Below are 282,120 nucleotides of genomic sequence, written 5' to 3' on the forward strand. Positions count from 1 at the left end.
TTAACAAAATCAGAGATGCCCCCAGCTTTCATTAGAGAAATTAAATCAAGTCACCTTACACCGCTCTCTCCTGAGAGGGAAAGGTAATAAGGCCAAAACAAACGTAACTTTTATATTTAATTAACTTACTAGGTTTATTGTTATTAGCGCATACTGCGGGTGCAGGCTGCCTTACATGAATGCACTTCTAATTTCGACATTACAGTCAGGCAGTCTTGTAGACAGCTCAGGGGTCCGATCAGGTAGTAACACAGAGTACCGTAATGTTCAGAATGTCCACTGAGCAGAGCAGCTTCATTGCTAACCAAAGTCGTACTTACACATATTAAAGGCAAACTATGCAACATTTTTCAGTTAATTAATGTGTTCCATACCGTTTTGGATGATTAAATGAGTCATTTCAGGTTGAACAAAGGTTTTCTCGGCCGCCCTGGTGGTCTGTGGGGGAAATACCGTACTTGCAATGGCGTACCGCGCACGTGACATCACCGACTCAAGAGCAACGCCCCTTTTGCCGCTTAGGTAGGGCATACAGGTAGAGAACGCCCGTAGCAACCAGCTATTACACGTGCAAAAGAAACAGCGATATGACCGACTTTACAGCCGTTATACTTTCCCAAGACGATGTCCCAGGCGCACGGATTACTGGTCGCACTGTCGAAGAACACACCAACGTTCAACTCAAACGATGGCTTGAGTGTCGAGGGCTTAAAAAAAAGGAAAACCGGCCGAGTTGATTGAACGGTAAGCTTTGGTTTTTTTTTTCTGCGCGGCGGTCATGGCAGCGTCGGCCGTTTTTTTGTTTGTAATCACCGTCCAGGGATCGGTATATGTTTAATGTTTGTCTTATTTGAAATGTTTTTGAGTAAGCTATCCTGGTAGCAGGGTATCATGTTAGCGCCTGCTACCATGATAGCCTATATGCTATCATGGTAGCAGGTGCTTCATTATTAACATGTCGGCCACCAAAATACTCTTACCTGTTCACTACTTGATGTCGCTGGAATTGGGTCAGGATGTTCTTCGGTTGTGCCCTTTCCTCCAACAAAATGCTTGCTACATATGTACTTGAATTTGGTAACTTTTTCCGGGTTGAACTGTTGTGTAGGCCGACCGCACCGGTGTACCCAGCGCACACATTTCTCCTTGGCAGTCTTGAAGAAAACATCCTTCATATGAGGCCGATCAGCGTAACTCGAGTCGCTGTTGCATGTTCCATAGCAACAATGTTTAAAAACCATGGTCTTAGATTTGGAAAAAGTAGTCGTTTACCGAGTAAAACCAAGGGTAACGCACGTCACAGCGGCGGACTATGCAAGCTTGCCCTACTGCGTACCACGTGATGTGACGTCATCGTGACGTTACGTTTCTAAAAATAGCTCGCTCGCGGTACGCCATTGCAAGAGCCCTCGGCCTGCACCCACAGGCTCAGAAGTCTCGTGCAAGACCGCGAGAGTCGGTCTTGCTTTACGGCGAGAACTCCATGTGTTTTTGCCCTGCCCTTCACTATATGCACGCGCGAAAGCAACAACAAAGAACCGCGTGTTAACATCAAATAAACATGCAAGAATATCGAGTTTTTTTTTTTTTTGAATGTTGGCGAGGCGTTAGCGTGAGTTTGGCGAGGCAGCCGCCTCGCCAAGATAGCGCTGCGAGAAACCCTAATGTTCATACTTTCACTGTGTTAGTCATTGTTTGTACTGCCGTTTTTTCGACTTTTCGTTGCGTTCGCCTGTCTGCTAAGCTCAAAACAACCGCGCCTGGCTTGACGGAGAAACCAGAACAGCTGAGCATCTTTACCACGGTGCACTTTTACTTTCGCCCTCTGGGGGGAGCCTCGCTGGAAAATCAAGCCCGGTTGCATAGTATACCTTTAACATATTTTTGAGCGCATTATACCACTTAAAATCAGTCAGTAAGCACACCTCTCCACCTCATTATAAGGCGCACTATCAATTTTTGAGGAAATTTAAGGATTTTAATTGCACCTTAAAGTCATATAAATATGGTAATACCCACGGCAAATTTTAGTTTAAGGTAATCTCTGTGTGAACACATCCCACCTGGTGAAGAAGGCCCAACAACGGCTCTTCTTCCTCAAAAAACTGAAACAGATTGGACTTTCTGCTGAAAAACTTTTACATTATTAAAATAGAAAGTGTTTTAGGTCCTAGCATAACTGTGGTATGGGAGCTGCATAGTAGAGGAGAGGAAGGACTTAGCACTGGTGGTGAGGACAGCACAGGAAATTGTGATGCTGTCTGCAAGAACTCTCTTTATGAGTCCAGAGTAGGGCCAGGTGCATCGCCACTGATCCCACCCACCCGGGTAATGTACTATCTGCCCCTCTTCCTTCAGGCAAATGTTTCAGAAACATTAAATCCAAATGAACAGACTCAGAAACAGCTTTTTCAATAAATTTGTGAGAGCTATCGTCTACTGCTAAGACTTAACCTTGTCTGCAAGGGATTGTCTGCTTTGAGGGATTTATTCATGCAACAACACAGTAAATCATATTGTTTAAAAAGGACGGATTTTTGGAACTCGGTATGAGTTTTAGCAGACCCTAAAGACTATTTTACACACTTGGGCTTCTCAGGAAATGTGTTTGGCAAGTGCAGCCAACTGACTGACTTCATCTCTATTAAAAACTGCTGCTGCTGCTACTACTACTACTACTACTACTACTACTACTACTACTTATACTACTACTAATAATAATAATACGTCCATGTTTGTTGTGTCTTCCTGTATATACTGTTTGTGTGCAAACTAAGCCAGTGTCTGTCTAAAAAAAAAATTCATTTTGTGTTTGATATTAACATTTTGGAGAGGCCCAGCTTGAAACCCAACTTGAATGTGATAGAGAAACTCAGGAGCAAGGTGAGGATTTAAGTGGCATGTAGGCCTTCCACCTTGCTTTTCCTTAAAATATTTTAAAACGTTATTTTATTAACTCTAAATTATTTGTATTGTTTAATTTTCTCTTTCCCTTCCTAATCATGTTTTGAGCTGAAAATAAACATTTGAAATTTTTTATCTAAATTGCAAAACGGCATTTGGTGGTTAAGTTTTCCACCATCACCTAAAATGTATGTAATGCTGCCACTTGTCCAGGAAGGCTTTGGCTGGCCAGATTGGTGGATCTCTTTAGTCTGTCTTAACCCCTGGCCGGGTACAACAGGACCTAATGGGGAGCAAAGACAGAAGAGTAGATGTCCAATAGCCACTCGTTCCCCTGTCAAGGCAATCATGGGAAACACAGAGCGTCACTCTTTCAATTTCATCCTTTTCCACTGTGCAAGTCGCCCTCTAAAACGTCATTATCTCACACAGATCTGCTGGACCCTCTGACAGGGCCATGTTATCCAGGCACTGGGGAAATGCAAATTGATTTCATATCAGCCATGGCATTTTTAAAGCCTCCACATGTTACACAGACTGTCATTTTGGGCAAAGATATGAAAATCAGAGGGAAATGTCAAACTGTGGACTGGCTGTGTTATATGGAACATGTTGTTTACTCTGATCACCGGATCATGAAACAAGATACTCCTTAATGCCACATTGTCAGTTTACAATTCAAGAGGTCTCTATTATGCTTTTAATCTGAATGTGCGTAGCAGGTTTCTCGCAGCATCACAATAGCAAAGACCAGGCAAGCAGGAATGAATGTGATTATTAAATAGCAACAGCAGTTTGAAAATGTTGTCTGATATAACATTTTGAATGCAAGCTGAAAGGGATCTAGCCACAATGAAGAAGTCAAAATTAGATATGTCGAGGTAATAAATATTGTTCACATTGATAAACTAATAACAACTGCTCCGCCTTTGTCTCAAATTGTGTCTAAACAGTTTTAAGGTCTTTAAGTTCATTGTTTTTGACCTATACTCTATTCTCACAAGTTTGAGTTGTAGTTGGAACACAAGACTTTTATTAGTACATAAAGTGTGTAAACACCAAAAAGCAAAATGTCCAACTATAAACTGGTGAACAATTAAAGGAAACTGTGTTTTTGATACCTCAAGGTTGTGCTCTGTTAAAATTGTAAACCGTGTAAGCTATTTTGCTCTTTTTTAAATTACCTTTATTTTATAACAAAACATTTCTCCTAAAGATGTGCTCCTAAAATCCATTACACACAGTGCATTTTTATTTGTAACTTGATCAGGAACCCATTGCATGAGCTTTTTTTTACACCAGAATACCCTTGTAGTTTTACTTGATCAGCTTGCAAGTCAGACATTTGCAATTTGAGACATAATAATCATTAAAATAAGAAGGCCTACCTTCAGAGGCCCAAAAAGCTGTGGAGTTTTTAGCATAGCATTACAAATATTATTCATGTGTGTTTATCACTGCAGATCAACATGACACAAAAATGTATCTTTCCTTATCACTTACATGATGAAAGGATGGCTTTACAATGGACCTTTTGCAGATATACCTTTGATTTCTTTTTTACAGTAAATATGTCACCATTACAATAACAACAAAAACAACAACTCTGGATATAGTGGATTTAGTACAATCTATGTAACAGGCTATCCATATGTAAAAATAAAAAGCCCATTGTGTTCAAACTCCTGACCACAGTTTTTGTCCTAATTCAAAATAGAATCAATACTACATTAGAGGTAATAAAATCAATCTGATGATCAAATTTGAAAACCTGGCACCTTTCAAATGCAGCAAATAACTATAATAATTCCTTTCTCAAGATATATTTTGGGAAATACAGGAAAAGCCATTGGTGTGCTCATGTCCTGTTCATGCTAATGATATTTTAATGCTGATCACTTAGATCTTTTTGCTAATATTTGCATGATGCAGTACCTAGCAGGCTTCAGTCAGAACCTTTTTATTGATTTCCATTCTCCAGCTTTTGGAAAGCTTTTACCTGCTGATACCAATTTTTGGAGATTGTAGTTTCTCTTTAAGAACTGTAATATAAGGAGCTCTAAGAACACCATCCAAAATACTTTTTCTCACCTTCCTGCTCTAAACAGTCACTTATTTTGTTTCCCAATCAGAAGCTACATCAAATGGTGTTTCAAGAGCAGTCAGGGTACATATTTAAAGGGGACACATGGCCCTATATCCATGACCTTGTTTAGCAGTTCCGCAGCAAATACTGTAATGTCATTGTTCAAAAAATATAAAAACATAATAGAAAACAGATTAAAACTGAAAGGCTTGAAAAATATGAGCCAAAAAGAATATAAAGACATATTTGCAGCTCCTGCATTCCTTAAATGTATTTAAGGGCTAAAAATGTTGATTATGCATGAAATATCCACTTTAAAACAAAGACAAAAGAATTACACAGTTTAAATTTCAAATTGTCACATGACACACAGACAGGGATCAGCTGCAACAGTCCCTCTATAAAAATTCTCAAAATATATTAAAAACACAGATTCATTGTTGAAACAACATAACAAGGACAGACAATAGCATTTTCATCTTCTCATTTTTACAGATTTTGCCAGCTGTGCACATGAGGTTGGATTTTTTTTTTTTTAAATGAATAATTTGGTACTGTGTATTACTATCCACAGAAAATTTCAAAACAAGATATACATATTTTGGAGCAGTTATTGTTGTATAGACTTACTGGTGAGGATCAAAACCATAACATTAAAGAAACTGGATACTCTATCAGTAAACTTTAAACCTGTGCTGAAGATACCAGAATAATTATAGGGATCATGAATGAGCCATTGATGCTTATATAAAGGTGTGTGTCCTTGGTTTTGCTTTTACAACTGATTAGAGACAAATAATTAGACATTTGTTAGACTTTTGGTTTTCCTCTCAAACACATCCCTTTGACTATGTGAAACTGGTGGCGAAAATACTGATGAGAAGAATTGTAACAACACAGATGGCTAAAGATAAGGGTCAAAAGCAATTGAGAAGTTTGTCAAAAATTTGATGACACAAGCAATCTGTGAGCTGTTACTGAACCCAAGCTAGAGGTGCGGAGAAACATATTGAAAGTAGAAAAAAAAAATAAAAGAACAACAACACTGCAGGTACCAACACACTGCCAGGAATGATTGCCCTGGGTGTTTTTTTGCTTTCCCTGGCCCTTTCTGTCCCTTAACCCCCCTCCTTCACATGCATGGCTGCCTGCCAGATGTGAAGAGAGGCATATCTGGATTTAATGATATTACAAATGCCTTTCTTTACACACTGTGATAGCTCTGTTTTGATTGGTGTAACACTGTCAGTGCGTTATCTTGTTACAAAGAGAGCTGCCAGTCATCTGGCATTGAGTCATCAGTTTTAGCTGGTGATGAAGCTTGTTTGCCGTACCTAATCATCTGTCTCGTTGGCGAGCCTCGGAGGCTGATCAGACAGTACTTGTAAATACTCCACGGCAACAACCATTGCAACAGAGGCTTTCAGGGAAAATTGAGTGGGTCTCGTTACAGCCAGCTCTTGTGGCAGTATTCGAGGTCTCTTTGTATACAAAGCAAAGCTTGGAATAAATCATACAGTACACCCACATTGCTATTGATTAAAGCGGTTCCCATGCTCGCATCTTGTGAGCTGTCCACAGAATAAAGAGTAGCTTTATATTTTGGCCTGTCAAAATGTTAGGTCATCCTATCAGGGTTAGCCAGTCCAGTCCTACAGCACAGAAAGTCCTCTGTCTGAAAACACTGAAAGGAAAAGAGAATGCATTCTTGCATTTTACCACAACAAGAAACAGCTCAGAACTGTGTGTTTTCATTGTTGGTTTTTTTTATTCGAGTTTTGCAATATCAGTATTCATAACCAAACACATTTCAAAAGAATGAATGGGAGATAAAATTCCTACATGGCAGCTAAAAAGAAAAAAATCCCATGTCCTTTTTTCAGTATCTGCCAGTGCATCTTAGAAAATGAAGACTGGCATTAAAAAGTTCATTATTTTAGAGATTCTGTTTAACTAGTGAAACATATTATATAAAGATTAGTTGCAAACATTTATTCCCATTGCTAGTGATGATCAGTGCTTACAGTTGAATTAAGCCAAAAGTGTTGCGTCTTGGATATGACATAGGACCAGGAGAAACATATTATTTAAACATAAATGTCAGGTTATAGTCTACGCATTCATTGAAAAGTCTTCTTACCTAACTATTGTCCAATTGACGGTCATTGGCACCCTCCATCAGAAGTGTAAGCTGTAAAAGGTCACCGTTAAAGCAGGCTTTTCACAGAATGTTGTAGCATATTATTGGAAAGTTGAGAGAGGAAAGAAAAAGTGTGAAAAAAGGTGCACAAGCAACGGGAAGCATGGCCCATTTGAAAAATTTGTGGGAAATATACAAGGCATGAACTGCTGTCAGAAAGAGCCACCACTTACAATCCTATCCAGGGCATGGGCGACAACTGTGTCTTTGTGTTACACCAATCCTGAACAAAGGAGGACATATAAAAAAAAGGAATGAGCTGTTGTTACAAAGTTTTCTTTTCAGATGAAAGCAAATTCTGCACTTCATTTGGAACTCAAGACCCCAGAGTTTGGTGGTAGAGTGGAGAGGTAAATGGTCTAGGTTGCTTCAGGCGCAATTAGATTTTTCCCCATTGGATCTAAGGAACTGTTTGATCTACAACTGTTTTCCCATTGTCAAGTCAAAAATCCACACAGCTATATACTAGGACATTTTACAGGACTTCACACTTCTCGCTGCCCACAAACTGTATGGAGAGGTTCCTTTATTTTTCTAACAAGACTTTCCACCTGCCAGTACATGCAAAAGTACCTGATATCATGATCACTGTGCTTGACTAGCAAGAAAACTGACCTTAACCCCGTATTGCAGGGGCATCCAAAGTGTGGCCCAGGGGCCCCTGGATGGATTTTGTGTGGCCCCCAACTCCAATTCAAGAATGATACAAATGTAATTGATAGAGAGCTTTTATTTTTACTTAGGGCAACGCTATTACGAGCCACTTAAAATGTTCTTACAAGGGAACATGTTAGGTACAACACACAGTATTTGTCTTTTAAAAACCTCACTTTCTGCACTTTAATTTCATAGTGAACCATCTATCCATCTTTTACTCAAAGGCAGACTTTGGTTTAATCAATTTATTAAACTTGGCTAAAAACAGCAAACGTGACTCAAATTAGTAACATAACTGGTATGTTGAGAATTAACTAACCTTTTTATAAATTTTCTTCAATCAAGCCAAAATGTACCAACTAGATGTTTTTGCTTTTAATAGATGCTTTTTTGCCGCCCTGCATTTCTGTATTCAAAATCCTTTTTTATCGTACTTATAAGATATATAGTAATTTCCCCAAAAAACTGAATTTGGGGTTTCCATTAGCTCTGAGCCATAATAATCCAAATTAACAGTAATGAAAACTAGGAATGCATAATTTTGTGTGCAATGGATCTAATCAGCACTCAACTTTAAGTTTTAGAATTGAAATAATATAAATATAAATAAATAAAAATATAAATATTTCAATGATATTGTAATTCACTGAGATACTTGTAAACTGTGGCAAAGCACAGTTTTATAAAGTACTTTATTTAGATGGTAACTACTGTCAAACTATATTTGTATTTATAACAACCTGTAAATGTCTCGGATAAAGACAAATAATTGACAATTTATTAGAATATAAATATGTTGTTAAATGATCAAGTTTTGATTGCTGAACCCAAACGCTTTGTATTCTGAAACATCTCCTTTACATGTTTATAGACATTTACCTGCGCATCTTTTTAAAATACTGTTTTGCATTCAGCTGCATCTTACTCAATTAAAGAAAATGACAGATGAAAACTTAAAGAACCTTTGTTAATGTGAGAGTGTGAGAAGGCCTGCAGCCTGCAGAGCCTGCTTTCATTCATCTCACTAACATCAGGGAGCTCAAGCTCAGCGTCACTCAAAGCTTTTTTTCCTTTGATATTCCCCGGGCAGGCCCACAAATTAAGCTCACTTCTGTTTGACCAAAGATGAGACCGGCCTGAAGTAAGGCAGCTTTCGCTCCTTTTTTTTTTTTCCACAAGAGTTTTCAATCTATCCCTCAGAACTCCACAGACCTATAAATCTCTCGAAAATCTCTCTATTCATTGTCAGCCTGCTATAAAGAAGCATATGGAAAATTCCTTCAGTTCAGGTGTCAGTCTGACTGCAAAGGACAAACAGAGTTTGCTTGTGAATGTTAAATGCAGGTGGAAATATTTTTTTTTTTCTGAAATATGTTTTGATAACTGTTCGAAGAACAAAAAGCGTAAGCACATATTAATAAATCTTACTGAACGGTGCATTGTAACACAGGTTTTTTTTTAAGGTTGTTTAAATGATAGTTGCATGAATAAATGGACACTGTATGTTAGGACATGTTAAAAATACTGGTGGTTGAGAATTTTACTGTGTTGGACAAGAATTTTAGCATGTATTGATTTTCACCTAGTTTTGCAACAATGCTAATAGTAAATCACCATCTTGCCAGCATGCTAATCAAGCCCTGAGGCTTTCCTTTCCGATAAACTTGGCTTTGTTTGGCAAGAAAATTGTTAGAGCATGTTTAAAAAGTTTGCACGGAAGATGGTCTGCTTCCTAAAGCCTCCATTTAGAGTTCCTTTGGATCAGCATCAAGGAGATTTAGGTTGATTAGTTTAATTCTATTTTGTGATTTGCATATAAAATTCTCAAGAATTTGTGGACATTCAGTTATTAGGGTGTGTCTCAAATCAGGGCCTGCATCTTTTGAAGGCTGCATTTGCAGGCCGGTTACGTCACAGCGCTGCAACGAAGGCTGTCCCAATGCATGACTCCTTCAAGTGTGGCTGACAAATGTGTCCTTCTTTCCCCCAATTTGAAGGATGGGTCCGGTGTACCCTTTGAGGCCCACTCTGTACCATGATTCACTCTGGGTGGAAGAGAATTGTTCAAACGGAAACAGAAATGGCGGATTGGAGTGTAAAGCTGTTCATAAAGTTGGAAATAACGCAGTTTCTGTGACGTTTAAAGGTTTAAAAAGTTTAATCCTAAAAGTGCTCTAATGTGTTCGGACATGTCCGCTGCTTCGACACTAACTGCCAGCTCACCTCGCCGGCTTTCAGGTCGAGGCTCTCTGAGAACTTCTGTCTCTCGGCACATTGCTTTCAAACTCCCGCTGGTTATAAGTCTGATATCTAATGTCAGTGTTTGCCGATTTTGTTATTATTCTCTACAGATAAATTGAGTCAAACTTTGCTCTGAAAGTTGTAGGGTTAGTTTTTAAGTTGTTAGAAGTTTTTAGCTGTTTATTTCTATATCAATATGAAACAATGTTTCGCACTGTCTCGGTTTTGCGCTGTCTTGGTTTCACGCTGTCTCGGTTGCAGGCAACAGAAATTACCCTGAGGCAGGAGCGTGGACAGCCAGTGAAGAGTAGACCATCCAAATTCACAACCGAAATCTTTCAGATTTTGTGATTTTTGCGGTCCTCGAAAGTCCCGGTCTACGTGGGCCAGGTCCTTTGAGGGTTCTAGTCCTTTATTGAGGCACACCCTTAGAATACCTTTCAGTGTTGACTTCTTTAATGGTGGTAAAAAATTCTTGCTGTTTGGTTTGTAAATCATTAGAGGGTTTTTAAGGGTTGCCTTAGCCCAAATATTTGAAAACAACACCCTGGCGATTTATTATTCATAGTCTCTAAAATCGTTCTAGCTCAGATACCAAGTGCACGTTGTGAAATAGAGGAATAGCAGTCATTAACAAGTTGTTAGTTGCTGCTTAGGCTACTCTGTGACTATTTTGCAATCGGAACCAGGAAGCAGGCTGTGAGCAGCTAAATTAATATTCCTCAACACCAGTATAAATAAATCGCCTGAAAACACTGGTCAGGGGGATACTCGGCAGACTTTGGAATCTCGGACTCGTTAGATGGAAAGCTGGTTTGAGTTAACCTCTCAGGGTAATGATGCGTTTAGATACAACGTGTTCTGAGTATCCAGGGCCTCTGTTTTACATGGAAAGACTATGGCAGACCTGCCTCATGGAGCTCCAAGACGACTGGATTTAATCTCCAAGAGCGGCTGACGCTAGAGTTGGAAAAGCTGAACTTTTGCAGCTGAACACGACGCGTCGACCAATCAGAGAGACCCCGCTATGTGGCTTTAGTGGTGGCTTTTCTGAAAGAAAAAAATATATTTTTACTTCCTATTATTGATAAATGTTAGCATCTAACCTCCTGAATGATGCCTGTTAACCTGAGACAGATGGACAAATGCTCTTCAGCTGAAATGGGGCACCTGTAGTTGGTGTCCTGGCAGGAGATGTGGCCACTGATGCGGGTCAGCAGGTTGTTAAACTGGGCTTAAAAAGAAAGTTAAAAAGTTTATCTCTCTTTCAGTTTTTTAAGCATGTAAAGGCAAACCAATTGTTTAGTACTGTTTAAAACATTTTATATATTTTATTCTATTAAACTTAAAATATTTGCTTAGAAATATTGACTAAAATCTAGGCAAATAAAATGTATGTAAACTGTCATATGAATTTTAGGGTTAAATTCTCAAATGTTGCTCTATCAGTGTGACCACTGTAGAACAGCTTACCCTTAAACACATGTCACTAGTGGTTCAAGTATTGTATTGAATACGAGGCACTTTAATCCATAAATGTAAATAGCCTACTGCCTCATTTGTAATGATAATGGTTTCTTGGATGAAACTTGATTTTTATAGGCAAAAAAAAAAAAAAACTCTAAAATTTATGTAAGGTAGTGGGTAGAAATTATTGATTGTGGATCATGCATCTTGCAAACAAATATTTATTTCAAAGTATGATTTAGATCTGAAAGCACAGATAAGTTTTCTTCTCAGAAAGCTAGATATCCCAACTTTGAGAACAACCCGTGGCAAGCAATCACTCCTAATAGGATCCTTACTCCAGAAAGATTCACAGGGAAAGATTATCTGAATCTATTCTGGGCACATTCAAAGGCAAGGGACCGCGCACTCCCCTTGCGAGTTCATTATCATTCTCAGGTTATCCCTGGCCCAGTGAATCTGGAACGCAAATGAATTAGTGAGAATTAAGAAGTCTCTGTGGTCTGAAACCTCTCCAAATCTCCTCCAAGATGAAAGGTTCATAGCCATGGCTTATGCACCGTTGCTCTCCTAGCGCAGCTCCCACAGCCGTACTATCCACAGACGCACCGCCACACCCACAAACGAGCACCCCTCCCTTAGGAAAAAGGGACATGGTATAGGCACTTAATGTTGCCTAACATCTCTTGACCGCAGGTTTTGTCGTGAGGGAAAAGTTGAGCAGAGCTGTAAGACTGAGGCTGCCATAGCTGGCGATTAATTACAGGACTGTGGTGCTGGCACTTCAGCATAGTTGATCCCTCTGCAGGTAGGGCTTCCTCTCATCTCGTCTCTGCAGCCTTCAAAGGGGCTCTTTGCTGCCTGAAAGAATGAACCTAGGCCAGGTGAGAGAGGCGACATGGTGCCACTGTGACTGTACTTCATGTATTTCAATAGGACTTCAGTTGTAGATTGTGTCCATATCATTCTCTTTTGTGTGCTGTAAACATGTTTAGTTTAGTTTCTGTCTTATGGTGTGCAAAAACATATTTTTAAAGACAGATACAGTGTGGAATCAAGGCTTAAGAGAAGTCTTCATATATAAAACATAAAGAATTAAAAATATCAATATTATTAGCTGAAGAAACAAATGAAAAATAGTGCACATTAAAAGCAACAATTGTCTAAATGAGATTGAAGATACAGGTAATTTACATGTACATAGAATGCACATTCAGGACTCTATGTCTTAACATGTGATATTAGGGCAGTATCTTATACTGTACGCGGACAAAACAATCAGCAAAATAGGTTAAAATATATGGTAAAAGGTAATCAACTAAATTATCTTAAACCTCTCTTGTAACATTTTATGAAGACAGTTTCTATACTGGTTGACAAACCTATTCAGGTTTGATTTATATGGTACTGAAATTTAGCTATGATAGATGAAGAACTGAAGAAAGAATATGGACAATCATATAAAACAAACCTTAAACTGCTCAGGCATAATTATTTTATTTTGATACATTACAGGCCATATATATATATATATATATATATATATATATATATATATATATATATATATATATATATATATATATATATATATACCGTTCAAAAAATGAAAGGAACACTTAAACAACACAATGTAACTTCAAGTCAGTCAAACTTCTGTAAAATCAAACTGTCCACTTTAGAAGCAACACTGATTGACGATCAGTTTCACCTGCTGTTGTGCAAATGGAAGAGACAACAGGTGGAAACTAGAGGCAATTAGCAAGACCCCACAATAAAGGAGTGGTTCTGCAGGCGGTGACCACAGACCACTCCTCAGTTCTTGTGCTTTCTGGCTGATGTTTTGGTCACTTTTGAATGCTAGCGGTGTTGTTACTCTAGTGTTAGCATGAGACGGAGTCTACAACCCACACAAGTGGCTCAGGTAGTGCAGCTCATCCAGGATGGCACACCAATGCAAGCTGTGACAAGAAGGTTTGTTGTGTCACTTAGTGTAGTGTCCAGAGCATGCAGGCGCTGCCAGGAGACGTGAAGGAGGCCAACCCTGCAGCAGGACTGCTACCTCTACCTTTGTGCAAGGAGGAACAGGAGGAGCAGCCAGAGCCCTGCAGAATTACCTCCAGCTGGCCACAAATGTGAATGTGTCTGCTCAAATCATCAGAAACAGCCTCCATGAGGGTGGTATGAGGGCTTGATGTCCACAGGTGGGGGTTATGCTTACAGCCCAACACCATGCAGGATGTTTGCCATTTGCCAGAGAATACCAAGATTGGCAAATTCACCACTGGCTCCCTGTGCTCTTCACACATGAAAGCAAGTTCTCACTGAGCACATGTGACAGAGTCTGGAGACGCCGTGGAGAACATTCTGCTGCCTGCATCACCTGAACCAAATTGAGCATCTGGAACATCATGTCTCGCTCCATCCACCAATGCCACGTTGCACCACATACTATCCAGGAGTTGGCGGATGCGTTAGTCCAGGTCTGGGAGGAGATCCCTCAGGAGACCATCCACCACCTCATCAGGAGCACGCCCAGGCGTTGTAAGGAGGTCATACAGGCATGTGGACATTACATCAACGTTGGATCCGCCTGTAGTGTGTTTTTCCACTATAATTTTGAGTGTGGCTCCAAATCCAGACCTCCATGGGTTAATAAAGTTGATTTCCATTGATAATTTTTGTGTGATCTTGTTGTCAGCACATTCAACCATGTAAATAACAAAGTATTTAACAAGAATATTTCATTCATATAGATCTAGGACGTGTTATTTTAGTGTTCCCTTTATTTTTTTTGAGCAGTATATAATAAAATGGTAAATCACAGAGGCCAGACCTTTCTGAGAAAAATATTAAGTTGAAATATAAGACACACAGGGTTGTCTGTTAAGTTTTTCACAATATAGTGCACCACATAGGGTCTAGCAAATTTCCTTCATGCTCTTCTTTAGAAATATTGTCATTATTAGAAATATATATATATAATAAACCTTCAAACATCTATTGATAAGTCTAAATGGTACACGTTTCATGGCACATTACATTACAAACAAAAAGAAAAATTAAGTGAGAGGTATTGAGTTACTGCATACACATGAATGGAGTATTTGTGATGGTTACAAATTCAAGCAAAATGCTTTTTTTGGTTGAAAATGGTGTTATCAGCACTCACAGAAAATGTTGTTTTCTACACAATTTAACAACCTGAACGATATGAATTCCATTCAACAAATCATAGAAAGTTGGAAAACGATGTTTATTGACAAGATAATCACTCTGGAAAACCAGCCAATTGGTTTATCTTAAGCTCCACAGCAATTCCCAAAATCTTACAGATGACGAAAAAATGATGATTGAAATCAGACTACATTTATCTACACATTTTCAGAACGTTTCTCGGGACGGACTCGTCCTGTGTTTGGTGTAGCCAGCCTCGTTGGCTGGAACTTTTTGGAGTTGTCCGAACATATCTAGTTATTGCACAAAGATATTCCAGATGCTGTCTGAGGTTTGCCATACACATTTAAGTCCAGACCCAAACCCAGCATTATTTGATGTGTCCTCTCTTACAGCTGACCTTTTGAATAAACAAAAAAAAAAAAAAAAAACAGTGTGAACATTTATGACACTTCTAGCCAGGAGGAGTATTTTGTTAAGAACCCACCATCCTATTTTTTGTTCAATTGTAAAGATAAAACTTCAATTGTAAAGATAAAACTTGAGTTGAAAGGCAAAATGGATATATATATATATATAATCATATATATATGTGTGTGTGTGTGTGTGTGTGTGATTTGGCAACCTCTTAAATAGTATTTCAAATAAAAATGTGAATGTCTAAGCAAATATATGTTTATTAACAATGGTGATTTAAACCAATTTTTTCATGTTTCCTAAAAGGTATGATGGTCAGCTGTTTCCAAAGCGTTCAACAAGGTAAAAACAACAGACAATTGCGTCATCAGCAATTGTCCGACAAGTTTGTGCCATGTTAAGATTTTTTTTTCTGAAAACCCCATTGTTCATTAAAAAAACTAAAAAGTGCTCATGTTTTGCAAGTACAGTTAAAACCGGCATTTTATTTGATTTTTACAAATTTGATTCCTGGATGTCTTGGTTTGTTACTAGGTTAAAAATGGACAAAATATAGTAACACTCTCTTTGTGCTCAGTATCTTCCCTCCTTCCCCACCCATCTGAGCAGGCCTTTGTAACAGACTGCAGAGGCTGCCTCTCTCCCTCAGCTCATTCAGCATCACACCCTGCCCTTGTGCTGGACATCAAATGACCAGCTCACCCCCTGAGGAGCTCTCAAGTTTCTTCATTTCACCAGCCGCCTGGCTCTCCCCTGGTCAGCAGCCGGCCACGCAGGGAGAGGGGACATCTGCCTGTCTGAGGATAAGGGACCGGCTGGCTCACTATCCGTCTGTCAGCCCCTCAAACTGGACCGTGCACGTCACCGCTCCACTCCCTTTTTGTTATTCTGGACAGAATGCAGGGATCTGATATGTGGCATTGTTTGTGCCATACTGCTCAGGAAGACCAGACAGTTTGAGCTAATGCACCGAGATATGCAAAAGGAAAAGGCCTTTTCTCGTCACATATTTCTCATGGAAAGACAAAAACTGTGCAGTAGAGCAGAATAAATATTAAACGTGCCGAACAGGGTGAAACAACCTGCAATGATTCATCCCTTAAAGAAGCTGTATCCAGCAGATAATCTTTTCCGTGCTGATGTAAACAAGATCCATTATTGATTATTCCATAATGATTATCTCTATCTAATTACACACACTTTTCCCCATCAAAGAAGGATGCAGCAATCAATACACACATTTGCATAAAAATCTATTTCACAGTGACCAAGGGATTAAGTCTGAGCTCCCTGGATAAAGATGACTTTGGCCTTGGCGCCCATCTAACCTGCAAACTAATTCATTTCCTTCCTAAACTTAATATTTGTTCTCTTCTGAAGGTTTCTAAACGGGTTGATAGTGGGTATAGGCGTGCGGCTGTAAGAAATGAGGACCAGTACTGAAGCCAAACGTGGAAACGTTAATTAGCTCTCAAACTGGTAACAGGGTTTTAAATATAATTGGATTTTATGGAAACAACTGCAACGCATCTATGTAGAAATTGTGAGGCCCCACATTTATTATCAGGTTTTAATCATATTCTTATCAGCCTCGCTTTAACAAAGAAAACGTAGAATAATAGCATGTAAAATCTGACACCCCCAGTGCCCCGAGAGAAGCAGCATACTGTAAATGATCCTGTATTTTTTGACTGCTGGCCTGGAGCCACATCTATGAGCAGAAGAGGACTAAGCTCCAAAGAGCCTCCTGGACTGAGCCGGAGGTGAAGGAGAGAGTATCACACTCTCCTTGTCAACTGCAAGGGTAATTACTGCTGGCTGAAATTACTCAACATTTGTTTATTAGCTCCCCAGAGCACACTGTAAATAGATTGTCTGTTATAGTCCGATCACATTAAAACCCTGTGCTGTGTGAACCCGCCTCACCCCTCCGCCGCCTCCTGTTTTCTGAGAGCCAGCCTGCTGCTCACTTATTGAACAGCTAGAACCAAGGAGCCATGTTAAATGTGATTGTTTTCCATTAGCTACATCCTGTCTAATACCTCACTTGTGCGTTGCAATTACTGAATTCTGCCATGCAACATAACCTTCATTAGCTGACTGTAGAGTCCTGCAGCTCCAATAGCCCCTCTCCATTACTCATTTTAGTGTTTTATTTTTTTTTGTATTCATGAGTGGGGAGTGTTTTAATTCAATATTGATTTCCAAACAGACAATATATGCTAGCATTTTGTATACAGCTTGGTTGCTTTGTGTTGTGTCTACAGTGCAAAAGTATTCATACCCATTGAGCTTTTTCATGTGTTTTCACAGCACAACCATACACTTGAATGTACTTTACAATACTTTTGTAAAGACCAACAGAGGTGAATGTTGAAGCTATAGGAAAATGGTACACGATTTCTAAATTTTTCTTACGAAGAACAAACTGAAGAGTGTGGTGTGCATGTGTGTTCTTCCTTGTAGAAACAGCTTTAATTTCAATTACAGCTGTTAGTCTTTTGGGGTATATCTGTACCAGCTGTACCAGACAGAAATTGTTTTTTTATGTATGTCATAGGTTTATATTGAGAAATCCAATTTTTCTTTGCTCAGTCAGACTGCAATGCACAGCACATAACCCTGAGGACACCATCCAAATGGTCAAACATGGTGGTGGCAGTATTATTCCCTGTTGATGCTTTTCTTCAGCAGGGACAAGAAAGATGGTAACAGTTGATGGGAAAATGGGTACAGATCTGTACTACACAATATTTTGCTGCCATGACAACTGTAAGTCTTGTTGGGCATGTCTCCATCAACTTAGTACATATGAGGCCCGTTTACACTACACATTTTTAACCGAGCCGAGACCAGTCAGAGCTCGGTAACCGAGATAACTCTTGTGTGTAAATGGTCAGCAGACTGAACTGGACCGCGCTAGACATAACCGGACCGCGCTAACTGCAGACCAGTTCCTGAGCAGGTCTCGGCCTGTTTTTTTATTTTTTATCCCGGTTATCTGATAACAAAGAGCGCATGAGCAGACCGCGTCATCCCCTTACAGTGAACTGACTGTCTGCGGTTTTTCCGGCATGTCTGGCTGCACGTCCCGATTCACACTTCATTCAGAAAAATTTCAAACATTCATAATAATATTAGCTTCCTTATCGTGCCACACGATTTCCAGAGATGATTCTGCTTAGCAGTGTGATGAACCTCAGTGTCTGTTGTTGTTTCCTGCGTCTGTAAATCCTTATTAGACGTTCGTTTGTCTTATCCACGTCCCAAAAGCCGACTCTGTCTAATCATAACGTCCTGAATGTTACGGGCACCGCCATCTTGATTTGCTCGGTCCCGCCTTCAATCCCAGAGAGCTGCAGTACCGCAGATCGTCACTAGGAGGCGAGGAGCAACCAAGGAACCGGGATAGTGTGGTGTGTAAACGGTCGTCTCGGCTTGGTTAACTGATCCAAGCTCAGACTGGTCTCGGCTCGGCTCGGTTAAAAAAGTGTAGTGTAAACGGGCCTATAGAGGCTGAAGTTGTTTGTTCAGTCTTCTTTGCATATTAGCTCAAGCTCTATAAAGATAGATCTAAAAAACATTCAACTCTTGCCACACATTCTAAATTGGATTTTGAGTGGGAGAGTTTAACATACAAAAATTGCTTTTTGTTGCTGTTCTGCAAAAAGGTTCATCTTTGCCCCAGTCTTAAGTCTTTGAAGCCTTAAAAGCCCCTTCCTTATTGCAAGCCCCAGAATTTAAAGCCCCAGGCTTTGTTTTACCGGGGTAAACCAAAGCCTGGGGCTTTTAAGTTTGACGCATTTGCATTTGCTGGGGGCCATTTCTGAAAAGCAGCCCGATGGCGTATGGGGAAATTGAGAGGAAAACTGCAGTAAACCTCCGGTCCAGTGAATAGCAGCAAGAAGACATCTAATGCCAAACAGACAAACCAGATTAAGACGTTGTATCCATATCCAGCCACTCGTCCGCAGAAAGAGATGTAAAATGCACAACTGGTTTTGCGGATGCCACTACACCTCATTAGCTCCTTTCAAACCGGCCATACCCTATTACACCAGCTTGGCTCCGCACCGCCGAGCTTCACTTTGTTTTACCCCAGTTTTTTTTAGTAAATAAAAATTAAGCAATGCCCCTCCTGCCTGCACATGGATGGGGAGGGGAGGGGGGGGGTTAGTGAGGGGAGGCGGGAGTTTGATCTGCTCCAAAGTTTGTTTCACGGAATTAAATTTAGGACTGTAGAGGATGTTTTTGCCTCAGCCATGGCGGGAGTGACGAGAAGCACAGAGGACTTTTGAGCACAGTGAAATTATTTTTATAGGTTGGATATTGCGTTGATCTTCCTCTACATTCTCCACTGCTGCCACTGCAGGAAAGCAGACTGTCTGGATTGTCACAGTGATTTCATCAGAGGCTGTGTATAGTCTTGAGACTAAACTTAATCAAGAATAAAGAATCTTTATTGTCACCTTGTGATACCATGGTGATTTTTTTCTTTTAGACGAACACTGACCCAGACGGACACAACGGATATAATGTGTCTGCCTGGCCTGCCTGCCGACACAATATGTCATATTGTCTTTGTGTGTGTGCGTGCATGTGTGTGTTTGGGGGGGGGGGGGGGGGGGGGGGGGGGTAGCGTAACAAGCCAGCAACTCCAACTAGCAAGTTACCTAAAAGGTTTCTGCGCATTTCATCGTAATGGACAGTTACACTGAAATTAAACCATGAGTGTAACGGTGCTGTGTGCTAAGCTAACAGTGCGACACAGATGGTTGAGAGCAACATAAAAAGGTCAGTAAACCTCTTGAACATGCATTAGCAAGGTTGTAAACCTCCGGGACAACTTCAGCTAATGCTAGCTGTTATTAGCTAGTTTGCTATTTAAAACCATGTTATATAGTGTATATACGTCACACCTGACTATAAGTCACAGGATCTGCCAAACTATGAAAAACAGTGCAACTTATTGTCAGAAAAATACAGTATATAAAAATTAGTCAGTTGATTGCACTGATTAAACACACATCCTAAGAAGCTTAAAGCGTAAAAATAATCTTTAGGGTCTGATGAGGCTTGTACCAAGTCCATTATGAGTCCCTTTGAGAATGATATGAATTACTGTGTCATTGCATGAATTAATCCCTGAACAATCCCTCAGTTATAACTCATGCCTGTCGTAAATTCTGTGCAGTAATTTTGAAGGAGCAATAAGTACTAATGACACCTAGTGTTTCAAATCGGAACAACGGACAACAACACTATGACACAACAACACTTTTGGAAAGGTTAACCCTTTCCAAAGGTTTATCCTGCCTCTAGTAATTGCAAAGACGGTTCCACAAAATGTTGACCCAGGAGGAGCTGAATACACATATATGCCACACTTTTTAGATTTTTTTGTAAAAACCTCCATTCATCCAAATTTTATACCTTTTACCCCCCCCCCCCACCATAAATCTGTTCTAATTTAGTTATGTTACATTTTGTTTGTCCATTGCATCTTTATGAAATAAATCCACATTTGTGTTTGTAACGTGGCACAATGTGGCATCCAAATGCAAGGGAATTCAAGAAAGGTGGTGTAAGTAGGGACCAAAAAAAAGGAACAAGCAACAGCAGTAAACTGTGTCTGTTCTTGTGTTAGTCGTGGCTGTAGTCGGTTCCTGTCAAAAATGACATTCTGAAACATTTGACCCACTAAAAATGGATTCTTGGCTAGAGCCCAGTGACAGTAGAGAGCAATTCGTTCCTTGAAAATGTAAGGAGATAAAGAAAGAAAAAAAGCATTGGCTCGCAATTGGGTTGTCAAAAGAGTGGGGGGAAATAGTGTCTGAATGGGGGCTGGGGGGTTGACTATATTAATATGAATGAAATTTATAACCACAGCTGTCTCCACAGAAATCCTCTCACACTGTTTGAAGCATTACACCAAATAACTCATCTCTAGGCAGCGCTGGAACACTTTGGTGATAATAGTCCAAATGTTGTTCCACAGACAGAAACATTTGTAGCAGAGATATTTAGCTGCAAAATGAACTAAAACAGCATGCATTGTGTGCATGTGACAGGTAGAGCATGGCTCCCTGGGAACTAGAGTAATAAAACGCTATCTTTCTGTGGCATTCTCCCTTTTCCTCTAATGTTACCCTAATAAAAGCTACTGCTGAGGTGACTGTGCGCAAATAAGGGCCTAAAGCTGCTGGACATCTATCCAAGCCCCCTGGAGCCACATTACACACATCTAATGGCCACTCGAAGCTTCATTAGGGTATTAATTCTCCATGTTTGTGTAGTGATCCCTTCTGTAATGTGACAGTCTCTGGCTGCTAGCAAGAAAACTTGTTGTTATTGTTGTCCCGCCGCCTCCATTCTACTCATTTTATCCTCCACCCCCTTCTCTCGGTAAGCATATTGTTATTCTTACTGTGCCACTGTCTCAGTTTTTCTAGTGAAGAGAAATCTGATAATACCGGGAGTCCTTTGAGATGTAGGCCAATGAAATAGCTCTGAGCACTGCCAAAAGCATAGTTCCATCTGACCAGGGGAGCAGATGGTCAGGTCCACCCCTGGGTTTGGGAAACGAGGAGCCAGGCTAAACATTAGATGTCATTTTGCATTTTTAAATACATATCACCTCCTCTAACCTGCAGGATGTCTGTATCCAATATTCAGAGCCAACAATAATGTGGAACCCATGCAGTGAGAATGAATTTGTTTTTTTGTTTTTTTTTAACAGAACCATGGTAAATTGACCACAGCCTTTCACTCAATACCTATTCGAGTGAATCTTCTATAACAGGCAGACATTTTAAATCCATTGAATCCTGTGTACAGTTAAGACAGCGGAGAAGAGATGATATAATGTGAGTCTTCATGTAAAGAATTTATACTTTCAGGAGCTGAACATATAATCTGCAGTCGTGCAAGAGTTACTCTACTCCCCTGTCAAAATGAAAGATGGAATTTAATATTTTACCACCAGAGAACCTAACAATGTAATCTTAAAACAGGTAAAACATGTAAAACATTTTGGAACACATTAGCCATTCTAATGTGTTCCAAAGCTAATAAGCGATTTTACTATAAACGTCTCTGATACAAAAAGGACTAACGCCCCTCTGAAACTGAAAGTGGACTACTACCATTTATGGATAACGCCAGGTCTTGAACTTTAGAGCATGACTGTCAATAGTTTCAAACAGAAATTTTATGTATATTTATTTCTTTATTTTATTTATTTTATTTTATTTTTTGGGGGGGGGTTACAAAAAGGCTTTTCTGACTGCAAGATGAAAATGGATGTGTGGCCACACAGAAAAGAACGGAATGAGCTCCCTCACATTTCCCCAAAAGATCCTCTTTATATGAAAAGCGGCTATGATATGTGAAACTAAATAGGTGAAAAACACTGATTTCTTTTGAGGCAATAAAATAGTCCCTCTGTTAGACAGATATTTTTCACCCCAGGACAATAAAGCAATTGCAACCTTGGCTTCAGGGGAAGGACCATCCCCAGGTTGATGTATGGGAATAGAGCATAGTTCACGTGTCTTCTGTCAGTAAAAACAGTCAACTGAAATCTATGGATCGCATTATATTAAATTATTTCAAGTCATTAACTGCACTGTCAGTAACTGCACGTTTACCCACAATAATAAGGCGCAGCTGCAACGCTGTTTATACTGGATGCCTGAGTCAAATGAACAACAGATTGCTTATCAGTATTTTGACTTCATTTCCAACTGTCACATTTGTAGCATTAGCTTGAAGTGACTTTGTAGGGACCAAAGTACTGGTTGTCATGAGAAAACCGTTTTACGAACACGTAAAGTTTGAATGGTATGATGGATATGATATTTGGAATAATGTTTTGGCAGCTACATGAAGTGCAGTTCCACCTCAAGATTTGTAGAAAGACTGGTGATACTAACAAAATCACAACATGGTTTGCTAATATAAAGTGGGTGAATATGGTGTCATAGCAGCTGGAAAACATAGGAGCCCTGGCACTTCTGACACCTTGCTATCATTACTTTCATCTTTGGTGGCCATCATGTTATGCATTAATGCCTGGTTTCAGTCTTCCATCTATAACATCATGATTCTTTAGCAGCCGTTAGCTGCAACCTTGTCTCTGTTATCTCTGGGGTTTTTTTCTTGCACACGTTTGAAATATTTGTTAATATCATACATGAATACAGTTAGTGTGAGCTGCAAGGCCTAACTCATTTCAAAAGCAAAAACGGTGAAAATATACTATGTGCCCTTAAATGTTTGTCTGTTATCTGATCAGGCATTGATTTGATTATGATTAAGGAAGATTTCTCAGGTGTTTTCACCCAAATAGTAGAGCTTTCAATTCGGTTTACTTTCTTTATGTAGTGCCTATTCACAACACATCATCTCAAGACAAAGTCAGGTCTGCCGAATCATACAGAGAGATTGGTTAAAAAGTTTTCTATCCATGGAAACCCAGCAGATTGCATCGAGGCATTGGCTTGCAGCATTCATTCCTCCTGGATGAGCATGTTGCAAGAGTGGTAGCGACAGAAGTTTTACTCTGTACAACAGTAGATTAGGTTACAATCATTTGTTTGGTAAAAAAAAAAATAGCAATCCATTCAAAGGATGTATTGAGAGGTCATTATATGTAATGTAATACACATGTTTATAGTGCTATTTGTTTGGAATATTTGGAATGAAATGATAACACTGAGAAATAGATTGAATCATTTAATTTATTCTCTTTTTGTTTCTTTGACAGCTTCTTCTCAACTGCCATTCATGAAGGCATGTCCTGGGAACAAAACAATAAAGCACTAGTACTATTTTGGCTAATTGGTTAAATAACTGTGAAAGCTGGATGTTTAAAGTGTATAGTTGCAATTATTATAAAGGTGACTTACCTCTGTCTCTTCCTCTGCAGAATGTACCGGCTAAAAGATTCCCCGGGGGCCTAGGCACCTTTTAGAGGTTCCGGAAGAGACCATTTAGGGATTGTGAACGGGACAAAATAAAGACTGCCTTTTAGGATTGTATTTCATAGATTTATATCTAGAAATTTAAATGTGGTTTTTAAATAGGTCTAGTGATAGATAATGTTTGTTTATAAAACGTATTCACATGTTGTAGACGTTTGTTAGTGTGTGTATAGATGATAAGTTTACCCTGTTCATTGCAGGACTGTAAATTGGAGGATGTAGTGGGCCATAAAGTACTGCCTGTTCAGGTCATTTGGGCTGCTGGTGAGACCTCATGTGACCTGCTGAACATGGATCTCCGCATGTTTGTAGAGATGTTCAATGTTGGTGAATAAACACCTGGTTGGTTTGCATTGCACATCTACATCTAGTCTCCTGCTTGATCCAGCCGCTAATGTCCATTTTAACATTATGTATTGTTCAGAACACATGTGCTATTAGTTTGGCTTATTACCCAATCATGACTGTTACAAGCGATATGAGTCTGCCAAATGTGAAGCTAGTTAACAACTTTGTCACATTGCGGGAACATAATACTTTTGTCTCTGTAAAGTAGTAGAGGCCTTAAATGCAGTTTATTTAAATTATTTATACGAATAAGCCTTTTTTTATTACCGTGTGCAACAAAGATAAATTTTGAAAACAACAATTATCCACACAAATGTATTCTAGGTTTAGTCAGCATTTTCTTTACCACACAGGGTCAAACTTATAAAACGTATACAAGCCATATTCACTCCCTTTAAAACCCCCTCCAAGTTGCTTCTCAACCACATGTTTGTAGTCATCAGCAAGCTTCGGGCCTATTTCTCTCTTGAAATCCAACCTCTCTTCTTGATGAATTCGTAGAGGTTATGAGGATTTTTCTGGCACAGACCTGGTGTTTAAGCATAGTCTGCATAGTTTGAATTTGTAGAAAACCAATTGAAATACCTAGTGATGTTTATGTGTTTTAGTGTCTAGTTCTAAATCTCAGATGAAGTTGAACTATATGAACATAGTCATCCAATTTCATTATCTAATCCTGTTTTTAAAGTGACCAAGTATCACTGATTCCAAAACATGATGCCACCACTACCAAGCTTCACATTTAGAACAGACGTCTTGAAACCTCACCGGCACTCCGATGCACATACTTTGTTCATTGTTGTATCCTGATGGCTCAGTCTTTGTCTTATCTAGCCATAAACCATTTTCCCTGAAGGGATTTGGTTTGTCTATATAAATAGCTAATATAAAATCAGTCAATCATCCATGTGTTAATGTTGGAACATAGGGTTTTTTTGGGCAGCATCACTTGCTTTTGCAATGTGAACCATGCTTCACTATGGGTACTATGGGACATAGCTGGCTAAGCAGTTTCCAATTTATAATAAGTATATAAAATAGCTATTTGGGCCAACCCTTCCTTCTTCACCCAATTCCCTTTTTTTGGATTTATATAGGCTTAATTAACTGTACTACTACAGTTAAATCGCAGTCCGTGCCGTTCACATTAAACCAGTAAAAGAGTCAAACTCTAAGCCAGAATGTATTTAGTATTACAAGACATTTTTTCTATCACTGCTTTCATACCAATTAAACCTAAAACCTTTTCACCACTATCATCCCATCACTTCTGTGCTTAGATTCTTTATCTTGAAATAGCAAAGCAGTGTCTTGAAGGATATCAAAGTAGGGAGGGGGATGAATTGGGAATATTTAAAATGCAAAGGAATTCTCTTGTTTCAAAGACTGCAGTATCAGAAGGTTCGGGAATGATGGGTGAGCGCTGCTCATCTCTGTCGGTGAAGAATTTCCTTCATCCCTACAAAACTCCTCGAGATACAGCTGAAGTGCAGGATTTTACCACTTTTGAAGTAAAATGATAATTGCCTTTAAAGACAAAGGAGAGAAAAGAGAGAGGAGATGAAGGATAAAAGGTTGGAAGTAAAGAGAACATCAGGCTGGTGAGTGGGGGAGCAAGGAGACGAGCCGCATAAATAGTCATGAAATTGCAACTTTTCGGCTTGTATTGAAGTTGAGAAAGAAACATTCAGCGAGAGGCCAGCAGGCCAGACTAAATAATCCTTGACGAAGCCTCTCATTTCTAATCCCTTATTAGCGGGCAAGATTTTAATGTAAATATGCCATTACTCTGTCATTATAGTGATCAGATTGCATGGCTTACAGGTCAGCCCAGCCACTGTTAATTCTACATTCAAAAGTGTTATTTTGTCTTTTGAAATGTTAATAACTTCTATTAGTTAATATAGCGTGACTAAAATTCAAATTAGACATAATTTATTTTAATATCTGTGTCTAGCTCCGCTGACCATTTAGAAATGGTCTTCCGCTGAATATATCATTCAAATTGGGATAATTTGCATTGAATGGTTGAGACATGCCTCGCTTCACTGTTGTGCTGCTGTGAAGTCAAGAGTGATTCATTTTTGCTCCTTCAGGTACAACAATCTAGAGTTATTAATTGTGTCCGTCACATTTATCACATTTAATTTCTGCAGAGCAGCAGCCACATGCTTGAATAAGGCCTTCTTGAAGTATGATATTTGTTTTATTTTAAGTTTTAAGCTCAGGTGCGCTGACAAGTGGTTGAAACAGACATTGTTGATGTTTGGTTTCTACATGCTTGCAGGGTAGAATAAACCTGCCTACTTATACTGTGTGTTTGAAGTACAATGCACTTTGCACAATTTATGGGTACATGCAATTGTCCACAGCTTGAATAACACATTATTTACACACACACACACACACACACACATATATTTATATATATATATATATATATATATATATATATATATATATATATATATATATATATATGTGTATATAGATAGATAGATAGATAGATAGATAGATAGATAGATAGATAGATAGATAGATAGATAGATAGATAGAGATAATGCCCTTGAAGTATTTTATTGGAAAAAATATTTGTCTCATTAAATATTGACACACAATCCATTTCTCTGTGGCAGTGCAACGTTTATTTTGCCCATACTGTGTGCAAAGTGTGCCAATGATTGGCTAACCAGTCCTCATGGCTACTCCCTCATGGCTTCCCAGGAAGCTGTAACTTCCTGGGAAGCTGCTGGTGTTTTGAGGTACAGAAAGGCATGAAAATAACCAGAACCAGCAAAGTGTCAAAAAGAGGCGTGATTAAGTTGTCTAGATTTACTTGTGATACAGGATTTTGCTTATACGTTTTTGTGGCATCTGTAAAAATAAAAATCGTAAAGAATATTCCTGTTTGTTTTTCCTCCAAAACTTGGATGTGTTTGGAGCTCCTCTTGGCTTTCTTTTGTTTGGATTTGGAGCATGTCAGAATCCAAAAATCCCCAAAAAAAAAAAAAAAAAAAAAAAAGTCAGCGCCTGGAAATATCTCTCATTGCTTCAGAGTGTGTTACCGGGTATAGAACTACTGTTGGAGCAGAAAAGCAGACTTCCCTCGAGCTGAGAGAAAGAGAGAGAGACAGAGGCAACTCTTTTCAAGGAAAAAACATTTTATGACCAAAGTAAGACAGTACTTATGTTTCTCTCCTTATTGGTTCTGGTGTGAGAAGATGATGGATCAGAGATGGTTCCCATATGTATAAAGAGGTTGTATTTGGCAAAATGACCGACATAAAATGAAGAAAAATCGGAAGACATCCCCCGAATCCCAGGACCCAGGATCACAGTGCGAAGAGGCAGACTTTGAAGCCCACTGCCAAGCAGAGTGTCTTTTTTCTGCTTTCATGCACCAGCCTATAAAGTGAGAAGCGTTATGTGCAGCAATCAAAAGCCAGACAGGAGATGGCATCATACCAGCAAATTTCTACAGGACCATTTAGGCTATAGACACAGACATCATCATGTACAATACAGTAAACACTTTCTCACCACTTTCTCTTAAATGATAGTGAAATTCCTCTGTACCAATTTGTTTGTACATGTTTCTACTTTTTATTTATTATGATATTTAATATTTTTCCTATTATTTATTTATCCTCCATAAAGTGACGTTACTGGAGCCACATCTTTAAAGCTACAGTAAGGAGTTTTGAGAAAACAATGGACTTGGCCTGAGCATTTGAACAAGCACAGCTTACAGGCCCCTCCCCCTTGGTCTCTCCCTCTGCAGCTCCTCCCCCACAGCTGAGCCTGCCATGCTGCTTCGATCTTTGTTTTCTGAGCAGATCCCACTCAAGAAATGGGCAGTTTTCCTCTAAAGCAGGTTGTTTCTTTACCATTTCCCCTCACAGCTGCAGCCCACTGGCAATCGTGAGCTTGCGTGACAGTAGCACTGTGCGGGGGAGGGGGTGTAGCAGTGCATACACAAGAGTGATTGAGATTGCTCATAACCAATCAGAGCCAGACATTCTTCCTGGGTCTGATTGGTTGTTTCTGACTGGGAGCGGTGGATTCCCGCAAATGACAGAAAGACCACTGGCAGGAGCCAGAGGAGCTTGATTTTTTTTTTTTTTTTCGCAGATTATTTGTCTTATGTTTTACTGTCAGGACATTGGGACAGTTTTAACAAACATGTAAAAAATACATTTATACAAAAGTTACCTACTGCAGCGTTAACCCATCCGGCCGCTGAAACAAATTAATTCCCCCCTAAGGAGATGGTTATCTTATCTACATATTAATAATTGCATGATTATTAAAGAAGTTTATGTGCTCATTTCCTACAGTGTTTATGGGTGTTGGATCAGCCAAAAGATTGTGTCTGTTTCCACCATCTTCCCATGTGTAAGACAGTCTTAGGCTCGCGAGAAGCCCTCCTTACTACTCCCAACACTTTTCACTTTGTGAGCTCTATTAAGGGCTGAGATGTTTCGGGAATACCTTTTATCTTATCGAGGTGAAACTCCTGTTTGTGATTTTCTCTTTATTTAAACATAATAGTTATAGAAAAGGGAAATAGTTTAATTAGAAGAAAATAATGGATCCGTAATACTGATTGTAACTAGTTTGAGAATCAGAATCTACTTTATTTGCCAAGTTTGTGGGTACAAACAAGTAATTTGACTTCGGATTCCAACACTCACATTATGTAAAAAACAAAAAGAATCTGAAATACAGTCTAGACATTGTTCAGGGGAAAAGGGTAAGAACAGGGTATACTGGGTGAAAATGTTCTTTTCCTGCCTGACAGTAGTCAATACTGTACATTATGTATGGAGAAAATGGAGGTTAAAAATTAGATCTCAATGACCAATGCTGTCATTCGGTCGGAATGGAAAGAACCAATCAGATGCCTTCATGTCTCGTCCTTCCCACAACCCCCTCTGTCCCTCGAGTTCAGGGGGTATCGCCTATATTGGTTGTCCACATGCTAACTCTAACGTTCTCATATAACGCCAATGTGCGCGCTTGTTCTTTGTTAGTTTCGGCTTGCAGGCAGCGCATGCAGACTTCTAGTGTTTATGTATCCGGTTAGCTTCAGTGTTAGCTGTTCATTGTAGTTCCGCTGCTCTTTGCTCTGTGCAAATTTATGAGAAGAGGAAGGACTCAGAGGAAAGAAATAAGACCAGAGTGGATTTGGGGGATTTTTTCACTCGATCCCCCTGAGGAGTCGGTAAGGTGGTCTTGCACTTGCACAGTTATTCAAAAAGGGACTTTTTCAGATTTCTGGAAAAAAATGCCAACTCAACCTCTAAAGGAGAGTTATTGTGCTTTTTAATGCCTTCCTTTTAAAATTTAAATCATTCAGCTGTGTTCTACACAAAGTGATCTGACTTTTTTGTTATTGTTGCCCCACAGCTTTTCTTTTGCCCCTGTTCTGAGGTGCGTCTAAGAGCAACTCGTTTCAGTGTTGTCTCTTTAAATCTTAAGAAGGTACTTCACACCCCACACCCCTCCAGGTCGCAGAGTATTCCACTCCACCCCGTTCAGCCATTTTTTTAGAAAGCTGGGGGAGATGAATTGTGTAATGAATTGTATGTTAATGCTCCCAACACCCAAATTCTCACTTATCCACTTGTAGCTTCAAGAGCCTGGACTATAAAATTGTGGCAAAAATAATTAAAGTTGCGGATTTGCAAAACTGGTTTGCCGGAGGTCCATGACCTTGTTTAGCTGCTCTGCAGGAATTATTGTGACGTAATTGTTCAAAAAACGTAAAAGATAATAAATAAAATTGAACGGCTTGAAAAGTATGACCCAAACAAAATATAAACATATCTACACAGGTCCTGGACAGAGTAAATAAAATATATCTGCCCTCCTAGAGACTCCAAATATACAACTAAATGTATCTGAGGGCTAAAAAGGTGGATTTGCATGATACGTCCCCTTTAAAATAGGTTATAAAACCTATTTCATTCATTAAATAAATGTGCTTCAGTAAAAACTCTCTGTATTGTAAGTTTTGTTGTTTTAGTTAAAATAATCTGTTCAATTAACCATATTTTTCCTCACTCTAATATCGCCAGCAGAAGAGAGTGACAGTCCACTCTCTGTAGCAGAAAAGTGGGTGTTGAGGATAGGAGAAGTCCAGCTGATTGGAAACATCTGGGTGATTGTAGGGAGCACTCCCACATCATCCAGCGTTGGCTGAGATTTGACAGTGCCCTCTGAAGTGACAGCTTTGACCTCGGCCAGTGTGCATGCACGCAGCTGCCAGAGACGCGGTCTGCTTCGAAAAAAGAGAGAGGACAGAGCCAGACGCTCTAGGCACTAGATGGTACCGCTGCTCTTGATGGGAGCTCTGCTGACAGCCAACGTTTCAGCGGGGGTAAAATACAACCAGCTTGTTCGTGCATTTGATACCAAAAAAAGGTGACCATGCAACAGCTTTTGAGAACACTGAAGGCACGTTTGTTCCGACGCATGCCAAAATGTTTCATTTTTTTATGTGATTTGCTGCAGTCTGCTTTTTGTTTTGTTAAAGTGAAAGCCAAAAATATATAGTGTCAGAATATTATTCTATAGCGTAGGATGATGCCAGTTAAATATAATCCATTTTTTTTATATTTCTTATACACACGTCATGTAGAGCTGTTAGGGTTATCAAATGATCGGCCGAACAAACACCAAAACCTATTCAGTAATTTACAAAAGACTATAAGCTACCTCTTCTTTCTTTACAATGATGCTTTACAGAATACTTATTTTAATGTTTTTACAAGGACTTCTTCAGGCTTTAATTTTCTTCTCTGTGCATTAGCTGCTTTTTTCTCACATTCATTCAAATAAATGAAGCAGTGAAATAATAAAGCTTAACTCAACTGAAGAATGACTCATTCTCTGTCAGATGCTTCTCGTATTTTTTACCTTTATTGATATGACCCAAAAAGTAGGAACAAATTACTTATTTTTATATCTGTTTAATTTCAACCATTTCTCTGCTTAGTTCTGTCTTTACGTCAAGAGTTAATGCTTTTATGCTTAAATGATTTGTATAGATATCAAAAACAGATTTTTTGTTTTGTTTTGCAGTGACCAGATAGCAGAAATGACCGAGCAGGCATCTGATGTCTAAAGGAAAATTTAAAGCTGCTAGCATACTGGTTCTTATCTTGCTACATTTATTGGCTTATTAAAATGTGTTTTATGTAAGTGAAAACACAAAGAAAAGAAGAACATATAATGAAGTAGCAAATCCTGTGATGTTTATTAAGTATGCAAGTTGTTTATGATGCATCACTGTTTTGTATTTTTCTGAATGGACAAACTTAGATGGTTCCACTGCATCAGGACAGAGAAAAGCATTAGCTGCGATCTCAACACTTCAGTTTCGGTCATACTTTAGAATAAATGGACCATCTACATATGAAACTCCAATGCTTCTATATCCACTCAGCAATATAGAAATTATAGAGGTATTCTTGGCTGAATTAATCAGAAAATACATCAAACTGTCATCTACTGTAGCCACTGCATTTGGTATGCAGAGGTGAGTGAATCTTCATCAGTGCAGACAGAGCATCTGCACTGAGTAGCAAGTGACTAAGTAATGCTAAAACTTTTTCACTTGAAACAATTGAGCAGCACCTTTGGAAACTCTTTGGAAGTGGCGCTGATATGCTCTCAAAAGCCACTTTATAAGGTATACTTAGCTAATATTGGGTTTAACCCCTGTTAACTTCAGAACTGCCTTCATCAAATGTAGCATAGACTAAATCAGGTGACAGAACAAGTGACATACTGGTCGATGTTGACATTGTGACATTGTGGCTTCAATAAATGCAGATATGTTGCACATCCATGATGCAAATCACATGTTCCACCATATCGTTGCTCTATTGGATTGTGATCTGGTAACTGTGAACCCATTGGAGAAAAGTGAACTCACTCTCATGTTCAGGAAACCAGTTAAATTACCCGAGTTAGCTATAAAATCCTGTCAAAAGTAGACATCAGAAGATGGGTACACTATAGCGCTAAAGTAATGGAAATGGTCAGCAACAACACTCAGGTAGGGTGTGATATGCAGACCATGTTAATGTGGTACTAAAGAGACCAAAGTGTGTAGAGAAAATATTCCAAACATCATTAGTTTACCACCAGCAGTAGCTTAAACCACTGATACAGGGCAGGATGGACCCATACTTTCATATGCTTTATACAAAATTTGAGGCAACCATTTGCTGATTTGAGCTTAAATCAAGATCTATCAATTCAGGCTAAGATTTTTCGAGTTTGTTTTTTGGTCTAGTTTTGGTGATCCTGTGAAAATGTAAGCCTCCTTTACCTGTCCTTAGCTTATCTTGGTTGTAACAAGTGGTTCTTTGAGAAACTTTTGCATTTTCATTATCTTGAACCCTTCTACAAAGTCTTCTCAGTTCTCTGACATTAACAAGGCAGTTTTGTCCACACAATTGCCATTGAAATCTTCCCTTTGTCAGACCATTGTCTGTAACCCAAGAGATGGTTGTGTGTGAAAATCCCAGTAAATCACAAGTATCTCATATATTCAGGCCGCCCCACTTCACCAGCAACATGTCACATTCTATTTCACTTAAATCCCCTTTATTTTATTTAGAATAGTTTTTCATTGCTGCCATATTATTGCCATATTTTCTATTTGTGTTGCAGTATCAGATGGGAAGGTGATTGTGGGGAGGGTTTTACTTAAAATGTGCATGTGTGAGTTGGGGGTGGGGAGCGCGGTGTAATGCAAAGATTCAGTAGGGTTACAGGAGGGATCTAGAAAGTCTTAAAAAAATGTATTAAAAATACTTTCAAGCATTATAAGAACGCCTGATGTCCTGGAAGCAACATAAAAAGAAATGAGGAGTACAGTTTGCACAGTACTGCAGTTCCTATGCTTAGATCATACATGCCTACAGCTCAGTGACAGACAGCAAATTGTGAGCAATTAATTATAATTAGCGACACATGTCATGTTTTCACAGTTATTGTTGCATGTGTCATTTCTAAATTTGAAACCTTTAGCAATACAGTGTTGTTTCCTCGTTATTTCTGAAAAAAAAAAACATTCAAATGGCATATTGAATCATGTCATTGGCTATTTCAGTTCAGCCTTGCCACATAATGACATTAATATTAATGCATATGGTAATGAAGTTTCCCGAGCAGGAACACTTTTTCAGATTTGATTCATTAATGTAATGAATGCACAGAATGATCAGATAATATGTTCTTGTGTCCTTGATATGCAACACGGAGAATTAGACTGTCTTAAATTTGAGATAGGTGTGCCTAAGCTGTATTAATCTGTCCTAGAATATATAAACCATAAACTGAGCCAGGAGAGAAAATGCAAAAAAAAAAAAAAAAAAAAAAGTACAATGTTATAGATTAAACAAAACAGAATGAAATGGAGTTCATTTACTTCACCCTCCTCTTTTCAGAGGCACTAAACTGCTTACCATTATTCAAAGATATCTTTTAAATAAGGCCCAAATATGCGGGTGAAACCAATTTAACGAGTGGCCACCAAAGTCGTTTGTCAAATGATCTATATTGAGATTTTGACTGTGTAAGCCTCTTATCATAACTGCTGTAAAACACACATCATTCTGTTTCTGGACCGAATTTTAGAGATAGGGAAATACAATAAATGTGACATTTTAAAGCTTGGGCTTACTTGTTAATTAGGAAACCATTTAAATTTGAACTTGGGCGATCTTAGTGTGAGTTTGTGTTCAGGAATAGGATTCACAGGGGGAGAGGGAGAAAATCCTGAAGGATGTGTGCCAAAAGAGATAAACGAGTCATTTGATTAAACAGCAAGAAAAGTTTTATCTCAGGTGTTTCTCTTATTTAAGAAAATCCCACTTCTGTATTTTTTTTGTTTGTTTTTTTAAAGAAACAGAACAACTTTACGGTCAGTTTTCTATCATTTCTCACAAGTTGTATTATGTGTCCATCGAAACATTTAATGACAAAGTAATCTTTATGAAAAGTTTGTACATGAAATCAAATTTGCATAAAGCAATGAACAGCGAGGACATTAGTCCTTTGAAAGAGCCTCATTGAATTGAAAGAAAACAACTTAAAATGATAATTGGTTCAACATCACCAACAGAAAAATGTATCTCTATGCATCATGTTTTTTTTTTTTACCTGTAACTGCATGTGACTGAATGCAACATAGATAAATATCTTCTACAATTTAAATCCTACAGTGTGCTACCATAGTATTCAAACCATGCTGAAAAGACATTTGTAAACCAGATTTTTCCATATTAGAGGAGCTCTTTAGCAGCAGTTTGTGTCATGAAATTACTGAAAAGGCGTACTTTTAACTTTAGGTATTGCAATAATGTCTTAGGAAGAAATACCCCTTGAACTTTTGTCAAGTCACAACTGAAAATTTCAATCTAATTTATTAAGATTTTTAATGTAATCTACTAACAAATACTAGTACATAATTGCAGTGTTAACTCTAATTGTCACATAACAGTTAGCATTTAGGCCAGAAAGTTCAGTTTTTGGTCAGCTCTTCATCTCACATGTTCACCACTTTTCCTACATGGCTTATGGCAAACAGGACATCCCTCAGCTTTTGTTAAAAAAAATTGCTTTTTTTTCTTGCCACTTATCCATGAAGGCCAAATTTATGGAGTGGATGAATAATAATTGCTCTGCTGACAGATTCTCCCACCTGACCAGTAGATCTCTGCAGCTCCTGCAGCGTTCCCATGGGCCTCACGGCTGCTTGTCTAAATAATGATCTCCTTGCCCAGCCTGTCAGTTTAGGTAGATGGCCATGTGTTGGGAGGTTTGCAGTTGTGCCATACTCTTTCTGTTTTCAGATAATGGATTGAACAATGCTTTGTAAGATGTTCAAAGTTTTATGTATTGTTTTAAAACCTAACCCTGCATCACATTTTTCCACAACTGTAACCCTTATCTGTCTCCTGGGTTATTTGGCCTCCATGAAGCTACTTGTTTAAAAAAGGTCCTCTAAAAAAAAAAAAAAATCCTTTGATGCCTTAGCGGATCAACTCAGTATATTAAAGTAGCCGACTTTTGCTACACAACATTCAAATATATTATATAGTATGCGCTGTATATATGTTGAGATTAAATTACATAAAAGTGGACTCTATTTACAAAGTAGATGACTTCTGAACGCAGTCTTTTGCTTTGCATTTTATGCTGGACAATCGGAGTAAATGGAAATGAACACTTTATTTGTGAAAACATGTTTAAATCTATATATCCTATTCTTTTTACTTCATAATTATATTGGACTATCAAAGAATGCCAAAAAATAAAAATAAATAAATAGAAGTTAACCTAAAAGGGTTTGGGGCACAAGAACACGTTTTTAGCAGATATTCTGATACATCATGTTATACATCCTTTCAGCAATATAAGTGAACAATTGTTTCCCAAAAACATCATCTAATATATATATATATATATATATATATATATATATATATATATATATATATATATATATATATATATATATACATATATAATATGCGTTTTACAAGCGTAACAGCTGCTTGGGGTGATTGAGTGTAATATTTTTTTAAAGATATTAACAGGGAAGCTAAAACAAAGACCCGGTTTTCATTAAATTTTGGGGTGGAACAAAACACCACTCTAAACAAATTACAGAAATCCAATATATGCTGCACTTTGTGTCTCTACATTTCCAGTGTCGTGCGGCTTATTGGACTCTCTGTCTACTTCAGTAAACACTGCACACTCCACACACCGCGTGGTAAAGATGGATGAGCAACACTCCTCGGTTACTGCAGCCACATTTATTTAGAAACAGTGGGGAGAGTTTTGGAGGTGAGGAATAATTCCAGCCAGCGGTTGGCGCCCAGTTTGAGAAAGAGGAGGAGGACCACCATGGGGCACCTGACAGTGATGAAGAGCATGGGCACATGCTGGCAGATTCACCTTACCATAGTGAGAAAGAGGAGGGGGTGGGGTGGATGGGTGGGTGGGTTTGTGTGGTGGGGGGAGATGGAGCTCAGGGGGGAGGGCAGACAATGGCTGAACACAGGTTTAACAATAAAAGCAGCACAGAGTAGTGTTTTCTTTGAGGTTTGCTCTTTGGTGGAGAGTGCTGTAACTCTCTGCAACCTGCAGGAAACGGCGAAGCACAGAGAGAGGGGAGTGAAGCGGGGGGCAGACGAAGGGAACTCAAGATTTTATGTGACTCACGAATTGACACAACGCTTTCAAAACATTACCTGCTACTTCCCCTGTGTTGGTCAATTACCTGTCACTCTACAATTCTTTTATTCCCCTTCTTCCACCACTGTGTCCCCAGTGTGGGACCGCGATGGGGTCAATGCTGATCACAGTCTCTCCAGCCGGCTGTCAGAGAGGAGCCGAGATTTGTGCTGGGAACCCGGGGATGCAAAGGAGTGCATGCCTTTGATGACTTGAGAGATGCACCCCTCCAGTTTGTATTCATGCATTCAAGCTGCCCTCTGCTGTCCGCATTCCCAATGACAGGAGATGGGACGAAAGGATTCTACAAAGTTTGACGCCATGATCAAACAAGTTTGACGAGAGAGAATTCAATAGCAACCTTTCCCTTTCAATGCTTTTCCTCGCCTTGAAAGCGCCTGTTTGACTTTTGACTGGCCATACTGTGCTTTTCTTTCTTCCCTTTTCCATTTAGCGTTGTTAAAGCTGTATTACCATGTGCAAGGATAACTATAGAGCAATCAAAGGACACATGTGAAGGGTTATTATGGCTTCTTTTTCATAAATGATTGCAAGGATGTCAATGCAACCTTTAATGGTGGTGGGCGAGAGTTGTGGAGTTGAGGCTAGCATTATATATGTGTCTGATTAGGTCCCTGCCTATAAGGCATTTAGTTACCCTGAACAGCTAAAAGTTGAGAAGATCCTCTGATTAGCTTCTTATCAGAGAAAGAGCCTATGAAACATGTGCAGGGTTCAATGTGGTTTACTTTCTTTCAGTTTTTATTTTAACTGTTTTGAGGAATCATTCCCTTTGAGTTCAGAGAGAACATGTAAAATGCACGTAGCAGCTTTATTTAAAATAATTTGATTTACAAAAAAAAAAGAAAGAAAAAATCAATCTTCCCTCCTTTTCACCATTTTTTCTTGACCTTATGCGATGAAAATTAAGCCTTTTCCTCCTGCCTGACAATTACATTATTACTGTTATTCTCTGAAATGTGCAGTGCTGAATGATAATAAGTTTCTGAAATGCAAGTGGCCCATATGCTAACAAGGGCAACGTATTTCCCCTTCCCATTAACATATCATCTGAATTCAGTTACCTGACACAATTGCAGAGATCAACAGTGTTGATGTGTCAGCTCCATGTATGTGTTGGCTTGTAGGGGGAAAAAAAATCGCCTGTGCCTTGAGTCAAGTGGATGTTAATGCCCCCACAGACCCACGTCAGTCTGATTTCCCCTCATCAAGAAGGAGTGCATTTGTGCAAAAGCTCTCCTTACATCTTTTTAAGAGAAAATTGTGGAGTTTAACCTCCCAATATTATCTTTCCTCCTTCCTTTGTGCAGGGAACATGCGTATATCCACAAGGAATTGGGCACAGTCCACCCAGTCAAGACGCTGATAATCCCAAGTCTTTGACTGCTGATAAGGCAGCCAATTTAACATAATTATAAACCAGCAGCATGAATAGTAACGATTCATTAATTTACCACATAGTGCTGGATGATAATTCAGATCCAGCATTCACTACCAATTATCACTCATGATAATGATTTCATTAAATCCTGCTCAGTTTTTTGGCATTATAAACGTAATTGCGGAAAATACATTTTAACATAATAAAACTGGAGGCTGTAAATTAAATGGTGTCTGCTCCATAAAGGGAGCATTAGAGAGGTGAGGCTGACAAATAGCTCTCTCAAAACAAACGCTGTTGACCAACAGTATTATTACCTCCACACTTAATTACTTTTTGCTTTTTGATTTAATTGCTTCAATAAAAATAATCTATAAAGCTTTTTAAATTACACTTTCCAAGTGACCTATGTAAAGAGAATTTTATTATATGCGCACGTTAATTATCCTGTCACAGCCCAGTTAGTATGGAGGGCCAATCCTGCCGTAATTGGAAATAAATTCTGAAATAAATAAATAAAATAAAATCCATGTGAAACATGAATAAAACATATTGAGTAATATTTATAGAAACAAAACCCATATTCAGGGTAGAAATCATCCTTGAATGAGTTTAAAAAGATCGTTATTCCATGCTTTATTTTTGAAAAATGTATATTCTAATATCTTCAGGAAGCATCATTAGCAATGTTTAAAGATGCTAACTAAATGCTGAAATTCTTAAAACATGTTTCCTCTGTTTAGATTTGGAAATCAATTACCAAATTTGCAATCCTCTTAACTTGGCAGAAGTGAGCTGTTTGCACGCTAAATTTCAAAACCAGGCTGGCATAATGAGGCTCAGCACCTACTTCCTGGAGCCATGACCTTAGCCAATAAGAAGCTGAGGCGGGGACACGGTTCCAAAGACCACCCGTTCTGTCTCTGTCCAGGCCCCACGTTTTCACATTTCCAGATGCATGTTGAGATGGAAAGCAAAGCATTTGGGTGAAAATACAACAGGGATATATTAAGAGAGAGAATACATCAATGTTTAAGAATTAAACATATCAAACATATCGAAAAGTCCAGAATATTTTAATGTAAATCTTTTGTAAACATATTAATTCTGCAATAATCGAAGTGCTAGGGAAATTAAAAGTGCATGTAATTATATTTGTTAAAATTTTAAGAAAAAGTGAAGAGACTTTAAAACCAAAACAAGACTAAGAGCGCACAGAGTGAGGAATTCTAACAACTAAAGTTTAAAATTGAATTATCAACTTGTCCTTGCATTTTTTCTTCTGTTGCATTTAATGGTACATTCATTCTTTGTTAAACTATTTATTGGGCGAGTACTTCATTTATTAATCTATTTATTTATTACTGAATTTATTCTTGGGTACAGCATGATTGGTTCTCCGTATTTTAGGGGCTATTGTCAGGCTCTGTGCTGTGTAGCAGGAGCAGCAAACTCAACTACCTTTTTACAAAGCTTGTAGCTTTTCAAAAATTGCTCAAAATACACAGCAGAAATGCGTTTGGTTCTGTTTTGTGTCTGAAATTGTGGCAGACTCAAAAATATTTTAAATGTCTGTGATATTTTAGATTTTTTTTATTTATTTATCTATTTTTTTTGCTGCAGAACTTGTTTGCTTTTTTAATTGTAACAGAATTCCTTTAATTGAGTGGTTGAGGGTGCAGTGCAATGTGCCTGTTCCTAATGAGCTGCTAAAACACACAAAACAGTTGCGATGTTAGTGGCATGCTTTGCCTCTGTGATATTTTGCTCCATAATTATTTGGAGTTCTGTTTGGTTGATTCTGCAATTAGAAAGCTGCACATAAGCTGTAAATGATTTTCGACAGCTTGTCACAGCAGTGTGCCCGAATCTGCAACTCGGTGACTGAGGATTTTTAAATTCCTCTTCATTAGCGACTCACCGACTGTGACACCGAACATTTATGATGCTGTTAAATAGTAGAGAAAATAATTTATATGTACAATGTAAAAAAAAATTAAAAGATCATAGTTTTTGAATTGAAATGAAATGAGTGTTTATTTCTGTAGCTGTCCTTGTCCGTGTGTCTCCCCTCCCCCCCAGTGGTTGGCTAGAAGCTGCCCCGTCCTTTGTATGGGTGGCCTTGTCAGTCCTCATCCAGTTCCCAGCAGCAATGGCCTCAACAATTCCTCCGGCTCTTACCGGTGGGTTAACAGCAGCTTCTCTTGAAAACGTGTCCTCCAAGAACCTACTGGCAAAATAAATCTATTTGGTAAAGTGGGGGGTTTAATTACACAAGCTGCACTGCAAATTGTTTACTGTTGTGACAGCAGTAACTCACTGGCAACAAATATGAAGGAGCTCTTTTTAAATTGTTGTTGTTTAAACAGTTTTCCTATAAATCTGCATTCTACAGGCTTAAAGTAAATGTTATATTGTAAATTATGCTTTACATTTGTTTTACAACCTAGTTTATTACAGAAGAATTATATTAAAGTACAATACTTCTGAGAATGCTGTAGTTTTTCTCTAAAATCCTCTTTCTCTGTACTGATGTGCTGTTTGTTGCTTTGACTGCAAAGAGCTATTGTGAATATAGGGATTTTATCATTCAAACTCTAAACTGTTGTTCCTGTTAATAATCATGCTGTGAAATGTTTGTTAAAATAACAGTAACTCAATGACAACAATTATTCAGTATCTACTGTATTTTAATTTACCAGGCAAATGAATGTGTAACTAATGTGCAGGTTTGGTTTTTTTTTCCACAGAAAGGAACTGATGGAAAGCATTTATTTTATTGATAAGACAATAACATTTGTTTACAATGAATAAATACTCTGTAAATTGTTTGCTGAAAATTACCGTTTTGGGCAATAACAATTCAGGAGATCTTGAATTTAAATTGTACTGTAAAATTAACATGCAATTGGGTGTCTGGACCATAAAACTAACAGTAAAACTGTTTTAGTGTATATTGAAACACTGATATTTTACATTTGACAGTAAAACAACATACAGTCTAAACTTCTATAAATTATTCATTTGTGTCATGGTTATATTGTACAAGCTAGTACAAGTCCAAAAGAAGCCTGTTATGTGAAATCAAATACAGTTTATAAATACAGTACTTAGTTCAGAACGCCTGAAATACAGAAGTGTCCCTGTGAAAACCACTAGCTAAACAGGGACATACTGATCATCAATTCAAATGCTGTAAATACAGTAATTTTGATATTAAATTGACCAAAAATTGGTTTTGTTTCCTACTTACTGAAACCAAATAACCATAATGGCACGATTTCCTCATGAAAAAAAAAAAATCTGTAACAAAATGAGCAGATGACAAAATAGTCTTGTTATTATTCATAATTTCTACATTTGTCTAAACTATTTTGAGTAATCATTTTTTGCCTTTTTGTACAGACTAAAATTCATGCAATGGCAATAAAAATGTTGATCTTTTACTTATTTTCACCACCACAATATTCATACCCAGCTGTTACATTAGCACAGCCCATGTTAAAAGCCGACTTTCAAAGACGTTCAAAATTTCCTAGCTTTACTTCTGGACAGAAAAGCCTCAAAGCAGATACTATAATGTCCTCAGGATCTGTGGGTAAGGGCTGAGTGGGGAGCAGTGGGACAGCCTTGGGACTAGGGGCCTTCTTCATGCTGGCTTGCCAGGGAGCTGCCCAAAGCATGGACAATTAGAGGGGTCCCTGGTGCCTCTTTGCTCTCTGTGCGCCTGGTGGGCTGCTCTGTGAGGCACCGGGGGGGCTCAAGAAGCTGACTGGGTTGGCTCGGCTGGCTGGGCCAGAGGCATAGAGCTGGGGGAGGCCTGATCTCAATAATCCCTTTGCCCCAAGAGGCTGTCACACCACTCACACTGCTGGAAGCTAGAATGGAAATGGACCGAGGGCTTTCTGAAGCTTTTACCTGCTTGAAGAGCTCATCATTGAGACAGAGGCACACTGAGAACTCAGTGTGCTTCAAATGCAGAGACACGCTGCTCTTATCAGACTGATACACAGATTTGACATCTGTCTTCATGTTATATGAAGTGTGTCATTTTATTAATATATTTGAATGTTGTGTAGCAAAAGTCGGCTACTTTAATATTTATTAGTCTTTATAACTCAATTTCATTGTTTCTCCATAAAAAAAAATATTGGTTTTGGTTAAATTAATTGCATCTGAAGCATGATTTCCACCTTTTCAGAGTACACCACTGCTCTCAAAATAAAGAAGAGCAGATTATATTCTTTTAGGGTTTCTTACCAGCTTTATTGAAAAATTGGGAGACCAGCTACTGATGAACAAAAACGGGAGCTATCTTAAATTATTATTTCACAAGACAAAGAATTGGATATTTTAGCTACACATCTATTATTGAAGAAGAGTTTATCAAAGGATAAATAATTTGTGTACTAGTATTAAAGATGATTAAGCATATACAAGTGACATTAAAAACCATTTGACTCTCATATACTCAGAAGGAGGATTACCTCAGTGGTTTAATTTGGACTTTTTTTTTAACTGAGAGGTGAGACTAAAACTTAAATCCAAAACTGCTAGAATTAACAATGGAACATGATCAGGACAAGATGGAAAGACCTAATTGGGTCCAACGTGTGTTTTTCTATTTTTTGATGCTCACAGAACCAGCTGGGTCTCCACAGACATGCTGTCCTTTTTTATCTGTCTCTTTATCTTAAAGATAGATGTGTATACCAAAAGAAATTTTTTGCTGGTATTTTTGCTGGAATCTTAGATATGTTTAAAAGAAAGGAACACCTCCAGCAGAACCAGACTTAGTGTGAACGGTCATCTACCACGACCGACTGGGGGTTAGAGAAGACAGAGCAGAGACACAAAAAGCACAAAAGCACACATTGATCTAGGAATCCTTTCTATGTTATACGGTAATGGCAGATGATCTGCCACTCCCCTGGATGGTGTCACATTGATTAAGAAGTTTATTTTTTAAGGACCTAAAGATGACAACTTATGTCTTGTCAGAATTTAAAAGCATAACATTTAAGGTGATCCAAGTTTTGATGTCATCAAGACTTGCATGTAGTCGAAGTAAATGATTGGATTCATCAGGATTTATGGATAAATATAGTTATCAGCATAGTAGTGGAGATTACCGTATTTTTCGGACTATAAATCCCTCTGGAATATAAATCGCATCAGTCAAAAAATGTGTGACAAAGAGGAAAAACACATATAGAGTTGCATTTATTTAGAAATAACTGGGACAGCTCACGGTCTGGGCTCTCCTAGCTGCACCACACAATGCTCTGCTGTGTGAATGCTTACTAAAGCAGCGAAACAACACACAAACATGTGTTCAGTCTTTGTTGTCTATAATTTAATGTTTAAATAAATTTTTAAGTGGTACAGTTTTCACAAGCCTAGACTGCCCTCTTGAAGTTATAGATGGTGACATATAGTCCAAAACATACGGTAATCCCATGCCGTCTGATAATTTCACAATCGGAAGCATATATATATATATATATAATACAGATAATTGGCCCGTGGTCTGAACCATGTGGTACTCCACAAGTAACTCTGGAGTTAAATGTATTGTTAACATGAACAAACTGGAATCTGTCAGACAGATAAGATACAAACCATCTTAATGCTTTCTCCTTAATCCATACAATATGTGCAAGTCTTTCTATAACATTATTGTGGTCAACTGTATCAAATGCAGCACTGAGATCGGACAGGACAAGTACTGACCCAAGTCCATCATCTGAGGCCATGAGAATATCATTAGCGAACTTCACCAGAGCTGTTTCGATGCAATGATGAGCTCTCAAGCCTGATTGAAACTCTTCATTACTCTGTAAATGTTCACATACCTGATTAGCAACTAGTTTCTCAAGAATTTCAGATAAGGAAAGAAGATTAGATATAGGTTTATAATTTATTAAGTCATCTTGATCAAAATAGGGTTTCTTAAGTAAAGGTTTAGTAGCAGCTACTTTAAAAGCCTGTGGGAAATATCCATTTACTAAGGATAGATTAATCATGTCTAAAATAGAGGCATTACTCAAAGGGCATTACTCAAAGAGTTCTTTAAATAACTTGGCTGGGATTGGGTCTAATTCACAAGTCCAAATTGTTGCATTTCCTCCCTCACCTACTTTTGTAGTTTGTTTGTTTGTTTGTTTTATTAGGATCCCCATTAGCTTCAGCATCAGCTAAAAGCTATTCTTCCTGGGGTCCTTCAGTCTTCCACGTGACAATACAATGTATTACATCACATTACACACTATACATACAAGACATTTACACAAAATGTAATACATATTTACATTTAACACCTTTTATCATTAAAAAGTAACATAAATAAATAAACATAATTAACATAAAATTTTGCTACTCCAGATAGATCTATATCAAAGAACTAGCTAACAAGAACCCTACACAATATATCCTTAATAAAATTAACATTAACTATCCAAATTTCTTTGAAGGTAATATTTCTTAAGTGCAGTTTTGAAACCATAGAGAGTGTTTTGTTGTATGATAGTCTTTGGGAGTGAATTCCATTCACACATTGCCCTGTACCTAACTGAACGTTGAATTGATTTTGTTTTAACTCTAGGTAAAATAAAACTACCTCCTACTGCATGTCTTGTTGGATAATAATGTGTATCAGTACTAAAGGATAGTTTTGTATATAAAATGAAAGGAGTTTTATTTGTTATAACATTATTTAGAAATACCATTACTGTAGTAGTTACACATAAAAACACTTCTGATTGGCTGATCCATACCTTGTGCTGACTCCTCTCCCAAAAGCCTCTGTGGCTGGAAAGCTATGCAGTGTTCAAAGAATCAAACTGTGTATAAAGCTCTCACACATATGATCAGAAAGTCACCCGACTCAGTCTGTAAGTCCTCAACTTTGGGGGCAGTAGTTATGTTAAATACTTGTTTTGCATCATGTGGTATGCCAGTGGTGAATGTTGGTTTCTTTCACTTTCATGTGTTGCATGAACACATGAAGGTGACATGTCAAGATGGCGCCTATGTTTGGCTGTGCCAGCTTTTCTTCAGTACCTCTTCTGTTTTTTATACCATCTGCATTTTTAATACTCTTCATATTTCTTATTTTTACAGACTTGTTAAATGTTGGCATATTTGTTGCACATCTCTATGATCGAGGTGCACTAATTTCAATCAAAGATTCGATGGACTACTGTGACAGCTGTGAAACTTTGAGAGAGCGTTTTCCACCTCCATTTGTCCGTTTCTCACCTGATTACCTGCTGGCTAAACCCAGATGAAGGAAGCACAAGAGGGGAACCAGAGCTGGCGTCCAGGTTAGTTTAAGTTGGTACCGCAGACTCCTCGCAAGAAAGTGCAGAGTTTTATGATTTATTCAGCCTCTACCTGTGATACTCAGGCATACTAATGTCATTTCACCTGCAACCTGGCCCACGTGGAACAGCTTCTCCCATCCATTTGCTCTTCACATTGATGGAGCTAATCATGGTCCATATCAGAATTCTACACATTGTAGCATCTCTTTGGACCTACCGAATTTAATTCATGTGCCACTCTAAACTGATGGAAACACTTCCAAGCTGTCATTGCTGCATATGCACTCTTCGATGCGTGCAACAAGTCTTTTGCTCTTAATGTTGTTTTTATGAAAGCGTCCCTTGCTTTAATGTTTTTTACCTGAAACATGCCAGCAATGCATGGAGCATGTTCACCTGAGGGAACTCAGCTCCAGGAAACTGCTTTGTGCTCGGGACCCCGTGTGAAGCGCGTCCGGGCGGTGGGATAGCGGCTGTTTCACCTGCACACTCATTCATCCAGTCCCCTTCTCTGCTATTGAGATGTAAATAATTAAAGTGGGCTTTTTAAAAACAGTTTGCTGTATTTTAGTTTAACATCCTCCCGGTGCAGCCAGTTTGTTTTTATGTGAATTTACTGAGTTTCTTTCATCCACCATCATGCTGGATAATGTCTTATTACTGGGAGATTTTAATCTGCACATTGACATTGCTTCTTGTACTGCGGTTGCTGATCTTATCCCCATTACTGACTCTTTTGGTTTTTCTCAGCATGTGTACGTCCCAACACATAAAAAGGTCATATTTTGGATCTTGTCTTTTCTTTAGGCCTTACTGTGAAGAATTTTTCTGTGGAGGATATATGTCTTGAACACAGCTGCATATATTTTAATGTCTGTTATTAATGATCCTGCACCTCCCAGACAGGTGATTCATGGAAGGATCATTAATGATCACACTCCGCAAGCCTTTTTACATCTGAGAGACAGGACTTGTGAAAGTTGATAAATATGATAAGTGAGTTCCTTTTATAAAAACGAAGCTAAGTATCAATGGCTTGGAAGATCAGGAAATTATTATCTTGAAAAATCTGCTTGTCTTAAAAAAAAGTGTAAAAACATGTATTGTGTCTGCATATTATGTGCAATCTACGTTCATTCTGATCCAGTGTCTCACCAAAATGTCATAATGCTAACCCATAATGGCAATAAGGATTCTTGATTATCCTACTAAACTAAGAGTTTAATTAGTCTAAATGTTAAAAACCCTGCTTGCCAGTAAATAAGTTCAAGACTTAATAAGCACAAAGACCTTTTTTAAGTCAAAGATACAATTCGAGTTGGTGCTACAGTTGTAAATTTCTTGAGTTCTTGTTTAAATACTGTATACTTTGAAATCCTTGAAATGTTTACACACACACACACACACACACACACACACACACACACACACACACACACACACACACACACACACACACACACACACACACACAAACAGTATTGAACAAACCTCCATCCACATCCCTAGAGAGAGCTGAGACTCCCTTTACTTAAAGAACAGAAAGTAAAAAGAGCAATAACCCCGTCACAATTCCTATCCAGCTATTCTCCGCTTTCATTAATGTACAATTTTGTCTAAAAATTCCCCAGACTACGTCATAATCTATTGGCCTGGCAGAGTATACGTGATGTAGAATCATCTTGTTGTACAACTTAAAGTGAGCTGTCCCATATGAATACGGCCACAGTCAAAATCATTGGCCTAATTAGACCGACATGCCTCCGAATGTAAGGGGAAACTTAGTGCAAATGGATAAAGGTCTTTCAGCACTGTGCCACTGGCTGTCTCAGTCCCTTAATGTATTACCACCTGCACCCACAATCAGCACAGGAACATTTAAATGACTGCGATTCAGAGGAGACAGAGCTTCAAACTGCTGGGAAGCACATGAGAGGTGATTTAAGATATTGGCTGTAATGAAGCTGACCGTTGGCAGGTCTGCTCAGAATGTGATGGGGAAAATTAGGGGCGGGAACGGGTCAAAGACATACATATACCGAGGGCGCAACAGCAAATGAAATGCAGAGCAGAAGTCTACAGTCCAATATACTGTTTATTTCGTGTCAGGTAAACATCAACCGCAGCAAGCTTCGGGTGTCTGTAAAGATGATAAAATCAATGTTTTGTGTTTGTTTTCCAGCAGCTCGAGTATAATGTGGCGTTTCTCTTCTTATCACCTCTGACTGCTCTCTTCCCCAACAACAGCCCTCCCTCTTAGGGGCTCAGACACAAACAGAAACAAGTGCCCTACCTCATAGATGAAATTTAGCTTTTTTCTTGCTGTAGATCCAAACAATTAATCATACAATATAAACTGATCAAAACTGTCGGATGGCGTGTGATTTATAAAAGCAGAAAATGAGGCAAAAATAATGAGAAAGGTCAGCGTGTGGAGGTGGAGCATGTGGAGATGGAAGACGGGCAACATCTGGGCGCAGCCTCTCAGACTGATGGCTGCTAACTGATCCTTGTGATTGTGATTGACAGACACTGACCACCACTCTTCTGGCCCCGGCTTCTCCACACTGCTGAGCACAGCATGCAGTGTGAAGGCTCGCTGAGATTCCCAATAAAATGGACATTACAGGGATAAACAACGGCCGGCCTCACAGAGGTGAATGTTGGGCACATAGCACTCTGCGATCACTAGATGTAGCAGGGTTCACTGACTCTGCACTCCTTCAGGATTGAAGAATATATAGAGCCGCACTCTGCAAACATCTCATTGAGAAGGCAAAAAAATGGCTCTCCGGAAAATAGGTTCTTTGGTTGAAAGAGACATCACAACAACAAAAGACAGTTGGTCAAACTCAAACTTTGACATATTTTATGATGTACATTATTTTCTAATAAAAATCTACAGTGTGTTCTGCATTTGTATCCTTCTTCCTTTACCTTGACGCGATACCAAGAAACAAAATCCAGTGCAGCCAAATGCCTTCAAAAGTCAGTCAGTTAGTAACTACACTCTCCACTGTGAGTAATGTAATCTCAGTATAAAGTTTAGTTGCTCTGTAAAGGATCCAGGGGCCCGTTCGTCGTACGTCGCTAACTCAGTTAGCTGGATTTGATTGTTGACGATATGACATGATCTTGGATCGTTTGGTTCTTCGAAAGACATCCTGCACTTGTTGTCATAGCAACATGCGCAAGCTTAAGCCTGCTCGACAGCAGGCTTATTTCATGTAAACAGGATTAGATCGCAGCTTTATAAGCAGAGGAGATAGGGAAGTCGGTCTTGTCTTGTCCATTTTTACGACAGCAACCTGTTGCGGAAGGTGCAAGAATAATTTCAGAGCTTTTTGAATTAATCGCGTATTGCGCAATAGACAGGATCCTTTAGCGCAGCGCAACAGTGTAATTGTAGAGAGATTTTTCTTGGTGGCTGTTATAAACAGACAAACACATCATTTAACAGTGGCTTTTAAAGAGGAAAAAGTGGTGTTAGAGACATAAATAGAAAATATTTAAGTTATCTATATGATGGTTTGCTTTTTATTTTTATCATATTCAGTAAGAAGATTTGTTCAGGCCATTCTATTGTGAAGTTTAATTTTACTTTGAAAGGCTTGCTTCCTGTCGAGCCGTATGTTGTATTAGAAAAAACTATGGATGGATTATCTAGACACGGAGCAATACAGTTTTACCGCGTAAACTGTGGAGGACTTGGAAAAGGAAAAACTTCATTTTTTACAGATAAAGAATTTTTTGTTAAAATTCCTAGTTTGCACGTGTTCTTTATTTCCAGCGTCTAAGGAATGACACCGACATTGGATCTGTTGCCATAACAAGTGGCTTTTTAACATACAGTCTAAAAATTAAAGGCTATCAGTTTGTAGAATATTCTTGTATTTCACTTTTACTTGTCCCCATGTTCTAGTGGGTCCCATGGAGGCTCTGATATAAAAGAACAAAGTAAATATCAAATTATTAAAATACAAAAATTCATACTGTAGAAAGTGATAGAAACATCTAACATGGAAAGCACTTATGCATGTAATTTGTCTGCTACTTTTTGTCAGCCCTCTCTTCTGGCTTTAGCAGAGTTTGAGGTGTTACCTGTCGTTTTAATTAATGACTCAAATTCGGCATAACCTTCCATTAAAAGTTCGTGTTCTGTTTGGGAGAAAAACTGTGCGTTCTTTGGCCATGCTGAACAGCCAATAGCAACGTTGCTGATCATTGTTTCTACTATCGATACATTTCCCCTTTTAAAGTGACGCATGAATGCGCAGTTATCTTAGATAACTCAATCCAGCCAGACTAATCGTAAACAACAGGTGTGTTTGAAGAACCCAATTAGCCGGATTATGATTAGCCGGATGAAGTCATCTTGGATGTGTCATTTGATCTCGGATGTTTTAAGCAATGTACGAAGAACGGGCCCCAGATGGAGAACATTAGTAAACAAACACCATCATGAAGACCGATGAAAGCAACAGACAGATAAGGGATATAGTTGTTGAGAAATTTAAAGCAGTTAGTTTATAAAACAACATTCAAAGCTTTTAATCTCTCTCAAAATGTGGTTAAATCCATAATTTTAATATGGAAAGAGTGTGGCACCAACCAAGATATGGCCATCTACCCAAAATCTCAGCCCAGACAGGAGAAGCAGAGGAGCTGCAGAGATTGACAGCTCAGGTGGGAGAATCTCTCTGTTGATAAGTATTAACCATAAGTAGTCCTGGCAGTATTATTGGTCTACATACAAAACGCTACACATGAAGCAGTTAAAAAACAACTCACCACATCACCCTGAACACACTTTCCTCACAGTGAAACATGATGGTGGCAGCACTATGCTTTTGGGGCTATACCTCAGAGACAAGGAAGCTGGTCAGAGATGGCGGAAGATGGATGAATGTAAATACAAGGCAGTGCTGGAAGAACAAAAATCACCCTACAGACTGCAAATGAAAGTTCATATTCCACCAGGACAACAACCTTAAAGACACAACCACAGCTGCCTTGAATGGTTTAGATCAATGCATGTAAGTGTTAGAATGGCCTAAATGTCCAGGTATGTAAATCCAACTGGAAATCTTTGACAAAACTTGAATGTTTATGTTTAGAGACACTCTCCGTCTAATCTAACTGAGCACGAGCTATGCTGTAAAGAATAATGAGCAAATATTTCAGTATCTAGATGTGCAAAGCTGGTAGAGACATACCCCAAAGGTCTTGCAGCTACAACTGCAGTGAAAGGTGGTTCTAATAGATATTGTCTTAGCAGAGTTGATGGCAAAGGTTCACCGCTGTTTTCAGATTTTATTGGTTACTTTTGTTTTTTTTAAATGTGTAATTTTCTTCTGACTGACAATTATTTCCTACTTTTTGCAGGTCTGTCACATATAACTCCATAAAATACGTTGAAATTTGTGGTTGTAACATATCAAAATCAAAAAGAAAAAGGTTTAAGGGGTATAAACACTTTTGCTGTGCACTGTAGTTTTGTTAAACCTAGGCATGCACTAGTCAATCGTTTTGACTCGTGCTGCTGTAAAAAGCAGCCTTAAAAATATTATGTGTTAGCCTTTGAAAATGACAGCCCTATAATTCCAGTAGTTTTTCAAATGAAAGCAAAGCAAGAGTACAATCTGTGGTTATTTACAGTAAGTGTCGTTTTTAACAGAGAAATATTCCCACGAGCAATAAAAATAAATGCTCGGAGCCATTTACATCCCTAATTTTCACATCCATTAAATAGATGAATGCTTTGATACTATTGCGGGTGTTTATCCGCGTTCCCTGGGGATTCATTAAAGTGAACGCTCCCTTCAAAATATAATCTATTGCTTAATTAAACTTCCCAAATATGAAATTTGAACCCACATATCTGGAGAGAAGTTGCTGCTTTGTTGTTCCCTCATTTGCACAATATTTTAATGAACAAGTCGCAGAGATATGTGCCATTTGCATGTAAATAAAGTGTCTCCTCAAGCACTTAACAGCTTTGATTTGGATTACATGTGTTCTTTTTGGGGGTTGTGGGGCTGCAGAACCTCCCAAGAATAGAATTTCAAGCCCAGTGAATACTTCCGACTGCTTCACAGCTTCTAGCTCTGAAGCACATCATTACAATGTGTGAAATTTTAATCAGTGATGTTGTGAAGAAACAGAGATCAGCCACTGAACGTAATTAATGTCCTCTGTCATAGAGATTATAATGGCAAATTTGAATGTGCAAGTGTTTTAAAGAGCAAGGGGAAATGCATTAACCAAATTACATAGCATGACATGAATGAGCCATCATGCTTTTCTGCCAGTTTATGTATGCGCAGATATCCCTTATTATATAGGATGCCATTACTTCCCTTTTAATTGAACAGCATTTTGTTTGGCGTAAGCGCACTGAACTTTGCATCAGTCATGCATAAATTTTATGCATGACTTCCTCATACATGTCCCAGTCATAGCAGATTTCCAAAGAGTAAAATGCAACATATGGCTTGGTTCTTGATGAACATACCATAGCGAAGCCACAGTGGATGAATAACTTACAATAATATTCTGTTTGTTCTACAAAATTTTATATGTACTTCCAAAGTGCTTTTAAATGTAATTTGAAAAAATAGCATAAATATTGTTACTAAATAGTATGAGTTTTATTGAATGAGGAAGATTTTTTTACATGCTCATTAAATTGTGACTAGGGCATATGCTTTTATTGCCTAGTAAAATAATCTAGGCTTTTTATCTTGTCATCAACCTCACCATAACCACAATCCATGTTTCACAGTGTGCTGCTGCTAGGAGCTTGCAGCCTCTTAGCCCTACATGCACGTATTCATACCTTAACACCCAGTAAGAAAGTACCTGTCATTCAGACTACTTCATGGAAGCACTGTTTGAGGTTTAATACCAGCAACAAAGATATTGTGTTTTCTATGAAATATTCTGTAGATTTAACTTAAGCTGTAAAAGGCCATGTTTGTACTGAATATTGATGGTAATTTATCTCAAAAATAATAAATTGCATATTTTGTCACAGAACAGCCACACAGCTGCTGTGTTTTTGCAGACTAATGAGAGAGAGATTTTTTAAAAGATTTTCATCAATGCTTTCTTTTAATTCAAACGTTTCCATACACTAAGACTACCATGCATCTAAACAGTTTAAAAGCTTAGATAGGGATGTCATGGACTTGTAAGTTTTCAGTAGATAAGTTCACAATCTTTGAGTTAATGGGAGGCACACCTGTGGATGTATTTTAAGGCAGCACCGCAAACACGCCACTTACTTGTACAAAATCATAGAAAAGGCTAAAGAAACTGGTCAAGGTATCAAGAAGAGATTTTTGGACCTCCAAACGTCTGATTTATCCTGTCGGTACAATTTCCTTATTCCTGAAGGCACATCCTTCATCTCTTCAAACAATTATGAACACAAGTACAATCTATGGGAATGCCCACCTATTGTACTGTTCAGGATGGAAACCCTGCAAAGTGAATTGGGTGAAGCTAGTTATTATCCATGGTGAAACGAATACTGCAACAATATGGGCCGAAAGGCCACTTAGAAAGAAAGAAGCCACCACATACAGAATTAATATATAAAACCAACTATTTAACAGTTTTCAGATGTACTCAATACTAAGACACTGAATTTTGGATTAAATATCCTGTGGTCTGATGAAACCTTTGTTTTGGACATAATGACTATTGTTGGATTTGGAGAAAAAGTGCAGAAGCTTGCAGGTCTGAGATTACAATCTATGGCATTGATTTAATCTCAAATCATGCTCACTCGATTACAGTTACTTGGTGGCAGAGAGTTTGGCTTATGTTCTGTGTCCTCTGATTGGTCAGTTTTTGTCCTGTTCCTGTTGTGTTTTTGCAGTTTCCTAGTAGCTATTAGTCAGTTGCTTGAAAATCATTCCATACAATAATTTGCACAAAGATCCGGGTTAATACGCAGTCTTGATTTTCCTACTATTCCAGACTTTTAAAGACATCTGCACACCAGAGGACACGGCACATCAGCCGCAGTCTTCAGAGACTCAAACGTTCTGCAATCAAATGAGTGCAGAATCAAATGCTGAGCAGGTTTTGTGAGAGCCGAGTGAACACTGGCCGCTGGTCGTGTGCCCATTGGGTTACATTACTTCTCAAAGTGGGTTGACAGTCTCTTCTCTGCTCGCAAATACTGGTTTGTTCATTTCCAGAGCAGAAATGCCTCCTCGCATTGAATGTTTTTGCTCACAAGTTGTATTTTCCTTGCTTGTATCAAATTTATGAGCATGGTGCTTGCCATGAGCATGTGATTTAACTTTAAATAAATGCCATAATAATCCCAACTGCGAAGTATGGGGTGGCAGCATCCCGTTTTGTATGCTATACTTCAGGCAGGACTTGTAAATGTCACAGAATAGATGTCATCATTACAGAAGGACACTATCTGTCAGTATATAAACAGCATATCAAGACATCAACGAGGAAGATAGAGCTGGGGCGCAAATCAGTTTTCCAAATTGACAATGACTAAAGAAACCATACACAAATTAGTTATAAAGTGGCTTAAGGACAACAAAGTTTGCTTTTTGGAGTGGAGATAACACATGCCTGACTTTAATCACAAATAAAATTTGAAGGAAGAACAGAAAAGACACGTGTGCGACCAAGGCAGCTACAAATCTAACGGGCCAAAACTATTGTGCAAAACTTGTCAAAGGATGCTGACAACTGTTCGACCCAATTCATAAAGTTTAAAGGCAGTAACTAATGCCAAGGAAAAGTTTGTATGTAAACTTCTGAATTTGAAAAAAACAAGAATCCCCATCTTAGTCTTGCCTTAATCAAATAGAAACAATGTAGATAATCTTAAATTGCCAGAAACAGGAACGTTATAGTCTGTTTTATGTCAGAAAGCAAGTTGAAAAATGTTGTTCTAAATAGTTTATGTAAACATCTGGTTCCACCTATTCATAATCTTTGAATTGAATTCTTATTTGATATTGATATTGATATATATATATCTCTGAAAACCTTCGGTCCATGTAATCTCTATGAGCGGAATTAAAGGAAGCAAGCAAAAGCTTGTCAACTGCATAATGACACGCGGAAAGATAATGTTTAGTAAGAAATCCCAGCGGTCACATTGTGAGTGTTGTTAATGTTTCGCTAATGTGTGCATGACTGCGATGGGGGGTGGGGGGTGGTGGGGGTGAGTGAGAGCAGTTCTGCGAGCAAACACCGCACACCTGGCACCCTGCCCAGCCGTTGCTGTGGCCGTACTCTTGTTTCTGTCACCAGTGAGTGTTTCACAAGCCTCCCAATCAATTGGCATGAAGCGCCCAGAAATAGAACTTGGCACCGGACTCAACCCGACTATTGTGTATGCTGGTGAGTACTCAGAGAATACTGCTCATCACTCATGTCACTTTCCAAATACCCCTTTTTAATGCCGAAAGCAGGAAAGACATTAAACAGATTTCACATTATTGGCCTGGCGGTTTGTAAAAAAAAAAAGGGGATTCCTACTCTACAGGAATTCACTCTGGAATTGTTTGCACTCAGTTTTATGCCAGGTCTGCATCCTATTGTATTTTGTTGACATGCAATGTTAATGAAATCAGAGCTTATGGCCCAGTGAACAAAGAGAACCGGTTAGGTTGTCTAATGAACGATCCGAGACAGCGGAAACTGGAAGACAGTAGTGAGATAAAGTCATTAGTCCTGTAGATAAAACGTTGGACACTGATTTCTCTCACTGTGAATAAACTGCGGATAAATAATCCCCAACAGAAGACTTGAAGACTGATGGGTCATTGCCTCGGCAACATGCCACTGCATCCGCCTCTGCGTGTCGCCAAGTGTTCCCCAACTAATCAAGGGCAGCCTGCTTCTCACCGTCTCCTTTTCGGCCTGCCAACAGATTCATCACTGGCTGGGTTAAACAGGAATAAAAACACATTAGTGTCACGTTAGACTGATAGAGCGAAGTTCCTCGATGGGTGCTGCAGAATGGTAAAAGTCTGAATGTGTATTGATTTGTGCTACATAAATCTTGTTTTCTGTCTGGGCCAGTGAATCAGCAGTGACCCCCGGGGTTAACAAACATTGCTGAGGCTCTCAGCTGGCGTGTGAGCCAAACAACGCCCATGCATTGCGATAGCTATGCCCTGTCTTGTCATTTCTCAGCCTGCATGGCTTTGCTAATTGCCGGCGATCAAGAGACAATGTGATGGTGCTAAAAGAGGTGGTGGGATTCTTGTGGTTTTTGGCTCTAACAAGGAGGTTTGAGGCTCCCGCAGCCGAAATCTATCAACAGTGGATGCGAATTGGCAGCAGCAGGAGTCTGCGAGTTACAACCTGGATTAATTGGCATAAGGAGATCTAGCCCTGCTAGTGCCAGATCACATTAAGATGGGGAGATTTGACTCAGTAAACTTTCACAAAGGCAAACCCCTTGTTTCTACTGGCGGAATGACACTAAAGCACAGAGCCTTCTATGTTTCTTAATCCAAGACTGAAAATGCTTCCACTGCTAGTTAAACCATTTATATTTACAGGAGAAATATTTAAGTATTTCATAGAAGACACAACTATTAGCCTATACTGAACTGAAAGCACAAGGGCAAACAGTGTGTAGGCCAGGCAATATAAAGATTGTTATGTTTTGCGGCTCCCCTAAGAGCATCCTTTTTCTTTGTTTGTTTTAATAAATCATGGACACATCCGGTGTTAAATTGGTTAATCTTCCAGTGGTATATGAAAACCGTTTGTTTGTGGACTTGGTAAGATTACCATTGAAAAAAGTAATTGCGTTATTACAGGTGCCGTCATCATCATTTATCTCTCTGACATTTAAAGACTTGCTGAATGCCAAAGCGCTCCTCTGAGATGGGAGCTCGATCCTCCATGATCTCCAAACGCTTTTAATTAGAAGATCCTCACATTCTAATGAGACACATCTGCAAACTTCATGTTTGATTGAGGTTGGTGACGATGCACCCACAACAGATATGGTCATTTCAGTGAGTCCAGTGTATTGAAAAAGCATTAATATCCTTTGAAGTTTTTCTTACCATTTGTCCCATTACCATTAAACAGTTCAATGTCTATTACTGGGAAAAGACCTAAATCAAACGGTGGAAAATGGTAAAATGCGAAAGAAGTAATACTGCAATTTCCTGTACAAACTAAAATAAGAAAAGCGTGATGACGCGTATGCATTCAGCCACAATGAGTCAATACTTTGTAGAGTCCCCTTTCACTGCAATTACAGCTGTTGATCCCTTGGGGTATTTTGGGGTATAAAAATCTAGAGGCTGAAATACTTATGTATTCTTCTTTTGGAAAAACAGGTGGAGCTAAGTCAGGTTGGCTAGGGAGCCTCTGTGAAACAGCTAGTTTCAAACTTTGCCACAGATGCTCAATTAGATTAAGGCATGGACTTTTACTGGGCCATATTAGCACATGAATAGGCTTTGATCTAAATCCTTCAATTGTTGTTCTGGCTGCATGTTTAGGATCACTGATCTGCTTGAAGGTGAACCTCCACCTTAATGTCAAGTCTTTTGTGGCTTTTACAGGTTTTCTTTAAGGATTGCACTGTATTTAGCTTCAGTCAACTTCTCATCAACTCACATCATCTACTACTAGCACCACTTCCCCGCGTGTTCACTGTGAAGCGGATTAGTTGTTGGCCAGTTTAGTTTTGGCCTCATCTGACCAGAGCACCTTCTTTTACATGTTTACTGCGTCTCCTATACAATTGTTAATTTACTTATTTACTTATTTATTTTAAGATACTTTGTATTGCCTTATTTCATTAACTGCATTACTCTTGCCCTTTTCTCATAAATGGCAGCTTTGTGGTGCATGCGACTAATAGTTGTCAACAGATTACCCAGGTGAGCTGTGGATTTCTATAGCTCCTCCAGAGCTTAGATGGGCCTCTGGGCTGCTCCCCAATCAAAGCTCTCTTTACCCACCTTCCCAGTTTGATGGTAGGATTGTTAATTACATTACAGATTAATGCACAATTACAAATTGAACTGCTTTTAATGTCTGCAAGGCTGTATCTCTGACCTGTCTGCTGTGTTCCTTTGTCTTCATGACACCGTTTGTTCACTAATGTTCACTAAACAGCTGAATTTAAACAGAGAGTAAATGAAAGGTTGATGCTGTTTACCCGTTGTGTAACTTCGAAAGGCCACTGGTCACATTGGATTTATTTAGAGATTTCAGGGTAAAGCACTTGTCACAATGTAATAATTGGAAACCATGTGTCAATTGGTTGCATTCTCAATCATAGGTTAGTTTATGTTGGTCTATCCTGTGGAACCTCAAAACGATATATTTAAGTATGTATTTGTAATTTAGAAGTGAAAACATTTTAACTGAAAGGTTGCTTTAACAAGTATTTCGGAAGCTAATGTTCCTGCCTTCTCCTGGCAAAGATTAATCAGTGTGCCTGCTGAGAAGGCAGGCTCTTTGCGCTTGTGTTTGTTTTCTGGGTGGGAAGGTAGAGCTGAGATACTTTAAGGCAGAGGGGATAACAGAATTGAAGAGTCAGATATAGAAAAAAGGGGGGATGGCATGCCTCTGGAGGCCTCCACACCAGTGCTCACCCCGCTGCCAGGCACGCTACACACACCGGAGACCTTATTTACCCATCAGCCCAGAAGAGGCCTGGGCTCTAGATCCTATTTACTCAGAGCCGGAGCAACCATCAGGTGCAGAGAGGATCTGGCCAGCAGCAAAAGCAAATACTCTAGATCAAAAGCAACCGAGGAGGAAGAAAGAGGTGCACAGCCAAAGCCTTGGTCAAGTGATAATGTTTACTCTTTGGTTTGAAGGGCTGTGAATAGACTCCATTTGGAAAACTCCAAATTGACACCCCCACCCTTACCCTCCATCTTTTATAAAGGAAGAAAAAGAATCCGATGGCTAGCACTGTCTCATATCCATACGTCTGGAACACCTGCGGTAATGTGGACTCCTCTTGTCTCTTAAACCAGCACTGCCACCGGTCTTCAGGATCAGACATGGTGTCGGGGGAAAGGGAGATGAAGACGGAAAAAAAGCCCAGTTAATGACTAGCTCTTATGCATCAGTGCTCTTACTAATGAGCTTCCAGGGAGAGGCTGGCAAAGCCGGAGCGAAGGCTGAGCCGGGATGTGAGAGGCCTGGGCCATCACTTCCCCGCTGTGATCCCTGCCTTCCCACTCACAAGGAGCCCCGGCTTCCAGCCACTAATGAGTGTTAGAAGGAGAGTCCAAGCCTGCGTCCACCTGCCAGCCTTCAGAGCCCAGCCTGCTGCAAGACAGTAGGGGTCAGACGCATTCCTGAGCTCTTAATAATTTACATCATATTGATTTCCTCACTGTTAGACACTCTCACCTGCACGGGCTCAAACTCCCACTTTCTTTTACTGGCTTCCTCTCCGTGAAATAAGCCCATTCCACCAGAGAGAGCAGTTTGACTGATACTAAAGCATGCAGCTTTACCCTGGTAGAAAACCATTTAAGGACAACGTTCAGTTTAATAGATCACAGACGGTATCCGTTTCAATGGGAAAAGCACGTGGTTCATTATGTAAACTGATGGATCATGGGGCAAGAAAATGGAGGATGTGCTATGAAACAGGACCTACGCACAAAACACTTATGGTTAACATATTTTGTTTAACCTTAAAATGCTAAATAAAAAGGCATGAACTATCCATCATTTCCACTTTTTTACCTTCTATTAAAGCTAAAAGAACTGACAAAGTGCTTAATAAACCCAAGAAAGTCCAAATCAAAAGGCACAGAAATGCAAGAAAGATAATAAATTATGCAGCTTGCATTATATTTTACCTCTAATAAGACTCGGAAAAGAGGACATTAGTATTCTTCCTTTGTCAATATAATGATCTTTATACTTGATCCTTTAAATATTTATCACCTTAGAACATAAGGTTCTCCTGGCGCTGATTCATAATTCAAATTATATGAATGTTACATAGGTATAGCATCATCACCCTCCTGACAAGAACAACTTTCCATCATGAATGTCTCACTTAAGAATGACTTTTAACATCCTTCAGCTCTGAGTAGCTCTAAAACATATTTAACCTGCTCTGTAACGCAGACCTTTGGAATATAAGAATGCTATTGGAGTTAATGATGACACTAATGCAAATATTCAAATTTTTCACATTCGCACTTTTCAAATGCACATGTTATCCTCCATGTTTTTTGTTTTTTTACTGTTCTAAGTTTACCTTTTATAAAAACTTTTCACATATATTTTTTGGCAAAGCACCTCTGATCATTTTCACACATAATGTATTGATTTAAGAAAAACAATTTACCAACTCAAAACTAATCTTTATGTACATCTGTACAAAACATGTTTGAAAGTCTTATTCAAGCTGTATCATTCTTAAATAAGTTACAATCGACTGTCAGGTTGGCATCAGAGTTCTGATTATTCTTTGTTTTTACAAGCTTACCAAGTACCTGCTCTACTCTTGGCGGTGGAAAGTGTCAGATGTCGACCATCTTGTCAGATCTCCCATGGATGCTAAATGTCTGAATATTTCTGCAGGCGAGTTGCCTTTTTTTTTTAAATCAAATAATCTAATTCTAGTCTTCAGGCCATTGACAATGTCTGTGTTAAGGTTTAAAAGTTGTGAAATATACGCATTGTAACTGCAATAACTGAAGTAAAATGAGTGAAAGATTTTTTTCTGGTAATGGAGTTAAATAGTTTTTAAAAAGTGTCCTGAAATCAAGTGAAACACTGACAATTCATGTTAGCTGCCTTTTTGGTTATAGCTTGTACAACACTGCCCTCTTCTGTTTTCCATAATTTCACAGGATACATGTGAGCAGAAGTGTTGCTTCATCTAAACTTTTGAAAATGTTCTAATCATCTTTTGCATAGCTCACATGGGAAGGTTAAAAACTGGCAATTAGGGAATAACCCTAATCAGAAATCGAACGTAATTGGTTTAGCCTTGTCTTTAAAATTTAGTAGGTAGTGTTCAAAATGTGTTACTGTGTTCCATCATCACATATCCACCACCACAACCCTGCATGGGACATAGATGATTGTATGTATGTATGTATGTATGTATGGATGGATGGATTGATTATCTGCAAGTATATAAATTATGCATTTATATTTATATAAACCTCTCATTCCCCCGGTCTCCCTCCCTCCTCTGAATGTCGATCTGAACGCACAGCCTCAGAAGAATTTCACAGCTATACTTAAACATTCGTGTACCAGGATCTATCTCATGTTCTGCCCTCTGCACGTCCAGGTTCAACCATAAATGGTCAATGCCAAGCACCAAATGAATCAGCACGGACAAAAAACAAATAAACTTTAAAAAAAAATTCACAGAGAGGCGTTTATTACATTAATAAATCAGAGGTAAAAGCACATGTTGCCCGCATTAAATTAATCACATATTTTATCTTTTTTTATTTCTGAAAGTGTAAAAGCCTATTTGGGCATTTTAATGTGCAATTTTGCAATAAATGACACTAGTAAAAAATATGCTTGTACAAAAAATATTTATATTTTTTATTTTCAAGCACCTTTCAGAATTGGAATGAAAACATCCTGGTGCCACAAAATGTTAAACTCTGGCCAATAATGGCTAAATCACTAACGCCCTGATGTTTACACTATGTGTAAACAAATGTGTAAATAAATAAATATTTCATGCCGAAATATTTGTTTTGCCTCTTAAACAAAGATAGACATGGTATTAAGGATATACATATAAGTTAATACTAATTTTACATTTCAATAAAGTCACAAGTTTTATTGTTAATTTTTTCACTCCCTCACACACATATAATCCTGAGCTTTCACACCAACAACAATAATTTCTTTGTATATTTTTGCATGCTGATTATATCCACATTCATACACAGTTTTTTTAAAGCCTGGAAAAAGGTAATTCCAGAGTCTTAAACTTTGCTTGCAACTTAGCACATGAACCTGTGTTTAGCACATGTTACTGTCTTGGCTCCTATGTCAGGATGCGCACCAGCGTGTAATGAGGCAGAGAGATATTTCAGCTGGTTATACTCACTGTGTAGTGCAAGCAGGTCTCTTAATAACTCCTGTTTATCGTCACTTATTTTAGAGCCAAAATAAGCGACTTCACTTTCAGAAACATGCCAAAAAGTAAAACCGCGACTCAAAATTTACAAGTCAGAGCGGGTCTGTTTTGCAATAGTGTCTAGCATTCTTGGAACTATGGAAAGCAGCGAGGGTAAAAAACAAAACACAGTCCAGAGAGCGCTGCTGGGAAAAAAAAACATAAGGACGGTGTGTGTGTTTTGATGCGCGGTTAACGCGCGTTTAAAAAAGAATTTCGGCATTATGGTCTAACAAAGTTAATGCATTAATAACAGGTTAAAACTGACAGCCCTAGTGCAAACTAATTAGCGCGTACAAAGCTGATCTTTATACCAGGTGCAAAGCAATTTGCGTGTGTAAAATGAACAGAACAGCGGGTGCAAAAAAAATTTTGTGTGTGCCTCAATGAATTTGCAGCTTATAAGATGATGACCAAACCATGCAAAGGTTTGGGAGGAGGATATGCAAATGAAAATACCACCTGCATAGCGATATATGATATTTTTGCATCTATATTATTGTAACAATACCTCCTGTCTGGCCACAAGGACCGCAGGCATTTATGCATGTGGATTTGCACCTGCCTTTCACAAATTAAGGAGAGGGTCTGTGTGTATGAGAACATATCTGGGGTTTCATTTATAAAACTTTGTGTAGAATCCGTACTAAAAGTGTATGGATGCCAAAAAAAAATTTAAATGGGGTGTGCCAAAAAAAAATGATTTATAAAAATCATAATTTTCCTTTATTTTCTCCTTTATCTTCTCCTTCAACGCACAAGTTGATGGGACGCTATACGGATGAGCGCTGCATGTATTTGCACACATTCTCTGCGCTCTGGGCTTGGAGTCTAAAGGGGCATATTAGCCAGTCATCATTATCAGACAGGAAGTCTTTTATCCCTGAAACCGCTTTCCGTCCTAATTCTTCCATCACACCTTGTGACAATCCATCCATCCATTTTCCGAACCGCTTTATCCCTCATGGGGTCACGGGGGTTGCTGGTGCCTATCTCCAGCGTTCACTGGGCGAGAGGCAGGGTACACCTTGTGACAATAATCTGTTAATCTGTGGTACACTGCACCCTGGTGATCATCAGGGAGAGGAATGTGATGGTAGAAAATCCCAGATAAAATGTTGTGCTTGTGGGCATTTTTTTTATTTTTGTTATTTGAGAGGTTCTTTAGTATGTGTCACCAGCTCAAGCATGAATAACACTGTAGTTTTGAATTATTGTGATAAAGTCAATCTATAATCAAAGTTGCAGGTCTTAAGGTGTGTTGGGGAGGGGGGTGTGACTGCAAGCTCCCCTTTCTCCCCCTTTTCTTCTACTTGGTCTGTAAGACTAACATCAGACCGATTTAAGACTGACTGTTGTGCAACAGTTCTCATTCATAAGGCGGTGATATCGGAAACATTTTTGGGGAACAGTTAGACTGGGGACTGGTCATCCAAAACAGGGACTGTCCCCATTAATCGGGGACATGTGATCACTCTAGGAATAGCGGGGCGAAGGGGAGAGGCTGGAGTGCGTCTCCATAACTTGTAGCAAGAGGGATTTATTTCCCTCCCTCCTTGTTCCAATACAGGCTCTGTAATTTCTCTATCCATCTGTTATCTATACCTGCTTATCTGTGTATGGTTGCAGGGTTCCTATCTCCAGCGGTCAAAGCACAGTCATGGTGTATTTGTTTTGGGTCAAGCGGCTGTTAGAAGAAGTTGGTGTAGGTAAATCCAACTGTTTAGAGATGAATCTCGGTGTAAGTCTGACCGCACGGCTCCTTCCCGGAGTCAGAGGGGGGGTCAGGGAGCAGTTGAAATCTGATAGAGTCAGCTTTTCAGGTTTTATGATTATTGTATTCCTTTAAATTTAACTTTATTTATTTTTATTTTTTTTACTTTTTTATCTATGTTTGTAGCACTTTGAGACATTTAAAGTGCACTATAAATAATGTTTATAAATCTTATCAATGTTTTCCATCCATCCATTCATTTATCTAGCAGTCAGTGGGCAAGAGGTGGAGTCCACCCTGGACAGATCTATGTTTTTTTTTTTTTGCTTTTATCATTATCTTCTCCAATGGTGGGAGGGAGGTTTTCAGTCAATGAGGGGCTGGATAAGCTCAACTCAGCTGTTGCATTTGAAATGACCACCATCACTAATACCCAAACCAGAAGAATAATGATAGACAGGGATACATCTGATTTGTCAGCTGTAATATTTTCTTATTATCTTATCTATTTAGTTGAACAGAAATTTGCAGAATACCTGCAGACAAGACAATCTTTGTTTTCTTTAATTTATTTTAATGATAATCAATACTGTCTTTAATAAACAGAAAAAGTAAAATAGAAGAAGTTCTCCTTTCATTAAAAATGGTTTTATGCATCCCGGGTGTCTGGAGAGATTATGTGATGGCCGTTTCTGACTGTCATTGCATTCAGAAATACTCTGCTTAGAACTGTCTTTTGCAGCAGCTCCCAAACAGCTAGTAGTACATGCAATTTACTCATTTAAATGGGGTAGACCAAACTGGTTTTTAATATCTTATCCATTGCAGACACTCTAAAGATCACCAGCAACACGCTCACTTATTGTTCCTCCAACTTTTTTTTCTTGGCCAAGATTGTGTGCATAAACAAGGAATTTGACTTTAATTTCTTTACACTGAGCCTACAGACACTATGTATAAAAATATAAACTTTATATGTGATAAAAAAGTAAAAACCACAGGTGCATACAGTAGATATGCATATATATATATATATATATATATATATATATATATATATATATATATATATATATATATATATATATATATATATATATATATATATTTAAAAAGCATAATATAATGGTGCAAAATAGGCTTATTTTATTACACAATACAGAGCTGACTATTCTGGCTGTAAGAGGGTCATCGTGTTCATCAGAGAGACTTGAGGTGGCTGGTTTTTATGTGTGGCTGGATGGTCTATGTGTGAGAACCATCTCAGGTTCTTAGAAAGGGTGAACTACGGTAGACGCAGTGTTGTTCAGGATGATGAGGGGAGAAACTGTTCCTCTGACATCCACCATCATCTTCACATTCTTGAGCAGATTATTCTCCTAATGGTTCTGATCTTTAGTTCTTATCTTTTCTTTTCTTCTCTTTACTATTTACATATCTGCCGTTTTTTTATGTTGACATGCAGTAGTTTTAGTATATGTTTTTTTTTTATTTACAGTACCGTTTAGTATAATAACCTAATTAGTACCTCAGGTCAGCTTCTGTTTGAAAATGTACTTTCAGTTTGTTGTGCCTTGTTTCTTTCAGTCTGATCCAGTTATACATCTGTTTATAGTTGCCATCTAAGTAAGTTTCAGTTTGCATTTGTCATGCCTATGATCTGCCTAAGGGTTTTCTCCAGCTGGGTCTGCATCATTATGTTAGACCTGAATAATAGCTTGCTCACAACAAAAAAAGACAGTGTCTGTTTGCAACTAAACACCAATTCACGAGTGGAAAATTGCTATGACGTGGATGCATTTTTGGGACCAGAAACACTTATTTTATCTGCAAGAAAGAATATTAGAATCATCAATCATTTCCAAACATCACCTAGCCAGTCATAAAATTTGCTTAATAAATAAACAGCATATTGAGAAAGGAAAAAGAACAAAAAAGCAAAGATGGTACAATTTCAAGGGTTTTGTGTTAGTTTTGCTATTCCTATTCAGCTTTGAAAGGATCTTTTTTTGTTCTTGAAAGTCAGTGCCTGCCCTCAGCTAGCAATGACACGCTCCAGTCCTAACAGTCCCAGCCTTTCACAACTAAGTGTTAGAATTATGTGTTCTTTGCCCGGTTAAGTCTTGTGACTCTTTGCTCCTGTTCATGTTTTTATTTCTATGTTTTTAATTGTTATGTGTGCCATCGGCTCAAATTTAAATTCTTTGTATTTTTGTCCTTCCTAAATTTGCCTACATTTGGTCATTCTTTAACCAGCTACTCAGAAAAGTTACATTTTATAGTAATGTTGCCCATTTATAGACCACTGGAAGAATGCATTTTTAGTATTCATAGAATATTTTGTAAAAAAAAAAAAACAAATACAAATATGTATAATATTAAAACTGTAGGGACCATCATATTACAATTGTCTAAAATGGAAAACAATTGTAAACTTCATAAAAAATTTGTAATAATCTTATTTTTTATTGTATTTATTAGAAAGTAAGTAAAGAATAACAACATGATTTTTCACCGTCTGCAACACATAAAATCCGGTATGTAACTTGTATTAACCACATGATGTCAGCACAGAGCCATCTTATGCTGCACATAGATCATAGATTCTATTTCTCATCATGTTAACTTCTTTTTGCAACAATTACATGGAAATTTACATGAATGTGAGTACCTGAGTATATCTCATTAGGCCAACAGCTCTCTAAAGTATCCAACTCTTCATAAGCCAAGTCAGGTCAAATGGTTTGGTAAGACCAAGTGAATTTTAGACTATTATAAGCCTATTTTGCAAAAGTAGCTTTGGTGCTTGGTGAATTGACTCTCATCTGGACGGCACCTGTGAAAATGTTTTTATTATTTACTCAAACAGTTTTGTACATTTTACTTTGACGCTACTGGTACTGCAAATAGAAGTAAATCAAGTAGACCTTTTGGGTGGAAGTTATGTATATAAGGTGGAGTTTAATCCAGATGGAAGCAATGGGGTTCCTTAACGGTTTAGACTGAAATTAATCATAGACACTGCGCCTATGTTGATATTTTTTTTTTCAAGATTTGCATAAAGTAATAAATCTGGTAATGTAAAGATTCAAATATTTCTCCCTCACCAGCTGTGTGTAAAACTGTATAGGACACAGCACTGCTTTAATACAGAAGGGGGTTGCAAAACACCTTGTGATTAAATACAGTTTAGAAGAAGATGTCAAATAAAAATTAAAATCCTAATCCCAAATCAGCAGTTAAACCTAGGTGTAATTTACAAAGCACAAACTATTGGACTACTCTAGATGCCCCAGTGTGCAGTCATGCTGAGAGTAACTTGCTTTCCAACTGATACTACAAAGACTTGATTCCTCGGTGCAGTATTCCTTGGACATCAAAATTCAAAAACATCTGCTCTAATTTTAGTCTCTCCAGATAATTTGTTCTGTACAACTCTTGGCATCCTGGTTGAAGATGAGCATCATAAAACATGTTAAAAGCATTGATCCTACTATAGAAAATAGACCTTTCACCTGAAGAAACACCAAGGTGCATGTAAATGAGAGGCCATCATTTTAGTGACTGGTGGCTGGTGCACACATGCTTGCTGAATGAAAACGCAGAAATAGCCATCGTCATTGTAATGGGGGACTATTTCTGTACGAGTGCATGGTGTGTGGGCTATCTTATGTGATGCATGACAACATCACTGTCAGTTAGTTTGAATAAGGGAAAGGAGTGTATTACTGGCTGCCCTTCAGGGAGCCATAAGCCAGGCTATTCATATTGATAGTCCCTCATGTGTGCTGTGCCAACATTACAGCCCATGAAGAAATAGGACTTTACTTAAGCGTCATAAACCTTTACTGTACTGGGGGTTATATTTTTAGTTAATGGCTCTAAAGTCCAATTAATTTACAAATTCCAGTTTGAGTGATCTAAAAAAAGCTTTAGTTCAACATATATACAATTTAAATGTAAAAGGACCTATGTTACCATAAGACTTTAAAAACAGCAAAAAGCAGACTGAAAAGAGTCTATTACACTTTAAATATGATTCCACAGTGTGATTTCATAGTATAATCTGCATGGATCCAGAAATATCCCAAGATGATTTTTCACAGGTCATTCCTCCCAGCAGCTGTTAGACTGTAGAACCATCACTGCTTCTAACAAACCCAATAAGTTATTTACATTCTTGCTATTCTTTGCTCAGGTTTCTGTATTTTTGCAAATGTTTTTTTTTCTGCATTAATATACATAAAGCATAATTAATATACTTTTTATATTAGCACAATACTCTTGTAAATATCTTAGACTGTGCATTTGCTATTCTCCATAACTGTATAGTTTTTCTTGCATTGTATATTTAACCTTGTTGTACAGTTATATACTTACTTTTAAATATTATGTTTTTATGTGTACTGTGTCACTTTGCTGCTAATAAATTAGAATTTCCCCACTTAGGGACAATAAATTAGGGACAATATCCTATTCTATACAAACTGAAAAAAAAGAACTGGCCACAAAACAGGCCTTTGAGGAACACCTGTGCACAGCTCTGAAGCAGCATAGTTTTAATTAATTATAGTGGGAGTGTCAAAGTCCAGTTCTCAAAAGCTAATAGAGCAGAGGTGGGTAGTAACTAGTTACATTTACTCAGTTACCTTTACTTGGGTAACTTTTTGAACAAAATGTACTGTTAGAAGTAGTTTTACTGCACTGTACTTTTTACTTTTACTTGAGTCATATTATTACTCAAGTATCCTTACTCTTAGTTGAGAAGAATGTCTGGCTACTCTACCTACTGCAAGTAACTTCACAAATAAAGAACATACTTGTTTTACATTAACTGCTGCATTGCTTTCAAGTTTAATGTTGATGAACAGTGATTTGGAAAAGTGTTTGTTCTGCCTGAATTTGTTGTTTTGAAATTAGGTTATTCTTTGTATTTTTTTTTTCTTTAAAATACCAGAACTTGCACATAACATACATTATTTTATTTAAATATTAAATCATTAGTTGTTATGATTAGTTACTGAGTACTTGGGTAGCCTTCTTACTGAGTACTTCTTTACTCTTACGTGAGTAATTTCTTGGCTGACTACTTTTTTTCTTTTAATTGAGTAAAAATATGTTGAATTAGTCTACTCTTACTTGAGTACAATTTTTTGCCTACTCTACCCACCTCTGTCTATATGTCTCAGGATTTTTGCTCTTGGGGATTTCAGTACATTTGGGCATCCTTGATCTATCAGACACACTCTGGGTTACCTGGATTTAATAGTTTAATACAATCAGTAAGGCATACTGTTTCCTGACCAATCTTCTCTAGCAAACCTCTGAGGCCTTCAAAGACAAACTGAAGTTATACTGAGTTTAAATCACAGTTAAGTAGAGTCTATATACAAAAGAGGTTATTTCTGAAGGTAATTTGTTGCACTGCATTTTTTTAGGGGTGCCAGATAAATTTTCTAAAAAACTTTTTTTTTTGCTGTGTACCTCAGTTATATGCAACTCCCACTGTTGTGATTTATCACATAAAATCCCACATTAAAGAATGTGAAACAGCCCCTCCTGTAAGGGGATTTATCTAATTGGGTACAAGTCCTGAATTATCTTTTAAAATCTGAGGGTGTCCAATTAGTCCTAAATCAACCCCTAAGACTTTATACCCTGCTACTATTCTAAACTTTAAATTATTCTCTGAATATCCAGAGGGTATTTGAAAAACAAATTATATGTAGGAGGTGGAAACACACAGATAAAGCATTTGTCTATCACAGGAGTGAATGTAAACCATGTTGTTGACCTGCTGAAACTGGACCCAAGTCTTATCTTAGCTAAAGTACTGATGACCTTCTTTATTGTAATGAAAGCTAATGGTATTTATTTAAATAATTGTGCAAACACATTACATTTCAATATTGCATTTTTTTTATTCACCCCTAAAGTATGCTGTTAAGGCTTACTAGTGGTTCCAAACGTACCTCAAGTTTTAGTGTTTGGATGAGGTCTTTCAGGTTGCCTTGTGATCTTGTTCATATTTTCTTTAAAAGCTGCCTGAATGAGCAAATCTGAACAAAACAAATTGTGTAGAATCAAACAAAACAACAAAGATAATGAATACAGATGTTACTTGAGCAGTAAAGAACCTCTGTCTGCGCTCAGATCCAAGTCATTTGATGCAATGTTTTGGTTCCTTGGTGCCACATCTTAATTGGCAACATTTCAATTATTCATGAAGATAAATTGTTTCTTAGAGGGAATAAGTTCAGCGATGTGGCCTTTTGATGTCATCGGGCATTAAACCGCCCTCTGAATAAATGATCTTCTTTGTATAATGTTCATCCTATAGCCTCAGAGCGTCATTTCCACTGGCAAATTAAAAGCCTAATCCTAATGTGTGTGACCGCAGCTGTTTCCAACCATTAGCGAAAAGATGAAAGGCTTTGATGTTACCTCACATGATCTTACAGATGTCCTAATTATCATGTGTGAGATCACCAGTGTCAATTTTGATCTAATGATCTTATGCTGGCATTTTGCATTTTTTTTTCACATTATTCATTCAGATTTGTGTGAACATATTCATAAATATAACTTGTCCACCCCGCAGGAATTGTTGAACTTTTTAATCATCGAGGTATATTTTTCCCAGTCTGATAAACAACAGCAGATGTTTAACCTATGGATGGAGTCCGGCGTTGGGATGAATCAGCAGTCACAAAGCAGATAAAAGTAAATGGCCATGGATGGTGGCAGTTTTTCATTGTTGGATGACTTTGAAATATGTTTGCTGTTGGCTATATACTGTAACTGTGAGCCGAGAGAGTGCAGCTGCTGTCACACAGGCAGAGCTGGCCTGAGGCATCAGCGAACTGATCTTGTGCATAGGGCCCCCAGGCCACCAGGGGGTCCCCAAGAGTCCTTAAAATCTCATGCAGCATCTCAATAAATTAGAATAGCTTTGAAAAGTTCATTTACTTCAGTAATTCAGTTTAAAAAGGGAAAACTAAGTTTTAGTGGTATAAATATATGTTGTGAGCCAAAATCATCTAAATTAAAAGAAAATAATGCTTCAACTACTGCATATCATTCTGTATGTGCGACCAATCAATGTAAATTTAGTTTTTTTGTATTAATTACTGATATGTAAAATATTTTTGATAATATTCTATGTGGGATGTATTGAGATGCACCTACTGATGTCAGGACACGATTTCTTGTTGATTGTAGTTTCTGATCAAGTTTAGCAAAAATTCCTGCATTTCTAATTATCATCTCAATTTATTTAAGATATAAAAGAAATAGGTGCACAATAGTGTAAGCATAGAAAATAAAATGTTCATAGTTACTTCAGCTTTTCGTAGTGCCATAATCTAATCCTGCCACGGTGGGTTAATTTGGTTTGCTTGAGTCTGAGCGGAGGTCAGATTTTATTCCCACAACCAGTTTAATGAGTCAGTGTCCTATCAAAACATTTTCCTGCCAAACAGTCAATGGCTTCTGGCCAATGATATTAGCTACAAGTGGGCTCCCAAAGCTAGTTCTGTTTAGGGCCCCATTTAACCGGAGGCCGGCTCCGCCCATAGGGCAGAGCAGCGTTGACAGGGACAGGCATTGCAATATTTATGTCTGTGCAAACACTAATAAAATGTGATACAAAATAATTTAACAACAATCTTTCTGTTTAATGGTAATATCAGTATAAAAAAAGAAAAAAAACCACAACAAAATCAAAGGTTTTAGATTTATAAGTAACATTCAATTCTAAAACACACATTTGCCAGCCTGTGTCACAAGACGGGCATTGGCAACAGGGCCAGGAGGGACAGAGCTGACCTCAGGCAGATTAAATGATATTGTTAAGTCTCACACTAAGCCACAAGTGGAGGGTGGCCTTTTTTCTCTCATTTGGAGCAGATGGTGCAGAATGTGTGCATTGGTATATGGGCTAAGGCACAGCAGCAGAGGAAGCAGTGTTTTTCCAGCAGTGGATTATTCTCAGAGATGTGGCCGTAATGGTTTATATGAATGATGGTTAAACCCTGCGACTGTTCTCCATGGGTGTGAGGGTATGAGCGCCTTGATGACCGAGGGAGAGGAATGAGAGAGAAAGATGTGCTGAGAGATGGAGAGAGCACTTCTGTCGTGAGACCTGGATTAGGCTGTGGGCAGTTCATGCTGCGGTAGCGGCTGCTGTTTTGCAGATTGCTCTAGATTCTCAGAGATTATGGCCGATGAATGAATGACAGACTGGATGAATGAATGGCTGCTTGATTCTCAAAACAACAACACTGTTTTCACACATGTAAAGGTTCCCTGAAACCCCAAATAAAAATTAAACTTTTGGCTTATTTAAGAGTATAATATAATTTCATACTGTTTTATACTAAAATAAAAGTCAGTTTTTTTGGGCTGTGCAAAACTAAGTTACTGGTTCAAACATAATCTCTGTCTAAACAGGTGGACACAGATTCTGTGGATTAAGCAGAGGCAGCAGGTTTGAGGGGATACAATTTTTTATGGGGGGGCTTCTTTCAGTTAAGTCCATCACCCACCAGACACCACAGCAACACTAAACCCACGGGTTTTTATTTGTATATCAGGGCTACGAAAAAAAAAAAACTGAGTGGATAGTCAATGCTGTCAATCATTTGGAGTATTTCATTAGTTTGTATCAGATGGGATAAAGTGATTTGGATGACTTTTTCATTTGTGTACAACATTTCAATCCAATGTCCCAGTTGTGTTAGTAGAGTTACTGCAAGAAGGTGGGGCCAAGTTAACTGGCATGTACAACTAAAAAAAAACAGAGTACATTGTTAGATTTATTTAAAAGTTGTTGCAATGTGCATAAACTAGCATGCAAGCAACAGGAACTACTATATGTTTGGCACTACACTGTGTCTTAACTTAATGCGTCTATCACACATAGTGTGAAAGATTCATTATGTCTCACTTTCTGAATTTCTGTGAGCCACTCTCAGTAAAGTGTCTTCTGCTATCATTTAGTGTTGACATGGAGGTTTGAAGAATCTCACAGAAAAATGTTGATTCAGTTTCTCTCAGCATCACTTCATGGTTTATGACATAGCTTCAAACACTTCATGAAGATGGATGTCATCTCTTATCCTTCTTTTCATCAGACTCCAGCAGTTGTGGATGGAAATACTGTAAAATAATCTGCTGTCCTTTTTATGGTGCTTTAACCTGATCGTTGTGCTTTACATTGAGCTTTTAAGTGTTTGGAAAGCTGGTGGATGTGTTTAACCAGGTCAGAGGTTTGGTCCTTGTGCTATGAAAAGGCAAAATAGAAACACTGTGATACTTACTGTCTCTAAAGCGGATCAATGTGTTTAGTATCCTGCAAATTTCTGTGTAGACTGTTGTGATGCTGACTTTGTGCTTATCATTGTGTAACTCTGGGCTGCCGTTTCACTAACTGGGAAATTTGGTCCTTGTCCGCAAATGAAACAGAGGTATCTGCTTTATATCCTTTTAACAAAACCTCCCTTCAAAAATTCTGAACAATATAAGCACATAGTTACCTTTCTTTAACTGAATGCTTTTTCATATCAAATTGTTTTAATCTGCACAAGAAAACATTGATTCACACACCAAACACTCGTTTAATGATTGCAGCTGTAGAAAGCCCAAATGAAACAGAACCGACAGAAAAACAAGTCAAAGCTCTCTGGCCTCATGGTATCTCTTGTGTGTTTCTTGCAACGTTGCAAAATTGCTTTCCAGTGTGACTTTTAAAGGAAGCTTGTTTTAAAGGGCAGTGCATATCATCTGTTTTCCACAATTTTTCAAAATGTTCGAACATATTGCTAAAAACTACAAATGTTAGTACCTAAACAAGAATATAGAAGGAATATCTAAACAAACAAATGAAAACGATTGGTTAAACCTTGAAATAAATACATTATTCATCCTAAAATATTACTCCTGCTGCTGTGAGAGTTGACACCCACTGGCTAAAGTAAAGGTGGTGGGTCACCAGCAGGGGGCACCTCGAAATAGCCATAAGGGTCAGGGAAGTCAATCCAGCAAAACATGTAAGCAGGCATATTTTTTCTACTTTCTGATGCTGTTAATTTAAATGTATGCATGTGCTTCAGGTGTTGTTGATTTAATGCATAGATTTGAATATAATACAATGCAAATGATATTATATTGAACACCCCCCCCCAGACAGATATTCAAGAGGGCTGGCCCAGTGTGGATTTAATCCTCTCCTAAACCGCTTCCAGACCCTGAGGAGGGAGCCTATTTATTCAGGATTGGTGGCTGGATTTGGTTGTTGACTGAGAGGAAGTGCATAATGACCCAAGCTCACCCTCCATGTTGCCTGTTGCAGAGAAATCACATAAGGCACCCCCACTAAAAAAACAAAAAAAAACATTTGTTATAACTCTAGCAATGATGTAGAACAATGCAGCAGTTATTGATATAAATAAGCAAGTATTTCTCCTTACATTGATAAAATATTTATGATCTCTGGATGTTATATTGATGAGCATTAAATCCCATTCTTAATTGGGCAGATGTTCAGTGAGCTTAAGGAAATACTGGGGCAGATTTCTGCAGACTGTAAATGAGGCTTTACATTATGCATAGATTTTCACTTGGCTGCGGTCTGCACCGATTAGACCCACTTGAATGGCTGCATGCAAAGCTGACAATTACTCTTCATCCATCCATTCATAAAAACATCATGAACAAAGTATGAAGCATTTATTTGTGTGACTGTGTGTGTTTCTGAGAAAGATATTTCCCGGATGTCATTGCACTTTATTAAACAAAATGGGTTTTCTATTATGTGCAGGGAATGCAGAAAATGGAACAGAAGGTGCAGCACCATTGATAGCGCCTCAAGTCAGCCCCTCAGTCAAACTCACCTCATGCTAATGTGAGCTCGGATAAAAACTTGGTTATCCTTAAAATATGACTGCACAAAGAATGTGTATTTTCTAAAATTCCTTTTATGGAGATTAAAAGTAATTCCCACCACTCCTACTGTAGTCTCTCACTCTGTGTTTTGTGAAAACAGACTGGTAGTTTTGTTCCAAAAAAGGCTTTAAATCTGGGATTTACAAAGCTAGATGTTGCAGGCATAGGGTTTGCAAACTGAAAACAACTGCACCTCATGCTCCCTTGACAAGTGTATAGAAAACTATGCAGCTGACATAGTTAGGTGGACAGACAGATATGTTAACAATGTTCTTGGGCCAAGTATGAATCTGCCTCCTTTCATTATGTATTCACAAATAGAGCAAAACAAATCACAAATCTTTAGCTGGTAGAAAATAACTCAGTTCAGGTTAAACCTGTTTATACATTGCATGTTTTATGCTTGTTTCAATCTAAGATAAATGTTGGACTTAAAGAACAAAAACTGCATTCAGAATCTGAGAATGTTCTTTTTTGTTACTAGAAATTGGGTAAATTATCGCGTTTTTTTGTTTGTTTGTTTTTTTGCTCTTTTACAGAATCCCAGTTCAGTTAAAGTAGTGCAGTTCAGGTTTAAACTCCCTTAGTATTTCAGTGTTTGAATGAGATAAGATGAAATGCAGTCCAGATTTATTAACAGTTAATTTGGGTTCCGCTTTGGCATAATTGGCCAGATGAAGTATGTAGTTATAATGTTTTATGGTGCTGACACACAATGGGGCTTCAATTCCCCTTTCACTGGGCATGAAAATGAGCAACATAAAGTCAGCTTGGTAACTGGTAGTCCTCCTTAGGTATCCATCCATCAAACCATCAAGCCATCCATCCATTTATTGCCTATACCAGGGGTCACCAACGTGGTGCCCGTGTGCACCAGGTAGCCCCAAAGGACCATATGTGGTGCCCTCGAGCCTGTTCAAAAAAGCACAACCCACCAGTGAGCTGCATCAAAAATAGTATTTTATCCTGTTTCTTTTCCCTTGTCCTCACACTTGCATCTATATAGATTAAAAAATTACAAAAGCATTAAAAATATGTTTATTTTACATAAAGTTGAGGTGAGCTCTGACTCCTCCATTTCAAAAGTAGCCCGTAGCCTTTTGTATGACACAGAACCAATGAAATAGGTCTCAATTTCAAAAAGGTTGTTGTCCCCTGATCTTTACTGTCACAATATCCAGCTGTTTGCGTTTTGATTTTCTTTTGTATATGTATTATGACTAGTTCTGAAGTTTTCTGGGTGATGTTTTCTAGTTGTTTTTATCCTTAAGTGTTTGTTTACATACATTTTTACTTTTGTGGACTGCTTAGTGAATTTTGTTAGTTAATGCACTGTTTATTAGATTCTTGATGTTTTTTTTTGTTTGTTTATTTGATTAGATTTCCTTCCTGTGTTCCTCCATGTCCACTCTGTCTATTGTTCTCCTTCTCCCTTATCACTCTCATTGGTCTCAGCTGCTCCTAATCTCCCCTCATCACCATCACTGCTCCCCTGTTGAACTGCCTGCTGGTTTCTCTGCTTTCCTTTTTGGACCCATGGCTCTTGCCACCCTATTTCTCCATGTCTGCTTTATTCAGTTCCTGTGCTGCGACAGTTTGTAAGTTTCAGCATTCATTATTAAAACCACTCACATTCAACATGCTCTGAACTTGGGTCCTCTTTTACCGCCACCATGACAAAAACCTGTTTATCCATACAGGGTTGCAGGGAAGCTGGTTCCCATCTCCAACGATCTTTTGGAGGGAAGCGGTGTACACCCTGGACAAGGTCACCTGCGGGAAGTGAACCATATTTCCCATATGAAAACCCACCACACCACTGGTGACTAACCACACACTAAAGAAATAACCAGCTATAAATTTACTTGCCGTCTTTTGTAAACATAAAGGTTGGCAAAGATACTGCATCTGTTTGCATTCCTCTTCCACTCAACAGCATTCATGTCAACTACTGACAGCAAATGCATCATCAACACAGACACTACAGCTGGTAGATGAAGGATTTTATAAAAAAAAAAAAAAAAATGTTTCAAAAGCTTTCTGAAAACCCAACTTAATCTGTAATAACAATATTAGTATACATAATAGTTATAATATTAATAGTGATAATTATATGTATTCATTTTCCTGTTGTTACCTAATGTGTTCCTTTCAGCACCATGGACAGCAATAACATTAGGCCATTGGTAGTCAAATGACTGAAAACCTTACATAGTAGCCAGTTTCAAGATATGTGATTGTAAAAGTCAATCATCTTGCCTTCCAGATAATAAAAGTGGTCTCATATTGTGATTACATAACATGCATAAACAAGATTAATTTTTTATACATGCAGTGAAGAGGTAGCTTGTGCACGCTCAAAAATTACCCACTGCTTCCTTGGCCATGAAGTGATGATAAGCAACACTCCATAATATGTCCCTTCACAGTTGAAACAAGGAAATTGCTTACTCCAGCTTCATCCATGGTAATCTAAATGTCCATCCCAGCAGAGACTAACAATGAAGAAACAGCCCAGCATGTAACCTGGGGTGAAACCATGAACTGAGGTTATCGCAGCTGCGTTCTGAAATGTGGGTTTAATGAGATATGCAAGGTGGTGAACTGTAGAAACAAGGCCAGACTGCATTTTTACAATCTCTTGGAAATGTATTCATACCCCAAATCTCTTTCACATTTTATCATTTTACAACCTTGAACCTCATTTAATTTTATTGCGATTTTATAATAAATTACAACAAAATTGTGTGCATCTGTAAAGTAAAGAGTAAAGGAATTATGCTGTTCAAAATTTTTATTCACATGCATGCCATGGTTGAATAAAATGATTCACTTATATATATTGTCACTTGCTTCAACTGGAGATTTCTTTTAGGGAGTACTTTTCTAACAGCTTTTCATATGTTTTTCATATTCATAAAGCATACGATTTTTGGGAATTCTTTGAAAAATAGCTCAAGGTGAGTCAGACTGAATGGAGAGTGTCTTTTCCTCTGACTTTGACTGGTCCAGTCTAACACATGAATAAGCTTTGATCTAAACCACTTTATTGTAATTCTGGTTTATGCTAGTAGGTGAACCTCAGCATCAAGTCTCATGTCGTTTGTGGCACAGGTTTTCGTTCAGGGCTGCCCTGTACTTAGTTCTATCCAACTTCCCATTGACTAGGAGAGATTGAATACAAAGCTGGAATACAGGAGGCCTCTGAAGTTCTGTTGATGAATAGTTTTGAATAGGAATGTTATGACTCAGTAGAATGTGTTGACTGAAGATGACTGAACGCTGATGTGATGGTCGTTTTTATGTTTTTGTTTTGGTTAACTTGTCTTTTCTTCTGTGCTATTGATGTTATTAATAGATAAATGGACATTATAACTTTTTGTTTTGATAGCAGCTTTCCCTGACCAGAAAGATTTTCTTCCAAGGGAGACAGAAAAAGAAATATGCAATCTTGACCAGCTTTCCTGTTCTAGCAAAAGAAAAGCATTGCCACAGCATGATGTGTTCAGGGTGTTGTACAGTGGCAGATTTCTGTTTTCTGCTATTTCCCACGTCTCCTGTCGCAGCATTTCAGGTACATTGTATAAAGAAGTTGGTTGCTTACATATGCCTGAGAAGTTTTGCACTACAAAAAGGATATAGCAAGACATCATCCTAATTGCACAATTGACTTTATTAAATCCAGACTTGATCAAACATTGAAGTGGGCTGGCCACATTGATGTAATAGTAATCTGTATGACCTTCGACCATGTGGATTATTTGTGTGTCAGCCTGTGTGATGTGTTTATTTATTCACTTCTGAAGCTGCTGCTCTGGATATTATTCCTATTGCACCAGGGGGCTGAACATGCAGCCTTTCTAGGGTTTTCATTGTAAAACGACTTTGAAAACAATGTTTCGCTATGGGGCTGTACAGTTAGCAGCACTGTTGGCTTGCAACAACAAGGTGCAAGGCTCAAATCCTGGCATGGAGTGTGCATGCTGTCCCTCTGAATGCGCAGGTTCTCTCCGGGTACTCCGGGTTCCTCCCACGGTCCAAAAATATGACTGCTAAGTAAATTGGTCTCTCCAAATTGCCCTAGGTATGAGTGTGTGTTTGTGTGTGAGCATTTGTGTTTGTGATGTGTGTAAGATATGACATATGTGAGATTATTATTATTATTATTATTATTATTATTATTATTATTATTATTATTATTATTGTTGTTGTTGTTGTTGTTGTCATTATTCATATTTTTTTCTTGTTTCTTTTCTTCTGTCTATCTATCTATCTATCTATCTATCTATCTATCTATCTATCTATCTATCTATCACATTTTGGCTCTCTGACGACACGGTGTGATTATGGTTATGCAATATTTTTTTCATTTATTTATATATTTGTTTTGGCAAAAACGTGATGTTTTAGAAGATAATGCTCCTACGCGCGGAAACTATTGCGCTCCTGTTAACTGGGATACATTCATCGGTGTGCTATGTACTCATTAACCATTTAGCAGGGCTTGTTAATATTAAATGTTAATGTCTGAAGTATGCTTCGTTTCATGAGTACAAACTCGGAACGAGGTTTGTCACAGTTTCACTCTCCAACATAGCGCGAAGTCTTTCCTCCGATTTTGTGCAGCTGCGGCAGGTTGTGAAACAGTACCCGAGGCAGAGCAGCCTGAGCCCACTGGGAGCAGCGTCACTCCTCCTGGCATATTATCCAGCGCCCACTGTACGCGCCAAACACACCGCGACGGAGGACGTCAGGATCGCATCCCATCCTCAGCGCGACATGGTCTGCGTACCGGATCTCAGTCCCGCTATCCTCCCCGATTCCGTCCGGCGTTTCGGCGAGGGGGTATTCACGCGCACCGGCATACAAGCAGGGTAAAGAACTCCTCGATGAAGAAGTGCATTTAGAATCAGCCCCTCACAAAAATTGATAACAAAAAGTGGAAAAACGTATCACCTATCCGCGGGTTTAAGGATGAAAGAAGAGCCATCACAAAGACGCCACATCTGCAACTTCAGGATTTACTTGTAAAGGCGCTTTTTTATTGGAGGTCGCGGAATTATCAGCGCGTAAACATGCCTGTAAGAAGGGGTCACGTTGCGCCACAAAACACGTTCCTTGGATTAATCATTCGGAAATTTGAGGGTCAGAGTGAGTATCTTTTTTTTATCTTCAGATATAGGGGAAAAGTGAGATTTTTCTCCCTTTCCATAACAACACTAAGAAACAATATGAAAGACAATTGCTATAGTTATTTATTATTGTAACAATGTAAAAAAATATCTACCAAGTTATTTAGTCTTTTATTTTTAAATAAAGATTCATTTATCTCTTCCTCGCAGATCGCAGGTTTGTGATAGCCAACGCCAGGGTGGAGAACTGTGCGATCATATATTGCAACGATGGTTTCTGTGAGATGACGGGCTTCTCCAGACCGGACATCATGCAGAAGCCCTGCACCTGCGACTTTCTCCACGGGGAGCTCACCGACAAGGAGGCGATCAGCCAGGTGGCGCAGGCTGTGCTTGGCTCCGAAGAGCGCAAGGTGGAGATCACCTACTACCGGAAGGATGGTGAGTAACTGCCATGGCACAGCGATGGGGTCAGAGGCGGTTCTTGCATGAATGGCGCACTGGGCCAGGCCCTCTATCTGCTCCTCCTCATACCTTCTGCTTTGGTATGGCGTTTCTTTGATGTAAAATATCTTAAACAAAGTTGCATTTAACTTTACTTTTGACACAATTCACGAGGGGACGACTTTCTAGCTACACTCTGTATTTTCCACTTGTCATTGTCCACATAATTTAACATTAATTGTACACAGGGTGCTGGGCGGCTGTTGGTAACAGTGTTGCAGAGATATTAAAATGAGATCAGCTGAAGCACTGAGTAGAGCAGCATGGCACCTTTTCCAGTAACTGCTGCACACTGGCAGTCAGCTGGCTGAAAGAGAGCTCTTACATTTTCCCCTGACTTACAAGAACGAAATTCAGCTGTTTGGAAATATTCCCGTTCCCAATTAGCTTTTGTCATTTGGTGAAAAATAAAGTAATCCACCCCTCACTGTACCCCAAAATGTATATTTTTTATATATACATTCTGAGACCTGTATCTCTTTGAAAAAGTTGATAGTTTTCTAGTAAATAAAAACAAACTGCTATATTGAGACTCATACTTATGGTCCCATATGCCTTTACTCTTCCTGTGGAGGTGTCCAGTGCCAGTTTTAGTCCAAAACTCTGCCAAACAAGGAAGATGTTATGGAGTCCAAATTTTTCTTCACAGGATGTAAAGTACAATAAAAAGGACTATATTTTCTTATTGAATCTCTGATAGAGTTGCACAACAAATAAATAACTTAAAATAATATTCAACGTTTTAAAGAAAACTTGTGGTGAACGTGTATTTACGGTATATGTATCACAGATGGGTCAGTGCATATTTCTTTGTTAAAAACCAAAATGAGAGCAGTAAAGATAGCTTGTTTTACTTTATTTAGACTTGAGTACATTGGATGATGTATTCGCTGAATGGAATCTGACAATAATGTCTTTTCCAAATAGTATTAAGCCAATAATGTTGTAATAACATATCTTGCCTAATCATCTGATAAACAATTCAATTTCTAAAACACAGCCAGTTTTTGACATTTGCTTATAGCATCAGAATAGTGTTAAGGCAACACTCTCTGAGAAAATTACAAGTGACAAGCAATGAGCAACATGTCTGTTAAAACAGTTGACTCCCAGCCAACATGTGTATATGAACCCCATATGAATTTTATTCAGCCTAGAAGTGTACAATGTGGACCTGTACTCATAATTGTGTTACTAGTATGGAACACACAATGGTTTACCAAATATAAACCGTGTAGACGAACCACCTGGGCACTGTTTATACCTTAAATGGGTTTTTTTTAAAGATATTAAGAAAATTGGTGCAAATTAGGCAATACATCTACAACCTGCTTTGGTGAAATATTTTTTGCGGGAGTTGCCCTCCACCTAACATGTATAGGTAATTACCTTTTGGGATTTTATATGATTTACTGACAAAATCATATGTGGATCATTTTCTGATGGCAAAAAGATACAATGTGTTCCTCAAGCAGGAACTTGAAAACCACTACTGAATTTAGGGAGCATGTATTTCTTAATTTCTAGTTAGGTCTATGCCGAAAACCCCCCATAAAATTTTAAAATTATTTAGAAAACATGATTTTAACTTTAATAATTAGTGTTATTTTAACATCAGTTTCTGTTTTAAATGAACATGCTTTTAAATGTCTGTGTTTAAACTGTGATACAACCAAACCAGTGTTTTAATTCAGAGTTATCATTCTGTGAGAATGCGATGCCATTTAATGACTCTTTGGGAACATACAGTTCCTCAAAATGTCCTGCCTAAAGGTAGATGGCAACACATCAATTTGTGCTTCCCCCACATGGGCTCGAAAACATAGCCACTAATATGCAAGCCTTCACTTACCGTCTTCTCAGTAATTTTCACGTATGCCAGCTTTTGTCTTCTCCTTTGGAATACAATTCAAAATACAATTCAAAATATGGGTAACCAGGTTTGTAGAACAAAGGAAAAATAGGATAAAAATCTGGGCAGTCCTAAGGAAAGCATAGAAGCCTATATTGTGCAGAAATCAAGAGGGCCTGCTCAACACAGGGATCACCTGCTCATCCTTAACCGGACATGTAAATAAACATTACACACACCCAACCGATGGATTTCCACACCTCACGCATCGTGACACCACTTAAATTGGCTCGCCCTGGGCAGGCAGCCACATCTTACATATCCAGACTGTCACTGAGTGTGGCTTAAATACATGCAGATGCATTTTATTTCTCACATGCAGATGCCCTTCTGCTGCTCCTCTCCATATCCCATTCATGATCTTTCATGTCAGTTGGTTACAAACTTACCAGAGTCAGTTACACGAAGCACAGCCCACATTACCCCAGACGGAAGAAAACAGTGAGGGCAGTCAGCTGTAGCCCCAGCCTATAGGTTTACTTTGAAGGCAATGTCCAGCATAAAAACAAAAGTGTGGCTTTCATGCATCCTGAAACACACAGAGGGCTCTATAAATATCCTTACATACAACATTATGAACTTGTAGAAAATAATAATTACTATTTTTTGTCATCAATTTATTGATTACATCAGGCACTGCTTTCTGAAAAGTAGTCATTTTACTGTGGTTGTACAAATATAAGTATTATGCATCTAAGTCTGTCATTTGTTTAACTTAGTACATAAGATTAAGGAAGCAAGTAAATTAAATAGATCAGAGAGCACTGGCTGATTTATGATCGTTGTGTTTGTTTGTTTTTTAGCTTTAACTTTCTGATACTGATTTTAGCAAACTCTGATTTCTCTTCAAGATGCATAAAATAGAGTTCAAAATATTTCCACCTAACCTCCCTTCCACAAGCGGCCAATAATTTACTTATCTTAGGAGTTGTGATCATGTCAGTCCAGTGTGTGAGTGAGAAGCCACTGTGGGAAAGGGTTTTACTATTTCAAAATAAAAGTAAAATGATTTGGAGATTAACTTTTGAACAGTTTTCAGAGTTTTATATCAATGAGCATCGTGTCTGGTATGGTTAGCATGACTAAATGTGTTAGTCTCCATGTGTTTTCCCTATAGGAATCAGATCCTTACATTAATGGGTAGATTTCTAAAATACTGCCCGTGTTTCAGAAATGGTCAAGTTTCATGAATGATAGAAGTGGGAGGCTCAAAGGGTCAAAACAGAGCATCTTTGCTGCATTACCTTCCAGCTTCCAGGTAACTGCTTGAATCAACTTTGGGCTTTCTAAGTAAGAACTTTCACACTAAACGTCGTTCTAGTTGGCGCAACCTGAATGTGCCTATTTCTGGCGCGTTCACTGATTGGAAAAACATAAATATTTGATGTTTCTGTCTGACTGGGCCACCTTTCAGGGCCAGTCAATTTGAAGACTAGCTGATCAGGTCACCAGCTGATTTCCCCGTACGTCTCCATCAAACAGTCCCTCATCTTGCTTTGCCTTTCATTCACATCATGGCAGAGAAGATTAGAACAGAGGTTTTGTGAGGTCATATATGCTGAACAGGATTTAAGACTTGATGGACTGTGGGAAACAGTGATGAAAGTGACAGATTACACAAAACAGATGGGCGTAGCCGCGGTGACATCATCCTTCCTTCTATATGGGCGGCCATTTGGCAGCAGCAGTTCTGGTCTGCAAAAGCAAGTGTTGCTGTGCGTTTGACAATGAGTGCCACTGAGGGCTAATTAAGAAATATACCACTCAGCCATACCCGGCTTTGTGTTTTTTTTATCTGTCTAAATTGAGTTTTAATCCACATAATGTGCATCACACTTTCACATAAACTTAAAAGGAGCAAAAAGAGGCTCAGGGTAGCCACCCACTGCATAGTACTGTAAAGTCAGAGGGGTTTGGTGAAGCATTTCGAAAACATATTCAAGGTGAAAGTTAACATATTTTTTTTGTAAACCATGTCATCCCTTCATCTAAATAACACTAAACTGAGCTGCCTAATCATATTATTTGAATCAATTGTTTGTATTCCCTAACAGTAACAAGTCTACCTCTGTCTTTTAAGGGCTTAACTCTGTACCTATTCTTCATTCAGTAAATGGGGCACTTTAGATGTGCCACTCTGGCCCCTACCGTATTGCTGCTGAGACCCAGCTGCTAGCCCCTAGCCATGGCTGCTCAACCAGGCTAAGCAACCTCTACCTCCAGTCGGCCCCGGATATCTTCTTCTACTCGTCACGTGTTAAAGCTTGTTAATTTACTGATGCTAAAATGCGTAAGCAAAATCTATGTCGACTTTTTAGAAAAAAACATTTTTTTTTTTTTTTGAAAAGCAGCCTTGAAGATGAAGGGTGAGTTGGGAGTTTCGGTACCATCTTTTATCAAAACCTATTGTACACATAAACAAGATGATTTTTTTTTTTAAGTTTTTATTTTAGTTTATTTGTGGAAGAAGACTTCTCAAGGATTTTGAAAGCACATTTGACAACTGCCAGGAGCAAACGAGAAATAAAGTAACTAAGATCTATCATTCTGGGAAGGGTTACAAAGCAATTTCTAAAGCACGGCAACTCCAGCGAACCACAGGGAGAGCCATTATCCACAAATAGAGAAAACATTGAAAAGCAGTAAATCTTCTCTACCAAAATAACTCCAACAGCATAGTTTACATTTACTCTTTTTCACACTGTATTAACTCTAGCTTTATTTATCAGCTAAAAAAAAAGTTTTATTATCTGAAGCATTTAAGTGCAGCCAACATTTTAAAGTGGACAAATACACTCTAGACACCAAATGTATGATGCTAAACTGCCATTTGTTGTTTACATCTATGCAATCACGAGCCTGTTGTGAATGATGCACTGCAGAGAGAGAGAGAGAGAGAGAGAGAGAGAGAGAGAGAGAGAGAGCAGTCCTAGATCAGAGAGAATTAATACAATGTCACCACTCAGTGGCATAAATCCCCAGATTGACCACCTCCTACTGGGCTTTCTCCGGAGCTTTTTATGGCCAGCAGGGCTTGGCGTCGCGCAGGCAATCTGAGGTCGCCCCGTTTTTACCCCAGCACATGATAAGTTAACATGTTTAATTTTCATTTTCAGCCACGATAGGCTATTTCTTTTCATTATACTGTTAGTCATAACTCTGAGATGGCTTCAGATGCATGCACAAACAGCAGTGTCGATTTTAAGGAGTTCAAACGGAAGTAAAGAAGTAATATTTTATTTAATCATAAGGAGCCGGGTTGTTAATAATTAATTGGGAGCTTGACTACATTCTGGACTGCAGATACATGTTTAATCTACCATCCGCAGCCATCAGCCTCAACTTTTCTTCCTTTTTTTCTCCCCTCTTGAACAAACTGGGAGGTAGCTTCAACACCGCAGGCTCCTTACACATGCCACAGCCTAAATCTCTTTTCGTTAGCACACACGAAGCACATTCATTATATGGAAGAGTATTTTTAAGCAACTTTGCATACTTTCCATCCTCCCATCATTCGTGCCAGCTCTGTGCATTATTTTGAAAAGCATCTCGCGACCAGAATCCTGAAAAAGCAGAAGATGAGAGCGGCAAACCCCTCTGACATTATCATTGCCTTCAGTCTCTTGACAATCCTCCCCGGTGTGCATCACAGCTTCAAGACACAACTCCTAATACTCCTCAGAGGAATTTACAGTGAGCTCATGAATAAAGATGTCAGGGCTGACAGTGCAGTGACTGGGAATGAGCGGCTTACAGAGTAAATGCATTAAACTGGCATGGAGGACCCGGTTCGTGCGTTCCCAGCGCTATAGGGACATGAAAGATTCATGCCATCCTTGAGAGCAATAGACCCATTGATTTAGGAGCGTCTGTAAATCGAAGGTGATGGATAAAAAGTGCATTTGATACCTCTCTTTGTCACTGTATTTCAAGTATTAGTTCTAATGCAAATCATCCATAATCCTTTGCATTAAAACCTTTCATTTTCTTCACTGTATTTAAAAAAAAAAAAAAAAAAAAAAAACTTGCCTCAGCTCAGACAAGTTTGCTGCCTTACTGATTCCCTTTTTTTAAATGTGAAATTTACTCTATTTTAGCATGGAGTATGATTTAAGTTATAACTTTGAAATCCTTTACTCTTGGTTGTTTTTATCTCTTTTATATAAAATGAGAAGTCTTTAAAAAAAACGTTTGGACTGATATATCTGGGTGACATCAGGAGCAGCAAAGCTTTTGTGTTGTTTTTTTTTTTTTTCCCCGAAAAGGCAACAAGTTAAGCTGCTTATATGCACGCTGCTTAGAAATTAAAGGTAATGGAACAATAGAATCTGCAGAAGCTATGCAAGGACTTCCTGCACAGGGTCATTTAATTTTAATTTGTGAGTTTCCCTTTCTGGGAAAAAAAAAACAAGACGGGTTGTGAGAGATACCCCACATGCCGTTTTCCTCGTACATGGATACATAGTCAATGAGAGAAAACGCTTTCCCTTGAGGACTTTGTAAAGCTATCCTATTCCAGAGGGTGTAATAATACTTTGTACCTGAATGAGTCTTAACAAAAGGAAGCTGACACCGTGGAGCCGGGAGAAGTTAAATGGATAATGGCTACATAACAGCAGCAGCTTAGCTAAGCACGCTGAATGATCTGGGACATGTGGCGTGCGTGGGTGCAGTGTTTCATAGGTGACTCCCCACCAAGGGGACTGAAGGGCCACGTGCACCCCGCCGAGGCTTCGGTGGCAGGGGAGGGAGGGGACACGGGACACAGAGTGCCTCCAGTGCACAAGGTGCGTTGTAGGACACTTGGGTGCCTAGACTCTGAAAGAGCTCATCCATTTTTCATGACGCTCAGCCTTCACTGCTGTCTTGGACTCCAGTATTCATCATATATAAGCTCCCCAAGCAGATGTATCAAATTATGTATTGAATTAAGTGCTATGAAAAGTTTGGATACAAGCTGTAATTGAGGCTCATGTCTGACAGCCTATATAAATGTCAGCTTCATTAGTGGCGGTACTAGATCAAGATAATTATTCTTCGGGATGTGAGAACAGCTTTGGCACATGACAACACAAGAAGATGAGAAAGACCTCTTTTTTTTTTTACAACATATAAATACATCTATGGAGCACAATGAGGTCCATAGACGAGTGATGAGAATCTGCTATGGCTTTATCTCATTACTACGGCATTTGGCTGATGTTACAATCTGTCATATCCTGCCATGTATGCTGGCATATATAAAAAAGACATTTTGTATGAGTCAAAATATGGAGAAGTTAAGCACATTTTGTTTAAATATCAAGTAGTGTCATGGATGCGAAGTATGCATGTCGGTTTTGATGTACCTTTGTTTTGTAGGTTCTGTCTGCAATGGGATGAAGTGTAAAACATGTATAGCAGTATTATGCTTATGCCCTGATATCACAGGCTTGTTTGATCTTTTTTTCCATACTTAACACAGTGCATTAGTAGGTATGCTAACATTCGCAGGTAAGCTAATATTCGCTTTTGTTGGGACAAATGTTATGAAATATTGTTTGCTGAAGTTAAGAGATACAGTTAGAAATTATCATTAAGTGTGTAGGAACCCCTTGTTTCCATATTAGAATGCAACCATATTTTCTTGTCTACCGAAAATGCTCTACTGCAAAGCTCTGTATAGCTGCAATTAGCATAATTTTTTAGCAACATTAGCATCAAACAAACCCCCCACCAGTAGTAAATCATTAGTGTGAGAACATTTGGGGAACCCAGTAGATAATAACAGACAAAAGTAAGCACTGTAGAAAAATATTGTCATACAAGAATTAAGTTAAAGCTTCCCATTTGTAGTTTGAAACATAATTTTTAGGGTAAACTTGAATATAATTATTTAACACAAGTAAAAATAAAAAATCACATAAAGCACAATTTAGGATTAATTGGTTCCATTTGTAAAAAGCACAAAAAGGAGAATTTCACATTGCTGAAGTGTGCGAGCCATTAGAAGCTTCAGTAAATTACTATTTCATTGTTTAAGGAATAGGAATTTTCAAATTCATTTCATAATTTTATTTAAATCTAGAATAATTAAACTAATTTATAGTTAAGCCCAAAAAAACATATAGGTTTGAAATAATATTAATATTTGTAATTACTCAGCAAGAGATCTGACTTAAATCTGAGAATCTGTGGAGTGAGCTATAGACTTGGGTGAAGGTGAGGACTTCCAACCAAATTAACCCTATATTGGCAATACATTTTCAATATATTGTGCAGCCATGCTGTTGCATTCGTGTGTTTCTAACCAGTTACTGCATGAGTGTTTCAGCCTGTTCCAGTCTGCTAAATTTCAGCCAAATTAAACCACATTAAAGATGATAAATTAGCGTATCATGAACTGGCAAAGGTAAACACAAGCGAATCACTGCTATAGCCGGTGCTTCAACTTATCCCTGACGGCTCTGAAGATGCTGATTGAGGATGAAATTAGGCCAGACTGAGTGGCTAACAGCAGTCTCATTGTGGTGAGATATTGCCACAAGCCCCGAGGACATTAAACAAAGGGTGAGTTTGCATGGCCTCTCCCTACATGCCCTACTCTTGACTGACTATGCCCCTAATGTTGTGTATTGGCCAAAGTAGAATAGCCCTTAAACAGAAACATGTCAGATTTCATTAGATAAGGCTTGTAGCTGAGCAGTAGTTGTAGGGCTGCAGCAATAGTGCTTGGAGAGGAGCATGCATAAACACTAAAAGTCAGTGTTCAGCAATAATAGGACAATTAAGGGTAAAAAGGAAAATGAAAGATGAACATTTTAAGTTAGATTTAATACAAATCTGTTTACCGTTATTGCTTTAATAAAATAAATTATATTTGTGTCTTTAAGATGTCTTCCTTTTTTTGCCACAAATGCCTGTGACCTTTGAATTGTCTTTGTAAAACCATTTAGATGATGGTTTAATTAAGCAGCAACGTTTTAATAATTGATGATGGAAATGTAATCTTAGAGTAATGAAATTTCCATCACGAAAAGGGAGCTAGTCTTAATAATGTCATCCCTTCATTCACACAGGTGTAAATGACATTTCTTGGCCCACAAGAAAACGCTATAAATGTCAGGGACTGAATGGCCATTCACTCGTTCATCGAGGCAAAGTGCATCGTCAAGGATGTTAACCACATCTAGCAGCTGTGACCACGGCTACAGCTATTGTTTCCTGTGGAGAGTTTTGGCAAAGATCAGAATGATTGAACAGCTTGAAACCTAAAGAATGAGTTATCTTGAGAAGTAGCAGCGCTGTATCTCTAATGAATAAATTCACAAGGGCAGAGGTTAATCGTGTAAAATGAGAATAAAGAGGTTACAGGGAGTATTCCAAAATAACTACTACAGCCCACATAACTGCACATTTACTATTTATACAACACTTGTGCCTTACTTAGCAAATAAAGTGTAGAAAATCCTGACTCATTCACCAGTTAGAAAAGGCTTTCTGCGGAGTACAACACCCGCTGAAAAAAAAAACAAGTTGTGTCGTGAGCTTAGTCTCTCAAATAAATGCTTGAGATAAGCATAAGTTGTAACTGCTGTGCAGCAGGAGGTTTGGTCAAACTATTACTTTTATTACTAGGTTGAGTCATCTGGCTTTTCTATAAAAAGTTTGGAGAATTTTTTCAAGGTACCATACTGTCACGCAGCCCTGACCAAACGTTTTATTTGCAAGAACAAAGCCAGTTTTGTAGCCTAACCCAATCAAGTGCTGGTTGAAAGGAAAATATTAAAGCTTAAATGATCCAGCTAATAAGGTTAAAAACCAGAATTAATTGAGAAATCAAATCAGACTTTTATGTTTAGGAGGGTACCATTGTTCTCTTTCTTTCTTAGTGATTTTCTTCAAAAGGAATTCAGATTTACAAAAAAATAAAAAACAATACAACTTTCTCACAGTATAAATGTAAAATGCATTATTAGAAAATTAATAATATCTTTCTTTTTTTGGATGATTGCAAAGATAGTGGATCCTTTCTATGCCTCTGAGCTTAATTTTATTTCAAAGACAATAAAAATACATTTCAAGATAGTCAGAACTCACTAGAGTAATTTAGTCCACAAACATCTAACCAATCACAGCACCTTGCAAGAGTATCCACACCCCTTGACTGCCTTCACATTTTGTGCTGCAGTTTGAATCTTTAGTGTATTTTGTTGGAATTTAATTTGTATAGCTTTTGGGGCTTCCCACAGTTTTTTTTCTGGACTTTAGGTCTCACAACACTTAAACATTCTATAATCTAAACCAGTGCCTTGTAGCACTGCCTGTGTTTTAAGTGTACTGGAAGAGGAAACTCAAGTCTTTTGCAGCCTCTCACAGGGTTATTTCAGTATGTAGCTTTATTTGCTCTTCCACTCAACTCAGACCAGCTTTCCTCTTTCTGCTGAAGGAAAGCCACTCGACTGCATGATGCTGCCACCACAACATGTTTTTATTGTGGATACTGTGTGTTCAGGAAGGTGTACAGTGTTACTTTTGTGCCACATAAGCGGATTGCATTCAGGCCAAATTTATGGTCTAACTAGCCATGTTTTTTTACACGCTTCTTGAAGTATCGCATTAGTATTGCTTCTGTACATTAGTGAAGGCTGATGGAAACTGCAAAATTTGGAATGATATCCTCAGTTTTGCAAAAATCATTTTTACGCTTGCTTGAGGAGGTTTTTTTTTTGGTTTTTGCAAAAAAGAGTTGATGCACGAAGCGGGAGATGGAAACACGTTTGCCGAACAAGTTCTGATGTAGCCAATATTTACCTCACATGACTGATCAGCTGTTTCTGCTGTCGGCATCCTCCCGGATATTCCCATAATGCGCATAGAATTGCATTTCTTTTTCTACATCTCTGGACTGCATGTAACATCAGCAATACTACTTGACATCACATCGAAATTAGAATTTGCTTGATAGTAAAACGTTTCTGAAAACCTCCCTCCTTTTTTTAGACGGGTGGTCCATGCTAATTTGCAATCTCTACTTCCTGTTTATTACGGCCATGCATAACGTGAACTTGCAGCCTGGTTAATTCGCGCAAAACTAAAAGATGGAAACACACTTATTCTGATTTTCTTTCTTGCGTCATTTTAAAATTTTGCTCAATATTTAATATTGTTTTACAATTTATCCTTACTTTCAGCTTCTCCACAACTTGATCCAGGATCTGCTTGCTGTGTTCATTGGTCTTCAACAAGCTATGTGTTCACTAATGTTCTCTACCAAACCTCTGAGGCCTGAAAAGATCCGTTGAATTTATCTGAGGTTTAAATTACACAAAACTAGCCTTGATTCAGTAAGTAGGTGACTTCTGAAAGCAGTGGTTTGCCTTAGATTGTGTTTATCAATATCAGGGTAAAGCGAGTTTAAAACATATGCACGCTGTTATGATCTGTGGATGTTAGGTGATTTTGTTTTATTTATAGCCTCGGTTTCCTTATTTTCTTGTAGTTTATCTGTTGTCGTTCACTCTCACCCAGAGCCACAAAGTCATTAACATCATCCTTTTCACCTGTGTCTCCTCGTTTAGCACTATGCCACTCACCTGTGCCCCTAATTATTTAAGCTCCTCTATGGTGATGCTTCCAGTTTGTTTCTCTTTACCAGTTTCCTGCTCCATGCTTTTGTGCTGTGTCCCACCATTTTATTTGGTTCATTTATAATAACCCTCTCACCAACTGTCATCTCCAAGCTCCTGCCTGCAACTTGGGTTCTGCAAAAGAGCCTTCTAATGTGACATGTGCCTTATTTGTTAGATTTTTATCTATCAAAAAACTGTACATCAATAGATCTGTTGCACACAATCCAAAAAAATACTTGGAGGTTTGTGGCTGAAATGTGACAACAATGAGAAATAATTCAATGGGTGGGAATACTTTTAAAAAGAAGCAAAAAAAAATAGATGTATTTTAGAGTAAAACTGCTTTTAACACAATATACTTTTAATTAATATTCAAATGTGCTTTTTAGCAGGACCATGCACAGCCATAATGCCTACCTGGGACCTGATCCTAATACAAATTGCAAAAATTAAAGTAAAGACAAAATCCATCAACAATCATACATTATTGAGGCATATACAACAAAATAACTGGATAAGATATACTCTAAAATGTTTCATCACATGCTGATTTATTAAGTTTTTTTTTTGGAATGGCAATTTTTTTTGGAAGTGGTGAAGTTTCACTTTTCTAACATTGTTGGAATGTGTGAAAGGCTTGAAATACAAGCACAGAGTGAACATGAACAATTAAACTACAGCTGACACAAAGCATGACGTGTCTCGCTTTAATTCTATTCCTGTAGTGAGTGATGACATGGATCAGATGACACAAGTGCAATTTTTCTGTTAAGTTATATCAAACTAATATTGCATATTTTTGTGTGTTTAAACCATAAGATCAATCATGGTTTCATATTTAATCACTTATTAGTTATATTGCACCAAATAGTGAATGGTAAAAATATTTTGTTACTCAGTGTTTCGATTAGAGATTCCTATGAGATTATGATAAAGGGAAAACGTTTTATTGACAACTTAAACAATTAGCATTTTTTTATGTTTGTTTACACAGGCTAACCTTATAAAAGTCAAATAACTTACTGCTGTGAAATACTTCAAAATTACATTTGTTTTTGACATTCAGGGTCAATGTCAAAAACTAATTTTTGGATTTTACTTAATATACTTTACAGACTTACTGTAGTGAATAAATCAGCTAGTCAGTGGCACCTAGGAATGTTTTTAGTGATCAAGCTACGTCTGACTTCTCGGTTTATCAAGATTTCTCAGACTTTGCTCTGCATTTTTCTGTTATTGATTACATTTTGAATTTATTGAAACCAACTAAACTTTGGCTCACAGAAGTCCATAGTTGTTTAAGAGGCCACACCTGAAGCCTCTTATGTTTTGATTTGTTATGCTTTTGAATGTTAGGAATTTGTTGTGGGGATTTCATTGGCTTTTTATAAAAATACATTTAAAATTTTGAGTTAGACTTTCATACAATATACAGTAGAAAGAATACAGCCATTAATGTCTAAACTAGTGGCAACCAAAAAAAGAGAATACTATGTGAAAATCTCCAATTTGTGCACAAAATGTCAATATTGTGTGTGTGGCCATCGTTAATTTTCTGCCCTGCCTTTACTCTTGTGGGCAATGATATCACTAGAGCTTCAAAGATTGACTCAGGAATCCTATTCCACTCCTCCATGAACATATCACAGAACTGGTGGATGTCAGAGACCTTGCACTCCTCCACCTACCGATTGAGGAAGTCTGAGATGCTCCACAGGGTTTGGATCTGGAAACATGCTTGGTCAGTCCAGCACCATCACCCTCAGTTTCTTTAGCAAAGTACTGGATGTCATGGAGGTGTGTTTGGGAACTTGAAGGTGTGTTTGGTGTTGGATATCATGTTGGAACACCATGACCTAAAAGAAGGGGTCATACTCTGCTTCAGTATGTCACCGTACAAGTTGGCATTCATTGTTCCAATAATGAACTGTTGTTCCCCACAGTCCAAACCAACCAAAGCAAGACAATCTTGTCTTTGTACTCTTCACTTGGTTGCTGTGACACACACTTGACATTCTCTAAATCAAATAAGTTTGTCTTGGTGTCATACGGCCACAGGACATGGTTCCAGTAATCCATGCCATTGGTCTGCTTGTCCACAGCAAAGTGTTTGTGAGCTTTTCTGTGCATCATCTTTAGAAAAGGCTTCTTCTGGGATGACAGCCATGCAGATCAATTTGACGCAGTGTGCATTGTTAGGTCTAAAGACTGACTGGCTGAACCCCCACCCCTTCAATCTATGCAGCAATGGCAAGACTTATACGTCTATTTTCAAAAGGCGATGTCACTGAGCTTTTGTGCTCAGCTTCTTTGGTTGACCATGGCAAGGTCTGTTTACTGGAACATGTCCTGTTAAACCAATGTATGGTTTTGGCCACCGTGCTGCAAGTCAGGTTCAGGTTGTTACCGATCTTCCTATGGAATCAAGAATCAACAATTATTTTTTTCAGGTCCCCAGAGGGGACAAAGACATTGCTCCTCTTTGCTATGAGGAGCAATGTTGAACTTCCAGTAACCAGTAAGAGAGAGTAGGAGAGTGATAATACTAACATTAACACACCTACTCCCTATTCACACCTGAGACCTTGTGACAAAAACGAGTCACACGACACACTATTTGCCAGAACAGACAGAGAACCCAAAATTCAGCCTGACCTTTAAAAAGGTAATTTTTAAAATAAGGAAAACAGCCCTGATCCTAGAAGTTACAGATGGATCTGAGCAGACACTCACCAGCAACTCTGGTGTGGGTGATTGGAAACAGATCCCAAGGGCTTGGCAAGATATGTGGTCATCAAAAAAACAGTCCAGGTTGTGTCCAGAATGACTGAAGTCAACAGAGGTATCCGAGGGCAAGGCGAGAAATGGGAAATCCAAAAATGAGAATCTGGTTGGAGATTTGACAAACAGGCAAAGAAGAATGCTGCTCATCTGCTTACAAATAGGATTTTAATAATCTGGCACTGGCTGACTGTGGAAGCCCAGTATGTGAAGGAAGCAGAACAGGTGAACAGAATGAAGCAGATAGTGCCATTATAGAGGAGCGCTGGTGTAGCTAATGATCCTAATGACTTGGTGGATACACAGACAGCCAGGCCAGAACCTGACAAAACTGGGGGAGTTAATTTGGCATCATTTTAGGGACATACTCACTTTTGTTGAAAATTACCCATGTTGAGAATATGTGGGACATCCTTAAATGGAAGGTGGGCAAGTGCAAGAAGTTAAGGCAGTTAAAGAAAATAATGGTGGCCACACAAAAAATTTACACTTTGGGCACAATTTGGACATTTTAACTTAGGGGTATACTAACTTTTGTTGCCAGTGGTTTAGACATTATTAGCTATGTGTTGAATTATTTTTGAAGGGACAAGAAACAAGTTGTACACTGATTGCATTATTTCATTATGTCTTAAGTGTTGTCCCATGAAAACATGATAAAATATTTATTAAAAAAAAGTAGGGGGTGTACTCTTCGGAGATATTGTACCCCTACACAAATATTTCATTAATTTTTTCAATCATCTAGATGCCAGACAGTATTTATGAGTGTAGTTGTGTTTTGTGACACAGTCATTTTGGATTGTAAAAGTAACGTCCCTAAATCTATAAAGAAATAGACCTGAACAGAACCTTTTGGAGCGGTGCATATAGATGCATCAAAAGTCCTTCCCCTAACCTCTGCCAGCAGTGTTTTACTCAAGCATAGTGCTCTTAGCTTTACAATGGAAGGACATGGATTGATTTCATCCCAAAGATAATAAACATTTAAGAGAGTGGGACAAGGAGAATAAACCAAAGAGATCGGGGAACTGTGTGCGATGTTAACTAAAGCAAGTTTATCACTGTCAAGGTCCATGAAGGTTAAACAGAGGAATAGAAAGGGCACAATGACAGCATCAGTTAAAACCTTGTCAGGCATTGTCCCCATAAGAAATGTGTTGCAGAAAATATGTTGCCATCCATCTAAGCCAGGTGAAGGGGTGTCCTTGTTTTCCTTGTTTTGGTTTACCAAGTAAAAACTTAGAAAGTCTGGAGAGGCTGATCATGTGGAGACTATTTAAAACCTATCCCATGTTATGTAAAACATTATATATATATATATATATATATATATATATATATATATATATATATATATATATATATATATATATATATATATATAGAGAGAGAGAGAGAGAGAGAGAGAGAATATATATATATATATATATATATATATATATATATATATATATATATATATATATATATATATATATATATATATATATATATATATATATATATGTATATATATAATATTGAGAATAAGAATATTGAATGCAGTTTCATGAGCAATATTGCGGTTGTAAAGTGTATTTACGTTTACACTTAAGGGCAATTAAGTGTAAATTATTTCAGGAAATTGTCGTAATAATCTGCTGAGAAATACTCTCCAATACTCTTCCAAAAAAAAATTTAACAGTGTAAACTAACATCAAAAATGCACTGTAGGTGTTCCGAAATAGCAGACTTTAAGTGACCTTATTAACTGTATTAGACTGATTATAATTATAGTTATGTATGTCAACCTTTTATTAATTTAATTGATTAATTTTTCCCTTCTATTTTGCTAGTATGAGAAACAATGAAATCACACAAAACAAAGTATGTCAGTTATAGTTGTAATTGTAATATATTTGTAATATTGAGTGTTTTCTATTTCTTCTTCCGAATACCAAAAATGAACTGTTGCACAGAGTGTAAAATGGGATTCAGCAAGGGTTACAATTATATTATTTTCCCATATAGTGGGTAAAATTACCCATTTCCTACTTTTCTGTTCTTTACTCTGTAATACAAATCTCTTGCAGAGTAACCTGGTAAGTTGTGAAAACTAAATTTTGATCTTCAACTTACAATTCACACTTACTGCTCTTGCAACGTCATAGTTAGACACTTTTCTTCAGATCTGTTTTGCTAGAGGTGACATTCAGCAGGAGACCGGATGAGAAAAGGACCCCGACAGCTTAGCCTTTAAGCATGACTATTGTCTCCCCATCTGTTGAGGTAAGGCTCAACCCAAAAACCTTCGTGCTGAACTCATCCTTTTAGGTTTGACAGCTCTTTGTTTATGTATACACCTATCTGAATGTTAGTTGATTATGAATTATTTTTCTAAACCAGATACAAATCATGAAATGGTTTTACTATAAAATGTTATGTAACCAACAATTTACTTCCTTGCATTTCAATATTTTTCATGAAAACCCTTGAGCCTTTGACATATATTATTAGTAGTCTATATATCATTAGCTGAATCATTAGTCTGAATACCTATGGGGAAAATTGCACTCGACAGCTATATCTCTAGTTCAACAGCTCCCAGATCCTTGTGCAAGGTATTTTTCGTGGTTGCAGTTCGTATCAAGCTCCAATACAGCTATTTTGTACTGACAAAAATAGAAAACGGCTTAAAAAAAAATCCCTGACAGTGTAGTAAAATTCAGAAAAAATGGGTCACCTGCACTTTTTCCCGCAGAAATGCTGAGGTCTGAGATTTCATTTTTCTATTTAAAACTATTTTCACCAATCCTCTATCTTCAGACTTGTGTTGCAATCGCCATAAAACAGTTGGAGATGTTTTTTTTTTTTGTTTTTTTTTTAACAAGGCCGCACATTTACAAACCTCCCCATCGCAGCTGTCATGAAAAAGGTCACACTTGTTACGTGTTATTATTTACAGTGCCTTGCATACATTGTTTTGCATTTTATCTCCCCGCAGCCAAAAACTTTGTATTTTACTAGTATTTTTTGTAATAAACTAACACAACTGTATTTACTAAAAAAAATTCCAGAAATGTGTGCTGTGCATTTGTATTTAGCCCAGAAATAAAATGCACTGCAACCAATCGCCTACAGAAGTCATCTGATCAATATTTGGAGTAAAGATGTATGTTAACAATCTCAGTATTAATGCAGCAGTTCTGTGAAGAACTCAAGAAAACACCCAAGAACATACAGCATCATCAAAGGTACAGTATCGTAAAAAGTAAGGGAAATTAGAAGAAAGGTTAAAGCAGAGAAAATCAATAAAATAAATTAAATTGAATTAAGCAATACCTCAAGACACATTTTTATTGCTTGCTTTTTACACATGTTGAGACTTTTGCTCATATTCCTTTTTATATTTCTATTGTAATCCTTTTTTCCTCCATTTTAAATGTTTATTGATTCTTGTCTGTACAACACTTTGTGGCAGCTGCTGTTGTTTTATAAAGTAGTAGTGGTGGTGGTAATAGTAGTACATGTAAATATTTGGTGATGTTGTTTGGTGATGCCACACCTAAATTGAAACAAGGTGGCAGCATCATGATATGGGGATACCTTAATAATTAAGGCTTAATTCAACCTGGAAATGTAGAGGTTGAATTAGCTAACTAGTGGACGAGGATCAAAGAAAATATTTTAGAGGCTTCAGAAGGCTTGGGACTAGAGTGGAGGTTCACCTTCTATTAAGTCAACAACCTTAAGAATACAGCCAGAGCCAAAGTGGAATAGTTAGTATCAAACATGTTCATGTTTTAGAATGGTCTCTAGATCAAAATCAAATTTATCATTTTTGGCATGACTTGAAAATGATTTTTCACAGATGCTCTCGGCCCAGTTATGAATTCATATTATAAATGGAGCAAGTATAACTTTTCACATTTAGATGTGGAAAGCTGTAGAAACACATAAAGGATGTTTAGCTGTAAAAGCTGACGGCTCAACAAAGTATGGGTGGGTGAAAATGATTACACGGCATACTTTTAAATAACACCATGTAATGGCATTATTTGTGCTGGTATAACACAAGAAATCCCTCGAGAATACATTAAGGTTTGTGGCAGTTAAATGACAAAACATGAAAAAGTTTGATGCATTTGCACTTTTGCAAAACACTCTGTTATACTGAGCAGCCCAGGGTAAATATCTTTGTCAATATATTTCTTCTCTAACCCTTAGTCCCTGTTTTGCAACAGCTATTTACTCCTGCTCTGTGAGAAAGGCAGTTCTATACTGCCTAGATCTTTAAAATAAACGTGCCCAGCAGTGAAGAGTCTCACACAAAAATAGAGTTCCTGGAAGTAAGAGTCAACACATTGAGTAGTTTGATTGCAAAGTTAACGATCATGTTCTCAGCAAATAACCGTGTTGTATAGATTTCTAGTATTTTCTCCACTTGCTAGAATTAAACGGTCATTAAATGTTTGCGAGAACAAGAATACCTTCTTGTGCTTTAGATCCATTGTTAGTTTCAGAGAAGGGATATTACATTTTACCTGGAAGATTAGAATTTTTTATTAAGAAAAATACATTTCTTTATGAAAAGGGGATCATCTAGTGAAGAACACACAGCTGTGTGTTGTTAGGCTGTTACCCTAGATGTAGTCCACACCTGCTGCTCCTATTATCCTCACACCATATATATGCTGCTATATGTTGAACTATTTATTGTGATCAGTTCAGCTCACGCTATACACTCAAAACATTGAATAACATCTGTTCTTCATCATTCATTGAAGTTATGTGTTTTCTGTTGCATCAAAATCATATTAGGGTGTTTCAAAATTGACAATGCATCATTACTTTGGTTCGTTTGGATGCAGGAACCCTTCCAACACATTTCTGGCATGTTGAGGCAGAGCAAGCTCGTTATATTTAGTCAGACACCAAGTCTACTGCTAATGAATGCTGCTGGCAGGGTGTCTGTGAGCCCCGAGGAGATTATAGGGAACACTGGTAATGTGTGTCCTCTCTATAAATGAGCAAGACAGCAACCATGACAGAAAGACAGACAGACCCTCAAACTTTTCCATTTGGATTGTCTTTACTGCCCATACCAATAGGATACATGCTGTTATTTCTATATATCTTCTAAAAACATATCTTATTTTCATTTGAATTGATGATGAACATAATGTGGTAAAAATCTTTGTGATTTATGAGTTAATACACCGTCAGACTGGCTTTGTCCTGCTGGTCCCTATCCGTTATGTCAGCTTAGCTGTCTTGTACAGTGGCAATTGTGATGCAGCTTAGTACTCAGCTAGTAGAAAGTTTCACTGTTGTGTTGTGCCCAAAGGGTTCAAATCCAAATATCCAACACAATTTGATTCTTCAGTTTCTGTTCTCCTAAAATCAACTTTAACAGGGCCATTCATTAAATACATCCATCTAAACCAAGCCCCTGCTATATTATGACCTGGACTCCATATATACTTGAATCTAGCGAACACCCCCCCAGGGGTGTGTTCCACACTCCTCTTCTCTCTGTGCACTAGTGACTGCACCTCAGCAGACCCTGGATTGACAGGTCCACTGGTGTGGTCAGAACCACTTGGAGCTTAACTTGGCCAGGATAATGCAAATGAGAGTGGACTTCTGAAGACCCCCCCCCCCCCCCCACACACACACACACACACACACACACACTGCCTCCCCTCACCATCCTTAACACCGTGTCTCCTGTGGATCACTTCACCCTTTCCCAGTACCTGAGATGGTCCAGGAGAGACTGTACTTCCTTCAAGAATTACAACCTCCACAGGAGCTGTTGGCCATCTTCTACTTTGCTATTTTTCATTCTTCCCTGTGTTTGTTCATTACTGTGTGGTTTGGCTTATCCACAAAACAAACTAGACTAAAACTAGACTATTACGAAAAAGTAGGTCTAGATTGAGGATCATCAGCAGTGACCTTTCCTCCATCCAGGACTTACTTACTTGTCTATGGTCAGAAAAAGGGTAGCTAACATCTCTGCAGACTCCACACACCCTGGACACTAATACCATTATTGCCATGCTTGTTTGCACCAACAATGTTTTCCAAAATGTATATTTTCATAGTTATAAGAATAATACTTACATTCATTTATTTTTTTATATTGTACTTAAATGTCTTTATTGAGAGTAAAGTGGAACCAAACTCATGTTCCATGTTGTATCAAGCAACTTGGCTAAAACACCTGATCCCAATTTTAATTTTAAACATACCTTCGGGACACCGTTAAGTTATCAAATCAATCAGTCATTATTGATTTTGTGCAACTTTCACATTACACAATGAAATTGTACCAAGTATCACCGTTTATACATTATTTAAAAAATCTGTGGAGTGAAACAAACAGAACATTTCTGTTTTTTGACACTGACGTTTTCGTTCTCTTTCAGGGTCTGACTTTCAGTGTACCACTCACGTAATCCCAGTGAAGAATGAAGAAGGCTTGGTGATGATGTTTATTTTGAATTTTGAATACGTTGTGGATGAGGGAAGCGACCACTCCACAGAGAACATAAGCCCTGCATCCCCTACAAAGTCAGATCAAAGTGAGTATCAGATATACCAGGAGTATATTACTGAAATTCTATAAATAGCACCATATCTTTCCATATTATCACTGCCTTGTAAGAGGTCTGTGTGCCAACCTGATTTTTTTTTTTTTACTCTGTTTCAATAACTTGCTCCATAACAAGCTTTTCAGTCAAGCTACAAAAAAATCTGCATTACAAAATGTTTAGATATTTTTTTCAGACTTGGAGCTTATATATATATATATATATATATATATATATATATATATATATATATATATATATATATATATATATATATATTTGAGTATTCAATGAGATCATATCGCTTCCAAAACAAATACACACCAACTTTAGAGTCCTTGCTAAGTGGAGTTTCTTTACAACTGAAAATGAAGGCAATCCTGTCATTTAAACATGGGGCTCTATCCCTATATCCATTGTTCTCAAACATCTTAGAAGATGGGCTGCCTTCAGTGCTGATTAGACGAAATTCCTTAATTATGTTTACACAAATGTAAGTGATTTAACTAATGTAGCACAATTAAGCACAAGTATAAGATGAGGTGTTGAAACACACTGCTCTTTGCTTAATCAGAAAAATCTTAAAAGAAAAATGCACAGGATAGACTTTTGAGAACACTGTGAACCAGGAACATGTGCTGTTGACCATGTATGCTGTATGAATCATTAAGGTTGGAAATTTAATTTAAGAAGGACCTTGAACATAACGTAATATAAATGTGTTCCAGCTAAGTTGGAGAAACGCTTGGTTTTCCCAATTAATATGTTTAGTGACATGGCTAACTATTACCAATACAATCTTACAACAATGAGGTTTTCTGCATGCTTTTAATATTTAATAGGACATGGTTTTTAAATGCAAATAACCTTTTTAAACTGCAGTTTCAACTATGTTTTATATGCCAGGCAGCCATATTGGATTTAGAGATCAAGGTTGGTAAGAAATCTCCAATTGTCCCACTTGGAATTCTAATTTAAAGGGATCTTTGCTATATTTTTTAAGATGATGTTAGGAAAACATAAGAAATTGCATCCTTGAACCAAGAGAGCCAATCAATAAGATTTTTTTTCTTCCTTTGTTGGACCAATGACATAAAACAACAAAGTGACAAGGTGATGAACCGCTGTTTTGAAAAATCTGTGCTTCTTGGACAGTTTACTATTTATTGTGCTTGCACTTGGTATAAAAAGTTTGAGAAACGCTGGCTTATCTTATTAGTCAGCCAACACTGACTGCAGTTTGCAAGGATGCAGTAACAAGCCCCATCTGAATACAGGGATAAAATGGTTTTCTTTGCCTGTGTCTTTGTATTTTCTATTTGGATGTGAATCAGATGGCTCAGGAACAATAGAACAATCCAGCTCAGCTATTTTCTTCTCTCAGTATGAATATCTCCTGGGCTCTTTTATGTAGCCTGTGCTGTACTGTGCTCATATGCGAATGTTATGCCTCTGCGTGCGGCCATGCCCCTGTGTTTGGTGCTAACATTGCTAATCAGAGTTGATGGCTTGTGATGAGGTTTCAAGAAGAGAACCTGTGGGTACATGAGACAGATGAACATACGATGTGACTTTAGATTAGTGGAGTCAGAGGGAAAGAGTCTTTACTACACACACACACACACACACACACACACACACACACACATCACACATACTGCATGACCTTAACATTGTCTTTGAGTTTGAAATTCTCTTACACAACAGGAAGGAATTAAAGTCGATTTCAAGGCTGCCCTTGAGACTTTCACATTGAACCTGTATGTGAATTACATTTGCAGACTCTACGTTTCTTCACATAGATTATTACAAATTCAGAAAATGATGAAAATGATGAAACTGTTTTAGTACAATATAAATACTTTTAGTTGATAAAAACTGGAACATTTAAATCTTTTAACATCAGGTTTAAAATAGATACATTACAGTCACCTTCATACAGCATTTACACATCAATCCAGATTCCTAAATGTGTAATCTGATTTCTTAAAACAAGAAATCAGATTACATCAGAAATGTAAGTTTTCCTCCTTTTTTGCACAAGTTAAATTCCCTTTGAGAGTTTGACGTTGCAGAATCAGAATCAAACTTCTGAAATTACTTCTTGTATAAACTAATTTGCTGCTTCCAACTATCACCAAGCACTTTATGACAAACACTGTAAATGAACCAGGAAAACCGGTGGTCTTCACACCGCATCTTTTAATGTGCAGTCCCATTACAGCAAGGCAATATTGGAAACGCTCATTTATGAGACGGAAATATGAACCGGTAATTGCTATTAGATGCGTCTGTAACACTGTCTCGGGCTCATATTAGTGAAGAAAGGAAACAACCGCAAAAGGTATTTTGTTCCTGCCTAACTGCTACTGTTAATATTTTATTGCAAATATTGGAATATAGGACTTGGACACAAATAAACTTTCTTATGTAACATTTAAAAAATGTAGGTGTGATAGTTGTGTTCCTCTTCAGCTGAAATTGTAGTTATTAAAAGTCCGTTTTCAGCAAGTTAAGATATAAAGGCAATTTCAAACTCCCCGGCCACTTTATTAAGCACACCTTGCTAGTACCAGTTGTGGTACATTAAAGGTGCTTCTTTGGATAGAGGTTTAGTGAATGTGGAGGACATTGGAGCACAGTGAATGCACAGTTATGTTTAATAAACCAGCTTTGTGACTTGGCACATTATCCTGGAAGCAGTCTTTAGAAGACGTGTCATAAAGAGATGAGCATGATCAGCAACAATATAAGATACTATATGTGCCATACAAACAATGCTAAGTTTGTATTAAGTGGTCCAAAGTGTGGGAAGAAAAATCTTCACACCATGACTCCACTACTACTGGCTTGAACCGTTGGTGAGAGGCAGGGCGGGTCCATGCTTGCCTCAACATTCAATGTGTTGAGCATTCAGAGATTGATTTCCAGAAAGAGTGGTTATATGAGCTACTGTTGCCTTTCTGTTATCTTGCACCAGTCTGCCCATTCTCCAATGACGTCTGACATTAACAAGGCATTTTCACTCACACAGCTGCCACTTGTTGGATATTTTCACTTTTACATTCCATTCTTTCTAAACAGGAGAGGTGTTTGTACATAAAAAACCCAATGAATCAGAGGATGAAAATACTTCAACCAGCTTATCTGGCACCAACAAGCGTTCTATGTTCAAAGTCACGCAAATCCTCTTTCTTCACCGTCCTGTTCCGACTTTCAGCTCTGTTCATTTGGCAAGAAATCAAACCGGTGTACTTAATAAAGCGGCGAATGGATGTGTATGACTCTAAATCTAATTGTCTCTGATTCTAACCATATATTTGGCTAATAGGACTAACGCTTCTGTAAACTGGCCAATGCCAAAAGAACATGGCTCAATGGGAACAGGGGTCCTCATGCAGTAAAAAAAAACAAAATTAGAAATTTGATTTGTGCGTCCTCCTGCCACATTTCAACATGGCCCCCCAGGCAAGGCACGGGATGCCTAATGAGCTGCAAATCAGAATATGGATGTCTGTACGTTTGTGAGTTTGGCTGGTCAGATGAAAAAAGAACCATGCAGTTACAGTCCGTTTACCATAAAAACAAAGAATGAATAATGAAGCAAACTCTTCAAAATGTGAGTGAATACATATAAACTGCTGAAGAATTAACTGCAAAAATGGTTGTGTAAATGGATGAACAGTGCTGTGACGTATACATACGGGTTAAATTATAGCTTGAAGGTTTTAAAAATTGAGATCTGTCTGAGCTCACCTCACTTTATTGCCATAAGTCCTTTTATTTGAGGGTTAACAGCTGCTTTAAAGAGATATTTTTCTTAGTTGTCTCTTCTTGTTGTTGAGCACTTTGCAGGCTAATGTCATACACACACTCCTATTACTTTGGGGACCAATTATTGATCGGATATGTGGCTTTCCTCTTTCGTTAAACTGACATATAAAAATGGGCGGTGCATGCGTTAAGCATCCAAACTGAAGTTGAGCCAGGGTGTATGGTTCTGCATGCACACATTGCAAATGCCAGGCTCGGGAGCACTTTCATTACTGCTGTTTCCCTTAAAAGTCAGCACATTTTTAGTTTTATATATTGAAAATATGTCATATGCTTTGGTTGAAAAAGACCTTTAAATGCCAGTTCTGTGCATGCAAAGATCACTATCTTGATTTTATTTTTTCCTCTTCCTTGACAGGGAGGAGCAGATTCTTTCGGTTCCGTCAGGTCGCTTTGAGCCTGATGAATACCAACAAGCAATCTCTTCCACAAGAGGACCCAGATGCTGTGATGGTGGATTCTCCCAAAGAAGACGAGGACTCCGTGGCCTTGCAGACCTATCCCTCGCCCACTAAGAGCATTTGCAGTCCTGTTGAGGCCAATGACACGCATGCCCTCATCAGCTCCAGCCACCACTCTTCCCAGGCCAGCATCGGCCCTGAACCACTTGATCATTCATCCCTCAAAGTCCCCTGGGACAAGCTGTACCAGACGGAGCCTCACCAATCCTCTACGTCCCTGTCAAACACCTTCCCAAGAGGCAGCACCAGCAGCATGAGGAGAGCCTCATCCATCCATGAAATTGAGGGCTATAGCTCTAATTCCAAAAGCGTATTCAGGGACCGACACACAAGTGAAGGTACGTACACAGCGGTGATTTCTAATTAGAGATATAAGTAACCCAGCCTGTAAGGGATCCCAGGTACTGTATACAGTATGTGGAAAGATTGCATAAACTGTTTAGAAATTCAAATTAAATCAAAGAAATGAACCTGCCTGGAGAGTTTTGTGCGGAGAAGGTGCCAGCTCATTAAACTAGGAAGGAAAAATGTATTTAACAGTGCCTGAAAGCAGCGTAACTGAGATGCAATTTAGAGTCAGAAGATACAGCTAGATGTAAAAAAGCAAATGCTACTGATAGTAACATTGTCTTGTAACATGTCTTGTTTAAGAAATAGATGATGAATAAGCATGTGGATCAAGGAAACGATATTAAGTCATTGATGTACATGATCACATTATGTTCCACCTAGCTATAATTTGTTTTTTAAATCAAGATGAAATACCAGACTTGGAGCTTCAAAATTGTGAAAGTATCACATTTTCATTTACATTGCATGATAAATAAGTTGATAAGCCAACAATAGTAAGTTGTTCAACTGTCAGATAACTGTCACTGCAGATGGTAAATCGCTTGATAAAACATTTCTGAGCCCTTTCCAGTGTCTTTGAAAGATCTCTACAGTGTCTAAACGATTTAATTACTTAAACCTTGTTTGCCTAAAGTTTCCACATAAAATCCCAGTCAACACAATGTCATATAAATAAACAATAATTCAACTCCCTTGGATGTTGGGTTGGATTTAAACATTAAAATTTTATTATTAATACACCTTTATGTTTAATAGTAATTATGTTATAATCTGAAACAAAATAGGTTGCATGACCTTCTCCTATAGGATTTGCTGATGTTAATTATCTAATAATTTTTCAAAAGCTGGAGCAATGGCATTACTTTCTGGAAGTTATTTGCAGCTAAATGTACGCATGACAACATTGTCTTATGGGTTAGTTTGGGTGGATAATTCTACAATAAAAGTGTAAATATGTGAACGAATAGGAAAATGAATACAGTATGAGAAATTAACTGAACAATACATTTGAGTATAAATATAAAATATGGTCAAAGTTATACTTTTATATAATGGATTTAGGTTTTCTTCGTCTGTCATACTTTTGCTTGGTGTTAATTTTCTTTTGCTGACTGAGATTTTAAGTTGGTTTATCCTTTTTTCCCCTTGACTATTTTCCATTGGATTTTACTTTAGTCCATTTTTTCTTGATTGCTTTGCTGCCATATTAAAGTTGCAATTTTCACAATGCATTTTAGACTAAAACAGCTTTTCCTGCAGATATATCTACCATGTGCAAGGTGAACAAAAGGCACGTGTTGTGTCTTTGGGCAAATAATGTGAAACCTGAAGGAAATAATTTGAAAAAACAGGAGCTGCTATAATAATTATTCTGTCTTTGCACCAATGTCAACACAGTCGAGGATGAAAAACATTTTCCCTTACAGATGATGATGACACAAATATAATGTAAGAATCAGGAGTATTTAATTTTTTTAATATGTCAGCTGTGAACATAAACTAATTCTTGTTAGAAAAATATTTCTGAGAGCACAGAGAAAGAAGCTTTGATGTTTTATTGGGGACTTTAGGACCTCCTTGGGGACTCTGCTTGTGTCATTTTTCTTCAAATCTTTAGATTTTGGTTTTAAAAGGCAGAGTTAACGTCAGGATTCAGCCACTAGAACCTCTTTGTGAAAACACAACAATTCCATTATTCAATTGTATCTACAAAAAAAGTGTTAAAACTAACAGAAAAAGTGTCAAGATTTGTAAAAGTGGGCAAACCCGTAAAGAGCTGCTGGAGAACATTTGGCAAATTTGATATGGTGGGAGTTGGATTCTATTGTTCTTGTACTTGTTTTTCTTATCAAACGAAAGAAGTGGAGAATAAACTGAGAGGCTGTTCTACAAAATATTAACTTTTTATGGAAGTGGTATTGTTAAGAAAAAAAATAAATGATTAGAAGACATTAGATTTTTACAACTTTTTGCTCTGAACATGCTCAGTCTAATTGTCTTTACGTCATCTTAATACCAAAAAGATACAATTAAAAGTTCCTTTAATTTTAAGTGGTTTTCAAATGTTTTCTGTTGCACCCCCCTTTGAGGAAGGAAATTTTAAACTTTTAACATATTCCACTTTAATGTATTAAAGCTAACCTTGCCAGCCAGATTGATGATGTGTAGCACTCTCCGTTCTGCACATTATCAATCTGGGACTGTTTTTGGAAAGGTGGGAAATTCAGCAGAACTCTCCAAGCTGATTGGGCAAAGCAACACCTAGTGCCTGCCTACCAAAGATTGGTTTTAGCCAATCACGGTATCAAATTAAAATGTAAGCAGGAGACGTCATTAGAAACCACAAGAATGTAAGATAGTCAAGGCACTTCTTGCTGTTCTTCTTTCAAAGAGGAAATCATGGATTTTTACAAAAAGGATGTTGCATCAGCATGTGTCCTCCTGTGCTGCCATGTTTGTATTGCCTCAGCTGTGGGCTCATTAGCTCTTGCTTTCGTCGCACCGGTATGTCCCGCCTTAAACCTTGATACTGCAATGTGATTGGCCCAAACTGTTTTTGGTTCGGACACAAACGGTTAAAGCCGGAGCGGTACAAGATGGATTCTCGTGTGTTTGTGAATGCAAAAATAACACGAGAATTCATCTTGCTGGCAAGGTTACATTAAAGCTGTCATTCTGAAAATTACCCAAAATACATTTTAAAATTTATAACATATTGGTTAATTTATTACATAACAATGGTTTCTAGCAACTAGAATGTTTCAACATTGCCACACTTTTTTACCAATATAATAACAACTATATAATGACTTTTAGCCTGAATCATGCCTGCAGTCAACATTTAACTAGCTATGCACCTCATACTGCAAAGATATCAAGCCATTTATATCAAATTTAAACCTAATTTACTCAAGTTTTCTACTTTTTTAAGAGTTTATTTATAGTATTCAATATACTACTGACTGCAGGTACAGACTAAACAGCAGGGGCCACTGTTGTCACAATTAGACAATTAGATTTAAAAGGCCTGTTTTTCTGGATAAAAAAAAATCAGCAAAACAAAAGGATAACTTATCCTCAGCTATTTTGAGTAAGTTAGGAAACATTTTGGGTATCTATCAATTGGATTATAAAGCTTTATTCAAGTTTTTATGATTTTATAAAATGTTTCTTAAATTGACTGATTTGCCGCTAATATAAATGCTTTTCCTAAATCACCAGGCCCGTTCAACCATGTGAAGTCCAGTCTGCTCGGCTCTACCTCTGATTCAAACATCAACAAGTACAGCACCATCAACAAGATCCCCCTGATTGCACTCAACTTCACAGAGGGCGCCGATAAGAAGGCTCATTCTCCCCCGACCTCTGAGAAAGCCATCATAGCACCGAAAGTTAAAGATAGAACTCACAACGTCACAGAAAAAGTTACACAGGTGAGTTAAAAGATTTGAGCTTTTTTATATATACCATAAATCAAAAAACATATTGGTTGTATCAAGGAAAGTGTCGGTCATCTTCGACACTTTGTAGCTGTGATACTGAAGAATATTGTGTCAAAAAGATAATCAGTGGCTGAGAAGTTGGCAATAAACCAATATCTAATTTGGCTAATCTCGGATTACAGATTTTCAGATTTGTGAAGTTCAAACACACTTTATTTCATGTGAGGCCTTTTGTTCCTATTATGCACAGTAAACTCACACTATTTACATTGTGGGCTTTAAATCCCTACTATTATGCCCATTGATGCTTTGAAGATCATTAGGGAGAATTATAGCTGCATATTGTGAAAGCAAAGTCAATTAATTTGGATTTAAAAGAAAATAAATCACACCAATACAATGTTAATCTCAGGTTGTTTAATAGTAGTTATGGTTCAAAAGTGAAGTCCTGCTAATTGGAATGGATTTAAAACAAAATGTGCTGATAAGGATGTCTTTCTAAGAGTCAGTTGAAGAAAAATAACTCATATTAAAAAAGTAAGAGAAAAAAAATGATTTTTAGTCATTAAAATCGTTAATTTAGTCCAAGCTGTTTCACTTTATATATACTTTTTTGTCCAACAGCAGCAAACTTTAAACACATTCTGGCAACAAAACTTCATGTTTCTCCTTATAAATATTGTAGAGCAGAGAACAGGCTGAGCTCCAACTCGTTGTTCTAAAGGCCAGATAAATATATTCCCTCATTATTTCACAGTGGTAAAACTCTGAAATAGAAATAAAATAAATAAAGTTAAAAAAAAGAAATTAAATCTAAAATCTGATGAAGATTGATAAATAAAACCCGTTCATGTTACCCACACAGAGCAGCAACTGCAGTACGTCTTGTTTCTTTCAAACCTAGAATTTGTTTTTGGAATGCAGTGTTGGAGGTCTTGCTGGTTTTAATTTATATATTAGAACACAAACTGCTGTAAAATATTTTAACATTACTTGTTTAGATCCCTACAAAATGGCCTTGATGAGAGGGTTGCTTCCTCAGCCTCTTCAGACAGCGGAAAGTAGAACTCCACACCTAATTTGATTAATTTAATTGAGGCTTCCACTAACGTTAGTTAATGGTTTTCTTGTAATTCAATGTAAGCAGCGTGTACTAACAGCACCAAGTATTCTGACGTAAATTTCACAAGCAATCAAAAAATGAACTGTTTCCACAACAGGTAGAGAGGTAGAGAAGGTTTGACGAGAATAACTTCACAGACATGGTCTTCAAAAAAATCGTGCCTAACCTTTAAAGAATAGAATAGATTAGAACAGAAAATAAATATCCTTTCCATGGCCTTCAGCAGTGAAATTATGGTGCAACAGTAGTAAGGTGAAAGAGTAATGGGTCTGTTCATATTCATGCAAAGGTGAAATATTATAAATAGTATTAAAAATAAGAGATTGTACCGTAATATCAGTCAAGACAAAATACTGAACAGTTATCAAAAATTGCATACTTAGGTTCTAAGAAATATGCAACTGTGTAGGATTATTAAAAAACTTTTGTTAAAAGATCTACATGGTTGTCTGTTTTTTCAAGGGTTTTTTGAATATTTAAACTGGAGATGATTAAAATAATGCAGGAAATATTCAAGCAGTGTGAATTATTTAACATCCTCTCACCATAAAACTTCTCCCTTGGATCAGGGTAGATCCAGAAGTGTACCTCCCTACCAGCACTCCTTAGTGGAGTACATTGCTACCCTTGTACTCTGGTATGGTAGCTGTTTTAGTTCTTACAACACAAATCTGAACATGAGTAAATCATAAAGGGCATTCCTAATAAGACAGCGCAGGATAGTTCAGTCTAGTTACGTAGTAGTAGGTCTGAATTTAGAAAGGCATTTCAGATAATATAGTGCACTAATGGGCAACTATTTATAAATATTGCAAAGATGATATTAATTACAATTTGCCCACATTTCCCTTGCTCCCTTCTTTCTTTTTCTTTCTCACAATAGCCCACCACTCTATGTGAGCGTTAGCATCTCAGACACTAAGAATATACATCCAGTGTGGGAGCTGAGCTTGGTGAAACTCCCCCCAACAGGCCAATTAAATTATCGGCCTGCAGAATTTGTATGTATAGCACTTGAAACATACGGTCCCTCAGAGCATTGATCTGAAGGAGTCCTTCGGAAATGCGAGGTGGCACTAATGGATATTGGAATAATGACTGCGATTCAATATATTGTGAAGCTCTTTTAGCAACGTGCAAAAAAAAAAATGCTCAGAAATCTTATGTGTACACTTCCTCCAACATGCAGCAGCTTTCGCATATATAAATGAAGCGCCACCATCTTGATTCAATACTTTTCCTCTTTGCACACTTTGATTTGAAGTTCTGAGGCGCTGCTGGCACATGGACGCCGCATGTACTTCGTGACTGCTGGCATGGCCATATTTATAATTCATGTGTTTAAAATGGGGAATGTGCTCAAAAGAACAGACCCCAGAAACAGATGCATGGCCCTCGTCATTGCTGACTATTTTCTGCCTTTAGAGAATCTTAACCTTGTCTAACATTTGAAATGAAACTAAAAATTAAAAGAAAACAAGGGGATTACTTGCCTGCCCTGAGCCACTATAATAAATTACTACCAAGCCAGAGTTCATTCATATTAAAAATAAAATTAAAACCACTTTTTTTCTCGTTAAGGAAATTGCAGGATAATATATAATATTCTCCTCACTTTATCATCTGAAAAGTGAATGACTTGACTTATCAGTATCTTCTAGGTCTCTGAGCTGTTAGAACCACTTGGCAATTTTAAAATAATAACTCTCGATTAAACTGTCAGGAGATAATGAACCTGTACGAAGACAGCTCAGATTTTAATAAGATGTACATAAATACTATCAAAGTGGATTGGTGGTAAACTGTCTTTCTTTCCACTTCTCTAGGTCCTGTCACTAGGAGCCGATGTACTTCCAGAGTACAAACTCCAGGCGCCCCGCATTGATAAGTTCACCATCCTCCACTACAGCCCCTTCAAAGCAGTATGGGACTGGCTGATCCTGCTGCTGGTCATCTACACAGCCATCCTCACTCCTTACTCCGCTGCTTTCCTGCTCAACGACCAGGAGGAGCAGCGGAGGCGTGAATGTGGCTACTCCTGCAGCCCCCTCAATGTAGTAGACTTGATGGTGGACATCATGTTCATCATTGACATCCTCATAAACTTCAGGACCACCTATGTGAACCACAACGAGGAAGTGGTTAGCCATCCAACTAAGATAGCGATCCATTACTTCAAAGGCTGGTTCCTAATCGATATGGTGGCGGCGATCCCCTTTGACCTTCTGATCTTTGGCTCGGGATCAGATGAGGTTTGTTGTCTTCAATGTGTATTTTAGATTTTTGTACCCACTTTTAATGCCTTTGAGCTTTGTCCCCCCTCATCCGAAGCATGGTTGCTTTATTAACTGGACTCGTTCCCAAGGGGAGCTCCTTGCAGCTCAATTTCCCTCTTGGATGTGAAAGGATTACTTTAAATATGATGGGTTTTTTTTTCTCCTTTGTGTATTTCTTTACATTTCCTTTCTTTTTTTTCTGAATGGTCCTCATTCTAGTATCCATTTACATGGATTAAAGGCTTACCAAATGGCAATCAATGGTGCATTTATGTGAGGACCAGACCAGAAGGGTTATGTACACAGCTGGCGATGTTAGATGGTCATTGGCAGGCTGGCCGCCAGCTCTGTCGGCTTGTTTGGCTGGCAGGATATTTCCCCTAAGGCTCTGAATCCACTTCAGGGCTTTATCATGCTTTGTGGCCACTCCATTACACCAGAAAAGCCCATGATTATAGACCATAATCATCTTTTCTATCTGCTACTGCTAGTGCTGAGTCATTTCACTGGATCACAACAAATCAAAAAGGAAATGGGCATTTAGTTGATTTTATTTTTTTTCACAAAAGAAAACACAAAACGCTGGTTTTAGCATATTCTCACTGTAATTGACACATGATGACATCTCCGTTCACAGCTTCTATTTTTAGCCTCACAGCTTGGTGTTTTTTACATTTCAGACTGATCATGCAAAGTTCTACTCGGCTTTGTTTTCATTCGGGGAACCAAAGCAAGTGAAGCCGTGGCAGATGGTTTTCACAAGGCTCATTTCATTTAGAAGCTTAATAAGAAGGCTTTAGCCCACAAGCACTTGGAAAAACCTTAATATTAGGATAAAGAATGTGTAAAAAGGGAGATTTTTAGAAGACTACCAAGAGATTGCTGACACTGTCAAACTCAACAGAGGTAAAACATGTACCACACAGTAAGAAAAATAGATATCATAGAAATTAGGAAATTATTCAGCCTGATTTATTTATTTTTTTGCAAACTATTTGAATTTTATTATGATGGGGGATGAGTCCTGTTTAATATTGAATCTATAAATTGCGTTACCTTTACAGATTAGCAATAAGAAAAGGAAGGCATATTTTGCATGTAGCAATTTTTGTGATAATGTGTTCAGATGGTTTATTTCAGTTTTAAAGATGCTGTAAATCCCTTTATTTTGGTCCATATCTGATACTAACATGCAAATTTAAACATCTTCCAGTATCCATATTTCACAATCCAGCTTTTACTTAATTGCTGTTGATTGGTGTTGGCTTTGAGACATTGTGAAAGCTAACAAATTAATCCAAAGGCATGGTGAAGTTATACTGCTGCAGTGCTTCCGCGTGTCTTCCTCTGTGTTTAAAGCAAAAGTTGCTTTTGCTTTACAGCTCAATGAAATATAAAAGTCAGTAACACATAATGGTGAAATTTTTAAACTGTTAGCACAGCGAACTAAAACATCAGCCTCTGTGTGCTATATGTACCTTCTGTCAACGCATTTCAATAGGCTGCCAACATTTCCAAATTCTATATAGTACTGTATGCACTCCTTGGCTGATAGAGGTTAAATGCACAGAATAGAAAACACATAATTAAACTCAGCACAAAAAATATTTAAACATAAAATTCATGCAGAACACAAAGGAGCCACCTGGATAATAATGACGTAACTCCAAAGTAAACACAGTACACAAAATGCGCCATGACAATACCAAGTGACTGACAGAGCTTAGCATCCTACGGATCGTGATAAAACACTGGCAGAGGATAGACAAATGTATTATGTTTCTATTTTCTCAGCAATAAAATGAATATGTTGGCTGCTCACTCTGTAGCACCAGACTGTGCGCTTCTGTGTTAGGATCCAGCCATCCACTAAAACTCTGAGTAATCTGGTAAATCAGACATAATTCTCATAAACTATATGAAACACCTCTTTCTGTACAATTAGATAAAACCCGTGACTATATGGGTATTTTTTTATGATACAAGTAGGCACCATTTAAAAAAAAAGACAAAAGTCTTAGACAGTCTTAGACAAGAATTAGAAATAAACAAAGCTTGTAATCAGCACACTTAGCGGTAAAGAACTAACAAGCATATATATATATATATATATATATATATATATATATATATATATATATATATATATATATATATATATATATATATATATATATATATATATATATATATATATATATATATATATATATATTTGTGTACATTCATGTACACAAAGATTCTCTATTAGATTAAAGATTCTGGCATGGCCATTCAACAATATTACAATAGCTTCGAGCCAGAAATACAATATTGGTAAAATTCAATGATTAATTCAAACTTAAATCTCCCAGGCATATGAATAATTTTATGTATACCCATCAATGTTTTCACAGTTTTATAACCATCAACATCATTGTATTTGTTTTTGTTTTTGATTTAATATGCTAGACCAACACAAATTAATACATAATCTTTAAATTATTCTTATTAAATCCCAGAATGTGTAGTGTACATTCATATTCTTGTGAATGTCTAGAGATTGAAATGTTTCGCTATTCTTTGCAAAATCGATCAAGCCGGGTCAGATCGATCGAAGAGCAATTTTCCAGTTTTGTAGAGTAGTATTACCTACATATAATATATCTTTTTCAACCTCCAACTGGTTTTCTTCCAGGATTGCCCTGTATTTAGCTCCATCCACCTTCACATAGACCCTGACCAGCAGCACTGTCCCGGCTGGAGAAAAACATCCCCCACCATGATGCTGCCACCACCACTTTTCCCAGTGGGCATGGATTGTTCAGGGATTATCTATCTATCTATCTATCTATCTATCTATCTATCTATCTATCTATCTATCTATCTATCTATCTATCTATCTATCTATCTATCTATCTATCTATCTATCTATCTATCTATCTATCTATCTATCTATCTATCTATCTATCTATCTATCTATCTATCTATCTATCTATCTATCTATCTATCTAATCAGTGATGTCATTATCCAACCATATTTTTTTTTTTTAGTCAAATCAAGCATCACTGAACCATGTTACTTTAGTGTTATCATTATACCCCTCATCCCTTGTCTATGCATCAGTTGGCACGGCTTCCTCCCCCGTTTGTGTTCATGTACAAGACTTTGAATCGTCTTGTTACTGAAAAGTGCTATATAACTAAACTTGCCTTGCCTAGTTGAAATAAAGTCCACCAATGTGTAGTCTGACTGTAATCTGACTTGACAATGCTAACATACAGACTAATATGGTGTACGTGCTGATAAACCTCCCAAATGTTGATTGTTCCGCAGACAACCACTCTGATCGGCCTGCTAAAGACAGCTAGGCTCCTACGGTTGGTGCGTGTCGCCAGGAAGCTGGACCGTTACTCTGAGTACGGAGCTGCTGTTCTGATGTTGCTCATGTGTATCTTTGCCCTAATTGCCCACTGGTTGGCCTGTATATGGTATGCCATCGGCAATGTGGAGAAGCCCTACCTTGAGCACAAGATTGGCTGGCTCGACAATTTGGCATTGTCCATAGGGAAGAGATACAACTACAGTGATCCTACCTCTGGTCCCTCCATCAAGGACAAGTATGTCACCGCCCTTTACTTCACTTTCAGCAGTCTCACAAGTGTGGGCTTTGGGAATGTTTCCCCCAACACCAACTCAGAGAAGATCTTTTCCATATGTGTCATGCTAATTGGATGTAAGTATTGCTGCTTATGTAACTTCATTTTTTTTCCTCATTTAGGTCTCTTAACCTTATATGTATTCTAGATGAATGGATCTCTGTTCATTATCATCATTGGCTGCACTGATCTTCTTAGCAGCACCTTTTCTGATCGCTGTCTTTATTTCAGCTCTCATGTATGCTAGTATTTTTGGAAACGTCTCTGCCATCATCCAGAGACTGTACTCTGGGACAGCCCGCTACCATGCTCAAATGTTACGGGTCAAGGAGTTCATCCGCTTTCACCAGATCCCCAACCCTCTCAGGCAAAGGCTAGAAGAGTACTTCCAGCACTCATGGACCTACACCAATGGCATCGACATGAACACGGTAGGTACAAGAAAACAACTCGCTTAGATCCGAAAAGGATACCCAACCAAAACCAAACTGCTTGCATTTAACAATTCTTGATTTAATGACTTTTCAGGATGCTAAAAAGAGATTTCTTTCTTTTGTTTGCTCTGCACCTGGACTGTCATCTCTTCATTGGTAAGATCAGGAGGTACATCTGTTTGCTTACTTTTACTTTTGTTTTAAATTAATTCAATGCTGTCATACTTCGACCTATTACAGAGCAACATAAAGCTACATAAATTATGTTCATAATGCTGGAGATAATCTTTTTTTATTTTTATGGCACATCCAAATATTTTACTTACAGCTGAAACGGAATTATATTGTCATTGTTACAATTATTGTAGCTATAATGTTACTTGGATGTAATAATATTAATTATATAAATAATATTCTGTATATTCGTGGACCCAGTTTAGGTTTATTACTTTCTTAGACTTATGATTATAGTGTAAAGTAGAACACTTAAAATTGACATTTTACTCTTAAAAAAAGATAAATTAAACTAACACTTCTAAAGCTAAGCCTTTTATTTTGGTAAGGACCAAATAATGTGTGGTGTGCTAAGGTCTGCACATTGGTTCTGTCCATGAATAATCCACTCTTATAGCTCTTTAACTTACTGTGCGAGTACATTATTAATGTCAATTGTGTCAAAGTTTTGCAAAATTTCCTTTACAAAAGCCTAGATCTCATTTTCAAATTTGGTATAATGTCAAATATTGGATACTGGATAGTTTAGGATGTGACAAATAAGGTTATATTGTTGGTCTTAAACGCTGAAGCTAACAGCTAGAACAAGTGGGGCAAACACCTACTTCATTCTCAAAAACATAATTGTGCGTTATGTGCATGCTATTTTATAAAGATTAATGTTTGTATTAGCTGGTGTTTTACACATAAATTGATTATTATTCACATGGAAAATGGAGATAGGAGGCAGTGCATCACCTATTATCTTACTGTGTGAAACATATTTAGTGTAAAGTGGGGTAAAAAGCAAAGATATTAGAGGTTTAACTTAAAGCTAATTTGTTCTTGTTTTTCTGTGTAATTTTTCTACAACAGTATGTAGCTCCTCTTAATGGTAATATATGCCATGTTCTGTTATCGGAAGATGTTTCTCACTGGGAATCCATTAGTGGCATATTGTCTCTTATCTTTATAAACTGTGTAAATAATCATCTGTTTCTGTGCAATTACCCGTTCAAGGCAAACAATGCAGTAATTTAAAGCTTAATAAAAAAGAGTTTAAATAATTGTGATGTCTTTAAAATTGCAATTATTTTAAGATGGTAAAAGTCCACTTTGGTCTCGAACCCCTTCATACTAGCTGATATGGTGTTCTCCTTTGGGGCCAACTAAGCCAGATTTACACTTAATGAAGAAATAGAAAATGTTTGATGTAGGAGATCAAGTTGTTCCTCTTGTACAACCTTTTGATCCACCAATTAAAAAAGATACTCATTAAAATAAGGATAATAAAAGAACAAAAGTTTCATTTGACTTTCTCTGAAACAAATCATGGCAGATACATCATCAAAAGGAAACACTTTAGAGACTGATTTTTACATAAATCGGTAAAAGATTCAAGACCATTTAGTTTGTTGGTGCAGAATGATTGTTTAGGTGTTTGTTGGTGCAGCTTGGCTGGACAAAGTGCTATACAAAATAAGCATCAAATAAACTATGTAGTGCATACAGGAAATACATACATTAAGCCAAACTATAGGGCTCCTCTATGCCAGTAATATCAGTCAGAGAAAGATTTAAAATAAATAATCAACTGCATACCTGTAATTGACTAAAGTGTCCCCTGCCTTTTCCCATATTTATCTTTTTTTCAAGTTATACCAGCTGCTGTCAGGTCATTTACATATATGATATTGTGATTTGTATGTTAGGCAGTGAACCTGTTGTTAAATGTTTGACCTAATTGATAAAGTGTGTCAGCATTGTGGTTTAAATAATGTTATCAGTGAGCAACCAGTGGTGTAATGAAATAAATAAAGATAGATCATTGGTTTTTGTGCAAGGAACATCCCTAAAAAGCAGGTTAGTTAACTCATTTACATGGTCAGCGTATGAGTTATGGATGTCACTCTTCCTGGTTTAGCAAAATGTATATAATCTGTGCAGGCCAGAAAAATTGAAAAATTACAGCATTTCAAAAACATAATAGTGAAAAACAATTGTGGTATCTAAGGAGCTGTTCTACATTTTGTTTAAGTTCGGGATTTTTTGTGGTTTGAGAAATTATTTTATGATTTTCTATGTGCTGTTGTTGCTTTCTCTCTTATAGATAAGTATAGATATTAGTTGCTTTGTTTGATGTGTTGTACTATCTTCAAACCTCAATACATATTTATTTTGTCAGTGAAAGTAAAGTTATTTAACTCTTAGCTGGGGACAACGTCCAGTCTGTAGGATAAATGCTTTCTAAACGTATTCCTGTATGGGTAATAAAGCATTTCTAAGCCTTCTGCTAACATATGTTTCTTGTATCACAGGTGTTGAAAGGTTTCCCTGAATGCCTGCAGGCAGACATTTGCCTCCACCTTAACCAAAATCTTCTAGAGAACTGCAAAGCTTTTGAAGGGGCAACCAAAGGGTGCTTGAGGGCCTTAGCCATGCGCTTCAGAACCACTCATGCTCCTCCTGGAGACACTCTGGTCCACAGCGGTGATGTTCTCACTGCTCTCTACTTCCTGTCCCGTGGCTCTATTGAGATACTAAAGGATGACATTGTGGTAGCTATTCTGGGTAAATATATATCTTCATTAACTATGTTTTTTTTTTTCCTGAAGTGCTGCAACATCCATTAGAGCTCGTTTTAATTGGCAGGCTGGATCGATGGATGAATGGATGGTCAACATTGGCTCTTTTTTTCTGCAAGTGCTGTGGAATCTCTGAATGCAAAATTTAATTGTTCAAACATGCAGTTTGTATGTTCAAACTAAAGCTGTTTTCCAATGAAAACTGAAGGAAGCTAAATTTCTTCGTGCCAGCTCACAACACAGGCGTTATAATAAAGCCATTGAAGTCAGTTTCTGTGGGAGATGCACCAGTTTGAGGAGTCATGGCCTGCATGATGGCGACAATTGAAAATTGTAGAGGTGGAAAATGTGATTTATTGGAAGGAGAAGCGACTTCCATCGGGACTTCAGGGAAATCACTAGGAGCTCCCTCTCTCCTAGGGGTTTATTTCTGTGGACTCTTTTCCTCACACAACACCCACACATTTTAGGCAGCTCTGGATCGTGTTTAGGTCAGTGACTTTACAGTCTGTGCCAGCACTCAAATCACTGTCCCTGGGCTCAAATCTAATAAGAAATTGGTCCCCCTGGCTGGAAACAATTCATAATAACGTGCATAACACTGACAATACACAGATCTGTGCTGCAGGAGCCAACAGCTTTGTCTCAGTGAGGCTGCAAAGGGAGCTTTACAGTTCTTCTCACGTCGCGCATCTCTCTTTGATGGCTCTTGAAGAGAGAGCCTCTCCACCCCCATCGGCTTCTTTGCTGACACGGTGGCAGGCGCAGGTAAAGCAGGAGAATCACAACAGGGGAGGCACAGCTCCCATGCAGCAGCAACATGTGGAGTCCACTGATAACCCAAAGCCAGGATTGCAAGAGGAGCACAGCTGGGAGGCTCAGTTGCTTGACGCGACCATCCTTCACGTTTGGTTGGGAGAGCAATTCTGGATATCCATGAAAAGTTGTGATTGGTAAACAGTTGTATTCAGATGCGTTTGCATCCAGAGAGTCCACGTCTCTGTTCTTGATAAAGTTATTTGACAAGTCGAAGGTGACAAGGAGGCAGATGTTTCCATAGCAAGCGTAAGAAGAGTTTCGTTGCTGTTATAATGCCAGTAAAGATTGTTCCATTGATTACTGAGAATATAAATAATATGATAAAGGCATGACCTTTAATTAAATATAAATGTAAAAATAAATGATCATTATAACCATAGACTTCAATGTATTTCATTGAAGTTTTATGTACAAGACCAAAACAAAGGAGTGCCTAATTGTGATGTGGAACAAACATGTTATAAGGTTTTCAACAATGTTCAGATAAATATTTGAAACAGGTGTCACATGCACTTGCATTCAGCCCCCCTGAGTCACTACTTTGTGGAATCAGGGCTGGCTGCAATTACAGAGTCTTTAAGGATGTGTCTCCACAAACTCTGCACATGATAAGGTTTGCATATTTTTCTTTGCAAAACCTCAGATGTTCAGTCAGATCATAAGAATCTCTGAACATCACTTTTCAAGTTATGCCAAACCAAGATTCAAGTCTTGGCCATTCCAACAAATTAAGATGCTTAGATCCCACCCTTGGCTGCACATTTAGCTTGTCTGCACTGCTTGAAAGCGAACCTTGACTCAAGTCTTTGCAGCATTTAACAGCCTTTCTGAAAGCGTTGCCCGGTATTTAGCTCCATTCATCTTCCCATCAGCTCTGACCAGCTTCCTTGAAAGTGAAAAAGTTAAAGGGGTTTTGCAAATCCCTGTTTATAGTGGTAAATTAGTGATTTTTTTTTCTAGTATGGATTCATGGAAAGTTATATTTTCTGTGTTTTCCAACCTAATTAAGTCTCTAAAGCTGACACTGGATACGCTCATAATGCTGAGCCATTTTTCCCCCTCCTAATAACGCTGCTAAGCTGGTTGTATTGTTTCACGGTTGTGAAATTAGTCTGCTGCACTAACGATTATGTAAATCCTTGTGTTGAGAGCTGCTTGTTGGGGAGAAATGTATCACTCTGTGTGAGGCTCGCCTCTGCGGTAGAAAGGTGCCTGGTGCGTGCTGTGAAAGGAGCACTGGCAGCCAGCGTATCATATCTCTTTTTCCTGAACCCCTGCTCACACAGTTGGCATTTAGTGAACCCCTCTTGGCAACAAAGGGATTTTTCATGATGGCCTTTAGGCCGGACCTCTTGTCCTTTGCAAAAAAATGGGTCTCTATTTAAGTAGAAGGAATGGTTTTTGTTCCACCTATTGAAAACGAAGCCTATTGTGCAGCAGATTCCACGATGTGATGAAGGTTTGCTGAAGAACCGGCTTCATTATGTGCTATCTCCCACCAACCCAAACATTCCCTTTGAAGTGCACAACAAGTAATGTGTGTCAATCACCAGCAGCCCTCCTTTTCACCTCACATCAAAGTTGCTTTGTGTTAGTGGTTATTCCTCAGGATGAATAATGGATCAAAGATGGAAAGGCAGCTGATGCCCAGGCCTTGGGAGAACATCTTCAGAGAGAGGAGACCCGGTTTGATTTTCATTAACCACAAAAAGAAACACATCCTCTGCCCTTTAGAGATAAACAACAAACAGATAGATCTCCCACTGGAAATCTAACACAGATTCCTCTGTGTAAGCGCATAAGTGAAATGGAAGGATTTCTCCCGTTTGCTAATTGCATCTCCTGTGCATCTTTTACAGGAAAAAACGACATATTTGGAGAAATGATCCACCAATGCACCACACCAGGGAAGTCCAATGCTGATGTGCGCGCTCTGTGTTACTGCGACCTGAGTACCATTCAGAGAGAAGACCTGCTGGAGGTGCTGGATATGTACCCAGAATTCGCTGACTACTTCTTCAACAACCTGGAGCTCACCTTCAACCTCAGAGATGAACCAACCAAGGTTGAAATGGTGAAAACTGTTTAAGGAAACTCACGATTCCCCCCTCAGATGTTGACATGCACTCATCGTGTTATTCAGTGTCATTTTTGGGGGTCTTTTAGTTACACATTTGAGCCTTTTCTGGTGGAGAATGATTGTTTTAGGAATCACTTGAGAATTACAGAGATGCAGGAGTTTGACTTTATTCTGGACTTTCTTGAATCTGCACTATACACAGAGATTTAAATACATTAAATCTCTGTGTTGAAAAAGTCTGCTCTATGTTTAAAAGCCAGATATGAGCCAATGTGAATAAGCTCTGATTACACGACTGATCAAATATCCACAGCAGAAACCTTTTGATGGCTACGAAAAGGCATGGGGGCAAAGTCAATAAGTTTTTATGTTTAAATTTCATTCAGACCCCCACCCAAAAAAAGAACAGCCAAAATAAATCATTCAAAGCCCAAAAATGTACACTGATTATAAGTAAACTTCTGACCAGAATTATTTATTTTTTTGTTCTTTAAACTGTTCAGCAATTGATTCTAATGTTTTTGTACAATTTCTGCATTAAATAAAACATTGGGGCTTTTATTTAGTTGGTTAAATCTACTCTTTTTAGCCTGTCGGCGTCCAAGAGGGTGATCCAGATGTTGAAGGTAACAGAAACACGAAAAGAAGAATCTCCTTCACGGCAGATATACCTACAGGTATAAGACCTGCTCTGCATTTTATAAAAATGTGTGTTCTCTGTGGAATATACCCTGGTGTCATTCCCACTGACTCCCCTTGATTTCATGTTCTCCAGGGGAAAACAAGGAAGCAGATCAGGACATTCAAAAGGAGAGCGTGGCCAACTCGGGCCTGAAGAGGTGCTCCGTGGCCCTGGGTTCTTCCTCACTCAGTGTCCCAGTCCTAGACTCGGATCTCATTGTCAGAGACAGTATGGACAGACGACCCTCTATAGAAGGTAGGATGACCTGTTTAAAGCTGTAGTGCATATATTGTTTCAACCTTTAACCAATATCTGAGTTTGCTGGGTTTGAATCAGGTATTAACATAAGATTTAATGTGATTTGTTAATTTTTTAAATGTCTTTGCATTGTTTTGTTTTTCCAAGCATGCCGGTCGTTCTTGTTATGTTTTACAATTATATCCATTATTTGGTATTTTGGGGGGGTTCTGCTAAAGTTTTTCCTTGGGATCACTAATCGGTTGACCACTTTTTGTATCAGAACACTACAGTTGATTGTGCAAGAAATGCTTAAAAACTGAGCAAACTGGACCAATGGAGAAAAAAGAGGTAGGGTCAGGCTTGAAATAGTATCTGCAAGATGGGCACAGTTTTAATAAACAGCAAAAAAAAAGAAGATTTGCACTAACTTCATTGCTCTAAAATCTTCATGTGGTATCATTTCTCTTCAATCCAAAAGTCATCCTCACCACGTCCGATTCCCTAAATGTACTCAGTTGCTCCCATTTGACTAGCTTATTCATTCTTTGTGTTAACAAGCGATTGAACAGCTGTACTTAATAAACAGGCCGTTGAGTGTCCATTTAAACCCTAGACATCCTAAAGACAGCACTGTTGCCTTGCAGCAAGAAGGTCCTGGGTTCGCTTCCGGCCTGGGGTGTTTATGCAGAGAGTTTGCATGTTCCTGCCCTGCATGCGTGTGTTCTCTCTGGGTATTCTGGCTTCCTCTCACAGTCCAAAAACATGAGTGTTAAGTTCATTTTATTTTTCTCTCTATTGCCCTTTGGAGTGTGTGTGTGCATGGTTGTTTGTCCTGTGCGTCTCTGCATTCCCCTGTGATGGACTGTCTGTACTCCACCTCCCGCCCAGTGACAGTCGGAGATGTGCACCAGCCCCCACTTTTAGCAAAGTGTACACAAACAGACTCAGAGGAAAGAGCTAAAGTCACTGAGGAAACTTTCTTCTAACCGCACAGAAGAAGCAAGAGGGAAAACAAAATGAAAGCCCTCAAACTAAATAGCATGACATTTCACCAAGCAACTGTGTATTTTAATGCAGAAAAATAGCTGCAAGCCTGGGCTGAGCATATTTGTATGCAAGAAGAGTTTTTCTGAGCGTGAGGGCAGAGGACAGAGTGTGAGCTTTGAAACCTTTAAGTACTGAAACAATGAAGACGGCTCTTAAATTCAGAAATTCTAACCCAGGTCAAATAAAGCAGTATGGTGGTTGGCTGGAGTGTTTAGACCAGTGGTTCTCTCTATCTCAACAAAATGGGTCAAATTTTACTTTTATTGTTTTCTGTTTTAAGCCATTATATCTATATTACCCAGAATCCGTTTTAAGTTTTATAACATATATCCAATCCAATCCACTGTATTTAAATGGCACAATTTTAACAAATACAAGGTTTTTATATATGGGTTAATTTATAACACAATAATAGTTTATAACAACTAGAATTTTTCGATATTTCCACACTTATTTAACAATGTAATATTAACCACTATATAAATGGCTTTAGCCCAACTCAAACCTGCAGTCAACTTTTAACTAGCTATGAAATATGGCAAAAATAATATTAGGCCATTAATATTGAAATCAAACTTCATTTACATTAAGTTTTACATTAGTATTCATCATACTACTGACAGAGACAGACCAAACAGCAGGGGGTGCTGTTGTCACATTTAGAGTGATTTAGAAGGCCTGGATTTTCTGGACAGTTCACGACCCCATAGGGGAGTGCACCCCACTATCTGAGAAACACTGGATTTGACCTAAACATGGGGTCAGTTATATCATGTGGTCAGTTATATCAAAAGAAAGCAGGGGTGTAACAGTAGACAAAAATATGGTTTTGTAAGTTCCTTGGTTTTTAAGTCTGGTTGGTACGTTTTTGGTACATTTCAATCAAGAGAAATTAATAAGTTTCCTTTTATTTATTTATTCCCCCCTTTATTCAGCAGGGAACCGTCTGTTCTACACTGGACATGAAAAACTGTCCAGTTTAGAATGGACTGGAGATTTGGTTTGATATTTTTATTAGTATTTTCATTAAATAAGCCAGTATAGCCAATATTTAGATTAGGTTACAAAGCAATAGATCCAAATGGTCAATTTTGGTAAGCTTTGTACTCAAATGCCCTATATAAATTTAGTCAAAATTTTGGTTTGGTCCACCTCTCCTTTTCATCATCACAGTATCTGACTGTAAAACCTTAATTTTCTCTAATAGCAGATTTTAGCGATAAGTGGCTGTCCAAGTAGTACGACGCAAGGTAGAATTCAACATTCTTCAAATATTCAGGTTTAAAACGTAAAATTTATTGTGTACAAGCATTTACGCTAGGAATTTCTGTATCTTTACTGCCCTGCAGTAAGCTTATCAGTTGTAAAATATGTATCTTAGGGAAAACCAAACATGCTCTATTCCATTCATGCTGAGGTCCAGCTGTAAAGCTGTTATTTTACTGCAGACAGTTGGAGATGTGAGGGAAAGAAAATCTGAAGACTACTCTGTATAATCTGTACAATTCATGCTTTGACAAAACCACCTGCAAAGAACACGGCTTCAGATAAAACTGTTGAGCTAGCCTCGTCGTTGTTTAAACCCACAAAAGGGGGCACAGCACATATCAGAGGACAGCAGGTCGGAAACTGCCGGGTGCCCAGCAGAGATAACAACAGGGCAAACATTGCTGTAAGAGTCCACCTGCAACCAAAGCTTGATAGATTACAAGGACGTACATACACAGAGGTCTGGTGTGAAGATTAATTGGGTTCTATTTTAGCTCTCTTTTTGTGTGGCGAGGACTTTGTTCTGAGCCACATATGAAAAATGTAAAGCACATGTGTTGGTGTGGTTGTCCAGATCTGCGCTGTGATAAATGGGCCTGTAAGAAGCCTGCGGACTACCTGGATGAGTCAGCACAGATCCAGGACCTGAGAGAGGACGATAATTCTGCCAGCGAAATCACATACGGAGAGGTGGAACAACGCTTGGGTCAGCTTCAGGAGCACTTAAACAGGTACAGATTTTTTTAGAGTCAGCAAAGGGAAGATCCCTCCTGATTTTCCATCATAAACTATGAATTAAGAACTTTACTGGTTCATATAAACATGCAATGTTATTTTCAGCAAGGACACATTTAGTGGACTGTTTTTTTTCCTTGTGCATTCTTTTACTAAACTGAAGGTTGCAGCTGTTGCTTATGTTTGGACAGATATAGGACATACAGCTATATGTGAGGAGCCGCAATAGAAAGGAATTTGAATTTCTCTGAATTGGAAAAAGATTATAACAAAGCTAACATAACTGAATGTAATTATAGTGTATGGCAGATTTACTAAAGTAAGAGGCTAAAACAAAACTGAAACCGAACAACGTACAAAGTAATTGCCATTTCATGTAAACTAACCCTCTGGAAACCCGGGACATCCTCAAGTCTTTTTGCCAACTTTTTTTTAGGCTTTAATAGTTTTTATTTTCGCCTGTGCTGAGAATGTCATCGCATAGTTTAAGGATGACATTCTTGATTTTGAGAGTTTCCAGCAGTTAATGGTTCGTATCAAGGTTAAAAATCATAAAATTGTACCCCAACAGCTTGAAGGTTGCACCTATATATATATATATATATATATATATATATATATATATATAGTTGCAAAGCTCAATGAGAGATCTCCAATTAACAAAACTAAAAACAAACCTGTCAACTCACTATTCTGACCACAAACTGATGACGCAAACAAATCCCACAAGGGTGCATGAAGCAGCTGAACAGACCAGTTCAACACAATAGGAGTAACAAAACACCAGATTACTATAAAACATAATAAGTTGTACAGTTCAGTTTAACATAAACTTCGTAAGACAAAAGCAAAAAAAAAATACTTCAAATGCAAACCAATAACAAAATGCAAAAAGTTACTTAAGCCAAAGAATATTCATTTCAGCCTCTCAGCCAGATCTATTGGTACAGTCCAACATGCCCTATCTGTATTTAGCTGATTTGAGACCCGTCCACCATCATCTGTTTGGCCAAGCGCCCAGGGGACATACAGGCCAAAAAAAAAAAAAAACTCTGGTAAGAAGAAATAACTACAGAAGAAATGACTAAAAACATTTAAAGTGAGTATTTACAAATTGTACTACTGCTATCAGTCAACCTAACTTGCAAAATGAACTTAGTTATGGATGAAAATAGCCATAAGAAACTAAATGAGAGTTACTGACTTTATGTAGTGTAGTCATCTATGAACATAATGGAATTTAAGGTAAATGTTCAGCTAACACTGAGGGGAATAGAAGAACCATATATTTATGCAAGTACCACTATATTTTCACCAAGTTGTTTTTTTTTACTACTTTGCTTTAAGTGTGATATATTTCATAAAATAAATTTACTTGTCACCTCCCACACTGTTAAAAGGACAGAAAACCAGCATTACATGTTCACGAGTAGGTGGAGGAAGACAAGGAGCTGGCAGAATCTCTTGTACGACTCAAGAGTGGGAGGCTGGATCTACTGGAAGCAGGATATACCGCACCGCTACAGAACCGCAGCACATTAAACTTGAGAATGAGTTGGAGCAAAGTCTGTGCTATTTTTATATAGAGCCGAGGAGAAGGGAAATGATGACTAAGTACAAAGAACGATTTTGATAAAAGCAATATTTTTTTCAGGCTGTTTTTCCGCAAACAAGCATTTTGTTCTCACCATTTTGTGAATGAGGAGACCCGTCGACCGTAGATCCGGCAGCACGCTAGCAGCCACCTGAACTGCATGAGATATTTTTAGCTGAGAGGAGGTATCAGGGTTTCTGAAAACTGTGTTTCTGAAAACTGGGAAAGCTCATTTTACTACGCACAACTAAAACATTTTGTCCACTGCACTACACCTGACCTTATTTTCCCCCCTGCTAATGCACGCCGACTGCAGGATCAGCAGCACTTTTCTGTCATGTTCTGTTTTTTTGTTTTTTTTGTTTTTTTTTCTGGCTTAAACAAGTCTGAAAGCATATGGCAGAGGAGGGGAAAGGGCCCATTTTCTGTGAAAGCTTCTTGAAAATAACCACTCAAAATCTGTTTGTTACACTAAAAGTGAATATATTACTGCTTGTGAATTTCATTTTGCCCCAGATAAAATAATTGAGCAATAGCTGGTCATAATTAGATTGACTTAACAAAATATAATAAACTAATTTACACAGTAAATGGTGAGCTCACACCTCCCACACAAAGCTAATTATCACTCCTTGCTGGAGCAGTATTAGTCTTCCAGCATGCATTTCCACACCTTTACAGTCTCTTCATCCATCCTCCACAAAAAAGTACAGAAGCTCCATCTACTGCTCAGTGACATGCAGCAGAGGGGGGTTTCAGCCCTTGTCAGACTCAGATAGAGTCATACATACTTGTCTTGGCTTTAATTGAAAGTCACACTAATGTATTGTTTTTGGTCTTTTTGAGGTTGGAGTCGCAGCTCATATCAGATATTCAGACCATCCTGCAGATGCTGCAGAGACAGCCGACTCTGGGACCCCCCGCCTACAGCACTGTGACTGCCAGTCCAGAATATCAAAGATCCGCTGTGAAGGTTCAGCCAGTTGCTCTGTCTGCAAGCCATTTATTCAGCCATACAAACACTCAAGTATGGATGCTTTTTTTTTTTTTTTCATTCAGAAGATGCTTAACTAATCACGCTGATTGAGCATTTTCACATTTTGTTGAGTCACAACCACAATAGTAAGTGTATTTTAATGGGATCTTATGTGATAAACCACAAAGTAGCAAAACAAAATGGAAGTGGCATGGATGGAACTCCTACAAAAGATCCGGGGTAACTAAAAGAGGCATCAGAAGTTACTTATATAGTAAACAGAGCCCACTGTGGACACTGTATGACAGGGGTCACCAACACAGTGCCCACGGGCACCAAGTAGCCCCCAAGGATCCCATGTTGTGCCCACGAGCCTGAAACTTTATTTTATCCCGTTACTCTTCCTGTTTATTCACACATGCATTTATTTAGAGTTAAAAATTGCAATATCTATAACAAAGCAAGAGAAATGTATTTATTTTACATAATGTTAAGGTGAACTCCGACGCTTCTAGCTCAAAGGTCACTTTGGTTGCCTTTCGTATGACACAACACCAATAAAGTAGCTATGTTTCAAAAAGGTTCGTGACCCCTGCTGTATGACAATGGAAACAAGAAAAGAGGGTGCTTTAATAAGATGATACCAAAATAACTTTATGGAAAACTAGCACTGCATAGCTGCATACTACCTTTTCCACAACTCTGTAAAACATACTTTAAGGATGCTAAAAGTTGATCAGAAGATAGATTAAGCTAATTATGGGGCAGTCGTCTAAGGAAATTTGTACATACATGCCACATTTTTGCTGATTTATATCTGTAAACACATTTGAAAACCTGAATCATTTTTCATTATACCTCACATATATACACTATTTGTGTTGCTCTATCACAAGTTTGTGGTTGTCCTGTGACAAAATGTGAAAAATAACATGAATATCTGCATGCATTGTGAATGTAGTCCTACACAGCACATATCTGAAATGCATTTTGTTACACTTCTCTTCTCAGGGCCCCAGCCAAAAACTGGAGAGCACCATTCAGGAATCCAAAGACTCTGTGTCCAGCTTGGCCATTGCGAACCCACCCATAGAGGACACTCTTACAGCATTTTTTGAACAAAGACATGCAGACGTGCAGCAGCAGATCCCAGCACAGCAGCAGTCAGCATTGATCCCTCTCCCAGCTCAAACCTCATCTGCCTCCTGTTCTTCTGCGCTGCCCTCTGACCCCGAACACACCTCGGAAAGACAGCACAGAACTGTCTCAGACCCCGAGTTTCCCAGGACATAAAGCTCTCTGCAGTCACATATGGCAATATCGGGGTTACTATGCTGTAATTAATAGGTAGCACCTTTTTTGTTGTTTTTATCAGCATGCAGACACAAATGTCTGTTTTTCATCATTTAAGGTGGATATGTTAAAGGAAGGAGAGTTCAAGTCATTGTGCATGTAGAAGAAATGTGTTTTTTTTTCTTCTCTGTTTTAAAAGAATCTATAAAGTGTACTCATTTTAATTCTAAAAACCTACAAAAAGCTAAAAACCTGTTCTACCGAGAGGGAACTGCTGATATTTATTGGACAGCACTTCTATTTGCTGGTATTAACACTTGGCCGTATTAGAAAAAGAACTACGCCCAACTAGTGTTTTAGAGGCTTTTCCCTGGTACTGTGCATTAGCTTTTAGGCTCTTCTCATGGTTGGTTCCATCAGAGTGGGACACCAGGCCCGGGTCAGCCAGAACGAACACCAACCGACTAATATAAAACCTGGACGTGTCACCAGTATACCAGTCTCTTTTTATTAACAACTATATTCACCAGTACAGGGAAAGGTAACACGACAATCAGAGCAATGTGTCACTGAACATGTCTAAACAAGGAAAGCTGACGGACCTACCTCAGACAATTACTGATCTCTCATAGAGGCCAGTAATTTAGACATTACTTCTTCACATAAGGTTTTTTTTTAACACTCCAGTGTCAGTTTGTTCTTCAATTTGACTGACTAGTCATCTGATATTTACTATCCTGATGTATGATGGACTGATAAGCATTCTTTGCGGTTTTTCTGGGATGTCACCAACAATATGGGGTCTTTAAACCAACCGCGACTGCTAAAAATATATATTCCTTTCTGATCTAGGGGATGGAGACAGTATGGGTGACAGGCAGTCAAACAAGCTCCCTCAAATGCAAAATCTGGGCCCAAAGAAAGACATAAGCAAGTCAGTGAATTGACAGGATGACAGGTGTTGGCCAGCAGGCTGCCACTTAGAGTCACGCTTGTGCAGAAAGGAGGAGCGCATCAGTAGTAGAAGGCCTCAAACGCTGGAAATCCACGGATACTCAGGATGTTGAAACGCTTCCGAGCCTTTCATGCCTGTAGTATGACGATGGGAAGTATTATACTAACTGGCCACTTTAATGGGTACACCTGTTCAGCTGCTTTTTAGCACAAGCATCAGCCAATGGCCTTGCAACGACTCAGTCCAGACGCATGCAGGTCCACTGGGATTTTAATGGACAGCCATCTCTTGGGTTTACAGAGAGCGGTCTGAGAAAAGAGAGAATATCTGGCGAGCTGCAGTTTTGGGGATAGAAAGCCTTTTCGATGTCGGTGGGGGATGGGTAGACTGGTTCAAGATGATGGAAAGGTAACAAATAACCCGAATAACCTAATGTCAAAACCAAATCACGCAGGGGCCATCGCCACACCTTTACCGCTGAAATGGGACGTAACGGCTGCAGTTGACTGACGCTCAGCAAGATTGGACATGGTCAGGATGGAAAACTCTGGTCTGGTCTGATTAGTATCAGTTTCAGCTGGGGCAATCAGGGGCTAGGATGAGAATTTGGTGAAAACCAATCGAAAGAGTGGCTTTTTCTTGCCAAGCTGGTGGTTTAATGGTATTGGAGATAATTCCCTGATACACTTTGACCTGGGTTAGGCTCTTTAGTACCAAATTAACCTTGCTGACCAAAGCGCAATGTCACAAAGCTAAAATCATCTTAAACAGTTTTTTTGAACATGACAAGTGTGCTGTGCCCCAGTTGCCTCCACTGTCACTAGATCTCATTCCAAGAGAGCACCTTTGGTATATGGCGGAACTGGAGATTTGCACCGTGGGTTAGTGACAAATCTGCAGTAACCACACGATGCTGTCGTGTCAATATGGACCAAAATCGTGTTTTGTTTTTTTTTTGGCCCCTTTTTGTTCTGAAACAAAAGTTCTGAAAGCAAAAGGAGTCCAACCCGGTACTAGCAGGGTGGGCCTCGTGAAAGGACGTGCGTATTTGTTCTGAAGACTGTCAAGAAGAAGCCTCTACTGTATTACTTGCTGCCAAATTGCAGAATACTTTATCACTCATTTTGATGTGCTCAAGCAACAAGCAAGAGAAAAAAAACGATGCTTTCGGTGGGGATCGTTAATGCTGGACGGTGACAGCCCGTCAATCTTTTCAAGTCTGGCAGGTAGCTGACGAGCACAGATGTTTGTTCAAATTTTGACCCTGTGCAGACGGAGACTTTGAAAGGGAGGGTGTGCGCTAAAAGCGAGGCCTGGCACAGCTTTGTGTCCTCATTAGAACCTGAAGTGTGAGGAGGTGACTTTGTTACAGCGAGGGGGGGAAAAAAAACGATGACGCAGCCGTTCTGTTCCCGGTTTCTGAAATCTTTGCATAGTACCTGACACTAAGGGTCTGGCAAGGCGGTGGGGGAAAAAAATGCATACGGCAAATTTCCTCTCCTGGGACAGGGGATATCGCACGATACTGACTACATGGATACCCTTAACAGTCACTGCTGAACCTGGTCATTAAAATTATAGCCCATCTATAGTCTGAATCCTGTGTGGGTTAGATGTAAAAAACTATTTCCTAAAACTTTTAGTGCAACTCAGCATTACTACCAAGGTGTCTGAACCGTTTTCTCATACTTAGCTGTATGCCTATATTCTTTGCAGTGTGACTCAGGGGTTATGGATAATTGCACTGCAACATACATCACAGTATCAAGTACACTATATATTTAAATGACGTGCATTATTATTATGATTATTACTATTAATTATTATTGCAATTGCTGACGTGCACACCCTGTACAATATAAAGCAGAATGCACTGTGCATGCTTGTTTGAGCAAATATAACATGCAGATTTGAGGATTATCTGCTGTTATCCCCGCCTCGGACACGCAAGTATGATGCAGCGCATGTGTTGTAAACTCTATAAACTGTTCTGCACTGATTTTAAGCCCAAAGTAGCACAATATAAAATGATGTCAGCATACATGTCTTTTTTTTTTTTTTTTGTAATATACATGGTAAGATGTGTTGGAGCAGAAAAAAAGAATTAAATATGGGATTTCACTGAGCCGTACAGTTGTATTTGTTCTAAAGCAGGCGCCAAACAGGGACTTGTGCCTATCAACCAGTCCATATGATAGCTCACCCATCTTAATAAATACATTTGAATTACATATTTATGAATCCCATTGTTTTCCCATATAATTTTGGATGATGCCTGCTTAGTCATTGAACAGCTGTAAAATAATAAATATATTATTGTATAATGTAAATAATATTTTTTACTCTATCAATTACTCATGAGATTCTGTAAAACACAATAGATTATGCTTGTTTTGAAGCTACGGAAGCAATAAATAAAAAAAAGCTTTTGAAGTTGTGTCTTTCACTATTTTTTTATTATTTCTTTCTTTCTCTGTGTTCTCCAACATCTTAATTTACTCTATTTAAAAGGTATTGTTGTCATTGTGAAATTTTTAATGAAATATTATGTCTAATTTGTATTTCCATATATTGACTACAGGTTTGCTTGAGTGTAAATTATTAACAAGTCACTCTATTTTTTATCTTAAGTGTCTGAATTAAGCAAATGTGTGTAAGTAAAAAAAAACTAACAATGACAAGTAACTAAATTGAAAATGTATATTACAAATCACAATATAGTCCAGGTAAAAATACTGAACTCTCTCTTTCATTTATGAGATTTTACACAGGTGCATCTCACTAAATTAGAATATCATCAGAACGTTATATGTCTCACTACAAACAGAGTGATATATATCAAGTGTTTTGCTGAAAACCCTCAAAATTCAGGTTTTTTAATATTACATAATACAGAAACATTACGTAATAATCTACACAACGATGAGCAAGACTGCTGACTTGACAGCAATTGACCCTCTCCACACAGAGGGTACGCCACGGCCGCAGTCGTTGGTAAAGCTGGCTGTTCGCAGAGGGCTGTGCCCAGGCGTGTCAATGGAAAGTTGAGCGTAAGGAAAAACCTGCTAAAGTAACAGGGTTAACCACATCCCTGAGTGGATTGTGAAGCAAAGCCCACTCAAGAGAGAGGGGGAAATTCACAAGGCATGGACTGCAGCTAGAGACAGAGCTTCCAGAGCCACTAGACACTGACGTATGTAGGACATGATGGGACACAACAGCTGCAGTCCTTGTGTCAAGCCACTCCTGAACCAGGGAATAGGTCAGAAGTGTCTTACCTGGACAACTGTGTTATTTAGGAATATAGTATAATATACTAATTATATTAATTGCAATAGTTAGTACATACAGCAAATGTCAACCCCCCTGAAAATGTGAGTATAACAACAATATTTTTGATGCTGAAAAGTCACCTTGTTAAATAGTATGTCCATGTACTGTAGAGTACAATGAAATGTATTTTTCCTCTAACAGTTTTTTTTTTTTTTTTTGCTTGAAAAAATTCCACTTATTTGAAAGCATTGCACAATTTTTAACACAAGACAGAGATAATTTCAGTATACATAAGATGGAGTTTTGAACAACTATTTGATTTATGAAGGGGAGAGGCTATTCAAAACGGACTGGACCTGCGAGATAAAGTGGTTGCCCACTTCATCTAATAACTGTCTGCATATGCCAGCCTTGGCAGTTAAACCTCAACCACGTTTGAGGGTTTACAAGCATGAACTGCCTGTTTAAGGTGACACTGCAGCATTTCAAGCAGATTTCAGTCCAGACTTTGCTAAGAAACTCAAAAACATTTGTTTCTTCCTTTAGAGCCATGCAGACATGGACCTGCTGGTAAGCTTTGATTAATATATCTGCTGACATTCTCCTTTAGAAAAGGGACTGATGCCAGATGTAACACATCATATATGTTTTTAAAGTACCACACTTGTGTTGTGTGTTCAAATAATGCTTTTCAAAAATTAAATTGTCAGTCATCAATGTGTTTTTTGGAGAAATGTGCAATGGCACAGATGCCTGCAGGGCTTTAAAAGCGGCCTTTAGTTAATGTTTTTGTTCATTGTTGAGTTGGACGTCTCTCATCTTTTTATTGGCAATACCCCATAAACTGCGGGGTTTGGATTAGGTGATTTTGCAGGCCAGTTCAGCTCAGTGACACCAGGAATATTAAACCGGTCGTTGGTATGTTTGGCAGTATCATGGGCATGTGCCAACCCTTGCAGGAAAATCAGCATCTCAAAGTTTTCTGTCAGCAGAGGGAAGCATGAAGTTTTTTTAACATTTCTTGGTGGAAAACACAGTTGACCAATTTCAGCAGATGACCTAGATCACAGGTGTCAAACTCAAGGCCCGCGGGCCAAATCTGGCCCTTCAAGGTAAATTATCCGGCCCTCGAGAGCCAAAAAAAAAAAGGCATATATCCTTTTATAGTGTATAAAGTGGCTAAAACTGTGCCTCCTGTAAGTGTAACTCACCCCAATATCAACTTTTTTTTTGCAGATAAACTGTATAAACTGGGCCTAAGGGTGCTACTTTTATGTTACTGTGCATTTTTTATACTACTGTGTGAACTGGAATGAAATTATGAAATGAAAAGTATCGTCTCTACACATGCAAGCGGCCCTTTTAATGACTTCATGATGCCAAAGTGGCCCCATATAGAAATTAGTTTGACACCTCTGAGTCCTAGATCATCACTGTCCATGGAAACTTTACACTGGATTTATATATAGTGCCGAAGCGTTTCATGGGCCTGGTTTAAATTAATATAATCCAACAGTGCTGGTGAAGATTCTCAGTCATCCAGGTCATGGTCGTTCCAAAAAAGTTAAAAAGCAATCCGACAGTGACATCTAGTGGTCACTTTCAGTCATGATCGACTTGGTGCGTGTGTTGAGGAGAAACGAAAGTGAACCAGCCCCAGTGAATCATCACATTTGAAAGGCTGGGACTTTAAACTTCAGTCGCAGCTATAGTCTGTTTGTATCGGGAAGTTAACTCACGATGGCCTCCGATAACGATGCAATACATGAGCGACTCATTGAAGACTTAAGAGGGAGACTCCAACATACTATAAAGGTGGAGGACGTGCTGCCCCATTTACATTTCATCGAACCAGCACGACAGGAGCAGATAAGTCAGAAACTGAACACGGATGGCCCCGCATCGGCTGCGAACTTGCTTATTAGTGTGGTTGTTGAGAAGCCGCACACAGAGGGCTGGTTCAGGGCCTTCGTCGACGCCTTGCATCATGGAGGCTCCGAATTCGCAGCTGACTACTTGGAGTTAAACTCCCCAGACGCCGACGTGGAGGCCGAGAACGATTGCTGTGTCCGGCTGATTCAGTTGTTGGCTCCCAGTCTGATGAACATGAAAACGGACCAAGTGTGCAATCACTGTTATTCTCGAAAGCTCCTTACTGATGTTGAGAATGAGAAGGTGAGTGGGCCATATATGTCTATATTTTATCTCTTGTATACAGTCGTTTTAAAAATAACAATAAACTCAATTTAAACTAATTTTTCATGTGACCACAAGATGGCAGTGTTGTGTGCAGATGCGTTCCCACTCCTTCCCTTCAGACTGCTGAACAGGCACGTAACTTTACTAAATAAACTTTGTTCAAAATCTAGATTCTGGCTGAAACAAGAAATCATGGAAACGGAAGTGGAGCCAGGGTGCTTCTGAGCCGAATCGTGAGATGCCGACCGGGCTGGTTCTCTGAATTTTTGGAAATCCTGCGCATCACTGAACATCATCACCTGTATGAGCTGACTGGAGGGTCACCTGAGAGTGAGAAGCTGAGTGAGTGTAGATACTTCCTCTGCTTCTGGATGTTTTGTTGAAGGAAAAGTCATGACGCAAGGTCTTGGCAACGAAGCCTCTAGGGATTTGGGGCGATTTGGAAGTGCTGCTGCCCCTGAGTAATTATAGCTGGGTTACAAGATGCTGGTGAAGATTGTCAGTCATCTAGGTCATGGTCATTCCAAAAAACTTTTCCAAAGTTTGAAGACGTTTCACTTCCCATCCAGAAATCTTTCTCAATTCAAAATGTCTGGAGTAGTGTGGAGTTCCAAGCTTTGTAGTACTGCCCAACAAAGGCCTTGTAATGGCTTAGATAACATGCAAATTGAACCGAAACAGGTCCACGCTTCTGCAATGGGGAGTCGTTAGGGTTGTTATTGGCCTGGTTTACAACATCCCTTATTCAGTTTCTTGAGCAAATTGTTATTGGCAAGTATTTGTAATAGTACACGGATTCCCAAACTGAGGGGGGGGGGGGGGGGGGGGGCAGGAAGTTCGCAATACACCTCCTGTGGCTGGAGATGATTTTAATGCTGCTGATGTGCTAAAAAGATTTTGCATCTCTTTATTTGGGAAACCGATAGCAAAGTATAAATTTACAAGATACTCAACATTCAGCATTTTCACACAGGGGGAAGGCTGCACTTTTTGTAAGAGTTTTTAAATACTTCTCTCAATTCTACTACTTTATTCTCATAATTTACCACAAAAAAAAGGAGGGGGGGGGGTCTGTGGCGCTGTTATTATGGGGGTCGCAGGCTGAAAAGTTTGGGAACCCCTGTGATAGCAGTGCAAAAGCTAATTAGCTGTAATTCATTAATCATCTGTAATTAATTTTAGTTTTTAGCACCGAGTTGGTAAAGGTGGTATGAGAATTAAAGCATTACATTTTTTTAATCTGTTTTCAGAGAATCAAGCTGCAGCAGAGGAGAAAGTGCAAGCTGAAAGCGGTCAGAGCGAGAAGTCCATGGAAATCACGGTCACCGAGGGGCCTGAGGAGGACTCCACAGGTCTTACAGAACATGTCTGATCAGTTTTCAATTAAAAAAAAAAAATCCACTCGCTGATGTAGAAACTGACACAGGCTAATTTCTTCCCTATGCCTGACATTAAAATCTGGTTAAACTTTTCCTGCTTTAGCTCAGTTACGTTTACCAAAAGTATTTCTATTTGCTAAATACCAGACTGACCAAGACATTTCTTAAGATCATTTGTCTTGTTTCACGTTGCTCTTGAATTCAGAACAGTTTACATACATTTCCATGGTATTGGGTAGAATTCCCTTTCCGATTGTAAAAATTGAGTAAAACATTTCGGGGTTTCTTTTCCAAAACTTTCTCGTAACAGTTTGCTGGAATGTTGCTCCATTTCTCCTGACTTCCTGGCATAACCAGTCAGGTTTGTAAGCCGTCTTGATTGAACACCCCTTTTTCAACTCCACCAGCAATTTTCCTTTGAATCGAGCTCAGGGCTTTGTGGTGCCTTCCTTTAGACATTGTTGTCTGGAAGCAACTTTTAAGCTGATTTGTGGGTAATTTTAGCCAAATCGTCCATTCGGAAGACCCATTTTTGTCCAGTCTTTAACTTCCTGGTTTGTGTCTTGAGATTCTGCTTCAATGTTTCCACATTTGGTGCTTTCTCGTGGCAGCCCTCCTTCGGAACATCTAAAAACTTACTTACGCTGTACTTTACAGTTGGGAATGTTTTGTTAAGCTTACAGGCTTCAACTTTTTTCCCCCAAAATATACTGAAGGCCTTTATGACCAAAAGTAAAAAAAAATAGCCCTGTATGCATTTGCAAACTGCAATCTAACTTATTTTACGCTACTTTTGGAGTGATGGCCTCTTCCTCCCTGTGTGGCCTCTCACTGCATTGTATCAACAGTGAAAAATGTCCTTCACTGGCCGTGCATTCTCTTCCCAGCTTCAGCCAGCTTTTTTACAGCGTCTTTTGATTTCGTTCTGGTCTTGATTCACAGATTTTGCACCAAAACACGTTCACCTCTGGAAAACCGGACCCACACTGATACAGACTCGTGGAAGCTCCACAAATCTCTTCTTGGTACCCTGGCTGGTTTCTTTAGATTTTTCCATGATGCTGCAAGAGGAAGTTGTACGATTTAGATGTCGCTCTAAAATACAGCCACACGTGTGCCTCCAGTTAGCACAGAGGTTGTAAGGTTAGAAAGTCATGACATCATAATCTGGGCTTTCCAATATAGGAAATGTATGTAACCTATGTTTTATGAGTCGTTAATTCTTCTGTAAACTTTAAGAGCAATGATGCAGGGCAGCAAACTGCCCCGTTGTAAAAAATTTATTGTAATATCACTGAAAGAACTTTTTTATCATCATCATCAACTTTATTTATAAAGCGCATTACCACCAACTAGAGTGGACTAGAGGGGGCCTGTCGTATGTGCATGGTAGAGGGTTCCATAGCTTTGGGGCCCCGATAGAAAAGGCCCCGTCTCCTCTGAGCTTCCGCTTTGAGCTGGGAACCACCAAGAGCAACTGGTCAGCGGCCATAAGAGACCGATTAGGGTTGTAGTGGTGGAGAAGATCTACCAAGTAGGGGGGGGCAAGTTATGTAAGAACTTAAAAACAAACAAGGATGTTAAAATGAACCCTAAAATACACTGAGAGCCAATGAAGAGAGGCCAGAACCAGAGTAATATGCTCCCTTTTACGTGTTCCTGTTAAAAGACGAGCCGCAGCGTTTTCCACCAGCTGCAGATGAGCAAGAGAGGACTGGCTGATTCCAAGACAAAGGGCATTATAGAAATCCAACCGCAATAAATAAAAGCTTGGATTACTGTTTCCTACTGTTTCCTTGAAAGGATAGCTTTGATTTTTGCTATTTTTCTCAAATGATATAAACTAGACTTAAATGTGGCCCTTTATTTGACTGTTTAAATCATTGTCTGTCTTAAAACCAAGATTTGTTACCATGGGCCTAACATACTTTGCCAGGGAGTCAAGATCAACCAGAGAGCTCTGATCTTCCACTAGGACCAAAAACCTGAACCTCAGTCTTATATTTTACCCAAAACAACTCATTTTGGTTTCTTTACAAAATTACTATCACAGCATCCTTGTTAGTCATGCACCAGGTCCTTGTTCTTTAGATATAGTATAAATTATTAAGGTTTGGGTCTCAGTTGCTTGCAAAAATCAGATTACAGAAAGCAATCAGCTTAGACAGACAGAGCTACATGTAATTGTTAAAGTTATTCATTAGGTTAATTTATTAAGAAATGAGATAGGTAATATAAATTAGGTAACTTGTTTTCCACTATTTCTGTGGGTCTTGAAAACATAATCTTGAAAAGTACTAAGATACTTATGGAGCAAAGTCTACATTGGCCACTGGCCATTGAAGTGCAACACATTTTAAAGAAAATCTGACAAAATTACAAGCAGAAAATGTTGTTTCATCCCTCTGACTTTAATTAAATAGTGTAGTTATCATTGCATCATGTTGAGGATGCTTTGCTGTTGTTTACCACATAATAGCCTACATAAAAATACATCCTACATGCAGCGGCTGTATAAACATCGGATAAAGCTGGTTTTCCTCCAGTTCCTCCCTTCCTTCACTCATTGAGAGGAACTGACATTTTGTTATGTGCTGAATGTGGTTAAAATACGCTGCTTTTTATGAGTGTATTTTTAAGTACATGTCTTTTTTTTTCAGGTCTGTATGCGAGCCCTGACCTGTCAAAATCCATGGAGGACATAAAGCCAGGTGGGACTCCTTCCCCCTCACCCACATTCTTGACATTTATACGACTATAATGTGTTCTTGTCCTGCCAAACCTAGACCGCCAGTAGAACATTAGCGCAAGTATTTGTCAGAAAATTAGCTTTTTGAGCTTTAGTTAGTATTCATCAGGCAAAATGAGATTAGATTGGAGATCGGTGTGGAACATTTCCGTGCCTTTTGGCGTGGCATCAACAAGTTCCATGAGCGAACCACAGGGAGGTCGCAGAGGATGCAGTGCGTTGGTGCCTCAAATGAAAACCACATGCTGACCCAGTATGAGCAGATCCAAAAGGAATCTGTGGAGTGTAGCTTTTAGTTAACGTTCTGTGCATGCTTTGTCTTCTTCAGTGTTACAGGAGGGCGGGGGCGGGGTGGGGAGAAGTTAAGTTTTAGTGTCCTAAATCTGTCTTTGGCCAAGGGGTGGCGCACGCTCTGGACAGAGCATCAATATATCAGATCGACACAAAGCCGTCCATGTTTATTCTCACTCCAATTTGCAGTCCGATCTTGCTGATTTTGGTTGTAGGATGCTACGGATACGTCTGCCGCATCCCAGGTTTGAACCACGGATACTTTCTCTCCTTGTGAGATGGCTGAGAAATTCCCTAGTTTTAATTACTCATATTAATCTCATCACATCAACTTTAAATAACATTAAAACCTGGAAAAGAGATTTTCATTGGTTAATTTGCTTGAGATCAAATTTACGCCTAATCCTCAAGACTTCAAACCCATCCGAGTTTTCAGAGTTCGTGGTTTTAAACAGAATGGGGCAACATGTAAGCTAACATGCGTGTTCACCCCGGTCTGCCACTGAAATTATTTGATATCCCTTCCCTTTGGAGTGACATTTAACAGCGCTGAGCATGTATACACCAATTCATTACAGTGTCTGGGACCTTCTGGGAAACTCTGAGCCCCCCACCCCCTCACATTTCCTATTGTTGTTGCTCAGGCTATATTTCTCTATCAGGACAGACTTGAGTTGAACCTAGGATAATTAAAAACTGTCTGCACTCAGAGTAAAGTACATGATTGCCATCCCAATGAGCACAAACATCAGTTTATTTTAATGTGGTTAGCCCAATATAAAGTAGTACATCATTGTGAAGTGAAAGAAAAAAAAAAGGATACTTTGTGTTTTCTTTTCCTTTTCTGCATGTTTTACAAAGAAAACTCTGAAAAGTGAGCATTTCTGTTTAACCTGTCACACCTTTCAGATTTATTTTACCTTTCAGATATATTTTATTCTATTTATTGAATATGCACTACTTTGTGTTGGTTTATGTCATAAAATCTAAATTAAAAACCTTTAAAGGTTGTGGTTCAAATGTGACAAAAATGTAAAAACAGTGGAGACTTTTGCTAGCTACTGTATTTTCTGGGCGTTTGTATTTATGACTGTGAGGAAATGTGGAACTCATAACATGGGGGGGGGGGCAGATTCCTGAAAAATGTGCATAATTCCTTAGTAATGCATCAGCTCCTGCTGAGACAGAACAAATGACTCATTGCCTGCCAGCAACTTTAAATCCAGTTTAGGAGGATCATGTTAAGTCGGGTGTTCCTGCACAGTAAGACTGAATTCTGCCACATAAAAGCAACAGTAAAAATGACACTGGAGTTGTTTTCCTGAATCCTTTCAAACAAGTAGATTTTCTGTGCCTAATGTCAGTTGTTCCCATTTTTATGTCGTTTCTCATTTTAGATGACGTGTTCTTGTAAAACGGCAGCTTAATTACTTTAGACTTTTCATTTGTTCCCAAATAGTATCTTCTGGTGCATCGATTTGCCTATTTTATCACAGTAATTAGGTAATAAACTCAGTGACTCAGTGTGAGCTTTTTTCTCATTATCCTCTTAACGTTGGCGAATTTGAGATTGTAAAGCTCTAGAGTATGCTTTTCAGGATAGGTATGTGTGCTGAATCCACATAAAAATGTTTTTGTTTAGAAATACATGCGTATAGAGGACATTCCAGGAAAAATGTGTAATTGTGGCTTGCTGACATAGACAAAAGTTGTTGTTTTTTCCTCTGTCTGAACCTCTGCTCTGCATTGCAGAGATGAGGGACAGTCCACCAGCAGGAACCACACGAGGAGGCCCAGAAAACACAGAAATTGTTCTTCGGGATTATCAGATGGAAGTGGCCCGGCCTGCCTTGGAGGGGGAAAACATTATTATTTGCCTCCCTACAGGAAGCGGTAAAACCAGAGTTGCAGTGTACATTACCCAGAAACATCTGGACCGCAGGAGAGCGGAGGGGAAACCAGGAAAGGTGGTTGTCCTGGTGAACAAGGTACTAGAATCCGACTCCGGTTTATCTGACTTATGGGCTGTAGCAGCTTTGCTTTATCCGGATTCAAAGAAAACACTGGAGTTACCCACCAGAATTTCCATGCCATGCGGTTCATATATCCCAGTGCACTTGGCCAATAAAAGCTATGGACTGAACAAGGAAAATAGATATGCCTATATATGGGGAAAAAGATTTTCCAGCTATAAAACTATCTAGTAGAAGTCTGGAAAAAAGTAATCCCGTGTGACCAAAGCCATTTTAGTTTCTAATCTTCATTCCTGAGCAATAAGTAGGTCTGTTGTATCCAAACAGAAACGTCTGTGTACTCCCTTGGTAAACAGTGCAACAAAATCCCCTGCATCCACTAATTAGACGCCCTGCCTTAAACAAAGGGAATAAAGCTGTGAATATATTTAGCTTTGGTGGGCGTTCGCATTCTGCTCTTTAAATCCTGAACAGCTCTGTAGTGGCAGCGAGTCATTTGTTAGTTTTTAAAAAGAAAATCATATTCGTAAAATATTTTATTCTGCCCTGTAGATTCCTCTCGTGGAGCAGCATTTCGCCACTGAGTTCTCACCCCACCTGAAGCCCACGTACAAAGTGGAGAGGGTCAGCGGAGACTCCCAGCTGAAAATCTCTTTCACCAAAATTGTTGAGAGAAACGACATCATCATCTGCACGGCCCAGATTCTTGAAAATTACTTGGAGAGAGCTAACAGCGGAGAGGATGAAGGGGTGAAGCTAAGCGGTAGGGTTCTCCAGAACCTAATTTCATCTAATTGTGTGAAACTGTTGTGGACAATTGATTAAAAGCAACGCTATATGATTTATTTTTCCAATACAATTTATGGTGAAATATAAATGGATTCATTACTGTATGGGTTTAACAGAATGATGCCAGGGTATGGGTTTGGGTAGTAGGTTTTCTACCCAAAATAATTGGTTAAACTCATAAATATATATATAACATGAAGGCTACGGAAGACGGGGGTAAAACATAACCCTTTATCTGGATGCCTGAGCAAGCATGGAGTTAAAATTAAATCTCATAATAAGAAACAATTTGATTTGGATAGCATAATTCATAGTTGGTATATAACACCATATACAATTTCTAAATGTACATGAATTTATCAGTACAGTTGAAAGAAATAAAACTATAAAATCTTGTAATTGCAGGTTCTTAACATGTTTATGTTGGCTTTGTAACAATTTATTTCATCAGTGTGTGAATGTTGGAACATAGCTAGCATTAGCTTGCATTAACAAGCTAGCATGTAAAAGGCTAATGCTATCTTTAGTAAACAAGCACGTTCTCTAGTGTGAAATACAGGTAAACACAAATGAAATACAACCCACTGGCATGAACATTATTATGAAGCTTAATTTTACCAGTTCCTATTTCATCCTGTGGAGGAGATAGAGAGAAGTCTGACAGATTAGGTTCAAAATGGCCGTTGGAAGAGTGACGAGGCATCTTTTTTGTCATTTCTCTAAGCCAACAAAGTGAGCCACAATTTTTGAACCCGTTTGGTAAGAAATACCAAACTTTTGTCTCCCAGCTGTTTATTGTGTATAAATATTAGATTAGATAATACTGAAAGATAATGATTGATCTTTGCCGGCCGTTAAATTAGGGACCTTTCAAAATAAAAGGCAATTCAAATAACGTCCTTTGTGACAATAAAATTGACAACTGTTTACCACACTTAGTTAAAAAAAAAGTTAACATCCTTTGAAGCAATGGTTAATAGGAGATTTTGACTGTTGCTTTTCTAACTTCCTGTAGCAGCGAGTTGTGCTGCAGTGACAAAAACCATTTCATTTGAAATCAAAAATGTTTTTGTTTATTGCTGCTGTTCATTCAAGATAGTGTTGAGTCCTTTAGCAACCAGCGCCCACACATCCCCTGCTAATGGGAGGATGTTACAGCAAGATTTTCCTTGGATCTCTCTTTGATTAGACTGAATAGACTATACAGAGAATATTAATTTCCTGTTAAAATTCCACCTTTTTCTTAATCATAATCAAAATGTCCGTTCAAACTAAATGCGGTTGCAACATTTCTACATTTTCCTAAAGTCTGTCCAGGACATCATTTCTGACTCTGACGTGTTCTGGAATAGATAACTACCCAGAGGGCTCGGGGCAGGATTTTCCCCCGATGGGATCTTGTCAAATTCTTCCAACTCTGGCGTTCACTCCTGTTGGCAGTCACCAGTCCAAGGTGGAATAGCCACCTCGGAGGAACATATGCTGTTTGTCGAAACACTTGAAAGCATTTATTTTTTATCCTTCCTTCCTCCTGGCTCTCTGGCCACATGTCTGTTCAAGCCATCAGTGTGTGGCTGGATCGAATTCACCAGAGAGCATCTATCACAGCCCATCAAGCTGCCACTCTGCATTCTGCTTCTCTTCTGGGACAAATTTGAATCACACAGTTTAGACTTGAGTAATTGTAAATCACCTTACTCGGATCGCGTTGATGCCTGACTTTATTTTTGAAGCAGGCAGTTCTCTTGCAATATGTTATGCTGTGGTTTAAACTGCTGTCTCAAATGTTTCCACAAAAAGTGCTGGCTTGTGTGGGACGATTTGTTTTCTAAAGAGCTACTTTAATCTTTCTGGGGAACTACCTTCTGTTATTTGAGGTGCATAAATACACAATGAAAACTTGATCTGCTTGGTTAAAGAAAAAAATTGTCTTTATATAAGATTTGCACACTTTCAGTTAGAGAGAAACTACATTAGTGCCAAAAATATCTAAAATCTGTTCTTTATTCTGTGTTGTCCTTTGCATATGAATTTCAGACATTACGTCCTCATCTTTTTCAGATCTGACACTGATTGTAATCGATGAATGTCACCACACTCAGAAGGGGGGAGTCTACAACCATATCATGATGCGGTACTTGAAACAAAAGCACAAGAACCTAAAGCTCAAGAAGGAGCAGAAGGAGACCGTACAACTCCCTCAGATCCTGGGCCTGACCGCCTCGCCAGGGGTCGGGGGTGCCAACACGCTGAATAAAGCTGAAGAGCACATTCTGCGAGTAAATACTGCTTAATATTGTATATGCAACCATTGGTTAAAAAAATATAATACATATTATAATATGCATTTTATTACACATTTCTCTGGTCTAAATTTCATTCCAGTTTCTCTCTGTTTTCACTATTCATTGAGGATCCAGCTCCTAAGCAAATACTTTTACATAGGGCATTTAAAAACAACAATGTAATGTGATTTATATTTATATTTAATGCTTCAGATTTTCACCAAACAACAATAAAAAGCATAAAAATAGAACTGTGATAAAATATACTAAAGTACCTTAAACCCAGAAGAGATAGAACTTCTAAAGCTATTTGTTGTCTTGCTCAATCATTCAAAGACCAGAGAGAAGAGAAGAGCTTTTAAAAGACATTTTAAGTATTATATGATCTGAACAGATCTAAGATACATAGAGGTAGTGTCTTAGACAGTCTCAGGGCAGACACAGCAAAGGCTCACCTCCACATTTTATCATTGGTCTTCATACATCTAGCAGAAACTAGCTGCTAGAGCAGAGTGTTCTTAGAGGTGTGGGAATGTTGGAGATCACCTAGACAAGAAAGGGCTTGAACGTTTGAATCTATAAAGACATTCAATAAAACCTTAAAAAATGAGAAATTCTATATTTATATTTTGCATTGCATATTCTGCAAATTTCTGTCCCTCTTTTGCAGATTTGCGCAAACTTGGATGCTTCCAAAATCATGACAAGAAGCATTGGGAAAGATAAAAAGGAACAAAGAAAATCCATTCTGACGGTTGAACCAAGAAGAGAGGTAGACTTTGTTTCGTAGTAAATTTACCAGGAAATTTACATTAAAACTATGATGTTTTTATCTGTCATACCAGAGCTAATTGTATGTTTTTTACCTAAATATCGTTGTCAGGATCCCTTTGGCTGCGTGATCAAGACAATCATGCATGACATTCATGCACATGCCCAGCTTAGCCCCACCTGTGAGCTGGGCTCTCAGAATTACGAACAATGGGCTGTACAAGAAGAGCGACAAGGTAAGATATGTCAATGGAAAATGCCTTAAAGGACCACAAAATAATCACTAAATAGATAAGCATTATGCTAATAACATCAATGTACATCCTTCACATTGTCCTAGTAAAATATTTAGGCTTTTACTAAGATTACAAATGATAGCACTTAAGTTTATTAAGAGAAATCCTGAATATCTAATTAATGACTGATATTTCTTAGACATATATACAGCTTATGTCTTTTTATTTATGACATTAATCTTAGTTCAGTAAAGAAAAGGCAAGGTATTGAAGCTCTATAAACCCTCCTTCCCTTTACCTGCAGTGACCTTGTGCTCCCTTTTTAACACTAACTCTTTATTAAGCCTGCCAGTTTGACTTTTGTGAACTCAGATCTGTCATAAAATTATCTCGTTCTGTTTTAGCCGCCAAAAAGGGAGACCAAACAGTGAGGGTCTGCGCAGAGCACCTGCGGCGGTATAACGAAGGTCTGATTCTGAGCAACACCATTCGCATGTGCGATGCCCTCAGTTTCCTGAACAAATTCCACGGGGAGCAAATGAAGAAGAAAACAGCCCCAGATGAAGAGCTGAACATACAGATAACACCCACAGAGAGATTCCTTTTCAAATTGTTTCAAGGTGATTAATTTTTTACATTCTTTCTTGCTTTCTTTTTTTAATTTATTTATTTTTTTTATTTTATTTTTTTCAAGCTTGTATTCATCACTTCTACTGTTGGGTTTTGTCTGCGGCCAATTTTTACCATTGTTTGGTTGGTTTCCAGTGATAGCATCTAATGGGATTTCTTCTTGTTAGCTTAGCCAGGTCTAAGTATGAGAAAATGTACACAAGATATTCACCTGCAGAGCTAAGTAAATTACTGTATGCACTCCCTCGTTTATTATTCTCTGGCCAAAATCAGCAATAGCATGTTGAATTCCAGTGTTGTTACCTGAAAAGAGCATCTGAGGTGCAGTTTTTACTGCATCCAGGCTAACATAGCATGAGGTTGTGCTTTAGATTTGCTTTTAGATGGGTTTTATTTGATCTCTCTACCTTTAGCAAGTCCTCTTTCTTGCTATTGTTGTGCTATTGTAGTCACACCCCTTGAACTTTACCACATTTTGTCACGTTATACAACCAGTAAATCCAACATACAACGTTCTGCCAAAGTCTTTCCTTGTCTGTCTTCACACACATATGTCTCTGAGCGACATTCTATTCTTAATACATAGCCTTTAAATAATGGCGGCTCACCCTTTGCATCTAAAAAAAAAAAATTAAATCTTTAACTCTTCTGAAAAGGCTTTTAATGAGGTTAAGGGTCATTGTGAAGTGGAAGGAAAAGATTTTCTAAAAACTGAAACATTTGATGTGTTGATCTTAATACGTAAAACCAGCTTGGGCAATAATTACAGCTGTAATTATTCTAGGGGCTGTTTGTATCAGTGTTTTTTACGCTTCTTTCCAGAAGCTCTCAGGCTCTGTTAGACTGAATCTGTGATGGTTTCCTGAACATCAGTTTTTAAGTCTTTTCTGAATTCTCAGCTGGATTTAGGTCTGTTCTTTGACTTAGCCGTTCTAATAAGTCATTCCATTGTAGCCACGTCTGGACATTTAGGGTCTTAGTCCTACCAGGAGGGGGAAACTCTGTCCAAGTCTGGGTTTGGGTAGCTGTGTATTTAGCTCTATCTATCCGCCCCTCTACTCTAACCACTTTCCCTGTCTCTTCTAAAGAAAGGCAACCCCACAGCAGATGCTGTCACCACCAGGGTTAAGTGCATTTCTTAATGAGGTTCAATCTAATGGCAGCGTGTTGTACTGGACCTTATTTAGTGTTATCAGAGTAAAGGATACTATATATAGTCACCTGTAAACATATTTGAAAACCACGTATGTCCCTGCCAACTCAGAATTATGTGCTATTTTGTGTTGTTCTGTCACCTTAAAATCCCAATAAAACACTTTGTAGTGAATCGTTTTGTGAGGGACTGCAGTTGTGAACATTATGACTTCCGCTGTGGTGAAAGGATTTGCCTCAGTTCTTTACCGTCTTCTCCCTGCAGACAACAAGGAAGAGCTGGAGAAGCTTGCACAGGACCCTAGCTACGAAAACGACAGCCTGTCAAAGCTCAGAACTAAAATTTTGCACGAGTTCAGCAGCAGGAAGGAGGCCAGAGGGATCATTTTCACCAAAACACGTCACAGCGCTATAAGTCTGAGCCAGTGGATTCAAGAAAACCCCAAGTTTGCTGACATTGGAGTAAAACCTTCTCACGTCATCGGAGGAGGAGACCAAAGCGACACTAAACCAATGACTGCTGTAAGTGCATGATAGGCATACTGCACTCTGTTTGGCTGCAATGTCCCAAGCACTTGATATGTAACCTGCAACTGTGTTCCTCAGGCAGAGCAAAAAGATGTGTTAAAAAAGTTCAAATCGGGCGAACTCAACCTGCTGATTGCTACCACAGTGGCAGAGGAAGGTTTGGACATACCGGACTGCAATTTTGTTATCCGATATGGCCACGTGACCAATGAAATCGCTATGATTCAGGTTAGTGAAAGGAACTATTTTCAATGATTAAAAATGTGATGTTATTCCTTTTTTCTTTTATTCAGTGTAATTAAGTAAGTTGACTTTTATTTATATAGCACCTGTCATACATAAGGTAGCTGAAAGTGCTTTACGCCATATTACACGTATCAGCTGATAAAATGAAGAAGCTTTACTCAAGCACAGGTTTTTGGAGTGTTGCCCTGCAGCGGGAAAGTCCTGTGTTTGGGTTTGTATGTTTTCCCTATGCATGTGTGGGTTATCTCTGGGTGCTCCTGCTTCCTCCCACGGTCTAAAATTGTGCATCTCATGTTAATTGGTCGCTCTAAATTACCGTTAAGTACAAAAGTGTGCGCATGGTTTCCTTTCAAATAGATTCTTGCATTGGTGGGCTTCCTTTCACTTAATTTTTAAACACATTCAAAAAAAGTAAAAAACAAAGCAGCTGGACTTGTTTTCCGTAGTTGAAGACGTTTCAACCAAAACAGGTCCACCCCTTAGTAATGGGCGGTTGTTAAAGCCATTAAGGCAGCAGGTTGAACCAAAACTGGTCCACTCCTCTGTAACGAGGTTGAATTTGCATGTTGTCTAAGCCATTACAAGGCCTTTGTTAGGCAGCAGTATAAAGCTTGGTACTCCACATTACTCCTGACTTTTTGAAATGAGAAAGCTTCCTTGAGAGGAAGTGAAACGTCTTCAACTACGGAAAACAAGTCCAGTTGCTTTGTTTTTTGCTTTTTTTGGAATGACCATGACCTGGATGACTGAGAATCTTCACTAGCATTTTTAAACACAGATATTGAAAACAACTGAGTCTTCTTCTCTCAGTGACAGTGTCCATACAAAAGAGTGTTACTACTGCAACTCTGTAGTGCTCAGGCAATATGTGTTCACTAGGGGTGTTCGATATTAAAAGAAAGTATGTCAACCGCCCTATTTCTACCTATAATAATTTGACTACGATTTGTTGTACCAAAAAAAAAAAAAAAATCAAAAATGCCTTTAGATGCTGCCTTAAAAGTTCTACAAATTATCTTTAATGAATGAGGAGTTGTTAAAATAAATTTCAGTTGACTTGTAACAATCAGTCTGAGGTTTGTTTCCTTTTATTGTTTTAAAAGGTCACGTTTAGTGTAATATTTTTAGAACATTGTAATGCTTCACCTACAATCCCACTTTACAGCCACTACAGTAAATGTTTTTACCACGCTGTTGATCCAGAATTGTGACAGATCGTTGCAGGACAGTGCAGATCACTAACATTTCTAAACCCCGCCTTTGCAGCCAAACTATCTCTGCAACAATGGATTACCCTGAGGAAATACAGGGATTACCCTGATGCGTGCTTATGTCTGTACTTTTCCCAGCCAGCTCTTTTCAAAGGATAGCTTAGCCCCAGCTTGTTCATGTTTTCTGTGATCTTTTGTAATGGCCAGTGTTTTCCAGCATCCCATGAGGCATCCTGCTCTAAATTCTAGCATCGGAAAATAAATGTTGACAGACTAAAGGTGGTGTTTCGTTTCACCATTGGCTCTCTTACCTTTTGCAGTCTCAAGGCCGGGGAAGAGCTGAGGACAGCACCTACACTGTCGTGGATGTCAAGAACTCAGGGGTGGCTGAAAAGGAGTGCGTCAACGAGTACCGTGAGGAAATGATGAACAAAGCCATTCAGAAAATCAAAGCCAGAAATCAACCAGAATACAACAAGCAGGTATATGAAACTAGCATTTTACGCATGCATTTGGTTCTGCAGACAATGCCTTAAAAGAAATTCACTGTTGTTTAGATCACCGAGTATCAAATTCAGGCTATAATGGAGGAAAGAGTGAGACTGGTAAAGCAGAAGAAGAAGGCCGTCAAGATTGAGAGCCCATCTGCTGTAACGTTTAGCTGTCGAAACTGCAACCAAGACGTGTGCAGCGGCGAAGACATCCAAATGATTGAAAACATGCACAGTGTCAACGTTTCGCCACAGTTTAGGTAAACAAGAAAGAACTCATTTAAACCTTTGAGCATTTCTAATTAAATGGCTAATTATGTTTATCTTTTTTTGTGCAGCGAACTTTTCACTCAGAGGGAAAACATAGCTCTTCAGGAGCGACGTTTGGATTATGAGACCAATGGCGTCATAGCTTGCAAAGCCTGTGGTCAGGTAAACATACAGTGTGGTTTTACATTTGCAGCATTGGCAGTAACTTGAGATAAAGTGTCATGCTATGGTGCCCATAACTCCTGAATCCTTTTTCTAGTTGTCATTAATTTACCTTACTGGGACTTCTGATGGACAAGCTAAAGAAATGTGCATAACTGTGAAGTGGATTTTTACTTTTTTAGCAAATAAATGCACGCATCTTTACTCATCTCCCAGTGGCTAGATTTAGTTCTTGCCTATTGCCAAACAACAAGGACGTGTATATAAACCTCTGAATTTGAAGAAGGTTTTTAGAAGTTCCCAAAATAGATTCTCATTATTTTGGCATTTAGGAATAATTTTGTTCATTCTAACTGGCCTAAAGCCGGTAACATTTAGTCCAATGTGATGTCGGGCAGTGAGGAAGCGTGTAGGTGTGTCCATCTTTACATTAACTCTGACCAGCTGGCCTGTCCTTGCTGATGTAAAGTCTCCCAACAGCATGATGCTGCCACCACCATGTTTCACTGTGACAACATGGTGTTCAAGGTTACGATTTATGTTAGTTTTTGCCACACATAACGTTGTACATATCGGCCACAAACTCTAGTTTTGGTGTCATCTGACCACAGCGCCTTCTTCCAAATGTTGCTACATCTCCTGCATAGCTTTTGGCAAACTGCAAATGGGAGTTCTTACAGGTTTTTCCAACCACATTGTTCGTTCAAGTCGTCCATAATGGTCGGATTTGCAGCGTTTTAGCTGCTCCCTACTCCTGCATTCGGATGATAGATTGAACTGTGCTCCATGACATCTTCAGAACTCAGGATTGTTTTATACCCTAACCCTGCTTTAAACTTTCTCTGTGACCTGCTGTTTGTTCACCAATTACAACAAATCCCTGGTGCCTTTATAGAACAGCAGCACGTTGACTGAAATTAGACCACACACAGGTAGATTATCTTTAATGATGAGATGATTTCTGAAAGCCAGATTTTATTTCAGTTAAGTCTGTCGCTAAAGTCAATTTTCATTGATTAAAAGTTTTATAAATAATTTTGTCCATCTAACAGTTATGAACTATTTTGCACTTTTCTATCATATACAATCCCAATTAAATACATCAAAGTTTCTGATTGCTAAAGTGATAAATGTTCAAGGGTGTGTGAATACCTTTGCTAAACACTGTAGACCTTCACGCAATTCCAGAATAACATTTTTTCAAGCCTTCCTTTATTTTACAAAGCTCACATTGGCTAATCTTGCCATTGGCTAGCATTAATGCATCGAACAGGTCAAATGTGCACCACGTGGTTGTTCTTTTTTTTATACTTACTCCTCTCCTGTTGCAGAATTGGGGTTCAATGATGATGTACCGTGGGATTGAGCTGCCCTGCCTCCATGTGAAAAACTTTGTGGTGAATATCAATGGGAAAAAGAACAGCAACTACAACAAGTGGAGCGAACTCCCTGTCAAGTTTCCTGCCTTCGACTACATCAACCACGCCAGCCTGATGGTGCTGAGCTTGGACGATGAAGAAACAGAATGAATCCAACTAATCAGAGATCCTTTTCCTGTTGGTGTTTCTTTCTCTCTCTCTCTTTTGCTAATGTGGCTTTCTCGTCATGCATCCAATTAGCAGAGTGAGGGTTTTCTTTTACTTTGCTTGGATTTAAGTGTTTTTTATTGAGAACAAGTGCACTTTTTTCTTCAGATTTTGCACTTAGCTGGGATAATGCATCATTTAATTTGAATCTGGATCGATTTTTAAAAATGACTGGAAACTGTGTTTCCTTCAGAAATCATTGCTGTCCCATCAGATGGGAGGCGGTGAGCCCGTGATCGCCCCTCAGAGCCCACCTGTCAACTCGAATGCACGCAAACAGGTGCTGTTGACTCTGTTTAATTCACCCTTCAGTGAGTGACTCACGACTGCTGAGACAGAGCTATTTAAGGAAGCAGCATTTTTAACCTGCGTTAAAAGGTGACCTAATCGATTGGGCAATCCTGCAAATTGTATAGATCCTTCAGGATGAACTAAATGAGCATTTTCTTAGTAGGGAGAACATTGGTCAGGGTAATATTGCACTGAAAGTTTATGAAAACTAAAGTTTATCAATTTCATTAGCACTTATGTAATTCTTTCCTCGAGGGGGCACTTTATATGTCATGTGTAACCTCCAAGGCACTCGTCAGGCTTTTCAGCTTCTGATGCACAAGGAAACACTGGAAAACATGTTAATTGACTTAGGGTATAATGGCAGCATAAACAGCCATTATGTTGATTTTATCAATTTGAAACTACAGTGTGTTTATTTCTTTTAACATTTATGGCATAAATATGATTTTACAATTCTCATATTTGACCATTTAGACTTTTAGATTTCTATGAATGATCCCATAACCCCAGTCTTATACAACCAGACAATCTGCTGCTCTGAGGTCAATGCTTTATGTGCGCAACATGTGTTGTGCACTGCATGTGGGGAAGCAGATGCTGACATTTCTTAATCATGCCAAAAGAAAATTGCAAAATTTTGCTTATGAATGTATTCAACTCTTCCCTTTACTTTGTTTCATCACCATCCTGTTGTCAGAAAATTATCTAGTTTCATGTCCGCATAAATTTTGACCGTATTTCATCATGAATTTATCTAAATAGATTTACACAGGTCATATTTTCTAAACCCAAGACTTAAAAACTAAATGTTTTTGCGCCTTGTTAATCATTTTGTTCTGTTCAAATATTTTTTTTCTGTTTGAATACCCCTTTTAGATTTTTAACATGACCAACAGATTTCCAAAGTAGGTTATTCTTATTTTTACTTTAGAAGTGTATAAAATAAGCACACTTGTTGACATGTTTTCGGTTGTTTGGGGGTTGATACGGCTGAAATGCCTGTGGTATGACTGGCTTAAATATTTTAGATCGACTGACACCCTACGATGGTTGTTTGTTGCTTATTGTTTATTGAGTGAATGCAATTATACCTCTCAAATAAAACATCATAATGCAAACATTTCCTCTACATTGTCATTATTAAAGTTCTTTTTTTGTACAATTCCTTGTAAAAGTATTGCAACCTCTAACTTTTGTCCATTTTGTCATATGGTAACAACCAACTCCAGTGTAATTTATTGAGTTTTTATTCTGATTGGCCACAACTAAATAATTCATTTCAGTTTTATTTATATGCCGGCAATTCACAACACATGTTTTCTCAAGGCATTTCACCAATTCAATCAAACCATACAGACAGTTTGATTAGAACGTTTTCTGTTCAGGGAAACTCAGCAGATTTCATTTCATTTATTAGCAGCATTCACTGCTGAACGAGTAGCCGCAGTGGAAAGTCGTCTGCATTGTCGTTGACTTTTCAGCAATCCCTCATACCGATCATGCATGTGATGAAAATTCCCCTATAACAGGAAGAAACTTCCAGCAGAACCTGGCTCAGTGTGAACGGCTGCCTGCCACAACTGACTTCATGGACGTTTAAGGGGAAAAAATACTGCTTTCAAATTTTTCTGTTTTAGAAAAATGATTTAAAAAAATGCTCTGATACACTTAAATAAAGGTCAGAGCAAATAAGTGACTGCAGAATAAACAAAATAATCCCCCAATAAGCAAAGATACTAATAATAGATATAAATTCACCTGTTCTAGCAAGGTGTTGGAGGATTTTTAACGTTAGAGCACATATAACGTCCAAGGAACACATCAGACAGGTGAGGGATAAAAACTTTTTAAAAAGAAAAATTGGGTTTCGGTTAACACAACAGTATCCCAAGATTTGATATTTTCAAAGAGCTCTGTTTAATCCATCATCCAAAAATAAAAAGTATGACACGACTGAAAAAGCTACCAAGACATCCACCTTAACTGACAGGCCAGTCACGAAAGGCATTATTCAGAGAAGCAGCAAGAGATCCACTGCTCAGATGGGAATATGTGGTGACAGGACAACTGCTTTATTTGTTGATCCCTTCACAAACCTGGCCTTTATGGACCGCTGGCCGCTCTTGAAAGAAGCTACTACACCCTGAACACTCCATCCAATTTGTGAAACACGATGGTGGCAGCATTGTGCTGTGCTGGTACTTTACTTCAGCTGCAACAGGTAAACTGCTAAATGCAGAACAATCCTGGAAGGCAACTTGGAGCAGATTTGAACACCCGGCTGCTGGACAGCAACCCTACACATCCAGTGTTTAGGGTCTAAAACGCACATGTTCCCGAGTTAAAAATGGAACAGTTTTAGCTCAAAGCATGTTTTTATTTGAGAATGGATCAGTCAAAGTGCAAAGCTTAAATCAAAAAGGTAAATAATAATTGATGCCCCTCTGTCTCCAATCAGTTTAACAGTTTGGCAAAAAAAAAAATAACATGAGCCAAACTGATAAGAGACATGTGTTTGCTTCTTTACACGTTTTCATCATCATCAACCTTTATTCCAGACACAAGAGGAATCCATAGCAAAATAAAAAAGAAAGAGATAAAACAAAATCATACAAAAATAAATAAATAAGATAATAGGCTTTAAAAAACCGCAGTATTTTTTGATGGAATGGACCCCATTAAAACACCATTACAGTTGGATGTTGTGAGATGAGTAAAATGGGAGACGTGCTGTGGGTGTGAATACTTTTGCTAGACGCCACCTCATCGAAACAGGGAAATAAAGTGAAGAGAAAAAGCCGGCTTTTCCTGCTTTTACCGCGCCTGCTGCGTGAGCGCCTTGCGCGCTCGGAGGAGAAAGAAGCCACTTCCGTGCAGGAGCTAAGTTGTGCGCTCCTAGAAAGTTGTGCTCCGCACCCCAAGGATCCGTCTGTGTGTGCGTGTGTATGTGCGTGTGCGTGTTTGGTAGGACGCTTTCCAGGCATGCACTGGGAAGAATAGGAATCTCCGGAGCTGCAGCTTTGTCTTATTGAATTATAATTCAGTGTTGGCAGCTGTTCTGCGAGTGAGAGTATGCTGACCAGGCTGCGTGTCCGCGGAGAGACTGCAGACCGCGACTTCTGAGGGACATCACGTTGAGAGCAAACTCCATCTCCATCATGGTCAGTAAGCGATTTTAAACCTGCGGCAAAGCACCTTTTCAAGGTGAAACCGCTGTTAATTAAAGCGAGATGGTTATTGTGCATTAGATGAAAAGAACTTTTAAAAAGCTCCGAAGAGGGAGACTGCAGCGTCAGCGTCTCTGCGCAGTTTGGCAGCTTTTCTCTTTTTTTCCCCTTTTCGTTCACAGGGCTGCAACCACAGGCTGATGTTGGCATTGATAGGGGCGGCTGTCGTCGTCACGATAATAACGATCCCAGCTGTTTATTACAGCAGTAAGTTCTGATTGTGAACTATTGCCTTCCTGTTTTGGTCTGTCTGTCTCTGCTGCATTAAGACTGAATCCCATTTCCCAAGGTCACATCCCCCTCCCCTATAAGCACTCAGCTCAGGTTAAACTTTCCCACTGAGAACAGGGGAAATCCTCTAAGTGAAACTGATCCACAGTGACCAGGGCTGGCACAAAGTTATATGGGGCCTTGAGTAGAAGTTGATTTGGGGCCCCTCTTCTTGTTCAGAGCATCGCCTCCGCTAACTTTACTACACAGTGCAATCTGTGTGAGGGGAGGGGGGGGGGGGGGTAGTTTAAGAGAGTTTGCGGGGGTGGGGGTGGGGTGGGGATAACAGATAATTAATTGTTACTTGCTGAGATGTTTGTGAACAAACTGATGTCACAACAAAAGAAAAGATTAAACTTGTAGGATCCGATTATAACTGTATTAACACAACAACCAAGCAACAAAGATCATTATTTAATCAGAAAAAGGTTAAAAAACAGCTGGAATTATATTCTGAAGCTGAAGCTTGGTGGAGTTCTGAAGAGGAACACCACCAAGCCCCTGGTTCAGATATGTGGATGACACGTGGGTCAAAATCCAGGCAAAAGAAGTAGAAGCTTTCCCCACACGTGAAACTCAGTGGACAACAACGTCAAGTTTACCAGAGAGGAAAACGACAACAAGCTACCTTTTCTGGACTGTTTGGTGAGCATGGAAGGAGATGGAAACCTCAACATTGAAGTCCACAGAAAACCTACTGAAACAGACCGATATCTTTTTCATTCTCACCATCCACCGGAACACAAACTTTCTGTCATCAGAACCTTACACCATCGAGCCGAACACGTCGCCGCTAGGACAGAAGGGAAGAACAAGGAACAGGAACACGTCAAAGACGCTCTCTAAACACAGGATCCCAGTACATTTTAAACCCAACAGAACCCTCAGACAGTGGCTGGTCCATCCTAAGGACAGAACACCAAACCTAAGATGAGCGAAGTGGTGAATGCAGTTCAGTGCAGTGACAAATCTTCTGATCTTTATATTGGAGAAACCAAACAACCTCTCCACAGACGCAACACTGGAGAGTTACCTCCGCAGGACAAGACTCAGCCGTTCACCTGCACCTCAAAGATAAAGGACACTCTTTTGAGAACCAAAGACAGATGGGGTGAAGGAAGCCATTTACGTAAAGCGAGAAAAGAAAAGACAACTTTAAACAGAGGGGAAGGGCTCAGGTTTCAACTTTCAAAAACTTACAACACAGCAGTAGGTGTGATTCCTGCTAAGTTCCATCCCAATTCACACCTCCACACATGTGATCATAACATTTCTCCTGTGAGCCAAACAAACCATGAACCTTGTGAGGGGCGACCAGTTCCAGGTGAATCTACATGTGAATCTAATCTCTAACGAGGCCTCACCAGCAGGTCTTTAAAGCTTGGAACTCCACACTACTCCAGACATTTTAAATCAAGAAAGCTTCCTGGATGGGAAGCGAAACATCTTCAGCTTCAGAACAGAAGTCCAGTTGTTTTATTTTTTAACCTTTTCTTTTGTATTGATCATGACCTGGATGACTGAGAATCTTCACCAACATAAAGATTATTATCTGCGCTTATACAAAATAGTCTTGACAATTCCTTTTAATCTTCAATTTCAACTTTAAACAGCAAATTAAAAGCTTTTGTTCCATCTTTCCAGAACACATCAAATCAAATCTTATATAATTATCCATCTCAAAAAACAAATCTATATTTTTTTTAAGATATATGGTCTGTGTCAAAATTCATGTTATGGTCCCACAGAGGGGAAATGTAGGAGTGACATCAGTGAAGTGAAAGGCAAATGGAGATACACACAAGGGTAAAAAATACTTAAGTAAAAAAAACTAATTGCTTCCATTAGTTGATTTAGTCTAAAAAGTGTTGGAAAGCTCTTTTGTTTTACAGATACAGAAAAAATATCTTAAATTGTGTTTTAAAGAATCTGTATTCAATGAAGAATTATTTGGTTAATGTATAATATATGTATAATATATGTAAAAAAAAAAAATATCAAAATTTGTAAAATTTTGAACTGAAGATGTTCAATGGAGCACAGGTTCCCTAAACAATTAAATAGCCACCAAATTTAGCAGTAAATCAAAATCTTTAAAGCATTAACCAGCTCCATTTCATCAGCCATCCACAGCATACACATACACACACACACACACACATACATATATATATATATATATATATATATATATATATATATATATATAATATACAAAAGGTAACATAGCCTGGATGGTGCCCACACATACACTGAAATAAGATCTTCAGAGACAGATAACTCATAAATATTTAATCAAACAAAATCTTTAAAAACATCTATATTGTGATACTGTGGAATGGCCAATACCATCATTTGTCAACATGGCCTTTGGCATCTTATTTACATGTTTCTTTACTCAAATGAACTGTAGCCGACAAAAGCAGCACTCCGGAAAAACATCTTTGCTGTTGTTTCAGCTATACTTACCTTCTTGATGGTCAGAAAGAAGAATCAAAAGTGAATGTATGTGCTTAAGCTGGAACTTCATTCCAATGCTCATGACTAAAAAGGATGGAGAATATTTGCAAAAGGATTCAGCCCTTCTCTTGTAGATGACTAAAGAAGGCAGACAACAATACTTTCTCTCCTGATGCCATTTAAGTGAACAATAAGGTAACATTTGTATTATCATAAGGAGCAGATTTTGGTGTAAAACAATATGTGCATGTGTGTGCATCTGTCCAGAATCCAGAGCCACCAAAAGGCTGTTCACTCTTCAGGATTACCTCAATGAGACCATCAGAAAGAAATCCTTCAATTTGTACTGGATGTCGGGTAATACTAGTTGTTAAATCATTGTTATGCTGGTCCCACAAATCCATGAAACTGTTTTTTTTTTTCTTGTTGCTACAGATAAGGAGTATGTGCATAAAGAAAGCGATGGAAATGTTTATCTCCACAATGCGGAAACAAAGAACAAGTCCCTATATTTGAGCAATTCAACTTTTGTAATGCAGCTAATATATTGATTTTATAACAGCTTTTTAATCTGAACACACCTAACAATAAAAATATCTCATTTATTTCAAATTCAGGCTAAAGTGGAAGCCAGCGATTACTGGTTGTCAGGTGATTATAAATACATTGCCTTCGAAAGCAATTACTCCAAGGTAAGAAGCACCAAGTGGATGTTTTTGCTGTCATGCTACCCTTTGAATTACCTGATCAATAAGTATGAAATGTACTCTTTAAAATCCTACAGAAATTTAGACATTCCTATTCTGCTTCATATTCCATCTACGACGTGGAGAAATCGTAAGTAGGCTTTGCTTCGTCACTAGTTTTTATTAAAAAAACTTGCAAACAAAGGTTGGTTTAAACATGCATAAAAACTATAATAGGAGGGAAAAATAAAACACAGACAACTAAATAAAAAGCTCAGCAAATGTCATGTACTTTAGTGAAAAAAATCACACAAAACGGTAATATTTAAAACAAAATTGTATAACCCTAGAAATAATTTTTTTTATTTTTTCAATACAAATGACAAATTTAAAAATATGAATCACATATTTTAATACTTACTGAAATTGTTGATAAGTAGAATAATCAAATAACAATGAAATATAAATGTATAATACATAATTATTACCTAAAGGTCATATGGAATGTTATATCCAATACACAAACCTACATCTTGCATGTCCAGTTTACGAAAACAGAAATAGTGCCATTACATTTTTATGTCATATATTTGTTAATCCAGCAAATGTGTTATTTACATCCTTAATAATCCAGATGTAAACTGTGTGGAAGAATACAGTGATAAACTCAGACATACAGTAGGAGAGAGCCTGCACTAAAATACCTGAATTTGCAAAGAAAACTAACTCCTGTTGAGAAAACTTAGCTTTATCATTTTAATTTAGCTTTATTTTGAGTTTCCTCCTCATTCTTTCACCCAGTTGACACAGAGAAATCCTCCATGTATTTAACTTTCTTCTCCTGTCAGATTTGATGTCAAGTTTTCTAAGACTTTGCTTTGTTTTTATTATTTGCTGTTGTGTAATTAGCTCCTTTATCCCCTTAGTGTTATTTTTAAAACATGATTAGCTCTCTAAATGCTTTTGTTATACCTTTACAGAACCTTTTTAACACCGGCGAGCCTTCCGCCTGTGGTGCAGTACTTTACCTTTGCGCCCAAAGGAAACCAATATGTGAGTCTGCAGTCTTTGTTTCCTTTGTCCACTATCCAGCTTGATTAAACAATGATACATATTGCTGTGCATGTATGGCAACATCTTCTTAATGTGTTCATTACTTTAGTGCATTTTATGAATTTAATTCTTTGGTTGGACATTTTGCTTATACCTTAGACTCTTTTTTTGCAGGCCTATGTCTCAGACTTCAACATTTTTTTAAACTCCAATGTGACTGCTGAAACAGTGCAGCTGACACACAATGGAAAAGAGAATAAAATCCTCAATGGCATCCCTGACTGGATTTATGAGGGTAAGTAAACTTGCCGTTGATCTGCACTCTAAAAAACTGCTGGGTAGATGGCGCCACGTCTGTTTGTGTCTGTTCATCGCGGCCGTTGTGGGGCTATATTTAGCCTTGAAAAGGATCAGGATGGACGCTTGGTGTATACACTCACCGCCCACTTTATTAGGTACCCCATGCTAGTAACGGGTTGGACCCCCTTTTGCCTTCAGAACTGCCTCAATTCTTCGTGGCATAGATTCAACAAGGTGCTGGAAGCATTCCTCAGGGAGTTTGGTCCATATTGACATGATGGCATCACACAGTTGCCGCAGATTTGTTGGCTGCACATCCATGATGCGAATCTCCCATTCCACCACATCCCAAAGATGCTCTATTGGATTGAGATCTGGTGACTGTGGAGGCCATTTGAGTACAGCAAACTCATTGTCATGTTCAAGAAACCAGTCTAAGATGATTCCAGCTTTATGACATGGCGCATTATCCTGCTGAAAGTAGCCATCAGAAGTTGGGTACATTGTGGTCATAAAGGGATGGACATGGTCAGCAACAATACTCAGGTAGGCTGTGGCGTTGCAACAATGCTCAATTGGTACCAAGGGGCCCAAAGAGTGCCAAGAAAATATTCCCCACACCATGACACCACCACCACCAGCCTGAACCGTTGATACAAGGCAGGATAGATCCATGCTTTCATGTTGTAGACGCCAAATTCTGACCCTACCATCCGACTGTCGCAGCAGAAATCGAGACTCATCAGACCAGGCAACATTTTTCCAATCTTCTATTGTCTAATTTCGATGAGCTTGTGCAAATTGTAGCCTCAGTTTCCTGTTCTTAGCTGAAAGGAGTGGCACCCGATGTGGTCTTCTGCTGCTGTAGCCCATCTGCCTCAAAGTTCGACGTACTGTGCGTTCAGAGATGCTCTTCTGCCCACCTTGGATGTAACGGGTGGTTATTTGAGTCACTGTTGCCCTTCTATCAGCTCGAACCAGTCTGGCCATTCTCCTCTGACCTCTAGCATCAACAAGGCATTTCCGCCCACAGAACTGCTCACTGGATGTTTTTTCTTTTTCGGACCATTCTCTGTAAACCCTAGAGATGGTTGTGCGTGAAAATCCCAGGAGATTAGCAGTTTCTGAAATACTCAGACCAGCCCTTCTGGCACCAACAATCATGCCACGTTCAAAGTAAATAAATAAAACCCATTAACTTTACAGTTTGCTGTGTGTTCATCTGTGGTGAATATTGTGAAAATAAATATATCTATTTTCATTTTTTTTTTTTTTGGACTTTCAGAGGAAGTCTTTGCTTCAAACGGGGCAATATGGTGGTCCTCATCGGGGAAATATTTGGCATATGCAGAGTTCAATGATACAGACGTTCAAAAGGTGGAGTTCTCTTGGTACGGATCAGACCAATATCCTCAAACAGTGGCCATTCCTTATCCAAAGGTTTGATTATATGATTTGTAAAACGTGATTTACAAGCAAAGTATCTGTAAACGACTACTACTTTTTTTCATAATAGGTATTTAATGCTTTACTCTGTCTAAAATAATCTTTGTTATAGGCCGGATCAAACCTTACCAAGGTTAAACTGTTTGTTGTTGACACCGCGAATCCCACCCTCCGTTCACATCTTGTACCTCCTGCTTCCATCGCTGGAGGGTTTGTATATCTATCCATTGTCTTGCATTACCGCTTCGTCCTCATTTTCAAGCAGACGTAAATGTGAGGTGTTCATCAGTCTGCCCCATTTAAAGACCTTGTCACTTTCTCTTGCCTTTTACTCAGTGATCACATTTTGTGCTCAGTGACTTGGGTGACAGATGAACGCGTCGCCGTGCAGTGGATAACAAGGAGGCAGAATCATCTGGTTGTAGCCATCTACGACTTTGATGGGAGCAGCTGGAAAGAGAAAGAGGTGGACGTCACAACTCTGGTTACCCGTCCTGTCCTGTCCTGTCAGGAAATCCGTTTCCAATGAGATTATTCTTAAAGTTAAACCGAAGCTAAGTTAAAACATTTGCTTTTTACAGACATTTGAGCAAACAAGCAAGACAGGTTGGATTGGTCATGTAAGTTTCCAAAAAGTTACTTATTTTGTTTTTATTTTCTTGATAATTTAGTATTTGATTGATTATTAAATGATTTTTTTCCCCCAGTATGTGCCACTGCCTCTTTTCTTTGCTGAGGATAGGATCAGTTTCTACAAAGTAATGAGTGACGCTCAGGGCTACAAACATATTCATCACATAAAAAATGTAAGTTGAATATTTGTTTAGCAATATGCAGCTAAATCAATTACCTCCTGCCTTTTCCGTGGTTTTAGGCTGCATTTATTTTTTATTTTTTAAAAGGGCAAAGCCTCACCCGTTACCTCTGGGAAGTGGGAAGTTATTTACATAACTAAATTAACCAAGGATGCCATGTAAGTGGAAAAACAACACAATTAATGCAAAAATCAAGCTGACATTACTAAAATCATTGAAAACTGGCTGATTTAAAATTGTTTTCCGCAGATATTTTGTAAGTAATCAGCACCAAGGGATCCCTGTCCAGAGAAATCTTTACAAGTAAGTAGTTTTTGTCTCAATTCTTTCACTGAGGAACAACGTCAAGGTTGTCTTAGGGTGGTATAATATTATAAAATCATGACGATGAAATTATTAAAAAAATATTCAGATGACATATCAGCTGGAATAAATCCACATTTTCCTCACTGTCGTCTTTCTCATGTGTGCTTCCAACAATCTTGAATTAAGCAATCTGTGCCTGGTATGGACGTCTACCAGTACATTGTACAGTACAGTACTATTTACAGTACATTGTTCAGCCCTAGTTCATATTCATTTACAGTAGCAGCATCACCATGCTAGTAGAGAGATTTAGCAAATTTAAAATACATTAAAATACACTAATTGTCTGTCGCTGTTGTATAATCTCTTTACTATTTTTAATTTTAAAACATTAATTCAGTACAGAAAGCACATCACATATGTAATGGTGGGCTATAGTTATATCTATGTGTATTTATTGCCATCAGCAAAAGGTTTAAATTATTTAGATCGCCTTGACTATCTATCTATCTATCTATCTATCTATCTATCTATCTATCTATCTATCTATCTATCTATCTATCTATCTATCTATCTATCTATTGAGAGAGATTGATTGATTGATTGATTGATTGATTGATTGATTGATTGATTGATTGATTGATTGATTGATTGATTGATTGATTGATTGATTGATTGATTGATTGATTGATTGATTGGGCTATCTTTCAGGTTGGTAACTGCTGAACAACTCAGTTACAACCTATTTTCAGATTCCTGGCAGACATTGCTAAGTTTACTTCCAAAATGTACCTGTACTTCTTTGGTAGTAGGGACTTCATGTCATCATATACTCTAATAAGGTTCCTTGTGGCTTTTGGAAGAAAAACCGCTCCACAGCACCACGGATCTTCCTCTATACAGTTGCTTGTATATATATCCCTCAAGCCTCATCCTCTTTGTTTTGTTATTTTAAAACCAAAAAACGGTGTATTTCTGATTGTATATGCTAGACAAACACAAAATAGCACACAATTTGAAGCAGACTTTAAATGTTTCATGTGTTTTGCATCCTTCACTCAGAGTTACCTAAATGAAATCAATTGCCCTGTTGTAATTTGTTACATGTTTGTACATGACTTCGGCCAGCAACAGTTGTTCTTGGGCTTTATAAAAAACATTTGATTGGATTTGATTCTGAGGTCACCCAGTTAGTAAATAGGGTTCACATTAGCATTAATACTACTTTTCTGGGGCCCCAGAGGTATGTTCCACACTAGAACAAGTAACTAGTAAGAAAATGAAGTAAAATGTAATCTTTTCCTGCATGTCCAAAAAATATTTTCACTATTTTGTGGTGGTCTGGCAACTGAATTTTAAATAAAATACAACTGAAGTTTGCAGTTATAAAGTTAAAGAGTGAAAAAAAGTTCAAAGGTGTGATTAATTGTATAAGGCATTGTGCATTGGGGATGAGGTTTTCATCAAGTTTATCCTTTGTGTTATACTGACCTAAATCAATAATACTACAATGAATTTGTTTTAGTTAGTTTTTTATAACACATTTTTTCCAGGGGTAAGATTCTGGGTTCTGTATGCATCATAAAAGCCAAAAAAAAAAAAAGATCCATACTGTTAGAAGAGCTAAACAGACTCTTCCTAAACAATGTTTGCATGCATTTTTACTACATTTTTCATCAGGCTTTTGCTTGGAAGCAGCCCCGCGGACCCCCAGTGCCTCACCTGTGACTTGCACAAAGACAGATGTCAGTACAATTCAGCTTACTTAAGCGTCAACGCCTCCTTCTACCGGATGAACTGCTATGGTCAGTTAGCTTTGTACGTGTTTGCAAGCAATAACTCAACCATGCAAGGAATATCTGTGAACAATAATCAAAGTTTAGGCTTCACACAGATGGCTAATATTGGTGTGCTGTGTCTTTGCGGCTTTATGTGGATCGTGTCTGGACTAGGACCCGGATTGCCCCTTTACACGCTTATGGATAACAGGGGCCCAGGTGCAGGAAAAGGTAAAAAAAAAAATGCTTTACTGATAACTTTAGTGTGTTGTCAAGTTACCAAAATGTAAAAAAATAGAACTTTGATATTTGATTGATATTTGATTGGATGAGTCAATTTGTGTCTTATTTTTAATTATTTCTAAACGCATATATTTATTTTTATTGTAGAACTCTCGATTTTGGAAGACAACAAGGATTTGGAAAGCCTTCTGTCTGAATTTAAAATGCCAACAATGAAATACGGCACCATAAAGATCGCAGGATTTGGTGAGGACTCTAATTTAAAGCTCCACATGTAGGTTTCCTTTCTGAACAAATGCATAATTCTCTATCACTTCAAAGTAGACATGAAGCAGCTTCATGTCTTTTGCATATGTCATCTTATCATAGTTTACGAAATCTTCTTTATATTGTGCTTTGCAAAAGTATTCTTCCCAATTACCAATTTGTCACATTCCATTTTATTTAAAGGGGCCATGGCAACAAATTAAATTTTTCTAAAGTTTTGGGGTATAATATGGTCTGTTGTGCACTGATGAAGCCATGTTAATGTCTAAATTACACTCCAAAAGACCTGCTCGGGGCAAGTCCGCTTTGTTAACTGGCTCAAAAACGGTCAGATCAGAAAACGGGTTGTATTTCTATGTAGGTTGTCAAGTCAACAGCCTTCACCCCTCCGCTCCTCACCCAGCTGATTCCCCAGCTGACCTGAGAGGAGGAAGGCCAACTAACACAGCGGTTACTAAAAGGGGGAGCTGAAGTGTCTGAGGGTCCTCAAAAAGGCAGGAAATTTCCACTTACTTCCGAAAGATGAGAGAATCACAGAAGAGTTTTATGGGGACTTTACTGAAGACTGTCTGGAGGAATTCAAATATGGGTTTTCCAACAATCGGATTCAAAAATAAATTATTCTGTGTCGACACGGAAGGTGGCGACCTCAACGGTGTGATTACCCATAAGTTTATTTCATTTCTAAATGCTGTCAAATGTAGGGAAGGTGTGTTTGTAACTAAAAAATCCGGTTGACTGACGACCACCGCGACTGTCACTGTCACCGCGGTGGAGCGCTGGCAGACAGCTGCATAAAGTAACTGTGTTGCGGGTATGCCGGCAGCGAGTTCTTCACTGAGATACCGTGGTGAAGAACTGGATCCCAGCTGCATATTCATGTGTGTCGTGGCGGGGAGCTGGCTAAGGTACCGCGGTGGTTCTGGCATCCAGCTGCATGAGTAGCCGCTGCGAGCTCCCCAACGCCGCGGCCTATGTGGCTTTGTATTTTGGCCCATCTATGTTGAATCGCACCACCAGTTTAAAGGTTGTTGGACGGTTTAAGCTGTCCGACAACCTGCAACGCAAACACTAAACCAACCGTAAAACCATAATGGAGTGTTGCAGCGAGGAGGGAGATGTGGATAGAGGGGTAAAATGGTGTGGTGGAGAGGGGAGGGGGCACATTTGACCAGTTTTCCAAATATGGTTGTAGCCAATCAAAGCGAAGTCGACTTGGTAGAGCTGCATATCATTACTGCAACCAACCTTTTTACTGAGGAGGGACATTTGGCCTTTCAAAATAACAACATGACGTTGTGTTTTTTTAAATGAAATTCTTTGGAGAATTTCCATATGCAGCAATATGAACTACATGAAATGGTTTATACCATTTCATGTAGTTGATATTTCATTCTACTACCCTTTAATGTGATGTGATGACCTTTAATTCATCACATTAAAGGTCATGGGACCTTTAATGTGATAAAATTAAACAAAATAGTACAGTATAGTTGTCTGGCATAGATAATAAGCTAACTTCTTATGCTCAAGCATACATAACTGCCTATTATTTATATTGTCCTATTTGTTGTTTGGTCCACCATAAACAAATATTTCTTTAAATGAAACTCTGTGACGCAACAAAACATGAAAATGCCAGTGGGCGTGAAGACTTTTGCAAGGCCCTGTGCTAATCTATGACATTGTCATTTCAAACAATAACATTTCTAAATAAAAGATTGGTTTTCTTTCTCCATATGTCATTGTTCCTCCTAAAGAGGAAAATTTTTTCCCCTAATATACATGTAAATAATACAGTTTGTTGTTATAGCTCCTCATAAAAAGCCTACATTAAAGCTTTCTTTTAGTTGCATCAATTTCTCCCTTTTTTTTTCAAATCTTTTTATTCGTCAAATCAACAGATATGTGGTACGAAATGCAGTTGCCACCAAATTTCCAGAAGTCCAAAAAATATCCTCTTCTTATGGACGTGTAAGTGAACGCTGCTCACAGCTACACGCCTTGCCATCGGCCAGTGCCTGACGGTGAGCCTGTCCCCCGCAGGTACGCTGGCCCCTGCAGTCAGAGCGTCAGCTACGAGAACAAGCTGAACTGGGGCACGTACCTCTCCAGTTCGCATGAAATCATCGTTGCCAGCGTCGATGGAAGGGGAAGCGGTTACCAGGGCGACGAGATGATGCACGCGATCTACAACCGCCTTGGGACCTTTGAAGTGGAGGATCAGATATCAGCAGTGAGGTGAAGAGAAGGAACTTTTCATTGACGTCTGTGATCTATGCCATCTTTATACTGTTTATTTTTTTGTTTTTTTGGTTTTATTTATTTTTTCTCAGATATAACATGATTTCTATCTTACAGGAAATTCATCGACATGGGATTTATTGACAAAGATAGAATTGCAATATGGGGCTGGGTAGGTTGGCTTTGTCTTGATGATTAATTTTTTATATGCTATGAATCAGTTACATTTTCTTTCTTTATAAGTAAAAACCTTCATGTTTTCAGTCGTATGGTGGTTATGTCGCCTCAATGGCTTTGGGTGCCGGCACTGGACTCTTCAAGTGTGGGATTGCAGTGGCCCCAGTGGCCAAGTGGGAATATTATGGTATGTGGTCAGTGCTTACTTGCTAGTACTTAGCACCACCTCTGTCCGTTTCCACTGGCAAAGCATAGATATCCGCCCCCTAACAACAACAACAGTTCTATATCATCAATAAAGTTTTTCCTTCCTTCCTATCTCTCCTTTGTTGTATCCTCCTTTTTAGCTTCCTTCCCATCTCTATGCTGTCTTTTAAAGTCTATAAATATCAATATACTCAGAGTGAAATTTACTACTTTGTAATTTAATTTGAAGATAATGAACTAAGAATTGGAATAGTTTTGACCAGAAACGTATTGAGTTTTTACATGAATAATGTGTGGCCACCCTGTAAATAGTCTTTATGTATGGGTCTGAGCTATATGCAGTACCCAAATATGGGTTAAACCAATGTCATGTTGTTTGCAGATGCGGTTTACACTGAGCGCTACATGGGCAAGCCATCGGAGAACTCAGACGCTTACCAAGTAAACATCATACAATCAACTAAGTCCTAACCTTAAACGGCTAAAAACACAATTTATCATAATTTAAACAACTTGTCCTTGTCAGGTTTGTTTAGGCTTGTGGCTTAAGATGCCATTCATAAATGATGCTTATTTCTTGTCCATGAGATATGTGACTTTTTTGCTGTCTGAAAGGTTTTCATTTATTATTTAATCACTTATATGCTTTGAGAAATTATGGAAAGGTTACTTATGATATATGCATCTTTTATACTTTCAAACTTAATATATTTTATGACTCTGAAAATACATCTGCTCTTTATGATGCACTGTTCTGATTTGAGATCCAAGGGGCATTGTTAACCCTTTTTTTTCTTTTTTCTTTTATAGAACTCCACAGTCACATCAAGAGCAAAGAACTTCAAAAACGTTGACTACCTCCTTGTTCACGGCACAGCAGACGGTACGCTCAGTGATTTACTTCTTTTTTTCTACTGACTCCTGTTTTTGAACATGTGCTAACCGGTTTACCCATCGCTTAGTAACAGAGTAAAGTCACACACAAGTGGCCTGTATTTGCCCCGAAAAAGATTTTCGTCCAGTCACGTAGTGATTTACTGTTCTTCCTTTTAGACAATGTCCATTTCCAGCAGGCTGCCCAGATCTCCAAAGCTCTGGTGCATGAGCAAGTCAATTTTGAGGCAATGGTAAATATTGGCTGAGTGAACTAGACTAACATTGGTCTTGAATGTGCTTTTGTTTAAAGAGAGTTTCAAATGGAAAAAGACCACCTTTATCATGCAGCATGTACTGTAATATCGTCTTTTGGTCTGTGAACTAATCTTGATTTTGGTTTTCATTTCAGTGGTACACCGACAGAGATCATTCTCTCAGTGGATCTGCCTTTTATCATACTTACGCCCTCATGAGCCAATTTCTGCAGAAATGCCTCGTCAATCCCAAATAGATCAGGAGGAAAAATCCATGTATCCTCCTTATAAAGGAGCGTTTCAAGCTATTTCCTTTTTTATTTCAAAGGAAGTGAACAGTTGGGTCAATTTTACATGTTTCATTGCTCACAAACTTTGATAATAACACGTGTGACTTTAAGAAAATGCCATTGTGAGCATTTAAGTTTTTTTTTATGTGAATTTGATAATGTATGGTGGATGAATCACACAGCACATATTGTTGTGGAGTGCTGTCTTTACACTTGTGATAATAAACATTGTTTTTAAATGTGAAGAACTTATTACTTTTTCAAAAAGCACACATTATATGACTTATGGTATTATAATCACATTAGTAACTTTAGAAAAATGTGCCTTTACATACTTTGTTTCATTAAATAACAATCTAACAAATGGTTAATAAGTTATCAAGTTAAACAACAGTAAATAAAACTATAACTAAAAACTATAACTACTATAACTATCGATAATACTACAGATGCTATTACACAGTCAAAGGATGGTGAATTGGGTGGCTGTAAAGAAGCATAGTGTAACCACGTAAACCTTGTTACCCATACGCAACATGTAATGCAGTGCCTTGTTTGCAACTCCATGCCTACAAAATAATTCAATTCAAATCCAAGCACACTGGATTGAATATTTCTATTCAGAAAGATGATTAGAAAAAGTAAATTTGGTCATCTGTTAATTAATAAAGTTCAGTAAATCTTTATTCATGTAGCGCCAATTCACATGTCATCTCAAGGCACTTTACGGGGGTTGGGAGATAGAAAGACTCCTGCAAAAATAAGATCACCTGTTGAACAATGTTGAAGGACACGCAACAGCGTTTAGAACCAGCTGCAGACACAAAAGCAAGGACTGACTCACTCCAACATAAAGTCTGTTACAGAAATCTAATTGGGAGGAAGCAAAACTATAGATCACTGTTTCAAAGAGCTGCCACGACAAGAAAGATTACACTTTTGCCAAAAGCAGGACTTTGCAACTGTTAAAACGTCAATTTAAAATCCCATCTTAAAACCCATATCGGTAGCAGCTTGTGTAAAATATGCTGTCCTGGGTCCCAAATCAACAGTGGTGGACTTACAGGGGCCACCTGGTCCAAATACTATCACATTGTTTTGTTTTGATTTACTTAATTTATCCTAGTTAACTATTTCATGGCTTGTCATGAGGCTGTTAGACGTCAAGGGTTAGGCTTCATAACAAACGCACTATAAATTCATTTTTAAGAGCCTCCGTTGCTGTCAAATTTAAAGAGTTATTTATGTATGTATTGTTGATTATCCCTGGGGCAACAATACCCTTAAAATTATAGGAAACATTTGGAGTTCCAAAAAATTATTTAAAGTTGTAGAGGACAAAAGGTGGTAAATTATGTCTGAGTGGAGCTAAAGATGTTTATGGCGATAAATTAAGAGATATTAAACAAACGGTAAGCTTGTGATGACCCGGTCAAATTTCTTATGTATTGGATGACATATCGTTCTTATTAGAAAATGTATTCTTAGCAATCTGTTATAAAGTTCAGGTTAAATCAGATGCTATTTTTGATTCAGTCAGACACTTAAAACAGAAGATTTATTGACCATCCAGCTGTCACACTGTCATTTTTTAACCAAAGTTAAATACGTTCAGTGCATTGAGCCAGAAGCTGACTAATGGCTTGAGAGTAGCCGCGGATGTGCTACGGTTTTTGTGACGGAGGGAGTCACCTGAGAGAAAGCTCCTCAGCTCTGCTATATAAGACCGAGCAGATGGGGAGGAGACCATGAAGAAGCTCCAGAAGCAGGAGAGAAGAACGACAACAATCAACGCAAAACAAGATTCCTCTCTCGAACAATCTGCACAAAAGGAGCACAGGTAAGAATTATTTTCTGAGAGCTCAAATAGCGCAATTAGGTAAATTTACCATTTGTCTTTATTTTTGTTTATTTTCAGGCCGCTCAAACAATGAAAAGTGCTCAGTCTATTGCTGGACTTCTGCTCCTTATCATCGTCCAAAGCAGCTGGCAGGTGCCTGACCAGGAGACAGACCGAACACCGCTGTAAGATTGTATTTCAGTGATCACTCTGAGTTTTAATCTCTATTCTTATCTAATGGCTATTCTTAGTCCTACCTTAGTCCTGATCATAGTAGTTCTGTTCATGTTGTGTTTAGAAGAGAAAATGTTAACTCATTCAAGCCCTACAGATCACAGTTTGTGTACTTTTTTCTTAGTTTAATTTTTTTTTAAAGAATATTATATATATATATATATATATATATATATATATATATATATATATATATATATATATATATATATATATATATATATACACAATAATAATAAATCTGTTTAGTGAGACAAAGATTGGGAGTGTGATGGCAAGGAGGCCTTCCAAAGATTCATCACCAAAGATAAATTGTCAAAATCCAGAGATTATAAGGAGTGTTTTATTACTATAATGCCAGTTAAGAGTTTTCCATTGATAATTGAGACAGGCCTGCATAATTAGGCATTGGATTTTTCTTCAAAATATAAACAAATTACTATTAATATTCAAAATCAATGCTCGTTTGACATATTTATTATTATTTCGGGTAATGCCTTGCTCATGACCTACCAGAAACAAACTTTCTGTTTACATAGGAATTATAAATCCAAATCTGCCAGGAGTTATGAATAGTTTTTGCTTGTTGATGAGAATGCTGCACCTAAGACTGTAGCTGCGACACAGAGGAATAGTCCGGCCAGCGGACGCTCTCCGTGGGTTTCCACGTTAGACTGCAATGCTTGAATCTGAGAGTGTGTTTCATTCAACTCGGTTCCTTCTGTCATGTGTCCTTGTTAGATTGTTGAGCGAAAACTCCATTTTAAGTGATCCGATCGAGTTCCCAAACATGAAGAGGCACTCAGAGGGAACGTTTTCCAATGACTACAGCAAGTACCTGGAGACAAGAAGGGCGCAAGACTTCGTCCAGTGGCTGAAGAATTCAAAAAGGAATGGGTGAGCACATTTTTAATTTTTTCACAATATCAGATATATATGGTAAGTAATGATTCCTTATGTTTAAAACCATAAATCCGAACTGAATGTTGTTTCTACTGCAGGGGTTTATTCAGACGCCATGCAGACGGCACCTACACCAGCGACGTGAGCTCTTACCTGCAGGACCAGGCAGCCAAAGAGTTTGTCTCCTGGCTGAAGACCGGCCGAGGCAGAAGAGACTAAACTCCCCAGGCTGTTGTCGTTCTTAAAAAACGAAGTAGCTATTTTTTTCACTGATTCTGTACAATGACACGTGTCACGACCTGTGCAACACTTTCTCCTGGTAACACAATTAAATTCCTCTTCACAAGGAGCCTTACCGGCCTTCAGTGGTTGAAGGAGATGCTTTTAGAAACATTTAAAAATGGAAAATGTGTTTGGAAATTTTATGCCGTGTTAGCTGATTCTATGTTTGGTCATTTTCTTAATCACGTTACTTTTTTTGGATTAAAATGATGTTCCAAACTTCACATCTAGCATTAAATTACTCTTTCTTGCAGTTTTAAACAAGGAAATGTGTGCAATTCTTCAGTTTCCTCTTTAACACGTCAAATCAAAAAGAGTAGCATGGATCTATGCCTCTGTCAAAGCAGGTATGGTGTGATTTTTTTATTATTTTTTTTACACAGGTTCATGTTTTTAAAGATAATTGGAAAAACATTATCCAAATAAAACAGAATTTAAATGCCATTCTAAGAACCTTTTTTGAACTTGAGCTAAGCTTACTTTAGGTGCCGGTGTTAATTTATTGCTTTTGAGATCTGATATCCCTGCGGGCAGAGCTTGTTTCCTGTTGTGTTTTTTGATCCTCCTTGCTTATGGAGGCAGAACAAAAATCAATAAACATGTCAGCCCCCTGGGAGAACCGTGCAGAGGGATTTCTGCACGGTGACACGATGATGTGTTTCACCTGTCAGCTTCTCGCTGGAGAAGGATCTCCCCGTGACGATCAGAGCTGCACACCAAGGACGGCTCCGCTAAATACAGGAAAATCATGTCAGTCAGCTCGGCATCAGACTGGCTGGGATCAGTGGCTTGGGTCGACACTCATGATTTCCTCACAGCGCCGAGAAGGAAACAGTAATTCACATGAGCCAGCAGCGTGACACGCTCAGGGGATGTGCCACCTCTCTGAGCTGTCATCTGCAGCACATCAAGCCATCTGTTGATTGCAAAAGAGAACCTCTGCCCACTCCTGTTCTGTTAGGGCCAGATTTGTGAAGGCAAAGCAGCTGCGATGACACCGGGCGTTCCTGTCGCGTCATCTGCAACAAAGGCACGCCTTAGAGCGGCGGTCTAAGCAGCTGGCAGGTGATCTGCTGTGGGATCAGAGGCTAACGCTGATCATAATAGGAAGCGCTTGCTTAAAAGCTGCATATTAATTAGATTTGAAAACCATTATGTTTCTTAACATATTCTTTATTAGGATTTATTCCCGCATCTATACATAGGTGCATTTCAGTATATTACAATATCAATAAAACCTTACCTTTTTTTTAAGTGATTACATTCAAAATGTAAAACCTCTTGAATCCACGAGGTTTGCACACAGAAAACATACAGACAATAAAATACTCTCATCAATACTTTCAAAACGATGCACTACACGAGTCATAGTTTTATTCCTCGAAAGGTTGACACTGGTAAAACATTTGACAGAGTTAAATGGCTTCAGGACTCAGTCAATATAATAGAAACAGAACACTAAAGATCCAAGAAGTAAATTGTCACTAGAAAGCAGAAGACTGTAAGACGTTTCGCATTACAAAATGATCAGCAGAACAAAATAGTATAACCATACAATTCACTATAGCATCATATAGGCGGAAGGAACTATTGTATTGTGATTTCTAGATTGCATGTAATCTGGTTAAAAACATATAGTTACATAATACCAGTCACATAAACAGAAAGTTGTGCAGATGCCATGTAAAGACTGTGTCAGTTTTATTGCCTTTTAACCAGACTGCTCGTGTATGATCTTGATCCACATTTATTTCCTTGCAAGCAGATTTTAAAGTTTAAACATAAAGGACTGAAAACAGAAAGACATTCCACCACAGGAGAGAGAAAAGTCTCTTCACCATCCCTGCTGGTTTTTATCTTTACTCCATTTCCCGATTTGGTGTATTTTTGCCTTTTCACGGGAAAATACTTGCTGGAAAAGATAAAAAACAAAATTTTAGATATTTATATTTTTAAATATACATATAATTAATACATATGTAGAGCTGTGTAACATAGTCTTATAATATACAAACTTTTAAGACATATAGGCAGGCATCATAATACTAAAGTGACACAATAAAAATAAAGCAGGAAACACAGCGTTGATGTAACTGCAAAATAAAAATGTATGCTACAATCCTTGAAATCAGGTGTTAAAGTCCCTCTTGTGGCCACAGGTGTGTAAATTCAAACCCCTGGGCGTGCGGACCCATTCTACAAGCATTTATGAAAGAATGGGTCTCTCTCAGGAGCTCAGTGAATTCTGCTGTGGTGCATTGATGGCATGCCAACTGTGCAGTAAATCCAGTCAAGCTATTTCTTCCTAACTTGTTATTCCACATTTCTCTTTAAGTGGTGTTGTGACAAAGTGAACTGGAGCAGTTGGAAACGACAGTAATCTAGGCATGAAGTGCCAGGCAACGTGAAGTCACAGGGTCTCAGTGGATGCTGAGGCGCAGAGTGCTAAATGTGCAAGGTCGGTTTCATTAGTTGTTTTTAGTTCCAGTGACAGGAGCTCTTAATGCTGTAGCATTTTAATATATTCTGGACATTTAGGGGCTCCTGGCTTGTGGATGACGCTCTCCTGTTTCAACATCACTATGTACCAGTGCACAAAGTAAGGTACGTGAAGACATAGATTGAGAAAGTTTGATAGAGGAACTTGACAGACGTGCTCAAAGACTTAATTTCAACCCAAGAGATCACCAGAGGCCTTGTTGTCCAACAGTGTCTGATCTCAGAAATAAACCTCTGGAGGAACGGTAAAATATTCTAATAAACACACTCCTAAACCTTTGTTGTTTACAGCTACAAACAGAAGCAGGTTGGGATGAAAATGGCAACACATGCACAAGAATTTGGGGTTGCCAACATAGCAAATGAAGGTCTACATTTCTAAAATAAATAAATAAATAAATAAAATATGTCAGATATGCATTTAGATATAAGATATAAATTGCACTTTGTAATAAAAATTCATGAAGATTTTGTTGCTGTAGTTAAAAACTAACTTCATATTTTAGTTTAAAACTGCAAAAATACCAACCTTACCAAATAATTTTGATAGCCTTTGTCGCTGCTTTTATTTTCTCAGTTGTTGGCATTCCAAGTATTTCCAAATGAGCCTTTTGACATCTCATCTGTGATATTGATGATAGGTATTCCTCTATAATAAAAAAAGAAAGAAATCAGTAGGTGGAAATTAGTTGAAAACAACGTTTCTGTATTAGAGACAAATGATTCTGTTCACAGAGCCTTTACAATGACAGGATAACTCACTTGTATCCCCCCAGCGGCACTTGCACAACTCCTTCATCTTCCGCAAGAATACTCTGCTCTTCTTCCTAAAGGTAAACCATCAGAAACATTTTGACAGTTATTTTAAAGTAACAGAGATATTGAGGTGAAAGAATGCAATGAGAGAATTTGCCAGCCATTTAAAGAAATATCACCTCCTCAGCGTCCTCAAGCTTTTTCTTCTTGCTTTCTGGCATGAGATCATCCAGCCAGCTGAGCTCTCGCTTGGTGAAAATACAGTCCATCAACTTCCTGATGAACACCAGAGCCAAGACCTACAGAGTTGACAAAGTATCAAAACAAGTCAGTACAAAAATACAGGAACAAATGTTTTGTGAAAGTTGATGAGAACAACAAAAAGACTGACAGTAATAGTGATTAAGAGGGTGTATTTCAATCTGAAAAACTCACACAGAAAGAAAAGGCAATTAGAAGAATTTTATTGATACAATATTTTAAGAGTTTGGCGCTCAGACCTCGGCAGGAAAAATTCACGCTGAATTATACTTGAATATGCATTAGCAGGCGTATGAGAATAGGGATATTTCCCCCCGGGTCTGAAACTGGTGGTGGAGTGGAGATAAGCAAAGTTTGTTCAGTCCATATGATGATCTGTTTGAGCTTGATGTCCAACTTGATAAACACAGGTTTGCATGAACTGTCCATGATGAGCAAGCATGAAGCGACTGTGGAGAGAAAAACTCCCCCTTGGGAAGAAACCTCTGGCAGAACCAGGCTCAGCATGGTGGTCTTCTGCCGGACCGTTTTAACGAGTGGCTGGGAATTCCATGAGAGTCCAGCAGGAATTACACTCTGATAGGAACGAGGTTGAAGGAGCACCGTAGGAAGGCCAGGCGAAGCTTGCTACGATGGTGGAGAACGGGATGGAGGTGGGTTGAAACCGGTCGACAGAGTCCAAACCGGACACGCGCAGCCACTGCTTGCTCGCTGAGGACAAGGCCGAGATGAGGATGTGGAGTTCTTTTTAAGATGAACCCAGGATGCTGATTGGCTTTGAGGAGGAGCAGTTCAAAGCTGATTGGCTTGCGTCGGAGGCGGATGAGTCCCTGATTGATGGAGGTAGGCAATAGTGTTTCTTCAGTCTGAATTTTCGCTAAAGCTGCATTTTATATAGTTTGGCCCAGGGGCATAGCTATGGGCCTAGGCCCACCCACTTTGTATCAGGGCCCACCCAATGAAGTGGCTTTCTTTTGAATTAATGTTTTCTAGACTTAAATGACTTAAAGTCATAATAAAAATAATCATGAAATAAAATACAATGAAGCAGAATAAAATTTAATTTATGCTTGTCCCAAACATGACAACAGAAGAGCGCTGGATTCCTTTTTGGGGTAGAGGCCCTGTGGGGCTGCTGCGTCGCCTTGCGGTTGAATTCAGGTGGACGTACTCAATTTAGTCACACGGTAATGTCGGTGCACACTTTTTAGGGGCATTTTAATGGTCTTGTAACATTTGGAGCTTCAGCCCAGACCTTCAATCCTTGTCCTCCCTCTTTAAAAAGAACGCTTTACAGTCTGTATTTATGCATTTTCCCCACGATGTTTATCCCTGGCGCTCAGCAAAGAACTCAGAAGAATAATTGTTTCTGGTCCTTTCAGCCCCTCAACCGAGTATCATTGAACAAAAAGTATGCTGGCACCGGACAATCAGTTCCCAAATAGCCTATTTTATTTCTACAGCCATGTAGACTGTGTAGAAAAGTGAGGCGCAGTGAAGCGCAGAGCCTAAAGGGCTGCGGCTATACGTATAGAATTTGGGGATACGACATAAAAATGCTATTTCCTATATTGGTATTTCCTGTAGGCTTAAGACTAATTCTAGCGGGTTAAAGGCAAACCAGGAGTCCATGCCTCACTGGGTCCGCTTGGACCACAAACATAAAACATCTGCTTGGAGAACAACTTCAAACTCAGCCTTCGACTTCACACTTAGAGGCCCCCTGCGCAAATACAGGGGAATTGATGTCTGGTCATGGTGGAGGCTGAGATGACGAACCTATCTCCGTGAAAGGTGACGACAAAGGTTATGAAATGTAAAAATCTACAAGAGCAGGAACAGATCAGAGGAAAACTCTGCAACGGGATCATGCGTGAAGACGCAGCGTAACAACCACCACGTGCTTCAAGAGCCGTAGCACTCGATGCACACGGCCAAACATATTTTCCATTTTTTAACTGTTAATTGTAATATTGTGTTTAATAAAAGAAAATAGCAGAAGTTTTCCATTGATTAAAAAAACGGTTTTGTGTGTCCTGGGGGACCGTCACTTAGTGCAGTTGCGTTCAGTAACGGAAATAATGACTTTGACACGCTACTGCAGTTTAAATGATCCAGAAGCTACTCCGCCGTGTTTGGGGCTCTAAGTCATCTTACAGGTGATGATGGGTCCTGATTATTTTTTTCTCCTGTCTTGAACAGAGAAGGTCTTTTTTCCTTCCCCTCATCCTGTATCTGCTCCATAGAGAACTTATAAAATGAGACTTCTAAATAAATGTACTTTCAACTATAATTATTTGGCCATTTTCTATTAGGCTCAGCCGAAAAGTGATTTCTGGCTACACCACTGGTTTGGAAAAACAAAGACGATTTATTGCAGCTTACATGACACCAACATGGGTCATATTTTCTTTGAGAGAATTGAAATCAGGAGTTTATCACTCAGTGAGGTCAGAGCAAGCACAAGATCAATTTGCAAAAGGTGAAACAATACCTTTAAAGCTCTCAGAATAAAGCAAAGAAAGAAATAGAATATAATAGAATAGAAATACCTTTATTGTCCCACAGTCCCGGCAAAACAGTGACAAAAATACATAAAAAGGATAAATAAAAGCTAATCTAAAGTTAAATTCTAAAACAGAACAGAATGAACTACCCAAAAGGGAATAAATAAATATATGCAATTAAAAATTGATAATATGAGATATTCAAGTGAAAATGTGGAACCCATTCACTAATTCAAACCATAGTAACGTAAGGACAAAAAAAAACAAGCTAGATTTAAAAACACAAAGCAGGTTAATTAAATGTAAATTGTTTTAGTTGAAGTAACATAATTTGGTTTCGTTGCATACATAAATAATTATCTAGGCTGAAAGTGTTTGGTCGAAATAAAATTAACAAATTAAATTGAATGAGCTTCTTTTTTCAACCTGAAATGAGTCTTTGACCACACTGAGCTGTCACTTTACTGCGAGCCATGGCAGGACGGTCTTCTGGCTCTTACAGTAGCTGCATTAATTGTCTCCATCTTGTTTCTGGTAGTTCTGTGGTACTGCTGGCAGATGGCGCTACAATATTTGTGTCTGCTGATCAATCCCAGTGAAAAATAATTTTCAGGCTAAAAAATAAACACTATCTGGATGAACGTTCGGTATTTATTGTTTGATTTGAAGATGAGTAACATAAGTTAATATTTTTTGATGAAAGTCCGGTACTTCTCCCCCAAAGTAGACGAAGCTAAATATCTGAGGTTTAACCAGGAAAAATATCCTCCAAGATGCCTGGTTGTCCCTATTTACTCCTCTCCAGAATTGCATTTTCTTAATTGTATTTCCCACAAAAATTTAAAAACGTGTTTTCTACCTTTTTTACTGCTAATTTATATTACTTGATTTTTTTCAGTATTGTTAAAATTGATAATGAATACCCATGTGTCAACAACATGCAGACTTTCTTAGGGTGTCCTATGTTTTGATATATATGCTTGAGTTCATGAGCAAAACAGTATTGAAAATAAAACACAGGGAATAAAAAAAAATACACATTTTAATTTGACAAAAGCTGAAGTTACTTTTCAAAACACTTTTAACCTTTACAGCTTTAAGCTTCAAACACTGACATATGACATGACCTGGAGTGGAAGAGTAGCATATTTATCACAACTACACTGTTTACTCACCATCATGGGGAAGACTATGGCAGCCTTAGAAGTCTTGATAACCCACAGGAGAACCAGACAGCTGAGCTGGATGATGGTAAAGAGGTGCACCTTCCTCAGGGGTACATGGCGTAAGTAGATTAAGTCTGGCTGATGCTTGGTTGGCATGCCAAACAACGTGAGGCGATCAAATAACTGTAGGGAATTAAAAAAAGATCAAATCTTTCAGATACATTTTTGCCATAGATATGAAACATGATGAGAACTACAACAGTAGTCCTCAGTAGTGTGATGAATTTCCGATACAAAATTGTTATATTACTACATAGGGTACCACTTTACAATAAGGCTCCCCTTATAGATGGCTCATAAATGGTTTATAGATAATGTTATTAATTAATATGTAAACACTTAATAACCTATTTATAAGTGTTTATTATGCATCAGTTAGGATTGTGTGCTTACAAGTTAGTAACTTAGTCTGTTTAATATAAGCAACTCAAGGTCAAATCTATAGTTGAGCAGCTTAGGTTCACAATTTGGCAAGGAACCATCAGTAGCTATGTTTACATGCACAAGTTTCACGATCAGATTAAAATGTAATCAGATTAAATAATCGGATTGTACCGTTTATGGGGTACACAATACATTTTTCCCATCATAATGTGTGTGTATATGCACCTGCACAAGTGCGCACATGCGCACTTGGGTCACTTTGCCACATTCGGAATAACTTGAGCCTGACAAGCGTTTATATGCACGTTGATGTGATTCGCAATAGGCATAAACCACCCCTCTCATTCGGAATACAATCTAATTTCGATTGAGCTTAATCCGATCATGATTCCGATTGGCTTGTTTACATGACGCGTTTTATTCCAATTACTTTTGTCCATGTAAACATATCCAGTGTTCTGTCTTGCTCTCCCATAATTATTGCATATTAAACACTTGTGATTGAGTTATAAAGTGTTTAAAAAGGGGAATTTACCTGGTTCGTTTGAATTAAAATATGTAGTTTTGAGTTAGAAGACTCAAAATATGAATCGTAACATAGTAATCAAATGTCCCTTTATGATTGGCACAAGTGGGCAGCATTGTGTGCAAGCTCATAAGTAAGAAATGTTTTTGCATTCTTTTTTTTTCAAGATATATGTGTTTATGGAGAAATATAATAAACTGATAATTAAAATTTTATTTTCTCCTTCTTGCTTATGTACTCACTTTACATGATTTGATTATAGGTTTGTTGAATTGCACAGCTTTGTTTGTTGTAGTTTTTTTTTTCCTGAACGGATCCAAGCTTTTGTATTCAGATTACTTAATGACCGACATAAATTCTATTACAAGTGAAAAACTAAAATAAAAAGTATAAAACCCAAATATTTTTACCTGAATGCCTCTGAGAGAAGATGCCCCCATGTAAAGAAACACTCCATACAACACAGGCATGGGAATAAACTAAGAACAGCAAAAATAAAAATTAACAGAGGTGTGCATTAACTCCATACGAAAATTTCTGAAATGTTCAAAACATCCAAAATATAACATAAAAAAACACTTTTTATGTTAAAATTATACTGTCCTACCTTAAGCATTGATGTCATGAAGACAGAGGAGCCCATGAGCATGAAGATCATGAGGCCTGTGACGCGTTGCTCCCTGATGCCGAGGAATTTCGGCTGCTCCCCGGGAGCCGAACACTGCGACTCCAGCTTCAGGCTGTTAACGTGGGTGATGGAGAGAACCGTGGCCGCTACAAACCACGGCAAGCCCATCAAAGAGCACACCCCCAGCATCACGCCTACCATCATCAAGTCTAGATGGTAACCACAGCCTTTCTGCAGGAGGGAGAACCCAATAAAAAAATGTTAAGCAGGTTCTTTTCTATGCAGAAGTGGTGTGAAGGCTGCAGGCAGAGTGAGAGAGTACCTTGAGTTTGTTTTCCTTCCTGTTGATGATGACAGCTGTAATCTGCTGGTCCATGAAGATGAGGATAGTACAAAGCAGAGCTGGTATGACAGTTATGACTGCTGTCCACCAGGGGTTGGGCCCCAATGGGTTGATGAACCAACCTCGATCATCTCTGGTTGGCTGTTAAACCATAAATTTGAACTGTTTGATACATTTTGTCCCGTTGCAATGACAATATTCTGCTTACTTTATAGGGTATGTAGGCAACAGAACAGCCGAAAGTACTGTGTATAAATTTTGTGAAAAAACATTGTGTCCGTTTAGTTGTCCTGTTTACCTAAAAATCTGAAAGGTGTGGCGTGAATTTATGTTCTGCACCCTTTCCTCTTAACACATCTGAATGAAATCAGTTGCAACCAACAGCCTTTATAAGTCACCTAGTCACCATCATGAAGATTAAGGAACACAGCAGACAGTGCAGGGACTGGTTTCTGGAATAGCTTAAAACAGTGTAATGGTGTGTTTACACTGAATGCAATCCAGGCCAGTTTTTTCGCCTCGAGCGATTGCCATTGGTTTGACATTTGGCTTCTCTCTCGCAAACAATCCGCACTGACAACGCAGCCATTTTCCCTCCAGCATGCCCCACCACGTCATCAAATAGGTGGGCCGTCTATCCGCTTGCCAGTCCCTCCTGTTTGTTCAACTCACCATGGCAGAGAAGGATTTTACCGAGTCACGGTGCTGTAAGTAATGTGACATCGACGCCACTTGATTCACCAATTCCTCCAGAGATTCACCTTCTAACAGGACAACCAACCTAAATATATATACAGTCCTATTATGGAATGATTTAGATCAGAATTATTTATATTTTAGAAGAGCTGAGTCAAAGTCCAGACCTAAATAATGTTTTGTACAGAAGATATCATTCTCTGGAGTTTGTAACATTTAATTAGAGACAATGTTGCTTCTTCGCTGTGTTTTATCAGTGGGGCTGAATACAGATGCATGCCACACTTCTCAGATTTTTATTTGTAAAAAGAAATTGTAGATAACGATACATAATTTTCCTTCCAGGAGACAAGTAAGCAACTGCATTGTGTCTGTCATTAAAAAAACAACAACTAAGGAATAAAATGAGCTTATGTATGTGGTTGCCATAAAATAACAAAAGGTTCAATGTGTATACAAATAAAATATTTTTCACTGTGCAGGTCTTTAAAAGCCTTTGAATGTAATTCAACATAGATTTAACGATTGATTGCACCCTTTCAAAGAAAAAAATGTGTTTACACACATTATGAAACATCTGATTCAGTTATCCTCCCTACCTTGAACACATTGGGCACCTTCAGTTTTGGAGAGGGGATGCCCAGGGCATAATCAACCAAGACCATGGTGAGAATGGTGAGGAAAACAGCAAAATCACTGATGATCGACCGCACCTAAAAACAAAAAAGATAAAACGGTTAAAGTGAGTGAAGTTTTTTTAAAATTACTGAAAAGTATTTAACGATACTTGAGATGTTTGTCAAGATTCCTTAACACAAGCCCACATCTACACCACAGAGTTGACCAAACAGCAAATTTCAAAACACAAGAGACTATTTTTCCAGTCCCTGTAGTCTTCAGGGTAAGGCCATAATTCTTTTTTTTTTATCAACAACACATCTGATTTCACCTGAACCATTAGGATACAAATAAAACTACTTGGACTGCCGGATCCATCTCTGGTACTCTTTGGCTGAGATGTTGCTACTGCAAGAATCTATAGCATCAAAATGGTACATGTGGTCATGTGGATGGTGGTCATGGACCTTCCAGCTCCATACATCCATACGCCTCCTCTTTGTCCTCGTCCGTCCTCAACTCCACTTCTTAATCATCCTCTCTGTTGTCCAGCAATATTTTGTCCTCTCCCGGGTTTATTTTGCTACTCTGGATAACGTCAGACCCAAAAGCATCTCTTGCATGTCTGTCAGTGTAATTAAAAGATCTTCAATACCAGTCTTTGGGTTAAATTCATAAACTGGAATCATTTTTCCAGGGAAAATGGAAAATAAATAAATAAATAAATAAACTGGAATCAGCGTTGATTAGCCCTGTTTATCTACCTTAATTATCCAAGTGTCAGCTAATGTATGATATCAGTTTATGTTGTAATCAGATGGGTTTTTTTTAAGTAGTGAGCACTCCAAGGCCAGCGTTTCTGTTTTTTCCTTTCTACTCTGTACTCTTATACCCAAAGTTGTCCGCTCACACTGGGCCTGGTTCTGCTTGAGGTTTCTTCCCGGTATGTAAAAGGGAGTGGCTCCTTTTCTTTCATCAAACCTGTTCGCTCAGGAGGTAGGGTTTGCTGCAGAGGTAATGATTCAATGCCATCGACAGGGCTTCAAGAAGGAATTTTGTTTTTTCTTTTACCATTTGGCTGTATAAACTAAATTTGAACACATTGTTTTATAGCTCAAATTAGCATTTATGTGAGTGAATGTAATTATATTTCTAAGACTGAATTTGAGTAATATTTGTGGATATGAATTGAATGTGTGTGCCTTGTTAAGTGCCGTTGTTGTGGATCAGTGCTACATAAATAAACCAAATTGAATATAATGGTTTTAGTCTTGTTTTTGATCTCATGGCAGAAGAACAGGTTTTTATGCTTCATCTATGTTTGGCCATCTCTTCCGATGTATTCCGTGTAAACATCTAAAAATAAGACACAAATTGATGTAAAAGTTTGGCTTTGGGTTTTAATGTGTGTGTGTTGAGACAACGTACGCATTATAGAAAAGCACACCGTGTTAAAATGGGATGGGATGTGTTAATGACATGGCCACGGCAGACCAGTGTTGTGCTAATTGTATTTAGAGTTTTGAAAACGTGACTACAGATTGGACAGGCGCTTGTTAGCAACAGACAGGAAAGTCAGTCAACAAAAAACACCAATGGTCAGTCTTCCTTCTTTCAGTCATGCAATACCCGTGAATTACCACAAGAGTGTACTGCTGTACTTTGCAACCCATTCATCCTTCACACTCATATTAGCACAATGATCATTAACACAGTGAGCCTTAGTACCTTTGTGGGGAAGTAATTGCTGAACTTGAACTCCTTGAGGAAGGCAGACATGATAACAGTAGAAAAGAAGAGAATGACACACCAGAAGAGAACATCAGGAACGTAGGGTCCATTAGGACTACAGGCTGTCCCCACAAACTCCCCTCTCTTTTCAATGCAGTCCTGCAAGATAAAAAAAAGCAGTGCAGAGACATTGCCACATTATATTAGAAATAAGCAGACAGGATTCATGAGCTTTTATACCCATGAAAACAAAACAAAACACAAAAAAACTCCTCAAACCAATAATGTGCTTTTATAATGCTTTTTAGTGCCCTTTAATCTAATATAATCCAGTATAATCCAGTACGCATGTCCTTAATCTGGTCTCGTCTCATCCATCTGGATAAGCATGCCACTTTAAGATAGGCAAAACGAAAATTCTAGTTTTTTTATTTATTTATTGTATTTTTTTTTTCCACTTTTTGTTGAAGTCAATAATGTGACCTAAATGTTTGCTTCAGTTTGCTGGAGGGGAATATAATTTCTTCAATGGTAGTTAGTCATACCTTCACCTCCAGGGCTTCCCAGTAAATTTCTGAGGCAGTTATGTTGTTGACCTCCCAAAACTTCACAGTACCGTTAGTCGGCTCCGAAGGCTCAACACAAGCGCATCTGAAACAGAAAATCAACATTTTTATTCACCCAATAATCCATGAACGTAGGTTTACGCTGTAGCTACGAGAAATACGCTTTCTAACTACTAAAGAAAAACACGTCTACTAACGAGTATGTGGTGAGTTTGTCCAAGTCGTTGTTCTTGTTGAAGGGATAGAGATCCCCCAGGTGCAAAAGTTTCTCTAACGCTTCATAAATGAAGATGATGCAGATGAGCGAGGCGAACGCTTCCTCCGTGAAACGGGTGATGTAACAAACAAGGGAACTGGCATCTGTGGCCACCAGCAGAATACAGAGGAAAGCTGTCCACAGGCCAATGCAGGTTCTCAGTGACAGATAGGACAAGCCATACTCCCTGGGCGGGGAAAGAATAAGCGACATTATTTGTTGGCTGTAATGCGGTGAATTTGAGAATATCATGACAATGAAAATAGAAGATCATAGAAGGCTGTGCATAGCTAAAATGATTAAACATTATACCTTACATACAAAGATTTGGTAATTTCTAAAGGCCAAACATTTTATTATGAAAAAAAATTTGGGAAATGCAAAATATCAATAAATCACAATTGGTTAGTCTGTCATTTAAACACACACACAAATAGTTTTAAAAACACACAGTTTTGGCACAAAATGGGTTGTCTAAATAAATAAAAAAACAGTTTTCTTGATTAAAAACAAAATGTTTCTAACAGTAATATGGCCCTAATTATCAGAACACAAAAAGGGGCCCAAATGAGCACCCCTGCCCTTCCACGGAAACCACTGTGCAGGAAGTGTGGATAAACGTTGGGAAAGTTAAACAGGAGATTAAAATTTTGTTTGTCATCGCTCATGTAAAACTGAATCTTTGTTGGAAGCATATATTGCTCCAAGATTATGAGCATAACAATTAGGATCTTGGATTAAAGGGAAATAGCAACCCGAGTGTGAGGAAGGGGGGGCGTGACACAGTTTGTGCCACAGCTGCAACAGCGAGCGATAACTAAGCTACCACAAAAAAATTGCATATGTTGTTTGTGAGCTTAAAGTAAGAATGTGTGGCTTTACTGTTGTTTTTGCTTTAAATGACTCCTCTGTCAGTACAAACCATCGTACCCTCCTGTTACAATACAATAATTAGCTGCTGGAGCATCATTTCATTCCTTTGAGCAATGAAAGCAAGAGTGTTTGACTGTAGCTTTCCACTTTCAATCAGTATTATGAGTTTCCTTCCCATCACCAAGTGTGTAGAAGTAGTTTGATGTGACTAATTGGCGTTCGTTAGAAAAAACAACTATAAAACACAGACTGATTGTTATTTGCAGGTCACTAATTGAAAGTAGGATACATGACACAGTGTTTTTTTAAATATATGCAGACGAATGCTTGATGTGCACATCAGAGTAACAATCCTGCTCTGAACGAAAGCAGGAAGGATCTCTTTCTGAAAGCTGCCAAATGTGGTTTTTTTTTGTTTTTTTCATTAGAGATTTTGTGACAAGCGCTCATTCTCAACAGTGGTAAATTACAGACCGACCTTGCTACAGAGTGCTTTTAAATCCTTTGGTAGGGTGCTGGTATGTTAAGTCTTCAATCTACTGCCCTCGGACAAAAGTTCCCTTCAGTTCCTTTTCCTCCCAGGATATATTACCATGTAAAGCTTTCCCTTCTGAACTCACGTTTCAACTTTAGCCTTTGCACTCACTGCTTCTATTTTCGGTGAACATTGTTATTATGTGACGCACATCCTAGCTTAGTGTTGCATACGTATCATCCTTCTGAAGCAACCTTTCGCTGTATTCTCAGTCTCCTTGGCATATGCTTTGTTGTTTTTCTTTTTTATCCACATATGTCTTATTTTTGGCCATGGAAACAATAATGCCTCTTACGATCAACAAGGAAAAAGTTCTGCATTAATTATATATGGCCTTTAAAGTTGCATTTACAAACAATTTATACTGTCAATCACATTTTAAAAGAGCATACTTGCAGAATTTAAAAAGGATCTTTTCAAACACCAGCACAGGGCCTGTGCTTCCCAAAATGGTGAGGGGCTGTCCAGCAAACAGGGAATAGGCTATTCCAGTCAGTGAAGCGCCAAATAGTGACTCAATTGCACTCTGGAGATTATAAAGAAACAAGAAACATAGACAGTGTTCACGTAAACTCATTTAAAAAGTTCTGATCATGCTAAAGTACAACTAATTGCAACGCTGGAAAAAAGGCAACAATAACAAAGCTTACTATTCTTCCCTCTGTGGCCTCGCCCAGAAGTCCTCCAAAGGTGATGACAGGGGACATGCAGGCACAGTAGAGGAACAAGAAAGAGGCAACACACTGCAAGCTAAAAGCATCCGAGTAGTCTGACAGGTAGTAGGGGGCCTTGCGCTTGATGTCCTGAATAAGGCCACCAAACCACCTAAACAAAAAAACAATATTTATATATAAATTGAAATATACTCATCAGTAGTATAAACAAAACACTTTATTTTTCCTAATCCTAAAGTTATGTTTTCTCCAGTCCCTCCTCCTAATGATGAGTTCTTGGCTTGGTGCGATGGGTTCTATGATGAAAAAGTAGAGCTGCAAATAGAGATTAGAAAAAAAAATAGATGTTGCCATGGAAACCCCTTCCAGACAGAACTATGGCTCAAGTTTCTCCAGAAATAGTTATTCAGCAGTAGACTGAGCTTTTGAGGAAATATGGTATTTTTCAGCATTTTTCCAGAAGGTGTTTACAGAAATATCAGGAAATTACATTTTATCTTCTCGTGTACAGAAGATGAAATTGTCTAATCTCAAATGATCAACCTTTGAAGGCTTTCGCTTTCATTATTTGGGCAAAATGTAATTAAAATAAATTGAAATGACAGGCAATGTTTTACTATATTGCCCTCTGCTCTTTTCGCCACCAAGTTAATTGAAATGACAGAAATGACAAACTCTTCTCCAACATTGAACATTGAAAAGTTTCCCTCAACTTCTACAGATTTCGCAATAATTTTTCAACGAATAAATAGATAAATCAGTACTTTGTTAATACCAAATTTGATACAGTCTGCTTCTATACAAAAGAATATCTAAAAACCGATGGGCAGATGCCAAGTGGTGCACAATGTGCTGACTCATGGTTACCCACTTACCCTCCCTATTAACAAAATGACAGGAGAAGGCGCTGCAGCTTGTTTTTAATACATTTTCTATCTCCATACTGTGTGTCTGAAATACCAAGTCTGAACATATGGGGAAAAAAATCAAAAATAGTCTTTATACAAAAAAAGATTTTGCTAAACGTTTATTTGCTGCATGCTGTGCTGTTGTTGACTAATGTGTTCACATCTTTATAGCTACAGAATTCATGTCAGGTTTAAATTTCACGTGTACTTCAAAAAAAATGTGACTATTTTAATGTTGATAGGGACATTTCTGAATACCTCCCAGTACGCTGTAGTTCTGGACCACCGTGGCCATCGTCTTCATCCTCATCTTCACCCTCCACTAAGCCGTTTGGTAAAAGATTGCTTTTCTTTCTCTTTTCCTGTTTGATTAACAACGCAGCATCCTTTATCTTGTCAAACCTTTCTTAATCTAAACGTGTAAAACCAGATTTGTACTAACCTGAGAAGGTACGTTTTTTGGTGGCTCTATGCGTATTGATGGATCCCATTCTCCTGGTGGCAGGACGGTCACTTGATCAAGGAACTCATCAATCCCAGCAATCAGGTCATTCCGGTCTTTAGCTTTGTAGGCAACATCATGGAAAACCTGGAAATAGAGAAAAAGATCAGAGGCTTTGCTCTTAGTGATATAATGAATATGTTTTGATTTAAACAATCCCACTCTAGCTCTGACTGTATATTTGTTGTGCTGGAAGGTGAATCTGCCTTTTCTTATAGGAGTGTCTTGTAGTTTGCTAAATCAATCCAGTTCCTGCTCAAAAAAGTATCTCAAAGCATAATGCTGCCACCAACATGCTTCACAGTGGACATGGTGTGTTCGGGGTGATGTGCAGATATGTGGAGTGCGCAATTAATGGTCATCTTGTCTTGGGCCTGTTAGTTTAGGTGGACAGCCATGTCTTTAAGTTGGCATTTGTGCCATTTTTAGATGATGTAAGGTCCCTAAGGTGTTTGGGAAATTCTTTTATAAACAGCTTTGAACATATTCAGAGCTATTAAAATCATTCTGGTGTGTTTCTGCGGCCTTCACAGAACAGTTATATTTATACTGAGACTAAATTTGACACAGGTGGACACTATTTGTCGGCTGGCTTCAGAAGACAGTCGGTTACACTGAATGATTGGTTGGTTTTACTTAGGTATGTAAGAGTAAAGTGAGAGAATAAAAAAGCATCCTATATTTCTTATATTAAACTTATTGTGTTAACCAACAACATCAATTCTACTTAGATATAAACTGAATCGTTGGAACATCACATTGTGAAACTACTGTACCCTATTCTGGGGACCTGCAGACCTACAAAGAAGACTGGAGGAAAATGGACAAAGGAATCAGAGAGGATGAACACAGACGGTACAACGAGGACGTAGAAGGACACTTTTCACAAACAATAGCATAAGCATGTGGCAGGTCATTAAATCTCTGGTCAGATAAAAGGATAGTAGTTCTCCCAAGAACTACTTCTTATCTTGCTTCAACCGAGGAGCCACAGAGACCCACACTCAACTACTGAAGACAGAGGAGGAGATGTTACAGCTGACCCAACACCAGGTCAGATCCACCTGCTGAAAGTCAGCACAAGGAAGGCTGCTGCTGGTACGAAAGGGCATCAGCAGAAGGAACCTCAGAAATTGTGCATTTCAACTAACAGCAAAATTTACCATAATGTTCAACCTGTCCCTGCTTCACTCTGTTGTTCCCACAAGGCTGCTTCAATAACTCCAGTACAGAAAAAAACAGCTGGGTGTGTAAATGACTATTACTCGGTTGCTCTTACTCCAATCATCACCAAATGCTTAAAAAACTCTTCCACACATTACAAGTGCTCTTCCTGCTGACCATGACCCACAGCAATTTGCATATAGATTAAAGAGGTCAATAGAGGATGCAATAATAACAGCTTTCCAAACAGCCCTGACCCACCTGTAGAAGGACAACGCCTACGTCAGGATGCTGTTTGTGGACTTAAGCTCTGTGTTTAACATTATTGTTCCCCATAAACTGGTTAATAAACTGAGCGACCTAGGCCTGGGCAGTTCACTGTGCAGGCAGATTCTAGATTTCCCCAGGGATAGACCCCTGATCATTCGGATGGATATGAACACCTCATCAACCTTCATCCAGAACACAGGGACACCCCAGGGATGTGTCCTCAGCCCCATTGTCTATTCCATATTCACTCACGACTGTTCCCCCATTCACTCCTCTAACATGATAGTAAGGTTTGCTGAAAACACCACTGTTGTAGGCCTGATTTCTGATTATAGTAATCAAGAATCTTTATTGTCATTAGGTGTTACCATAATTAAATTTTTTATTTTTTTGACACTGGCTCAGAATGTGCACAAATTACATATAACATGCAGATACAACAATACATAATCTCGCCAAACTTTTTTTTTTTAATCAGTTGAGTGCACTGACCAACAACATCTGTGAGAGGCTTAAAGCGTGCAAATAGTCCTTAGCAACTTATAGACTCATTTTCAAGTCTAAAAGGCAGGAAGCAGTCCGCAATACTGTGCAAAACATTTTAGATCTTCAGGTTAAGGAACTATACAACATGCATGAACGTCCAAACAGACATTCCTTGAGAAACTGAAGTGTGCCTGTGAGAGACGGTGTAAATAATTCTCATCGGATCAAGACCCTGTGGAACCAGTAGTATGTTTGTAACATGTAGCAGACTATAAACTGGGCTGGTAGTTTATTTGATTCACAGCAGGGGGCAATAGCCCTCACAGCTTTGGCATAGAAGATGTTTTTAAGTCTATTAGTTTTTGTTTTAATGTTCCTTAATAATTCCCTGATGGAAGTGGAACAAAAAGTAAATTGCCTGGGTGGGTGGGTTCTATGGCTATACGTCTGGCCCTTTTCTGGACTTGTGCAGGATAAACCTTGTCCAGATCCTGTAGAGGGCATCCCACAATCCCCTGTGCTGTCCTCACCACCCGTGCTAGAGCTCTTGTGCCGTGTAGCTCCCATACAACACTGTCATGCTGAGACACAAAATGCTTTCTATTGTAGCTCTATAAAAGTTTATTAGCAGCTGAGCAGAAAGTCCAGTCTGTTTTATTTTCTTGAGAAAAAAAGAGCCATTGTTGAGACTTCTTCACCAGGTGGGACTTGTTCACAGTCCAGGGGAGGTCAGAGGAGATGTGAATGCCCAGGAACCTTTTGCTGTCTGCACACACCACCACCTCCCTATATATGCAGAGAGGAGCGGATTCAATCTTCATCTCTCCGCCTGCCCTACGCTTGGGTCTGCCTCTGTGCCCTCAGTCCCCTGCCTGCCCTCAATCAATCTTCAGTGATTATAAATAACATACAGGTTCAAATATGTTGTTCTCCTCCTCCTCTCTTCCTGCCATATCTGTCATTGAGGTGTAATCAGTTATATTTCCACTGTCTTAGACACCACTGACTCCAAAAGAAAGTTAATGTCAATGCATCAGACTCCATTTTTACCCTGGACACAGTCGTATTTCTCCACTGTGATCTAGTAAAAGGTTGAGAACTTTACAAACCTATTCCAACAGACTCAAGAACAGTATTTATTAAATCAATCATCCCAATCACTGGAAGACACCATATTGACAGAACAAAGTAAAGATCCTGATTGCAGCCAAACTTTGTTTTGTTTTTTATTTGTTTTTGTTTGTGTGAAACGCGGCAATAAAATATATGAAATGATATTCTATTTGTGATAGGTTTACCTAAATTTTCATTCATTTAGTGTATCTTCTAAAGAATCAATTTCAGCCTGGATAGTTTTTTTTCACAGTCTTGGAGAATGAAACATAATTTCTGGACAAAACAGAGCACATGAGGCCTGACTAATCGCCAAAAGCAAGTTATGAAAGCTCTGAGCTGTGTTTCACACTTAGAAATGTTCCACCACTTAAGGGCTTGTTCTGAGTTCGGCTGAGCTGTGAATTTATTCACAGTGCAGAAAGTCTGAGAATGACATCTGACAAACATTTAATCAAACTGTATGAGTTTCAAAAAATACGAGAAATATTTGGTTTGTATTGTGACTCATACAGGCTTCAGGGTATGCTTACCTCATCCGTCATTAGAGTAGCTATGGATCTCCCAATCTCATGATACTGAGCCCCCTTACCCAAAGGTCCGAGCAGAATAAACAGAAACCTAGATGCACACAAAAAATTGAGATGTTGAAATTAAAAAGAGATCATCATAATGTAGGTGATTATTAGACAAGGAATGTCAAATAGGGTTCAGAAGCTGTGTCAGTCTGCAGAAACCTTGTTGCAATTGGGACTTCAGCCAACCCATTTAGCAGGACTGCAGGGGAAAGACGGACAAACGCCACCACTGGCTTGTTCAGAAACTCCAGCTCTCCCACCAACACATTACAGGCCTCTGCCCCCGGCGGGATCTTCTTCATGAAATGAAGGTCTATCTGGAAAAAAAAGGACACAAGGTGCAACCTCCTGTACGGTTTGGCTATGCAGATCTGGCTATAAATTAATGAGTTCTAGGAGCATGAATTCAAAGGAGGAGGTTTTTATTTACAGTTTATCCTCCCATAAATCCCCCAACGTATGAGTTTAACCAGTTTCCAGTCTGAATGTAATCCAGCTGTGCTTGGTTTGTTTGTTCCAGGATCAAATAGGGCACAGATGTGTGAATGTAATATTACAGAAGAGCATCGGAATAGAGGTTATACCTTAAACCATTGCATAACGCCACATAAGGGCTAGTCTGTTACAAAATGGAGATTCACAAATATGCACAAAAGCAAACCAGATATCTCGTCTTTTTTGCTTTGTTGTTTAGGGGTGGGAATTTAATATTGAAGGTGTTGATTTTTCTGTGATGAATTCATGAGGATGACAAGTGCTCACTGGAGTGTTATTTGTTCCTTTATTGAGATGATGCATCTCAAGACAATAACAACTGCCAGTGATAGCTTTGTCTTATCATTTGTTATCATTTTCAATTTCTTAAAGGATTGGGGGTTTTTTTGCTATAAATTACCACTTGAATAGATAAATAATAATCTACGGTTTACCCTAAAACGTAGAATTTGTTGTAAAATTAACAGAATGCGGGTTAAACCTTTTTTTCAGTCATTACTTGCATGCAAATATACAATCAAAGAACATAATTACATTTTATAATAGTTTCTGCCAACAAAAAACACAGAAATACTCACCGGCACAAAAAGTTCAATTCATAACCCTAACCCTTTCTTCATGTGTTTTTACTCAGCATTGACATACTTTTTTAATACCTAAGAGTTATAATCCTAATCCCTCACTCAATGGTCTTCCTGTAAAAGATAACCGCCTAATGCACTTTACAAAACGCACGGTTGCGTAACAGTCTGCTCAGATGTGTTATATAGGTTTGTTCTCTGTGTCTTACATTGTGTTGTGCGGAAATTTAAACTATGACCTGTCACATATCTGGGCGGTGTCGTGTTTGTGTGGCGTGTTTCTCCCTCTGAGGTGCAGATTTCCCCAGAGGGTGGAGCTGGGCAGCGTGCTCCTGCAAGGTTGCTTTTCATTAGCTGGAGTTTAAGAGGAACCGGCTGCCAGTCATTCGACACCTGTCTTTCAACCTACGTGGTACCTTTAGTCTTTTGTGATATTTCTGATATTTTTGATCTCCTAGTGATTACCTGGCTTTATGATAACCTCTGTCTACTACAGAGCTGTAAGACCAGCTCTCTCATTCACTAACCTGAGCAATGATATATTTCACCTCTCGCTCTTTTTCTCGCAGTGATCCACCTTTCCATGATAAAGAAGCCTTAAACGGACCAGACATTTTAATTTATTCTCGGTTAGACTTTTATCAATTTCTCGCATGTGGGTAAGAAGATTTGCCGTGAAAACATGAAATGACCCACAACTTGCTAAAAGGCCATAGCTTGACTTTGGGTGCCTTTGGCCTATGTTGGAAACAAAGGGTTGGTCTTCATTTCGTTATGCTTGTTTTGTTTTTGTTTTTTTTGTCTGTCTTTAAATCTTTAAAACCATAAAGACCTACTTGTTCTGTTTCTATTTTCAGTGGGACGTGTGGGATTTTGTTCTAGACTGAAACATCAGAGTGATTGCATTTCGTATTGATAAACTGGGTCACTGATATTCAAGAGAGGACCAGTGAAGTTTTTCCACACAAACACAACCCGCATGAACACCTGAGGCCTATTTCACAAAACCAAGATAGAAGATTAAGGCGAAATTTTCCAGCTATCCTGGCTGATTTAAGCCTGGCCTCTGTTTCACAGTGCAGGTAGCCTGCTCCAGACCAGACTAACAGCGAGGCTTAGTTAATAGGGTAGGGTTAGGGACTCTATGGGGAACTGATTTGCTGAGTCCTTCAAAAAAAAAAAAAAAAAAAGAATTCCCCTCAAGTGCGCAAAATATGCAATCTTACAGCCCCAAAAGCAAAAACAATACACAAACCATAAGGATCAGTCACTTAACAACTGTTAATGGAAGGAATATTATGTTGATATACTTTTTATCATGAATAGGTAATTTTATTGCATATCATGTATCCTAGATTAACTTCTTTCAATTTGTTTTAGAGTCTATGCTTAGTGTTTAAAATGCAAACAATATTTGTATTAATTATTAATACCACTATTGAAATCTGATATGAGATGAACATTGTTTTGCGAAGGCTGTCTGCTGAAAAAGTTTCACCCCTCTGTACTGCTCTACGGCTTCAGGAGTTATTGAAGGGTCAGCGAAACAGTGTCTTCTACAGTCAGAATTGGATAGATCAGAGAAAATAGTTTTTTGGGGGGGTTTTGCCATATAAGTAGCTCCAAATTAAATTCAATTTAATTTTATTTATATAGCGCCAATTCAGGATACATATCATCTCAAGGCACTTTCCAAAGTCAAATTCAATCAAACAAATGTGTTTTCCATTATAATAGTGGCAGTGTTTCCTTTCTTGAGTCTGATGTGCTTTAGTTCCTCATAAGCCTCCATCAAAAGATGTTGTTCGTTTCGTTTGAAGATTGGCGCACACAATTCATCAGTAAATCTGTGTTCGACCTCATGGTCTTTTATAGACAGCCGGGGACACGCATATAGCTGGATTACTCACTCCTGGACTTCCTGAGACTGGATTGGGCTTTGTGAAACAGATAAAGCCTACAGGATGCTCTGATCACGCTATGTCAAGCCTGGCTTTAGTGCGTATCCTGGATTTCCAAATTTGGCTTTTTGTGAAACAGGCCTCCACTTTATCACATTTTTTTCAAATCAGAATCAGAAACTTTATACCATTTCACTATGCATTTTAAGGGAATTAAAATGTGAAGAAATTAAATACATCACATCTAATGACTTGTCGCTTAATATGCTGACGTAATATGCTTTATCCTACTGCACATGTTTTTCAGGGAGCATGTGCAGTAGGATAAAGGGTAAAAAAATGTAGCGTGGAAAAACAGAGACAAAATCTTGCTGTGATGTCACTCATTTTATCACTCGAAATGATAATTTGACTATTTGGGGTTGACACTTTGGAGCCTCCAAATGGTCATATTCTTATTAGCTCTATTGATCAGAAAATTGGAATTGGAAGATTGGACTAGCCTTCTGTTGGAGGCAGGGTTTGTGGTTGTCAAGGACCCAAGTGTAAGTAAAAGGCGGGCATGGTCATCGTTCAGTCGATTTTTAACAGATGCACCAAAAGTTATAGCAATAAATTTAAGTCCCACACACCATAAAAAAACACCTGAAATGATGAGCAAGTGGGGGGTAAATTGACAAGGAGCTCAGAAAAAATATTAACCTTTAAACTGGGGAGTTAAGTACTGGAATGTGACACAGGTGAATGCTAATCAAAACCAGAGAGGAATAACTTCTAAGTGCAAAAAGGCAACACATATATAAAAATTAAGCAGAGCTAGACCAAATACAAAAGTGTCTACTGTTTGCTTCAGTTGTACTTTATAGCATAAAACATCCGCTAAGGAGAATTTAAAAAAATCATAAAAATCTCATTTTTGCCAAAGGTAAATTTTATCAAACTGTAAAAAGTGTCAAGAGGTATTTAACAACATGGGGTGGGGGGGGATAGTAGTAAATCATCTCAGTCTCTTTTAGCAGACTGCCAAATGAAATTATGAAATCTTAAATTAGCTTAATAGTAAAAGGGGTGAAGGAACAAAAATTAAATGTGGCAGGTTTATACAAATTTAGCAAATAAAGCTGTCTAAATAGAGGTGATTTGAAAAAAAAATAGTGATGAAAAAACATTTTCTCATCATTTAGACAGTGTTAGATTATTACCGATGCTGTGCAACATGAAATGAGCTGTTTCACGATTTTTAAGAAATAACCTGGATGGAAATAGTACATTTTAAATGTATATATATATATATATATATATATATATATATATATATATATATATATATATATATATATATATATATATATATATATATATATATATATGCATTTATTAAATGTAGATATACTTAAAGACGACAGATGTGTTGCTTTTTGGATATTAGAACCTGGATGTTACATCCTCTTTTGTTTGGGATGTTTTTTTTGTTTTGTTTCCTGCCAGCTCTTAGGGTTGTTAAATATTTATTGCTCACTCCAGCAGGATATTTGACTTCCTTTGTTCTCTGTAGAATCAGTGTGTTCTCATTTTTCTCCAAATTTCTTTGGTCTGGACTTTTATTGGCATTTTGATTCCCTGATTTAGAGTGCTTTTTGCCAAAGGTCGGTTTGCCTTTTTAATCTGTCTGCTGTCAGCATTTAGGTATTTTTTCTCTCTTTCTCTTTCTCTCTAAGGACAGATGGTCTGCAAAATGCACAATGAAAAGAGAGGTAATTTATCTGTAAAGTTACCTCTTTTTTTCACTGCCAAAAAATCTAACCAAAGCCAACTAGCTTCATGCTCTGCCTTGTTCGTTTATGTTGTTAAAAAATATTTCGGACAATGCAGGTATGCTTAAGGTAGATCTTTAAAATTTAATTCTAACAAACACCTACGTGACTTTTCTAAGAGTGTTTTTTTTTCTTCATTTCATGCTTTTTACTATCATGAGAAAAGGTTAGACAGCCTGTGGTGTTTGTTTGTTTTTTTTCACATCCTTGGACATACGGAGATTCTGTGTCAAGTTTGATGAACAATAAATGCTGAAGAAATCAAATCATTAAATTTTTTTTGTGAACTGCTATTTAAAAAAAAAGCCATTCATGGTGGAAGTTGAATTGGGACCAATATTCATTCTCACTTAAAATGATTAAAATCTGACACAGGTGTATCACAACAGGTGCACATGATTAAAACATCATTACTCAGCGTTTTTAGAGGAGCCCTCTTATGCTCTGTTTCACAAAGATTCTCAGACTCCTCTCATGGAGCTTATATCTTAGCCTAAAAATTCCTGCCAAGGACGATTAGGAGTGATTTAGATAGCTGCTGAGAGCAACTCTGATTAAGGCGATTACAGACATTTTTAACTTAGTGAGGAGGTGTGGTTCACCATGTTGCTAGGTGTGACGCTGTCTTTTAAGAGCTGTGACTGGTTGATAGTACAAGAAACAACAAAAAAAGTGCTCCTAGGAATCAATGGAGAGAAATTAACCGATTAAACTGGATTAGTAAATATGTCATGATGATGAAACTTTAAATAATGGTCACACAGCATCAAAATGTTTGAATGTACCTAATATACATCCTCATTATTATTTAGATTTTCTTATTGCTATGTTTACTCACTATACTGGTCATTTGACTACTTCATCTATTTGATCATATTGTGGACTCATCTGTCAGCTTTTCTGCTGTGATTGCTCGCTTGTATAAAGCAATTGGATTTGGCAATACGACCTGCTCCAAGCAGCAATCAATAGCCAGAGAGAAGAAGGTATCACACAAGGAAACGTCTTCTAGATGACCATTTAAGCTCCTGTCAATATAATGCGATACAGAAAAGACTGTCTCACCTCTTTACCTTGTCTAAAGCTTGTATTTATGTATGTTTCTGCGACTTTTTCCATTTCTTCTAAAATCTTTATTACTGAGAGTATTTCTGTAAATAATATAAAAATTCCTCTGTACTATATTATTTGTACATTACTCCACTTTTAACGTCTTGGGCCGCTGAAACGAATATCTTTCCCTCTATGGGAAAAAAAATAAAAAATATTTTTTTTTATACACATATTAATTATTTTGTGATTGCTATGGAAGATAATGCGCTCATTTCCTCCACTTCCCATGTGGTGGATCAGCCAATCAGCTCTCTCTGTCTCCACCATCTTCCCTGCTTAAGACACTTTTAGGCTCTCTAAAAGTCCTCCTCACCACTCCTAACATTTTTTTTTTAGTTTAGGTGCTCTCTTAAGGCCTAAGATGCTTTGTGAATAACTTTTATGTTACTGAGGTAAAATTCTAAGAAAAATGTTAGAATTCAGGAAATTCTACAATTATTCCTAAAATGACATCTTTAAGAGCTACTTTTAGTGCAAACTCACCTGTGCGCACTAAATAATATTTTAAATAATACTTACTGGGGTCCTATTTATTCTAAAACCAAAAATCAATTATCTTTAGTCTACATCTATAAAGTGTGTCATCATGCCAGAAATACATTTATTTGGATGTTGCATCATGTAAGGAACACGCAACTGTTGGCCAGAGATTAAAAGCCTCAGCCCTGAATGCCTACATAGAGCGTTAAAGGACACATCACCTCCACACAAAATCCTCTGGTCCAATTATAACCTAAAACCCTTTTTTCGTGAGCCACAACTTTGTCCACCACACCACCTTGTCACCCAGTTTCTTTCAACACCTTACACAAACAGCTGTAAAAAAACAAATTAAAAAAAAACATTCACTGCACATACCTTGCTAAAGTCCACTGCGCTGTTCTCCCTGCTGATGTCCCCTTTGCCGTCAGGACCCGCTAATTGAGACTGAGACGCCGTCAGCTGACCTGACCAAACCACAAAACACAATTTTGAATCAGTTCAAATCTTTTTTTTTTTTTCAAGTTACAAGTATCATTTGAATTATGTCCTTGGAATATTTAGAAGTTTACATTTAAAAATATAACCTAGTCTTTTTAAATATACATCCATGGATTTAGTAATTATCAGCTGTAATGTAGTGAGCAGGTTATTTCCAAAAAACAACACTCCTTATTGACATATTTATACCTTGCTCTTTTTCTTATCCTTTTTTCTATCCTCTCAACTCATAGCTGGTTGCAGAAGATGACAGCCTAAACCTGGTTTCTGCTGCATGTTTCTTGCTAAAGAGCAATGGCCTCTTACCACATGCTTCCTCGGGATGAAGGAATACCACAAAGTCAACACCTCAGTCCAACTATTAAGCTCCCTTAGATTTTTACCAGCCATTTGACTAAATAACAATATATCTGGATTAATTTGGACTATATGCTACTGGCTCAAAATCTTCAAAAAAATAACTGGATTAATTCCAATAGAATTTGTACCAAATCAAAATCTGCATATTTGGACTGAAGTCTTGCCTCAAGCATCTTGTGATGTCATCAAGCCAAATACACAAGAAGCAGAACTAGCATCAGAGCATCATCTTTTTCCATCAGAGAACTTTAGAAAAACTGTTTATCTTGTGAAATCCTACAGCGGAAATCCATTCTTTCAGAGTACATATCTTAACAAAAAAATACACAAATGGGTAGTGTCTTAAAGGAATTCCAACTCTGAAGTTTACTGGGGTCTGTCAGTAACACATTGCTCACCATTCTTGTCCAGATGGAGCTCTGACGCCCGTCGGCCCATGTCAGCAATGGAGCGCACAATGGGCAGGCGGTTGGCCAGCTTCTTCTGGTTCTGGTGATGGTGCTGCTTCAAGAGAGTTTCGCGCACCTTCTTTCTGAGTTCATCTCCTAGTGGTGAGTATAACTCTTGGTGATCCAAGACCATTTCTGAGGAGGAAACAATTAGGTTTAATTCTTCTGAGCTATTTGGTCGGAAGACAAAGCAAGTTTTTTATTTATTTATTAATTTATTGTCTAGCGCAATTCATACACAAGGAAACACTAAGTGCTTCATAGGAAAATTACGGGTGTTATGCAAATATTTATTGAATTGTCTAGGGTCATGTGGTGATACCATACCTATAGTAGAAGTTTTTTCTTTTTAAACTTGATAACGTTAACTCTCAAGGGCATATACAGTAGGTACTGCCTAAAAGTGGCCCAAGAACAGAGCCTTGATGAATCCCATATAAATATATATATATTTTTTTTTTTGCTTAGATCTATAATTGTCAAATGATAACAAATAGTTTAGATCTGCCAAAACAGGTCTGAACCAATTTAGTAAAGTATCAGACAACCCACCTATTTTTCCAGTATATAAACTAGTGATGGGTCCGGCAACACCGATGCGTCGGCGCATGTGTCGGTCTCATAGAGCGAAACCCGTGTCGATGTGTGTATTGCTACGGAAAAGTCACGTGACCGATACAGGAACTGTTTCGGTCACGTGACCAATACAGCGCCTGTTTCGAACTGACTGACGCGCCAAACTGTTTCTGTTCCCTCTAAGCTGCACGCCTGTGGATTCGCGCACAGCAGCGCGCACAGCAGAGCTATGATGCGCAGTAAATCAAATCCAAGCTTAACTGTAAACAAAATAACGGTTAATAATGGTTAATTTTTAACCATTTTGCAACTCTGGTGTGATGGTGTTGTACCACAGTCTCGCTCTGTGAGCGCCAGGTGCTGATCGGAGCGCACCACTGATGGATGGGTTCTGCAACGCTTTTTTGGTTGGGCGGGTTGCTCTGTGCGTCTTTATTCTGAGCGTCGTTTCAGAAAAAAACGGCTGATCTACACTGAGTAGAAAATTGCTACTCTGAATAGTTTTTCCTCCCTTTGTCATACTCAGCATGTCCGATTTCAGAACAGATGATATTAGTCAGGTAACTAAACACAGCGCCCGATCAACCATTTGTAAAAAAATAAAAAAGCCAGTCCACAAGCATCCTCCTTCACATTATTTATTGACTGTATAAAAAAATCAAATATATGTTTAATTCAAATGAAAATATAAAATAATACAATGCAACATACAATGATTTAAATTGTATTGTGTATACTTGGTCATCAAATCAATGTCAGTTAACTCTGTCAACCAGGTTGCCTGTAGGGATTTTTAAGGTCCAGCAGGTGTCAGTATTCAGTGACACAGTATCGGCACAGTATCGGCACTGAGTTGCAATGTGTCGAAACGTTTCATGACGCCTCATCGACCCATCACTAATATAAACCAATATATTAAGATCAACTGTGTTACGAGTCAGTATTTCCAACAGTACGGTGCATCAATGTAAAAACATATTTGATTTAAAGGTTTTGCCAAAAACACCAGGTTAGATATGGGTGTGTAGTTACTTATTACATTCATTCCCGGTTAGGCTCCTTTAAAAGATCACTGCAGTTTTCAGAGCCTGTTGAAAATTGACCTAAATGTAGATGTTCCCTATATTCCCAACATCACATCAGATGCACGATGTTCAAAGAGTACACACAAAAATGCTCAAGTTCCCAAAAATAAAAACATTTTTCTTTCTTCAGAATATCAATAAAGTTCTAACTGACAAAATCACATTGCAGCAAATACCTGAAATCTCCTCAATGCTGTTTGCCCTCATGTCCAGCAGCACGGTGCCATTGATGATGCAGCTGCGCAGTTCAAACAGACTGTGGAGAGACAGCGTGGCTACGTAGGGTTTGCTCCATCGCTCTCCCCCATCCTCCACATCCTCCTCAAACTTCAGCCACCTGCAAGAGGAGTTTGAGTTGCGATCAAGTGCTGCCAGCAGACGGCAAACTGGCCGGCCATCTGTTCTAGCTGCAAAAGCAACATTCGTTCATTCTGGGGGCCCTCACATGTAGCTCTCATTTCTCCTTTTCCCTCTCAGCTTCACTCATTTACTCTCGGTCCTTATTGCTTTTTACCAGGGTATCAACGTAAATAAAATATGTCTTATTTACCAACAGTATACCATAATTTTATAGAGGTGTCTGATAAAAATAAAAAGAAATATAGAAGAAATACAAGAACAAGCTGTTGAAATGCAAACATTAAACGTAGTCTGCAGTCTACGTTTCACACAGATTACCGCTATGACTGCTCTGCTCGAATTGATTTGATGTTATCTTGCTCTCCCTTTCCTCTCCTCTTTCTTTCTTTTTCACCTTTTCTCACTTTTAGCATTTTGTCTAACGTGTTTCTCATCTTTTTTCCCTCTTTTGCCTTCCTGTTTCAGCGTCCATTAAACATGAAATAGACCCAGTATAAAATCTAATAAAGCTTCTTGAAAATAAAAATCAAGCGGGGCTATTGCAAAAGCAGTAAGGCTCCACTTGTGAATGCAAACATAACATGTTTGCTATGTCTCCTATAATGCTTGTGGCTAACTTTCTCACTTCTTATGAATTTGTTTTAACAAAGGCTTTTATTTTGCCACTCTTCCATTAAGGCCAGATATGTGGAGTGAACATCTATTCATCGTCTTCTTCCCAGAGCAGCAGATCTTTGCAGCTCTTCTAGAGGCTCCTGGCTGCTCCTCTGACTAATGCTCTCTTAGTCCATCAGTTTAGGTGGAAGGCCATAATTTAGTAGGTGTGCAGTTGTGCCATACTCAATTTCCATGTTCAGACAATGAATTGAACATTCCTCCATGAGTTGTTCAAAACTTTAGATAGTTTTACCACCAAACTCTCATTTAAACCTTTCCGCAGCTTTAACCAGGACCTGTCTGCTGTGTTCTTCGTTTTTTACGATGCTGCTTGTTCATTAATATCTTCTAACAAACCTCTTGAGTTTTTCACAGAGCAGCTGGATATCCTGAGATTCTCTCTATTAGGAGACTTATGAAGGTAATTGGTTGCAGTGAATTTTATTCAAAGCTGTTGGGAAAAGGAGGGCTGAGTAAAAATACATGCCACACTATTCAGAGTTTCTTAGTAAAACGCCATACACCCTTTCCTTCCAGTTCCCAAATATGCACTACTTTGTCCTGGCCAATTGTATGGCTTTTCTTTACCAGGGTCTGCAACTGTGTGGATGTAATTACAGTTTCATTAACATCACCTGGCACTTTCCCTCCACTCAGAGTCCTCTCCATCCCTCAGACAGATCTCATCCATCTCCGTGAAGAGGTCATGGGGGATGTGCTCCTCATCGTCATCTTCTGCTCCTAACAGGAACTGCACCCGCTGTGAAGGAGTATCTAGGACGAATTGCAATAAATCACAGGGCAGAAACAAATCGCAGCAGATACATATTATTCATTTTGCTAAACAACATTAAATAAAGACTAAGGGCCTCTTTGGTTTATACCATAAATTGGAGACTCTCTTCCCTCCACCAAGGGAAGGGTTCGGTCTCTGCTCCTCCTCCAATGTTTTTTTCCATGGTGACGGTGCCTGTGATGACTACGGTTCCTGGTACTTCCTAAGGGGACATGGACCCCAATGTAGAGAGTCCTGTGGCCTGGAAACAAATCCCAAAATGGATTTCCATGGTTATTCAGACTTTGCTACCTGTAACTCATTGCACAAGCCTCTGTCAGAGTGCTACGTTTTGGAAACACATCACTCTAATTATAACAACTTCATAATTCAGGGATTATGAAGAAATGCTTCAGAAATGCTTTACTTTATCCATGATAAAGGGTTTTCAAGCATGAACAGCCTGTTTGAGGTCCTGCAGGATCATCTTAATCAGATTTGTAGCCCAACTTTGAGTTGGCCATTCTAAAAAATATTCTCTTGCTTGTTTGTTAATTAGTTTGCCCATCAGAAGTAGATGTGCCAGTACGATTTGGATCAGTGTCCTGCTGCATAACCCAAATAGAGTCATGAACTAAAGGCCAAACATCTTCCTTCATGATTTTCCATTTGTTCAATTTATGACAAATCATTCAGAACTGGAAGCAGCCTTCAGACCTTCAAACTACCACCACCATGTTTGACTGCCAGTATGATGTTCTCTTGTGAAATGTTAGGCTTTATGGCAGATGTAACAAAATGCAAACCGTCAATCCACCAGAAATGTTCCCAAAGTCCTGGCAATCATCCAGAAGGTTTTGGGGCAAATGTGAGACAAGAATGTGAGACATCAAATATTTCAAATATACTTCTGGGCTTTTTTGTGACCTCCTGGATGAGTCGCTACTCTGCTCTTTCAGTAATCGTGGTAGATCAGCCTCTCCCTCGACATGTGCTCTTGAATTTCTTTGGGTTAGGGCAGGATGAGTTGCGTTTTTTGGCTCATTGAGCCTAATTCATGTTGTCAGGTTGGTTCTATTTTAAGGGATTTCTTGATTCTACAGGGCAAGCAATAATTCGGTCTGAGTGTGACTGCTGCTCCTAAATCCAACACAATGTGGTAGATTAAAGTAAATTCATGATTTCAAAAAAGACTGAAATTCATTTTTCACATGGGGCCACATTGATTTGGAAAAATTTTTATCCTCTTAATCAATGAAATTCTCATTTGAAAATGGTTTTAGTAATTCCTCAGCTTATCTTGATCTGATACAAATATTTAACTGTGACCAAAAAAATTACGTCTATGCACAAATGATCAAGAGATTTTGACTATTTGAATATTTTAACATGAAGACAAATCATTCAACGAATCAGAAACAGACTGAGTTGAAGCTTAGGATGCCTTTATTAGCCCCTTTTCCATCGCCACTCAAAAGCCTGGGGCTTTTTACATCCCGGGTAACGCATTTACCCGGCTAATTTCACTTTCCTGGGGCTTTGGTCTCTTAAGTGACCCAGTACTTTGCTCTGTTTTCCTTGGGCTTGTTGAGGGGGCAGGTTTGAATGCAGTAAGAAAAACTGTCCGCCGCAAGAGTTGTGGTAAGGAGCTGTAAGGAGATGAGGAGTTTACGAACCTATAAATTTTAGAACCCTAATTTATAAAGCAAAAAGTTGTTTTAGAATGTTTTTAGGCAAGAATATACATCTCAAAACTTTATCTTTGCAGTCAGTTCATCAGGATTATGAGCCAATTTTAATTCTGCTCGGATTTGTCGAGAGTGGCAGAGATCCGCTGACATGCTGGCCTCTCTGGCAAGACTGCAGGGGAAAACCCCCATTGCTGCAGCATTATTAGTCGGCCAGAACGTCTGTGATTTCCTGCAGACTGGATCTGTCCATTGTGGCTGAAAAGTTGATATAAAGTGTTATAGTTCCGTATTAGACTGATATTTTAGTACTAATGTTCAAATGGAGCCCTTTCATTTTCTTTGTGCACAGAAAACACACATTTCCCTAAGGCTGACTCTTCATCTAAACCTAAAATGGTGGGCTGTGAACTCTTTTAAACTTTACAAACCACAGATGTGTCCCCTGTATTTAATAACCTATATAAGGTCGGAACAAGCTGGCTCTGCTTTGTTCCGCGGCAGCCGAATCTGTGCAGCGCATATGTCCTATAACCTATAAAGATAATTTTGCTTCCATCAACAGTCTGCGGTATTGTACTGAAAAATACCCCTTTTTATTCTTGCCATGGATGAGGCAAAACTCTACTCACAAAGCTCTGAATTTTAACGTGTGAGGTAAAGTTTGGATCAGACAGATCAGTCTGTCTGCTCCCCCACCCTGCCCCATGCCACATCACTGTGGTCCCAGTGCACGCATTGAGAAGCTGTGCTTTATTCTCATTTATTTATACTAACAGGAGTAGAATAGAATAAAGCCTGGCAGATCTGAGTGGGCAGAATAGTGTAGGATCAGTGTAAAAGGGGTTAAGAATGTGTAACGCCATCTGCAAAAGTTGTCCATCCTGTTTTATGCGGAGTCCGGATAAGTGGCAAGAGGATACAGATCCAGCTTCTCAGTCTGACTTTGTCTGTTTGACCTATGCTGTCTTTTATGCTGCCACTCACTGGATCGGAGTGTTACTGTAGTTTTCCTCACAAGTTAACCCATTTTGCATAAATAACCCTTAGCAAATGGAAACATGAAAAGCCAAAAAGCCCCAGACTTTGGTTTCCCCTGGAAAACCAAAGCCTGGGGCTTTAAATCCTGCCGCTTGTAATGGAAAAGGGGGCTATTGTTATCGTATTCTGCAGAGAGAAAACATTCAACTGTGCCTTTAGTCATCCTAACTTGCTCAGTCCCACCATTTGTACCTTTGTTTGGAATCTCTTTGTTTTTCTTTGCGTGATCATGAAATTACTGATGTAAACTGTGCTCTCCCACAGTTCTTTCCTCCTACTCTGCTCCTCTCTCAACAGCAAAAAAAAAAAAAAAAAAAAAAAAAAAAAAAAAGCTGTCAAGAGGGAAAGAGGCAGTTGTTAGGACAGAGTGGGCGGACTCAACCGCAGCAGCTTGCTGCTGTGAGCGTTTAGTTACCTTCAAAATCTTCCTGCTCAAAGTTGGCTTTCTGCTGGGACCGCGTTCCTCCCCGATCCACCACCGCCTCATCATCATTCCTCTGTGGGAAAAATGCACCCGAAACGATACAAATTTGCAGCTCACACTTGTACAGAATTAAGCATAAAGCAAAAAATGAAGAAATACAAATTCTTCAATGCAGCCTGAAAAACGGCATCAAATAAAATCCTTGTTGACATGGTGTTCCCTTACAGCTGAGGGCAATATGAACAAACACATTATCTCCCCCTCTGGATAGCACAGTTGCCTTGGAAACTAATTGCTTGTCTTTATGTTGAGAAGAAATGGTCCAAACAGAATGCTTGTTTAGATTGGCGCCATATAAGACCCACCTACAGTTACTTCTGTCTCACTTCTTTTCATGAAGCTGACAGCAATATTTACAGCTTTGTGAAATTCATTGTTATAATTGCTGTCATTTTTTTTATTTTATTTTAGTTATTATAAGCATAAAAATAGATACTATTATGATTTAATTACACAGTTGTTCCACTACTTATAGTTTTGCTCATATTTCTAATACAAGGTCAGTATGCCTTTTAGAATAAGTGACATTTATACTAGGGCTGTACGATTTTTCCAAAAAACTTAATTGCAATATATTTTAACCATAATTGCGATTTAATTCTGACCTTTCTGTGCATTAACCACAAGCAACAGAAATGGGCTGTTTGATAAAGATGTTTGTGAACAAGGACTATTTAAAACAAGAAATTTATATTTCAAGAAAATAGCTTATTCAGTTGGACGTCAGTCCTTGTTGAACATACAGTATAGTGCAAAGTGCAACCAGCAAACAAGTCTGTATTAAACAGTTTGACCAGTACTTCATGCTATGGTGAGATTTCTGAAAGTTTCTGGTAAAAAAGTATTGATTATATAAAGTCTAAAACAAATAATAAAATTAGAGTATCTCACTGCTGTAACTCTCTTCCCTTCCATGTGGAGCAAACCTACTTCAAACATATTACCGACACCTAAAGAACATGTCTTATCCATTAATTGTTACACAAGCCAAAATTGCAGACCTCTGCGATTTGGAAATTGCACTTTTTAAAATTGCGATTATATTGCAATTGTGATTGATTGTCCACCCATAATTTATACCATTATTTGCCTTTTTAGACCTATTTTGCAAATGAGTACTACAAACTGTTGAGCTGGGTTAAAGTTACTAATACATTGATGCAAAAAAATTACCACTTATTATAATTTCCTATATTTTATCTCACAAAGAAAAAATGATGTGTAATGCATTGATTGTGTGCGTGCGCGTGTAAAACCAACAAAAAGTAGAGCATAATTGTGAAGATTCTCAACAGTGTGTGCAGTTGCATTCAAAATCGAGTAAATTCATCAGAGTAAATTGAAGAACCTCCTTTTTAAAAGGGTTTTAGGATATGTCTCTGCCAGCTTTGCACATGTAGAGACTGAAACCTTTGCCCATTTTTCTTCACAAAGTAGCTCAGGTTCAGTCAGATTGGATGAAGTGATTGTGAACATAAATTTTCAACTCTTAAAACAGATTCATAATTCAATTTAGGCTGGAATTTGACTGGGTTGTTCTATCACATATGCTTCTTAGCACACATTATCACTTCTGTCTTGTAAGAATCCACAATTTCATATTTAAAAGAGGAACAGCAGGAAGAGCCTTGACTAGTTTTACCTTCGTGTGGTTTCTCATGATGCCTGCTTCTTATGTTTTAATTTGATACTGTCATTGGTTAAAACCAACCTTTGGTAAGCGGGCACTAGGTATCATTTCGTCCAATCAGCTTGGAGAGTTCTGGTGAAGGGCCCTCCTTTCCCCAAATGGATTTGATAGGAGCAGTCCCAGATTAATAATGTGCAGAATGGAGAGCACTACACATTATCAATATGGCTGACCAGGTTAGCATTATGCTGCCACAACTGTGCTTGGCTATGGTGGATGGGGTGGTGTATTAAGATCAATCTGAATCTGGAATGTCAGATTTCCACCATATAATGTATTTTAGTTTTAGGCAATAAAGTTTAATTTTGGTCTCATCTGATTAAACCACATTTCGTTGCTTTGTACTTGCGACAGTGCAATGACAATAAAGTTGATTTCTATTCTATCATAACACATTTGTCCATATGTTTTTTTCTCTATACGATTTGTGGCAAACTCTAAACGGATCATTTCATGGTTAGTTTTCTTCTTTGCTTGTTTTTGACAATGCCTCTTTTTTGCATCTTTCTCCTGAATACCAGATTTATAGAACACGGGACTAATAGAATATTTGCAGTTCCTCCAGAGTAACCATGAGCTTCTTGGATACTTATCTGACTAATGCTCTTCATTTCGGCCAGTCACTTTAGATGGATGACCATGTCTAGGCAGGGTTGCAGCTCTGTCTGACTCATTAAATTTCTAGATGAGAGGTTCAACAGTGCTCAATAAAATGTTTAGATTACAAACAACGGAACTATCATTTGGTGATCTCTGAAGGCAAACAGTTGAACTGGGATTATTTAGGGGTATCATCGCAAACGGGGATTAATACAAATGCACACCACACTTTTCAGATTTTAATTGGCAAATTTAATTTAATTCTCTTTCACATTCACTACTTTGTATTGGTTTAGACCAGGGGTTCCCGAACCTTTCAGCCTGTGACGCCCAAAATAACAGTGTCAGAAACAAGAAATAAGGAAATAGCAAATATTTTAAGCGCATCAATCAAACTAATGTCAGTATCAGGAGTTTGAAAACTATTGTGCATAAAGTGTGTGACTTTATTCTCATAATATTACAACTTATATTACAGCTTTATTCTGGTAATATTATGACTTTATTCTTGTATATGACTATTCTCATAATGTTCTTTATTCTTGTACACCTAATATTATGATTTCTTCTTGTAATTTCATGTTTCATGCAAGAAAAGTGTTTTCCGTGATTAAAGGCATAAAATTGCTATATTAAAACAAGTATATCCCTGACATTGTAAAGTCAGAAATTTTGATCATCTTACAACAATCACTTTAGGAACCCCTGGTGTATAACATTAAATCCCAATAATATAACATTGAAATGTGTGGTTGTAAAATGACTAAATAAGAAGAAGGTGAAGCAATATGAATCCTTTTGTAAGGTATAATAAATCGAAATAATATCTACTGTATCTAGATCTCAGGAAAAAAAATGCAATTTGTCATTGTAGTGCTTATGTGAAAGGATATGAGGGTGAAAATGTGGTGAAAAGCTTTCAATAAAATCTGCAGAGGTAATTCATATTCATTTGAAAACATATGAACATCTGCTTTTACCTTCTCAGATACAAAATGGAGCTTGCCCTAGTCTGTTTGAATTGTTTTTTTTTTCCAAAAAGAAATTGTATAATGATAAAATAATGAATTGTAAGCTTTTAAATACTATTCAGCCAAATTCACAACTCAGCATGAACACTGCGTGCTGAACTGTGCAGCCTCACAGAAACATGAAAATGAGGAAAGGTGACATAATCAGTGTTGTACATGAGGAGGAGGAGGAGGAGGAGGAGGAGGAGAAAGAGGAGGAGGAGGAAGGTGAGGTAACTAATTCTTCAAGTCCACCTCAGTGTGAATGTGTGCCCTCATATCCAGATTTACACTGAAATATGAGGAGTTGCTCTGATTTATAAAATGCGTAAAGAGGTGAAACCAAATAACTACTTCCAAGGAAGTCTTTTCATGTGTAAAGCAAAAAAAAAAAAAAAGCATCCTTTCACATTGCCACTACGAAGCAGGACAAAAACTCTGTTATTCAGTCAACAGTAGCATCTATTTTTACCATGAACGGCGGAAACTACCAATCTTTTTTGTCAAAAGGTGACAGAACCCATCTAGCACCTCCAAGGCTCAATAATTAACATCTTGTTTGTTTAATCAGCACCAACTCCATAGTGTTAACACAACAACCGTCAGTTTTACAAGAGTCTATTTTGATGATTATTAATTTATAGGAGATGGGTGAAGTGAAACACACAAAAGCTACAAATATAATTACATTTTACACTTGATGATTGAGATAAAATATGAATTACCACATGAGATGTTAAGGCAGACCATCATAGAGCTAAAACATCCTTCATTATGAACAGCATGTGAGCCGTCCAAGTTCAGACAGTTGGTGTGTGAATATGTCCATTTTGTTTAGACCGACACTGATTACTGATTTAAAAGTAATACGCAATAAGTCATAGCACTTATCCCAGCAGGTATTTTATCCTAAAAGCTAAACTCCAGCTTTTGCCCGAGCCATCTTGACCACCAGTTGACCATCGAGGCATTATTTTAATGAAGGAAGCTGCTGTTCACAGCTGCAATGCCACATGGGCTGGCCAGATGCTCATAATCTGACTACAGGAAATGGATAAACATTCCTGGCCAGATTAAAACTGTCTGTAGTGCACACATAAATGCCAGATCTTGTTCTACACTGTCACAATGCTCACATTTAACATAACAGGAAAATGTTATACGCTCAGTTTGATTTGCGGTTCAAGAAAAATAGTTTAATATGTCATAATCAGTCAAGTCCTGAGAAATTTTGCTTACAACCACAATCAAAGCGGAGATAAAGGCGAATTTTTAACTTTTTTTAGGGTACCCTGACAATACACAAAACAGTTTAAATTGGGTGCACTAGTATTAGTTTATTAAAACTGATTAAGTGAATTTTATCTGAGCACAGTTCAGTGTACAAAGCGTTATGCATCATATACAAAACATATTTTTTAAAGGCAGCAACCATTAAAAAAACAAAAATATTTTTTTTTTAAATATGGAAGCATCAAAAAGAGTTAACAACATAAAACTAAATAACATAAACTCATACACCAGTAAACAACAGACCATTTAAAGCAAAAGACAACGGGGAACATTAGCAGGCAGGTGATGCCAAATTTAAAGCTAAAGATTTAAGCCTAGACTTATGAATCAAAGAAGCACATTCAATATTAGGTGGAGCTGATATTGTGGATTTTTTTTTAAATCAACACTGGGTCAAAATTATGAATAAAGGCTGATATATATATATATATATATATATATATATATATATATATATATATATATATATATATATATATATATATACATACAACACTGAAAATATTTGGTTTTGTGCCCTTTAGCAAGTTGCATGGAAACTGCTCATTCTTTGCAGCCTTCAACAAGCTTCTGAAAATTTGACTGAAATGGTTGGTTTCTTGGTATGGAGCCGGCTTTAAAGCACAGTCTACCCATTTTCAACAAGGTTGAACTCTGGCTCAATCCTGAAACTTAAAGTTAGCCCGCATTATCCATTCACATACAAACAAACAAAAAAACAAAACTTTGTCATGTGTATTTAGGATCATTGTCCAGTTGGAACACCAAACAGTCAGAAACTCAGGAACAAACAGGGGATTAAGGCTGGACAAGAAGATGGATTGACAGGACGCCAACCAAGAAAAAAAAGCTCTTCCCCCAAAACTGACCCCTTCAAGATTGACAGAACTTTTTATTTGTCAACGTGGATGAAGCCAAATGTCTTCTGAAGAAAACTTTTACCAAATTATGACCTGTTTGGCCATATTGATTCCAATAAGTTTGGAGGATTTAAGGTCAGACTTTCAAGCACAGGCACACTGCACCAACTGTCAAGTGTCATCTTTAGGGGTTGTTTTACTGCTAGCTAGTGGATGGATTCATACAGTAAAATATGTCCACAATTAAAATTCTTCAGCATCATATCAAATCCAAAGAAAAAGCTTCTTGGGAAAGTGGAAACAGTGGGATGTTCGAACAGGACAATGATCCAAAACATACTTAAAAATTGGATATACCATGATATAGTGCAATATAAAGCTTCTAGAATTTCCCAGTCTTTAAACTTCTTAAAAATAGATTAACTATGTGTAAAAGCTAGGAAACTGACCCATTTAAATCAACACTACCAATTCTGATAAGAAGAGTGTTCAAATATCCAGCCGGAATCATGCCGAATAGTTGTGGATGGCAACAAAAAGCATGGAGTTGAGGTGCGACTCGGTGAGGAGCATTTAACCAAACATTATTATAGGTGTTTGTTTTTACACTGTTGTACAAGTTGGATTTTTTTGTTTTCTGCCACTTTTTTGTTTCTTGTCTTGTTTGATATGTTTGGAGGACATTAATTAATGAAAATGTATCTGTTAAGAATAAATTATGTTGTCACAGTAATTTAACTCGATGAAGTACAAAATATTATCTGGCAATTGTAAGGGAAAAACTGGACAGTCAACAACAACAACAAAAATGTCAAATTCAATGATTACAATAATATGAATTATTATTTTCTTATCATTACTATGATTAATATCTGAAAATTCTAATGAAATCTAGTGATAAGTGCATATAGACTTCTGACCGGCACCATATAGTCGCCCTATCTGACCAGTCTTACCGGGTAGGAGGCAAGAACATTTCCATAGAAAGTCAAATACTATTGTCAGTCTGAGCTGTGATAACATAAGAATGTATCAAAAAAGCGATTTTATCCTATTATTTCAAAAACCGCTACTTTCGAGACTAGTGATCGGCTTTTACCCAGAAAAAATCATGTTAGGGGACTAACAAAGCACACAGCAGACATCATCTGACAGGATGTGACACATGCTTGGATCTGATCGCTGCAGATGGCCATGGCAATGTTGAAAGCATCAGCGGCAGCACAAAATGAACAAAATGCAGGGTAATCCTTCTACGATTCAACTTCAGCATACCGTGAGAGTGCACATTAGTGCTAGCCTACAATCACCCGCTCCCCCACCCCCACCCTGAGAACCTATTCAAGGTGTTTTTAGCTCTCAGTCGTCGTTTGTCTGCTTTTAATCCCCCTTCCACAACTGAATGTAATTAGTCTTAAGCGTTTTATCAGGGTCGAGATGTTCAAAAAGAGCTACAGAGGTCAATACTGCTTTTTTACATGCCAAATCTCTTTTGCAGCGGTACATATACCATAAAAGTATATCTTACATAATAAGTCTCACTTGTTAGAACCCAGATTAAACCTTGTCCTACCTGACCATACCAAGGAACTTCTAAAGTACTCGGATGCATGTGCTCTCCTTCTCCGTCCTGCTCCGTAAAACCAGTTCACGCAGAATGTGACACTGTCTAAAAGCCGAGAGCTGAACAAACTCCTGCTGCCCTGCTTCACACCATGTCTGTTAAAGGCTGATGCCCATCTGTTGTGTCAAACAACTGGAATCTATGACTGAGCATTCAAAAAAAACACTGCTTCACCACTCTCTGATTGTGAGATTATAGATTAGATCACTGCTGTCCAGCAGTATTCAGCAATAAAATGAAGCACGGTTTAAAACAGTGTGTCCTCTAAAGAACAGCGATAGGGATCAGCTTCCGTTGCATCAAATCTTCTTGGTCCGTGCCAAATAGTGTTTTCAGATGATCCCACGGTGAATCCTCTGTTTTTCTATTTGTGTCTGTGTCTGTTTTGCTTGTCAGAATGTGAACATATCAACGAGTCTCGCTTTAAAAACATGGATTTGTCTCATTTAGAATAAAAACCCCAAAGAGAAAAAAAAATCAAGAAACAACTCACCAAGCTTCTTCGCCTGACCGATGAAGCAAATGAAGGGTTAACCTAAAAGAAAGTACATTTATGCTTGAGTCTGCTTAATATCTACATTTATTGTTGCTTTTATGAGTGTAAACTTCAAAGATGCATCTAAGAAAAACAGATTTCCCTCGTTCAAAAGCACAGGAACGATTAGCATGATTATGAATAGTCTGTGGTCTTTCAGGGTCAGGTTACGACCTGACATTTCTAAGGCAAAGCTCTAAAAGTAGCTTATGGGAAAATACGTTCTAACTCCTCCACTTATGGAAGATGTTTTTATATCTATAAAGCCAGCGGATAATAATGTCAAATCTCCTCCATCTATGATTAGCAGAGCCCGATGCATATATGTGAGTTTATCTGTCTTAGGAGAGTCTCCAATGGCTTCTGGAAAAGATCTATGTAATTCAACCAAAACAAATATACGGACGTATGCGGATGATTTGTGGTCTGTGTGCGGTGGGAATGGGTCGGTTTTGCATAAGCATGATATATGACACAACATATTTTCATGATGTGCAAGTTCAGGTTCAAGCTGACCCACTACATCTGACCCTGGAGTCAAAAAAAAAACATGTACAGTAGACACATTTTGAGCTGAGTTTACTTTTTTGGAAGGAAAAAAAAAACAATGCATAAAATTAAACTATATGTCGACAAAATTATATAAAAAAGACTTGTAACTCAATGTCAGACATTAAATCAGATTAAGATTACCAACATTATTTCTATTACCTGAATGCCAGAATGATGAGTGAAAAACTTTACCTTCTTTATAATCACAAATTTGCACACTGTTCCTTAAAATGACTATGCCTTTAAACCAGTCAAGAAAGCCATATAATGATGTCATAGTTTTTGCAAGCTTCAGGTAGGTCAATTTGCAAAATCCGAGATAAATACAAGAACACCAGGTGATATGTCTTAAAGCACACCCACAGTACACTGCTTCCTCGCGTCACCTCATGGGAAAGTTAAAAGAAATCCACCAAGATATGTCCGTTGTGGTCCTCCACAACTCTGGTTCATCCTTTGGTATAATTTCTAAATGTTGAAAGGTGCAGCGTTCATCCATGTTGGTAAACGAATCCAACATGGGCCTGAAAGGCCACCCTTACCCAAACCCTAACCCCCAAGCAAAAAGCCATTACACCAAAGGCAATATAAGAAGCTATGAAATGCTCTCCAATGCAGACCTTAAATTTGGAGATGCACAGTCTGATTAAACCAAAATTAAAGTCCTTAACCGTTACGACTATTATTGCATTTGGCTGCAATGTACAGGGGTGGCAGCACCATCATGAGGGACTGCTGCGCTATACAACATAGATGGCATCATGGAAAGAACATTACGTGGAAATATTGAAGCAACATCTAATGACAAAGGCCATGGGGTTAAAACTTTAACAGAAACGGGTATTAAAAGTTAACAGTGACCCCCATCTAATTAGTTTTAAAAAAAAATGGCTGGAGGACAACAAAGCCAATGCTCGGAAGTGAAGGTCATAAAGCCCAGATCTCAGGAAGTTTGTGGGCAGAGCTGAGAAGGTGGGTGTGAGCAAGGCAGTTAAAGCAGTTCCGTCATTAGGACTGGAATTCCTCCAAACTATTATGAAAAACCCATGGAGAGGCACGCAAAACGTTTGACCAAAGTCTTACAGTTTAACACAAACACCGCTAAACTGTATCTCAATTTCTATCAATGAAGAATATATATAGGCTATATATATTTTTAAATCCTCTCTCATTATTTTTGGCATTTCTCAATGCACTACTATTTTTTTTTACATATAACATCATAATTATCCTACTGCAAGTTCACAGCTTAAAACACGCATCCAGTGTGGAGGATCAATTTGCTTTACCGATAGCAGCAGTGGCTCTACCTGAGCTCCCTGTTCCGTGCTCTCCATCCTCCTCCTCCTCCTCCTCCTCTTCCTCACTCGGCAGCGATCCGGTTGCACGAGCAGAAGGAGCAGAGACCCGCGCTGCGTGTGTGATCCCGTCAGGTGTCGCGGTGACTGGGGGAGCGCGCAGCGGTCACATGTTCATATGGCCGTCGGGACGGTCAGATGCTCGCTGGTCCTTAGCGCTTCACAGAAGCTCATGGAAAGAAAAAAAAATCAAGCGCGTCTGACGCGGTTCTCCAATGAAACGCTCTGTCCCTGTTGTTTGAAGCGGAATAAAAAGTGAGGAGGTTGCTTGGAGATCCAGACCAATTACTCGACAGAAACCTGGGCTTTCCCTTCTGTTTAGCTGGATAGAGGGAGGACTATAGGTCCTGGGTTGCATAACCAGCTTTTATCTCGCTGGTCTTTAATAGATTCTGACTCACAGGAGCGATTTTAGCAGAAAAGACTGGAGTTATACTTCATACGGGGCCCGGCTTGCCGCTTTTTTCCCCCTCATAATTTTGTTAGAGAGCATCTAAAAGTTACGCCACAAACAGAGGGATAAAATGCTCAGTTTTGGCCAAATTGCAGATACCAAAAGCATAAATCTTAAGGTTCTTAAATTGACACACCATTTTGATACTTTTGTTCTGCTTTATTATGCAACCTGTGCAAATGGGAGGAATGTAGTAAAGTAATAAATTGTTCAGCAAATGTAGCTACTAAGACCCAATAAATAATTTGCTGATGGGATTAACTGTTTTGCTAAATAAAGTCTAAGAAAAACAAATTATTTAGATCACTGTTTTGGTCCATTACTGACTGTTTTACAATCCAGCAGACGAAATCTGGCAGTTTTAGTCTGCTGAGTTAGTGGTCCAATATGTATGGCAGGCTGTGAATGCACATACCAGTACTACACATCCTTAATGTTTGGCATCATTTTCGCCTGTTAGTTGTGACTACACTCCACACAGCCTGAACATTTTTCTTACATTAGTCCAATAGTTCAAAAATCAAAATCTAGAATTTGTATTGTCACCATGTGTTACCATTGTGAATATTTTTAGACAGAGAGCAGCTCAAGGTGGACACACATAACACTGTTATGGTATTTCTCCTTTTTAACTTCCCTTTATTGGCTTATTGTTAAATAAAGAATACAATTTAAATTTTTCCTTCTCACATGTAAACTCTAAATAATCAAGCTCCATCATACATCGGAGATATGCTCCATATGTTCCTAACAGAGCACTTTGCTCTCAGACTGCAGGTCTGGTGGTTCCTAGAGTCTCTAAAAGTAGAATGGGAGGCAGATCCTTTAGTTATCAGGCTCCTCTCCTGTGGAACCAACTCCCAATTTGGTCTGTGAGGCAGACACCATTTCTACTTTTAAGACTTGGCTTAAAACGTTCCTTTTTGACAAAGCTTAAAGTGGATAATGTACCCTGAGCTACCTCTATAGTTATGCTGCTATAGGTTTAGGCTACTGGAGGACATCAAAATCTATTTTTCTCACTCTGCTAAGTTCTCCTACTGTTCTACATTTTTGCATTGTTTGTTGTTATTTCAATTTCTAACGTTTTGTTCTCTTTGTCATTTTTTCATTGTAGATACATTTGGTCTGGCGTTCTGTTAGCTGTGACATCATCCAGGGGAAGCAAATCATCTGCTATTACCATATAACATAGAAAGTATTCCTGGATCAGTGTGTGCTTCGGTGCATTTTGTCTCTGTGCTCTATGTTCTCTAACCCCCAGTCGGTCGAGCAGCAGACGACTGTCCACTGTGGCTACGCACTCTTTCAGGAGGAGTGAATGCTGCTTTTCACAGACCCGATGCAATCTGCTGGGTTTCCTGACATACAAACCTTTTTGACCAAACTGTATGATTTGATTGAATTTGACTTGAGCCTTGAGATGACGTGTTGTGAATTGGAGCTATATAGATAAAATCGAATTATCTTTGTACATACTGGTCAACAGTTGAGTCATACTAGTTAGCCAGTTGGCCTTAAAAACCCTGCCATATTAACTTGTCAACACAAATTCTGCCTACTTGTCATTTGGACCCTGAAATGTGCACACTAGGTCACAAGTGCAACTAAAAATCAAACCAACTCAAAAGCACAGCTACAAATGCCCGCTGGCAGTAAAGCTGGTTTTCTTTAGGCCTTGTTAGTGAAGTATTTCAACAAAGAAATGGCACTTAGTTAACTATAGAACGTAAAATGTTCACGGGTTAACTTATTTGGCTTAGAAATACTTACGAGTGTGCTTTCTCTCTGTCATCAGAGTTAGTTTATGCGAGTTCCCAGTCAGAAATATTGCAAGAATGTCCCACATAGTACCACAAATAAATATTTATGTGTTTGAAGCCATAAATTGCCGAGGAACGGCAAACTCAGATGAGAAGTCAGCCCAACTTCTGAGCTTTGAGAGCCGAAGTATGCCGAACGAAACATTCACTCTAGTCAAGCTTTCTCATCTCATGGCGTTGAATAAATACAACAATGATTTGCCATACTTTTCAATTAGGCTGCTGCTCCAACCTGATGAATTAGAGACTGGATTGGAGTTAGTGATGCATAAAAGGAGCGTTTATGTGACAAGGATTTACGTGGCATGATGCAGTGGCGCCCCCTCTAGTTCATAAGGAGAGTGAAACTTTCATCCATACCTTGAATTATTTATTCCTTTGACTGATTAAGTCAAATTAGATTCACAGTTTGATTAATATATATTCAAGTAAAAACGCAGCCAAAGAGCACAAGAAGTAAATGTGGCGATGCCTTGTTCAAAGACAAATTCCTATTTATATTTACCTAATTAAAAATGCGCAACAAAACATGACTGAGAGATTCAGAATGAATCTGCACAACCACAGTCAGCTCCTAAATTACTTTCAAGCAACAGATGTAAATAATAAAAACATAAAAAATGACCCAGCTTCAACCCTAAATTGACTAAATGTATGTAACTCTAAAGAACTATAAGAAGGTTGTAGTACCAGGAAATCTCTATCACAGAAAATGGAAAATGCAAAGTAAACAGGCTTAACATAAAATCATAAAAATCTAAATAAGAAGCACAAATCTATGTTTCTAAGAACCACAATATTTAAACACAAACAGACTCAAAACCAGAGACAGATAATGAGATATGTTATTTAAAGAAACTGTCAGACTGAGAGGACAACGTGAGACACACAACAACGTTTAATTAGAAATGAGAAAACAATGGCAAGAAATTGATGTACCGTGCAAAAAAAAAAAAAAAATGTAAAGACCTCTACAGCATGACTCCCAAGCACAGCAGCAAAATCATCGTGTTTCTCCTTCTTCTTTTTTTTTTCGCTTTTCATTTATTTCCCATAACTGTGTTCTGTGTTTACAAGCCTGTTCGCAGAGTTCACCAGCTTCTGGTATGAGACTGAAAACATTTGAGTGTTCCGCCCAGCGTGAGTCCCTTTGACTGACATAAATAGTAAAGGATCGCCATCTGGTGTAGATCACCATCCCGTGTGTGGCTGAATCCAGAGGAGAAAGCTCGGTGTTTAGTGACCGAGCCAGAAAAAGCGAGCACATCCCTGATTAAAACTTCAAATAATGGGAGGGGGGGTGCAATGGATGTAGCTGCCTCTGGAACAGCCTCCCCTGTGGCCGGCAAACAGAACACGCCGTGTGGTTAAAAGGTTCAGCATACAGTTATCGCCATCTGCTGTCTATGGCTGGGAAGGCCTGTGGATGACAGTGTGGGCTCTGCGAGAAGCTAAATGCCACACCTCTTATTGACAGCTGGGAGCGTTCTCCTCTCGCTGAATGCTAATTAACTGAACACCGAGCTTATTGCGCCTCACTTTTCATGCAGGGATAAATAAATGAATGCACATGCACATTTCATTCCTCTGCCTGCCTGGGCATCAGTGCTCAGTTTTTCAAATCAATCAAATCAGGCAACATAAAATGTCCAATTTGAGCAGAAGTTGAAGCGGGGCCATAACGGGAGATTGTGATTTAAAACTAACAAGAATTTCAATATATTTATCAAATCACATACTTTCTGGCTTAATATGTATTTCTCTGTCTTCTCCGTTATATATATATATATATATATATATATATATATATATATATATATATATATATATATATATATATATATATATATATATATATATATACATTTACACCAACAAAAACAGGTGGTGGATGGGTGGACCTAAAAGCATACATAACTATGACTTCTGCCTTATTTATACTAAGATCTTGTGTCCCACAATGGCTTTATTTGTAGCAATGCGTGGCCTCATTCCCTGTTTCCTCACTTTTTTGTTCAAATTAGTTTTCCTAATATTCCCTGATCTATTAGATTTTTTTATTACTAATATATCATTGTTGTTATTTTTTCCCAATAACCGGTCAGCTGATTTCTTTCAATGTTGTGGTACTATTTATTGAAATAATCCAAGACCAAGCAAGTATTCTCGATTTTTCTTCTTCTTCGAAATATGCTTTTGAGGCTGAGAAAAGAAAAGAACAAGGGTGAGAAATAACATTGCGTGCTTTCAAACTGAGCGGGATAATTTTTCATACATCTTATCAGATGTCTTGTTATTTTTCTTAAAAAAGACGCTGCATGGTGAAATAAAACAACTGCTGGGTTTCAGTTTTTTTAAAAAACGCGAGATCTTTTAAACGCACGGGATTGAGCAAGCCTCACACTGGCGACGACATTTTTTTTATTATTATTATTGTTATTGTTATGTTTCAGTCACAATACAACAAAATACAGGCCATTTTCACAAGAGCATAGCACATAGGGGCTATGAAAAAAATCTGACTGAATTCAATCAGAATTAATCAACAAAAGGCCCTAAATCTACAACATTTAAAACGTCTTTAACCACATGTATAATCAATTTAGCAGTGATCACCTTTTAAAACCTTTAGTAGCCTACAGTTTTAATAAAATACAGATTCATTGTTGTTTTCTTTTTTTTTTTTCTCCTCACTGACAGGGATTATTATTATGCCAGTATATGCTACACAAAACCATGTCATGTACAGATTCCTAAATATCTTTAGTTACTAACAGCTGAGGCTACTCTGCGCGCTCTGTTTTGTCTTATGCGTGTTTTCTTTTTTTTATACAAACTCTCACTATCACAAATGTCCATCAGTATGTACAGTATGAACATAAATACAGTGATTCTGACCCAACAGTGTATAGATAGATAGATAGATAGATAGATAGATAGATAGATAGATAGATAGATAGATAGATAGATAGATAGATAGATAGATAGATAGATAGATAGATAGATAGATAGATAGATAGATAGATAGATAGATAGATAGATAGATAGATAGATAGATAGATAGATAGATAGATATGTTTTCTAACTGTGAGGATAAAAACTGTAGTAACCAATGTCCTTTGTACAGTTTTTCTCGCACTCTCTCGGTGCCAGCAGCTCGGATTTTAATGGGGACACAGTCTCTGAGACCGGAGTGGCAGAGGGGGAGATCCGTCTCCTTTTGGCCTGTTCAAAGATCCCAGAATCGCTGGAATCGATCGACTTAATCGACGAGGGCGTCTCTATCCAGCTTGACTCTGAGGTGATGTCTTTGGGTTTGGTCTCTTCCGAGCCACCGATCGGCGACCTCTCCGTTGCGATGGAGTCTCCCTCCTCCGACAGGTAGTTGGTGCCCGCCCTGCCACCGAGGGAGTTGGTGGGCCAGCAGGAAAAGACCGAGCTGGATTTACTATTGACGCCGCAGTACTGCGGTGGCGTGCGTCCTCCCCAGCCAGACGGGTCTGCGTAATAGCCAAGAGGCCGGTTGGAGCAGCCCGCAGTGGGCAGGGGGAGAGCCTTTACTCCGGCCGCTGCGTAGGACAGCAAGGTGGCCGCGTTACCGGCGAAATCGGCGGCGTCGTATGCCGAGGCGGCAAAGTCCAGTCGGTTGTTGGCAGGGGTGACAAACCAACGCTGCGGGGGGGTGGCAACAGTGGGCTCCTCGCTTTGCTGCGGGGACAGCAAGCTGTTGCCGAGTGGGACGCTGCGCTCCGTGCCAGGACCAGTCCCCACGCCAGGGTGAAAGCGAGATTTGGCATAAGTGCTGACAAATTGGTCCTGCAGGAAGGAGCTGGGCATGGCGTATCTCGCACCCGGCACGATCTGTGAGCGCGGAGAGTCACCCGGTGATGGAGTTAGGCGGTCAATGTCGCAGCCTGTGTATACACTGAAAAAGATGGAGAGGAAAAACAGAAACAATTCAGAGCTAAGCTGCGCGTAATAGTGGGTCCTCGGGAAAAAATAAGAAATCGTGAAAACTGTCATTCTGTATATTTAACCAGATTTGAATCTAATCCTGTCCAATCGGCATCGTATTTTATGTTTCATAAAACAAAAAATGGCATACATTCTATCTAAAAAAAAATCCCACCATCGGAAAGAAAAAAAGGTTTTTCTATAAATTTAACACTGTTCTTTTTTCAGTTTCCATTCCCTTGAGCGCATCCACAGCAGAAAACAAGGTGAAATCAAAAGGGGCAACAGTTCCGAATAAGTTACAAAAGAACACTCTTTTAAACATTTCTGCCTTAAAAGAAATTTGACATCCCTGTAACTTATTGTTAGAATTTTATATGGAATGAAAATAGTTTTAGAACGATGCAGTGAAGTGTTTCTATGCATAAATTTCTATACATAAATAAAGAATTCTTAAACCTTTATGAAAAAATAAAATAAAACAAATACTTGAAAATGGACACATATATTGTTAAAATGAATAACCTTACGTGTCATAATTGTCCCGAAATCCTTTGGCGAACGGATTGTGGTCGATTTTGAGTTGCGTAATCTGCAGGGAAGAAAGAAAATGTATTATTTCCTCCCAAAAAAAAAGAAGAAGAAAAAAGAAATAATACTACTACTACTACTACTACTACTACTACTACTACTACTACTACTACTACTAATAATAATAATAATAATAATAATAATAATAATAATAATAATAATAATAATAATAATAATAATAATAATAATAATAAAGTAAATTTAAAAAATAAGCCTTTAAATGTGAAGTTGAAGCGCATTGACGCGCAAAAAGTATTCACAAGGAAATTGGTAATAAAAAGTGATCAATTGAAAACTCCAAGTGAAAAAATATTGCACCTTTATTTTAAGTTTTGTTTCGCTTTAATAATAGCATTTTGATTTTTTTCCCCTAAGCGATTAAAACAAGTAAATCAGAAGCTACATTTTGCAGCTCGTCGCCAACAAAAAAAGCGTCCGTACGTCGGTGTTCTGGTAAGCGGTGACGGCGATGAACTGCGTCTCCGTGAAGGTGAAAGTCTGGACTCTTCCCGGCTGGCTGGTGTCCTCTGTCCCATCCTCGTTCACTTCCACCACATGGAGCCTGGGCTGGTACTTGTGGAGGGACTGGAGGACCACCATCTGGAGGTTTCAACAGAAGAAATTCCCTTTCAGAATCTACGAAGAGGATTCAAGCAGCCCTGCTGTTTTCAAATTCGTTATAAATACTCAGAGTAAACGCAGATGAAAACAATGAAGCCTGCAAACAGGAAAAAAAACAAAACATTGAATATAAAATGAACTGATTGTGTCACCTGGCCTGTGTTGTTGGAGGCACCTTTGTTGTTGGTGAGCTTTAGCTTTCCAAAGGAGATCTCCTGACGCATCCAGTGCGCACCGGTGTTCGGTGAGTCCGGATGCATGTAAACTCTGTTTCCTTCGAGATTGAGCAAACAAATAAATAAAAATAGAAATGAAATTAACAAAAATGTATTCAACAGTCCAATATAAGCATAGGCTCGTAATAAAAGACATTAAATATTTATTTTAGCGAATACCAATATTAGTTGTAATACTACCAATAATAATAATAATAATAATAATAATAATAATAATAATAATAATAATAATAATAATAATAATAATAATAATGTGGCTACCTATGACATTTGTGTCCGCTTTCCCACACGGCACCCACTTTCCTCCTTGGAATCGCCAGTGATTCGGATCAGCGAGTATTACATCCACAAATATATTGTAGTGAGCGGTTGGGTCGAGGCCAGAAATGTTGAAGCTTAAAAATGGAAACATTCGTCTGCAGGGAAAAACAAAAACAGATCTAAAATTTTAAATATATTTTTAGGACATTTTTATGTACCAACAAGTCTATTGACCTTTTACTTTTTGCCCATTGCAGTATATTGAGACCTTTGTATTTATTTTCTTGTTTTTTATTTTTTTATTTTGGGAGGTGGTAACGCACCTCTTTTTTAGAGAATCGACTAATCCCTTTGTTTTTAGCTCGCACATGCTCGCCAACTTACCGCCCCTGTTTTGTGATGATCATCTCTGTCTGGTGCCTGTGAAACTTCAGCCACAGGGCCCTGTTGCACAGATACACCTGCGCCTTCCCGGGCACCAGTCCCGCTTGCGCCGAGGAGAACTGGTAAAAAGCTCCCCCTTGGTACGTGTGTCCATACTGTTGCGCGTAAGGGTAACCCGCCGTCGGGTAGCCTTGCGGAGAGGTGTTGGTTAAAAGGCTGTTGTACGCTCCGTTAGTTATGACCGGATGATGGGCCATGTAGCGGCTGGGACTCCCGATGGAGAAAGCCGGATGCGCTGGTCCATGCTGGCTCGGGTACGGAAACATGGCAGTGGGAGCTGCGGAGACTGACGGCGGCTGGGCGGACGGAGAAAAGATGCACCTTTCTCCAGCAGATCCATCGAAATTATGACGGATGTCAGAGACTCCGTGGAGATCAGGAGAGAGTTTGCCCCTCTGGACGTCCCCCGACGCGTCCTTGGAGTCGGGGAAATTGTCTGCCTCTGACTGATTCGTCATCTCCCTGGAGTTTTTTTTCAGAGGTGAACTTCTCTCCAGGTTGTCACTTGCAGATATAATAGGATGGTCCTGCAACGAGAGCTCCACTGATCCATTGGAGCTCGCAAAGCCACTGCCCACATTCATAAATTTCTTTGAGATTTCACTCGTCAGCGAGATGCAATTCTCCACTTGCATAGCTCTATTAGCTCATCCTATATCACAGGCTTTTTGCACACGCCTCTCCTAATCTAGCAAGACTCGGGAGTAAGGAAGGCGGCAAATTAGCCAATTGACACCATCGTGCAATCAGGATGGGTTTTCTCTCCATCACTCCGCGCGCTTTCCTAATGAAACAACCGCTGCCATTGGTTAACTCAGGGCTGTGATTTAATTAGACAGCTCTTAATTAGGAGCGCTGTGAGCAAAGTGATTTGTTTGTAGTGTGACACGGGCCTATATGTGATTAAAACATATAAGGACTCCGACTTTTTTCTCTCCGTATATATATATAAAAGATGATCATTATTAGAGCTGTTGTCTTCTCTCAGCTGCGTTATTTACCTTTACTTTGCGTTATTTACCTATTTATGCACCATGAGTGCCAAAGTATGTCTGCCGGAGCAAACCGGGATTTATTATTAACATGCCAAAAATGACAGTCCATGACAGGCGGCCCTAAGATGTTTGTGATGTGGCGTGAAATCACTGCGTCCCACTGAAGATGTGTTTATGAGTCCCAGCGCTGGTAAATATTTTATACACGCTGAAAGTTAGGAAGCCGGGCGCTGATAAGAGGCAAGAGCAGGCAGCAGCCCAGTGGAGGAGCAGAAAAATACAAAATATGCTTTCCATTAAGAGTCATTGTGCAACAATTTAGTTAATTTGGTCACTGTTTTTTTTTCTTCTTCTTCGTTTTGAGAGATAATTGGAAGAACGGTAATTAGAGTCTCGTGGGGGGAAGGGGATGAATTTCTTCATGAAATATATTTCAAATAACGAATGAAATGGTATGTTCTTCTTAGGATTGGCAATTAAAAACTAAATCCTTTAATCTGACAAATTGCAGAAGAAATAATTAGCTCTCCTCTGCAGATTAGATCTAAATGAGTCAGTTTTGATTGAGAAGACGGGACAAGTTACAGAGAAAGCAGCTGCAGCTGCACCTTCCTGTTTATTTTAATAAGTTAACTCATAATGCTGCGTGGTTTGACGGTAAATTCTGAAATTATTTATTTTGAATCTGGAAGCTGGCGGTAAGGAGTTGATCAAACTGTCTTCTTGCAGTTTTCGGTCACAAATTTTGACTGAGACCTAATTTAGATGCTTTCCTTTCATTTGGGATACACACAAAGCCGGCCAGAGACACAAGCGAAACGTGTGGCTGCTTAGGGCCCCTGGTTGGCAGTTTATTAAAAAAAAAAAAAAGAAGAATTTTCTTAATGAGGAGATGCTTTGTGAGCAAAGGGCTTTACTTTTAATCTATAAGCATAGACCTCTGTAAGTTTTTTCAGTTTGATTAGTTCTGACAATTTCTCTGTAATTCCGCATCCTCCGCTCCAGTACATGTCTGCTCCGGGAGTTTGTGAAAAGCAAAGCCTACTACATCCATGGTTACTCCGTCTAGCTCTGCTCCAAAGTTTGAGAGCATGTGCTATCTTCGTCATTACAAGCAAAATCCCAATCTATCTGGAGAGGATTAATAGGTTTCAAATTAAATGATGAAAAGACAAATCTGCTTCCATATGGTGTAAAAAGAGTGATTTGGGTCAGATATTTAAATAAAACTGTTTATTTTATTGTGAATAATAAAAAAATAATTTAATTTGTGGTTAATGATCTCAATTTACACCATTTAAATTTGACAAACCGGAAGCTGTTGACGTTCTTTTTCCTGTTTGCTACGATTGCAGTTGAGGACGGATAGAAAATTGGAGCTGTTCTGTATTTTGTTCGTGAACAACGGAGAGCGGGTCTGCTAAAGGTGACGTTCAGATAAGTCACGGAGGCTGTGGAATTGTTCTCATTGATTAAAATAACCACACTGTTGCTCCATCGGTCGGATGTGCACGTACGTGAACGGAACGGAGCGGTCAGAGGATGTGGAATCTGGGGGTTATGCATAAATTTAGAAAAAGGCATTAACTAACTATAACTAACTAACTATAACATTCTCATTCATTTTTGAATTTCATGAAACCTAGCCATGATGTGTCGCTTTTGTGTTCTTTTAGCCAGCTTCATGTTGTCAGACAGATTCTATCAACGTACTTTCTTGATATGTGTTGGGTAAAAGTTACAGAAGAAGCAGCCACTTTTGGACACGTTCCCCACTTATTTCAATGACGAGTCAACTACTAATGCTGAGCGGTTCAACAGCTAAAGACTAAATTACTAACTTCAAATCTGGACCCAAACACAAGAGGTTTAGAGTTGATCTTTTCTTGCAGTTTTTGATCACAGATTCCTAACAGAGATCCTTTTTAGATGCTTTGCTTTTATGATTTATACCTGCATAAGACAAATATGCAGCTCTTTGGGGCCCCTGGCTACACCTGAACTCACAGATAAATGGTTTATCAAACCCGAAGTTGTTAACATACAAAACCGTAGTGCAAATAAGTGGGAGGTGGCTGATCATAATGGCCAGGCCTATCAATTTTATCTCCCCCCAGGGCACTAAATACTGTCCCCGGCCAGGCGTTTAAGAGGAATTAGGACATGATTTGACAATTTGCAATCAAGAATTGTTCTTTAGCCAGGATAGCCTATTGTCGCAATTGTTGTTATCTTTAAATCAATCTGTTTTTTTTATAAAACATGTTTGTTCATACAATCCCAAATAAAGTGTATAGGCACAAAACACTTTGAAATGTCTTGATTTGTTGTTTTAGATGTGTAGAAATCCACCGTGTGACTATTTGAAAATGGATGGTAACAAACTTGACCCTTGACCCCGAGCACGTCATAACAACATCAAGCTTCATGGGCGGGGCCAAGAAACAGGAAATGTTAAGAGATGGAGTTTGAACACTTAAGCTAACACAAGCCTTTTCCTCACTTGGTAATTGGGTAGATATGTTCAAAATTCACACTTTGACCAAAGAATTGGTTTCAAAATCAATATAGAAAGGTTTTATACAGTGTTATACTCTGAGTATACATTTATATTCAAATATTTGCCTATATAGGTCTTATTGGACATTATTATATTGATCTTTTTTAATGCTGACTTTAATGCAGTTTTTATTTTAACCTGCAAATTACCTGTCACTCATATGACTAGTAATTTTAACCAATTTTTGATTTTCATTTTAATCCTGCAACTAAATCAAACCCACAACCAACCTTATTGTGTTCAGTTAACCCCAAGCTGGATCGCTCCATATCTGACTTTGGACCGGACTAGCATAATTAACCCAGATTGATTTCTGCACAACACAGACGTAATTTGGAATGTGAGAATTCGCTTTTAAACATTTTTGCATTAGAGACCAATTGAACAAGTTTTGGTTAAGCCGACCCACAGTATGATTAGCCAGCCACTGTGCACCAGATATTGCAAAACAACTAAGGATAAAGGGACACAAGGAAAGGCCTGTTTCACTGGTGGGTCTAACCACCACGTTATATCTTTAATGAACAGCCATGAATCTCTGAAGCTAACAAGAGGGGTCATTACAGAAGGGCTACTGGGTCCAGCAATCTATTTCTGAGAAACATGCAAGCACAGGCTTGTCTGTGCCTAAGGAAAAGAGGCCACTCTGTACTCTGCTCATTACAGGATTATGATTCACTTCCAATGCTGAACTTTAATAAGCAAAGTGGGGTTGGGGTTGTTTTTATTTTTATTTTTTTATTTTTTTTGTTGTTTTTTTCCTCTCTCCCTCCCACTGAAGAAACCAATTGTTGAATCAACCATGCAGCAACTCAGTGTGTCTCCCCAGGTGCCCGTGCCCCTGTTTATCAGATTAAGTCTTCCCTTTATTGCCTCAGCTACAACCAGTGGACATAATCAAAGAAAGAGAGAGGGGGCCTTGGGAGGGGGACTCATTTGTTATGCTTGTGGCCAGCTTTGTCCCTCAGGGAGATGTAGAGCAGTGCAGGTTAGGATGGTTGCCTCCTGTCTTTGCAAAACGTGTAATTTGACCAGCTGAGCATAATGCAGTGACTCACTATGAACAGCATCTATAGCTATTTATATTTAAGAAAATATAAGATCTTAATGCTAATATGTGCATACATGCATATATTTACATGTTTACATATAGGTCTGGAATATACGGTGCCATGAAGGGGTATTTGTCTCCTCATAGATTAATTCTGTTTTTGCTTTTTTTTGTCCCACTTAAATGTTTTACATTATCAAATACATTTTAAAATCAGACAAAGATAGCCTAAGTATGTCACAAAAGACATTTAGATCAAACAATATATATATTTATTTTTACCAGGGGAGAAAAGACTATGCAAACCATTCGGTATCGATGTGAAAAAGGAGCCTAAATCTACACCAAGTACTTAGATGTGCCTCCATTGCAGTAACAACTGTCATTAAGCTTCTCAGACAGACATAGATTTGAGATTTGGGCCACATTTGACGGTTATTTAAGTCACACCACAGTATCTTAATCAAATTTCTGTGCTTTGACCAGGCCATTCCAGACCGTGATTTTAGTTTTCTTGAGCCCTTCAAGGGTGGACCTGCGGGTGTGCATCAGATCATTGACCTGCTTCATAACCCAAGTGAGCTTGAGCTGAACTGATGGCTGGACATTCTCCTTCAGGATTTTCTGTTAAAAGAGCAGAATTATCTCATCGATTATGGCAAGACGTCCAGGTATTGAACAAGAAAGCAGTCTTAGACTATCGCACTACCATGATTATGTCCAGCTTCTGAAATGCTGCACCAGACATAACAGCTCCCACACCTTCCAGAGCCTTTGACTTTTGTCTCATTAGTCCAGAGAATATTTTACCAAAGGTTTTGAGGAACATCAAGATGGTTTTAGACAAATGCAAGACAAAGCTTTGTATTATTCGGGTCTGCAGTGGTCATCTTTACCCAGTTTCTTTCTTTTTGTTGAGTCACGAACTCTGACTTTTTCTCAGCCCAGTGAAACCTGCAGTGTAAGTATTCCTGGTTTCTGTTTGACATCCTAAGTGGGTTGTTGATGCTCGGTTGAAATCAATTTGCTATGTTCCCATCCAATTGTCATGCGAACTTGAGTTAGTGTTTAAAATTTCGTAAAAATGAAAATTGGGTATTGGGTTTCCATTAACTGGTTTGTAGCATATTTACGCAATGCGGAATTTTAACAGAAGTTGAAGTTAAGCATGGCCGTAATAAACAGGAAGTAGAGGTTGCAAACTAGCATGAACCACACATTTGAGAAAAATGGAGAGAGGTTTTCAGGAATGTGTTTTCATCGTGTAAAAACATCTCAAGAGAGTTTAAAAATGTTTTTGCTAAATTCCATCCATCCATCCATCTTCTTCCGCTTATCCGGGAGCAGGTCGCGGGGGTAGCAGCTTCAGTAGGGAGGCCCAGACGTCCCTCTCCCCAGCCACTTGGGCCAGCTCCTCCGGGGGACTCCCAAGGCGTTCCCAGGCCAGCAGGGAGACATAGTCCCTCCAGCGTGTCCTGGGCCTCTTCCTGGTGGGACGTGCCCGGAACACCTCTCCAGGGAGGCGTCCAGGAGGCATCCTGACCAGATGCCCGAGCCACCTCAACTGGCTCCTCTCGACGTGGAGGAGCAGCGGCTCTACTCTGAGTCCTCCCCGGATGACTGAGCTCCTCACCCTATCTCTAAGGGAGAGCCCAGACACACTACGGGTCGAATTTAGCCGTTCCCATCAACTTTTTCTAATGCCTTTCTTCATAATGCAAACATTTTTAAGAATAGACTTAAAAATTCCTTTTTGATATAGCTTATAGTGGCTTAGCTTCCCCTGAGCTATCTCTGTAGTTATGCTGCTACAGGATTAGGCTGCTGGAGGATATCAAGGTCTATTTCTTTGACTCTGCTGAGTTCTCCTACTGTTCTCCAATTTGCATTGTTTGTTGTTTTTTTCAACTTTTAACTTTAGGTTCTCTCTGTCTTTTTTTTTTTCTCTTCATAGTAGATACACCTGGTCTGCCGTTCTGTTTGCTGTGACACCATCCGGGGAGCAGATCATCTGCCTTTACCCTCTAACTCGGAAAGGATTCCTGGATCAATGTGTGCTTCTGTGCTTTTTTATGTCTCTGCTCTGTCTTCTCAAACCCCCAGTCTGTCGAGACAGTTGGTCGATCACACTGAGCCTAGTTCTGCTGGAGGTTTTTATCTCCTGTTAAAGGGGAGTTTTCCTCTCCTCGGTCGCTTTATGCATGCTCAGTATGAGGGATTGCTGCAAAGCCATCAACAATGCAGACGACTGTCCACTCTGGCTCTACGCTCTTTCAGGAGGAGTGAATGATGCTTGTCAAAGACTCAATGCAATCTGCTGGGTTTCCTTAGATAGGAAACTCTTTGACCAATATGTCTATATGATTTGATTGAATTTGACTTTGTAAAGTGTCCTGAGATAACAATTCCACTTGGAGATGCTCACACAGACAAAAAGAGGCATTTAGAGAGATTTATTGACATAAATTAGAAACGTTATTTGCCGCTCGGACCCTGGCAGAAGATGTGAAAACTGTAAATGTCTATAAGCTTGGATGTTCATTTTAGGATTAGGATTAGTGAACCCTTTTTCAGATTTAAAAATGGTGGCAATCACTTTCTCACACAGCCAGGGTTTGTCTTTCTTGTCTTTTATAAATTAAACCATCATTTGAAATTTGTTTTTTTGTATTCAGTCAGGTTATCTTTGTCTGAAACATCCAAATGTGTAAAAAAAAACAAAAAACAAAAAAAAACAGAAGAAAGCTTTAACAAGCCAAATACTTTCTCACAGCATTGAACTACCATAAACTCAGAAAAGCAAGATTATTTTCTAAAAATCATCATCATGAAAAAAACATATTTTCCACCAAACCCTGTCTGGTTAACAGTGTTAATTTCATGATAAAAACATGTTAGTTCTTTTACAATCATATCACAGTTTTTTTTATTTTTTTTATTGTTGTGCGAAAGGAGTCTGTACGCCACCTGGGTCTAATCCAATCAATGTGAATGACAAGGAGAGAACAAGCCTGAAAGTGAGCACCAGCTTAGGGACTTTACCTAATGCCCAGCACTGTCACTTCAATGATGTGATCACAGCACACAAAATGACAACAAAATTATAGCCAGCAAGGATATTGGGACATAGTGTGCTCCTCCAGTCAGGTGAAATTGCTTTTTGTGACTATGAAATGGCGTGTCTCTTGTCGGATGGGTAAACATTTCCTTGTCAGGCCAGTAATAAGGAATGAGGCGCACTGGGCTGAACTAAGAGGGTAGAGCCAAGGTTATTTGGGATTCATGACAGGTAGTGGCTTATATTACAGTAGTTCTAAAAATTTCATGGGAATGCATTTAAGATGGCCTTTAAGTTATTTATATGTTGTTTGCTGGATGTCACATTGCAATTTCCATCAATAAATCAAAGAAAAAGGGGTTTTCTTTATCAGTCTTTGCTCTGACTTAAGAAAATAGAGAAACAACAAAACTGGTATTTAACTTACGTCTTTAATTAACTAGCATCACTAATCTGATTCAGCGGGGTTGTGCTTTGTGCCACGCTAACATAACTACATCCCCCTGTGGTTTGCTGCCATCGGTGATCCGCTATGTCAGAGGGAATCAGGGTGCTTTCTGACAGAGAAGACAGCTGGAGGCCTGCTAAGGGGCGGAGTGGACAGTTGTGGCTTTTAAACCCTTATTAGCCGTCCTCCCTGGACACGGAGACACGCGTCTACGCAGAAGTGCACTCCTACACCTGCTCATTATTGATGTCTTTTAAGGGTCGCCCAGTCAGACTAGACTCAAGCGTGATTCTTTACCACAAAGCTCACAGCAAATTAACCCAAGGGCAGGTGATCATGATGTTCGGTGGAAATGCGAGTGACAGGTATCATGTGCTAATATCGTACCAGAACTGCGCAGTGGGGGGGGGGGGGGTCCACTCTCTACAAAATGTGTATAAGTGGGTTTTTATCAAGCACAAAACGGTATGCATTCAAACATTTTACAGCTGATAAATGCTCAATATTTGCCACATTTCTACAAATGGTACACACTTTAAATGAATAGTGTATTCACAACAGTGTCGTGGCATATTCTATCATAAATTGTGGTTATTCATTCATTCAATGTGTGCACAATAACTCCAAATGTAATTTGTAAAGGAAAAAATATTATGCAAACTTAACTGACAATAATAATGTTTTTTTTTCTTTAACAGCTTCATAATGACTTGCTTCATTGATGCTGTGGGTTGATGGATGGACAAAGATTGTTTCACCAACAGTATCTGCAAAGTAATACTCCTGCTCTCAAAGAGAAGGTGTGTTAATAAGCAGATAATTAACTTGCCGAGCAAATTTGAGGATGCTCACCCTCCACGCCACCAGCCACAGGCAATGCAGTGATAGCAGATTCTGTGTATGTATGAAGTTCAATTTCTATATCTCAGTATGACACCAATATCTGCTAAACACCAACACAAAGTAGTTTTAGTTTGTATTTCTTAAAAAAAAAAACTTTCTTTTTCAACTTGCATAAGTAAAAAAAAATGCAAATTAATATTAAGCGGGTAGATAATGCTGTAATATGAAAAGCATATGTGGTTGTGATACAATGCGATGAGATTCAATTACTGGCGTCAAAAATAAATCATTTCACATGCACTGTGGGAAACCATAAAGCACAACCTGGTTTGTTTCCTTGTGTACCATTGGATAACTTAAGAAAGTTTAAGAGCAGCAAACACAGTGCAATCAATGAGTGTGTGCCTAGTTTTGCTGGTCAATTCAAATGAGCATGACAAGCACTGATGTTCTTAATCAAAGTGTTTCCTTCATTTCAGATTAACCTGGGGATTTTTTCAGTTAATATCATTCACTTTTAAATGATTAGAACTAAAGACTCAATTTCATCACAAACTTAGCTCTTGTCGTGTCTACAGAGCTGTGTGCAGGTCGGGGAGCGTATGAGTGTCGCTCCTCACCTTTGCTCATAGCAGGAAATGACTGGCAGGTGTGCTCCCCACAGCACCAGCTCATCAAGCTCAATCAGGAGGAGCAAAAAGAGGAACACACTCCCTGAGGAAAATGCCAGATTGTTTTGCTTTGTAAACAGGTGTGTTCTGGCACTTACCCGTGCTGCTTTGTCTTGTAGGAACCAGTTCCCTGGTTCATGCTTGCTTCCTGTGCTCTGCTTCTTCGTTCTTTATGATTATTGGAGAAATTCTCTCGAGACTCTACCTGTAAATCTTCTCATTGCTCCTCCAGTTGCCCTCCTGCTACAAGCTGTTGGACTCCTTCGACAGCACCGCTAACTCACCTGCCTGTCCACCCTCTAACTCTCCTCAGTTCCACGATCTCCTGCACTGAAAAGCATTAACAAAGGAAACAAAAATCCAACCACCATTCTTTGAAACGGCAAAAATTACTTTCTCTGTGCAAAGCACAAGGCTTCTGGCCACTGAACAGAAATAAATGCAGAGTTAACAGCGTGACCCTTGTGGATTTTTGCAATGAAATTAATTTGTAAATGTTTGCAAAATTTGAGCCTTCCATAATAGCTGTTACCATCCCCATTTTTGATATTCGAACAAAAATCAGCTTGACCATGAAACCGTGTTGCCTATGAGGATTAAGTTTCATGCTTCTTGTTGTGGTGATGACAATTAAGCTGATAATCAAACCCAAGAGGACAAACCATACATTCGCTAATGTTCATGGCAACATCTAAACCTTTATATGTGAGATTTAGAACAGTTATGATCTTTAACTGATCGCAGTAGAAAATTACCCCCATTTTAAAATTTTCATGTAATTCATCCAAAAGAAATGTGCAAATGATGAAGATTATGTTAAACATTATGAAACAATGGTAACAAATTAGAAAATGTTGTCATTTTGCCATAAAACATGCCTGTCTTGTTGCAATACACTGCAATCAGATATGTTACAATTATTTCTGTTCACTTTACTGAAATAAACACAGACATAACATAAAGACATAAAGATTATTTAACCTAATTGATCTGACTTATGTTTTTGCATTATTCATTATTGTTCATTATTGGTATAAATACACATTTTCATAATGAATGTATTAACCTAATGTTTCATGTGAGAGATGATGCAGGAGATTTAACACTAGTAATAAATATAAAACTGACAAATACCCATTTCTCACCAAAATTGTATATACCCGAGCACATGTGCTTTACATTTCTCTATCCCTGTGGTCTGTTTACATTGCCTGATTATGACAGCTTGCCGATGAATTTGATTCTTTGGAAATGTAAACACGTTTATACCGGAGAATCAACCAAGAATAATAGCTGCAATTCTCAAAAAGCTAGAATAATTTGAATTAGGAGGACGGGAGATGAAATCCATGCATAATTATAAATGTGTGAATGCTGCCTCATCCTAGCTCTGTGACAAAATAACACTTGTGAAATGTTTTCATCCTCCGGGTACCAAAGTCCCTGAGAGTAAAGCCTGTAGCCGCTTCACACTCTCTGCTGTGCATTGTTTGTCCTAACAAATCGTGGGCATATAATCTCTGGAAGCACAAAGTCAGCGGAAGGCCTAATGTCCCGACCAAAACTTCTTTTATCACCTGCGCTCGATCCGTTATCAACTGTTTGGTTTGTCGCTGCTCTCGTTAAATTTTAAAAAGCCTGTGTGACCCAGGGAGAGCAGCAGGGGTTTGTGACCATTTTGTTACTTCTGCTGCCATGCACCGTCAGACGTCTGCGAGTGAAGAACATGGCCACTGTCCCCTCGGTAAGCCCACAGCATGAAAAATTCAGACTAACTCCACTTTTTAAGCCCTTCCTGATGAAAAGCACGCAGAAATGAAACTGACTTATGCCAAATGAATATCATTGGATGGCCGTGATTTTGAGGCCGACGTTTGTGACTTGGAAATTATTTATTGAACATCAGTTCCATTTTAAGAGCGGCCAAGACCAAGTGTGCACTCGCTACTTTACGGATGCTCTGAGGTTTCCTGAGCCCAGTCGGCCTCTATCTGACCAACAGAAGCCAGTCTCTTGAGTTTTTCCTTATTTTCTAGGAGCACGCTAATACACTGCGGCAGTTTACAGTAAAATGTGTGCGTAGTATTAACAGTTAGTCTACTTTCCACGTACTGCAATTTTTACGTTACCCTGACTGTAGCTTTTACCGCAATTACATTACAAATGATTACAGAGCACAGAAAAATATTTTATTTAAAAAAATGTACACAAACTTACCACTCTCTGTAAAGTTGCTTACAAATTTTTGCATAAACATAAAACAAACAAAAAAAAAAAAAACAATGTCATAATAGGACTCAAAAGCTTTTTGTTGTTATGATGTTAGGTAAGAAATAACTGGAGTAAATTTAGCAGACAAACAACACTAGTAAATATATATATATATATATATATATATATATATATATATATATATGAATAGAAACACATTTTGAAAATAAAACAGTAAAAATAAAACGTCTTATTTAAAAAAAAAAAAAAAAACACTTACTGAGAGAAAGTATTTCAGCTCCCACTTCTGGTATCACCAGCATACTACTTGGTATTCCCCAATAAAGATGTATGTTTTTAATTAAAAGTCCAATTATGCACATTATCCTGTTAAGGACCAGTGGCCTGTCCAGGGCGTACCATGCTTTTCACCCAATGACTACCAATCCCACAGTATATATGGATGGATGGATGGATGGATGGATGGATGGATGGATGGATGGATGGATGGATGGATGGATGGATGGATGGGTGGGTGGATTATCCACATCATCCCAATAAAATGATCTATTCTTTCTAAATACATCTATATTCACAACAGAGGGCTGTATTTAGTTAAAAAAAAATCAAAATTTTTAAGTATCAGCTAGGGTTGCCAACCAGTGACTGTTATTGTTACAGTAATACTGTATTTTCATACAATAAAATTAATTTAATGAAGTTGCAAGATTTGTATGATTAAAAAAAATAAATACTAACCATCTCTTTGTATCTTTGTAAAACTAACATAGTTGTGGGAGCTAAAAGTACATTTTTGCTCATGATGTTACCTTTAAAATAACCAAAGCAGGCTTTAGAAGAGAAAATAAAAGATTCACAACTATGTGGCTTGAAATAGCCTCATGAAATATAATTGGTGTCAAGTTTTAAAAGGAAAACGGTATAAAAAAAAAAACATTTTAATTAAAACAACACTTAACCAGTGAAAGCTGTTAGCCTTCTGCTTCTTATACCGCCAAAATTTGCCCACACTTCATCTGTACATTTAAAGTACAGTTATGCACACATTCTAGCATGCCTATAAATTTACCCATTCTTACTAAATGCCTTTACGTTGACAGCAAAGTGCTGTATTTGGGAAACACAGCCGGTTTACTGTATAATCCTGCAGGAAGCTTTTACAGAAACCCTTTACAGTGCACAAGACGGAAACAAATGATAATTACTCAGTCACAGCTGTGTCTAGCAGTTTATGTTTGATTGGTGAGCTTGATGATGAATATTTAGTCCAAAAAACAGCAAGACAGAAAGCAGTTATCTGATTCCGTACCTAAGTATCTTAATTACAAATCTGCAACAAACAGGCCATTGACCTGCAATCGAAACAGTCCTTGAAATAAACAGCAAAACTGCACAGATTGCTTGATGGAAAACAACAAAAAAAAAAAAATCTCAGTCTGAAGAAAAAAAATATATTTGGGGGAGAATAGGAGCAAACAGGCGACAGTCGTGTTACAAGAATAATCTTCATTAAAATCACAGGCAACAACACCAGGCCAACACGCAGCTCATTGGGAATGCAGTGTGAAAAGAGAGGCCCACAGATTATCACTCTGCGTAACTCATGTTTAATTTATCCAGGAGCAATATTGTCAAGAGCCCTCCATTCCAAAAAGAACTCGGATGCTGAGAAAAGCCGGCATTGGACTGAGGGGGAGCCCAAAAATAACACAAGTAAAATGGCGCAAAACGCAGTAAGCTCAGCACACTCGAGAGCAAAAGCATCTTGGCTATGTTTAGCACGGCTCCGCGGCCGTGTAATATAGCTGCTTTAGGATTGTTAATATTTCAGAAGATGGCTTCTCAATGCGATAAAGGGTTCACACAACAACCTGACATGATCCACGGCAGTTAACCTTTGCTCCGACTTGAAAATCCTCCCCCCCCCCCCTCAAAAAAAAAAAAAGAACCTGCACATCAACAACTGAGCTCTTGCATTGTGTCTCAGAAATAAAGGCCAGAAAGCAAAATAGTCTTACAGTCGGCTATAAGAAGTAAACCTAAACCAATTTCTGTGTGCTCTGCTTTTTTTTTTTTCTCCTCCTCCACCTCCTCCTCCTCCTCCTCCTCCTCCCCATGGCTGAGTGAAATGGAATTGCCTCTCACATTCAAAGACAGCTCTAGGAAGGTGATAATAGAGCTACTCCCTGCTGTCTACAGGCAGGAAATAGGAAAGTGGCATATGGGGCCAGGAACCAAATAGAGAGGAAATGTGACCAGGCAAGGGAAGGAACCAAAGGAAAGGTTAATGATCAGTTCTGAATTCTACGGGGAAGAGAACTATGTTCCAAGTTGAGAGGAAAAATAAATGTGTCATGATGTACGTCGCCACCACTCACATCTATACGGCTGCCACCAAGATGGAGGCCACAGATCGCTTTGTTTTTTTCTCAAACTTTCTGAACAGTCGGGCTCACAGGGGACTAAATAACGTGATTGGTATTTATTTTTTCTTTCATCAGAAAAATATTGTCTCTTATGAGATTTACGTTTACATTACATTTGTTTTACATTAAATAAGCACAGTTTACTAGAAAATAATTTTTTTCAAACTATTTGCGTTAAAAAAATACATTTTAAATAAAATATAAATATACTTCATGATAAGCTATATTTCCATTGTTGGAACAACTGCATTATGGGAATGATGAAGTATTATTGAAGTGAACTGATTTGAGTCGATGTTTAAGAAGGTCTAGAAAATGCAACATGAAGCAGAATGAAAGCTAGAAATCTCAATTGTTTCTTTTTGATTATAGGGTGAGAAATAAGCAATAATGTCTCCACTCACTGCCTCTATGGTGTGCAGACCACTGTGTGACAGCCTACCATCACCTTCGAAGCAACGCAGAATGCTCAGTGGACTGCAACGAGTTTAAAAACCTCAAGAAAACCTTCTTTTTAAAAAAAAAAAAAAAAAAATGAAGTTAGAAAATGAGTCCGTTTCCACACCTAGGCTGGAAGAGTTTGAGGCCTTTCATCGCGAGGCAGGATTTCCACCTTTTATCCATGAGTTACATCTGCTGCTGGAAGAGAGAAAGAAAAAAAAAAGGGGGGAATTAAATTTAAAGCAATTTGCACGTATTTTGTGCTGCTGCTGTGCTTCACTCAGAGCTGTCTGTTTAATTATCCCTGAGAATGGGTGATACCAAAAAAAAACAGCTGAAAATGAATAATATTAAGATGAAAATTGACTGGAACTGTAGGTTCTAAGTGGCAACTGTTAGGCACGGTGCAGAAATATTGCTGACATAGTCGCACAGACGCGCATTATGTCAAATTATGGAGACATATGTAAGTGTAGCGTTGCATGATAGCGGATCAGACTCATTCTAACATATACACGACGCAGTAAACATTAGTCTAATACCCTGCTGGCACGGACTGCTGTATAAACAGCTGGGCATTAGGAACAAAGCAACATCACACGGGCCAGGTTGTTCCAGATCTGACAGCTAGATCATTTGAAGCTGACGAGATAACACTTAAATGCAAAGGTGACATGACAGTGTCTTCAGAGCCAGATGGATCAATACTCGGCTTGGCTCATCAGGATCTGAGCAGTGGTTCGGCAGCCATGTTTGTGCGCCGCCGACTCGACAATAGGCTATCGCTGTCTGCCACAATGTCTGCTATGTTATCAATAAGCAGATTTCCTTTCTTATGTCACAGCTGAAATATTGATTCATTTAATCTGACGAAACAGGCCTGGCATTCAAGAAAATGTTGATTTGACCATAACCAGAGTAACACATCAAGGTGGGTTTGTTGCAAAAACACCATAGACATCAATCTTCTGAGGACTTAAATGGTAATGTCAATTTAGAAAAAGGCTACTGCATTTTTTTTTAGGTCCCAAAAAAAAAAGCTTTAAAAATGTTTTTTTTCATGCATCCATTCATTTTCTCCCCTCTAAATCACAAGGAAATAGGTGTATTGGAGAAACATGGGACTTAATGTGATTTACCCAAATTGTGTAGACTTGACAAAACTACGGAAAAGGTGCAACTCGCTGCGTTTGATCGTTACTACAACAGCAGCCTTGTATTACCATTACATGAATAGTTCATCAAAAATACATAAATACAGTTAAAACCAGACTTTAATACATATTGTATAAAAAGATTTTTTTTTTTTTTTTATCGCATGGACATTAAATCAGACAACGTTTCTAGTAAGGACAGCCAACGTTATTCCTGTAGTATTCAAGAATAATAAATAGATGCTTTTAGTTGTTTTAAAAATATTTTATTTTTTTACTTTCCTCAAATTCAGAATTTTCATACATTTTCTTAATATTTGGTTTGATTGTTAGGCCTGCCTTGCTCACACACCTTTTAAACTTTGGACACAAATTTTCCTTGTAAGTGCCACTCCTAATCTTTGACCTTGTTGTGCTTATGCCACTTTGTAACTAATTTAGGGTCAGTTTGTATTTCAGAGACTGAAGTTTTAACTTCCAGCCTTGTTTCTTGAGGCATTACCTTAATATTTCCTCATAATGTTGTTTCCTCTGGATGCCATCTATATTGTAGCATGCACCAGTGCTGCCTGCAGCAGAGCTCCTTCCCCAGGTGATGCTGCCACCCTCACATAAACAGCTGGGAAGATTTCTGGTTTGCGAGCTTAAATAATAGTCACTATGGGCAAACACTTCAATTTTAGTATCATCAGACCACCGGACACGTCTCCAAATGTGGAGGTCTTCCTGAGTATGTTTGCAAACTGTAATCGGGCATTTTATGTTGGTTTTAAAGTAATGGCTTCTTCCTTGTCGAGTGGCCTTTCAGCCCATGTTGGTGCAGAACTTGTTTAGCAGTCAATAAGGACTTTCTTAGCAGCTTCAGCCCACTTTTGCTTTTGTTCTCGGCCTCATTCGTACATTTTGTACCGGAATGCAGCCATCACTGGGACACAGAACCCGTCTCCTTCACAAACAGTACGATAGCTGGACATTGTGATGCCGTTTACACTCACATCTAATTGTCCAAACAGATGAAAGTGGCACCTCCGGGCATTTGGAAATTGGATGAAGCAAACTTGTGATGCGGTAAGAAATGAAACAGATACGATGAGCTAAACACTGGTTCGGATAAGATGTTGTCTGAGCCACAAAGCAGATATGTCTCCACCGCTTAACTAACTGGTACACATGGTTGTGAAACTAAAATGATCAATGATCTGTCAACACATAGTTGCAGTCAAAAGGCGCTCGAAGTAACACACTTTTCCAAACCGTCCCCCAGTGATACAGCCAAGAAGTCCCGTACAGTAGATCAGTTAGCAAAACTCGGCAAGTTGCCTTGGTGACCATCCAGGCTGCACCGGCTGGCACTACTTCTATTTTTTCCCCCCTCTTTCTCTCCCATCCACTTCCATGCACGTAAATAAAAAATCAAATCTATCTTTCAAATATTCAAGAGGCCCTTTTTCCCCCTTTGAGAGGTAAGAAGTATTGTTGAATAATGCAGCCAGACAGGGATCTCCCAGAGCAGGTCTCTGCAGGCACCACCGGGTAGGTCTGATCCCACTTGAGCAGCATCTATCATGGTGACATCATCATTCACACAAGGAGATATGAGATGACAGTAGTACACTACTCTACTACTTGAGCCAACTCTTAAAGCAGGCAGTGGTGTTACTCATTTAAACCAATCTACCGGCCATCTGTTGGAGCTAAAATCACTGTCTGCCTGCCATTTCCAAATCAAACACCATCAGTTTGTCTTTATTGCGTTCTACTGGATGCAAACACGCTTTTTGAGGGAGGGAAAAAAAAAAAACGAGCTCATGAGACAGACTCATATTCTCTTTTTACCTTGCGGTTCTGGTGGGTGTGTAAATGTAAAAAACCGCAGGGAGAAGAATCCGCGGAGTAAGAAAACAACATCTACATGCAGCAGCAGCAGGTCTCTACCTTGCAGATTAGGGCGCTGGGAGCACTTTGCAGGTTGTTGTCACAGGTATGACGAGGGAGAACTGCGCTCGCTATCCCCAGGTTGCCCGAGGTGTGAACAAAATATGCAGCCAATTTGTTTTGTGCAGAATTAGAAGTTGTTTTTAAAAAAAAAAAAAAAAAAAAAAGCATTACCGATTTCCTTTGGATGTTTTCCAGCCATTTATTTATTTGCTTACTGAAATGCAAGATTTATCAGTAGCTCTGAGGTACGACGGAACACGTATGTTCTGGTTCAAATGGTTATTTTGAACCGGACTCCGATTGCCATCCATTCAACAACCGAGCACGAGACACGGCACCAGAAAGAAATCGGATCCAACAATCCCAATCAAATCACAAGGACAAAGAGAGAGTGTGAGAATTGGCACTGGAATCACCGATCTTGGGGGAGTTGGCAAGACCAACAGCAAGCAAGTGTATTACATATGGCGTGCCATTTTCGCAGCTTTCACAAAGAGAACACAAAAAGTGTTATGTCTCACTACCTAAGACTGATAAACAACCTGATCTGAGGAAGATTCGCGGCAAGGAACAGAGGCAAGAGGAGGTAGAGGAGTCTCTTCGGATCATGACTGATGTTTTAGAGCGCAGTGAGATGATAAGCTGCCGTCTGAGCTGAGCAAAAGACGGTAAATTAAGCCGTCCTCCCACTAATTCTATGAGGTGTCAGTCGGGGGAACTGGCCTGCCAGGATGACTTTCAGCTCCCATCAAGCCAGATGGTTTCTTAACACTGAATAAATGAATTGATTTGTATGTGGCATCTCTAATAAGCTTCCTATTCTCTTACGCACATAAAGGTGGTCATGAAAACGGGTGCAGCAGTCTGTTAATCTGCTTGAGGTTACTTGGTGAATCTCTGCAGCCTGTAAACCTGATTCATGTGATAATTCTAGTCGCTCTTCAGGGCACCTCCAGCCAGCCTGGGGGTAGTTATCGGGTACCACGAACAAAACCGGCAGCGGCGCAGGGTGGATGCCGACCCGAGACGTGGAGCGGACAACGTGTTGCCACAGGCCAATCCCAAATCCCCGTGACATACTGGGCCACAACATTCGTGAAATGCAGAATGCCTCCGCCGCACACATCCGTGGGGAGGACTTTTTGCAGTTTATGTTAAAGGAGCACAAGTTTTGTTTGACACGATTACATTTAATGTAAACTGCAGTATTAAACCTGCAATTCTAATGCTCTGGAGGCCCCTCTATTAGTTAAGGGCCATATGCACCTTCTTCTAGTTACGTTTGCCTCAGGCACATAGGATTATGTTGGATTCTTACAGAAAATAACTGAGCTTACAATTCAGTGATTTGTGCTGTTTGTATTTACAGCAGTTTCACAATATTGACATGATTAATTCATTTCTCTAGCATCTGTTTTTGTGGAAGTCATGGAAAACGCAATGCGGGGCCAGATTTTAAAACAATACATAGTTCTTTAGAAGATGTCAGAAACTATTGAGTAAATAAATTAAGCTATGTTCTAACTCTATGGTGGTGTTTTGTTTTGTTTTTTTTGTTTGTTTTTTATATGAGCGCCATGGCTCACTATACAGGGTTATACAGGCTTGGGGGCGGACCGAGAACTTGCCAAATGTCTTTTCTAAAATAAAATAAAATAAAATAATGTTATTTTGCCCTCAAACAAGTCTTGTATTATTATTATTATTTTTATTATAGATTTTTATTTTTTTTTTGCATCTCCCATCAGGGAAGACTGAACATCTATCAGTGTTATGCACCTGGTAAGCATTGTAAGAAAAGAAGACTTAACCCCACAGTTGGCTAAGTGTCAGATTTGCGGAGTCTGATTTGCAGGTCCAATTTGAAGGTTTGTTTATTTATTTATCTGTTTGTTTGTCTTGTTTTTTTTGTTGGGTTTGTTTTTTTTGTTTTGTTTTTTTTGACAAATTCGGACAGCATTTGAGGTTTTCCAGTTCCAAAATATAAAATGATAAAACTGATCAAACCTGGACTTGATTAATCTACCATGGACATGGATTATCTAAAACACTGTTTGATATCTGTCTAATCATTATTATATTTCTAAAAATACAAAGGGGATAATTATAAAATGTTTATCTGGCAGTGGGACTGTTTTACATTGCTGTCACCCAGCAATGTAAAACAGTCCAATAAGGTGCCATTCAAGCAATAACTGCAGCTGCTATGAGGTGTCGCTCATTAAAACTGGCCTGCTAGAATGGATTTCAGCTCCCATTGACTCAGATGGGCTGTTTTCTTCTTAAATGAGTGAGCATATTCATATACAGTATCCCTGGTAGGGCTTTTCTCTTACACACACAGAGGTGGTCATGAAAAATAGTCACGGCGATCCGCTAACCTCCTCGAGGTTGCCTTCGTGAGTCTCCGCCGTTCCGCTGACATGAATGTGAGTAACGTCTTCGCGGTGTTTTGTATCTGTTATGTTTGACAAAGTGTTAGGACAAGGCCTTTGTCATCGCAAAAACGTACACAGCTCACACCTCAACTGGTATCATCTTCAGCCTGCAACACTTTTATTACTATCATTAGATGGATCAGAGCACTTTCCCTGCGGTGTGAACTGCTATCAATTATGCAGCCATCTTTCAATTATTGTATATTGTGAAAGTACCTGCTAATGAATTGTGAAACTACAGTGTCATGGTGTGATTGTACTGGGCAATAACCAGCTACTGTACTCTTCACTCTTAAGCTCCTTTTTTTTTTATTTCAATTAGATCCGGGTGGCGTTTTTTTTTCAGTCATTAAGAGTGTTTGGTGTAAGGAGGTCCACCTTACACTTAGCCAAAGGTGTTTCTGCAGTTGCTGTTAGCCAGCAGTATCTCGGGCCCTGATGCAAAAGCCACTGCTGCATGTAACAGGACTCCAAAGACAACATGAGAGTGCCCACTGTGATTTTCACTGGGGATTTTGATATTCACACCTGTGCTAGGTGTTGTTTGGGAGTCTGATAAGCATGTGTGAAACCGAAGGGGTGGCTAGAGCGGGGATCTTTCTTGAACGAAGGAGAAAGAAAAAAAAAATATATATATATATATTTCCTAGATAAATCCATCAAGGACAGAACTGTTGCCTTGCGTTTTCAAGCGCAACAATAAGAAAGGACAAAGCTAATCAAGCACGGTGTATCTTAGAAACAAGCCACGTGTCTAATTGAAGAGGCACATGGCCATATGGTCGTGCGCGAAAAATAGAATGCCCAATAACTACACGACGATCGGAGCGGCATGTGGAAAATAAAATGTTTCCAACTCCACTGCCAGCTAAAGGGGGGGGGGGCTTCATCTCTAACTTATTGCAACAATCCACACAACAGAAAGTCAATCTACCAAAAAGGCGTAATAGCATTCTGTATATGAAGAACTCACAGACCTCATCATTACTGGATCAGAGGCTGAAAAACAAAGCATGGGAGTTGCTCCGCCTTTCTCCTCACTGGTGATGTTCAGAGGCAGCCTGTTACCGGAGGTGTTAATTGGCAAATTCAGTACAAGTCAAGAGCATGTTCCCTGTCGTCCTCGCCCGGCGAGGCTAGGTCATTAAACCGAGAATGGATTCTTTCATGCTGCCTTAACCCTTGAATTGCAAGTTGCAATTCCGCAAACATCCCCATGCTCAGTCCCACCCCCATGTGTCAAGAAGAAAAACAACCTTTACCGATTTAACAGAAAAAAAAAAATAGAAATAAAATAGGAAGAGCTGGACTTTCAGTTGTAAGGTTAGGCTCCAAGTACGCCAAGTGTCCTCAAAATGTTAAAAAAGTGCACAAATATCCAACACTTTTCATGTAAAATATCAAATAGCTTGACAGACAGGTGGAAAGGTGGGACTTTTTAGAACAGTGCTATTATCAAACTCTACTGATCAGTGCTTTCGGTGTGTATTGAACAGACTTCTCATCTGCCTGAAATGTGAGCCTCCTTTGGGGTTCCGGGTGCGATCTCACCACTGCCTCTGTCATCACTTGCTGTGACTGCCAAATCTCCGCTCCAGAAATCAGGGCTCTCAGACCAGCACTGAAACAAACACAATGAAGAGGGGAGGGGACGTTCGGAGACTTTGCAGAGGCAGCCCGTGGCTTCAACACATTTAATCGAACACAAAGTCGGCCACGGCGCGGTCCTGCACAAACAGAGAGAGCACGAGGAGCCCTGACGCATGGCAAGACAACTGTGAGGTGATACTCGGGGCTCGCAACACCACCAGAGTTGGCATTGTCTCGTGCCAATGGTGACCAGTGCAAAGACAGCTGAATATGCTTCTCTCCCAAGTTGTTAATTGTCTGAACGACATTGATGCGAAGAGGGCACTCCAGCCATGTGACCCTAATCGACTTGCTAGCTCTCTGTTGTGCGCTTCACTTTGATTAAACCCTTTAACAATCTCTGTTTATTTATTTTTTCCTCAACTTGTGTTGTATCTTCTTGGCAATGGCACAGCCTGGAAAAAAAAATGTTTGCTAAATATTTAAGAGTAATTGTTGAAGATAATAATGTTGTGAAGTTGTGTCTATTGTCTGCAGCAATTATATTAATTATAAATATATTAATTACTGGCCTCCAAAAAAAAAACTGTGTTTGTTTCAATTGTTTATCGAGATTTATTTTTTTTAAACTATGATTGTTGTTCAAACATTACTAATTACTTGAAACATGCAGGAATATATAGCAATAGGTTGTTCACCTATATGATACCTACATTATACAACACCCAATTGCTCCTGAGAATAGCCCAAATTCACAAGGCAAATGGGGTTTTTTATCAGTATTTTTAGTCTGTTTCCTCTCTTAAATGCCTTAAGTAATCAGAAACTGGTAACTTTGTTCTAGCTATAATGATTCTACAGCCCAGAGAGCCGCATGCGATTCTTTATGCCTCCAAAAGCACTCTTTACGATCTATCCCCAGAATTTATTTAAAACTGAACCATATTTATTTTGTATGTCATGAGGCCACGAGTCACTTTTGTTTTCAATAAATCTGATAGGTTACATGAAAGAGAAGGTATCTAAAAGTTTTGTATTTAAACTATGATATCAGTTTTTAATGATGGTTGCTCATCCAGTAAAAACACTAATTTATGTTGCAAGTGCAAAGCACAACATCTTTTTTATAGACTCGTGGAGGTTTTGCAGCTCGTGACAAATGTTATTTATTAGAAGTATTTATTTGAGTAATTCTGTTGTATTCTATTTTATTGTATTCTATGTGGTGGCCTAAAACTAGAACACCAGGATCCTCTCACTGCAGATGTTTAGTGCTGTTTCTAAGGCTGTATCGGGCCCAAAAGAGGATTGGCTTTGAGGGCCTTCCAACTACGATCACTCATCACATCACAACTGATACCCCCTTTTATCAAACATGTCATACAGAGGCCCACAATGTTGCAAGGGCCAAAATGTTTTCAGCTAGTTGTTTTGTTATGGATGGGTGTTTCGCACGGACTGTTTTAAAAAAAAATTTTTCCAAAGGTAAATTTACAAGCTCATATCACTGTAATGATCTAAAAACAATAGGGTCATACAGTGCCTTGCCAAAGTAGTGAAGGAACAAAGTTGTTGAGAAGTACAAATCAGGGTGGGGTTATAAACAAAATATCCAAATCTTTGATGCCCCCCCGCAGAACAATCAAATTCATCATTTTCGAATGGAAAGCAAAAGGCCCACCACAAGGAGGCATCAATCAGAGACTCTCCCTTTCCTCTCCTCTTCCTCTTTCACCTTTTCTCCCTTTTAGCATTTTGTCTCATCTATTTCTCTCCTTTTTCCCCCTCTTTTACCTTCCCATTTCAGTGTCTTTTGAACATAAATAGTACCAGCATAAAATCTAATAAAGCTTCTCGCATATATAAATCAAGCGGAGCACTATGGCGAAAGCAGTAAGGCTCCACTTGTGAAAGTAAAATCTGTTGGGCTGTCTTTGGCATTAAGACAACAATTCTTATTGCCACATGACAGGAAATAAAGAGGAGAGACTAAATGAGACTAAAATTAAACTTTTTGGCGACCAAGGAAAACGCTATTGTCAGGCCTAAACCCATCACATCCCATCACCCCAAGAACACCATCCTCACATTAAAACATAGTGGTGGTGGCAGCATCATGCTGTGAGGAGGTTTATCAGTAGCAGGGACTTCTAAGCTGGTCCGAGTCGAAGGAAACATGGATGGTGCCAAATATGAGGATGTTCTGGAGCTAAAATAACACTCAAGTGGTTTAAGGGAAAACATTTAAAGGTGTTGGAATGGCCTAGTTAAAATCCTATTGTAAAGCTGTGGTCAGACTTGAAGATTGCTGTTTACAAGCATAAACCATGACGGAGCTGGGGCAGTTTAGCCTAATCTTCAAAATATCGTTATTGGTAAGTATAAAACAAACTAGGGAGGATAGGGCACCAGAAATGGCATACACTCTCCTCGTCCCAGGTTGTATATGTAACATATCCATTATAATAGTGTAACACTGAAAAGTAATAAAGCCCACATTAAATATTACACTAATTAATTCTAGAGGGAAATGTGTGTTGCTTAAATTACATGGACTACACTGGTTTTACTCATTGATAGAACTTGGGATAAAGTGTAAAAGTTATAAATGTATTTATGCTTGATATTGTTTATTTATAAAATGTTTCGTTCTTAGAGACATTCTGTGATCTCTTCTGGTGCTCGGATGTTTCTGCTGAGAAGAGGTTGTTGGGTTGTTGTTGTTGTTGTTGGGTTTTTTGGAAACAAAATCTAAATTATTTCTGAGAAAGAAAATTATTTTTTGGTGTTGTTATAGTTTTAAGCTGTTTTTGTTGTAAGTCATAGATATTATTCACATTTTGTGTGGGCCCTGTTCTGGTTGATTGGGCAAACAGTGTGGTGGGTCTGGTTGCCCTACAGAGTGAGTGGCAGACAGGAGAAGGAAGATGAAACACTCATGCTGTTGCACAACACTACTGAATCAGTGGCACAACATGCTGTCTCTGATCCAGGCAACAAGTTAAACAGCCCATGACAATCATAAAGAGACAAAGACAATGATTACAGATGGAAAGGTTACCTTTTCAATATATCAAATAGGAGAAGCTGTAGAGGAGGGGAGGGGGTTGAGGTACATCCACCATGCCTGGGAAAAACTACCAAGTAGCAGAAAGAGGGGGGGAGGATGCAGCACTTTTAAAAACACTAAAATTTTCCATCATAAAACAGTGACCAAGTTTTCCTTGGCTCAATGAGGTAACTCTGTACTTCCTCTCCCACATTTGTTGCTGCCCCCTGCTGGTCGGCTGGCTACAAACGTTTCCCTTGCTCACAAAAAACACAAATTAGTTTGTTTTGTTTTTTTGAAACTTTCCAGTTGCAAATCACCTTGATCAGTCACAATGTTGAAACTAAAGGACAACAGTTTGTCATGCTTAATAATGTCACACACACTTTAAAATTACAGCTAATAAGCTAAGAGTTGTGTGTCTCTAGCAGCTCACTGGATACTAATAAACCAACTAATGTTAACATGCTAAAAGGATTAAGACTTTGGCAAACTTTAGTACAACCAAATTTATGGGTATTCATTCCATATTTTAGCTTATATTAAAATATAAAATTAATAAACAAATGTTACAAATAGCATTTCTTATAACTGTAATATTTAGTATGCTTTATTGCTGAAGCAGTAAGAATGATTGTTGTTTTTCAATAGCATACGTGAGAATAAATGCCTATATTGCATTTACAGCAGTTATGCAACATGGTAATTTCAGAAGGGCAAGGTTGTGTCTTTTTGTGAAAGTCATTATAAATACAAGTTCGTTGCAATGATTACAATACCTGCAGATGCATTTTAAAACATATAACAAACCTTCAAGTACCATCTCAAGACCGTTAGGTTTTGTTAAATCTCCAGGCTTGTTCTGAACATTTTTGATCATTAGTAAAACTTGAGTGATGCTCTCCACTTATTTTGCACTCTATCATTCTGTGAACTATTATTCCTCTTGGCGCTTGTTAAAACTGAACACTCACAGCACAATTATCTTGCAAGCGCAAGCTAATAGGGAGGCCGCAAGGATCAGTCTGCTCAGGATAACCAGCTTCCTCAAATAAGCGGTGGTACAGCGCCAACAGGCGATGCTGTTTGTCAGTTTTCTCCCTTTTTTCTCCCTCTACTTGGAAATGAATGAAGTCCCCTGAAGCCGGTGACTTCCCTGTCTCCCCGAACTCTCTCCAGCACGGACTGGTGGTGCAGAAGCACTGCTGATTAGCATGCAGTAATGATGGTGAGCTGGGCTCCATTGTTCTAACACCTCCCCTCTCCTCCGCACCAATCTGTCACCATTCAGTGGACTAGAGCTGCCTCAAATGCTTCCCTCCACAAATGAGATGGATAATTAGTTGCCCCTCACGAATGCTGCACTCTTCTCACCCCTGATTGCTTTCACCTTCTTGCTCCTGGCAATTTTGACACCTTGTAATCAGCCTGCTACTTCTCCGTCTCAATCCATACCCTACTCCTTTTTTGTCCCCTTTGATTTTTTTTTCTTCATATATCTCTTAAATATATTTCAAATCTACAAGCTCTTCAAGTACGGAGAGAGATGGATCTATGTATTACTGAAAATGATAGCCATAACTGTGCTCATTACAGTGCAGAGTACTGTATACAGAAATAGGTGAATGTAGTGTACGCAAATACACACAAGCACACACAAATAATCTAGCTGTCAGTATGAGTTTCCTCTTCCAAATAACAACGAATGACAACATAATTATGAGCAAGCAGCTGTTCATGATCCCAGAGAGAAAAGCATGCAGGCTGCACAATGTTCGGCTGTTCGCAGATTAAGGAGACAGGATCATTAGGGATATGTATTTGCCAAAAAAAAAATATCTATATGAATACATTTTCTCCCTCAGTATTCAGGATTTCATGTAAATGCAGAATTATGTTTTAATGTCACCCCAAATTAAACACCCATTTTGTTTGCGACATTACATCACATCAAAATGGGATTTTCACCTTTTTATGTCCATTGAATGGCAACTATTCTCACTGTTCTCTGTTCTGTGGAGTATGTGTCTCAATCAAATTAGGGTCTGCAGAGACTCATTAGTTGGGAATAGTTGATAGAATGAAAACATCACTTTGGATGGATGGATGGATGGATGGATGGATGGATGGATGGATGGATGGATGGATGGATGGATGGATGGATGGATGGATGGATGGACGGACGGACAGGTGGTTATTAGCTTACAGGTAGGCAGGTTAATCAAGTAGTCTGGCTTTGTAAACACCCGGAAAAAGCTAGAATGAATGGGTCATTGAAATAAATAGAAGATGAAATCATTTATGATCTAGTTCACAGATTTCAAGTCATCTTCAGCACAACATGATTTTTCTCTAAAGCCATATTCCCATTGAGAGATGAAAGAGATGTACTTTATGACTATCAAATTTTGAGACACATAAAAGCTATATTTCATGTTCTGAATTCCAATAGTGCCTGAAAATGAAGTCCGCAATGTTGACAAAACATGTTGCATTAAGCTCTCCTTTTTATTTTCCTTACAAGGTGGCCTTTCTTGTGATCTTTAAATTGAATTGTTTGCTGGTTTGTTGTGGAAATTTGGTCGAAACCTGAGCATCAATGTTTTCTCAAACATTCTCCTTCTGTATGGTAAAAAAAAAATGCAAAATCTAAGTGAAGGATGCTAGACTCAGTAGACATTAAGCAGTAAAGAAAAGAATATGCCTATTTAATTTTTTTTTAATTTGTGCCTAACCATGTTAAGCTATTTCTTTCTTTTAAAGTGGACGCTTGAATCTATTTTAAGGTCCTTTTGTTTTGTTATGCTTTTCTTCTTACTGTAATTCCAATCTTCTACTTTTCTTGTTTTAAATCTCTTAGATACAGCGTTCTCCTCATTTACTGTCACTCCTTGAAAAACCATATAAAGGTCTTAAAATAAGTTCATTATTCATTGCAGCAGTAAAATCACACACTTTAATTATCCACTGGACTTCTCTAAGCTTTAAAGATTTCTCTTTTTCTTTTCTGTTGATGCCATCCTTGTCCCTGTCCATAGTTCCAAAATAAACATGGGTCCTCTTCCAGCCTTGCTTGATTAACTTTCAAACTTCTTAAATATTGCTCTGACCATAGATATGGGCATGTTTAGCTTTGTGGGTGTTGCTATTTCCTGACTTATAAATATCCAAACATATCTCCCTTACTTGAACTGCAGATGTTCTTGTCTTTCCCATTTTGATGAGTGCCTAAGAAAAATGGGTTTCTGTAGCTTGTCATATTTATTCCAGGAAAAAAGAAATTCGTAGATTACAAATGAAGTGTTTTTAGACACACTGATCCTTTAAAAAAAACAAAGTATACATCAAAAAGGTACTTTTGATTATATCTATTTTATAGAAATAGCGGCACTGCTGGGAATGATTTATTTATGTGGGATTTATTTTCCCCTAACTAACTAATTAAAATGAAAGTTTGGATCTTATTGTACTTTTAGAAAAACATTAACATTGGAGGGTGCTGGATGCATATACTTTCTATGTAGTGAAATAAATTGTCATGTTTCTGTGTCATTCTCATCAACATATTCGCATTGACTCCAGTCACTTAAATGCATCACAGAATGTAATTCAGAACTGCCTCATCTAGATTGTATCACTCAGGATCCCTAAAGAGAAATATTTATACCACACAGATTTATACACAGGCCTATAAAAAAATACTATCTTACATATTTATTCTGTTACTCTGTTTCTTCTGCTTTTGTTCGTCAACCTTAAATGTTTCACATCATAAACATTTTTTTTAAAATCAGACACAGATACCCTGAGTAAATATAAAATGCAGTGTTCAAATGATGATTTCATTTCTTGAAACATGTATACTAACTTTTGAGGCTTTTACATCGCTCTGGATGAATTGTTTTAATTTGATACCTTTCCAGGGGTTTCCAAGCAAAAGTGTCCCTTTTAATGCCTGGTCACAGCATCTCAATAAGAATAATTATTTCAATTGTATTATTGTTTTGATGTGTAGTTTAGTGAGGAAATCCATAAAGTTGTCCATGAACTTATAGACACACAGCACTTTAAAATCAACCTTCAGGCTTTTAATTCTGTAAAAGTGAACAAAAGCCATGGACGGATAATGTATGTAGCTGCGCAGAGAAATCTTGTTCCAACGACCTGAGTCCTGTGTTTCATTATATCTATTGTAGATCCTTGCTTGTTTTTAAGTCCAGTCGCTCTAAATTGTTAGTGATTTTAGACATGTTGCTTTAACCTCAGTTTCAATGAAAATATGTAAAAGTTTAATCAGACGGGAGATTTTAGAGCAGATTAAGCGCCTTTTAGGCTGCATCCACTCAGAGCCAAATACTGTATCCACAAAGAAAAAATTTAAGAGTAAAAATGAAAGCACAGAATTGGAGGAGCCTTAAAAGGCATTGTAATACCTTTGCCATGCCAGTGAGGGGCACTGTAACATTGCCACAGAATTAAAGAAGGAAGAAGACCAGGTTTAAAACAACGAACGCAGGAGAGAGAATAGAGGCATTTGTGTGGAACGATGACAAGGTGGTCCACACAAACGGAGCAAATTGCGCTGGTGTAAAATCCACAACAAATTACACAGAGTTTGAACCACAACCGCAACTCCGAAGTCCACCATTGCTGTTGTTTGTGTTAGCGCATGTGTGCTAAGGAAAAGGCGAGGTCTACTTCAGCTCGCATGTGCAAACACGGCAGTTTGTAGCCAGTCATGCGAATAGGGGTATCCAGACGAAGCCGCAGTGAGGAGCTTCGTCTCAACTCCTAAATTAGGCCTGTAAGGGCCAGGGCCATTTCATTTGGACGCCCCCATCCGATATACAGCCAACCCCGTCTTTGTGTGGATTGGGGCTAAGATCCAAGTCAGTTCCCTTACAGGCCTCATGTTGGAGTGAACGATGCAACCCTCACTTACCCTGGCAAGCCAGATTTATAATGTGTAGCACTCTACGTTCTGCACGTTATCTATCTGGGACTGCTCCCATTGAATCCATTCGGGGGAAAGGAGAGACACTCAGCAGAACTTTCAGAGCCGATTGGTCAAAGCGACACCTAGTGCCCACCTACCAAAGGTTGGTTTTAGCCAATCACAGTATCAAATGAATATGTTAGCAGCAGGGGTCATGAGAAACCACAAAAAACTTAGGCTAGTCAAGGCACTTCTTGCTGATTTTCTTTTAAAGTTGAAATTGTGGATTCTGACTAAACAGATGTGCCAGCAGCAGCTACGTCCTCCTGTGCTGCCATGTTTATGCTGGTTCAGCTGTGGGCTCAGCAGCAGTGTTGCCAGATAACAAGCAACCAGCGGTATGAAAACAAGCCCAAAACAAGCGGCAACCCATAGACGCTTCACTTCACTCCGCGATGTTTACGCAGCTTGTAAATGCCAAAATACATTTTTCATGCGTATTAATTATTGTTCATTATTTCTTGTTCTTTTAATCAATCTCTCTCGCACACATCTAATCCTAATCTAATCGTCTAATCCTGAGCTTTCTGTGCACACCAACAATACTTTCTTCATATTTTTGCCTTCCTTTTATATCTATGTGCATACAGCGTTTTTTTAAAGCCTGGAAAAGTGTTTAAAACTTCCAGGTGATTTGTGTCTTACACATTGCTTGCAACTGAGGCAGGAGTTTAATATCCTTGAAAGAGAACCGTTGTGCACAGCTTCTTGCAGGTGCTGACACTGTAACTCCAGGGGACTTTATTTGGCAATGTGATTCAGCCTTAGTTTGTCAAATACAGAGACAACAAATTAATAAGGATTAAAGTATGGTTTATGGGTTGGGTTTCTGCAATATTATCACCATGTAAAAACTCATCTTCAGAATCTCAGCCCAAAATGGTGATCTGCACCACGTAATCTACTTTCAGCAGTTATCACTGGTTATTGCAACCATAAACTGCATAAAATGTGGGCAAAATGGCTCCGTCTGCCTTTACTCTCGTCGGCTCCTATGTCAGCCTAGAGTAGAAAAGACCCAGCCAATATGGCGGCAACACAGCATGCGCTCCAGCTTGTAATGAGACGTCTAGTATATTTTCTTCTATAGGTAGGAGTGTGAGAACGCGGAGAGGGCGGAGGGATATTTCAGCCAGTACTGTGTCTGTATGGCGCTGGCACAAGTCAGTGTCCATCGTGTTTATCGTTGCTTATTTTAGAGCCCAAATAAGTGACTTCTTTTTCAGAAACATGCCCAAAAAAACTCAACCCATGAAATTTACAAGCAACTTTAGAAAAAAAGAAGCCCAAAGTCGCTTGTGATAAGCGGACTTGGCAACACTGCTTAGCAGCTAACCCTTTCATCACAGTAGTTTGTCCCGCCTTAAACCATAATACTGCAACGTGATTGGCCCAAACCGTTTTTGGTTCGGACACAAACAGTTGAAGCCAGAGTGGTTGAGGATTTTTGTGAACGTGTTTGTGAACACACAAATAACGCTTGCAGGCAAGGTAAACCCCCACTAAGCATACTTTTTCAACACTGAAATTAGATTGTAAAGGTTTTAACAGATTTTCTTAAGTCTATATCATTTTAATGATATGGTTTGTACTGTTTTTTTGTTTGTTTGTTTGTTTGTTTTCATTTGTCAACTTGCTCACCTTTTGTGTGCCCTGCTTTGATAGGATTTGAGAAGCCTGCAGCACTTTGAGCACAAGTATACTCATTTGAATAATAATTCTGGTTGGGTTATGATGTGTGGTGTTTAAATGTATAAACCTTGTGAACTGTTCCAAAACCAATATACCCATGTTTATAAAGTAACCTAGAATATATGGCTAGCGAAAGACAAGTCAGCTTTTAAAAAATGTGGTTAATCAATGAATTTCTAACTTTAACAAGTGAGGCAGTTGCCTTTTCGTGTAGGGGCCTGTTGATTTGGACACATTTCTCTCTTTGTGTTTAATTAAATCATCATTTGAAAACTGCTTTTTTATTTACTCAGGTTATCTTTATCTCATATTATGATCTGATGAATGATCTGAAACATATAGGTCTGACAAAAGAGCAAATACAGAAAAAAAAATTTTTAAGGGAATGAATACTTCCACAGTAACGTGCATGTGCCTGTTTTCACTCAAGCTCCAAACAATACAGTTGAAAATTTTAAAAACGCTAAATTGGGTTTGAATCGCCACTTATATGAACTATTTTAAACTGATTTCAAAGTTATCTCATTAATGACATATAAAGGAATTATGGCTCAGGATTCAGCTGGGATGGACTGAACCATCCAGGGGAAAGCTTAATGGTTGGGATGTTTATGTGATATGTTGTGTGCTGCTCTGAAGAATTTCTGCATATGGTCATTGTTTGAGCCGAAATGAAAAAAGAAAGGAAAGGATCACAAGTTACTGACATTTAAAGGCTCTTTACAATGATATTCTGGAAGTTACTGCATATTTAACATATATTATATAAACTAGCTTTACATCTGTCTGCTGAAAACAATTCAAGCTATAAAAACTGACAAGAGTAAATATATTGTTTATTTGCTCAAATATATATCTATATATATATATAGATATACAGATATATATATATATACCATATGCATCACTGTTGATTCTCAGTGTGATATTAGAAAATCAGTATGGACATGAAAGTGTACCATGAAATTCTTCAGTATTAAATAAATGAATTCAAGTCTTATAGCAGTGTCATTTTTCAAATCCTGTACAGCGCTTTGGAGTCCATGGCAAGCAGGACCACGGCCATGAAGACCATAAGGAAGGTAAAAAAAAGTTCTTGAAGTAAGTTTGGACCTTTGCCTGTCAGTCTCTGGAGCCAGCAGTCCCCTGTCAATTCTCCGCTTCCTTCTTGGGTGAGAAGTGCAAGTAGAGGTGGCTTGTCATAAGGTTCTGGGGAACTACATCGGGGCAAAATGCGCATTTAATCGGGCTGCTGTCCGAAGGCTCCTGGTTGGCTCCGAGGTCAATGGGCTCACACAGCTCGGGGGTCCAGAGGGACTGTAGGGTGGGATACATAAAAAGATATTAAGGTACCTTTTTACGCCTGATTTAAGTAATAATAAGCTGGATACGGTATGACTTCCTGTTGCATTGGACAGAGAACAAGAACAGCAGCGGTAAAAAAAAAAAAAAAAAAAAAAAAAAAAAGAGCTATTCTCAAGTGTTCAATTATCTCCCTCTTTATCCGAACCAACAAAAACAGCTATTTCTATCATAAATGCATTTGTAGGAGTAATGTTTTCTCCTGCAAATCAGGACCAACTTTTAGATCTTACTCTACATCATTTACAATTATTTTTTTTAAGCATTTGCACACATTATCAATAAAAACCCAGCAAACATCATACTTGATCTAAACTGCTTCCATCTGGCTCTCTAATCCAAACAAACATGCCAATTATGAGCAGAGCATCCATGCTCGAGTTAAAAAAAAAAAAAAAAAAAAAAAATTATTCAAAAAAGGAATCGGCACACATCACACGGTAATATGTTTAGCCAGGGAGATATTTTTGGACTTCACACTGTTTTACTCCTCCATTAGCAGAGACCAATCAGAAACTGATAATTTGCTACTACTTTTCTCAGACCTTCCTCTCTGTTTCTCACCTGCTGGGGTCCCCGCACGCTCTCCTGGGAGGGCGAGGAGGACGACGAGTGGGAGGGGGACGTGGGATAGACAAAAGGCAAGGGCAGTTCCACGGGCTCCTCCTCCGGCAGCGTGGGGGAGCCGAGGGGCTGGTTTCGAGGCGCCGACAGGGCAATGTTCCTCTCCGGAGCGCTGATCAGGAACTCGTATTCACTGTCCGCGGGGGGCGGGAATTTGACACTGAGTTTGGTGAGAGAGTCTACCAAGTCCCTGTCCTCCTGACTGGTGCCGCGGGACGCCAAGGACGTGGGCAGGTGGGGGATGTTCACGGTTGACCTCAGAGCCGAGGGGAAGGGCCTCTCTGCTTCTGCGGTTCGGTCGGTGCACTGGATGGGCATGGAGAAGCGCTGGTCTGGAAGATGATGGGAAAGCACGAGATGCTGAGCTTTTCTTTTTCTTTAACTCGGGAGGTGGATAAAGTCTAAAGATAGATAAAGCTTCTAAAAAAATATGTCTTACGCTACTGTTAGCTGTAGGTTTGCAGCATCGGCTCCGTTAAACAACCACCTTGGAGAATCCAACAAATCACCTTATCTAAATCGTCACCCTTTCCTCTGTCAGTTGGCTGAAAATCAAGACGTTCTAGTGTTTATTTTTTCCCTCCTATTATTTATTTGGCTAGCCTTACCAGGACCTTGCTACCCGATTTTCCGGTTTAACTGGAATAAACGGAAAATCTTGAATTTGTAAACTAAGTCCATATGAAAATGACAGGAATTTACTGACTAATGATTCGGTTTGTCTTCCAAAAGTATTCAGAATCCCCTGTTTTTTTTATTTAGTCACATTACCACAAACTATAAGGTGTTTTATTATCGGGACTTAATGTGATAAACCCGACATAAAGGGGTGCATCACTGTGAAGTTGAAAGAAAGCGATATATAGTTTGCAGATTTGTTCACGAATAGAAATCAAACAAGGATCTGCATTCAGCTCCCCTTTCTCTGACACCCCTAAATAAATTCCAGTACGGCCGCAACCTTCAGAAGCAACCTGATTAGCAAATAATCCTGTGTTTATTTCAATCTCAGTTTAAATCCTGCACTAAGTGAAGGCCTCAGATGTTACATTAGATTATAGAATAAAGAGCACCATGAAGACCACGACACCAAGCTTTGATCTCAGTGTTTAATCACTAAAAAGGCAAAAACATAGTGCGACCACATACCAAACAAATCTGGTATGCGTGCCAAAAGGCCAGTATTTTCACTGACGGACCGAAAAGCTGGAAATTAATCATAGAAGCAGACAGGAGGGCCACTGTAACTCTAGAGGAGCTGCAGAGATGGCTGCAGCTCAGGTGGGAGAATCTGTTGACAGGTTAAGTAGCTGCCAGCTCGGCAGATCTAGCCTTCAAGAAAGGGATTTAAGAAGAACGCCATTTTGGAAACGATTCCATGAATTGTTTCTGACTGCAGCTTGGGACAAGCCATGCAGGGGACACGGCAAACGTTTGGTCAGATGAGACCAAAATGTAGTATGTGGGCCAATCGTGCAAGACGCTATGTGTGGCACGTAACTGCGCATCACCCTAAATACAACATCCCTGCAGTGAAGCAAGGTAGTGGTAGCCTCATGCTGCGCTTATGCTTTTCTTCAGCAGGGACAAGGAAGCTGGTCAGAGTTGACGGAAAGACAGATGAGGCCCTCCATTAGATGATGAAACCGATTTGAGATTAGGCCTGAGGTTCAACTTCTAGCAGGACAACAATTTTGAACATGTAGGCAGATTCGCAGTTAGACAATTTAGATCAAATCATTATCAGGCATTAGTCCTAACCTAAATCTGAATAAAAACTGATGTTCATAGATGCCCTCCAATCCCATCTGACTGAGCTCGAGCTGTTTCACAAAGAAGAACAGGCAACCACTGGAGTCTCTAGACGAGTGATGCTGATAGAGACATACCACAAAAGAGCACAGCTGTAGCTAAAGCAGTGGGAAGCACTATAAAGTAGGACTGAGTACAAAATGCAAACCAGATTCTTCTTAATAAAAACTTGTTTCCCTTGGACCTAGCTCTAATTTAACAAAATGTGTGCTGTCTGCTTTGAGACGCAACTGTTGGAGGAGATTCACCTAAATTTTACATTCGATTAATCAATACTTCTGGTAGATAACAAAAATATATATAATCTTCTTTCCAATACAGGTCGCAAGATGTTTTTTTTTTTTTTCCTAAAAGCTCCCTGCTTGAAATAAACTGACATATCAAATTGGCTCATAATTTACTGCTAGCCTGTCTGCGGGGTCCGAAGCATCAGACAAAAAAATGCCCCGAGCATAAATTGGCCTCAGTGGAGCAGAGTCAAGGCTGTGTGAGCAGATAGAAAGGAGGGAGAGCTAAAGGGGAGATAGAGGTGGATAAATTACGTTTTAGGAAGGCTGTGGTTATTAAAAAGGGAATAAAATTTGTTTGCAGTCCCATTTCGGACAGGTTAAGGTTCTTGATGATATTCTATGCGCAAACAAATTAATTGCTTTTATTTATTAACAAATAAGTTTGAAGATGCTTGAAAAATGCTTTCTGTTTTATTCAAAATACAGAAATATTATCATCCTTAGCAATAATATAAAAGAAAAAAAACATGTCAGTATGATCACAATTACTCAAGCCGCCACAATTCAAAGTAAAGTGCCATAATTTGGCCTTGGGATGATTAAATTTGTTTTTCCACAATATCGTCAGGGAACAATCAGCCCCTACTAGTTAAAGAGTTATTTAATTAAAAAAAGAGAGCAAACGTTAACACGCTCATCAGCTGATATGACATTTAAAAGCAGAATTATTTTATGACCTATACAACCCAATTTACGAACCCATCCATTGTGACTAATTAAGAGAAAATCATCAGAATAGTATTTCAGCTCAGACTGTGCAAACTATCGTCGGTTTTACCGTTTGAAGTGTCGTAACTTCCGTGGAACCTTTTCAGATGATGTTTCTGTTTTGTGGTCAGGATCTGGATCTGTCGAAATTTGCCCTGAATTGCTTCAAATGCCACCAGCATGTCCTGACTGGCCCCCAGGAAAATACAGAAATGGATCAGAAGTCAAAAAATAAATGAGATAAGACATTGTTTGTGGGAAGAAAAAAAAAAAAGAAAGACATTTTTAGGAGAGGCACGTACTAGCCAGAGCTGCTGTTGACTGTCAAATTTGGAGCACCAGCAACGGTGGCCATATTCTCCTGGAAAAAAAAAAAAAGACACATTTAATTTTTTTAGTCATCATTAACAACAATTATCCAAAGGGCAGGCTGTTGATGCATGTGCCGTTTTATTTATGCATCACGAGTGTCTATGTGTGTGTGTGTGGTGTGTGTGTGCGCGTGTGGAGGGTGTGTGTGGGGGGACTGTTTCCTGGCTGGTTGAAGAAATCCCAGCAAAGATGGAACTGCTGCACTGAGCGGTGATATTATCCTCTAGCACCCTCTGGTGAGGTAAAACCAGACAGACAGAGCAGGCCACATGCAAACGCTGGAAAGCAAATTAGTGTGAGAAAGCATTTTCACCCTTAAAGAATTATTCCATTCTTCCTTTTTTTTTACCATATTTGTTTTGTTTTAGATCATCAAACACATTTCAATGCTTTAATATAAATTGATTATTACATTAATTACAGAAAACAGCTATCTAAACCAACCTGGCCACATGTTAATAAAGTAATTGCCCTCCCTTTGTCAAACCACAAACTGACAAAATTTCACAAGAACCAAGAAATCCTTGGATTAGAACCTGTCTGACAACATGAAGTAGGCTGAAGTGTTTCAAAAAGCAGCATATGGTACCCAGACCTAAATTAATTAATGACAAAAATAAGAACTTAGCAGTTTCAAAGTCAAGGCTTTGGGACTCCAGTGAACCACATCAAGAAATGGGGGGGGGGGGGGGGGACTTAGAACAATGTGGAACACTCCCAGGATAGCCCAGTTCATCAAAGTTAGTCCACTGACGATTGGGCCAGGAGGTCACAACAAAACCCAGAACAAGATCTAAAGCAGTGCTGGTTTCACCTGCCTCATTTAAGATTTGTGTTCATGACTCAACAATAAGAAAGAGACTGGATAATAAGTGCTGTTCCACATTTGCAACAAAACAAAACTGATGATTCCAAAGCCTTTTTGGGAAAACATTTCCTTAACTCGCAAGACAAAAGTGGAAATTTTCGGAAGGGGCTGCTTCCGAACTTGGACCGTTTGACAAAATTAATTCAATAACCATGGAGCACTTGGAGCGACCTCAGTGGAGATCATTCCAACATCCAAAAGAGATGCTGTGGCATGACTTTAAACAAACGATACATAGTAAAAAATAAAAAAATAAACTGAAACAATTCGGCAAAGACGAGTTGGTCAAATTGCCTCCACTGTGATGCCAGTTGACGACACAGTTAGGTTTAGGGGGCAATTACTTTTTAGCAGAGGACCAGACCGCTTTGGGTAGCTTTTTTTTTTCCTTTAACAAATTAAATCCTCAGTTTGTATTGACTCTGTTTTATCTTTCTCTGACATTAAAATTACGTTTGATGATCTGAAACATGTAAATTTGACGAGTAGGAGAAATAGTGAAGAAAATCTGCAAAGGGAGCGAATACTTTTTCACAGCACTGGTGAACAACGGAGAAAACCATACAGAGAGACAGGCAGAAAATTGGTAGCTATGTTTGTTCATTAAACACGCAGCAGCAGTTGTTGCACTGCTTGTAAATGTCACAACACATAACTCTGCATACAGTAAATGAGATGTTCACAACTTCCTGTTCATTTTTAATGCAATCTTTCTTATAAAGGTAACCAACCTCACTGAGACTCAAGGTCCAATTAGCCTCTCCAGAGGCTCTATTTAATAAAAAGTTACAAAGTTACAAAAAAAATATTGCCATTCCAATTTAGAACAATGCTAATCATTATACTAAGTTACAAAGGCAATAAGAAAGGCTTGTTTCAGTCGTTTGTGTATGTTTGTATGAAATTCTAGAGCTGAATAATTTTAATATTACAAGGCTTTTGTCAGATATTTTATGGCATTTAGTTGCAAACTATGTGCTTCATTTGATTAAGTTCATAATTTTCTTAGTTTCTCTATCTCATAAAGTCTTTTGACCCCCTGTATTAATCAACTTTACACATTCAACGGGGAAAGAAATTACATTTCTCCACTGTTCTAAAGCCTAAAAAAATAGAAACAAAACAAATTTGTTGTTCATCTTAAAAATCAAGCAAAACTGGGAAAAGAATTATTCGGCCAACTTTCTAAAGTATCTTATTTTTCCAAAGGTCAAGAAGGTTTCGCATCTCGACAGAGATTTTATTTAATACAGCAAAGACTGTCTGCGTCTGTTGGTAAAGTGATAAAGACGCTATTAATAAAACAACCACAAAGACAAGAATACAACTACCATAATACTCATCACTTCTGTATGTCATATCTTCTAATATTTTTCTACACAAAACTGTAATAATCTAGCTTTTTTTTGTACACAATAATCATGATAGAAAGTGTTCATACCGTGACATCCCTGTTTATCGGAACAGGAAAAGACAAAAATTTAACTTTCAAGGATTGGAAATCTGAACAATTTGAGTGCGCTTAAACATTGTGGAGGTGCACCTAAATATAAAGAAAGGTGTAACCCCCCAAAAGAGCAGATCTTAGATAAAAAAGCAGATCTTAGATTTACCCTGTAAAATCCTGACTGGTGCATCTCTGATTGATTTTAAACAGAAAAGAAAAATACATAAAGAACTTAAAGACGATGCTTAAAGGAGCAATAAGCAAAATTCCACTATTTTAGATAGAAAGAACTATAAAATAGTGATGTGAAGAACTAGAGGTATCTTGTTAGATGGGATATGTATGACGTCACACACCAGCTCGCTGTGTTGTTCTCCAGTCTCTTGTTTACGTAGCCGGGCCGGCCGCGCGTGCGTGTACGTCCACGTGAACAGCTGCCACTCAGGGCTTAGCCCCTCCCTGCCCGTAAAATGCCGCCGTGGGAGCAGCGTAGTAGGAGCAAAATGACGGACAGCACGCCCAGAGGATCGAAACGTTCTTTTGCTAAACGTAAAGTCATGAGTCACTTACTTCTTCACTAGACATGTTCCTCTGAAAGGCGATGCTGTTTTGCTGTGTTTTTATCCTATGCAAATATGCGCATACAAGGCGACGGCTGACTCGGGGAGGGGAAGGAGGGTGCCGGGTTGCAGCTGGAGTGGAGGTCGAGAGAGGCGTGGCTTGTCACACATCTTGTTTTGGTCTACAGACAGAGCTCCACCGCCTACCTAGTGGTGAAATTCTGCTTATTGCTCTTTTAAGTGCATCAGTCTTGATCATTTGCCGGCTGTATTCTGCGCGGGTTGCTAATACTTTTGATGTGTGGTGCAGGCATGATTTGCTTCTCTAAAACCATTTGGCACAAAATAAGGGGAAATTTATGCAGAACACCATTAGCCTCTTTGTACACAGAGAGGAAGCTGCTGGTTACAGGATGCAGATCCTCGGTTTTACAAAGAGAAGAGGTAGAAAGAGCTATGAAGGTTATAACTGTGAACATACCGGGTACTGGATCTTCCTATAAGAGCCGGCTGCTTTGAGGAGATGGTTGCAAGGCTCACATTTCATCTCTCCTAAGAATCGCATAAAAACCATCAGCGCCACACAAAATAGTGGGTGGAAATTATTCAAGGGTAAATTTGGTCACAGTGTGTGAACGCTGCGGCAACATGTAACAGTGCAAAAAGTAAATAATCACACAGACTAACCTGAGGGTTGCCTTGTTGCTGACAACTTAGCTTCAAGATCAGTAATCAAACGCTGCTGGTCTTCTATCTTCTTTATGAGTTCTTGAGTGTATTGCTCGTAATGTTCCTTCTGTAAACACACGGCCTTCTGTTATTTCCTCGTACTAAGAACATACACCCTGGCCGTTCTAGCATGCATGAAGCCCTGGGCGAACCTCTCCTTCTGTGCCCTTGGCCCATTTCTATCTGGAAGAAATCACCATCCAGATCATGATGCAACTGCCACCATGTTTTACACATTTCCCCACACGCCTTTGGTATGTTTTAGCCAGATCTGGACAATTTGTCTTTTTCGTACATTTTGGAGACACCTTCCAGTTTTTCTAATGTCACAGTTTTGTCGTATATTTTTCAAACTGCTGACGACTGTCTTCACTGTGCCAATGCACATACAGCTCAGCCCAAATCTTCCCTACCCCTGGCAAATTTAGATCGAAATTTGTTTTCATTCCACCAAGAAGTTTGTCTATGACAGGAAATAAAAGATAAATCTCTCTCTTAAAAAAAAGGGCATTGTTTTAAAAAACATTTTGAAAATCATGTCAAAAATTAGATCTACCACTCTCAATAATCGGTGGAAAATTTTGCATTAGCACTAAAGCAATCAAACCCTTCTTAGTATTACAAAGTATCTTTTTTCATGTTTTAAGTATCTGATTGCACAATTTAAGTTTTGTGATGAGCTTCAAGTCCTTGAGGTTGGAAGGCCTCTTTGCCATCACCTTTATCTTTAGCTCAACCACAGACTCTCTACCAGAGGGAAATCAGGACTCCAAAATGTTAGTGTTACTTCCAGTCAGAAGAAATATGCCGGTAAAGGTAAAAGATTACCTTAAACCTGAAGCCGCAAGACGTATGAATAATTTTGAGCTTAAGTTTCTAGCTGTTTACAGTGAGAATCTTGCTATCACTGTAACAGTTCTGCAAACTATGGCTTTAGCTGAAGGGTGCAAATAAATAAGTAGGCCGGCTCAGGTTGATTTCAGGTTCATCTCAATCATTATCGTTTATGTTAGTTGTGTATCTAAGAAGATTGAACGTAGAAATTGGATCAAAAGATGCCTGAACAAAATAATAGTCTGAGAGATGTTCACTTTTACGCAATTGGGTTGTTGCAACTTTTGTGTTATTTATTTATTTTTTACAAATTTACCCCCATAATATTATTTTGTATCTCAATAGAATATGTTGTGAAAATTTGTGAAATGATTTAAATCATCATTTCAATTTTTTTTCTCCCCCATCACAAAAAACAACAGCGTTGAAAACATCTCTCTGACCCTGGGCTCTTTCATGCAACACTCCTGCTGGGGAGGCAATGACCAGCTCAATAACGATAAACGTGTACTTACCATTTTCTGCAACTCCTTTTGAGCATTGTCTTTTTCGATGGAGACCTGGCGATAAGCTTCAAAAGCTTTGTTGAGCTGGTCTCCAATGTTCCTTTCCATGCCTTGTCATCACTGTCACGGCAGACATGAGCCCTATAGGAGTGAAGACGCAACAAAACAAAAAAAAAAAGGGTGTTCCAACTGCCTACAAACATTTTTCACAAGTAAAAACTTGCAGATTATGTAGCATTTTCTTGCTTTATAATATCTAAACTCGCCTTTGTACAGTCTGATAGAACAAGAAATGGGGAAATTAACCTTCAAAGTGTTGCCTAATTTTCTGGCAGGCTGAAATAAGCTAAATGTTGCAATAATGAAAAGTCTACGGAGCCTGATTGTGTAATCGTTAATATTTACTACTACAATGGGCATTTGGACAGGGTTTGCAGGAGTTAAAAGTTTCAATGGCATGCCAAAAGATCCTGAGTATCAGAGCCTCGGCAAAGTAAGGATAAATAATTGATGCCACTCAGCGTATGAGTGCAGTGTCGCCCATTAAAGGTGTAATTACACCCGTTTTACGAGGTTTTCTTGCCTTTTGACCCGCATTCATCACACGTTCAGTCAACCTCGAGAGAAACAACGCTTCAAACTTACAGATGCAGCTGAGAAACTGCCAATAACGTGAGATCTGACTCATTTATTGATCAGCCTCCACAGTTTAAACACTCCACACAAGCAGCTCCAGGAGGAGCACCTACTGCAGCCTGAATGAGAAATAGACAAGAGAACTTACACCAAAGCCTTCCAGGACACATCCACGACTGGTTACAAAGTGACATTTAAACAGTGCTTTGCATAGTTCCGTATTCTTTGCACTTGGATCAGCATTCAGCCGGTGTTTTCAGTAAAGCGACCGAGCAACAGCTCGGCAAAGATCCCTCCGCCGGCGGTGCGCGTCTGCCCTGCGTGTGTGTGCCTTTGCGTGTGAGAGCGCGTCCTCCTTACCTTCATTCGAGTCCCTTGTTATTAAAGTCGTATTTGTTGTTTTGACACCGCCGCACCATCGTCGCCCTGATCTTTAGATGCAAAGTTACGAAGCGCCGGGGAGGATATGGCGCTATGTTTTACATAGCCCCAGTTTGAGTTGGGAACTTCCCTCGGGGAATCCCCCTGCCCTGTGCACTTCCGCCTTCAGTAGGGCCCGGCCAATCACAGAGCGTTTCACTCGCCGAGGGTTCTTCCAGACTACGCGTCTGCAAACCAACTGCGGTGCATGTGAAAATTGGCCCCAAAAGTCGACTTGTGCTTCGTTAACTACAAAATGCTACAGAACGCGCTGTGTCGTGGACGACTGCACTCGCAGCATGTTTTGTCGATACATTGAAAACTGCTTTAATAGTTAATAAAGTTCCAACAGATTAAGAGCTGTTGGCAATGGATTTACACAAACTGCATTATTGTTTTTTTTAAAAATCTACCTGTTTGAGAAAATATCCCTCATTCTGCAAGTTGCACAAGTGTCAAGAGTCGTTTAAATAATATTTATTTAGTTTTCACTTTCACTTTTTAATTGTGCAGCTATAACATCAGGCTGGACGTTGGTTCACGCAGCTCTAAGCAGACTGTGCACTTTCGGTGCCTTGCAAAATTGTTGATTCCTCTGATTGTGTCTTTACATTTTGTCAAGTTAAAACCACAAACTTCGATGTCTTTTATGGAGATTTATGTGAAACAGACCAACACAATGTGGTGCGTAATTGTGAAGAGGAAGTGTTTTCAAAATTATTTATAGATAAAAATCTGAAAAGCATGCAGCACAAGCCCCTGATCTAATACTTTGTAGAACCACATTTTGGTGCTATAACAGCTGCAAGTCTTTCTGGGGGTATGTCTTTATGGAATTTCTAAAACTAGAGCCTAAAACGTTGAGATCTTCTTTGATAAAAGCTCAGGTTTAACCAGATTAATATAGAGTATTTGTAAATATCAGCTTTCAAATCTTGCCACATATCCCTCAGTAAACTTTGACATAATCCTTTTGTCATTGTAGCTCTAGTTGTATGTTTAAGGTCATTTATGTTGCAAGGCGACCCTCCACCATTGTCCTCTGTAATTTCCTCCATCCGTCTTCCCATCACTTCTGACCAGCTTCCCTGTTTCTGCTACAGTTAAAAAAGCATTCCCACAGCACCATGTTTCATCGTGGGGATCGGGGTGTTCAAGGTGATGTTTAGTGTTCTTGTGGCTAACTAAATTCATTTCCACTCTTCCATAAGATTGTGGGCTGCAAACTTATACAGTACAATAGTGTTTGTGATTGTATTGGGACAAAATGGAAGAAGAAAAAGCTTAAAGGGTATGAATACTTATACAAAGGCCAAAGCCTTTATAGGGCCTTAAGCTGAATTTTTTAAGGGGGCCCATCTCCTGAATCCCAGTATAATTATTCCAGACTCAGGATACTTGGAGAGTGGCGGCAACATTTGTTGTTTTGCTCGTAAGCAACAACTAGGAAGAAGGTCATTACTCATTTAATTACTTACAGGTTGCTCGTGCCTGAAGTGTCAGCTCAGTCACGCAAACTACACAAGCACAATAAATGTTTGAATAAACGTAAATATGTGACCCAATTAATATTTTTCAACTACAATGGGCTTTTCCTCAGTAAGTATCCAACTGGTTCTTTTGTAAACCTGTCCGGCACAAATGTGACTGTTTTGGGGTCGCCAGGCCAGCAGAGGGCCCTAAGCAGTAGCAAAGTTTGCTTGTATTCAATTAAATTTATTCAACTCCATTTTATTTATATAGCGCCAATTCACAACACATGTCACCTCAAGGCACTTTGCAAAGTCCAATTCAATATCTCAGGGCGGCTCTGGGATTTAGTGTTGCATATCTTATTGGGTAACTAACTACCAGTTCTCCAGAAGTCACAGCAAGCCTAAGTTTCATCTTTAGTTAAAGCCGCCTAAGTTTCATCTTTAGTTAAATCCAACCTTGCCATCATGCACGTAAAAAGAAAAAAAAGAATAGTCTCAGTTTAATATGGAGGGTGAATATTGATGTGCACATAGAAACCCTGCCCTTTAGAAAAAAAAATGTGTAATTTGTCCTAATGAGTGTGCAAACTTCTGAAAACGTAATTAATTTTTTTGCATGGACATGGATTATGAGAGCAAAGCTCTCTCCTGTCATTTACATTAATGGTTATCCCTCCAACTGATGCGTGTCTCAAATCTACTGTAAACCATTGCTGTTTTAAGTGAGTGCATGTGATTTAAAGGATTAAAGTTTTGGTCTGTTTCATTTCTTGTGCCACTGCCAACCGGGCCTTGACTCGTGCAAGCAAAAGTCAGGAAACAGTCAAGGAACCTTCAGTATAACCAGCAGATGGCAGCTCAGAGTGACTTTTGGAGGAAAAGTAAGTGAGTATAGGTGATGCCCTGTAACTGAGAATCATTTTAGTTTTCATCATATACAAATGGGCAAGGAAATGGTTTCTTTTATATCAGCTTTCTGAAGTTTCAAACCTCACCATGGACAATTTTATGAAAAGTGTTACTTTTTTTGTGCAAAAACAAACTTTCTGTGTTTGATGTTACAAAAACAACTTTTTCACATGTGTTTTAGCTATGCAGAACAAAGATGTATTCCTCAGGTTCCCGACAAGTTATCTGGCTCAAGAGCATCTACAAACAACAAAGCAGAAAGAATTCCTTATTTTTATTATTATTATTATTTTTTTTCATCTCTGCTATTATCCTGAATAACCGCAGAACCTCACAGGACCAGCTCATCTCAGTGGGGCTCCAGCGAACGGCGCTCCTCCTGGAGTCCTCTCCCTGAGCGGTTTTCAAGCGGTTTCCATCTCTGACCCTTACCCCGGCTGACATTCCAACCTCCTTCTCTGCTCCGGCTGAGGATGACTTACAGACCCAGAGCGCCCTGCAAACAACCCCAAACTTCAGAAGTCCGACCTTCTCCAAGAGAGCAGCGGGACGTCTCCAGGATTTCGCATAAGTTATTCTTGAGGTCGCTTTGAACTCGTGGCAATCTGACATAACCCCAGCCTTGTGGTTCTGGTAAAGAAAAATGTCACTCAGGCTGTGGTGTGCTGATAAGCTGTGATGTTACAGCTGAACACTGAGCCAGGCAAAATGAGTCATTTCAATGACCACACAATCATTCACCTCAGTCACCATTTTTTCCTCCCTCTTTCTCTCTCTCTCTCTCTCTGTTTGGAACACAGTCCTTCATTTGTTCACATATCCTGTGCAGGAAATTATATTACTCAGCTGGCTGCACAGCATGTTATATGTTGCAATGGGTTAGAAAAAAAATACTCTCCGCCTGTGTTGCAATCTTAAGCAGCACTTACGGCGTATTTGAGTGGAGACTGTTCAAGTTAAGACTTAAATAGTTGTGGATATGTGAGTGTCTTGTATGACGGTGAATTACGAATAGCCTTTAATTTGTTTCATATTTACAATCAAGTTCAATTATTTTTTTTTCTGGGATTTCATGGGATAGACCATGAAGGCAATGCATGCTGTCAAATTCTTTCACAAATGAAAATTTGAAAGGTGTAAGTCAATATTTTTGAAGGACTACCTCTTGCTGCAAGTACAGGTGAAACTTTTTAGAGACCGCTTCCAGCTTTGCACTTCTAGAGACTAAAATTTCTTTGCAAACGAGTTTGAGCTCACTGGATTAGTGTCTGTAATCCTTTGTATTTTTTTCAAAATGGTTTTGATTCTGTGTTTCGACTTTGTTTCTGACATTGTGCTTTCATCTTTTTTTTATACGGTGACCTGGAGTGTCCAGAAAGGCGCCTGTTAAATAAAATGTATTTTTATTATTATTATTATAATCAGCAATTTTCAAGTTGTCTCAAAGATTCTCATTTGGGTTTAGGCCTTTCTGACTGGGTCATTCTAATGCTACAAACATGAATTTATCCAAACGATTCCTTTGTAGCTCCAGTTGAAAGTTTAAGGTCATTATACTGCTGGAAGGTGGACTTCTGTCTCAGTCGTGTCTTTTGCAGCCGCTAGCACGCAATCCTCCAGGATTCGCCAATATTTAGCCCAACCCAATCTTCTCGTCAGCTCGTAAGCAAAAAGCTACATTTTGACATCATCCGACATAGAAGGTTAAACAGCATGCGGCTTTCAATAGCTTTGTTTCAACAGTGGCAATGCCGGTCAGAGTTGTGAAGTGCACTGCTGGTAGATGTCTTGACAGTAGATTATCAAACCTGAGCTGTCGCTGTATTAGTTAGCAATGTCTCAGTAGGGTTTCAGTTGGACCATACTCTCTGATTTCAGTACCCTGTGAGATGTTCACACTTGAAATATTGTTTTGTAACCTAACTCTGCTTGTCCACAACTTTATTCCTGACCCTGGTTTTCATCATTCTGTATAGCTTAAGATTCACTAAAACCTCTAATATATTCAGAGACTACTAAGGCTGCAACCCATGCCACCTCACCCCAGATAAGAGGAAGAAGATGGATGGATGGATGAATGGATTTTCAGAGAATACCAATATTTATATTGAGATCACAGTATATACACGCATAGCAGTGCTTGCCAGATTTTTCTGATGGATTACATTTTTTAATTCGTGCTTTTGTGAATTGTCATAATTTTGTTCGTCTGGCAACTATGAGCCACCTTTTGTCTGAACGCCGGAAGTTTGTGGTTATAATGTGCAAAAATTTGAAAAATCTCAATAATAAGGGAATGTAGGCAAAAAGAAATGGACCCAATGGTCGTTATATTATGTGCTTGTTTTCAGAGCTTGCTAACTTTAATCCTGATTAAAATATAAATGTTTCTTTAAGAAAAAAAGACAAAGTAGAAATGTCAAATTAAGGCCAAGATGAAGCTAAACGCTTATATTCCTGTGAAAGGAACGTTTTCACGATGCAGAGAGGCTGGATAGTTTTGTGCAGACCAAATATCTTCTGACTTGTGCGCTCCCCTCATCACGTTTATAGATTTATATACTATATAGATTTAATGAGACAACCACATTGTCCCGTTAAATCCCATTGTCATAATGTATTGACTTATTTAATAACCTATAGCTTTGTATTTCCAGACCCTGGTGTCCTTTGCAATGACAAGAGAGGGCCCTATTCCAAATATACACCCCACTGAAACCTGGCTCAGCACTAAATCTTGAAGCCAATGAATGGCCCATCCGTGTTTCCTCCATGTCTAGCAAAATAAACAATTCGCTGTAGGTCTGCAGAAACTTGAAATCTGACAGAGGGCAGAGCTCTGGGTCTCTGGCATGCACATGGGAGGAGGGGAGAGGAAGAATGCGGCGAGAAACACAGATCAGATTTCAGGAGCCCAGAGGGAGGCGAGGCAGAGTGAAACCAAAACTGGCTTATAAGAGCTGTACAAAGTAATTTAATAACACCATGCATATAACAACAGGATAATAAAAAAAATGGCTCATGTCTCCAGAAGAAATATGTACTTGTGTGTCTTAAATGCAATTCTACTAAGATTTATCCAAGACATGTGATGCAATGTTTGTCTTTTGTGTGTGATAGTGTGAAGCAGCAGCGGTGAGATTCATCCGAAGCCAAGGCTGCAGACAATGGCTTTGGCCACAGTTTTAGCCTCAGGGTCCTTTTGAAACCATTTGAAGATGGGGGTATTGGGCGGGGGGGCTTATTATTCGGAAAGCTTCGGATCAAAATCAATAGTGTAGAGAGTTTTGTTTTTTAGCACCACTATGAGAATCTACAGGGTCTTTTCTGGTTGTTAGACATACAATGGCCTGATTTAGACACAGGTAACATGTTTGCCTTCTTGTATTATCTTTGCGTAGCTTTTTGTGTGCTTGAAACATTTCCAAAATGAACACACCTTCCAATACAAAATGACAAAATTTTCAAGCTTTTTTTTTCAAGTATCATGGAATCTGCTTGATAATTATGCATTTTGTCCCAGTACTGATAAAGTTTAAACTTTCTTTACTGGAAATCACATATAAGTGGATTTTAGCTGATTTGTTTCTCTGCTGGTATTCGTTTGACCCTATATGAATTATCCATGCGAGCTGACAGCTTTGCAAAGGTTTCCAATTAATTGTGTCATATGCTCCATATATTTTGTCTTTTTAGAGGATTGGCAAAAAGTTGATGTAAAGAAAGACATGAAATTTAACATGTAAGGTTTGACACAGACCATGTAGGGGGCACAGCAGTCATGTGAAAGAATGTGTTCTGGTCAGATGAAGCCAAAATTGACATTTTTGACCTACATGGTGGTGGCAACATTATGCTGTGGGGATGTTTTTTTCTTCAGCAGGAAGAGGGAAGACGTTCAGAGCTGATGGAACAAAGAATAAAGACTGCAAAAGGTCTTGAGACTGGAACATGGAAATATGTCACGTTTACATCGGGCGCACATGCGTACTCAGGTCAGTTTGTCACATTCGGAATAACTTGAGCCTGACAAGCGTTTATATGCACGTTGATCGGATTATCAATTGGCATAAACCACCCCTTTCATTCGGAATAAAATTTGATTCTGATTGAGCTTAATCCGATCATTATATTCCGATTGGCTTGTTTACATGACGCCTTTTTATTCCGATTACTTTTGTCCATGTAAATGTAGCTAATGACACCAAACAGCCAAAGCTATATTGAAATAAAATCTACAGCATTTAGTCTCAGATGCAGGGGTACGGTCACATATTTTGGGTCCCATGACAAAAAAGTCGAAATCCTCCCAAACGCTCATATGCGTAAATATATATATTTTTCTTTTTTTCAGTCAGAGGCCCTTCGAATTATTCTAACTTTTCCCACTATGCGGCACCTCTGCTCAGAGGGGCCAAATTCTACAAATGCCTGCCACACTTTTCAGATTGCTTTTTGTAAAACATTTTGAAAATCAACTTGTGGTTTCATACCGCTTATAAACAATGTGCTGCTTTGTGCTGGTCCATCACATTGAATTCTAAATAAAAATGCATTGACGTTTGTGTTTGGGATGTAACAAAATGGGGAAAAGGTCAATGGCTGTGAATACTTTGGCAATGAAGTGTGTATTGCAAACTGTTTAGAGAAGAAGATGATGCTTGTATAATTATTATTATTATTTTTTTGTTATTTTTTTTTTAATTAATTTTGTTATTTTTTTGTCCAGTTTGAAACTCACGTTTCTGAAAACTCCAAGAAGCTTTTCTGCCTATACAATAAAGTCACAATATTAATAAGATACTTGTTCTGTTCAGAGTTTTGATCTTGAACATAGATCTTACATTACATCTTCTGCATATTTGAAACAAAAAAAAAATAGCCCTCATAAACTGTCAAAAAATCTGACTTCAAATCTCATCCTTCAGGAAATTATGATTTGATCTGGTATTTGTGAGATTCATAAAGACATGCTTCTGCATTCCTTAACAGGGTTTAAGAGGAATAAACAGAATCAATGCAAAAGCTAAGCCAGAAGTGAAGACTGGCCGCATGAAGTTTCCCAAGTATGGAAAGTCCCCTGGTTTTTTGAGCATACTATTTTAGTTTTATAACAGCAGTAAAATTCTATCCGTATGATTCTCAGTAAATAAAGTTTGGCATCTGACTTTATAGAGTATGGCTTGTTTAAAATCTTTTGCTTTAGGCTTTGGGGTGTTTTAGAAGATCTAACACAAAAGATGCCTGAAAGCTTAGGGAGCAGTAAACCAATGTGCCAAACAGTGTCCTATTGTGATCCCTGTAAGTTACAGTCTGACGGTACTATTCCAACGGTCTGTTAATTTTTCTATATGTTTCTAATCAGTCATGTATTTATTAGCTGATACAGAGTAAAGTTCTTGTCGTTCAGGGCACGCACACGTCTGATCAGAGTGAAGCTTTCTCCTTGAGTGCACTTAGGAAGTCAGTGTTGCAGAGTGTTCCCAAGTAAACCTTAGTCACCAGACTCGGGTGTCAGGTGGATGTGTTTCCTGCTGCGGGGGACCGTGTACACAATGGCATTATGCTAAGGCTGAACAGCGCCATACACCGTTTACAATAAAATTTGGAGAGTTGCCAGGTGGCAAAATGTACACAATGAAATAACCCTGGGGGGGCAGGGGGGGTGCTCTTACTGTGTTCCCGAGAGGACTGCCTTTGTGTCGGTATTACTCTTGCGGGACATTTGACATTCTAAAATGAAGGCCAAGTTCTACAATTAGACATGTTACGCCACCATTTGCTCTAATAAAGTTTAATACTCTGTTTTTAATGTTTCTCTAAACATTTAAAACACCAAATGCAAGCAGACTGAATTTAAAACATAATTGTACACATTTGGCTGCCAACCTCAAACACATGTGCTCACTCCAAGGTGATACTACCCCATTTGAGATTAAACAAACGATTAATTTAGTTTTATAATGTGTTTACATATTCATTTACTGCTACAGGGGGAAACAGAACATGGGCCTGAGGTGTCTCCATCACGTTTTCTCATTGATGTTTGAGCCGTAAAAATTGCGGCAGTGATGATATAAAAGTTCACATGGTCTACCACACGATCCTATATAAAGTCTGACAGGTCCGATGATATTAAGAAACCAACAAGAGAATGATTATTTCAGCCAGGAGGTTTAATGTAATCCTTGATCCTACAAAAAAATAAAAATAAAACGTTTTTTTTTTCTGTCATTTGTCTTCATGGACGGTGGACAGCCTTTCGTTTCCTATAACCGGCTTAAAGGAGTTGACATGAACCACTGCTAGGCTTGAGCCATGAGATTCCTGTAATTTGATGAATTTGATTTGAAATATCCCTGTCATTAAAATTTACAGCTTAAAAAAAAATGTATAACATATCTGCTTCTGTTCAAAACAGAAAAACATTTTTTTTTTTATTTCAGTCCCTGCTAAAATGAATTAGGACAGTTTAAATTACATTTTCTGTACTATTTTTCGCATTTATCGTATTTTGACTTTGGAGAAAATTCTGAATTAACACCCAACTAACAGTATTTCTCAAATGTTGTCCACGTTTCTGCAATGTGCAGAAACAGATGAGAAGGATGGACGCAATGTCACTACTATGTTTGATCCGCCTTGCAACTTCTCTACTACAGTATGTGTTAAAAAGGACTTTAAACCACAGGCACAGTGCAACAGAACATTTTGAAACTGATCTGTAGCACACCTTTGACGACACTGACTCCCCCAACCTCGACCAACACGGTTACAGAAGACCACAGAACATCCTTGCTTGAAAACAATATTGCTGAGGATGCCTCTGTTATGGGAGAAACAAATGAGTGTGGATTTTATTTCATGTCCTTTATTTGCTCTTTTTCTGCAACCTATTGTATAATTTTACCTAATAACTTACAATAAGCTTAACTGGCTGCCCAAAAGATACTCATTCTATATTTATCTTTTGGTATGAGGAAACATACAACAAGAGTAAACATGACCTCCACTGAACAAAACCAACAGTTTTGTCCCACACCAACAGTGTGGGACAATTTCCAAAATCACACCTCTTTAGTTCTGCTTTTTAGCATAAAATGGGGAATTGTTCAAATAATAAGAACATTTATGGCAGTTGTTTTGCCCAAACCTTACAATAATTGTAAAAAAAAAAAAAAAATGCAACCAAAACATAAAAAAACAGGTGTGACCGAGAAACACATCTAGCTGCACGAGTTATATGGAAACAATTACCCTTTATTCTCTTCGACAATCACCAAACAACAAAGAAACCTCCTTTGCAAAACGTTTTGTACAGCTAGATAAGAAATTCCATTGAGAGTAAATAGCTTTTTGTTATGACAGACTGAACGTAGCATTTACCTCATTTAAAAAAAAAAAAAAAAAAAAAGAGCCGGGCGCTAATTTACTTACAAAGGTCAAACCACCCAAACTCTTCCATTTAGGCATGAAGGCTTTTATTTACAGCTTCCTGTAGGAACCAGAGCTAGTTGGCTGGACTCGTTAGAGAGGAGCCTAGAGCGTCTCTCTGGTTCTGGTCTTATTGGACTATAAAGCCAAGCCACACATTGTTATTACCCCTGGAAGGTTTAGCTATAAAGTTACTTTGTTTAATCTTAGAAGTTTATTTCTGACAGGAGATGGTAATTCCAAATATTGCCATTATAGATATCACAGACTTTTCATAACTACTGACACGCTTTTGCATGTCTACGCTGGTATTTTCGGCCATTCATCTTTTGCAATGCGCTCCAGTTCTTTGAGATTTGAGGCCGTCCTTGACATCACCATAAACTTTTGCTCCCTTCACAGACTCTCTATCTAGTCTAAGTCAGGACTGTGGCTGTGCCACAACAAAACAGTAAGAAGAAACAAAATCTAAATCGACCAGGAGTATGAATCATTTTGGGGTCCAGCTGTAAATGCTGATGTAATGCTTTTTTCTGAAACTTACTTGCTGTTTCATGAGTTCATGGAAGAGTGAGAAGAAGCTGCAAAGTAGCACGTCGTCCTAAAAATAACCTCGCTCGATTATTTCCCTTGGAAATACCCAGTGTGAGTATATCAGTCTGAGCCTGTGCATCTGTGTGTGCGTATCGGTTAATGATTTGGTGATCTTGTAGTCTGTGAAAGGAGACAGGTTTGTGCCTGTTTAAGTAATTATACGGGTTCAATCGGAATCTGCAATGCGATACGTAAATATCTCCTCAGGAGCAAATGCATGCATAGTGTGTGAATATTTTCCCCGCTGCTGTTTAATGATGAAACACTGTTGCGTGCGTGTGATGTGGGGGACTATCACATCTGCTAATATAGGCAGATCCGTTAAGGCGGTCAGCAGCTGGGGATATTTTTTTATAGGTAGGATCTACCATAGAGCCATAAATGCCTGTTTGAGATAACCTTTTCTTTTACACTTTCATAAATGGTGGCTCAGTCGACTCTCTGTCTACCCCTGCACACCCCCTGCATCCTGGACAGAGTGCTGAATCAGAGCTCACTCCCTTTCCCCTAACGCCCCGACCTAATGACTCCGGTTGGCCCACAGAACTTCCCTACAAGACCTTTTGTTTCATTTGGGTTTGACTTCCCACTTATCACAGTGATCTGAACTTCTCATTACATGGACACTCATGTCACACAGGACTCCTGAGGGTTATTTCTGTGACTTATTTTACGGCCGACTCACTGCAAATGTTCTATTTAACGGCACCTTTGTGGTCTTCTCGGTCAGTGAAACAGAATACCATGCACAGAACACACACAAAAAAAAACAACTGAGCTGATCTTAAATCAGGAAGATTAAGGGAACTAATTTGAGCTTTGAATGGAGCCAAAACAAAATTGGGTTTCTAATCAGGAAGTGTTAAATTGCATTTGATTACCGGCCCATTTTGCCTTCTTCCAATAAAGCAACACTTGCACTCATTTTACCCCCACAGCCAAACACCGCTCCCATTAATAAGGTCATGATGGAGCAGATCCAGAAGAAAGGTAATCTCTTCCAGAATTGTTTTTTTTTTTTCTGTGCTGAGAAAAAGATAGGTTCACAAACAAGCAAGACTTAACATTTTCTTCAATTTCCTCTGGTGGTTTCAGTCTGATATCTACAGTACAGATCAAAAGTTTGGACACGCCTTCTCATTCAAAGAGTTTTCGTTTATTTTCATGACTATGAAAATTGTAGATTCACACTGAAGGCATCAAAACTATGAATTAACACATGTGGAATTATATACTTAACAAAAAATCGTGAAACAGCTGAAAATATATCTTATATTCTAGGTTCTTCAAAGTAGCCACCTTTTGCTTTGATTACTGCTTCGCACACTCTTGGCATTCTTTTGATGAGCTTCATGAGGTCGTCCCCTGAAATGGTCCTCCAACAGTCTTGAAGGAGTTCCAAGAGATGCTTAGCACTTGTTGGCCCTTTTGCCTTCACTCGGCGGTCCAGCTCACCCCAAACCATCTCGATTGAGTTCAGGTCCAGTGATTGTGGAGCCCAGGTCATCTGGCGCAGCACCCTATCACGCTCCTTCTTGGTCAAATAGCCCTTACACAGCCTGGAGGTGTGTTTGGGCTCATTGTCCTGTTGAAAAATAAATGATGGCCCAACTAAATCCAAACCGGATGGAATAGCATGCCGCTGCAAGATGCTGTTGGTAGCCATTCTGGTTCAGTATGCCTTCAGTTTTGAATAAATCCCCAACAGTGTCACCAGCAAAACACCCCCCACACCATCACACCTCCTCCTCCATGCTTCACGGTGGGAACCAGGTATGTAGAGTTCATCCGTTCAGCTTTTCTGCGTCGCACAAAGACACGATGGTTGGAATCGAAGATCTCAAATTTGGACTCATCAGACCAAAGCACAGATTGCTACTGGTCTAATGTCCATTCCTTGTGTTCTTTAGCCCAAGCAAGTCTCTTCTGCCTTAGCAGTGGTTTGCTAGCAGCTATTTTACCATGAAGGCCTGATTCACACGGTCTCCTCTTAACATTTGTTCTAGAGATGTGTCTGCTGCTACAACTCTGTGTGGCATTGACCTGCTCTCTAATCTGAGCTGCTGTTAACCTGCCATTTCTGAAGCTGGTGACTCTGATAAACTTATCCTCCATAGCAAAGGTGACTCTTGGTCTTCCTGTCCTGGGCCGGTCCTCATGTGAGCCAGTTTCTTTGTAGCGCTTGATGGTTTTTGCGACTGCACTTGGGGACACTTTCAAAGTTTTCCCAATTTTTCGGACTGACTGACCTTCATTTCTTAAAGTAATGATGGCCACTCGTTTTTCTTTACTTAGCTGCTTTTTTTCTTGCCATAATACAAATTCTAACAGTCTATTCAGTAGGACTATCAACCAGGGGCGGTTCTAGACAGGGGCCAACAGGGGCCCATGCCCCTGTAGAAATGGTCCTGGCCCCTGTTATGGCCCCTGTACTAAAGACAAATACACTTCTCATAATTATTTGCAATGGCAAAGAAACCATAACTGATTGGTTACTTTGACCAATTTTATTTTTTACCTATACAGTTTTACTCTTAGAAGGATTTAAAAATTAAGATGTTTCACGTTTAGCTTTAGCCGTATTGACCTGGGGGCAAGTTTTCAACTGCTAGATCAGGGGGTCTGAAACCTGCAGTTCCAAAACAACAAGTGGCTCACTTAATATTATTACACAGTTAAATATTGCCATTTTATTGTTTAATTTTTTTGTTCTGTGCCCCTGTGAAAAAACACTGGCCCCACCTTGGCCCCCCTGGTAAATTTGGTCTAGAGCCGCCACTGCTATCAACTGTGTATCCACCTGACTTCTGCACAACACAACTGAAGGTTCCAATCCCATTTATAAGGCAAGAAATCCCATTTATGAAACCTGACAGAGGACACCTGTGAAGTGAAAACCGTTTCAGGTGACTACCTCTTGAAGCTCATCAAGAGAATGCCAAGAGCGTGCGAAGTAGTAATCAAAGCAAAAGGTGGCTACTTTGAAGAACCTAGAATATAAGATATATTTTCAGTTGTTTCACACTTTTTTGTTAAGTATATAATTCCACATGTGTTAATTCATAG

General features: G+C 38.6%; 7 protein-coding genes across 16 annotated transcripts; 4 read left to right on the forward strand and 3 right to left on the reverse strand.

The window, feature by feature from the left end:
- Positions 1-78,651: 78,651 nt before the first annotated feature.
- LOC105934182 (potassium voltage-gated channel subfamily H member 7) lies at positions 78,652-131,784 on the forward strand. 4 transcript variants are annotated; one of them, XM_021322328.2, is made up of 15 exons: positions 78,669-79,434; positions 79,626-79,856; positions 100,640-100,795; positions 104,997-105,437; positions 108,673-108,884; positions 111,843-112,268; positions 115,609-116,008; positions 116,163-116,363; positions 118,895-119,149; positions 121,842-122,047; positions 122,652-122,739; positions 122,838-122,999; positions 125,875-126,031; positions 128,476-128,656; positions 129,617-131,784. In XM_021322328.2, the coding sequence occupies exons 1-15, from the start codon at positions 79,359-79,361 to the stop codon at positions 129,896-129,898; spliced, it is 3,474 nt and encodes a 1,157-aa protein (XP_021178003.2). In that variant the 5' UTR covers positions 78,669-79,358; the 3' UTR covers positions 129,899-131,784. The 4 variants fall into 4 exon arrangements, with proteins under 4 accessions (XP_035995299.1, XP_035995300.1, XP_021178003.2 ...); XM_012874064.3 differs by having other exon boundaries at positions 78,671-79,434; positions 121,842-122,056; XM_036139406.1 differs by lacking the exons at positions 121,842-122,047; positions 122,652-122,739; positions 122,838-122,999; ... (1 more) ...; positions 128,476-128,656; positions 129,617-131,784 and adding an exon at positions 116,460-116,521 and having other exon boundaries at positions 78,652-79,434; positions 116,163-116,362; positions 118,897-118,985.
- A 3,704-nt stretch (positions 131,785-135,488) lies between these two features.
- Positions 135,489-154,488, forward strand: ifih1 (interferon induced with helicase C domain 1). Its single transcript, XM_012874037.3, has 16 exons — positions 135,489-136,301; positions 136,496-136,667; positions 137,576-137,677; positions 140,365-140,415; positions 142,497-142,732; positions 143,270-143,480; positions 145,568-145,785; positions 146,462-146,563; positions 146,675-146,798; positions 147,203-147,418; positions 148,846-149,102; positions 149,187-149,336; positions 150,886-151,047; positions 151,123-151,316; positions 151,395-151,488; positions 152,820-154,488. Exons 1-16 carry the CDS (start codon positions 135,867-135,869, stop codon positions 153,015-153,017), a joined length of 2,922 nt encoding a protein of 973 aa, XP_012729491.2. The 5' UTR covers positions 135,489-135,866; the 3' UTR covers positions 153,018-154,488.
- Positions 154,489-156,213: 1,725 nt separating this feature from the next.
- Positions 156,214-170,512, forward strand: fap (fibroblast activation protein, alpha). The gene is made up of 26 exons (XM_012874038.3): positions 156,214-156,529; positions 156,718-156,802; positions 159,593-159,682; positions 159,761-159,855; positions 159,943-160,017; positions 160,110-160,162; positions 160,992-161,064; positions 161,239-161,359; positions 162,650-162,804; positions 162,923-163,020; positions 163,147-163,276; positions 163,392-163,430; positions 163,518-163,616; positions 163,713-163,783; positions 163,875-163,928; positions 165,612-165,736; positions 165,884-165,940; positions 166,100-166,198; positions 168,124-168,193; positions 168,266-168,460; positions 168,581-168,635; positions 168,728-168,827; positions 169,230-169,288; positions 169,658-169,730; positions 169,901-169,974; positions 170,133-170,512. The coding sequence occupies exons 1-26, from the start codon at positions 156,527-156,529 to the stop codon at positions 170,232-170,234; spliced, it is 2,250 nt and encodes a 749-aa protein (XP_012729492.2). The 5' UTR covers positions 156,214-156,526; the 3' UTR covers positions 170,235-170,512.
- A 1,371-nt stretch (positions 170,513-171,883) lies between these two features.
- Positions 171,884-173,750, forward strand: gcgb (glucagon b). Its single transcript, XM_012874039.3, has 4 exons — positions 171,884-172,107; positions 172,186-172,292; positions 173,083-173,238; positions 173,343-173,750. Exons 2-4 carry the CDS (start codon positions 172,198-172,200, stop codon positions 173,461-173,463), a joined length of 372 nt encoding a protein of 123 aa, XP_012729493.2. The 5' UTR covers positions 171,884-172,107; positions 172,186-172,197; the 3' UTR covers positions 173,464-173,750.
- Positions 173,751-175,382: 1,632 nt separating this feature from the next.
- On the reverse strand, positions 175,383-217,838 carry slc4a10b (solute carrier family 4 member 10b). 5 transcript variants are annotated; one of them, XM_036139409.1, is made up of 26 exons: positions 217,461-217,838; positions 215,557-215,598; positions 207,918-207,999; positions 204,883-205,035; positions 204,634-204,772; positions 203,158-203,318; positions 201,270-201,455; positions 200,389-200,477; positions 193,786-193,943; positions 193,582-193,669; positions 189,956-190,102; positions 189,772-189,875; positions 188,582-188,756; positions 188,324-188,457; positions 186,465-186,710; positions 186,247-186,352; positions 185,699-185,860; positions 183,952-184,065; positions 182,636-182,797; positions 182,293-182,544; positions 182,096-182,164; positions 180,725-180,898; positions 176,961-177,080; positions 176,788-176,852; positions 176,560-176,674; positions 175,383-175,438 (listed from the first exon to the last, which is right to left on the reverse strand). In XM_036139409.1, the coding sequence occupies exons 1-25, from the start codon at positions 217,485-217,487 to the stop codon at positions 176,599-176,601; spliced, it is 3,231 nt and encodes a 1,076-aa protein (XP_035995302.1). In that variant the 5' UTR covers positions 217,488-217,838; the 3' UTR covers positions 175,383-175,438; positions 176,560-176,598. The 5 variants fall into 5 exon arrangements, with proteins under 5 accessions (XP_035995302.1, XP_035995301.1, XP_035995305.1 ...); XM_036139408.1 differs by having other exon boundaries at positions 217,440-217,838; XM_036139412.1 differs by lacking the exon at positions 215,557-215,598 and having other exon boundaries at positions 217,461-217,837.
- Positions 217,839-222,786: 4,948 nt separating this feature from the next.
- tbr1b (T-box brain transcription factor 1b) lies at positions 222,787-226,603 on the reverse strand. Its single transcript, XM_012874031.3, has 6 exons — positions 225,833-226,603; positions 225,449-225,603; positions 225,104-225,225; positions 224,772-224,930; positions 224,270-224,331; positions 222,787-223,710 (listed from the first exon to the last, which is right to left on the reverse strand). The coding sequence occupies exons 1-6, from the start codon at positions 226,525-226,527 to the stop codon at positions 222,867-222,869; spliced, it is 2,037 nt and encodes a 678-aa protein (XP_012729485.2). The 5' UTR covers positions 226,528-226,603; the 3' UTR covers positions 222,787-222,866.
- Positions 226,604-258,161: 31,558 nt separating this feature from the next.
- On the reverse strand, positions 258,162-268,774 carry tank (TRAF family member-associated NFKB activator). 3 transcript variants are annotated; one of them, XM_012874069.3, is made up of 9 exons: positions 268,583-268,774; positions 268,232-268,341; positions 267,596-267,727; positions 266,205-266,313; positions 265,999-266,069; positions 262,573-262,631; positions 262,341-262,459; positions 259,401-259,792; positions 258,162-258,791 (listed from the first exon to the last, which is right to left on the reverse strand). In XM_012874069.3, the coding sequence occupies exons 3-9, from the start codon at positions 267,692-267,694 to the stop codon at positions 258,624-258,626; spliced, it is 1,017 nt and encodes a 338-aa protein (XP_012729523.2). In that variant the 5' UTR covers positions 267,695-267,727; positions 268,232-268,341; positions 268,583-268,774; the 3' UTR covers positions 258,162-258,623. The 3 variants fall into 3 exon arrangements, with proteins under 3 accessions (XP_012729523.2, XP_012729521.2, XP_012729522.2); XM_012874067.3 differs by lacking the exon at positions 268,232-268,341; XM_012874068.3 differs by lacking the exon at positions 268,232-268,341 and having other exon boundaries at positions 268,371-268,774.
- Between the last annotated feature and the right edge of the window lie 13,346 nt (positions 268,775-282,120).

Source organism: Fundulus heteroclitus, chromosome 7, assembly GCF_011125445.2.
Source record: "Fundulus heteroclitus isolate FHET01 chromosome 7, MU-UCD_Fhet_4.1, whole genome shotgun sequence".
Taxonomy (NCBI): Eukaryota; Metazoa; Chordata; class Actinopteri; order Cyprinodontiformes; family Fundulidae; genus Fundulus; species Fundulus heteroclitus.

What these genes read in the sequence shown, in the direction of transcription:
- LOC105934182 (XM_012874064.3), top strand. Translation starts at nt 79,359, where the DNA reads ATGCCTGTAAGAAGGGGTCACGTTGCGCCACAAAACACGTTCCTTGGA. An exon ending in TTGGCTCGGGATCAGATGAG is followed by an intron (nt 112,269 to 115,608) that starts GTTTGTTGTCTT and finishes ATTGTTCCGCAG; the next exon opens with ACAACCACTCTGATCGGCCT. An exon ending in CAGACGACCCTCTATAGAAG is followed by an intron (nt 123,000 to 125,874) that starts GTAGGATGACCT and finishes GTGGTTGTCCAG; the next exon opens with ATCTGCGCTGTGATAAATGG.
- tbr1b (XM_012874031.3), bottom strand. Translation starts at nt 226,527, where the DNA reads ATGCAAGTGGAGAATTGCATCTCGCTGACGAGTGAAATCTCAAAGAAA. An exon ending in CCTCCAACAACACAGGCCAG is followed by an intron (nt 224,931 to 225,103) that starts GTGACACAATCA and finishes TGAAACCTCCAG; the next exon opens with ATGGTGGTCCTCCAGTCCCT. An exon ending in CCGCTTACCAGAACACCGAC is followed by an intron (nt 224,332 to 224,771) that starts GTACGGACGCTT and finishes TCTTCCCTGCAG; the next exon opens with ATTACGCAACTCAAAATCGA.
- fap (XM_012874038.3), top strand. An exon ending in TGGCCATTCCTTATCCAAAG is followed by an intron (nt 162,805 to 162,922) that starts GTTTGATTATAT and finishes TCTTTGTTATAG; the next exon opens with GCCGGATCAAACCTTACCAA. An exon ending in GGCCAAGTGGGAATATTATG is followed by an intron (nt 168,828 to 169,229) that starts GTATGTGGTCAG and finishes TGTTGTTTGCAG; the next exon opens with ATGCGGTTTACACTGAGCGC.
- tank (XM_012874067.3), bottom strand. Translation starts at nt 267,694, where the DNA reads ATGGAAAGGAACATTGGAGACCAGCTCAACAAAGCTTTTGAAGCTTAT. An exon ending in AGCAACAAGGCAACCCTCAG is followed by an intron (nt 266,070 to 266,204) that starts GTTAGTCTGTGT and finishes TGCGATTCTTAG; the next exon opens with GAGAGATGAAATGTGAGCCT. An exon ending in ATAGGAAGATCCAGTACCCG is followed by an intron (nt 262,632 to 265,998) that starts GTATGTTCACAG and finishes TTTTTTTTCCAG; the next exon opens with GAGAATATGGCCACCGTTGC.
- slc4a10b (XM_036139408.1), bottom strand. Translation starts at nt 217,487, where the DNA reads ATGGAGAGCACGGAACAGGGAGCTCAGGTAGAGCCACTGCTGCTATCG. An exon ending in TAGAGCCACTGCTGCTATCG is followed by an intron (nt 215,599 to 217,439) that starts GTAAAGCAAATT and finishes ACTTTCTTTTAG; the next exon opens with GTTAACCCTTCATTTGCTTC. An exon ending in AGGCCACAGAGGGAAGAATA is followed by an intron (nt 188,458 to 188,581) that starts GTAAGCTTTGTT and finishes TATAATCTCCAG; the next exon opens with AGTGCAATTGAGTCACTATT.
- ifih1 (XM_012874037.3), top strand. Translation starts at nt 135,867, where the DNA reads ATGGCCTCCGATAACGATGCAATACATGAGCGACTCATTGAAGACTTA. An exon ending in TGAAGGGGTGAAGCTAAGCG is followed by an intron (nt 143,481 to 145,567) that starts GTAGGGTTCTCC and finishes CATCTTTTTCAG; the next exon opens with ATCTGACACTGATTGTAATC. An exon ending in ATGAAATCGCTATGATTCAG is followed by an intron (nt 149,337 to 150,885) that starts GTTAGTGAAAGG and finishes TACCTTTTGCAG; the next exon opens with TCTCAAGGCCGGGGAAGAGC.
- gcgb (XM_012874039.3), top strand. Translation starts at nt 172,198, where the DNA reads ATGAAAAGTGCTCAGTCTATTGCTGGACTTCTGCTCCTTATCATCGTC. An exon ending in GAGACAGACCGAACACCGCT is followed by an intron (nt 172,293 to 173,082) that starts GTAAGATTGTAT and finishes TGTCCTTGTTAG; the next exon opens with ATTGTTGAGCGAAAACTCCA. An exon ending in AAGAATTCAAAAAGGAATGG is followed by an intron (nt 173,239 to 173,342) that starts GTGAGCACATTT and finishes TTTCTACTGCAG; the next exon opens with GGGTTTATTCAGACGCCATG.